This window comes from Halichoeres trimaculatus, unplaced genomic scaffold, assembly GCF_033239565.1.
Source record: "Halichoeres trimaculatus isolate MK-OKI-2021-1 unplaced genomic scaffold, fHalTri1.1 fHalTri1_scaffold_22, whole genome shotgun sequence".
NCBI classification, from domain to species: domain Eukaryota; kingdom Metazoa; phylum Chordata; class Actinopteri; order Labriformes; family Labridae; genus Halichoeres; species Halichoeres trimaculatus.
This window is the reverse complement of record NW_027437200.1, coordinates 9,549,509-9,793,301: the sequence shown is the minus strand read 5'-3', so window position 1 is coordinate 9,793,301 and position 243,793 is coordinate 9,549,509. Positions and strand designations below refer to the sequence as shown.

The window sequence follows — 243,793 nt, the reverse complement described above, 5'->3', positions numbered from 1 at the left end:
CGCGCACGCAGAGAGACAGAGGTGAAACTGTTGCTGTATCAGCCAATAATGGCATGATCTCACACGGATCACTGATAAAACAACAGTTTGCTACTGTATGAAAATGGTGTGGTTATATGTTATTTCTAAAGGCATTATTCAACTTGATCGAGTGGGCCAGTGGAGCACGCAGTCAGCTGACCCGGAGCCTTTCAGTTGCACTTTGAGCCTGCGTTTGTTGTTTGTTGTCCGGTCCCCTGTAAGGTAGCTCTCTCTCTCTTGGCTGTTGTCATCCTCAGTGAGAATGAATGTTGTAATCATCCAGATAAATATCAAACATGTTTAAAAATTATCGGGGCGGCTCCGACGAGTCTGTGAGACGATAGTAGGGCTAAAAATTCATCTGTCAGTGCTCACACTAGAAGATAATCTTGGCCCAACGTCGGGGCCGATTTTAGTCCCCGACAAGATTTCTTCCCCGATTGGCGGGAGGACTGAATCGGGCCAAGAATCCTGTAGTGTGAGCCAGGCTTAAGGTGCAAATAAAGTATGCTGCAGCTGAGTTTAAAACTTGTCGTACTAAAGTTTCCCGTGGTGTCAAAGAACTGAGAAAAATTAATGCACTGAAACTTCAAACATTCCCTGAGGCCTGCTCAAGCCCACAAGTAGAACTGTATATCCCACCATGCGTGCTGATATCGTATTGGATCAATATCCCCGTTGGCCAATACTGAAGGCTTTACCTATTAAGGTATCGCATCAGAAATGACGAGGTTTTATCGAACATGAGCTTTAAAATTTAAAACAGTTTTTATCCTCACTCAGACCAACTATCAGAGCCTTTAGGCTGATAAAACATTTACTCAATGCATTTCTTTTGAAATTCAAGCAAGATCAAGTTTGTAGCCGCTGTCTAACTTAGCGTTTGAGATGAGTCATGTTTGGGTGTTACACTAAACCGACTAATTGTATTGTATTTCAGTACTGTCCCTACTGGCTGCAAGGCTAAAGGCTACTAAGACGCTCTGACAGGCTGACACCTGTGCTGAAGCAGCGCGTGGAGAGCTGTTTGAAGCTCATGAAGCACAAATCTTCTCTGGTTATCTTCTGTGACAGTTTGTGTAGCCTTATGTCTTTCTTAGTAAAATGAGCTATTATGGGAAGCATCAAGGAGAACTTAACAAAACGATAAGCAGACACCTTGAAGCATGTGAAAAGAATGTTTTTTCCCAGGGTGCTTTGGACTGACAAGAGCGTTTCTTGTTTTACCCCAATTTATGGTTTAAGTGATTTCTCACCCTAAATAAAGATCACTTATTTTCTTGATAGATGAAACAGCTTGTTTACAATCTGTTTATGAATTCTCAGCCTGAAATAGGCCTCTTCCTTGAATCTGCTGGTTTGATATTTTTCATTTTAAAGCAACCTGAGGATTTCTCTTCCTAAAGCATCCTTTTACTCAGAGCCGTGTTGTCCCTCAGCTGGTTATCATGGCTTTAAAAACAGACTTGATTTACTGTATGAGAACCATTTCATGATGCAGGGAATGATGTTCTGTGGAGTGCCACACATTTTTGAAGAAAACACACTTTAAATATATCAACATAAATAAACAAAGGGAAGCTAGTATTTCCTTTAAACATTTACAAATAAATACTTGGTTTCAACCTGTCTGAGTGAAAGAAAAGAAAAGATGGTGCTTGAAAAGAGTACAGCGGACAACACAAGTCACACGTGGTAGTACGCTGAGCATGCTCAAGAAAAAGTGTCAAAAGTTTCTGTATGTTGTGACAATGACAGTACACTAAAACCAGCTACTTGTGAATGCTATGCGTGTGTTCTCCTTTCTCGACACTCTCACACTGTATGAACAGTTTTAAATAAATATATACACAATTTCTTAAAAAGAAACAAAAAAATAAAAGTGAGACTGCTGTGAAGGCTGGTCTGGTTTATGTGCCGCTCTTCTGCTCCCATTCCTGTAAAACACAAACACAGAGAGACGCTTATTTGCATGAATTTGCCTTTGATATTAATAGAAATGAAAATTTCTCTTCTGACCCACGACGCTTTGGATGGCATAGAACCATCCCATCTCAAAAAGCTCATTGTGCTGTATCAACAGTCAAGATCACTGTGTTTTCAGCACACAGACCTGCTTTTCATGCCTGTGGTCGATGAAATGAGCATGAAAGGTCAAGGCTTTAGTTATAAGGCTCCTCTTCTTTGGAATCATCTACCTTGTTGAGGTCCAGGGGTCAGACATGTCTCACTTGTAAGAGTAGACTTAAAAATTTACTGTTTGACAAAAGCTTATCGTTAGAGCTGGACCAGGTCTGAACCAGCTCTTAGTCATGCTGCTAGAGGTTTTGACTGACACACAAAGCCCCTGTTTCCCTCTCTGTCTTATCTCTGTCCCGTTAAAGTTATTAACCACGGATCTCACTGGGAGTCTGAGCTTGTCTTGTTGGTTCTTCTGGGTTATTTCTGTGGTCAGTCCGCTGCAGTGGACCCGTCAGACTCAAGCTGCTGCGACTTTTTACAGTCTCACCATCATCATCACTACAACGCCGAACCATGAACTCTGTGTCTTACTGTGTCTCTGTTTATTTCTGCATGTTGAAGGGAAGTTTTCCCTTGCCATTGTAACTTGCTAAATGATGCAAGTGGTTCATGATTTTGAAAAGTGTTGCGAGATAACATTTGTTATGATTTTTGGCTACATAAATAAAGACTGACTGACTGATACAGTCACTGAGATTCTCATGCTCTCTATCTAAGAATGAATTCAAGTGAACAGATCAATAGAGTCAAAAACCTATGCACACAGTTATGATGCAGCCTTAGGGTCTGGATGTGTTTGATACAGGTTTGTAAAAGTTATCAGTCACGGTCTGTCTCATCTTTTAGCACACTGTGACACAGAGTGACCTCTGACCTTAGCCTTCCTCAGCACATGTCCCCGGACTGGTGAGGGCTTCTGGCTGCCCTGCTGCCGGCGGAGCAGAGAGGCACTGTTGACGGGCAGGGAGCAGGATTCTGTGTCACTGGTGTCACAGCTGGAGAAGGGAGATGAGCCCTGGGTCCGCCGCATCATGGCTGGTGACTGAATTTGCATGGACACAGACACACAAAGACACAGGTAAGACCTCTAACTGAGGCATATGCTTCTATCCAGGGTTTATGAATAATTAGAGCACCTATCTGTTGGATGATTCTGTATTTGTAAAATTAGAAATAATACAAGATAAAGGTTTAGCGTTGGATATGGTGGTGCAGGGTCTCAGGTGTTCTGACCTGAAGTCCGGAGGAGCCAGTTTTGGGTTCGATGGTGAGGCCCAGAGTGACACCACCGCTCAGAGCTTTCTTCAGGCTCTCCTTCACCTCAGTCATCTCCAGTTCAAGGTTCACCCGCTCCTCCTCCTTCAGCCTGCAGTCCTCCTCCACCTTCTTCAGGCGCTCTGACAGCGAGGAGTGAGAACGTTTGCCTGAAGGAGAAGAAAGAGAGATTGTTTATTCATCACTTCAGCTGAGCAAGAGTTCAGAGGACTCTCCTCGTTATTCCAGGGGTTCTCAAACTTTTTTTCCCATGACCCCCTCGTTATCGTCACAATGGTTAGCTTAACATAAACACTGTGTAATAATCTAGTACATAGTATTTCGCAATGATGGAATCAAGCTACATTTTTACTTTCAAAGCAATTCATTTTGCAAACTTTCAGTAAATGTTACCTCTGAGGCAGTGGTGAGGTAGTCATTCACCCCTTATGACCTCTCAGGAGCAAAAATATGTATGAATGTGCCCTCCTGGCGAAACACACCTAACTGCCCGCTCAGGTGGTTAAAAAATAATAAAGTGCTTTTTTTAGTCTTTACACCCCTGCCCTTTAAAAGTCTGTGCACACCACCGAACCAAGGTGTTTTTTTTTTCATCTGCTGTTGCACATCATGAAGTGACATGTCATTATCATATGAGGCCATCTTTAGCAGTTGTGGTTTGAATTTAGACAGAAATGAGGTACGCTGTGAAGGAACAAAGCTTGAAAGAATAAATTAAACTACTGGCAGGTTTATTGACACTCCCATTCTTGTTCCCATACAACAAGTAACAGAAATCATTCAAGGCCAACTAGCTGAAAAAACAAGAACTTATTTCATCATTATCAAAATTTAGGAAATTTGCCTGAGACTGTGTGATTTGCTTTCCATCAGCTTCTTGTGTCCACCATCAGCACGTCATTGATGACATGTAAGCAGGCCGCTCCAAGGCGATCTAGATGGACTTGCATGATTCATTGTCAGAAATTTTGTCCATTTTGCCAAGCTTCAGTGGCTGACAACTTCACCGGTCGAATGCTTAATGGCACACTCAGGGGACAGTTGCAAGGAGGAAAATAAATATTCATGGATACTTTTGGAGTCAAAGCTTGAATACCAATAAAATTCTATACCTCATAAAACCATAATTAAGACTTTTTAATACTTTTTAAGGGCCTTAATTTTCCCACCATTGATTTATCAACTTTTAATACTTTTTAAGACCTCACAGACACCCTGTAAAAACTGATCTCACCTGCAGCAGCTTCAACAGCAGCACGCAGGTCCCTCCTCTCCTTCTTCAGCTGCGTCAGATGGTTCCTGATGTCCTGCTTCCTCTTCATCAGCTCCTCCTCCTTGGACTGCAGCCGCTTGGCGTCCGCCTCCACTCGGTTCTTTCCGTACTTAACCTGGTCTGCATCTTCAAAACATTAGACTGCACGTCAGCCGTCAAGTTGTGTTTTTCATAAATTGAATCTGTGTTAATTCAATATTATGGTATAAAACCAATCGACCCCTTCTCCAACACTTCATGTGTGACAGTGCATCACAAATTAAATCTGGAGTTAAAGAGCTTTTCCAGTTCAACAAACCCAGAGCCAACACGAACGAGAAAAGAGGAGCAAAGCTGTTAATTTCAGAGTGCTGGTAAGACATGAATTACCCAGAAACCCGCTGAACTCACAGCCTTCAGCAGTTATTAATTACAGCGTGCCTTCCCTTTACTGGAAAATACTCTGAGGGTAACCATCAAACATCTGAGCGCCAGTGTGTGTTTATGTGTGTGTGCACTTCTGAACTTTGCTTATGAGGAATCAGTCATGAAACCGCTGCTGACATTTTCAAATTTAATACACTTATTTCTCACTAGAAATATGAGAATTGTGTCAGTAACTCTAAATCCAGCACTGCGCTGATTTCCATTCCGACATTTGGAGGAGTGACAGCCCTCCTCGTTCACACATTAGGTAAAAAATACGGCTCTGCACCACGAGGATTAGTGCGACCGCACTCCACCCTCTCCCCAAAAAATCTGGGCTCCTCTCCGGAGAGCTGCTGTGTCAGTTTGAGTGTAACCCCAACTTTGGCAGGAGCTTCACAACTGACCCACTTGCGTCACATGAATCAACCCGAGGGTGGGGTAGCTTTTCCGCATTTTGGTCATTTACTTCTTCTCTTTACTCAAACTTTTAACCATGAGTCCAAAATCCAGCATTCTTCAGAAAGCTGTAGAGCTTTTGATGCTTGAGGAAGAGAAGGTCTCTCTCAACATGTTACTCTGTACTGAAACATACTTCTGCTCCTACTTACTGGAGGTGTTGCGTTTAAGTGATGCCGTCCCGTTCATCCCATTCACTCCGTTCTTTTTGGCCTGGTTCTTCTGGTCCGCCTTCTGTTTTGAAGCCATGCCATTGCTTGAAATTCCTTTCTTTCCTTTCAGCTGAGTGGGAAAGAGCACAGGGATAAGATTTTCAACCATCTGAAAACAAATACCAATCATATACAGACTGCATATTTGTAATGTTTGTCTTAAACCGTACTAAAAGACTTCCTTGGACTTGTTTAAGCTAGATGATAATTTTTTTCCCTCTTTGAGATGCAGGATGTGTTCTTTAACATGCAACACAATTTAGTCTCACAGAGTCACCGAAAAACGCTCAGTCCACCTGATGTGTTTCAGTCAAATATCTATCATCCTTTTAGCTCTGATTTGATTTCCCCCAGCTACTCAGGTAGCAAATCCTTCTTTTGAGCTGCTAAAAATGGTCTGTCAAACCTAAAAGATGCTGAAAAGCCTTATCAGAATGAAAGACAACTATACCCATCCAGTACTGTTGTCTTTAAAGACTATTCATCCATAAAGTTGCAGAAATTACTTTGGAGAACACACTTTTTATATCACCATGCTACTTTAGCTGCAATTTTGTGGATTTTTCTAATTAAAGACAACACAAGATACTTGGAGCATGATGGAAAAAACTGTAACATATAATAAAAATAAATAAAGAGATATAAGGGGCTCAATACATAACTTGAGGGAAGAGTTGAAGCTGAATAAAAAGCAAAAGAACTGGAGCAGCATCTTATTGCATTAACTGTTTGGGAGATATGTTAAGTTTTTTGTTTCATTGATTAAAACACTAACAGATCTCAATCAACAGCAGTAAGAGGAAGTTACAAAAACCTGTGACACACATTGTTTTCAGGCCGGTGCCAAATGTACACCTCTTAATATTACAGCAGTGCTTTGTGGTCTCAGAGGTGATGTTAACACCCTCTGGCCACGCCACACCCAGCACACACATCAGAGTGTGTGAGGGAGGAAGCGGAGCTCCAAACAACGCCATGTGAGGACCTGTGTGGCTGTGGCACGGCATGTAAAGCAGAGAGAGTATAAACCACACACAGCTCATATACAGCGTGAGCAGTGCACACACACTTCACAATGTATATCCACAATACAAAAACAGTGAAGGCACAAAAGCTGGTTGGGATAAAAGCCTTAGTGATCGAAAGAAAAAAAGTTTAGTGTAGGACCAAGTTTCTAAAAACTCAACTCAAAATTAAATGCTTGAAGCATCCAGGACAGTGGCAAACAAGGACTGATATCAGAAATATGCTTTAAACTTGTTTAAACAACTTGTAAGATGTTTGTTTAAATGTATAGTTTGCAAATCTGTTGGTATCAAAGTATTTTTATGCCATTTCAATAATTTATAACAAAATAAAGCATCAGTGCCATTAAACTATGGTTTCAAATGGTGTAACCGCAAAAGCATGACAAGTATTAAATAATTCAACTTTCTATACTGATAAAATAAGTTAAAGTAAAAAGTCTGTATGTTGTAGACATCAATCTTTTCTTTCTATTTTTTGGCAGTTGGATTAAAAATACTTTAAATTTTAGTTTTGGTTTAGTAGACTAATAAAAACATAAATGGAGTCGCTTTTTGTGGGATATCTGATTTTGTTATGAGAAGCAATGGTTACACCAATTGACATTTTTCAGTTTCACCAGCTAATGGCGTCAACCACAAACCATCCACACAGAGGTCAACTTTTTTGATTTTAGGTATGATCCTGTCTTCTTTAACTGGGAAAATCCAGTAAACCCTCTCTTCTGATTTAATCGTTGGATATATTGTGTAACTGTTTAACTTTGGTGTTTTTCACTGTGACTTAAGATCCTAAGTAGTTCTTGTGATTCATAAACTATCAAGTAAAAACCTGTTGATTAGATGCACAGAAAATGATCACTTATGACCCTGCTGGCTGAAGCCATGTACCGCAACTATTTTTTTTTAACTGATTTTTTTTTTGTCATTCCTTTCCTACTCTTTAGGAAGAGATTCTTTTCAGGATGCTTGTTCAGTAGCCTTAAAGAACAAAAATCTTCAAAAGAAGGAAACATGATAACAGGAAGAAAATGCAAACACACAAAAAACCACCAACACAAATACAAAATGCACTTCAGGGCCACCGTATACTTCAGAATAAACTAATAAAGAAATGTTCTGTTACTTTAAGAATAATAAATAAAAGCTCACTTCAACTTAAGAGACAGGAAAAGAATTTGATAGTTGGCGTCTCTCTGCAACATCTATCACAACATCACCCCTATAAAGACTTATTTGCATCCTCTTAGAATGGTAAAGCATTTCTTTAACAAAGCAGATGCACACCTACCATTTAAATGTGGGAAACAAAGGTAAAAACCCTGAAATTAGACATCTGTTTATGAGTTTGGATGTTCAAGTGAAGGGAAGTCAGAAAACAGGATTAAGAGTGTTAGTCACCTGAGCAGGGTCTTTGTTTTTAGCGTCAGCAGTGAGGAACTTAGAGGAGACTTTAGAGACAGGAGCTTTATACTGACAGGTAAAGGAAGAGGAGGAAGAGGAGGAAGGCTTTGGAGGAAAACGAGATGCCACTTTAGGCGTGGGCATGTTCTCATAGAGGTCAGTGTTCTCATAGTGCAGCTCCTCTTTCAGCTGGCGCCCCCTTGTGCTGGGAGTGGAGTACTGCACGTCTGGGTCCTTAGGTTAGAGTGTGCAGGCATGCGAGTGAGCACAGGAGGGGAAAAAGAGGAGAAGCAGCGGGGGGAGAGGTTAAAGAGGAAGACAGAGAGGAAGAGGAGGCAGTTGAAGGTTAGTTTCAGCACATCGTCAGGACAAGTGTTGTTAAAATACAGCGTGAAGCACATTTGTTAGATACTATTAGAAAGAAGCTAGAGAGCATTAGCGTGTCCTTACCGTTCCATTGATGGGCACATCGTCATAGTGCAGAGCCATACCAGTGGGACAGGCGTAGCCGTTAACTGGGTTGTCCAGGTACGGGTTAGGAGAAACTGCACGTTTACTGGTGAAGCTGTGACAAAAAAAAAATTAGATCAATTAAAGAAAACCCGGACACCTGCTGGTACAACACAAACTGGATCAGAAACAGCTGCAGATAAACTCTAGCAGCAGAGGCCATGTGTTTGTCTCTCACCAGAAGGACTGCTTGGCCAGCTGGATAACGTTGGCGGTGGTCTCGACGTCGATGTAGTCGTAGTGCAGGGTGGCTGGGTCGGTGGTGGATCCAGTTTCAGCCAACAAAACCCCCAACCAGCGACCCATCATCTCTGAGGAAGACGCCTGAAGGGAAAAAAGACCCGGTTCAAGGAGCTTAATCACACCAAGTCATGTGATACTCAAGAGGACTCCCTGTGCTGGACTTCACACAATTTGCTACAGTTGGATGGGATTTTTGACAATTTTTGAATTTTTCTGTTGAGCTTTGAGTGAATTTTGATTCATGAGGATGTTTAAATATTTAAAGTGTCTCATTTCTTACAGGGTTCAAGGATCATTTAGGTTAAAAAAATGCCTGCAGCTTTTGAATGGACAACAGTAACTTTCAAACGAACTGCCACATGTTTTGGGATGGCAGCAGAGAGTTGTGAAACAGGCGGTGACAGCTGCTTCTTTTCCAAAAAACTGGGCACTCCACTGTCTCCAACTTCTTCTGTGTAAGCTCCCATAAAAGGCTTCGAGGTGGGAAGGTTTTACAAGGGAAGAAACTAAATGAATGCTGTGCAAAGGATGAAATGGTGCAGTGAAAGGAAACACAATAAATCTCACAAAATGTCTAATAAAGGTGAGAAGTTCATGAGAAAGAACAAAAGCAAAGACACTGCTGGGTGGAGGGGATGTTTAACCACAAGAGAGGGGAAGAAAAAAGAAGGAAAGCTGTAAAATGTGTTTGATTATATTCTCAGATATTTCAGCTTCATTTAATCACTTTCTGTGCACACACCAGAGATGTTCACAAGTCTTTCTGCAAGTCCAAGTCATATCTCACATCTCTAAAAATTAGTCTTATGAGCTTTTCTCATCTGCTGCAATCCAGTCTACTTAGAATACTGCACAACTTCAAAGCATTTACTGTATTATTATCACTCCAATCTATTGGCAGACACTATCAGCACTGATTAGTTGTTTGTTATATGATCCTTTCATGGTGAGTTTTCAGGTGCCTGTTCGAATTTGATGTAGTGGATCCAGAATCTTTGATCTGGATCTTGCAGACTTTGCAGCCAGCCCTCCTTTTGCTGGTGCCGTCCTGTTTGATGTTTCTATAACCAAATGTAAAGACAAATGGTGCAGCACCAGTTGCAGGTCAGCCGCCAGTTGCCATTGACAGAATCCAACGTATAAGTGATGCCGCTTGATGCCACAAGGCATACACCTGATTCGTAAAGTGGTTACCATGGTTACCATGGAAAAAGGAAGGAGTTACATTAAGCTAGCCAGAGTTTCCTCAATCTTAGTATGCCATAAAAAGAAAAGACAATGATCATGAGTCCCAAAACATGACTTAGAGTCTTTGAGCACGAGTACAAGTCGAGTCTGAGGTCTCTATGTGTGCGGCTCAAGTACGACTTAAATTAGAGTCCCAAACTCGAGTTCCCATCCCTGGCACACACACACAGACACAGTACACACAGAAACAACATCCAGCTCACCTCCAGTACTGCCACCTCCTGGCCGTTACGTAGCAAGCGGAAGGCGAAGGGGTGTTTGTGGTCGAGGCCGGGGCTGACCTCGCAGCCTTTGAGGGGCAGGGAGGCAATGTGACTCTTCAGGTCGTCCCGGTCTTTGTGGAGGAGCAGCTGGTTGTCTTTGAGGCGGCACCAACGCTCACGCCAGCGGTTGTTGGACAAAACATTCAGGTAACCTGTGGTCAAAACGCAGGTTATTTAAGCAAAAGTTACCAAAATGTACTTCTACTTCTCAGACACTACTTTATTACAAATAGTGCTGCCAGGCGATTAGAAAATTAATCTAATTAATTACTGGATTTTTAATTTATCAGTCTAATTAATCACATTTTAATCTCATATCTGCTTAAGTTCCTGAATAAAGAATATGAATTCTAGGGCATTACAAAATTGTAGTGCATGACTAATCACATTAATACATGCAGAAGAGAAGATTTGTAAACCCACATTTTTTTAACTAGCCAATATCAAAATGTCCATGTTTGTTGCCATTGACATTGTGCAACTGTTTACTGTGTCTATAGAAGTAGATAATGTTTTTCACTGGGGTAGGTCAATCAAAATCATGCTCATAAACTCATGTGGGTGAGAGCGGTGTGCTCTTTGGATGAGAGCTCAGCAAGGATATGAGGAGAAGATGTGAGATGACAGAAGCACAGCGAGACGCTGCAAGTCAGAAAAGTTCAGGCAGGTCATGCTCCAACTGATGTGTCACAGTAGTTCAGAGAGAAAGAGCGACGCGATCGTGAGAAAAGATGACAGAGATCATGGAGAGGATCAAAGGATGGAGCGCTTTGTTAAATTATTTGGGTCTTGAAAGATTGTTCAAGATGCTCTGAAAATGGTTGACAGCCAATAAGTTAATATTTTGTTAGTTTTTATAATGCATTGACATTACAGCTCTAATAACAAAACATCCTAAGAGTGTCTGACAGAGAGGAGCCCCACAGTCAGCACACACACCAAGCAGGCTCATGCAGCTTCTTTCCGTTGCAGAAACCCTCATTTCTTTTCTTACCACAGGTGGGCACGTCTTCTTCTGCCGACGACGTCTGCTCATCCGTGGACGGCTTTTTCTTGCCCAGCCCGATGATTTTAGTGATCTTCTTCCCAGCTCCCTTCCCCACCGTGCCGCTCTTCTGCTCCGACTTTGAGTTCTTTTTCCCTTTCCCTAAGAGAGATGTACGCAGGTTTTAAATGAATTTTCTGACTTTAAATCAGACTTAATGCTCAAGTGCCATTATCCAAACAGGGGAAATTAGGGCGAGAAAGTACACGCTCATTTCTGCTGATTCAATTATGCTTGGTGAAAAGAGACTCTGCTCTAAACAACAGAAAGTTCAGAATCAGTGACAGTGGGTGTAATGAGACTCTGGTGGGTTGAAGAACTCTTTGTTTGTGAATTAGGATTGGTTTGCAATCCCAGCATGCCCCACTGGTCTGAGAGGGATGATTTCAGCTGGCCTAGTTTCTGTGCAGACTGAAAAAGAAGGGGGGCAAGAGAGGGAGAGTAATGACTTTGCACATTCTGCTGGAAGGAGGGATAAAGTGGAGTAAGCCAGGCCTTAAGAGTCTGAGTCTGTCTGTCCAAATGAGGAAAATAGCTTCTGCTTGGCTCCTTGTTTAGTTACTGTGGTCTGCGGTGTGTGTTTAAATGTGTGTCAGTGTGTGTGTGTGTGTGTTTGAAAGCGAATAAAAGAAAAGAAGAAGAGAGAAAGTCCTGGTCATGAGATGTGATACTGAGCTGGAGGAGGGGAATGAAGAATTCTCCTTCACTGATGTCATCCTGCCACAGCTAACAGCTAACGTCTGCGCGCACACACACACACACACACACGCATACACACACACATAATATACTGTATATAATCACCAGAGCTGCCTCTTCTCACACATATCAGCCCCTCGCTGCAGAAAGCCAAGGACCAGAAGTCTAAACTGATACGCAAACGACAGAACGTCTCAGTATTCGATCATCGGTTTCTGCTTCCACATTTTTTCCGTGCTGTGTTTTCCTCCCCGATATAAAGTGACAGCTACCATGGAGACAGCCTAAATTAAAGAGGAAGCTGTCTACAATCCTCTTAAAGTATACAAACACACGTCATACGCACACACACACACACACACACACACACACACACACACACACACACACACACACACACACACACACAATGCAGAAAGCAGACACACAAATGTGAAAACCATTTGACCATTTCTCTTTTAAAGGCCAATTATTATTATTTTCCCCCTCAGGAGACGAAGAGGCGGAAAAGTCCCGATCAGGTAAAACTGATTCCAGTAAATCAGCTCGTTTTGTTACCAGCCTCGGAAAGAATGTGGTTGATTAAGCTAAAAGGGAAATTCAGGAGTGAATGAGGGAACGACTGAAGCATGAAGAGGTACCGTAAGACCAGAGAAAGAGTGGAAACTCCTGTGTTTATCAAGTGACAGTAAAAGGTAGCAGAGGAACAGCTTTATCTGCAAATACAGATTCAGTTCTGCATCTCGATGATGAATATACCTGAACATAGTGTCTGAAACTTCCTAAAGTATCTAGATAGAACTGTCTGCAACAAGAAAGTCAGTCATAGGTAACAGATTCACCCCAAGAAGGTGAAGTTACAAAGCAACATCAGCTGCTAATGCTACGTGAGAATAAAGACCCCCTTAAAAAGAAAGCCAAAACTTTTGTAGCTAATCTTTGAGGGCTGCATCATGGATCTTGAAGCCTGCTCCTCCAGGTGAACAGATACAGCCTAGTTTTATCTGATCTGAGCCCCCTGGAGTCACTGGATGTGTCTAGACAATGTGGCCAATTTGGATGGTGTGGCAGCGTGGCATAGCCTTACAAAGCCTCCGTTTCAACTTGTGAGGTTTAGCTACAACACACATCAAGGTAAACAGTTTTTAGGGTGAAACATAAAAAAAACCAGATGCCTGGTGCTCCCAGCCCAGCGTGGCTCTAAATCCTTAGCCAGACTCTTCTCCTCTGTTGTTCCCAAATGGTGAAATGAATTACCTAACCCTATGCGATCCACAGAGTCCCTTTCTACTTTTAAGAGGTGTCTGAAGACTCATCTGTTCAGGGAACACTTAGGCCCTTAATCTGAGCCTTCTCCTCTTTGTCCTCAGGCGTAGACTGAATCAGAAGGTCTCAGACCCAGCTCTCAGGGAATTGTCAGGACTAATTACTGAATGCTGTTGAAAGTTGGAGTATATTGTTGCAGCAGTTGATTGTGGTTAGTTGGCTACATTATTCTAAAAAATAAAAAATAAAAAAAATTTTTGCACTTAATAGCAGCACCTGCAGCCAAATAAATTGTAGCACTTTTGCCGCACTAAATAGGTTTTTCCTTCTGTCTAAATTCTTGCTTGTGTTGTACGTTGTTTTGGACAAGACCATCTGCTAAATGAAACTGTAGAACTGTAAAATCAAAAGTGGTCAGTGGCCAATTTGACCCCTTAACCCCAGAGAATTAAACTCAACTCTTTCATTAGAGAATTTTTCATACACTCAGATGTAGCCCAATGTGACTCACAAACAGAGACTAAAAATATCAAAAGGCTAAAACAAGTAATGAGATAGCTGTGGAAAAAAAATGTCTAAAGATAAAATACAACCCAAACAGTAAAGAAATAACATAAGTAGGGTTAAAAAAAAATAAAGTTAAAAGGATCAAATAAAGACTAGATTTAGAAGATAAAAAGAAAAGACTACAAGGAAACAATGATACAAATACAGTCTAAAGATGGAAAGAGTTACTTCAGATTAAGCCAAATTCAAAGGGTAAGTCTTCAGTTCCCTTAGTTTAAGCATTTAAGGCCCTCAGAGAAAGATCTGGAAAAAAGATCTGGTATTTCTGATCCAGAATAAAATTCATTTTTCCAACATGGTTTCTGTCATTTTAATCAGCCCATATCATGCTTCTCCACACGCAATTTTTTCTAAGAGGATGTAATAGGTCACTAGTAAGTATAAAACGTGTTAATGTGATGTAAATTAGCTGTGAGCTAACTCTGGTACAACACATCAAATTGTGACATTTATGTCAAAGATTGTACACGGTTCCTTCATAAGAAAATTAAATAAGATTGATAAATTAGAATATCATGATGGACACCCGTGTTGACCAATTAGGCTTCTGTAGCTCAGTAGTCAAAAATCATAGCAAACACAAGAGTTACTGAACTGAACTTTACATAACTTGGTGTGTTTTCTTCAAAAAATGCAAATTCCCCAAACTATAATCTGTTCTGCAGTGGACTGCACACACCTGAGCAAGCTCTGAGACTTTTGGGTATTTTGGCTTCACTTTTGTACATCAGGAGGACTGGTGGTGGGTCATTTTGCATATGAAACCCAGCTGTGTTTGTTAAACTGCTGACTGGGAGTTAAGGATGTTTATAGTGGTTAGAAAAGAACAATATTTATGTCTTTTGAATTCTTACATCAGTTTACTCCAGTGCTATATTCTCTATGGAAAAAAAAAATGGTAACACTTCATGGACACGTAATGTAATGTCATGGATAACTGAGTCAGAAATTCATTCACCATCCAGAATCAGCTACAGAGAGGTGAGAATGAACACACGTATAGAAAATGTATATGATATATGAGACTCACTGAGGGAGGTCTGAGCTGATCCTAACCCTACATTCTCCACCATTTATCGGCTCTGACACACATGAATTACACAACTGAGCCCATGAATCACACTCACTGCTGACTTCATAAAAACTGAGTGGATTCAGAATTAACTGCTGGTGAGGAGCCTGTTTCAGACATCATGTTGGAAAATCACAAAGGCAAAAAGCAAGAGTGTTAAATTTTCATTGACAGAGCAGATAATTGAGCTGACGGCTCAGATGAGATGTTTCTCCTCAGAGGATTGTGCCTGCTGAACAAACAAACGCTAAATAATCAGAGACAGTTTCACCCATTTTGTTTTTTCAGTTTTGGCATTAGGAGGGGGACCATCTCTGTGTGAGAGCCGTGTTGAACAAATCCAAAAGCTCATTCTTCATGCTTCATGCATTATCATTAAACGCTGACCTTCTCACAGCTGACAGTGACTCCTCTATGAATCACAACAAGATTCATGGAGGGCATTAATAGCTCTGGATTTAAAGCCAGGTCAAAAAGAGGATAAATCTCCCAAAGTACAACAATGTGATGAAGTTTTATCTTTGATTTAGTGTAAGAAAACCTGAAGCATTGTGCTTTAGCTTCACAGTCCATGGTTTTAAAGCAGGATTTTACGACAGACACATCTGATACTGGAGATATTCTAGTGATATAACCCTGAGATCAAGCATCTACCCAACTTTGTGGACTTGTGATACATGTTTTCTGGGCTTAAAGTCTAGTTTTGTTTCAGCAACATTGGAGCAGAGCGTAATCCTCCGACATAAAACTCAAAAATGGTAAGATTTACATTAAAGTTAAAGAGGAGGTATCCTGCTTTTCCATACTGTGAAACAAGTGCAGTTTTTCAAACTTCTACATGTGTATATGTGATTGCACAAACCCCTAGCACAAGATCTTCAGGAGATCTTCAAGAGACTTGCTGAAATGATGAGGTCATCACAAAAGGCTCTAACTGGTTCATGAAACATTTGAGGGGGAGGGCCTCAAACACCCATAGCTCCCTCATCAACAGGCCTCCAGAGGACTGGCCAATCAGAGAGAAGAGGGTTTACACAGCACTGAGCCTTAAAGAGGCAGCAGCTAACACAAAGTGTCTCAAACTGGGGTTGCACAATTCCAATTTTTTTTTAAAGTGGGACGCTTACTATTTGGAATTTATATCAACTGCATTTGTCTGGTCATATACATCTGACAATGTTTATGCAAACATGTCTAATGCAATATATTTAAATCAAGTTGAAAACAAGGAAAAAAACATCAAAATTTATGGGCTCAAAACTTCCAAGAATTTTTTAGAAATCAAAACTGATTTAGAACGATTTTATACAAAACTAATTTAAGCGGACTGTAACAAAACCCTTATAATTTCAAATTTTCCCTGGCTGAAATTCCCCTGGAAATTTTCTACCCCTTTGCAACTATATCACAGGCAGAGGCTGGATTAAAAGGTTTTCTAAAACACCAGTGAAACTAAGTGATTTGCTTTTTTTAAAGCCATTAATTATGTTAAGATGCCATCAGAGGGACAGTATAAAAGCAAAAAAAGGCACAATACTCCCTCTTTAAAGTGCACAGTCCTGCATAAAGCTCTAGTCAGTGTCTTCTTCTAAGAGATGTGCTTCACATGAAACATGCATTTTGATGATTTTTCCCCCCAGATCTGAACTGATTCACCAGTATCTGTCTCATTGTTGATTTTAGATGTGTTGAAAAAATCAAAAATAAGATTTATAAGATTGGATTTTTCATCCATAGCTACTGTTTTTCTCTTCTTAACAAGCAAGCTCCTTTTCGTTACTTTTTCTGTCAACAAAGAAGTTTGTCCTCAGAGAAAAAAAAGCTCAGTTACTTTGTAATGACCACAAGAACTGTAATACCTCTGCTAAGTTTTGTTTTATTCTCTGGGAAAGTGTTGCTCCAGTCTGACTCTCACCTTGGTCCTTACAGTCGCTGTGTCCGTTCTCATGAGTCATCTCGCCATCTGAGCTTGGTCGCTCACAGGATGCTTTCTGAAGGGCGCACACATGAAGGGGAGGAACAAAGGCAGAAGAAAGTAGGAGGTAAACAGAAAGGTCTAATTAAAATGCACACTATAAAAACCATTAAGAGCATCTGCAGCATGCTATAGAGAAATAATTAGGCCCTGTTAGCGTTAGCTGTGCCAGGTTAGGAGCTGTTCGTTGTCAAAAAGCCTCTGATGTTGCTCATTTTCCACCACACATGTACTGACACACGTTCAGAATTTACTGACTTTTTAAAGTGAATGTGTAAAATTATGTGGTGTTTCCCTCCAGAGCCTGATGGAACAAAGTGTTTTTTGGCAAACGGCTTTTACTACTGAGTGTGATTGTGTTCAAATATGCCATGAAAAGAGGCCTGCATGGGAGAATCTGTGAGTGTTTGTCAACTTAAGAGAGATAAATCCAAACAAAGACAGTCTGTAAATAGTGATGTTTGCAGAAGATCAAATGAAATCTCTTTCTCATTCTTTTAATACTTACCAATTAAAGTAAAAAAAAACAAACTATTTTGATCTGCACTTGTTTATATTCCATGTTGAAAAGGCTATCAAACAAAAAATGTACTGATAAGGCAGCGCTGGATTTGAAACTCTCGCTCTCCAAGAGAGAACTTCTAATTTTGGGGAGGTGTGGTAGTTTTGATGACAACTGTCTTAGGCTTTTTCTAAATCTAGAATATCAGAAAGTCTTAATGGATCCACTTTGAGTGACATAAATATTGCAGTTACTGCAGCTTTGTTGCTAAGGGGTTCAGCAAAACTCATTAGAACTATACCAAAACAGTTAACCAGCAAAAAGCAGAGATAGATTAAAAAGATTAATAAAAAATAAACATTTCAATTTCATTAAAAAAGACTGAGAAAATATTTCTCTGACCTTTATTTCTCAAGAATTTGGGAAGAAAAAAAGTTTCAACTTAAAACTTTCCTTTTTATGTTTTATCATCTACAACAGTCCCGTTCAGTTATATTATTATCAATTTCCAATTAATTTTTTGAATGCAATGTCATGTTTTCTCTCGGGAGGCTGGAGGTTTGCATTTTGTGTCACTAATTTTCCCACACTTTTTCCACCTTTAAAGACGTTCTGTCTTTTAAGATCTCCCTGCTCCTCTCTTATGCGCCTGTTCCATGAAGTAGAAATCCAGTACACCTTCCTTCACTTCTCACAAGAACTGATGGCATATTTTTGGGCAATCTTCATCAGTTTGTTTCTTCTGGGATAACAAACAACTTGAACTGGAGTTGTCATATTTTTGCCATCCACCTTCTTTTCAATAACTCTAAATATGCATTGCCTGAGGTACTGGGTGCATTAAAAGTTAGTCTAGAGACTAACAGGTGATGCTGTGCTGTTTCTGTTGGATCTATTATTAAAAGATCATACAATATCCAAATGTATTGTGAAACAAATAAACTATTATCAAGCTCACATATAAAGATTGTTTTCTCGTTCATTAGCCTTTTTTGTGCCTGTTTTACTTTTTCATTAAACATTGGTAAGAAAATGACTCAAGCTTTGTACTCAGGGTTTCATCAAACCCAGCATTGGATCCAAACTTGCAGCATATCTCAGAGCATGGGTGTGTTTACCTTCTCCAGTTCCGGTTTATGCACTGGTGATCCAGATCCAGCTCCATCCAAGTCAACGCCCCCATTAGCACACACCTCTCTCATCACCTGGAACACATGAGGAAACACAGCATTAAGCTAATGAGGCTGTTCCGGTCAGATACACGGAAAGTTCACATTTCTTCTTTTGGAGTTCAGTCAAACTGCACCACGTCAGAGTGTGATATCCTAACACACGGGCGAATCCTGCATATAGAAAGATTTCCTCACATTATTCCCACATAATAAAGCTGCGCATTCCCTCAGCGTGCCTGGGATAATATGTGCCACATGTCAGGTTAACTCTCACGTACCATCTTAATGCAGGAGGGACATAGTGGGGCCATGCAGTGGAGAGTGTACAGGAGGTAGAGAGCATGTGTGAGGAGTCTGCTGCACAGATTAGACACCGCAGAGTTTTACTACGTCCTTATGCAATAAGGTCAATAAGTATGAGCGAATGAGATCTGCAGGGCTCTGCACGGGGCGCCAGTGTGCATTACCATGACCTTGTTGGACTCTGGACCTGGCAACCTCACCATCAGATCTGGCAACCGAAGGCGTGTGGTGAGTGGGGTGTGTGTAGATGAGTGGTGGGCAGTGGGAAATGAGATTTCAGTCAAACTGCTTTGTGCGCAGAATGGCTAATACACACTCAGACTCTCCCCTCATCGTCTCCACAGGCATCCCGAACGTCTCTGGCCGCGCAGAACTCCTCAGCTCTCTGGTTTTGGCTGGAAAGGAGCATAATTGGGGAAATGACAGACTGTGGCTCCATGGGTTTGGCCCAGAAAGCGGCTCAGAGGCCGGAGAGCAGGACAGACAGCAACATCATGTCTATCTTTTCTCTGCAAAGCTACAACGCCAGACGTGGGGAGTTCACCAGTTTGATTATGTGCATGCTGCATATCAAACCTGAGAAGGTGCTGCAACTGTGTGCAGTTCCTCTTTGTTTAAACAGTACAGCCAATGGAGGAATGTGCCTGTGATTGACAAATGAGGCATTTAAGAAGTGCATGTTTCTTTTTTCGTGCTATAAAATTAGCGTGGAGCCAACAAACACGGAGCTATTTTAAATGAGAGTTCTGGTATTTCTGAGCTGAGGACAGATTTCAGGAAAAGGTCTGGAGTTCAAAACTGCAACACAATTTGAAGTGGGTGTCAAGTCAAGACATATCAAGCTTTGCAAATTATGTTGCTCCATTTTTAACTCATGGAACTCTGGAGTTGCTCCTTACCTCTTTCTCTTTTAGTTATGAAGCAATCGTCATAGTTTACATGGAGTTTTAACGTCTCACAGTTAATGTTTTGCATGGAACAGACCATTAAAAATGTTCAAATATAAACAAATACTCGATGCTTCATCAGCGTGCCCTGTGGCTTTAAAGGAGTGGATGATTTGAACAAAGGAGCATCTCGTTTCAACAAAAAGAGGGTCAGATGCTAATGCCCCGTTTCCACCAAGCAGTCCGGATTAGATCAGTACAGTTTTGTATGGGTTGGCTCAGTTAAGCCTGGTCCTGTTTGCAGTTCCACAGCCAACTCTGCCCCCTTGTGGCAGGCGGCGTGTAAGCCGGATGCCGATAGCCGCATCAGTCAAATAAGAGCGTGACGCCAGAAGAAAAAAAATGCGACACGATGGAAGACATCCTCCAATTCGTCTTTTTTGTGATTGGCATGTGGCTCTTCATTACAAAGCGCACTCAAGCGTTTAGTCTGGCAACCCTATGGAAGGGTGCCAAAAAGTGGGATGGCTCATCTTGGTTATCTGGGGATCTGTCTCAGGATTAGTCAGTGGAAACGCCATAAAATACATGCCATGCCGAGACCAACCAAACTTGATGGACACGGGGCTACAGAGAATCTGTTCTGTAATGTTACCTGGGTAATCCATCAGTGGGCCAAACCTTTGTGCAAACTACCAGAGCTGATTGTATTTGTGTGATTTTATGACAATGAGCATAAATCACAGCATGATGTGCATGTTAAGGTCAGGAACTTTACTTTAGCAGTGGTCGGCAGCGATGCAGTATCTGTTAGTGTCTGAAGCATGCAGAAGCTGAGAAGCCATAAACACACAAGCAGTGAACATGACACTTACTTTCCCCTCGCCTTAGTGCAGAAAAAAAGGGATAAGGAGGGAGAATAAGAACAACAGGGAGTCAGAAAAAGAAAAATCAGGCCAGAAAGGAGATAAAAAAGGGGAGAGAGATGCTTATAAATATTAAAAAAGAAGAAGAGGATTAGGAGAATGAACACAATATGGACATGTGTTTTCCATAAACACGTCGTTAGCTGACAGCATCTGGGAGAATCATTACTGTAACTCTGAGGCTTTTCAGGTACTCTCCCAGCGTTTATCCTCTATTTTCCTCCCTCTTTCCTCTCCCCTCCTCTCTGTGACTCCACATGACTTCACTTTGTCACGTTGTCGGTCCCGGCTGATCCAACACGGATGGGAAATGTTGCAAGAAGTCTATTCCCAATCATTGTCGGTGCAAGAATAACTGTAATATGAGACGTATGCTTTGGAGGAGGAGGTCAAGTCAAAAAGAAACATTAATAGGTGGATATTTTGTTACAAGGACTGCTTGGTTTTCAACAAACAGAAACAAAAAGATCATTATCAGAGCTCAGAGAAGGCAGGGGTTCAACCCTAACTCAGTTTGCAGTAAGTGACTCAAACGCAGCACCAAGACTTTCACACCCAATCCTCCAAACAATGGAAGATGTCCCATTTTTGTTTGAATTTTGTGCAAATGCAAAAAAACTACAAGTGTGATTCTAAAACGGTGCACTACCTTGTCAGTACAGTAAAATACCTTATGTCTGACAAAGGATTTTCTTTCCAGGGGAGTTCCAGATTACAGATATCCAGGCCGAGGCTTCTTCCTAACAGTCTCGTGACTCATCCCAAGTCTCAGAAATGAGCTGAAAATCTGTTAATCTGTTTATCAAGCCTGCTCTAACACCATTGGTTATCTCTACTTTTTTTTTTAAAAAAAAGGCCTGAAAATTCTTCCTCATCTACAAATCCTGCACGCATGCTGTGGTTTTCTGTTTGTGCTGGTTTGTGTGACAAAGAATAATTCTAGTGTTGAAGGAAAGAGTTGTATAGCCGTGCAAATTGTTGGTTGTTGTTGGTCGGTGCCTTCTAGGCTAACCAAGATGGCAGTGCGCATAGATGCACCAACCTGGTGCTCCTCTTTATTTATATGTTATCTCTATTTATATTTTATATATTTTTAGCGCTATTTATGTCAACACTTAATTTGACCTGCACTTTATTCTTGTTGCTTTTTGGAATTATCTTGCTACTGACAGATGCAGCCAAACGGAATTGCATTGTATTCTGTGCAATGAGAGTAAAGATTCTATCTATCTATCTATCTATCTATCTATCTATCTATCTATCTATCTATCTATCTATCTATCTATCTATCTATCTATCTATCTATCTATCTATCTATCTATCTATCTATCTATCTATAAATTACAGCATAAAACATGTAAATAGTTTTGGTGTAAAGTGTCATCACAGGTATCTAAAAAGCTTATGCTCAAGCAAACTCAGCTAAACTCGGCACTAATAGAGTAAAAAATGCTGCTATATATTGAGAAAAAAAACACAACAATAATCCTTTTCAGACATGCAACCCAGAAAATTTCCCCAAATTTTAATGTAGGGAACGTGTGGAACACAAACACTGAATTTGAATCTTGAAAGAGACTTATTCCTGCAAGATTCTGAGGAAAATCTCCGTAAAAGTCAGGTGAGCTGAGGTCTGATAAACTCAGGATTTTTCAGAGTGAGTGAGCCCCGTGTGAAACTGATTTACACCCTTCTCCACTGAAAAGCTGATAATTAGGGGTGCACCGATCACAATTTTCTGGCTGATCATCGATCACAGGTCTTTAAAAAGCCTGACCTGCCGATGCCGATTTGGGTTGATACAGATTTTTACTTTTTATTTTTTATAATTGACAGCATATGCCTTCAATGCTCCAATCTTATTTTATTGAAAATCATTGAACAATACCCTTGAAACAATATTTTTTTAATATTTTAACTTAAATAACCAATAAAGTATCCTGAGTTTTAGGTCTCACAGCAAAAAGCAACAATGGCTGGCTGTCAGACCTTCCTGGAGGTATATACGATTGGTCACATATGTAAGGATGGGCCAATCACCGATCTCTGATCACCGATCACTGATCCCCCAAAATTAAGGAAATCGGCTGATTGATCAGTGCATGTCAGGACTGAACATTTGAAAAGAGCTGTAGCCAGGGATTTCCCTTTTTCCCTAAAATTTCAAGATCTACTTTCTGTAGTTCCGTCCTGAAATGTTGCTACCCAGTTGCAGGCAAACCAAAATGAAAACGGTCTTGAATGGATTAGGAATTATTCCTTGAATTCATGCTTGTTTTGAAAAAAAAAAAAGGTTTTAAGCGTAAAGCATCAGCCGGCTTGATGTGATGGACACTGCTACATTATTACTTTACTATGTTTCTGATATAATGGCTCCTACTAAAGAGTGCAAGGAGAATTCTCCATGAAACATTTAGTGCAGAGATTTGTATATTTTTACAGATCTGGTTGCAATCGCCAGCGGGTTCTTCAACCCCGAGAGGTTACCTGCCTCAGCCAATCAATAAACAGCAGCTAATCACCGCCAGGAGCTCAAAATGAGTCAGGAAATGAATGCAAACTGTTTGTGAGCCTTGTTTCCTGACAGTGAAAGATGTAAAATGGTTGAAAGAAACAAAGTAAGCAAGTTTTCCGCTCAGTGTAAGGGAAGTGAACTGAAAAAAGAAAGCAGACAAATGAGATCTTAAAATAGAGAGCAATTCAAAGTCAGGAACAAACAAGGCCTTCCAGAAAGCTCTCAGGAGAGCAGAGATTAAGAGGACGATGAGGCAGAGGGGGTTTCTCTTAAATCCAAATACCAGATGAGACCCGTGAGTTTTTCTGTGATTGAAACAGAAAGAGTCCAGAGGTGCTGGCAGAGCACTAACAACAGGGGCTGACAGAAGAAAGCAAAAGAGTCTTCTTCTGATGTTTGTCGGACGGAAAGATCAGAGAGAGAAAGAGAAGATGGGAAGAGGAAAAGGGGGAGAAGAAGAATGTGTGAGCAGGATCAGAAGGAGCGAAACCAAACATCTTCACATCAGAGTGAAAGCAGCAGAACCACCTGTTCATAACACACGAGTCACACAATAACAGGATGAGACCAAACCCGGGGGACAGTCTTTATGCTGCAGAGCTAAATTTAAGTTTCAATGCAGCTAATTTTTACCTTCCTGTGAACAAGATCAGAAATAGATCTGATCCAGGAAGCTCAGCATGAACTTTATCACAGTGATCACAGGAATGTGATCTGTTTGGATTCAAGGTCTTAATGTGTGAAAAGACACTTTTCTGTTATGTAGGGGCAGAGATAAGATGTGGCGTGGTCCTACAAGAATGAACACTGCTTAATAACCTTAGCCCAATATTCAATTTATTGACCCTTAATCACATCCTCATATAATGATGTGCCCCAGGTTTTATCCTGGCCACTTAAACACTGGATCATAATTTCTAATACTTGGCAAAATTTGGATGCATTAACAATGTCTGCTTTGAGAGAGACCAGATAAGGTGCTGTTTGACCAGGAACTTTTAAAATCAGGGAACTACATGGTCCCTGTGGCCCACTGTCTGACTGTAAATCGGGCAAGTGATGTACAGAGAAAAAAACAATTACTGCACTGCACTTCTTGATCAGCAGAGGGCAGCAACAAAGAGATGAAGGCCAATCAGCAAAAATGGCACCATTAAAATGGCACAGCAGTTAGCCTGTTAGCATAGCAGAGATTCAGTCCGTGCTTGTAACCGAGGGTGTGCACCAAAAAGGCACATTCGGCTGGCGGGCCCCAACCCCAAAAGTTCCTGGACCTATCCCATGGGCAGGTATTTTTCAAGGGTAGACTAACTTCCCAGAAACTAAATTTAAATCTTCACTGCTGCAGTACAAAAGCGTAGATTTTCTCAAAAAAGTCTATAGTTCCTGGGAAAGTTACAGTGGTGGAAAAGCACCTATAGTTCACACCTAAGTTCCACATTTTTGATTGGCTTTTGACGAATTGATAAGACCTCAAGCCTCCATAGCAGATTTGATACACTCAGAAATTATTTCTAGGTTTGGAAAACTGTGGCACCAGGTTTGTAACTGAATGTGATTACCCTCACTAAGATTGAAATCTTTCTGGAGGTTATACTAAAGTGTACCTCACTACAGCAGCTATGGGGTCTGTGATTTGTTAGAATCCTTCATTCAAAGTTTGTCCTCATGAAGTGTCTGTTCTTTTGTACCTGAAAGCTCAAAAAGTTACTCTGAGTGTCTTTAAAATGCCCTTTCTGACTGTATCCTATCTGTGATGCTGTTATGAAGTAAGTTTCTATATCTGAGATGACAAAACAGCCCAGCTATCTTCAAAGCATCCAGACTCTGAAGGAATTTATCACAGAAGCTGCTCTCCTGCTGCTCCAACCAGGGAGCTTGTTTATGTGCTAACGTGTTAAACAAATATTGGGTCAGATCGGTGCTCACCATCTAAAACATCAAAGTCACACAATCAAATAAACTAACTAACCAGTATAAGACGTGGTGGACCAGCAACTCCTGTGATATGTGGGGTGAAGCTGCAGTATTTGTCTGTGGAGTCTGGTGGCTTTGAACAGAGTGATGTAACGGTCGCTTGTGGTCAAGACTGTGGGATCCTTTCTATGATGTCATCCTCTGCTCTGATTTAAAACATTTTATTCCTCTTATTCATGAAGCTCAGAATATTCGAAAATATGCCTCAGATTTAAAAATAACAGGATTTCCTTTAACGACTCAGACCAGACATGTCTACAGTAACCCTGACTTTGATGAGTTGGATGCAAAGGGTTAAGAGAAGAAAACGATGTGCAGAACCAGAGCAGTGAAAATACACTTATAAATATACTTGGATGGAAATTCAGCTCTTGTCTTTCATTGCCTTCCAGCTCTCTGTCTCTCTGTAGCTGTCTGTCTGCTCTGAAATGACCATTTATCACATTTCCACACTGACCTCTGGAGAAACAGAAAATGATCTGCTCTTTACGTCTCTTTGCAGAGTTTTGAAACTCATCCAATCAGACTGTGTCATCTAAAAGCTCAGGTTGTTGTTCTTTGTGTCTTATACTTCTACAGATCTCTGCATGGATAGAAGTTACTCTGTGCGTTGAATACATTTTTTAGAACCAGAAACAGCTGTTTTTACTCTCAAGCAACATGGAATGAAATCTTAGTAGTATTAAATAAAACTGATGGTACTAATGGAAAATAATGCAGTGGTCAACCACCAGCTCCCATGTTGATAGTGGTGAAATCCTGCCTCTGTCAACACAGTCTGGTGGGTTAGCATGCCATGCCTTACCTAAACTGAAAGGTCTTTCTCTGTTTAGCTACAGTGGCCCTGACGTGTTAAAGTGACACCTAAAAAAAAAGCTCAAAATATTCACAATATCCCAAAGATTGTTTACACTTATCTAACGCTTAGTATGGCTGTTAAAACAACAGGATATTGCGCTTTTCCTTCAGCCCGATTCTCTTTATTAAATGCCCCTAACACACTGTCATACTAATATGTTCTCTCTTTTTTGCCTTCTTCTGATGCCCAACATCAAAATATTCTCTGATAAAACAGACAAAGAGGGAGTCACTTTCAGCGTTTACATTTCAAAACCAACAAGGAACAAAACTTTCCTTTCAAGTCAAAAAAAAAGTTAGCTGTCCCAATGATTCCAGTCACGGGCAGGTACAGACCTTTTCTGTTATCAGTTTTCTTTTCTTTTTATTTTCACTTCGAGGCACTGTAGTATAGGAATAGGTACCTTTCACATTTGAAATGATAGGGTATGGATCAGTATCGATACTCAACGGTACCAATTTTTGGTACTTTTGTGTGCATATGTGCGTATCAATTTGTTTAATAATAAAATGTAAATTCTTTTTTATTCAACACATTTATTCTTCAATATAAAACCCTGTAATGCTGTGTTCATGTCCAGTATGGAAAATCAGGGTAGCGAACGCACTCTCGGCTGTTATTATGGACACCAAGACCACAGTCACCACTACTGTGTGTGTTACTGCTGCAGTTTAGTTTGCTTGATAGATGTCCCTCATGGTACTGTCTCAAAAAACTAACAGTCCAGGCTGCCCGCAGTTCTTTCTGTTCGGTATGGTCATATAACTCTTGTTAGCACCAAGCTGCTAATGTTAGCTTCATATACCTGATGGTAACTGCAGCAGCATCAAGACACATAATATTTGTTACTAACCACTCAGAAACGTCCTGCTGCAGCTGTAGAGTTTGATTTCTTCAGGCGTCTCTCCTTCTGGGTCAGACTCTGGATCAAACTGGTATGATTGAACCACGGCGCTTCTATGAGCCATTTCTACACACTCTCTGTAAACACTGCAGCATGTTACTGGATCGAAAGCCACACCCTCGTCCAAAGAAGTTGTGAAGGAGGCGTGGACAGGGCAGCTCGTTATCATGTAGAGCAATGCCCGCAGAAACAGCTTGTTCTCAGGAGCGCTTAGGAGAGGGGATTTACAGAGTGGCCAAAGTCCAGAAAATAACTGGATTTTGAGGCAAAATTGTTTTTTAATTGACTGTACTGGGACCTCTGAGACCTATTTGAACTTGTTGAAAAGTTGCATAATATGGGACCTTTAATGTGGCCTTAAGACCATTCTGGGCCAATCAGTGGTGAGAAAAGTGGTTTAAGTGGAAATGCTCGACTCGGGCGTCTGCCCATAGGGAATATATTTCGGGTGCTGCAGAGTTTTCCAAAGCAGCGCGGTACATTTTGAGAGCTTTTTCTGAGTAATAGGAATTTAAAAAATATTTGAATTTGCCTCCTCTCAGTTGAGTATGTATAGAAAATAAGTAAAAGCGGTTTTCTGTTCATCGTGTTACCTTCAGCCACTCCTCGGCTTGTTCTTTACTCTGCACAGCCAGAACCAGAGCGTCTGCCCCCTGGTGGACAATCTTCAGCTCGTGCTTCTTTTTCTTGCCATCTTTGGGGATGTGAGTGATGCTGCAGCCGGACAAGCTTAGCTCCATCTGAGGGGTGTGGTCTTTGGAGGATTTGTAACACTGGAGAAAGTGAAAAAGAAGGGACAAGCAAAACCTGATGATGCAGTTTCTTTTTGACAAATGCTTCCATAGCTTCAACACTGAAGCAATTTGAATTATTCCTGAGTGTACAGATTCACACATTTTTGCCCCTCACCAGCAGTTTGTTATCTTTGATGACACAGAGGAGTTTGGTCCACTGTCCAAAGCGTTTCTTGCGCAGAAGGAATGCACAGATCCGAGCGTCCTTCACCAGATCCATCGACGCCTCTTCAGACGGCCACTGGTGACGCATCTTCTGCCCCTTCCCATCCTCCTCTTCCTCGTCATAAGACTCGTAGGAGCTGCTCATGGCATCTGAGTCATAGTCTGAAATAGAGATGCAGAAATAAAGTTTAAGGCCCTGGACATTTTAGGAATGCAGCCCCTGAAAACCATCCAGTTAAAGGAGTGGCAGGAAATTCATTTCAGCAGGTAATTACACCGCAGAATGTTCAGTCTGTGGTTTTATTTATGTACATTTTGTCAAAGCTGCAAACTGTAAATCAGGCAGCTGCTTACTGGAAGTGATGTATTCAGGAGCCTTTCCAGGACTTAAAGGAACAGCTTCCTCGTAGTATCCCTCAGGTAGAGACGAGCTGGGCAGAGGAGGAGGGCCGCTGTTTGGGGGCTGCAGAGAGAAAAGACAGGTTTCTGTTAACTGACAATAAGTTATTTAAAATAAACCATGACGGAGTGACAAAAAAACCTGAGCTGTTTATCTTATTAATAATCACTGCAAAGACTATGTGCAACGTTCCAGAAATATAATGCTTTTGATCACTAGTTATCGAGTCAGGTGATGTTTTAACAAAGTGATGACCACACTGAGACGCCTGCAGACTTTTCCTTCCCCTGGAAAATTTTCTTCCCCTTTTTGTTTTATTTATAGGTGGCAGCGTTAACTTTCCGCTGGTTAATACGAGGGAGAAACTCTGTGACTGTTATGAAACTCCATGTGCCGTGGTCCATTGGTTTCAGCTGACCCAATCAGGCGTCACCGTGGCAGTGATGTCAGCATCTTTGCCATGGCAAGATGGAACATTTTTAAAAAGGTTTGGCTGATGTGACGCTCTGACGGCTCACTCCTTCAAAGAGCAGAAAGTGTGTGTCACTGTGGGAGAGTGGACAGATCAGCAGTACAGGAGGAACTTCAGAGGAAGAGAAGCTTTGGATTTTCTGCCTTACATGTTTTTTTTTTTTTAAGAATCAAAGGGAGAAAGTTGATCAGAAAGGAAGATTCTCTAATTAATTTAGACTTTCATACTAAGGTTGGCAACACACTAGACCAAATAAGCCAAATGAAGAGCCCAACTTGCCTCTCCCAGTGACCAGAGAGTGTGGCTTGAGTCACCTTAAAAAGATAATTTGTCTAAATAATCCTCAAGGGTATGGAACTACAATTACTTTTTAATCCTTGGTGTGGAAACAGGGTAATTCTTATATGAGAGAGGGCTGAAAAGTTCGTAGCCTGACAAGGAAGAAGTTATGCCACAGTGATGAAACTTGGCATGTATTAAATTCAACATTTTCTGAATGGTTTATTTTCAGATTTAGTGGCACTGATGTAGTGTTTGAGGACTTTGAAAAGTTGAACCACGGCCATCTTGTGAATATGGAAAAAATTTGGCACCATGGTTTTATCAAAGCAGAAAAAGGGGTTAACCCCCTAGGACATTTATGCTAACATGGTTGCTACATGAGGGGATGATGCTTTAACTTTATCAACAAAACAACTGGCTTGAAACTAGAATGATGTCTTAATACAAATCACTTTTCTCTTGTGCCATTGGCAGAGTTTTTTTTTACTTGTTACAAGCAATTCAGACCTCATTTTTGTCTTTGGATAACTTAGAGGCAGGGTTGGCAGTCCTGAAAAACTAGCATGAATTTGAATGTAGCATCTTGTCAGGACTCCGCCTAGCCTCTCCTCCCCCTCCCCTTGGAGCTCCTCCAAAGCATCCCCCGCGCTCACATGCACGAGCGCTGCTAATTCACAACTATGATTGTGAATGACTGAAAAACGGACTCAGCACATCATTATATGTTTTGCACTACAGAAACACCAAAACGTTAAAACGTAAAGCTAAAAAACATAAACAAACGAGACTTTTGTTAGTACTCACAAGTGTCATGCTAGCATTATCTACTTTTACCTGTGACACGATATCAGGAATAAAGCTGTAATACAAATAGTACATGTACATTTTCTCAAGGACTTACTAAATATCACGATTTTTTTTTGCTTGTCAGAGCCCCTGTGGTGTGAGTTTATTAGACTCTGATCCAGACTACAGCCCAGAGCCAAGTACCTCATCAGGGTCAGAGGAGACAGGCCCGAGGTGGAGCGAGAGGGGCATTAGTTAGAGGCAGTGGAACAGAAAAAGAAAAGAAAGCCTCTGTCTTTCTTTTCTTGCTCCGTTTACCCGGAGCAGTGGTTAACAGTAATCGGGGTATGGGTAGTTTCTCTGCCATTCTTCTGCTGAGTGCGAACCTGTACACTGCTAAACTCGGGAACACGTGTTGAGTCAGGGGCAGTGAGCGCTGGTGTAATGTACGCGCAGGAGAAGGGAAAAACGGCAGGACGGGATTTGGATTTGATTTGACTGGATCCTAACTGATGTGATTGGCTGGTGTTTTCCTGGGTTTTCTAGTGCTGTAGATAGCGGATACTATTCTTTCTCATTTAAGAACACATGTATTGCTTGCCATCAGGACATATAGATCATTTTAACCAGCATAACAAAAATTGTGTCTAAATCAAACTACCAGTTATATCTTTAAGACAAGACATTTTCTGAACTGGTCAGGTGAAAGTGGCCCATATTAAGTCAAAAATATTTTTTTTTAACTAAAAATAAGACAAAAAACACCTGATAAGATTTCAGCTTTTTCCAGTGCAGCTTTGCTTTTGTAGAGTAGTTATAACTTCGGTTGTCCCCTGGGTTTGTTGTTTCTCCTGGATAACTTGAGATTTTCACAACAAAACGGCTACACTATGTATAAAAGTCCCCCCACCAAAACATACAAACAGCTTGAGTTTTTGTCTACACATCACAAAGCTGTTGTGCTCTCCACTTTATTGATGACTCCTGTGGACCAAGACCAGAAAAAGCTTCATTTGTGTCTCAGTTGCTACAAAAACCTGCAGTTTTTCATCTATTAAGACCATTACTTTATAACAACAAAGTAATGTAACCATATTTAACAGCTAACAGGCATTTTAAGGTCACTTCATGACAACAGAACTGTGTGCTTCACCTTCTATTAATGGAAAAGCAGCAGAAACTGTTTCAGTCTGAGGCTGGATACTGATGAAATGAGGGTTGGAGATCAATGATCATTTTTGAGCTGCAAACCATGCAAATCTCCATAGGTGTCTGCTTCTCATCCTTCTTTTATTTTTCATCCTAAAGTCAAGTGGTGGGCGAGGCCTCTTGCAGAAACCTTATCACATCTCCTCTGAGGGAAAAAGCGGATCAGTGAACTCATTTCTTGGCAGGCGGACGCTGCCCTGCTAAACTCCAGCTCCACCAGAGTTCCCCTCCCTGCCCCAGCCCTGAAACAAAAGAGAAATAAAATCCCCTGGAGAGGAAAACAAGAGGAAAGAAAGGCAAGGAAGCGAAAAGAAGGAAAACACTCAGCCTAGAAACAATAAGTTACACTATCAGATTTGAGGAGTGGATGTGAAAGTTTGCGTTGGAAAAAAGAAAATAGTTGACCTGAGGTCTGCTGCTTCGTATCTCACATCCTGATGACTTCCTTTTCAAGATTTTTAAGCAACAAAACCATCAATAATCTCACAGGAGCCGAGTGTCTGGGTAATCAAATTTCCCTGAGTGCAGCAGAATATATGACAGAGAAGGTGATCTCACTGCTCCCTTTATGTGGTGACTCAAATCTGAGAGGCACAGGATGGAGGAGTGTTTGCATGCATAACAAACACACGTGTAAACGCACAATCCAAATATCCCTCCTCTTTTGTTCCCAGAGAGAACAGCTGGGCCGTATCACACCAGTTATCTGCAGATCGATCAGGAGTTCAGCGCGGTCATGACGCTGATGATTAATACACTCTGCATCAACCAAAACATGTAAAAGTTCATATTTCTCTGTGGTCAGGCTCTGATCAGCTTTAAATACTCAACAGAAATCCAAAACATCTGTTCATTATCTTCAGATGACAAAATCAGACCCCGTTAAGTTGAGTCCAAATGAGGGAGCATTAGATTTACGCCTGTGGGGAGTTAGGCCCACAGATTCTGACGATACTGTTGATATCAGGACTTCCAGGAGAGATTTAGGATGTACTCACTGAAAATCTAGACTCATGATCAACATACAAGCTTTATTTTCTCAGATGTGTCAAGTTTAGCTCAAAGGTAGCCAATGATGTCCAATAATGCTCCTACATCACGTGGCAGAAGTTGCAATAACTCATCTCTTGGCTGTGATGAATACGTGATCTCCCAACTATCTCTGATACAAAAAAAGTGGAGAAACATTCTGTCATGTCACTGTTTCATATGCTGACTCCCTCTTATAATACATTTCCAATTCACCTGGATCACACACACCACCACCCACTCAACACCATTTGCCTGGGTCAGTATTTTAGATAGGGCTTAAACCGACATGGTAATGCAATGGAGTGGACTTTTCAAAACCCAAAGGCTGCAATTAAAAAAAAAAAAAGTTTTACAGTGCATTTCAAAAGTGCAATCCACACATTTACATACTTCAGTGGTTAAGCCAAAACTTTTTTATTTACATTTCTGAACTTTAGTTTGTGTTTTGTTGCTGATGAGAGATCAGTAAGATTTTTATACATTTGATATGCATGTTCACACAGTGTTTCTTTTCATTTTATAAAAAAAGTGCACTCCACATGTTGACATATTTCAGTGTTTGAGCCAGAGATTTGTTCTTGTTTACATTCCTGTTGTTTATTTTGTGTGAGACTCTTAGAAGAGATGATTCATATTTGTTTTTCAGATTATTGTTCATACCAGGCCTGATTTTCTGTAGTGCTTGCTCCTTTCTTTGATTTTTATTAAAGGAACTTAATGACAATTTTATTACACGTCTACAAGGCTTCAAGTTAAATCAATTAGTCAGTATTCTGCTGTGATTGTAATAGTCAAATAAAGATGCATTATTCGTAGTAATTCATGCATCAGTTCATCTCCCTTCATCAAAACATGTAAGCCTGGCCTACAGGAAAGACTTGTTAATCTGTTGACGGTATCATTTGTTGTAATGGTCATACTATGGAACGTCTTATTGCGTGTGTTAAGTGAGTAATGTAGAAGATAAACACCCCCCCCCCCCAAATAAATAAATGAATAAATAAATAAATAAATAAATAAAAATAAATTAATAAAGATAAAAAATAAAATAAAATAAAATAAAATAAAATAAAATAAATAAATAAATAAATAAATAAATAAATAAATAAAAATTTAAAAATTGCATTTTAAATCACAATTGCAATATTGGTCCAAAAAAAAACCTAAATTCAATTATTTTCCAAAATCGTTCAGCCTTAATTTTAGACAAGGTCACACTCACTGGTACAGACTTTTCTGGACTTACTGACGCTGTATGTCTTGGACGCACCTGTCTCGTCAATGTCCAGGCCAGTGCCTTTGCTTTTCGTCCCTGACCTACAAGTTTCACATCTGCCCTTCTTACATACGTACATGTTCATCACCTGTCCTGCAATCCAGACACCAACAGCAGAGCTGGTGAGAGCATCCCTAAGATGCTGATCTCTAAAAAGTCTCTTCAACCACAAGAAGAAGCAATGACAGCAACAAGGTTCAGAGCTTAGACATTTGACCTCTGTAATAAATAGTCGCAAATAGTCCATATTCCTGCTCAAGTCATGCTTATCTTGTCTAATGGTGCATTCAGTGGAAATGTTCACTCAAGTGTCCATTACAGCAAGTAACCAGGTAACAACCACCCACTCACTATAGTTACTGCAGATAAGAATGGTAATCTAGCAAGCTAGTCACACAAGATCATAGGTTTCTGAGAAGAAGCGGGACATGAAGCCCATTTCTAGGCTGTAAATGCTCAGCACACTCAGCACCAGGATTTCAATGATGAAAAAAACTTAACTGGTGAAAATATCTTGCTTTAATACCATTAATGTCCTTCAAATTTTTATTTTTCTCATCAGTTTTAATACACTCAGGTCATCAAGTTTTAGGAATTTGTGAATTCTTCTCAGATTAGCTAATTCTGATGACATTATGTTCACTATCCTGTTTCAACAAACTGGCAGGCAAGTACAACTTTCTCTGAAAACCTGCTCCAGAGAAATGTTTGCACGGATAGAAGGCTGTGAATTTTCCGTTACACCCATTCACTTAATTACATTCAGACAGCTGAGTTTCTTTGAAACATGTTCAAAGGTGAAAGTAAAGGAAAACAGAAAACAGTGATGGATTATTTTAACCCACATGAGACAATCCTACAAAGCTTTACAGACGTTTTCATGTTCTGTCATGATCTGTGCACTGTTCCTCCCTCTCTGCAGAAAAGCACCACGAGGAGCCGTACATACAGGTCATGTGCATGGATGCATATCAGAAATGTCAGAATTCCACAGTCATAATGTGTAATTTGGTTGTGGTAAAGGAGTCCTGACCTTGGTTTGGATACTCTGAGTGGGAGGATTGTCTGCTGCCCGGGCTCTGGCCTGAAACTCACATCCAAACATTTTTGCCAAGTATCAATTTTGCCCTGCGTAGGAGGACTGGACCTGAATAATGTTTCTGCAGTGGACACAGGAAAGCCGCTCCCTTAAGGAGAGGTTTGGAGAAGGGGAACTGTTTCCAATGACTTTTGGCAAACTACCCAACGCAGAAGCACGTTTCAAACTTGAGCCAAGTTTTACAGATTCTTTAAACTTTACTCAACAGCTAACAACGCTACTCTAGGCCAAGTTTATTTGAAATTGATGGCTTTAGTTTGTTGAATTATTAGTTAAAAGTGGAGTGTCCTTGAAAGAGTGCAAATACCTCACCATGACTGACCCTTAAAGTGAGTTATTTTTGGGTGCTTATGGTTTCAGATGATTTAAGGCTGCTAGAAGTCAGACCACTTTCACATCGGGGTTGTTCTGGGTAAATAAGCAGAAATGGAGGAAAAAAATGAAAGGACAAAAACCTATTCATCAATATAATGGAAAAAGTCACAAACCATCATGAAATATAATTTAAATTTTAATCGTATTGTGCAGATTGGGGCAGACAGCCACCAATCTTGTTTGCGACAAGTTAAATTTGAGAGCCAAAGACACTTAGTGTTTGGTTATCAGATATAAGTTTAAACTACTGAAACTGACAGCCACAGCTCAGCTTTATGAGTATCTCATTCATCTACAAGAACTTAGAAATCTTTGTGTAATAGACCAGTGGAAGTCAGTGAAAAGAGCAATCAGTGTCCAACCCTTCAGCTGCCCCAAGGTTGAGTTTAATGCTGAAATACCTCCAGGGTTTGTTTAAAGCTTGACTTTTCCTAAGGATGGTTTTTCTTGGGCCTACCCTCTTTCCAGCACCGCTTTGCTCCACAATTACACACATTCACATCTGGGAGCTGCACAGTGAACCACAGTCCTCTTCTGTGGCTGTCTGGTTTGACTCAACACTTGTTCAGCTGGAGGTTAAGTGCCATGCTCAGGGTCATCTGGATGGTAGATATTCAAAAGAAGGGGGTGTCATCACATATTTGGACTGGGGTTTTGCAGCTGGTCTGAGCTGCTGCCACTCTTATTCCCCCACATGTGTGTGTTAAATCCTGTTTCCTGACTCTGATGGACCCAGAACTGACCACAGGTTTGAAATCAGCAGCAGTATCGGCAGACATCTAAACCCTTGAGATGTTTGAAAGCACTATCCAAGGACATGATCCTTGCCAAAACCTTAAAAACATGCAGTTTAAAGAGGTTCAAGAAGGAAAGATGGGACAAAATGTGGACTGATAGCCATCTGCACACACCCCTTCCCCTGCATGTTCAAAGCTGAAGCGTGAGGTCAAACTGAGGCAGCGAGTTATAAATTGATTCCAGACAGCAGGAGAAGATGAAAGCTAAAGAGCTGAAGGCTACGGTGCATGCTACCCATCAGCATGAGGGTCAACGCAGTTTGTCCTGGGATAACCTTGACAAAACTCACCTTTCAAAGTGAAGTTGCTGTGATATTCTGCAGCTTTTAAAAGAGCCCGTATGGAGGACTACACATTAAATATAAGCTGATGTGGAACATAGTGGTCCCTCCCATCAGAGATCCTGGGATTGGCAGAAGAAGGACTCTAATTATTAACTGATGACAAGCAACGAGTCAGAATCCCGAACATCTGCTGCCGGAGGGTGAGTTGGCTTAGCCGTTCTGTTTGTTGACAATCCACACATCAAAAGATGAGTGCAAACATTAGATATTTTTTCCAAGGCATCGTCATCAAACTGTCTCACAGGGGAAGAGAAAGCTACTTGTTGAGCTTTGCTATGGAGGCTCTGTGGAGGTTTGAGAAGTCACTCTGCCAAAAACACACGGACTGGACGTCTAACAGACTGGGGGCCAGGGTTTGCTGAGTATCTCAAGTTACAGGTGATAGTGATTAGACGTACACTTCTATAGTGTTTGTTGGGGTGTTTAACCACATACACAGAAGGCAGATGCTGCCACCAACTTCCAGCACCATTCAAGAGATTGAACGGAAACACTGCTCTGATTAACCATCTCGTGGGAAACAAAATTTGCAAGATATTGGCTAATCGTTTTTACAGACATCTCAACGTGCCAGGACAAATCTGGACAATCTGCTGGCACGTCCTGATAACAAACCCCAGCATGTTTTATAGTTGTTCCAACAGTGGCAGCCTTCCAGGAAGACGACTGAAAGCCTCATTGTGTGGGAGAGAAACTCAATCCGGATGTCAGCTGATTATCCAACACTCTCTTTACATAAGAGCCTCATAAATTCAAAAACATTAAAACACATCAAGAGTAAGGATTGAAAGAAATGTGAGGAAAGAAATAACAAACTAGACCAGGACACATACTAAATCTCTGATAAAATCCCCTCTCTGCAGGACTCTCGGCCTCCTCCAAGCTGAAGACCTGCCAACCTCAGTGATACACATCTGAGTGTTCCAGCTCAGTGTTTATACATGAACCACCCATGCTAGTGTTACCTCCAGCAAAACAAAACCGTTCCCGATCTAACCTCCACTTCCACCTCCTTCACTCTCCCTACTTCCTGCCTCAGGCTGGCGAGGAGACGTTTTGTGGGACAGGTGCATTCACCAGAGTGCAGTTTCTGGCGGATGTGCCACCCTGCCCCAATGTGCTGTAAAAACAAATGGAGAGTGAGATTGGGTTGGGTCTTTCCTGCGTTTCTCTCACCTCACAATGAGGTGTAAATGTGGTTCAGCAGCAGCTGGTGGGAGTCGGTAGGAGCTGGTGGTCCAAAGCCGTAGAAGGGTGGGGTGGCCCTGTTTTCACTGGAAGGGAGCCCTGAGTTATAAAGTAGGTCCATATTTGGAATGGCACCCTTCTATTGTACTGAGCTGAAAATCACACAGCAAAGCAGAAATAACACACACACACAGACAGGAAGTATAACCTGATTAAAGTGACCAGTCTTTTAATCCTGCATTACAGAACTTTAGGAATATGTCTCTGAAAAAACTCTGATTTTACAGATATTAAAATCTCATAAATTTGGAGATAATGAGGGAACTGTCTACAAACTATGCAATGAGAGGAGAATAAACGTGTCAGTGCTTTCTAGACAAGCTATAAAATTACAACACTCTCCTGTCTGGACTCAAATTCTTTCCAAATTTCTTGATACTCATGGGTCAACAATTTACCAAAACAAACACAAAAAAGACTCAACATTGCCAAATCTGAGACAATCATATTCTGATGAAAACAGTGAATTGTTCCCCTAAGGGTTGACAGTGAGTTACTGTCTAAAGTGTCCAAAAATCTCAGCGTCTTGTGCTTTAGTAAGTGTGAGATAGATCATGGGATCAACAGATGGATAAGAAAACAGCAGCGATACAGACGTTTCCAAATGATGTGGTGGAGAGGGAGCTAAGCTGAAAGGCAAAGCTTTCGATTTACAAGCCAAACAATGTTCCAACTCTAGCTTACCATGAGTTATGGGTAGTCACAGGCAAATTAAACAGTGGAACAGGCAAAAATAATAGTCCACAGGATGGCTAAGCTTGGCGATAGATAAGGAGACTGCTTGCTGCTTTGAAAGGATTGAGCTGCAGTGGTTGAAGTATGTGAAACATGCTCCTTAGCATCAACTTTTGAGTACTTTTTGGCATGCCCATGTGGTAAGAGACCTTAGAGAAGACCCAGAACACATTGAAGGATCAGCATTGCTCATCTGCTTTGGGAGCGGCCTAAGATTCCACAGGACAGGAAGGAAAATGATGCAAATGGGAGGAATGCCTTGACTAGATTGCCAACTTTTTTAACTTTTGTCACATTCATGGACAATATTTCTGCTCTGATTAAAATCAGTCTGATTTAAATATTGGGTTCAAGCCATGTCATGTAATCAGGTCTGTTGTTTACATGCGCTGACTAATGACTAACCAGAACATCACAACAGACAAGTTTTTCTGCCTTAGACCTTGAGCACAGACTTTTCATCTGCTCTCTGTCTGGGTGATGGCTATAAACCAAGTCTTACTCTTACAGACTGCAAAGAGGAAAAGAAGAGTCCATCTAAGCTTCGAGGCACTGCCACTGCTGTTCAATACAGCCTGCCTCTCCTGGCTTTTACAGTTTGGTGTTTAATTTTAACAAGTCACGAAATCTTTCTACTGTCCTGACCCCGTATTTTCAAATAAGTACGGAGTTCTTTGAGTGTTTTACCAAAATAGACTCTCAGAAGTTGCCTAGTTTGAAGCTGATTCCAGCATCCTCTGTAGCTGCAGAAAAACGTTTGTCACATGGACACTCATTGATGCTAAATGATCTTGACACTGAAATGCCCACTAGTGTACTTTGTTTCATTGGCTTTTCTTGGCATCATTTGGTTTGTTTCACCCTTACTTTTACATATAAGAACTACAACTTGGGTGCAGAAGCACTGCTGAGTATAATGGTTTGTCAACCGACATGCGGGAGTTAACCACCAAAAAATGACTCAATATCATCTTTTTGACGGATGGTGAACGGCTCCCACGTTTGTCACATAGCATTGAGTGGATAGAAAAGATCAACATGTGGAGAGATATTGGATGGACAGACATTTTTAAAGGAGAAATCTGGAGCAATTTCAACACACAACTGTCACTCAATGCTGATGATTGCATTATACGTTTACACTTACCAGACTGTGACATACCAGGATATAAACGTGTCAATAAATAAGAAACCAAAAATGCACACAGACTGCTGAGTCTCAGACCCAGTTCATGGTAGAAGAACCAGAAAACTATGTCCAGAGAACTGCATCAAATCACAATATTAATGGTTGTGTATTTCAGGGTTGATAGACTACTTCATCATTTCATATTATCCCGTAAATGTACTTTGGTCAAATAATCTGTTTCTGTTAATAATGATTTATAGGATCACTCATTATTTACTGTCCATATTGAGTCCATGTTTGAGTCAGAACCCTTTCATTAAATGAGCAAAGTCAAATCTGTATTTTGAGTATCATCAGTTATTACTGCTTGTTTGCAGTCAAACCTGGCTAACTGAGGTTGGATAAAGACGACACATTTAATTACACACCCACAGATGTCACTGGTGTTTCAGTATAAAGTGTGAACCTGTTAACTGGTGACTCTCAGCCGTTAAACACTGCTACCATCAGCTGAAAGTCACTAGTTAGCATGGTTGCTATTAGCTCTGAAACACCAGTTGTGCTGTAACAGTCAAAACTTGACAGAGGTTGCCTCTATTGTGTAGTATTGTTTCTGACAACTGACTAGACAACAACCGTACATTTTGATGCTGCTAACAGGTTGAATTTAGTGTTTAAAAAAATGCTAGCTTGTCTGAATGAATGGAGCTAAACGCTGTTTCAGCGGTCAAGATGTGGCTTCATGATGACGTAGACTGATAATCGCTCCATGGGATCATAAAAATTGGTAATATGTATGATACGATAAACTGACATCTTGAACTATTGGAAATGGCCAAAAAGAAGGAATATTCATCTATCTTTCAATCACACCGTACACAGTGACCGTGCTGCACCAAGCTGCAGAAATAGCTTCAGTTTCCCTCAGTGCTTTATTAAGTCACTTCCATCACATCATGTGTCAAGAAGAGAAAAAATCCTGGCATTGTAAAAAGCCTTCAGAAGCACTCGAGTGGGAGAAAAAAAGAAGTTGTGAAATAGGTTTTCCATTCGTGGCCCACTTTCTCAGCGAGGACATTTTCCAGAGTGTTATGAGTCGGCTGAAACAGTTCTGGCCCAGAGGTAGCCATGCTGTGGGTATGTGTCACTTAGCAGAGTCCTGCTGCTTGGTCCAGTTAAGACTCAATCAATCACCAATCTGCAGCATGTTTGGTTACCCCAGAAACAAAAGTGTGACGGCTTTCCTCGCAATTTGCTTAAACCATTTCATTTCCTTTCTGGAGGCCGTGACACAATAGTGCTGATGTCAGTGAAGGCTTTTCTGTGGTTCACCAAGCCGCAAACTAGGGGAACCCCGGAGGAATCAAGTAGAATATGAAAACAGATCCATCAGCACCAAATGGAGACCAAAACAAACGGTAATTTCTAAAGACATAGAGAAGCAGGGCCGCTAAGACTGCAGCTGAGTGATTGGATGCCAGCTCCTGCTTGACAAAGCACAGTGACACATTTCCTTGCTTCAGTGTGTTTCCCCCTCAAGCGGGAAAACATTTGGTTTGGCAAAGTACAGCAAGTCTTCATTTTCCCAAATACAGGGCTGATGGTCCACGGCCACCAACACGGTAACAAGATGTAAGAAATGATGTGATCAAAGAAAAGTGGCTACAACATATCTGTGGAGGTAAGAATCATACAGATACACGTAAGACAGCATTGATGCTATGTGTGTGAGGCATGGTCCACATCTGAACACAATGCTTTGGCTGAGAGACACATTATCCTCGAAAGTGCTCAGGGTGGAGAGGCTGTCTGATTGAAATGAGAGAGTGGGAGGAAATTAATTCCAAATGGGACCCAGACTGCCATGGATAACGCAACCCGACGAGTGTGTATACAGTACATCCATCACATGAACACACTCCTTAACGCTGGTAAACTTGTGCAGGGTCTGTTTGGGGGAAGTCGAGGGAGGAGAGGAGGAAAGAGTCTAGGGAAAGGGGGGCATGGCACCGCTCTCCAACATCAACACAGATGGAAATAATTTGTGTCTCAACAACAGTACTGGTCCACATTCTGCTTCAGCAGAGCAGTGTTGGAGCCATGCAGAGCCCCTAGGATGCAACAGTTGATGTGACTGAAGTATTTAGGCTGAAACTATTAACAACATTATTAGTGCTTGTTGGGGCCTCTTTGGTTTGTGAATTAGATCATTTGCTCTTAATGATATCATAATAAATGGAATATCTGGGTCAGGGTTTTAGATTTTTTTGCAAAGGAAACTATTTCCAGGCAGACTTTTTCCTGTATCTGCAGAACTTATAATACATGCATTTTCTTTTTATTTGCATGTTTTTCGACTAAACCAAAAGTCTTAGACAGAATGGATGGGAGCAGGTCAGAAAGCTGTTACATGTGCAGTGTGGCTTATATCCCATAAGGTACCGTGACATGTGAAGTGAAAATATCAAAAATGAAACAGGTCTACAATGTGGTTTCAGTGGCTATAGACCTGAGAGGATCGAAGAGATCTACTCTTCAGAGATTCAGTGAAGACTCTGAAGCACCTCCCGCCCGTCCACCATCCTTGAGGTATGACATATACTGCTCAAACTTCCACACGTAGGACCTTATCATTAGAATATTAGTTTATTTCATTACGTGACACCATTTAAAGGGGCTGTGAGGAGTTTTTCAGTGATCTTATGAAGTCTCTCTTCTAGATATATGATCGTTATGATCGTAATCCACACTTTAAAATGGTATTATCAGCGCCAACATTGCTGGTTACAGCTTATCTTAAATTACTACTTCTTAGCTTCCTGATCAAGTCGAGCAGAACCCGATTGATTTACGGCACGTCTCGGTCTCTACGATAACACCATGCCGACTGACAAAGTTTAGTAGCTAGAAGAGACATCTGTGTTTTTCTCTGCTGAAAACGGTTTCTGTGATTAAATTTGTAGTGATGGTGGACACAGGAGCCTGACTGTCAGACAGAAAAAGAACAGAGGAGCAGAAGAAAGCCAATAGGGAGAGTGATACAGCCTGAGCTAAAGGCTAATTAGCCTTTAGCTCGGGCTGTATCACTCTACCACTCAGGGGCTAAACTGTTTGTGATCATGTTCATTCCAACCCACAGTCAGCAGTTATTCTACAGTGGTCTGTTCAAACTTGAGAGTCCATCAATAAAATGAAGAGTGAGGTTACGTTAGCTCTGATTGGTAGATGACTGACAGGACATAGCTAACCAGGATTTACTAACGTTACACATTACAGACATGTCTCACAGCACTGGGCTGTCAGCTGCACTAAATACAAATAGCTACTAAACTACTTACAAACTGACAGTGTTTACTTGTTGTCATGTTAGCCTATAGAGCACCGAGCTGCCGATAGCACTACATATAGCTGCCTTGATGTCACGTTTCAAACCATAGCTCTACCTAACTGTACTAATAAATGCCTTACCCCGGCGCGATGTATCCGGTAAAAAGTTTTCTTGAACAAAGAAAATTTGTTTGATCCAATCTCCATTCAATTCCAAAACAAACACATGCCTCGCTAAAGGTAATTTACAACGAAGACTCCGGGCCACAAGGTGGCGAGGCAGTCCAATTAAAAGGGATTCTCCTCACAGCATCTCTAAGTATGAAAATGAAGCCACAAAGGAAACTTTTCAATTCTTTAGATTCTTGCATTTTGCTGTGGTGGTTTCCACTCACACATCTGCGTTCCACATCAGTGTGCTCGCCTGGATGCTGGTCATTTCAAGTTATTTACATTTCATTTTTCAGTGCTTTTGTCCCAGTTCCTCTCCAGCTGGATGAAAACTGATCATGTGGCTGAGGCAGTGAGCTCGTCGATGACAGGAATGTATTTCATGCTACAGATAAAAGAGCGCGGCATAAATCCTGCATGTGAAAAGAGACAGAAAGAGAGAGGGAGAGAAGATTCTCTGAGACTTCAGCAGGATATTGTCTCACTTTGTGGTCTTTAAATCTAATTAAAGCCAGACCAATGTGTTTGAATGCATGTGTGTGTATTCAAGTGTTGCATGTAACAGACTGTAAAATGATGCTGTGATCTTCTTCCTCAGATCACTGAATTGATTTACGAGGTGCCAGTTATGGAGAGAATCAAAATGACTTAAAAAGACCCCGATACAAAATGTGTGTCTGAGACAAGACCATAAGTTTGCCTCATTTAAAGTCTGGCACACACACACAGCTCTGCAGCCATGACTTGATGATCAGAAGGCAGAAAAAGAACACGAATATAAGGGGTTTTCTCTTAGCGCTTTTATGAAGTATGCCATCAACCTATTGACCACAGCTCGTGACCATAGGTGAGGGTTAGAACGTAGACTGACCAGTACATTTAGAGCCTCACCTTCTGGCTCAACTCCCTCTTTACCACAACCGACAGGTATCACGTCTGCATCACTCCATCTGTAAATCTCTTGCTCTTTTTGACTTTACGGTAAACTCCTTCACTTGGGCAAAGACTTCCCCTTGACCCAGAGTGGGCAGTGTACCCTTTTCCGACTAAGAAGAATGGCCTAGACTTGGGGGTGCTGATCTTGCGGCATCCCGACACGAGCTATGGGTAGTGACCGAGGCTCAGAGTAGAGCCACTGCTCCTCCACATCAAGAGGAGCCAGATGAAGTTGTTAGGGTATCTGGTGAGGACGCTTCCCAGTCGCCTCCTGGGGGAGATTTTTCAGGAGGAGACGATCCAGGACACGATGGAGAGTTTATACCTCTTGGCTGGCCTGGTAACGCCTCGGTACCCCGGCAACCTGGACCAGGATAAGGGGCGGAAGTTGGATGGGTGGATTAACCTTTTCATAACGCATTCTTACGAAGGCGTAAGAGACTGCTGTGTAAAGCACCATCAACTCTTCACTACAGTGAAACTATGTTATTGCTTCATGCCCAGCCAACGTGCAGCCATTTACACACTGCTGGTATAAATCATAAACTGTGTCAAACATGAACGTAGTCTCTGTGATGTCACTTGTGTGTTCCTGAACAGAGTAATGAAGCAAATTGTCGGCAGGGGCCATATTGGAATAGTTGAATCAAGAGGCAGGCTTTGAGCCTTCTTACTAACAGCTAAAGGGCGGCAGGCATGTCAGTCTTGTGCCTCCGATTGGGAAAACTCATAATTTTAATATCTTCTAAACTCCTGAGTTATAAATAAATTCACCGCCCAATTCACCACAGTGTTCACTGATACAGAGGAATTCAGACCTAAGCCGTTCTTTTGAAGCAGGTTGTAAATCTTTTTTTTTTTTAATGATGTGAAAGTCTGTTTTTTTTTTTTGTTTTGGTGTGTATGAGGTTTCCGGTCTTTCTGCAGCCAGCCTCAAGCAGCCACTGGATGAACTCCACCTTTTAGCACTTCCACCTAGGCTTCATAATTATGTTGAAATGCTGACTCAGCATTTCAACATATTGTTATCCTGTGACTTTATTCCACTTCTTCTTCTTCTTCTTCTTATTCTTCCGTACGTTTTTTGGCTCTTTTCACAGCCTTCAAATTTTGTCCGATTTTCACCGTTCAACTTTTAAACTATTCAGCTTGTTTAGGAATAGTGTGCTATATCTTTTCACTTTTCTAACTATTAAACTTTTTGATTTATTCAGCTTTTTCCAAAAAAATTTCTCTATGTTAAACAGATGGGAAATTTCAGCTCCTCTGACTAAAATCTGCTTCAACTTCAACAAGCTCTAACTTCAGCTTACTCCCACTTACAGACTTCATTTTTGCTTTAAAATGTTCACTGATCTTTCCACTACTGATATCTGTAATAACGTTTTTAATATCTTCAACTGTTTTTGAGATTTCACTGTCTAAGCGACACAAACTTTTCACTCTTTTCACCTCTCCTCCTGCTCTCAGAGGGCGGAATGTTTTCAATTTGACTGAGAGAAGCAGCTGCTGCTACTGAAAAAAACTGCCGATTAACCTGCCATAAAATTCTCAAACTTGACTCAAATCAAACAAAAAAGGCTGCTACTCCTTCAACTTCAACTGCTTCTACCTTTTGCAGACTTTGACTCGAGACTCTGTTCACACATTAAACTGGTCCTATTCTCCTCATCTCATTTACACATTAATCATAGATTTCTGCTTTCTTCTACATTTTTAAGATTTCACTGTTTGGTTTCTCTCTCTTTTTATTTAATTATTTTAACTTTTGTAGGCTGATTTACATTTCCACTGTATCCACTTTCTTTATCCACTCATTGTCTTTTCCTCATTTCTCTTAACATTTTTTTTTTCCTTTATTTTACATTTTCAGTTTTTTCCACTTTTATTCAAACTTTTCCAGCTTCAGCATTTCAACGCATTTGCTGCAAGGAAATGCAACTTCTCTAGTTCTAGACTTGATGCTGCTCCTTGGTATAAATAGAAATGTATTACTGTTGATGTCATGGTGGACTTTCAGGGGTTTTTTTTGCCTACACTTATACACACACACACAGTAGACCAGTTGGAGCCCGGTAAGAATAAAACAGTGCTCTTTTGCTGTTTATCTGATTAGTGGACATCCTGCTGGGTCTCCTGACCCTTAATCTCATCAGTGTGTGTGTCTGTGTGTGTGTGTGTGTGTGTGTGTGTGTAAGAGTCAACAGGTCTTGGTCTACCTCTGGGAAACAAGTCATTCACTGACAGATTCAGGGGCTGTTTACACGACACTGGTTTTAGAGTGAAACGTAAAAGTTTTGTTGTGTTTCAGCCTCGCTTTTACATGGAAACAGCGTTTCAGCCGACCTAAAACGCAAACTTTTGAAAACGGCCTCCAGAGTGGGATTTTTCTGAAACACTGCCGACACCGTTGCCATGTGGACAGTGAGCCAGCATTTTCAGTGGTAATGCTGATGTCATACTCTGCTCCAACAGTACCATTGTTACGATCATCGTGAACTACTGCGTTGTGCTTGTGCTGCTGAATCTGGGGAATCTGCTCAATCTGCTGACTGTCTTCATACAAAATGTGCATCTGTTGCTCCACTTTTGAACTTAGTATTCACCAATACACCAGATGATCAGCTCAACTCTACTTCAGTGGAAATCTCCCAAAAGCGGCTTCTGGACAAGACAGTTATAGCGCCAACTGCAGGCCTGGCATGCTTACTACAGTGTTTTTAGTCTCTTGGCGTTTCCGTGTAACAGATTTTTTTCATTGAGTTTTAGCTTTTTGTAAATGGGGCATCAGTGCACACTGACTCTTCTCCCTACTGATGGTTTCCTGATGTTTCCCGCCACTCTAAGCTGCCCTGTGTAATAAAAGAAAAACAGTCTTTCGATTTATCTTGAGAGAAAAAAAAGAGATTTTTTTTTAAATCCATCATATTTTTTTCAGTCTCTGCTTCTTTAATTTTCTTAGTGCAAAGACTTTTTCATTGATTTTTTTGACCACTAATGGTGCCATTTTCTTAGGATTACTTGAATCCATCTAAAATCTTTACAACCTAAAGGTATAGAAGTCAAGTAAATTACAAAATATTAGCTCTTGCTGTGGTGGTTGTATTTCTGGTCAATTCTGCAGACTTATGAAATCAAAAGGAGCAAAGCCTGTGAGTTAGTTCAGGCATCATGTCTACAACAATCACCTCGCAAACGTATCCTCCATATTTCTAATCCTAGAGTTTAGACTTCCATCTCATATCCCCTCAGGTTTCTCTTTGCACATTTAAACTGTGAGAAGTTAGGAGTTCAGAGCCTCCAGACCAAAACCAAACTATCTGCTGCTGCTGCAATGCAAATTTATCGGGGGCCCTGCTGTTGGTCATCAAAATTACACCTCAAGTATCTCAAGTTTACGATGAAGTTAATCAACATAACGGCTTTATGACATACCAGACAGTAGTCTGAGCCAGCTGCTGCAAAAATAAGAAGGCTCTAGCTTTTCATTTCATTCATTTGACTGATTTTAACAAGCATAGCATCTGGATCCCACCCGCAGGTTGTTTCCATGAGGCGTCTTTCTATGGCGGGGTGTGCCTGACAAACATTATGTCCACACATCATGGAGGTCTGTATCGTTAGATCACTTCCTCTTTGTCTGTAAAACACAGGCAGCTTATTGTGCAAACACACCATCTTAAATCAATTTAATCTTTACTTTTCAGTAATTTACGACCAGGGTTATAACTGCATCATCTCTTTGAGATTTAAACGCGCTCCGTAAATCCACGAGACTACTCCAGAGTAATTATTCTTTATATAACACTGAGTAATCAAAATGGCTGCCACAGGAGCATTGATCTGCAGCCGCAGCTCTCAGCCTTGCAGAGTGTTGGTTTGGCTCGGCACTGAGGCCTGACGGGTCACAGACAGACCGCGACCAAGGCCGTCTCTTCCTCCTCCTCCTCCTCCTGATTCATTCCTCTAACAGATCTCTCATCTCTATTTATTGCCCTCAATCACCACCAATAACTCATGACTGATGCTTAAAGGATATTCGCTTCCGCAAATTGAATGCATTTGAAGCGTTAAAGCCTGCTTCCTTCGCACTAAATCACATTCGTCTTTGTTCCCCTACCTCGTTTACTCTCTGCAATCCTTCCCTATTTTAACCCATATATCTTTTGGTCCCTTCACGCTGGCTGGATTTCCACAACTCAGAAGAAAGAGGCAGATTATTTTCTCCTGCCTGGACAGCCTCTCCAGAGGTCAGTGTGGAAATGTGATGAATGGTAATTTCAGAGCAGACAGACAGCTACAGAGAGACGGAGAGCTGGAAGGACATAAGAAAGGAGCTGAGTTTCCAACCAAGTAAATTTATGAGAATTGTACTTTCACTGCTCTGATTCTGGACATCCTGCCCATGTGCTACTTTTTACAAAAATGGTACAAGAAATACCTTACATAGTCGTCTTCATTGTAAAAGTCCACAGATGAACGGTAGTTTAACTTTCAGGTCACAAGTTGTTTCTGCGGTTGACTTTGATGTTTGTGAAACACCAGATCAGAACTAACAAACTATCACATTGGGCCTGAGGGAGCCAAGTCTTCACTTTAATCTCTTTTTTTGTCACAGGGTTTGTGCGCTTTGAGGGGAGTGACTCAGCAGCTTTTTTTGTATACAAATAAGCGTCTTGTTGTAAACAAAGAGGGTCTTGCTCCGTATAAGGGTCCTTTCTGTAATGTTTGGGCTTTGTTGCCTGAGCCCAAACACATAGCATAGTTTTTATGTGTGACCACAATTTCCAAAATCTGGGGATACTGTGTGCAATATTCATATAAACTGGTTTTGATGGTTTGCAAATCGTCTATAGTCTATATTTCATTGACAGTAGTGCATTGACAACCTTTAAAATGCAGATTTTTCTGTTTCTATTAATGAAAAAAAGGATCTGGACTCTTCTACTACAGAGCCATACTGCTATAATCCTGCAGAATGTGGTTTGTTGTTGTCTCTTTGAGATTTGTAAGGTCCTCCTGAAGCAGCCATTGTCTGGGTAGTGGCATATTTTGCCTCTAACTTCTAAACCTGCAGATGTTGTTTAGCATTAATGGAGCCTTTATAGATGTGTAAGGTCTCTCTCCATGCCATGGGATCCTCTGATTCACAGACCACCAACAAGCCGGGTGCTCCCTTTCCTCTGCTGCCTCTTTAGTGTTTCTAGTTTCCTCTTTGCATTATCTGAGCATGATTTTGTGGATGCAATTATAAACTGTGTTTCTGTAGTAGCTTTGAGCCCATGCAGTGATTTCCACTATGTCTCCACATGTCTGTTTTTAATGCAGCGCCTGAGGACAAACTGTACTGGTTATCAACCTTATACTTCTTGTGCAGAGATTTCTCCAGAATCTCTTCAGCCTGACAAATCAAACATTTTCAATTTGTAACATTTGATTTGTTGTCTCTGCACTCTTTTGTACTACATTTAAGTTCAAATCATCTGCAAACCACTGAAATTGGTTTTTAGAAACATTTTTCACACTATATATGATGTTAGCTGGATGAGCACTTTTTAATTTTAAAAAGGTCTTTTTTGCAAATAGGGCTGGGACGATGTGCTATTTTTGCGATTTAGTTTTTTTTTACGATTTTTGGGGTGCCGATTCAATTTAAAATGTGATTCTTCAAAAATAACGATTTTTAGTTTGCTTTTTTTAACACCAGACCATGTGAAAAGGTTAAATGATGATGATAACATCTACAGACTTTATCAGGAGCCATATATTCCCATATGATGCACATCACGTCAGTCAGAGTGAAACATTTCACCCCCTGCTGGAGAAAAGGGGTAACTTTTTTTCCAATCCAGTTTATAAACAAAGACTAAAATTAAGAATTTGAAAAAAAAATGATGTTTTGACAAAGAATCCTGATTTTGATATTGTCAAACAAAAAATCCCAATATATGGGTTTTCGATTTTTTCTCTAATATGTAATTTGCTAATATGCATTTCATATCTAAAATATTTGACTCCTTTGTAACTCCTGTTCACACTTGGTATCATCATGCTTTCTGGAGTCTCAAGAGGTTTTCCAAGAACAATAACTGCTGCAAGAAACAAAGTAAAGAGGACAGAAAGTAGAGAATCATCTCTCCTCCTCCTCCTCCTCCTCCTCTCTCGTCTAGTTTTCCGGGAAACACAAGCAGTGATTTCCAGACACACACTGGGGTCACCAGAGGAGGCTGAGGCTGTGGACTGGTTCTAATTACAAACTGCACTGTAAGGGCTTGTGCCTCGTGTGTTTTAATGTGTGTGTTTGAGAAAGAGAGAGGATGTAGAACAAGGTGTTGTGGCTTATTGTTATGGTGAGAAGGCTTTGCGGTCCATCGCAGCCACCTGCTTTCCATCAGAGGCATCTGCTCTGACACTGACACGCACATAAACGCACATGTGCTGGCTCTGCACACTCCTTATATCAATCTAACTATGTAACACACATGCACACACACACACACACACATTATGTCAGAGATGCTGCAATCTTCAGTGTGCGTTAAGAGTGATGCAATGTGCTGTGAGGCAGGAAGACGAAGTTGAAGTCGTGGCTCGTCTCCTACGGCTTAACAAGAGGCCGTAAAAAGAGCCTGAACACAGCGCACATGGTTACCACAGCTCGCCGCATCATTCCAGCTGACATTCATGTGACTGAAAACGCTCTGAGGGACGGCTAAATGTGAGCTGTCTGAGTCTCACAAGAGCCACTTTGTTAAACACTGACCTGTCAAATGCCAAAGATAAGGTGAATCATGTGCTGTCACTTCACTTCACCAGACATGTAATGACTTAAAGATTGACACCACCAAGATCCAAAATGTTCTTATCAATAAATACGTTTTACAGAGATGCTTGTGCACAAGGGGATCAAGTTGATTTCAGCTGTCACACAAGGAGAGGCAGAGCTAAACAATCAGTCACATCTATGAGAAATTAAGAGTCAGAAAATATCTAGGGATACACATTCGAAGCTAAAAATTATCAGATAGTCAGTTACCACTCTTTGGAAAGTGGTCAGCCAGGTGAGAAAACCATAATACAACCAAATTTGATTCTTATATAAGGTAATGAAAGTCCATGTTTCTACCCATCCCTAAAACTGACTGAATGAGCCTGTCTTTGGACTGCTGCAGTAAAGGTGTGTCCATTTCATCACAGAAGTCAAAAGATTCTGAGATGTCTGTTGGACAGATCGCCTGGTATGTCCCCTCAAGTCAGAATCACGACTTGTTTAGTCAAAGAAACTTCAGCCACCTTGTTAATAATCCAGATGGCTGCTTCCTGTATCAAAAGGCTACAAAACTGTGCTTTTAACAGTGTTTGTTAGAAACTTAGTATTGTTTTGAGTTGTTGTGCAAGTTATGTTAGGACCATAGACTGCGTATAGAGTAGAGAGCATGGCTCCACCATTTATCATTGTACGGTTTTGAAGCCAAAATACCCCCGTCGCAGGTGCAGCCATTGGAAGCAATTGCAGCCAGAGTCTGCCCAGTAGAGACTGTGTGGGATTCTGGGAGAATCTGAGTGGAGCCGGGTGACAATTTTTTTTTTTTCTTTCGAGAGTCTAATCACTTCTTGACTCTACCCCCGACATATTTTACAATCCCTGAAAAAAATACACAAGCCTCGTTTATAATCTCATAAAACTAATGAAAATGAAACTTTTTAGAAAAAAGAGGACTTGAATACAAGACAACTGAATGATATCTTCAAATCACCACAACAATCAGACGTGAGAAACATTTCTACAAGGTGTATTAACTTTTTTAAGTTTGATCACAGCCCATCTGGAATGACTGGAAAGCTCGATTTTTTAACCTTTACTGCAGCAAACCACCAGGTGGAGCAGTTTTTGTGGAGACCTCACTTCGTGCCAAGCAAGATGACGTCCATTTTTTTTACTGTTTATGGTTATGACCTGGCATCATAAAATGCTAAGTGCTGCTAACAACAACAGGAGGTAATGGTAAATAACCCCCTGACCTAACTTTCTACCCAGATGTGACATCATTTTTAGCTCCAAAGTAAATGCTCCACACGCCTGAGAGTGCTCAACCACATGTCCACAGTCTTAAATTCTCCAGCATGGTCTTTATGTTGAGGATGACATGATGCAGGCTGGAAACTCTTAAGTGTGATTACACCTTTGATGAAGGATATTCTATAAAACTTTAGAGCAATTCATAGACCACTCTACAGGATCTCCAGTTGATGTTTTCTAAAGAAAAACACATGGAAATGTTTCTCCTGAGTCAATCCAGAACCACATGATGTACAGGATGCACACTGTTTAAAAAAGATCTCACAACATACAAAAAGGAGAAAGCAGAAGAAGAGTATGTTGACTTGTAAAGATATCATAAAGTGAGGTTTTATCCTCCAGACAGCTCATTAGGGATAGGAGACATTTAGACTGAGCATTAAGGATGATTCTGGAGTCTGAAGAAACTCCTGTGAGGCAACTTTGGCATTCTGTATTTTGGTTTCTGTAGTAATCCCTTTGAGGTCAAAGGTCATGATATCAGGATAAAAGATTTACCAGCCAAGGATGAGGGATCTCAGGGAGGGGCATCTGAGGCGGGGCCGGCAGACCGCTGTGGATCTCTGATTTGAATGATGGCTCTAGATTAGAAAACAACATAGAGTTAGAAACTGTTTTTGGATTGGACCAACAGTCGTCAGAAAAAGGCAAAACTCTTGATACACTAAACTCTTTAGAAATGAAGTAACTGTGCCTGGAGAAACTTAACATTGGGGATGAACGCCTAACATGACTAAAAATGCTCAGTGAGAGAAATAAGAGTGTCAAAATACTCCAATAATCCAATTTATTTTTCACTTAATGCATACCTGAAGAAAATAATCTGAAAAAACACAACAAAAATGTCCTTTTTTCCAAATTTAAGCCTATAGAAGGATTTTTTAAAAGTAGAAACTGCCTCGAAAAATATTTTTACTGCACTGTGCTACAATCTCACCTTTATCTGAGAGGACTCTGTGCAGGATGTTGGACAGGTGCAGCTTCCTCTCTCGAACCCCGGCGCTCAGATACTCTCTGTCCAGCAGGTCCAGGAACAGACGGAGCTCACACACCAGCTCCTCCATCGCTGCAGGACAAACACAGATACGTGTTTTTAGGGATCAAAGTTTATGTTTTATAAACCAAACTTTCCTGCCTGCAAATCTGCAATACACGACATGTCTCCTCTGTCTCTAATGATCTGTTCTCAGTTCAAACTCTAAAAAGCTGAGCGATAGAGCATTTTTTTTTCGTTTTCAAATTCAGGATGTGATTTTTGTGTCAGTCCTTTCAGAGTAAACAAAAGAAAATAAGTATTGAAACTCAAAGAAAGTTTGTTGCTAACAAAAACCTTTGAACGTACGTAATTTTGAGGGGGAAGTAAATGCATTCAACGTTCCAAATCTCAAAAGTATTCCTCAGATTACGTGCCCGGACAAAATGTGAAACTCAAACTTTTTCAAGCCAAGATCATTTTAGAAAGCTTAAGATTTGAGGAAATAATGGGTAACAGTTTTCTTTAAAAGCAGCTGAAAGTAATACACAGGAATACACTCAAGCCCAGTAATCCATCCCTGTATGTTTGATTTAGAGCAAAAAAAAGACCTCTGAAGTTTTAAACCAACATTCAGACTCAAAACAGAACAGTGTTATGTCACAGACAGGTGCTCAGCCAGGTAAAGATAGAGAACAGAGCTTCAGGCCCGTCCATCCATCAGCCAAAGACAGACCTGGCAGCCCACCTGACGCACAAACTGCTGCTGAGTTACGACCGCTGCTGGAAAATAAAGACCAGCTTCCACTCTCAGAACAAAACAACCAGAGGAAGCACGTGCAGCAGAGGCAGAGGTATGTGTGCTCACCTTCATGTGATCATATCTGAGGCTTGTTGTGTTATGGATGGCATCATATCGAGTCTCCATGCTCTGCAGAGGCTCTCTGATAACACACACACCTCTCACCTCTCTCACACTGAGGCTCTGATTCTGAGCAACTCAAGCTTCCAGTCAACATGTGATGCTATCAGAGGTGATGACACCGAACAGAGAAGGGCAAGTGGAGATGAAGATGAGAGGATTGTGTGAATCAGTCAACCTCTGTGAACTCATGGAAGCTGAATGTGGGACAACACGTCACACTGAGAGCAAAGACAGGATTCAAGGTTCAGTGCCTTGCTCAAGAACATATGTACAGGCAGCTGTTGAGGCAGGTTGAAAAACGTGTCAGATATGAAATTCCTCAGTTCGATGAGTTTAATAAATTCCTGCGTTTGCAAATGAATGAAAGAACTGCCATTGGTTCAAGAAGTGTTTTGCCACCACCTATTATGACAAAGGTACAATAGGACTGCAAACCAAAGTTCAAGAAACTCTGAGTTTTCTCTTTATCAGTGAATCTGATCTAGCAAACTATCATATTACTGAGCTTTCCTCACTTTTAACCCATAAGTTAGCCAGGAAGCCCACTGTTCACTCGATAAACACCGCCGGCTGCTTGGTAAAGTCAATGAAATAGTCAACTAAAAAAGTTTCAACTAAATAACAGCTTTTCCTCTAAACAGAAGCACATGACAGGGAAGAGACAGTCTGTAACCAGAGCCGTTAGAACTGGGTATTGCTAAGAACCCATTTGATTTGATTTGTTTCCATTCAATTTGTTTCGATTTGTTTGGATGCGATGCAATTTGATTCGATTCAATCTTGATTTTGATTTTGATTAGATTCGATTCGATTCAATTTCAATTCAATTCAATTTCTATTCAGTGGATTCTTTAGGTGGCAATTAGTTTTCAATATCAATTTGATTTGAATTCTTCAATTTTTATGCCCGTGTATACATATGTGGTGTTACCTGACATTTGGAGCAATAAAACAACCCAAACGTCAGACTTTAAAACAGAAAAAGCTAGCTTTACACTGCTGCTGCTGCTTTAATGCTGTTTTGTTGTTCGGTCTCATGCAGACTTCGTCTATACAATGCGAATAACACGCACAGCCCTCTCCCCCACACACACACACACTTGCCTGGAGGTGAAACGAGTCAGAGGATTTGCTGAATCCATACTGAATTGGGTGAGGAAATATTGCAATGCATTGATTCATCAATATTTTTACCTACTCCTAATAACCGTACAGAAAATGTCAAAGAAGAGTTCAATATACCAATAATGTAGGAAGAAAAACACCGCTCTTATATCTTTGATTTGCACTGATCCGATCCTGGTTGCTGATATTAGTTCTGTTACAGACTCAAAACTTGAGATTGGATATCGGTGACAAAGAGCTGATCTATAGGACTGCTGTGTTCATCAACACCAGTTGGTCAGAGCTAAAATATCCTGAAGGAAGAAAACCACTGAGGTACGGCAGTTTCACTCTTGTTTCCCAGACAACTTTGACAGCAACATGTGCAAATGAAACCCCTCACTTCTCTTCTGCTAAGGTTTACAGATTAAAGTGTTATTCCTGTGGCTTAGGAGATCCACACACAATGCATTTACAGATTGATTTTCTATAAAATAATAATACAGTCAGTTCACATATATTCTCATTTTTTAGTGTGCACCAAAGGTCACCAAATCATAATTCTCAGTCTCATCCTTCTTTTAAGGAATAAAGAATGTGAAATATCAATACTGGTATCAGATAGAATCAGTGTTGGTATTGGGACTTACAGTCGTTTTTTCCCCCAGCAGATTGGAGTACCAAGAACTTTTTAAATAATGGTGAGAAAACATTTCAGAGTCAGGATTCAAGCTGCTGTAGAAACCATAGACTGTGGTGAAGACCAGCTACCAGCCTCTTCTTCAGTTGCTTCTACTGCTTCATTGGTCTTCACAGCCAGTCACAAAAAAACATAGAACCACTACTGCCCCCTGTGGTGAACCAGGTGGTGATCTAATTTATAAACCACAGATTTCTTTGATACCGCTTGTTGCTACAGCCTGTTTCCTTCGCTTTCTACGCATTCTACAGACTTCGGTCTCCACTCCAGTAATTCTGATGTGTATTTTGATTTAGTGAAGCCAGCTGGGATCATTTCACATTCTTTACAAAACAACATTAAATCATCTTCACCAACACTAGATCCAGAAGCACACTAGATGCACCAAGGTGACCTGAGAACTTAGAAGTCCAAAACAAACCAGCCCTCCACCTGATCCACCTGCTGGACTCAATATGAGATAAAAATGTACTTTAGAGCCTCTTATGGCAGGAACTCAATGTTCCCGCACCTCTCTGCTACAAAACTGCAACAAAGCTCTTCTTCAAAACACATCTGACAAGCACATCTGTACATAACTCACACAGGTTTTAATATTTAACCAGCTGCAGGTGAGTGTGCAGGTAGCTGGCGCATGATGGAAAGATTCATCCCAAAACTTTCAGCAGAGTGTTTACAGTGTTTTGTCGAGGACTTCTCTCAGATATGTTTATAAACTGCACGTTTAAAATACAACCATAATTCATTTTTCAGAGCAGAAGTTTCTAATCATCCTGCAGGACAAAGAGAGATGAAGTGTACATCAGGCAGGAGGGAGGAGGGAGAAGGTAAATAAGGAGGTGAGATAAACAGGAAACAGTAGCCACGGTTACATGGAGTTTTTCGTCTTTCCAAATGGAATCTTTCTGAATTACTATAGGCTATAGTTTTTATTGTTGTTGTTTTTGGAGTTTCGTTTTTTCTTTAGAGACAGGGTCCATGTTTTATTGTTTTTGATAAGTTAATTATTTTTATTGACATGTATTTTCTTCTAAAACAGAGTCCATTTCATTTTCATTGTATTTTTTCTCTTTCTTGTTTGTTAAATTTATTATATTTTTTGTTTAATTTATTTTATTTAAAAGATCCTGACCTTTCAATTACAGTTAAATACTCTTAAGAAATTAAAGTTTCTTGCTTTTGATATGGTGTGCTCACTTTATTATCCCATTTATCATAATTACATCAATGAAAACATGGAAAAAACTCAAAATAATATTTACAATAATATTGCTTATTGGCAATAATATTTTGGAAAATTATTGTCTAGCAAAATTTGTTATTGTGACAGGCCTAGGTCCATGTATACACGGCTTATGATACATGTGCAGAATGATTGCCAGTTTGGATATGATGTATTTCACATTTTGCCATGTTGGGTGGTTTAGTTGACAACTTCACACATCCTGAGTACAGCCCATACAATAAAGGCACACTCTAAAGTGAAGTATGTTCAAAAGATCATGGCACATCTGTGTGGATCACCCTGCTTCAGAGAGCATCTGATCTGCAGTCTGTGCATGCAGATCTCTGTACAGTCTGCCTTATAGACAGACTATAATACTGTGCTTTTCCTGATTCCAAGCATTTGTGTTTTTATTGTCTCCAAAGAGAACATGCACAGCTAAAACACGTTTGCATGTTGTATGCAACAGATTTCAAGCTCAACTTTGCAGGAGTCTGTTAAAGTACAATTATTCCCCAAAGGTTAGACGACTGATATCAAGAATGCAAAGCTGACTCTTTGCAAACACTCATAACTTTCCATGAGCAGGTTTAATATCACAGTGAAAAGAGCCAAGCTCTCTTTATTGCCCCGTTTACCGTTTCATGGAGCTTTGTGCAACCTGTGCAGCTCTTTACCTCCACCGGGGTGGTCAGAAAGTGAACCCCGTGTGTGAGTGTGTGTGTGTGTGTGTGTGTCATTAAAGCATAAAGCCAGCTCCCCAGATCACAAAAGTCAAGAGGGAAAATCAAGTGGCACGGAGCGAGGAGGACCACCCTCAAACAAGGCCCGAGGGCGAGCAGAGAGTGCCTCAGCGTGCAAACAAACCTCCCACGCCCTGTTTTCAAAGCTCACTCCTGTCTCACTCTTCTTCTCCCTCTGTCTGCCATCCAAGTTACCCACAAACTCCCATCCTTCATTATCAGGCCTGTAGTTTTCATCCACGGCGCAGATTTCTTATTGTGAAAATACTTGTTCTTTACTCAGAGGACATACTTAGTTTTCTCTGATGCTTACAAGCACTCCTCACACATCCACTCTCTGTTTTATTTGCATGAGGGAAAATATAATTTGCCTCTGACCACATTTGCTGTGTCAACACCGTGCATGCATGACAAGCGATGGAAGCTCTCTCCAACAAAAACAGTTAATCCCTGCACACACACACACAGAGTGAAAACACCTCGACATGTCAGGGAGATGTTTTCCCTGCGAGGTATTCACACTTCCCGGAGTTGAGGACAAAGGGGGTTTTCCTGGGTGAGGTGTGTTTTGGTGGTGATGGGGTCATGTTTGAGCCTCTGGGAGAACTCGAGACCCTGAGGCTCCCTGAACATGTTGTTGTTGTCTGGTGTGAAAAAAATGCTGAGATGGGTTAGAGGGGGGAGGGTTTTCTCGACTATTTCCCAGAATACAGCTGTTCTGAGAGATGCCACACTGACAGGCTCTGTCCTAGTCTGTGCGAGTTTCAGGTGTCTGTTTCTTTTAAAGAGCACGTCTTTGACACTCTGAGCATGTGTTTAGTCTGACTGTTTGACAAGCTTTTCACTCATTCACATACTGACAAGGTTTCAATACACTGCAAAAAAAAAAATCTTATCAAGCGCTTTTATCTTGTCTATTTTCAAGCAAAATTTTCTTCTTTTCTTATTCCATCGGCAGGATTTTTTACTTGTTACAAGCAATTCAAACTTCATTTTTGTCTTTAAATAACTTAAAACAAGACATTTTCTCTCATTCAACCAGTTGAATGTGGCTCATATTGAGTATAATAACAACATTTCTACTTGAAATAAGAAAAAAACACTTGATGAGATTTTCAATTTTTGCAGTGTGCATCCTAATTTTAACATCAACCAAACGGCCTTTTCAAGAGTCATCAATTCAGATCATCAGTCAAAACTAGACATGCACTGATCGATAGGCTGGCCGATCTGTGCTGATTACCTAAATTTTGGGGGATCGGTGATTGGCCCATCCTCACATTTGAAACTGATCTTATATACCTTGGGGAAGGTCTGACAGCCAAACGTTATTGCTTTTGCTCTGAGACCTAAAACTCAGGACACTTTATTGGTTGTTTAAGTTAAAAAAATATAGATTTTATTGTTTCAAAAGGATTGTTCAATGATTTTCAGTGAAATAACATTGGAACATTGAAAGCATATGCTGTCAGTTATAAAAAATTAAAAGCAAAAATCGGTATCGGCAGGTCACGCTTTTTAAAGATCTGTGATCGGTGGTCGGCCATAAGATTGTGATCGGTGCACCCCTAGTCAAAGCGTGTGCAGGTTTTTAAACCTCTACATATTAACAAGTTGTAGTGATCCCAGAGTCTGTAAACTGATCAAAATGCTCTGCTCTAAAAACAGCGACAGATCTTTACGAGACTTGCAGAAATGATTAAGTCATCACATAAAGATCTCCCAACTCTCTCATGCCATGTTGTCGGGGTGGGCCTCAAACACCAAGGTCTGACCATTGCTCTACCCAATGAAAATCAGTCGTCTTGCTAGAACTTCATCTGTCAGTTGCAGTAATTCCTGTTGTCTGAGTGGTAAAGTGCCCCAAACACCCTATAGACAATAATCAGTAACAAGATGAGCCTGTTACAGCCTGTTTTGTGGTTCCTTATAAAAATCATTTTTTAAAGTGAAACTAAAATTTTGTACTTATTAGTTTTTAGACCTCAAATACGTAAAAGGAAATGTTTAAAAGTAGCAAAAATCCCCTTTAGTAAGCCAAATAAAAACCTGAGCCAACCCAGATAGGATGACAAATACTGGGAATTTTCTCCTGGAGTTCTTCGTGTTTTCATAAAACCAGGCTCCAGTAATCCACTAAGTGACCTGTGCAGGAGGTCGTTTGTGTAGAACTCAAGGACACCATCTCCACTTTTTGTTAAGATATGTATGCACAGAAAAAGACAGTAATATGGTTTCTCTTTTCCAGGTCACAGACTCCTCCTCAGGTGTGAAAGCCTGCTGACTCAGCTTTAAGCTCGGACAGATTTAACAAGCCAACCGCCCAATCATCTGCACTGAGCGCTCCCTGCGCCTCTGGGAAGCTTAACAGCACTGTGGGCTGAGTGTTACTGTAAGGCAGCGGTTTCGGTTAATTGAGGTTGGTTTACGGCCGGGCATCGTCATGGTTACTGCCTCCAGCGTGCCACCAAAACACAGCAGACGCATGATTACATAAGAGCTTAGACACACAAACACACTGACTAAAGTTGATGCACAGCAAAGTGATGCATCCTCAGTTTCCAGACCTTTGGTGCTGTACAAATGTGGTGTGAAGAGATGCAGATTTTCTTCTCTATCTACTAATGAACCTAAAAATCCTTCTTTTACCAGCAATTTCATCTAAAAGGGAGATAAAAATTAATTCAAGCTTCATTTGACTGCATCAAACTGATGATATAGACCCATCATAACCAGCTCACCATCCAATACAACAAATTGGTAAATTAATGATGAAATTGCACCCAGTGCAGGGGGCTGTGTCAGGAAATGACTCCATCACATTAGATAATGGCAGAATATACTAGGGGTGAGAATTGACAAGGACCTCATGATACCATACACGTCATGATACTTGGGCCACAATATGATAATATCAGGATATCACAATATTGTGATATCCTGATTGTGGTATGATAAGTATTTGATTGAAAACAACTTTTCTATCGTATTGTGGTTATACACTTTACTCTAAAACACAGAGTACATCAATTTTGTCACTTTAACTACTGTGACATGAAACTAATGTTAGTAAAAAAATGATTGGGTGAAAGACGTGGTCAGTTGGTGAAACTGATAAATGTTACTCATAGAGAATCTAATAATGTGCAAAACATGAATGATGATTATTTTATCCGTCTACTACTCTCTGAAAATCAAACTTGAAATGGTTTTATACCAACTGATTCAAGAACAGAGAGAAAACACTGATATTTACAGCGTCAAAACCCACTTCATCAAGTTTAGGAATAAAATATTCTGGATATACTTTTAGAATATATTAATTATACAGTTTATGGACAACATACAGTGGAGTAAGTCTTTGGCGCCATCTAGAGCAGTGGTGCTGAAGACGTATTGTACTTTCAACTCACCTAGAATATGAGTTTTTAATTTTAACAAAAATATTGATATTAACCGATGAAACATCAATATTTTATCACAGGTCAAAGTATCACAATAAATTGTTTGGGGATGGACCGATTACCGGCCGGGCCGATTATCAGGGCCAATATTTGGCATTTTGGGGGCATATCTGTATCGGCCTTTTTTTTAAAAAATCTGGCGGCCGATACGAAACCTATTCAAAACTGTGTTGTTTTGGCTCTGATGTTTCTCTGCATAGAATTTCATCCTGTCTACACTATGGAAGCCCTAGCTTGTCATCTAAAATCAGTCATGTAAAACCAAACAGAAAATTAATTGAACTGCATTACATGCCTGTAAAAGGCTGCACAAACTCAATTCTGTCCAGTTTTATTGCAGTTACATTGAAATTTTGGAAAACTTTATTTACGGTAGAAAACTTTAGCTATTTTTTTTAAGTTTTCATTTAACTTTATAAAACATGCTGCTAAGTGTGGGAGCTGTTTAATAAACATATGCTTGAAGTCATTTGATTGCAGTTAGGTGTTGAGATTTGTATTGTTCAAAATTTTTTACGCCAATATTTTCACTTTGACTGCAAATGAATATCGGCTTACAATCAGTATCAGTCTATCTCTAATATTGTTGTATCAATATTTTTTCACACCTCACACCTCTTATAGATGGGTGGTACACAAATTATGATACCATTGAATCAATGGTCGACATGCTGTCAACGTGACATTGAAAGAACAAGTACAAAGAACAGACTTAAAGCACACTGAGTGTAACTCCACATGAAAACACTAAATTTTGATAGAGAGATTGAGGGAGTGAAAGAGCACCTACTAATGCCAGAAAGCAAAGGAGCGTGCAATAATGCACCAACATTTATCCTAATAGAACTCAGTTTAACCGTGGAAAAGCGGGAGTATTTCAGAATGGATTCATCTGCTGTATCTTTATGCATAGTTTGGAAATCTATGTGTACAGATTCACAGACTTTCTCTTTTCTTCTCTACTTTGCTACCCAGGGAGGGTCCACAGCATCCTTGTAGCTGGTGGTTGCTCTCTGCTTTGGCTCAGTACTTGTTTTTTTCTTTGTTTATTCTTGCTGTGCTGCCTGTCTGTTTGGTTACTAGCTGCCTGCACAGCGTTTGTGTGCCGAACTGCATGTAATGTGTGCACTGTAAGTTGTTAATGCCTCTCCAACATGCTATGCGCCATTTGCCAGGTTTCTATTGTAAATAAACTGTTCTTAATTATTCGCCTGGTTAGGTGTTAACATCTTGATGCAAATCTTCTCTCCTTTCAGACTCTCAGCTATCATGTAATGATGACATGTCTATAAATTTCGTCCATTGCCATCTCCTTGATTTTAAGTTGAAAGAGAAAAGTCAGATAAACTTTTTTTTCGGCTTTTGTTCTATATTTTGTGCTTTAACAAGAGTGATAATTCTATTACTTTTTTTTATATCTTATATATTATTTATGTATATTATTACAGCACAAGCATACAATCTGGCACTGTTAGATCATTGTTTGCATTTTTGATATCTAGAGCAGAACTCATAAACTTTTGAGTCATACAGGTTTTAGGGAAATGAAGCATCTGAATATTCCCAGAGAAGTGATACCATAATAAGCATGTACATCACTGTAGGCACGCTCATTTGGTCTAAACTGTGGGTAGAAAGCTGTGAAAGTCATGCAGTAATTCCAGTCATAAATATCTCATACAGGGATTGTTGAGGCTGGACTTGGACGAACACCAACAGAAAGAGGGAGAGCTCTGAACAGATCAGAGCCTGGGCGATGCTGCATTAGTTTATGATGAAAGACCGGCTGACTTGCTCTCTCCTCGCGTCTCAGGTCTGTAATTATGAGGACTGTGTGTTTTCTTCGTTCCATCAAGGCATGCCAAGCGATCATCACAGAGCGCGGCTGATTCCTATCGAACTCTACAGGTGGTTCACCGTACGAGCAGATGTTTCTCTGACCGCAAATCCACATCTGCAAAACCCTGATCTGAAGACAGGAATTGAAGGGTTAAAGATGGAGGGATAGGGCCACGCTGACGGACGCTCTACAGAAGATATGAGACACAGCAGGGGGAAGAAAGAGGGCTCGTCAAACTTCAAGTTAAAGACAGTGTTTGTGGAGAAGGATGATTCCCCCTTTGGTATCTCTTTTAAAAGATAATTAAAGGGTTCTCTGATAAAACCTCAGGCCAGAGAGAGGACAGGGTGAAGGGAATCGTAAAGACGCTCCAGCTGTGGGATCAGATCCTCTGCTGGGAATGGGGGGAATGTGGTTTCTCTGATTGGACCGGGAATGGAAGCTGACAGGGTGTGAGAAGTGAGAGTCACATTGAACAGAACTTTTTCATCAGTGAAGTCATGAAAGTTTCAATATCATCATTCATTAATCCTCCAATGAAGTTAAAACCCCTCCCCTCTGATAAGTACAAACTTGAGTGATCACTATCAGTTGTGAAAACATCACAGCTTTTTAGAAGTTAAGGCCAAAATATTTGCAGCCTCACTTCTGGTAAAATCATGGAAAAAGGGTTCACCTCTCTGAGAGAGACTGTGTGAGCTAAGAGTTCAACAGTTTGAGAATAATGTACATCAAATTTAGTGGATTTCATCTTCAAAATAAGTTAACATCATTAAAAGATTCAGAAAATCTGGGGGCGAGGACAAGACCCAGACCGAGACTGGATGGACCAAATCTTCAGGCAGCACTGCACTGAAAACAGACAAGGCTCTGTAGTGCAAATCACTGCATGGGCCCATAACTTCAAAAACATTAATTACAGATCCAGATATGGACAGAACCCTCTGTCTGTGCTCTATGTTTATTCCATCCTTATTTCTGCTTGTTTCCATAAAGCTTACGGATACAGGCCAAACAGAGCAGTTGGGGCAGTGTTGCTGTTACCCAATATGTAGCTTCAACACAAAGACGAAAAAACAATGGCAGAGCTTTGGCAATGCATTTAACAGCCACATCAACTGGAGTGGGAGAAAAAAAATCAATGTACCAAAATCAGGATTTTTTGTTTGAAAATATCAAAATCGGGATTTTTTTGTTGAAGACTCTTTTTTTTTTTTTAATTTAAATTCTACATTTCAGTCTTTTTTTTTTACAAACTGGATTGGAAAAAAGTTACCACTTTTCTCCAGCAGAGGGTGAAATGTTTCTCTCTGACTCACATGATGTGCATTTTAAGGTAAAATATGGCTCCTGATATTGTCTGTAGACATTATCATCATTTAACTTTTTCACATGGTCTGGTGTTAAGAAAGCAACCTAAAAATTGCAAAACTGATAAATATTGAAGAATCACTATTTAAATCAAATCAGCGGCGCAATAAATCGTAATAGAGTGGAATCATGAGAATAGCATATCGTCCCAGCCCTACTCACCAACCACCACCTCATACAAGGGCCGCCTATGTTTTTTGTCTTGAATGGAAGTGGTACATTAGCAATACCTCCTCACCATGTTTGTTTATGAGTTTGTTGTCATAAACTTTTGACTCTAGGCTGCCCCCCTCTGTTGGATGTATTGATTAACAGCAATGCCAACGTGAAGAACGTGCTGAAGTATGTGAGTAGTGACTGTAACATTTTCGTATGTAGAGGGACCACCTCATATCCTTTTTGTCCATTCAATATTTATCCACTGAAAAAAAAAAAACTCGAAAACAGTACGAATTATAGGTACTGCCAGTATTTGCTTGTTTTTTTGTTCCAAAACTAAATAGTTGAAGTCCAAAGTCCATCTTCAAATGTTGACAATAATCATGATTTTGGGGAGTTCATTCTCCATCATATTCACAGTGACTATTTTGGGGTTTCAAAGCCATGAATGCAACATGTAGAAGTCTTCACACCCATCATGGGAAACCCTGGGATGTGTGGAGTCGAGTCAGTCTCGACACAGTCAGAGAAGAAATGTCTCAACACTGTTTTCTGGTTTTCTGCCAGCTGCATCTCATCTTTGGATGCTAAAGAAGTCTGACTGTGACTGACAGCTCAAAGCCTTTTCATCTGTCAGCACCCATTACATCCCGCCATGACTACTATACAGTGCAAACCCCCAAACAGCCGACACACCCATGTGAGAATCTGAGTGAGTGTGAGGGTGTTTGGCAGGATGACAGATCCAACTTCAAGTCAGGACACCATGCAGACGTATTAACAAGCTCCTCAATGTTTCCTTTGTTGTTGCCGTTTGTGACTGTCTGTAATCCAACACACCCCCTGCTGTGAGAACCTCCAAACCAAGCTGCAGCTCTGGTTGTGTAATCCCAAAAGCTTTGTCCAAGACAGACAGACACCTAACAAGCTCATCCTATTATACCAGTAATCCTGTTAAAGATGTCTGATGAGGCTGATCACAAAGATCCGCTCTTAATGGTCACAAATTAGCGTCAATCCAAAGACTAAATCAGGCTGTTTCAACTGTTGGCTTTACGTTTCCAGGCAGGAGTCCAAATGTAAATGCTTGGTTCATGATGTCGGATCAGTCGGCTGGTTGCCAGCTGAGTTGAACCCATATGAATCTGTCCTATTTGGCACGAGGCAGGCTCTTCTATAATGTGCTCAAGCTCCCAATCCTTCCCTGTGTTTTTCCAGATGGATATTGACAGAGAGGGAAGGCAGTGAGGGCTATGATTAGTCGGCCCCAAAATTAAAGTCCCTGTTCCTGCATGCCAGCATACTGACAGGTTGGCTTTGGAGGGAAGGAGGAGAGATTACAAACTCATTTCTCCTCATCTCTACTTTCTGCTTCTGGGGTTCGCCCTCCAAACCACGGAGCAAAGAGGAGGAGGGGGACTGCCCGACATATGAAAGCTTTTAAACTTCTATCATCGGAGGGCACACAGGCTTTCTGAACAAGGCAGACCCTCACTCTAAAGCAGAACCAAATGGGTGAAGTGGGCCAGAACGGTGACACCATGTACCCACTCTGCCCACATCACACACACCCATATTAATAACCTGTAGACTCAAGGTTTCCGCGTGGAAAGCTGCGATAAAAAAGGTAATAAACGCTCAAACACTTGTGCCAAGTTTGCCCCCAAAACATGGCACCCCATAAGTGGGAGAGGTTTGAGCAAAAAGAACCACTGAAAGGAATCCTCCACTTGCAATAACAGCTGGATGTGATGCCAGCATCAGCCAGAGTCAATAACAAGAGGAGAAGTCAGGTTCCCACAGACCTGGACTGGAATGTCTTCTTATGAGGTTTTCCCACAAAAGCAAAGTTTTTACCTTCCTCTACCCTGAAAACAAACATCCATTTCAGAGCTCAAGCTGACTGTTACTGCTTCCCTCAGGTTCCTGGGAGCCAGTACGAGTTGGAAAAATAAAGATGATGTGATTTCTGCAAGAGGATCATGTTGCAAACGCAGGTATCGTTCAATCATTAAAACATCTGGTAGATGCAGACTAAGAAGCTCTGTAGCTAATATGCTCTCTTCAACACATAAACATCACATTTGATTTCCCCACAATATTTAACTTACACATACCATTCTTATCATGATATGCATACCTTCATTCACGTTCAGTTTTGGCTCAAGACTTTCTGTAAAATGAAACCCTGCTGTGTCTGAATGCACGGCAACATCAGACAGGTTCCTCTGCCTGAAGAGCTGCACTGCAAAAACTGAATTTTAAATGTTAAATTGTCTTTAGTAAAAACTGTCCTGTTAAACCTGATATGAGCTTCATTCAACTGATAACTGGTCCAGAAAAATGAGGCTTAGGCATTCCCATTTTGAGAGTCTGTAAGCTCAGTCAGACAAAGCTGAATTCAGACCTTTACCAAAGTTTCTCAAATGGACAGGTCTTCTGTGTCAACAACATGTTTTTGAATTTATAAGTCAATAAATATGAAATTGTTCAGTAGATCTGCATATCTCTGGACCTAAGTAAATAAATGAAGATAAGTAAACTTAATAAGAAATCATTTGCCTGTCAGTATTTTGACATTTTGAGCTACCAGTATTGTTTAAAAAGAGTATTTGTGATTTTTTTAGCAATAAAAACTGAAATTTTTCGTGCTAAGTGGTAGCAATTCAATGCAATGTCCCATATTCATTAGCATCAAAGGAGCGCTATGGTTTTTATGATGTTTTTGGTACATTAGGAGATGTATAACTTGTTGAATGTATAGAATATGAATCTCTTGTACTTCTTGAGTAAAACTTCAGGCAGAAAATCCTGACTCAGAGATTTTAATCTGCTATGTTACGATTAGGGATGTCCCGATCCGATCACGTGATCGGGATCGGATCAGGATCGGGGCATTTTTTAACGATCGGAGATCGGGGGGAGACAGAATCGGAAAAGGCCTGGGGCCTTAGTTTCTGTTTTTAATTAAAATGTGTATAATAGAATATCATCATTCATTTTATAACATAACTTTATTTGTCATTATAACAAGTACAACAATATTGCAAACAAGAAATTGCAACCTTATTGTCACACACATACAATGTTATCTTGTGGTGCACCACTGAGGAGCTCTATTTTTATTTTGTTGATCCCATGCTGCACTAAGTGGAGAAAAAAAGCTATATCCATGTTGGCTAGAATGATACCTTCATTTAAATAAAATAAAAATAAAAAAACTCAAAGGACAACTTGTAGGAGTTTTTTTCTTTTCTTTTATCCTAATGCATTGCTAAAAGATTGGATCGGGAAATATCGGGACCGGCAGATACTCAAAATAAAAAAATCGGAATTGGATCGGGAGCAAAAAAAAAGGTGATCGGGACATCCCGAGTTACGATAGCTGGGGCATAGAAGTAGACTTCCAGCCACTCCGGCGTAATGTAAAGAATGGACAAGTGAATGGTAAAGCACAAAGGCTAATGATGTCAATGTATTGAACCATTTCTAATCAGGTCTTAACAGGTGCCGGTTATCGATGCCCATCCCCACAAACCACACCACCTTGCAACATGATTTCTGTGACTGTTCTGTGACAGCTCAATACCACATGATGCGGGGGACTCCTTCAACCGATTGGCACGATTTGAGTTGCCCTTCGCAAATCGCGTCTGTTCCTGTCTTTAGGTTGACTTGATAAAGAGTTTAACCATAAGAATATGCAACATATCTGCTTGAAAGTACACAACAATAACACATCTGTTACTGGCTACTACATGCAGGATAGAATCAGCCAGGCTCTACTTTCCCACTAAAAAATGATTATTTTTTTTAATCTGTACACCTTCCAGCAAATGTGCCAGCTAAAGTATCAGAAAACAACACAAACACGCTGGTTTACCTCTGCTGCATACCTACAGATCAGTTGTCTTAAACCTACACTGCTTAAACCTTTTCCCAAATCCAAAACCATAACATGATCCGCAATGTTTTCTTGTGCTGCTCAGATATAATCATGAGCCCTGGACACAATGAGCGTCTGTCAGAACCTCGCCAAATGCCAGGCTGAGCAGCGCCGCGGTGCCACCTGATACCCTGCAGCTGCTAGCAGAGCTCCTGTTATTGTAGGACTGCATTCACTCCTACAAGAAGGAGACACTGGAGATATGGAGTACTTGTGTTGTCATTCCAGGAGCATGTTGGGAAACCTCTGGCTGCAGCGTTGAGTTACCCCTGTGTTGACCTGGACTGTGTATGATCTGATGGGGCATTGGCAGCTGCAGCTCCGCCATGCAGAAGCTAACAGAGCTTCTCTGAGTTATTGGCAGTCATTTTCTAATCCTTTTTAATGTTTCAGTGAAGCATGACAGATAATGTGCTGTTTATGTATCCAGAGCTGTTGTCTAGCAACAACGAGGTAATAAAAAGCAGGCTTGTTTTGAAGGTAACAAAGCCAGAAAACAATGAATCACGTTACATAACAGCTGGCTTCATAAACCAGCTGACGATGAAAACACTTCATGAAAAAAAGCTAATTTTAGCATTAGCTCCATGCTTATGAGGTGAGCTGTTACACAGTTCATCTTAAGGGAGTGAAGCTATGTCAGGATAAAAAAATAAAGCCCAGAAAGAAAGAAAAGATTTGCAGAGGGGGTCAGAGGAGGTAAAGAGGAATCCTTATTCATAGGATGAATCATTACACCCATCAAAACAAGCACATATTTCTGTTGAAGTATTGCAACAGCCCTCAATGAAGTCCTTATTTAGCATCTTTTACTCTGCATGTTTATATTTGCAGTCATTGTGACAAAACTTGGGATGTAAAAGACAGGGAGGTTCAGAAGTTTGGAGACTGCTTCAGTGAGCTGCCGTACAACAAGCTGTGATGGTTTAGACATGATCTTAATTACATTTTGTCTGCTTTAAGTACTTGACTTTATCTCTGGGGGCCTTTAAATTAATTTTCAAGTGTCTGAAAACCTTTTTGTTGTTTGTTTAACCAGAAACAGCTGTCAGCTTCTCTCTGTGTCCAAAACATCCTCACAGGACAAAGTTGACACTATTTCACTTTCCTTTTTAAGTGTGTGTGCTTTTAAGTGACTTAGGTGTTACAATTGGTTTGTCCAGTTCTAACACATTTGTGCAAAACAGTGACAAAAAAACCCAACATAGTTGGATTAACAGCTCCTTCGTGATCAGCAAGACAAAACTGGTGTTTTGTTTGATGGCGTCTGTTGGCTTTGAAAAGAATGGAACATTTTTCGTTGTATTTCAACATATGCTTGTATTTAAAGGCGCTGTAAAGAATTTTTATTCTGTGTTGATTGCAGTGACACCTGTGGCAGGTATGGGTAGTGTTTTCCCATGAGCACCATCACCCACTGTTGTACACTTGACTTTTGCCAAGGCACGCGTTTGTTTTGGATAGCAGATCTTCTCTTTAATGCTATTTTTCTTAATTCAGGACAACTTTTCCCGGGATGCAAAGCAACAAGGTGATGTATTTATATGTAGTTTTGTAGTGCTATTGTTTGAAAAGTTTTAACAGGCAAATTTTTACTCAGTTTGTAGTGTATCCTAGTACCAGGTTATACTTGGTGTTACTCACAGCCTGGTGCTCTGAGACGTGTCTGCAACATTAGAGAGTCCTGGTTATGTCCTACCTGAGTTCATCTACCAACTCCAACCTCGCCAAGCAGAGCTAACACGACCTCACTTTTCATTTTATTGATAGACTCTCAAATTTAAACAGACCACTGCAGATTAACTGCTGCATGTGAGTTGGAATGAACATCATTACAAATAACTTAGCCTGTGTTCGAACCCGTGCTTTGTCACTCTCTTGTTTATCTTTCTTCTGCTGACGTCCTTTTTCTTTTTTTACACCCTTGCCCTAGTTTCCAAAATTACCAGAACATAAATCCAAGAAATCATTTTCGGCAGAGAAAAACACAGATATCTCTGCTCAAACTTTGCTAGGAAGCGTGGTGTCATCAAAGAGACTTTCAGTGTACATACTGTAAATGTGTTCATGTTCTCTTAGGAAAATGATACTATAAAAAGGCAAATTTGTAAAAGTGATACTCTTTAAGATCACTCAGAAAGTCCTCACAGGGACTTAAAGATGCAGCCCTCAGAGTAAGTTTTATGGCTGCTGGCTGAAGTCTTGAAGCAAAGGTTGATTTCATAAAAAAAGAATCCCCGGAGCTCCATTTTAGGAAAACAGACTGCACAGTTCATAAATAATATCAACATCTGAACTGTTTAAAACAAGAATCCAAAACGAGGCATGCTTCAGATTTGTGAGATATGATTTAAGCATTAAGTAAAGCCACATTAAATTGCCAGATAATTGAATGGAGTTTGGCGTGAAGCACATCTTGCAGACATTGACAACCAACCTCAACCCTAATGACACTGTCAAGAGCCAAGTGTCTCTCCACAGTGTCTCCTCCCAGACTGCCTGCCTCCCTCCCTCTCACCCCTCCTCACATCTCATAAACACTGGTTTATTTATTTATTTTTTCCTCTGTTTCTTTTTTTTTCTTTTCAGCTCTTTCAGAGTCTACATAAACTGACGAATGCATCTATTGATCACTGTTGACAACGCATCATCTGGGAGTCACATGGATGTGCTCTGTTCAGAGGAGTGCGTGCGGCTGTGTGCGCAATGGAACATGCGCATTGTGCATGTCCAAGCAAACGGCAAATAATGTCAACAGTGAACTCTTTTCACATTCATTTTGAGTTAGAGAAGTCGCGTGGATGAGCTCTTAAAAAAGGTGCAGCCTGCAGGCATACATTTCAGCGCGTGGGGGTGTGTGCGCGTGCGTACATGCCTGGGTGTTTTGAGTGAAGCAGGGGAAAGTAACAGCGGCATATTCCTGCTTTAACTAAGTTATTAACCAAAAAAGTGAAAATTATTTTTTCAAGATTGTTTGTTGAAGTTTAAATCCATGTGACGAATTTCTTTTTCAGCCCAAATCATCAAATAAAGTAAATAAAGGCACCCTTGAGTGTGAGTGTGTGATTCAAAAAAGGCTGCATGTGTGTCAAATCAGAGCAGATATGAGCAAACAGCTGAGTAATAAGGTGGAACTCTGAGGTAGAAACAGTTACTTTGCAGCAGACTCTATCGTTAGATGGTTTTAGCTCATCTGAGCTGAAGCTCGATGGTTTAATTTAGATTTGCGGGAGAAAAGTGAAATAAAAGGTGAGTATAAACTCATGTGAGAATGTCTCTGTGCTGTCCAGAGCTTCAGTGATTTTCCTAAGTGAAAAAAGCCCCGGTTTGGAGTCACTCACCCCTGCTGGAAGTGAACAGAACAGGGTCGCTCCTCATCGTGAAGTCAAACTCATCTAATCCGCCCAAAAGACGCACAGGAGCAGGCGCGTGCCCAGCGGCTCCCCGGCACCAGGATGCGTAAAATCCACTCTCAAACACAACCTTCAACTCTTCACTTTTCGCCTCCTCTTACTCCTTCTTTTGAACCGAGCCGGCCACTGAAAAGTCTCCTTTCAAACTTCTTCTTCAGATCCTTCCACTCCTCCTCCTTCCTCTCGCTGCTCCTTCGCTCCTCCCCTCAGCTCCTCTGAACGTCTCTCGATCGGAACCGCTCTCTCTCCTTCAAACTGCCTGCATGGACGGTTCAGGGGCGTTCAGGGACCATTGGAAATAAAACATTCAGTATGACAAATCAGGGATAAAACCTGGATATGCTGGAGGAAGCTTTTGAATAGTGCTTAGATTTAGGTTTAGTTCATATATTTTTATGTTATTTCTAATTTTAAGTTATTTATTTACATTTGTTTATGAAGATGTACTGATGTTTACTTCCTTATATATTTTTTTAATATTTTTTTTTCTTGCTTATTTTTTAGTATTAATATTTTATTAGACTGTAGCCATCATCTACAATTATGGTGCATTATGTTGTAAATGTGTATTTTTTCAAAATTCTTTTTATTAGTCATGTTAGTGCACTTTTACTGTAGGAAGTCAGTTGGTAACCATAATAAAAACAATAGTATATCTTGAAAATGTGTCATTTCCCTGTTTCACTTTATTGCTTTTCAACAGTCTTTCCAAAGCTGGAAAAATACAGGATCAACTCTTAACATACTAGAAAGTTCACAAATCACCAAATGTCCCTGAACGCAGCATCTTTCCTCCACATGTGAAGCTCATTTAAAAATGCCAAAAGATCTGTGTAGGATTTAACAACTCTGGCTTTAATATCTTTTTATCCTGTTTATTCACAAAGTCTCAAAGTAAATAAAACAACTTTTCTTAGTATTTCACCACCTCAAGTGCTCACTCAGCACATTCATACTTTAAAAAATTAGATTGTAAGTCTCTTGTTTTCAGCCATAGATATAGGCATATTTTGAAACATACTCCATTGTTTGCAGAAGTTACTAAGTCTGTAAACTTTCTGAACTTTTCAAAGATTCTCCCCAACAGACAGATCCAAACCCCCTGACCTAAAAACTCTGTCAGATTTTTCTGAAGCAGCTTTGGTTACACCTAACCACAAGCTGAGGACGAAAAGAGGCGAGCTTTCCTAATTACACTCCATTACCATAAGCTGCTGATTCCCCCCATCCCCAGGGGCCAGAGCTAGTCTGAGTTCAATATCCCATCTGCCACCAGAGAAAGAGGAGGAGGACAAGGAGGAGGGAGAAGAAGAGAGGGCGGGGAGTCAGGCCGTGGCTGCCCAATGCTGTTTTTCAGTTTTCTTCATTTTTTTCTTTTCAGAGAGGAACATGAGACAGAGAGAGGGAGGAGAGCAGAGAGAAAGAATAATGTCCTGGTTCACCTTTCAGCTCTAGCAGCTGAAGGAGAGCTACATAGAGTCAGAGAGTGTTTCAGGGTACATCTCAGACGATCATGTTTGTGAAACTAATTCCTTAAAACAATGGGAACATGTAAAGATTGTTCATTTAATTTAAAGAGTGAGTATCCTGCTTTCTCTCATTTTAAAAATGAATCATAAGTAACAGTGCTCAATGTTCAAGCTAAATGTGTGCACATTTTTAAACTCCTACATATTTATATGTTGTTGAAATCCCAGAATCTGTCTGTAAACTGATGAAAACATTACTTGGACCAGATCTTCACAAGACGTACTGAGATGATGAGGTCACTGCACAAGGATGTCCTAATTGGTTCATGACACCAAATTCTGCCCATAGCTCCACCTACAGCAGCCCTCCACAGGGCTGGCCAATCAGAGGGAAGGGGGAGTTTGTGGAGCAAGGAGCCTTAAAGTGACAGCAGCTAAAATGAAGTGTTTCAAACAGATCCTGAAAAAAATGTTTTGTTTTGTTTTGTTTTTTTTTTTATAAAACACCGGTCAGAGAGAAACATGGATTCTTTTGACATGGGGGACAACAGTGGGTCAAAATACAGACAAAAAAAGCCAACACAATCCTCCCTCTTTAAGGTTGACTAGACAAAGTTTGACATACAACACTCTTACAGGCAGATTTATCACTTAGGCTCCAATTTATGACCCAGAACTTCCAATTAGAAGCACTTGCATGAAGATATCTATTTGAAGAGATACATAAATCAGCGTGTAGAGAAGCAGTGGTGTATGTTCCTCCTGCTGTTGCTCTCTGTAAAGACTGGTTTTTCTCTATGCACCAAAGTCTGCTAGAACCTAATGGGTTAACACGACTCACACCACAAACGGAAACTAGAACATGACCCCCAAGGACAGTTTTTAAATTTAATGTATAAACTGTAAAAGCAGATTATTTCTCAGCCACAAAGAGCCTTGACTTTAGCAAAAGGCAGAAAAGGGCCACACACACCAACACACAAAAACACACACATCGATTGTGGTCAGAGACAATTGCTTCAGACAGGCCTGTAAAAACAAACTTCGGGCTAATATGCACCCAAAAGCCTCCAGATTGTATCTCCATTAAAAGCCGGAGCTGATGTGAGAATAACGAGGCCAGACAAACACCGCAGAGCTCAAACACAAGAGGCAGGTCGGGTCTGGGTGTTTTTGTGGGCAGCAGAAGGTGGCATTCCTCACGGCTCTGCTCATTGTGCTGCAGTGTGAGGCGGCGAGCTGGCCAGATGACCCTGAACTCAGAGAATCATGGAGGAGAAGTCCAAGGGGAGGGTTTCAGCGGCGCTCTGAGACCGTTATCGGGATGAGATACGACAGAGCAGAGGGAGTGTGTGGTGAGTCTGTGTGTGTTGAAATGATGAGCGATGACAGGAGGGATGAAAAAGCACGTCTTGTAATTCTCATTCTTCATTCACACACTTTCCACTGCTGTGTGTGTGTGTGTGTGTGTGTGTGTGTGTGTGTGTGTGTGTGTGGATGCTGGCCTGGCTCTGCTGTATCAAAGTCAACAGTGACATCAGTGTTTGGCCCCTGACTGAGATTAAATCTAATAGAGATTGAGATACTGTAATAACTTGGACCAGGCTCTGCTCCAGTCAGCCATCAACCTGTCATGTTATTCTGACACCCCGCTGAGCAGACACACATTCAGTCACACACACTGACAAGGTTCAGCAAAAACAAGCAATGAATAATCCATGTTTGAAATAATAACAGCCTCTCTGTTTATGAGACATCTCTGCGTCTTCATGTCCTCATCTCTGAGGTATCTGAGTTCACACATTACTTTTCATCTCCTTCATACTGTTGTCTACGTGTACTCACTGGAGTGGTGAGGCTGAGAGCATGACAGGTCACCCCCTGCAAGGAAGGGGTGATGATGAAGGAAGGATGAAGGATGAGTTGAGAAGTGGACGAGTGGAAAGTTACACTTGGGAACTGAAACACTGACTGGAAGTGGAAAAAAAGAGAACAGATTGTGGCATCTCAGGATGATAGTTTGATAGACGCTGAGATGAACTGTGGTCAGCTGGTGCTTGAAAGTTTAATACTCATGATTAGCTGATAGCTGAGGCTATAGTTCTCGTCACATTAGTTGCTGGCTTGACTCCTAGCCATGACCCTTTTCTGTACGTCTCTGCTCCAGGTTTCCTGTCTTTCTTCAGCTGTCTTATCAATAAAGGTGAAAATGCCCCAAAACACGCCCAGCCTCCTTTCTCTGTTTTCATTAATGTGAGACCGGAATGCTTAAAAAAATTTCTTGGTTCCAAAAAGCCATTTTCATCATCTTAACTTCTCTTTACATATTCTGAATAAACCCAGAGCCAGTGGATGCAGGATCAGACGGTGTTTGAATTTGCCTTGGTGCATTTCCTCTGTAAGATTATAATTAGCCATTTAATTTATAAAAAAAATCATAGACAAAAAATCAGACACCATCTTGACACACAGCAAAGCATCCCTTAAATGTGAGCTTGATGGGACTAATCTTATATATGACAGATAGTAGAATGTGCAAATAAAAACCCAGCTTTAATCTGACTCTACAGCCCCTCTCATGGTTTGTGACCGTGCCGGGAAGTCCAAGCTCTTTGCATTCTTGTAGTAATATTTTGCATAAGAGCCCACAAAGCAAATTCCAGCACATCCACAACAGTCTTCATTTGGGCTGCTTTATATTTGTCCCATAAAGTGTTCAAATTCAGAGTGACTGAAGTCTTAACCGAAACAAATCCTTCCAGAATCCAACACTCCGTCACATGGCAGGACTCTGGATGAATGATAGTTCTGTAACCCACCTCCCATTTTTCACTTTGTCTGATTGAGTTAAAGGAAATAGTTTGGGTCAGAGACAGGACGGGCTTTGTCCCCATCCAAAGAGAGACGCTGGTGGAGTCGGGAGCTGTCAAGACTGATGACCACAATGGAGTTACACCAAATTCTGACGGATACTGTGATTGGCTGAAATACTTTGTGTACAATGTTGTTTTTGTCACTCTCCACCCACATGTCAACACAGAGGGAGCAGCTCTTCTTATTCTTCAGAAAATCACTTATTTCTGCAAAGCTGGATGAAATTACCTTGATTGGCTCCTTGATTATTTGATAAAGATTGTAAAAGGGGTGGATGTCATGATGGCTCTCCCAAAGAGGAAGAGACAAAATGAATCATTGATCAAAGGTAATCAGATCAAGAAAGGCTGAGAGTAAAATACACTATGATATGACTGAATTCTGCATGGAGCACAGTGGAGTGTGTGTGGGCATTGCTTCTGTCTAATGAGCCTCCTCTGCTCCTGACTTCATCTGGAACATCCTCATGATTACCCAACATGCCTAATACAGTCAAGGATGCTTAAGTAGCCAAACTGTCACTCTGGAAATCATCAAGAAAGAAATTACTGCCGATAATGAGAGACGTCGGCCTGGCTTTGGATTAAAACTAACCACAAAAAGAAAACAGGCCTGGTTTAAAGGGTCTTCATATCAATTCAGTGCAGCACGCAACTGTGGGAGAAGAAAGCTGAAAAGCATGCACCGCTCAGAGGCTGTGGTCCTTATCGCAGCGGCTGCTGGATCCACTCTCCTCCCTACATCTCCTGTTTTCCTTCATCTGTCTTTAAAAAAAATGGCACAAAAATAACTCATGAAATGGATGTGTTATCATGAAATGACTAGTGTGTTAACAAATTGTAATGCTTATTCATCATTTATTTGGAGACTGATCTAGCCATAGTTTGTGCCTCTTCTGTGAAAGATTTTGCTTTGAGTTGAAGTCGCAGAGCTCCTCTCTAACAGACGATCACCTCTTTGTGTAAAAACCAAACACAGCATTCCTCTGAGATTATCTTCAGGATGAGTATGACTCTTTCCAAATATCCAGGTAAAAAAAGTCCATCAACAGCACCATAATTGGCTCTGAGCATACTTTCACTGTACAACTTAGATTTGCAATGCAAAAGGTAGTGAATGAGCACCTGCATGGTTCCTCCATGAAGGTGGAAAAGTTAGAGCACTGGACACCTGTCTTAGTCAACTGCTGCTGTAAGGATATGTTGCACACACATGTGCACATCATGTGAAACCCCATGTTTCCAGAGTCAATTAGAATTCTTTTATTCTTTTTCTTTTTCTCTACTTTTTTATGTTTTTTTTTTTTTTTTTTGGAGGGGGGGGGGGTATTTCTGGGTCTACATTGCAGGTAAACGTGTTGCATGACCCAAAAAGATGAAAATAATCTGGTCTTAGAGCCTCTGCATGTAAGGAGCAGTGACTGATCTAAAACGGTGGAGATGTGGGTAACGCTTTACTTTAGAGGTCTGCAAATTTCATCGTACCTAGGTAATAATTAGACAAAGTTTTTTTCTTATTTCTTTGAAATTACCCCTGAAATTTCATGAGAATTTGCTTGCTTGCTTGAATTAGCTCATAACTTCTGGCCAGATGTGCGCCTGTACTCGCAGTGTCTATCACAATCAGGTAAGGCCAATTTACAACCCCACTCTTGGTGAATATCACATCTGAAGCCTTCTGTTGTATCATGTAAAACATTATAAGCCTAATCATAAAGGTTTATCATTTTGCATGTGACCTCAGTTATGCATATCAACAAACTTGGTACTAAAGAACTTGGTGAAATTAAATAACAAATAGCTAACTATCAACTGCTTATTGGGAAATTAAATTATTAACTTAACATTTCAAAGACAATTATCAGAGGAAACAATGAACCTAACTTATGAATTCAAGAACTGTGCAGCTTTTTATCACCTGCTCCTCTGAAAATGGCAGAAATGTTGGGATACTTCTAAAACATTTTGTGGTGGGTTGTGAGTTAATTGCAAATAAGCTATTTGCCAATCGTCCCCTTCTTACCTTGGAATTTGGAGCAAATTTCAAAGAAACTGGAAAAAAACAGTAACCTATCAACTGTGACTTAAGGCAGTGTATTTGGACATTATTTTAAAGAAGTTATGTGCTAATTTCAAAGAAATAAGAAAAAACTTTGTCTAACTATTACCTAAGTGTGATAAAATTTGCGTATCTCTAAAGTAAAGTGTTACTGAGATGTGAATCTTAAATTCAGTGACCTTCTAATCCAGTATGAACCATCAAGAACACTGGGATCATCTGGAACAGGTCTGCCTTCAGCCCAGCATTCAGCATTTGCTCCAAATGTCCAGAACAAACTCTCAGGTATATCAGGTCTGATGGAACTCTTAGCTCATTTAAATCCAGATTGAAGACTCTTTTTTGCAGCTGCCTTTTATTCTGCACAGCAATAGATTTTTGATTGTTTTCTTTTAATTTATCTTTTCTTACCATTTAATGTGTATTCGCATCTCTGTAAAGCACTTTGACTTGCCTTGTTGCCGAACTGTGTTACATAAATAAACTTATCTCGCCTTGCCATAAAGAGAGAAGAATAAGCTTGCAGATGCTATAATTATGTCTGACATTGTCCCTGTAGCCTCAGAAATAACTGGTCAGCAGAGTGGACTGACTTTTCTGCACCGAGGCCTTCAGTTTGTTTTGCCTGTGCAGCTAAAAAAAAAAAAAAAAAAAAAAGGACTGTGTGCAAGCACGAGCCAGCCTGTTTCAATTCAGCATGTTTCCCTCTTCCCAGAAAAAGGCTGGTATTCAAGGCACGCCTGTCAAAACAGCAGCCAACCTGCACACACCTCTCAGCACGCATGGAGACTTATTCTTTTAAAACACACACACACATACTTCTCTGTCAAGCAAAACAGGGTGGAGAGACTCTGGCGGGAGGGCTGCTCTGGATTTGATTGTGTACATTCATGAGAATATGTCTACAAAGAAATGTATCACATCCCTCCATAAACAACCCGCTGCAGAGTGTGTACGTCTGCGAAGACGTGATATTAAAACTTCAGGATCCTCTCCAGGCTGGCATCCTCTGCTCATTCTTTCTCTATTTATGTTCTCAGTAACTCACTCCTCGCAGACAGCTCCATGCTCCCAAAGGAGGTTGGGAGGTTAACCAAACCTGGCACCCAACACTTCTACAACCCTTCAGAAGAGAGGCAGGGAGAATGACTTTCTGTCTCAGAGGTTGATCCCAAGGGAAGCACAGGTTGTCATTTTTACTCAAACTGGCAACAGCATGGTTCAGATTCAGGAGCTGACAGTCTCTGGAATTCTGAACTCGCAGGGTGCAAAGGTCATCGGCGAGAAAGCCAAGAGAGAAACAGCTTCAAAGAGGTGTGTGATTTAAAGTGACTGATGTTTTCCATCAGGACTCACTGCTGACAGCTCTGTTTGGTGCAAAGAAACACACAAACACGGATAAAAATCCTGCTGAAAGGTCCAGTACTGATAGAACATAAAGCTTGTTTGTTTCACTTTGCAGAGCGTGGAGACAGGAAAACAAATGTACACACCAGGGGGAGGGATTGATGTCAAAGTGTCACAATACAAACTGGATTAGACATCCTCATTGGTTCATCTGGAGTCAAATTTGTACCATATGTCCTCAGCTTCTTGAGACACTTTGATAATCTGAGTGTGACAGGAAAGATTTATGGCCAGAAAATGAGCCTCTAACACCAAAACTGGAATGGCAAATGTCTTTCAACTGAGGTGGCATTTGGGGTTGATGAATGATTGAAATAACAACAAACTTCAAACAAAAAGTTGGCGCAGAGTTTTCTGCACTGAGCATTATTGGTGCCAAAAATAGGCTGGTGTCAAAGCATCTTTATCTGACTCTAAAGATATGAAAACACACACTATTCTCTGACACTTTATAGTGTGGCTCATGCTATGTGTCCACTTGTTTGTTACATGTTTAAAGGTCCCATATTATGCAAAAATCACTTTATTAAGTCTTTTAGTGAAATTTGTGGGTCATTGGCTTTCCTCCCAGCCCAAAAAATGTGATATTCAATGACAAAACCTATACTTAGTAGTGCTTGTGAATGTAAAATCCTGACCTAAAACGAGCTGTATTGATTTTGGGGATTTGCAGACGTCAGCGATTCCCTTTTTTGACCAACCAGGAGCAAGTCTGACCTGATTGGTCCACCGGAGCAGATACCCCCAAACCCCCTCCCTACCCACTCCCCTATCTCCAGCAGCGGGAAGGAGAATGCCAAAGTCGAAGAGCCATCACTGCTCTGTTTCTGGCTGTAAACAGCCACATAGTTCCATGCACAAGCTTCTCATCTCGGAAGAAGACAAGGCTAAGTGGCTAGAGTTTATTTATGAGGGAAATGTTCCAGCTACACTCAGTAAAACTGTGCATGTGTGTGCTAGTCACTTCACGGCCGACTGCTTTTCAAACTTTGGACAGTACAACAGAGGGCTAGTGAATAGACTGGTCCTGAATCCAGGCGTATTACCAACCATCTGCCAACAAACCTCAGACCCTGGAAATGTGAGTATTTTAAATGCTGTGTGCTGAGGACCAGATGTAAGAGCTTTTCCTCAGTGCCCCTCCTGTCTCTGTGTTAGCTTCAGGATGCTAACTTTAGCGGCGGTTAGCCTGTTGTTTTAGCCTGTAATGTTACTGTAAATGAGCTTCGCTGTTTTCTAAACATTGTGCACTCGGAGCTTGTGGCGCCGCTCTCAGTGATGCGGAAGAGTGGGACGGTGTCAGTGATGAAAAAAAAAGGAGCATAATATAGGACCTTTAAGAGTGGAAAAAGTACAGTGTTCCATTAAAACAAACATCTCAGTTAGCCTTTATGTTTTGGTTCTTAAGTCTGATGTTTTCTTGTCTTTTAAACTTTTTTTTTGTCTCCTCCAAACTTAAAAAGAATGCGTGTTACACACTTCACTATATTGACCAACTAATTTCCCTGATTAGTGGTGGACAAGAATTAGTTCTGGATTAACAAGTGTAACTGTTAAAGTTTGGATTGTAAAACCAAGACAATGGATTTAGATTCTGATGGTTGAGGACACACTTGTTGGAATTGATGCAAAACCTATTTAATTTCATCCAGTCAAAGTCAACTAAAAAACAACTAAGGTCAAATGAAATAAATCAAATCATGGGAGTAACATAATTTGACAACACAGTGATCTGGAATGTTTCTGAATGAAGATGTCAACAAACAGCACCAAGCTGGTTGCTGTGACTCCTCCTGCACTCTGGACCTGTCTTTGTACTCTGACATCTAAACAAAAAAAGGCTTTATGAGTCATCTCTGAGTTTTGTTTGAGGCAGTGGCTCAGTGTAATTTAATATTGTGTGTTTTGTGTAAAGTCATACCCAGTAACAAACAGAAAAACCACCAGAGCAACACATGGGACTCTCAGGTCAAAGATCTACATTTGGATGCCCCGTGTTCTTTGTTTGTGCACCATACAACGAGGGAATCTGAGCAATGAGTTAGACCACCAAATTGATAATCCAGTAACTACTGTTAGACATCAGCCAAGCTCACATCAGTTATGTTAGCTCGGGTGTATAACAGAACATTTATGTTCTGTGTTGTTCCCCTTAGCATTCAGCTCTCTGAGAGTGAAGGTGGAGGTGAAGTCTTTCCATGTACACAGGGGTACACTTATAGATACTTCCTCATCCTGAGGCTGCTTTCTTTACAGTCCAACAGCAAATTGGAAAGCATTCATTTGTTTGGATTCAAACTAAAGCATAATTCACTCTTCAAACCCATCTGCAAAGGAAGAGTTGTTGTTTTTGGCTCATCTTTCATCTGTTTTATGCAAGTCTCAGTTTCACTGTAACTACTAGGTTACACAGAGGCTTCACTCAGCCACTTAATCAGTCTTAGTTTGCCAAAATAATTATATCCCAACACAGATTTGTGAAGTAATAAAAAAAAAAGTATAACAATACTTGTTGAATGAAGGTGGATCCATCATTTCTGATGCATTCAGGGAAGTCAGGAAACCTAAACACTGATTGTTTTTGTGATTCAGCATCAAACAGATTTGTGTCTCAGTGTAAATGTTTGATCTAGAAGAGATTGTTAGCAGCTTTTCATGCAAATATCTGTTTATAGGGAGGGAGAAATCCACCTCGGATTACTGCTCATGAGAGCAGGGATGTCTTAACACTGGATTCTTTTCCTCCTGCTTTTTCTCAGACTGATTCTTCCGCTGACATCCAGGCCTCCACTGCCAGATTGTAACTTTTAATGTTGAATCTGTGCATAGATTTAAGTCAGACGCACTGACTTTCACTGAAATGTATCCTTTACCGTATTGTCTCGACTAGGAGATAACACAGATGTCTAGAACATCTCTGCTGATGAAACCATAAGGAGGCGTTATGTGTCTCTGGGCTTGTTTGAACACAGTGAACACTGCATTTTAAAACACATCAGGCTGTGGGTGAAGACTTGAGGAATTCCTCTGGATCCCAGACTTCCTGCTGGCTGTGTTACAACAAGCTGCAGAGCATCAACACCTCCATCAAACACGCCGTGCTGCTTCCCCAACACATCCAGTAGCAAGAACAATCACTGAGTCACGTGTTTGTGTGTTTTTAAGTCTGCCCTGTGCCTGCCCTCCATATGGTTCAAGATCAGCAGACACAGGCGGCTAATATCTGATAGCAGGATAAAGTAATAACCCTTAAAGTGCTGCTGTATAGAAATAAGGTCTGTACTCCAGTGGTATAGATACACATGTCTGGTCCGCTTCCCTAAAGGGGAGATATGACTTTTAAATGTAGATTGTGCAGATGGTTTTATTTGCAAAGCATACATTTGCATCTGGACATACATATGTATCATTTTGAGTATATACTGTATATGCAAAAAGAGCTAAAGCTATGTCCAGATGTTTTACATTACGTTAAAGCCGTTCAGGCCACAGGCTCACAGGGAAGAAGGGGAATCTTCTCACCTCACTGCAGCACAAATGGTATCCCTTCTCACACACAAACACACACACTCACATGGACACTACAGGCTCATCTTTCTTAACTGGAAGTGTCTGAGGGATGCTGACGTCAAGCTATTATAAATCTCAAGTCACAGTGCGTCACAGCAGAGCAGCGAGCCAGCTCTAATGTCCAGGTCTGGAAGTCCCATCATCATTATCATCATCGTCCTCAACAGAGCCACTCAGCGATGTGTGTGTAGGCGAGTGTGTGTGTGTGTGTGTGTGTGTGTGTGCATGGCTTTAAATTCTGTCAGCCCTGCAGAATAACCTCTGTCAAATGTTGCAAAGTCTGACTTTTATTTGGAAAGCAGAGACATTAAGTTTTATGATGTTTCATAACAGAAAAAACAGCATGACTGTTATTGTCCTATTTGACTGGAGCTGTTATGAGCAGCTTGTTCAAATTAAAACAACAATAAACTAAAGGTTAGCTGCTCTCTGGATATTTGAGGCAAATCTTTCAGCTAACAAGAAGTGTTTTTAATTATCCCCTGTCCTCTATGAAAAGGCGTTTTTAAATCTCTCTGAACTTTAAGAGTTAATCGTTTTGTTCTTGAACACATCAAAAGATAACTGATGATAAACCCAAAGCTTTACTTTTGTACATAGCTTATAGGTACATCAGTTTGGAGGGCTCTAGAGGATTAATTTAGCTGGAAGGACTTCCACAAAGATGACCCATTTTTTAAGGAATAAGAATTTTTTTGACACCAGAAACAGATGTTGCATCCTTCTACTGAAGCAACCAGACTCCACTAACAACCAGATGTTTGTTTGCAGTTCCCCTGACTCGACAGTTTTCTGTTTATTGTGTGTTTATCTAAATATGAGTTTGAGATTAGCTGAATGAAGTTTTTAGGAATTAGTCTGAAATATACAAAGGAGCACAGTAAGAGTTGGTGACATGGATTGATAATCGTACAAGACTAAAACTGTTCTTTGTGCCTTGAGTTAAAGACCCGTCGTGTTTTCAAACTTCACAAACTCTTGTTTGGAGATGATCTTGTGCGTTTCCTATGGGTCGATAGGGATGGGTACCTTTCACATTTGAAACAATACGGTACCAATGCCTGGTACCTGGCAATCTGTACCAGTACCTATTTTCAGTACTTTTGTGTGTGTGTTTCTGCAGTAATAAATATTAATTTATTTGATAATAAAAATTCAAAGATTTTCAGTTTAACACATTTATTTCAATACATAAACTTGCAATGCTGTGTTCGCCCAGCATGGAAAATAATCAACTCTTCCACTGTAGGCAACGATTGTAAAGCTGCATATATAAGAAATAACAACATTTCTAAACAGTTAACCCTAAAACATCACTTTTTTATGCAGATTTAGAAAAATATTTGTGAAAAATATCTGTCAAATATTATATATAAATGTTGAATGTTTTATCTTAATGTCCAATGTTATTTGTAAATGTAAATGTTATAAGAACTAAATGTCCTGATTCTAAATATTTAGCTAAAATTTCTAAATATTTAGCTAAGACTAAATATTTCTCCAAGATTTCTAAATATTCAGCTAACACTAACTATTCAGCTAAGTTTTCTAAATATTTAGCACCTTGTAACTTTGTTTTGAAGTGCACTATACAAATAAAGCTGGAATGGATTAGATTTAACATTTAGATAAGACATTTAACATTAGGGATAGACCAGTTATCAGCCGGCCGATTATCAGGGCGGATATTTGGCATTTTGAGGCATATCAACATTGGCCTTTTTTTTTAATCCTACGACTGATAAGAAACTAATTTTAAAACTGTGCTGTTGTGGCTCTGACTCAGTCCCCAGCACTGTCCCACCCACAGTATTATCTGATTGATAAACTGATTGATTAGTTTGTGCAACTTTACAATCGGCACCCCATACCCAACTCCCTCACAGTCACAAAGATGCTTTTAGCTGAGACTCAGGTCACATATGATCTGACTGATGTCCATTTGCAAGCATACTGTACAGTTTGAGCTCAAGCAGAGCAAACTGCAGGAAGGACTGAAGTGCTTGTGCAGAGTTTTGACATAAAAGCATTTCAAACCAAAGATCCAACTCCTCACAATAGAGACTAACTAACACCCCCAAAAACTATAAAAAGGATCAGAAGTTTTAAGATAACCTCTCAGCGTTGCTTAGGTCTGTGTCCTGGGGCAGAGTTTCTCTATAAATGGGAGGGTGTTGCATAATTTGATACCTCTGTTTCTGTTTTTGTGAAGAGTGCAGCAGCATATGGAGCCTCGGCATCCGTCCAAAGTGAACAAGATGCTGGCAGAGTAACAAGGGAAATTAGGTCAAGAAGGGAACCAGCCCCTTTTAAAGTATGGAGGTCCCTCAAAAAGTATCAGTGTTGGATAAAGTGTGCAGATAAATAAATGTATAGGCTTCCCTCACTTATGTTTCTTTGAGACCTGTTTGCCCTATATGTCTTTGATGAGTGTTTCTGCAAAGAAAATGGTCAGCAGGAGAATCTAGTGATGGGAAAATGTTGGAAAAGTGCCTTTTAAATATCAAGGCTGGACTTTTATTTTTAAAAAATCAGTTTTGAAGACTAAAAACATGAAAAATGAAAACTTTTTAGGTCAAATTTGTCTCAGGTCACTGTTTTTAAATACACATAATATTTTAGCAACAAGGCTGAGAGTCCTGTTTTCCCTGAGCCTCAAACGTGGTGTAAGACGGATCACAAAGCAGATGGAAATAATGTCCACAGAGTTGTTTTGTCCATGAAGTCCAGTTCCAGCTGGAAATGTCGACTTGTAGCAGCAAATTGAGAAATCTGAACTCCAGCCAACGCTTCATTCCGCCAAAACAAAGAGGTTTACACCCTATTTGTTTGGTTTCCTCTTCAGTCTGTTCCTGGACTTTGTACTTGTCATCTTCTTCATCGCTGAACACTCTTAAACTGATGATTCTAAGTGCTTTCACCATCACCCATTTTTTGTTTTCTCCATGTAAACAACGATCTGTCTCTCTGACTGTATGATGTTGTACAGCGGCACTGATCAGAAACACACTCAGACTTTCAAGTACATGAATTAATTTCTGTGAGGGAGGAGCTGAATTCGATCTGCTGATGAAAACTGCCATAATGTTTGACCACAAGTCAGGTGTTTTGTTAAACTAGACTGTGTGGGTGTATTTCTATCAGACCTGGGACAGGCGTGAGCTTCTTTAGAGCTGTGGCTGCTGATCTGCTGCCATCAAAAACTGTTTTATTAGACTGTATTGATAACCAGGGCTCTGCAAAGATTCATAACGGTCACGTACACTCACCGGCCACTTTATTAGGTACACCTTGCTAGAAGCTGGTTGGACACCCTTTTGCTTTAGAACTGCCTCAATCCTTTAGATTCAACAAGGTACTGGAAACATTCCTCAGAGAGTTTTCTCCATATTGACATGATAGCATCACACAGTTGCTGCAGATTTGTCGGCTGAACATCCATGATGAGAATCTCCCGTTCCACCACATCCCAAAGGTGCTCTATTGGATTGAGATCTGGGGACTGTGGAGGACATTTGAGTACAGGGAACTCATTGTCATGTTGAAGAAACCAGTCTGAGATGATTCCAGCTTTATGACATGGAGCGTTATCCTGCTGGAAGTAGCCATCAGAAGATGGGTACACTGTGCTCATAAAGGGATGGACATGGTCAGCAACAATACTCAGGTAGGCTGTGGACTTTAAACCATGCTCAGTTGGTACTAAGGGGCCCAAAGTGAGCCAAGAAAATATCCCCCACACCATTACACCACCAGCAGCAGCCTGAACCGTTGATACAAGGCAGGATGGATCCATGCTTTCATGTTGTTGACACCAAATTCTGACCCTACCATCTGAATGTGGAGCAGAAATCCAGACTATTCAGACCAGGCAACGTTTTTCCAATCTTCTATTGCAAAATCACCTTTCTCCCCCATTCTGATGCTTGCTTTGAACTGCAGCAGATCGTCTTGATCATGTCAACATGCCTAAATGCATTGAGTTGCTGCCATGTGATTGGCCCATTAGAAATTTGTGTTAACGAACAGTTGGGCAGGTGTGTCAAATAAAGTGGTCGGTGAGTGTAAGTTTGTTTAACAAGTAAAGTTTTGATTTTTCAACTATCAAAGCAATATTAGAACATGTAAGCAAATTAAATGGAAGTACGGCTTATACTATTAACTTACTATTTAGAATAGAATAGAATAGAATAGAATAGAATAGAATAGAAAATTATTTATTAATCCCCCATTGTGGACATATTCTGGTTATAGCAGATCACAGACAAAGTGCAATAAATGCAGCAATTATTATAATTATTATTATTATTATTATTATTGTTATTTTTAATAATAATAATAATAATAATAATAATAATAATAATAATAATAATAATAATAATAATAATAAATTATATTATTATTAATATTATTATTACATATAGAATCGTTTTTCTCTCTGTTGTATTCGTAGTATCTTTACATGGTTTAAAGCCCCAAAAAACAGAATAAAATAAAATAAGTAAATCCATACTTCAAATAACCCTTACTTCAGCTTCTGTCTAAAATGCTTAATTTAGCTACTGTCTCTTTAAGGCCTCTCACTCCACAAACCCTCCTTCCCTCTGATTGGGCCACTGTTAGATGTGGTGAAGTTCCGGTGCTCCTTTTAGAGCAAGGTATTTTGGCAGTTTACGGACACTTTCATGGATTTTTACAACATTTGAATAAATGGAGGTTTGACAATTTGCACATGAAGCAGAACACCCCCTCTTTAAGAAGTCTAATCAATGTGTGGATCACCTGCCATTACAAGAAAGTACTGAGTGATTGTACATTTGTGAGTTATGTTATTTATGTTATCATGATAAGTGTGCCAAAGAGCTCAAATACAGAAAAGGGAAATGTATGGAAGTGGGACACACCTCTACAGTATGAATAAAGAGATAAAAGCCCCTCGTTTCCACAGAGAAGTCCTTATTTCACAAAAAGAAACTCAGTGACCGCATATTTCTGCACCCACAAATTCTGTTTTAGGGTTAGCAGGAAGATGACAAACTGAGTGACACTTTGCATGAAGTCCTCTCCTCATACTTTGTACAGAACTCAAAACCCACCAACCCACACACCTCACCATACTGTGAGCAGCCAGTAATCTCTCCACAGTCCGTCCGCCCAGTGGTGAGGGACGGAGAAAATATCCCGGCTCAAGATCAGAGAGCAGCATGCTGTCTACCTGTAATTACTATGTGACAGAGAGGCGCCCGGCATGGAAAACAATGAATGGATCAAAGGAGGGATAAAGACGTGAGGAGAGATGGATGTCAGCTGGAAATGTAAACAGTACAGTTTGACTCTGCTCAGTTTCCATCCTGTTTTTATTCACCATTCAGTCCATGTTTCTCTGTTAACAGATTATTTAGCTGCATATTTACTCCACAGCTGCATCCTTCCTGGTGTTTTTTTATGTTTGAATTGTGGCTCTACAGTTACTCCAAGCACAGCTGGAAGTGAAGCTGGGAGTAAGTGAGCAGAGGTCAAGCGTGGATGTCAGGGGGTTGAGGCGAAAGCGTGCCACATGGAGGTCAAAGGTCAACAGCTCCTGTCTCCCAGTGGGATTTTTTAAAGGTTTTACGACTGATGAAACTCGCCTTTTCCCTCGTAATAGCTCTCTCTATTGCTTGTCTTTGCCAGCCTTTTCACCTTTAGAGTCTTCATGCTTTCAAGAGGACCCACATCTCAAGCTAACCCTGCAAATAATCTGACTCAGGGGCTTCATGTCTGTCAAAAAATCCTCTTTAAACAACCCCAAAGCTTTACAAAATAGCCCCAAGCTATTAGCGCTCCCTCAAATAACCCTAGTCCCCCATACACCTCAGATAATTAGCTCTAAAGCTACATCTAAACTCCTTCTCCAAAGTGCCCCGGTCAGAAAAATCCCCAAACTTCAAATTCCCAACTTCAGGAGATTCCATGTAACTCTAAACCCTACCTGAATCTCCTCAGAACAACTTTAAACTGCCACCGGCACCAACTTAAAGTCACCTTTAACCTCTAACTCTCCAGCGTAGAAACCCCGCAGAGTAAATCTTTTTCAGTGGCTGAGCTGCAGAAATAAATCTCTTTATTGCTTGTTGCTGATGGTAGAAACAGACAGTATAAAGAGAGCATGCAGGGGTCTCTCCATCCTCCCGTAGGCCCTGAAGGTGTGTGTTCTTGTGTGTGTTTGAGTGTCTAATCTTTGGGTCTATATAAAGAAAGCTATTATCAATCAGTGAAAAGGAAATCTGAACAAGCTGCTGTCATTACAGCGCTGATTGACCCTCAGCTCACCCCGTACAGTGACGCTGTGTTTGTGTACGTGCAATCAGACCGCTATGACTCCATTTCCGCATGTACACAACACACAGATTAACGTCTGATTAAAGGCAGGCAGCGCTATAATCTCCTCCTGACCACACTGTTTGCAGTTAAGTGCTCATATTTTGTATAACTGTACTGTCGTTCATGCTAACAATCCAAATCAGCTCTGATTGAATTTGTCATAGTTTGATACAGATCCGCTCCTCTTAGCTTACAAACAGGGTTCATGCCATGTGCTGCAGGTATAAACAAACTCAAAGGGTCAGGGGTAGATGGTAAATGAAACATACTTATAATCCCCTGGAAAAAATTACTTTGTGAGATATTTATTTTTGGGTTACTCTTACTATTTTGGGTCTATCTTCCTCTTGTTTTTAGAATAGAATAGAAGTAGAATAGAATAGAATAATACTTCTCTGAGGGGAAACTCAGGAGAAGTCACAGCAGTAATCAAGAAAACAATAGTAAGCAAGTGTATACTAAGTGCAAAAAGGTCCATAAGAAAATAGATGCTGACAGCTTGTCCATCATTGTCCAGTTCAGCCAGCCTCCACCTCCACAGGGTCCAGGACTGAGCTTCTTTAGCAGTCTGTTCAGTCTCTGTCTCCTGGATCCTGTCTGCTCACAGCAGGTGAAGCTCTTCCAATGTGGCGTTGGTGTCTGGCGTTAGCCATGCCTGTGAATAGCATGATGCTACTCTGCCCTCTGGTATTCCTTCTGTTGCTGGGTTAGCACGGCTAGCTTGTCCATCTTATTGGAGATAGATCTTACGTTCCCAATAACAATAGATGAAAGGACAGGTCGATGTTGTTACTTCTTAGCCCACACCTGAGAACCAGCACAACATCCTCACCTCCTTCTCCTCATCTTGTGGGGAAACATCAGGCCCTGCACCAGTTAGCACTGATGTGCTACAGGCTGCTAACAGCGGATTTCATGTGTAAACAATGTGGCCATGGTTACATGTAGGATCTCCAGACAAACACAGGAGAAAAAATAGTAAAAATATCACTGAAGACAGTTTGGTGTCCATGACCAACAAATGAGCCATACAAAGTAATCATCCACTGCAAATACAAAGATGACAAAAAAGACGAAAAAGTAACAAGAAACGGACAAAGAAGAGAGAGCTGGTGCAACAGGCAGCCACAACCAACACTGTTTGTCTAGCAACAACCTGCGTAAACATCAGCAAATTCTGCTTCTCAAGAAATGTTCTCCAGCAGGGGGCAATATGAGGAAAGTATTTCAGGATTTTCTGTGGCAGGATCAGGATCTGGATTTTATTGGAAATGTTTTTCATGTTCAGGCTAGTCTGACCTGCAAACAACAATTTTAAACCCAAATACTTCTGGTTTCTTATTTCTTATGCATCCATTTTTGTCTTTAATGTATTCTTGCTTCTCATAGTGCAATTTATTGAAATCGCACATTTTCTCATCATGAGTCATACTTTTATTTTAAGACGTCAGCTGTAACAGTTGTTGAGTTTCTGCAGAACGTACTCAAGCTTTAGCTTCAAATAGGTAGCCTATGCACAATCCAGACATACTTTAGTGAGACATTGCTAGATTTTGGTTTGGTTTGGGCATGAGACAAAAAATACAAAAGTATATATAATTTAGAAGAAAAAAAAAATTTGTGACATAATTCATCCATGGAAAGATGAAAGCTGGGGGCTTAATGAAAACTGACCTCGGCCACGATTCACTTTGAATACATGTGGTTTTAATGTAGTGCAAACTGCTAGGAGAATGCTTACTTTGCATCTCTGCTTCAAAAAACAGGCAAACATGTTTAAGGATATCAAAATAAAAAAAATGCATTAAAGATGAAAAATCTCTGTCATAACATGTCCTGACTAAGACAAGCAGCAGCTAAAACATTTAAACTAACTTGATGCATCTTCCTCCAACAACTTAAATCTGCTTTTAAAAAGATTTAAAGACACCAGCTTCCTCAAACCCAACATTGGCTAAAAACTCCTTTCCATTCACCATTCCATTTCAGAACTTTGGGAAAACAGCACAAAAAAACTTCCGAAAGAGTGCAGCACTAAAAAAGTGCATTCAGAAAACATCTCTGTAGTCAATCAGGAGCAGCCTTTGTCTGCAGACTCTGTATTGTGTTAAAATACATGTTAGATTTAAAAGCTGACTTTATGTGGCTACAGTGAACACGCAGCTCATGCAAACTTCTTGCTGTTTGGCAGAGTGTTGCACAAGTTACAGGAAAAACAACACGCAAGCTTTTGTTTTGTTTTGAGTTTGTGTGGTTGAGTCATCATTTGTCAGTTCCTGCACAGCTCCGTGTTTTCAAACTTCTCAGAGGTTGGGCTTTTGTTTTTGATAATGATTGCACCAGGGATCTTACAGCACCTGTGATGCTCTGATTTCATGCATGTTGCTGCATTGCATTTCAGGGTGGAAGCCTCAAACAGTATCCACAGACTCCATATTACAATGACTGAATGTTGACTTTGTAATGTAGGATGAGCTGAAAGCCTTCGGGGCTAAAATGTAGAATTTAGATCCAACAATAACTTTTCATAATTAACCCTTGCATCAACAACATCATGTTTAAAGTTTACCACCCAGAGTGCTCCAACAAACAACATCACAGTGGACATTATCCAGTCACATTAAGCTTGAATCAACTGTGCAAAATATGATGCATTAAGCTCAGTGAAAGATAATGGCAGGTAGTAGATGTGCAGGAACAGCGTGTGTACACCTCTGTCTCTGATGTGAGCATGGGCAGAATGAGTCAGCGTCATTGCCCTCTGTTGTCTTTATGACAATCTGTTTGTCCAGCCGCTCATGCATTCTTAATGGAGCAAACTCAAACAGGCATGCAAACATGCCCAATAAAAAACCTGGTGGTCTTTACCAACAGGAGCAGATGTGTGACTCACACACACTCACCCTGACTTTTGAGAGGCCAGATGGTTCAGTCAAGGATGAGTGGATGAACGAGGATGGGTGAGGAGGAGGAGGGTGGGGCCTCTTAAAGTCCTCTTCTGCATATTGATTTTACCCAAAAAGATCAGTCTGAGTTTTCCCAGGTGAGTTTTTTTAATCTCGCTGGCATTTATGCACATATATATTATTTCACACACCCTAAATCTTGCAGTCGAAGTTTCATGGGCAGGACTCCAGGCTGGGTGAAATGTATCCTGCAGCTGCTGCTGATGATGGCTGAGGTACAGGGAAAAGCTTTCAAGAACTATTGAATGCTATTTTACATATTCAGGGTTTACTTAAGCTAATGGGCACAAACTGCTCCACTAGATTGCTGCAGCACTTCAATTGGGTCTAATGACTGCAATGTTTTCACTAAGGGAAAATGTGCTGGACATTTACTTCCATTATTTTTTCAATTCTAATTAAGCATCTTCGTCTTGATTTAAGAGTCCCATTCTTCCGAGAAGAGAGGACAATTCTGTGAAAACTCTTAAAACTGCACATCTCAGCAGGATTCTGTCACTCCAATTGGAAAGATTCACAGCTCGGCAGTGAGGCAATGGTATTCCCCGTGCACGAGGAGTCACATCAGAGTTATATAAAAGCCATATGCTGCATGAGTGCGGTGGGTGATCCCAGAGATGGAATGAAGTGAAATGACTTCATCTCTTTCCACTGAGTCCAGGAGGAAGACGCAGTTTGGAGAAGGCGGGGGGAGACCTCAGGATGTTTCATCATCCTGTGCAGGGTTGCGGTTTAGCTTATTGTCATTTTTTATTTATAGCAGTCACTGGAGGTTGGATATGTGTGAGCATCTCCAGGTTTGAAACTTTAAAAAAGTTTTAAAACAAGTACCAGAATGACAGTTCTGTTTGGCATCCTGCTTGGAAACTGATCACAGAGGCTGAACTGCAATACGGAGCAAAGAGAATCTGCGTTTGTGTTTTAGTGAAACTATGTGCAAGCAAGTGGTCAACATCACACTCCATTGGTTCTGAAGTGGTCAGAACGGTCTTCATGCAAGTGTCCAACCAATATTTAGCCAAACGTCAGATGCTTTTCCTGTCTGGAAACTAGTAAGAAGAATTCACATGAGTAACTGAAAACTTTTAACACCAGAAGTTCAAGGTTTAACAGTAGGGCTGCAGCTATCGAATATTTTAGTATTCGAGTATTCTACTTAAAATCCTATCAATTAATCGGATAAAATACATTTTTGTTTAGTTAAAGAGCAGTTATTTTTCAAATGAAAATTTTTATCTTTAAGAAAAAGAATTTTCTGATACAGCATGTCAATGAGAGCACTTGCTTTGGTAGCTCCAAAACCTGTAAACACACTTTGACACATTTTTTGTGCCTTGTACATCTCATCAAATGTTGCGACCCAAATGGTACCGTTTCGTAGAATGACCCATTAGTCTCCAAACCCCAGAAAAGAAACTAGATTTGTTGCTAGTTGCTATTTTGTATAAGAGGTGGCTTGAGGGGTCTGAAAACTCTCTTAATATGGCCTCAGCTCTATTTGAAATACCACTCTTTGATCTTTTTTTAAAAATGAAACGATTCCTCGAGGCAGAGAAAATTACTCGAGTGTTTTTTGTAATCGAGTACCTCGAATCATTCGAGGAATCGTTTCAGCTCTATTCAACAGCACTAACTTCAACATGTGGCAAAATGTCCTGCACGGCTCTCCTGTTAACCCTTTTAACTGCATTGACCATACTCGATTCTGGTTGGTCGAAACCCTTTGATGACTTATTTTAACTTTTAACAATGTGAGCAAAGCCAGAGACAAACTGACCATAGGCCCATATGTCATGTCAGCTCAATCAACAGAAAAGAGTTCAGAGACTTTTACTTCTGCTTGTTGACACTTGAAACTGTAAGGGGAGGTAAAGGCATTAGCTTCTGTTAGCAGAAGCTAATGCATGTTTTATTAAGCATGCTGAATAACATGCATGTTTCATTCTGGATCCTGTCCATCAATTGTAACAGCAGTGAAACAGGTGACAGAGAAACTTAAGCCATGAGGGTGCTGATGACTGCAACAGGGTTCAAAGTTGGGACAATTACTTTATTTTTAAAGGTGAGCCAACCACAGAGCTCAGAGAAGGAGAGCTGAATGAGGACAGTTTAATGTTAACTCAACCACAACAGACAGATAAGAATCCATTGCCTATGGAAGGCTGACTGACCCCAAGACACTGAGACTGTTTTGAAAAGACTGTATTAATAAATATTATTTAAATTAATTAAATAATCATATTTAATATAAATTTAAAAATCTTATAATACTTAAAACAGCTGACCCTTTCAGTTTGTTTGTACCTGCAGCACATGGCATGAACTCTGTAAGCTAAGAGGAGTGGATCTGTATCAAACGATGACTAATTCAATCAGAGCTGATTTGAATTGTTAGCATGAACGACAGTACAGTTATACAAAACACAAGCACAAATCTGCATGTTGGGATGTCATTTGTTCATCGTCGTGTTCACATTTCTCCTTGTGCTGTTCGCGCACAGCAAAGTCCCCCCCCCCACTTGTTGAGTCAGTAACAGCCTGGGGGCTAACAGCTGGTATACCATGGTCTGGGTGAATACTTGATCTTGATGAGTGCCAGAATAATACTGATTATTTCTGGTCTAATTTCTCCTCATGGTGTGCGTGCACACCGTCATTTCAACATTTGTTTAAGTGTGCGCAGTGAGCTTTCTTTCGCCTTTTTAGAATATGCACTCATAACATTTTTCATAAATTTCATGACAGCCTGACCCTGACACTTTCCAGAGTTGCTTACATCTCCTCTACATCCAGACATGTTGGTGCTTCTCCTACCATTGTAACGCCCATGCTGGAAGTTGAGTTAATTTTACTTTCCAATCTTTCTAATCCTGATTTTACCGAACTTTGATTCACGCTTGTTTCACTTTCAATCTTTTCACTTATACTCTTTAGGCCTTTAATTGTTTTATCATTTGCTCATATCTATACTTTATCATTATTCTGTTCATATTTATTTTCAATTTTATTTATTTATATTTGACGTTTGTAACTGTCTTTTATTGCCCTTTCCACTGCCTTTTCCTCCTTTATCTCACTGAGTTTATGTTTTTAGCTTTTATCCCAGTCCTCATGGTCTCATTTTACGTTGTATGGTTCTTGTATTGTCTGGGTCTCTGACTTTGCTTCCTGTTGCCCTCATGCATGGTGTCTTTCTGCACAAGTGCCTCTTGAACTGTGTGTTTTGTTTTTGTGTTTCTGTGCTTGTTATTGTTTGTGTTTCTGTTAAAGCACTTTGTAAACTTGTGTTTTTAAAAGGTGCTATATAAATAAAGTTATCATTATTATTATTATTATTATTATCATTATTATTTCCACAGATCACAACAGGGTGATTTAGAATTACCTCTCTCATAAATCAGGTCGATACCTTTTTTTTTAGTTAAACAAAGTAAATAGTCTTATGTTATTCACCTAATTTACATAACGAGATGTCATTTGTACAGCGCCCCATTCCCATTTCTCTACTGTTTCACGCGCCCCCCAACGCATTCACAGACACACAAACGCGCGCGTGCATTTACACACACAGACAAACACATTCTGTACAGCGGGCTGAAGGCTGTAAACCTCGGGAAAAAAATAATGTTGTACTGTTGTCAGTATGTTTATCTATACATGGATATAAAGTTGTCTGTGTCTGATTAAACTGACATATCAACACTCCAGGGCTGAAGCTAGCTCTGCTAATGTTAGCAATGTACTACAAACCTGTTGTAAAATATTTACCTGCAGACTTGGTGATCTGTGCCTTGTCTTAATTGTTTCCTGAGTGTTGTCCAACCTATGGAAATTGCTCATTGAAAGTTTGATGAAACAAAGCAGTAAATCAGACAAAAACACTCTTGTAGGTGATTGACGAGAAATGAGAGGATTAATTCATTTGGAGTGTTCATTCCTTCAGGGAAAAGTTTTTTATTTACCTTTTATTACTGTGAACTGTGTGTCAAACCTATTTTTATATGATCCTACAAAATCACCCTCCAACTGCTTTATGGATTTTACACTCCATCACAACAGATTTAAGACCTCTGCGCTGCAGGAGTTGCCTTTCCATTGACCTGATCAATGCAGCCCAAAGTGCTACACAAGGCCAGGGACTCAGCTCAGCTCAGGTCAGATGAGGTACCACTTTCACACACACGGCACTAACAGTATATTTTATCTGACCTCAGTAAAGGAGAGTAAACCTGACATCCTGATACACTTCACCCACACTAACCTTTTCCAGAGATTAGGGTTCCTTCTCTTTCTTCACACACCATCACTCTCCTGTTTTCCTCTTCCAAGAAACACAGAGAAAGGAAAACACCAGTGTGGAGCTGAAATATAATCTCACACACATTTCTTTCTCCAGTGTTATACAAGCCATGCAAACAACTACACGGTTTCCCCGCTCTGTAAAAACATCAAAGAGGGCTGAGGAGTAATAACCCCGAAAAGAGCCGGGACCATGTAAGGACAACGCAGAGGTCCACATGATTCATGTTAGAAAAACCAACATTGTTCAGCTCTGAAACTCTATCTGATCAATAACTCTGATGCTGTTACTTTGTCTTATTACTCAGAGCTCACTAAGTCTCCTGGTTTGAAATGAAAACACAAAAACAAGCTGGAAAAGAGGATTGATTAAAGAGTAATGTGAACCATGCATCCACTCGCACGGGGCTTTGTTGATGTATAAGACGGTACATTTTTCTGGTGGAGACATTTAAGCAGAGGCCTCACCCATGGAAAAGGAGAGTTCAGAAACACAAAACCTGCTGTAGTCCAGTTTACTGAAAGCACTGATGCTTTAAGGTTAAATGTGCAGAAGAAAGTATGTCATTGAGGAAGAATCAGGACAAAACCATTTTTCCACATATTACATTTGATGTGAATGCAGAGCCTGCTGGACTGAGTATGACCAACTGCATTTGAGCAGCTTGAATGTAGGCAGGAAAACCTCCCATTTAGAGAGTAAAATGGGCCTTACGATATGATACACATTACGATACTCGGGTCAGAGTACAATAATATCACAATATCACAATATCACGGTATCACAATATCGTGATATATATTGCGATGTTCTGCATTGTTAACTAATTAATTGAAAACAACTTTCTATTTTATTGCGTTTGAAATAATGAAAGTCAGATGCAGTGTATCATACACTTAACTTGAAAACGTAAAGTGCAACAAGTTTGTCACTTAAACTACTTTGACATTAAACTAATGTTTCAAAAATGATGGGTAAAAGACTTGGTCTGTTGGTGAAACTGAATGTCACTCAACCAATGTAACTGATGAAATAAATCTAATATCGCGCAAAACGTAACTGTGTTTATTATTTTATCAGTCTACTGCACTGAAATTTAAACTTGAAATGATTTTAAACTAACTTACCCAAGAATCGAGAGAAAACATTAAAACCCACTTCATCAAGTTTTGGAATAAATTTTTGGAATATACTTTGACACTATTTATACAGAGGGCTTGACATTAACTTTTTTGCTCACCAGTCACTGTGGCTAGTGGTTTCCCAGAGTTACTAGCCACTCAGTATTTTCACTAGCCACATTTTTGTTGTTGGATAATTATGTTTAATATGATTAAAGCTGATGATGACATGCTAAAGTTTACCTGAACTAGATTTACAACCTTTTTAAATGTAAATAACCCCTGTGCACACTCAAATTAAGACTACATAAATCAGGTATTCAGCTCTGAAATGGTTGTGCTCCTTAAATATGAAAATATGCAGACTAGTGAAACAAAGTAATAAAAGGAGGAGTTTATTATTGCATTAAATGAACATTGTGAAGGTTGAAAATTAATTGAAAAAAAATAAAAACTAAACTGAAAATTTAACAAGAAACACTGTCTGCTTATAGTTTCATTTATAACAGTTATTTTTTAGTAATAAACTAAGTACCATACGTTCTGGGCTATAAGTCACTCTGGAGTATAATCATACCTTTTTTGAAGTCGTATCAGTCAAAAAATGCGTCATGAAGACGAAAACAACATATATAAGTCACACTGGAGCACAAGTTTCATTTATTTAGAATGATTTGGTTTGTTCACAGTATTTCCAGAGTACACTTTTTAGTTTATAAGGAGGTTTAAATATTGTTGCTTCAGCTCCTTATATCTGTGACCTGTTTCTCTCCTCTCCTCCTCCCCTCCCCTGCTCTGGGTGAGTGTTGCTGGTGAGATCGGTGCGGTGTGAGCTTAAATGAGCTCCATTCAATATATGTCCTCACTTTTTAAAAGTTCTGAAGTTTTGGCGCTAGTTTGTGACTTAAACCCCGGAACCTGTTTACAACAGAGAACAAAAAAGACATGGGTGAAGTTTTAAATCACGTTATTAGGCGCTAAACACCAGGAGCTGTCACAGTGTCCAGGACGGAGGCAGGAGACGAGTGCCTAAATCAGCAGAAGACTTTGTGAGTGGACAATGAGCAAACACTGTGTGCAGGCGATGCTCGTGGGACCTGTAGTGTATTAGTCTCATACTGGGATGGGTAGTATTTCAGATGTCATATCAGAAAAATACAATTAAATAATTCAACACGCCAAAGTGGCTAGTAGGAGTGATGGTGTTACCCGCCACAGCTGGAATTCACCCGCATTTGGCGGGTTGGCGGATGTTAATGTCAAGCCCTGATTAAACAGTCTGTTGGCAACATACAGCATCATCCCCATTCAGCACCAACACCGATTCAAGACCTTCTTACTGAAAAGCCCTCAATTACCTCGGGCCCTCATCTCTCTTCAGCCTCCTCACCCCCATCATACAGAGCGAGCACCACACCTTGAGGGACATCCTCAACCCTCTGTTCTTTCTCCCTCCAAACATCCACAACTCTGACTCCCTTCACTCATTTAAAAACCCAACTCAAACCTGGTTTTTCAAAATAAAAGCCTGTAACACATTTAGTCTCATCTTCTCTTATCAATGAAAACAGAATGTGGGAAAAGCTCTGAATGTAAAAGATGTATTTTTATTTGGTCAGTGGGTCATCTTCACCGACAAAATGCACACTGGACCTGCTCTTGTTCACCAGATGAGCAGATGTTTGCTAACAGCCTGAATGTGAAATCACTGCCAGTTCTGTCTGTTTCCAGTCTCCTCGACATTCTGTTCTGTCCACCCATGGTTCTTATTTTGACATCGACCCTTTTATGCATTCACAGAGAGGTATGTGAGTGTGTGCTGAAGAGGTAGAGTGAAGAACACACACTCTGACTGTGTGTGTGATGGAGAAGAGTGAAGCCTTGTTTCAGCTCAGCTCTGCTCTCATTCAGCTTCTTATGAAAGACGTGGAGTCAGTGTTTACTCAGGGATTCCACTGCATAGATGGTCCAGTGTGGCAGCCAGGGACACACCCACATCCACACACACACACACACACACACACGCACACACGCACACACACACACACACACACACACACACACACACACACACACACACACACACACACACACACACACCCACATCCACACACACACACACGCACACACTCTCCCTGTCTAAGGACCAAGTAACGACAAACACAAACTCTGTGTTGTAAGGAAAATGAGGATAGGATAACAGCTGCATCCAACACATTTTCTCTTTTTTCCCACTCATTATGTTTTTCAGGGTGTGTTTCTGTCATTATCGGGGTAAATATAACGCCCCGCTGTGAGCCCAGAATAACTGACATTTACATCAAGAGAGAGGGAGAGGAAAGAAGAAGTGGGTTAGAATAATAACTGAATGGAAACTTTGCGTGAAATGGACTCTCAGCCCCGCAGTTAGAGCTCAAGCCTTGTATAAATAACACCAAGAGAAGAGCTGCCAACCAAAAACACACATACACACACACGCTCAGACTCACACACCTCCACAATCAAAGACAAACTCACACACTTGGACTCAGTGTGGAAACAGAGTCAGGCATCGTCTGAATTCACCAAAGAGCTCCATGTTTCATGTATCCAGAGCTGATAGAGACTGGAGGGAGAGAAACAAGGAAAGAGGGCAGAGGATAAAAGAAAGAACAGAGAGGGAAATCAAGAAAGGAAGGAAGAATAAGGAAGGAATGGAGGAAGAGTTTGGTAGGAAGAAAGAAAGGTCAAAACAAAGGATGGAAGGATGAAAGGTTGGAAGAAAAGATACAGGACTGAAAGTTTGGGAAGGAGAGGGGATGGTTAAAGAAAGGTTAGAAGGTGGTAAGAAAGAAGGATTGAATGGAAAAATATATCACAGGTTGGAATAAAGAAAGGTAAGTAGGTAGAAAGAAAGAATTAAACACAGAAAAGATGACTGGGGAAAGAAGGGGAAAGGAAAAAGATGATGGTTGGATGAAGGGTGGAAAAAAGGAAGGACAGGTAAAAATAAAGGATGGAGGGTGTGAAGGAAGACAGTCAAAAGGAAGGAAGGTCAAAAAAAGGTTGAAGGAAGAATGGTGAAAGGTGGGATGTAAGAAAAGTGGACTGACAGGATAATGGAAAGATTAAAAGACAGGATAGAGAGAAAGAAGGGTCAAAGAAAGGTCGGAAGAAATGAGGAAGGAGAAAATATGGAGAGACAGGGTGAAGGGAAGGAAGGATGGAAGGACAGATAAAAAGTAAGGATGGAGGCTGTGAAGGAAAAAAGAATGAAAGAAAGGATTATAAGAAGGTGAAGGATGTAAGTCAGCAGCAGGATCAGGATATGATGAAATGAAAATGAGAAACATTAATAAATGTTCAATTTAAGGCAAAGGCCCAAGTTTAGAAAACATTTAATGAACAAATTCACAAAAGTGGATCCACCTAAAAAAATGTCTTAAGAGTTAAAGTTATGAATAAAAAAATCCCTGCAAATACTCTGAAAAAAAAATACAAATCTAAGCGGAAGAAAACAAAGAAGTCCAGTATCTGAAACTGGTCTAGGAGCTCTTGATCCTGCAGTTTCTTAAAGTGAATTCTGAATAAAGACCCAGTGAGAAAAAGGGAATCATAAATCTGTCACTAACTGTTTCCTGTCACGGGTCACCTGTAGCCCGCTGAGGTGAAACACTTCCATGAATGAATATTTCCCTTCTTTCCTTCTCCTTCCTCACTCTAGAGAACTTTTTTCTTTTTCAATTTAAACTTTGTAATGCATTTTTGTTTTCATTTCAAAACAAAACTGAGACAGAGGATCATAACTTGACAGGAGACATCCCAGTATTAGCTGGATATCACACATATACACACACACACAGGATCTGGTGGACAGCTGGACAACACATTAACCCAGGAGTGTGAGAACTATAGATGGGATGGTCAAAGATGAAGAGAGGATGAACAGATGAGGATAAAAGTACAGCTGCTCTCTAAAAGTTGATGATTCATGTCATCACTTGAGGAGATTCAGAGCTGACCGGCGCTTCTTCTCCTGAATCTCCTGTTTGTCCTGTGTCATTGTGCATGAACAGAGGAGGAGATAGAAATGGTTTTATGCTCTCAGCTTTTTCTTTGTGGTAGGATTCCTTCGTAAGTTCAACAAAAGTAGAAAAACAAACTTATTGAGGCATACAATTGATTTCAGTTTCCTTCACAGAACTTTTACATTGGCTGAATAAAGCTAAACCCTTCAGCACAAAGCTGCTTCCCTGTCAGTGGGTTTCCATTTCCTGCGTGAGGGATATGAAGTCGGGGTCTGCCCTGTTGTTTCAGCCTGATCTCAGATAAAGGCTGTTTATTAAAAAGCCTGCAGGGTGAAGACAACAGAAATAACACCGATCCCCCACAAAGACAGGGAGAGAGCACACACACACTCACCCCCAGCAAAAAATATGCTTTTATAAACACACACACACACATGCACACACTCAGAAATCCTAACCCGTACCAAACGCCTCAACATTCCTTCACACCAGAACGCAAGAACAGGACAGACTGAGTCTGTGTTCGGGCTGCCAGGAGGAATGTGATGAGGCAGATTCATGCTGCGGTCAAAAAGTCTTCCAGCTCTTCTTTTAAGGAATGAAATGCCAGAAATTCTCCTGCAGACACAGACTTCATTTAGCAGAAATACCAGGAGGCTGCAGGAATGCATGGGCCAGGGAGTGTGTGTGAGACTCAGGTGTGTAGATCCAGGTGTTTACCCCATGTGGCCTTGTCTCTTCATCTGATCCTTTAGTCTGGACCATACCTGTCTCTAAATAAAAAGACCTTGACTTTTCTGTGCTCTTTTTAAACAAACTGCTCTAACTCCCAAAAACCCCTTCACTCCCTTTTTACCTGTAAAAAAAAAACAGACTTGTAGCTGTGTCAGGTGAAGGGAAACAGGTGTTGTTTAGGTGTTACGAGGCATTCAGGGACCTTGTGGCAGGTCCAGACCAGTGGACTGACCTACATTGATGTTTAACATACTGGGAGCGCACATAAGGAGAGAAAGCAGGGGATACAAAGTTCCACAGCTCAGGGGTCCACACTTGTTTGTATAGGTGAACTGTGTTGGTGTATGTGTGTGTTGTGTTCCTGTGTGTATAGGTGCTTAATAAAGGCAGGGAGACAAATGATGCTGCTGAAAGAGTGGAGGGGCCTGGGTACAGTGTGTATGTGTGTGAAACCTGCAGTGAAGTGAAGCAGAACAGCTGCAACAACAGTGATCAGACCTGGAGCATCTCTGTCTTTATGATGTCTACAGGGTGGGCCAGAAAGATTTACCCATCGTGTTTCTCTATTTTGTTTGCTTAGCTTTTGTCCTTGAAACTTAAAATTTGGGATAGTTTCTCTGAAAAGGCATAGCTTTTGATGTACCTGAGTTCATTTGTTTAGTCCTAATGATTGTAGTGTATGGCATCGAAGGGTAAGTGCGTCAACTCGAGATTGTGGCCTTGAAGGAGGCTGGACTGACAACAATGCAAATCATGAAAAAGGTGAATGTTGGTCGTAACTCTGTCTACAATGTCATGAAGCGATACAAGGAAACAGGCGATACCACCAGCAAGCCAATCCCTGGAAGAAAACTTTCAGTCCGGACCAAAAGGGTTGTTAAGATGGTGAGGAAGAGAATCCAAAGGAATCCTCGCAGGAGCACGAGGGCAACAGCAAAGGAAGTGAACATCTCAAGAACTTCACTGAGAAGAATCTTCAAAGCACTAAAAATGCAACACAAACAACGGATTTCAGCCACTTCTATGAAAAAACGGCTTGACAGGGGGAAAATGGTGCTGCAGGAGATCCAGAGTGCTGCAGACAAAGTCCTGGTTTGGTCTGATGAGAAGATCTTCACTGTTCAGGCAGTGGTCAGGTCCCAGACTGACAGCGTTTATGCACATGGTGCACAGTAGCCAGCTGGAGTCGTGGTGTGGGCTGCTGTTGCTTCTGATGGCTCAAAGTCTCCTTTGGTCTTCATTCAGGAGGGTGTGAAAGTGAACAGCCAGGTGTACCTTCAAATGCTTGAAGAAAAAGTGTTGCCTTGGTGAACCAATGCGTTTGGAAACCAGTTTGTCTTCACACAAGATGGTGCAGCAGCTCACACATCCAGTGTCACACAGGCCTGGTGCAAGCAGCACTTTCCTGGCTTCTGGGACAAGAACATGTGGCCTCTGTCAAGTCCGGACATCAATCCAGTGGACTTTGGGATCTGGTCTATCCTGGAGAGGGAGGTCTCAAGAGTATCTCACAGCAGTGTCACCGCTTTAAAGACAGCTCTGATGAAGTCATGGTCAAAACTTGATGCAGAGACAGTGTGGTGCTTGAATGTAGTTTTACTGTATTCATGCAAATTTATGCCAAAGCAGTTTGCGTTTACTAGTTTGAGCACGAGTCCCTCCATCTGTATGTGACAGTCTGTGCAGTATAATGCAACAAGTTAAAACATTCGATCCAGATGTGGGCAATGCAACATTTTCCCCTCAAATTTATCATCCATAAAAACAACAAAGCTTCATTATTAAGTTATAACTTTTCCTGAACTTGCTGACCTGCAAGAGAAGGGAAACCCTGACGCACTTACAGAGACTGACTCTCTGGATTCAGATCAGAGTCGTTGGTGAGTCAGTGTGTCAGATGGGTGACAGGGTGGGCCTGTGGTCACACAGACAGCCTTTCAAACAGCTGCTGACTGATTCAATATGATAAATTAGAAATATGATGTTCCAATCATCTTCTAAATCAACACAATCTTTGTTTTCTGGATCTGGAGCTTCAGCAGAGTGAGTGAAACATCCTCCAAACACAGCATCTTCAGCTGAGCTTGGCATCTGTGAACCATTTAGCGCTGCGCAGCTAGCTTTTAACGGGAGCTGTGCTCCTCGTTGGGATGAACTCCACCCTGAAAACACGCATTACACTGCTCCCTGAAGGTAAGTGAGATTTAAACTCCATCCTCTTCTCTTTAAATGCATCAATGTTGGACTGAAGCCAAGCCACACCACTTTCCTCTGCTTTAGATGTGGCTCAGGCGCTAACCATACACCACTCTTTTATTCCTCTATCTCCATCGCCTCATCCCAAACTATAAATCACTTCCATATGGGATGAGATGTATGAGATCAGTGGATCAGTTTTTGGATCAGTGGATCCACCTTTGAAGTTTGGCATGAGAAGAACTGAACTGATTATATCGTGTGTATTTGTATACCACACATTTGAAGAATGGATGTGTTCCTTGGACACGGTTTAAAGAATGATAAATATGTGTGTGCATGTGTGTGTTGAAGTGGTGTTGAGTGTTCTTGTAGCCAAACATCTCACACCTCCTCACAGCCCAAACTCAGCCGTCCTGACTCACAGAGCGTCTGCGCCGAAGTGTCAGAAACATGTTAGGGGGTCTTTCTGGATCTGCTGACAGCCTGTTGTTAGCGTCAAACCGCTCGCTCACACTTTGGAGAACTTCCTTCCTGCAGCACAAACATCTTCAAACTGAGAAACATTCACAGCGGATGGATCATTACTGTCCAACCTGAAGACAGGACACAGAGCACTCCTCACTCCTGGGATTTGATTTCATAATCAGCTCCTCATGGTACAAGTGAGGAGTGAGGTTTAAATGGATGTTTTAAAATGACCTGTCCTGTTTTAAAGGTGAAGTCTGTTTCCATTGGCTGTCTTTAACATCTCCATTGACAAATACAACTTTTTTCCCTAAATCATTTCTGACACTCGAGGCCTGCTGTTCAAAGCTAATCCAATTGGATCTTAGTTATGGGAATGGATTATATTCTGAAAATGGGTTTTTCAAAAGGGAAAGAAGGAATTCAAAATCAGACTAGATCACGTAAACTAATCCTAGTTTTAATCTGGATCAAACCTCGAATTTGTGTTCTTGAAAAATTTTCAGTAGGATCTGGATTACTCCGACACCCCCCCCCCCCCCCCCCCCCCCCCCCCCCCCCAAAAAAAAAAAATAATAAAAAAAAAACAGGATTATTCTGATCCCAACAGAGGGTTGGATTGGATTGGATTGGAAATTGGTCAAATAATTAAACATTTGTAGAATTTAGTGGCGATATTTTTATTTGTATTTGGCACTTGATTTGTTTAACCATTACTGTGAAAAAGTAGATAAAGTTAACTTGGCCTACCAATGAAGCCTTTCAGTACAGTAAAGTAAAAATGAAGAGAAACTGAAAAAGCAGAAGCTCAGATGCTCCTGACAGAGGAACAACATCAAGTTGAACAAACTGCAGCAAACCAGAGAAAAACTTCAGATCTGCCTCCTTTCCTTCACAGATGAAGAAGAACCAAGACCATCTTTTTTCATTTTGCAAACTACTGGATATGTAGCCTCTTAAAAAAAGAAAAAAAAAAAAAGAAAAAAAAAATTTCAGATGTTTTCATAATATTCACTTTGTATTTTTTAACATATATGTTATCAATTTGTTGTGGCTCAGATGAGGGGTTATAAAAAAAATTATAAATAAAAGGATGTTTATGTTATTGCTCTTTTTTCTCAAAATAAAAAAATACCTACAATAACCCCATGTTGGCTCTTTTACCTGTTGTTCTTTATAGAGCTGGTAGCCCACATTATGATATATTGTCCCATTTAGAGCAATGGTAATCCGGATTTGATAATCTTGAAAACTGTCTGGATCAGGATAATCCAATCCAAGTTTGCTTTGAAAAACCAGCATAAAACTGAGATTGATTACCTGATCCTGGATGAATGCAAGAAATGGGATTTCCAAATTTGGATCATTTTGATCTAGATTAAATTCTTTGAGCACCTTGTCGCTGGAACGTGGATGATGGTGGTCATCCGTTATCCTGTGACACTGGAAATATTTTTTAAAAAGGTGGATAACTGGTGGAGAAATCCATCGTAGCTGTTGCAGTTTGCAATTGTTTGCGAGGAAATTGACCTGAAACCCACTGATTAATAAAATAAATTTAGACTGTATTTTCCTGCATACTTACAGATATCATATGCTACATTTGATCCATACCTTTAAGGGCTGATGTTGCACACAGATGATTTCATGATACCTCTCTACATTTATATATGTTTCAGACAAAAGTACCACCAGTTGATGCCAACTCAATCTGACCTTGTTATGAGCATCTCTAAATAATCCAGGACGCTACAGTGACAATCTATCAAGATTATGAGTTCAGATAACTAAACCAAAGCTGCAGTGGGTTTAGATTAGCCACGTTCATTGAAAAAAAGATTGGATTTGAGGAGAAGTATGTGGTTTCTTAACGCTGGATTAGTCAGAAGTTTCTCAAACTTTTAGTCTGCTATGAGTCAGTCCAGTGAAAACACAGGTGATGGGAACCAGGTTAAAAATCCAGCTCAGTCATTGCATCAACACAGACAACAAACACAGTCCTGATGATTCACTAAAACTGAGAATGTCAAAGTTTAAATGAATGGCTCAACATTCAAGACTCTCATCTTTCCCCAATAAATACTTTGAAAATCTTCATAAACAACCTAAAACTTCAAATTAGGAAGCGGCTTGCAATCTTCGTTAATACAGAAGGATCCAAACATGTTATGTTTTCAATGCTGTATCGTACCATCATCAGGGACTGAAAGTAATTTCTTCTTCACTGTAAGAATGATCGTAGTCTGTTTCTGTTGTGTAAGAAGTCTCAGTTTGGGGACAGGACTCTCAGGTGACCTGTGAGAGACAGAGTCAGGCTCTGAGGTGAAGAAAGGAGACATTGTTTGATGAACTTGTACTGACAGAAGCTAAACTATCCAAACACATTAACCCTGAGCTGCTGAAACCGGCCTTGTCCCGACTTGAAGTTCAGCACCTCGCTTTGGTTACTCAAGCATTGAAACCATGCGTCTCTGTCTGCTCACAAGAACAGACAGGCAGAGAGAGACAGACAGGGACAGACACAGACAGGCTTTACTAAATCATCCTGCACTCTGCTCAGGGCAGAACACTATTTTTAACTTATTATGGAGCCTTAAAGTCTTATTACTGAGTCTTTCAGTCTGACTGGGCTGTAGCTATTATTTACTCAAACTTTCTTACCTGTATTTAAAGGAGACACTGAGCTTTCACTGGTTTCTTTTTGACCTCGAGGTTGGACAGCCACCTGTATTTACAGTTATTCATCCCTGTGTTTGATGCCAGGGTGAGATAACAAAGTCTTACTGCAATAAATCATTGCATCCAAAGAATCATCTGTTTGGCAGTGAGACACAGCAGGGACGTGACCAGATACTACACACACTCTTTGAAATGTGAAAAACTGACCTGGTTCTTTCTGGTTCACACAGTTGTATTTGCCCTATTCCACCCATCATGTGACCCTGAGCTGTGCCTTTGATTCGGCAGGCTTGCAATCTTAATATCTTCTATATCCCCCCGTACAGCGTGCGCCGATAGTAAAATTAGCAACTCAGACAGGAGACGTTTTTTTAAATTAGGCTGGAAATAGGTTAATTTCTGCTTTGAAAACAGCTTCTTTTTCTTGGTGTGTATGTAACTTCTGCTACTTCCGGAGCCAGCCTCAAGCGAACACTCAAGAAACAGCAGATTTTAGCACTTCTACATTGTCTAATTTTCTTAGACCAGAGGTTGCTGCTTGGTGTGAAAAGGGAATATTTTTGTGCAGCTTATGGATCCATTTTCCTTTCTGAAAGTAGTGTCAATTTTAGTCTTGAAAACATTAGATCATTCTGGCTCTACACGCACTCACATGTACACACATACACGTACACACAAGCAGTGTGGTGTACATTTACACACACACATGCCCCAGACCAAATATTTCACCACATTTCTTCTTTATGACTTCTGAGCATGAGGCCAGAGTCCTCACCTGCAGGCAAACACCTGGACCTGAGATGGTAGAGAAAGCTCTGCTCACAGAGGGAGAGAAAAGAAAGAGGGGCAGACAGTAGGCTGGGAATGTTGGCCTGAAGCTCGGCACGGCTCAGAGGGATACAGATACTGTAAGAGGGAGGGGAGGGAAGAGGAATAAAGGAGACAAAAGAAATCTGGAGAGGAGAAACAAGGGAAGACAGAGAAGGAGGAGGAGGAGGAGCAGACAAAAGTAGAAGGTAAGAAGAACAAAGGAAGGGAGAGGATGAAGAGGGACACATCAGCTCAGCATTCAGGTGAAATCAGACCTTATGTTTATTTTCATACTTTGATCAAAACACCTGAAGAGTATTTTATAAAAATGTGTCAAATATAACCTCAACGTTTCCAGCTGAGCTATATACTAATCTACTAATACTGATGAATAGAGAGATATACAGAAACTGGTGACATCACAGACACACACACAGACACACACAGTAACACACACAGTAACACACACACACACACACACACACACACACACACACACACACACACACACACACACACACACACACACACACACACACACACAGATGATGTCATCAGTGAGTATTGACAGACTGAGAAGAAAAGAGCCAGCTGCTCAGAAAACATGCGGTGTAAAGAGCTCATGTACTGCACATGAAGCAAATGTAGAAAAATAGAAATGATATGTTTCTCTTGTAAACGATGCACATTGAAATTGCTTTTAAAAGGATTTTATTCTATCATATTTTGGGGTGTATTTATTCACACTCAGCATGCAAACATTGGTCCAATCAGAAGACGCTGGTAACCGTTAGGTCGGTTTAAATGCATGAGGGAGGCATTCAAATATATAAGAATTTAGAGCTGAAAATGCTTTGTGACTTCATTTTAAACACATAACATGGATCAAATAATGGTATGGAAAATAGATGAAAAACTCTTTGTAAATGAGAACAACACAGATGCTAAATCTTCCTATCATATATCAACACCCTTCATTGCTCATTGCAGATGTACTTCATCCCGAGAACACAGGCAGCATGCTAATGCTAAAGTTCAAGAAAAGGAAAAATCTTCTCCAGGGAGTTTTTTTTATTTCTAGCTTTTATTAGGAGGATGAGACAGTTGATAAAGTTGGAAACTAAGAAAGGGGGTGGGGAATAACCTTACTGTATAATGCATGGACAGCCTCTTTGACATCACCCATTTGTTTCTGATACATAGTTTTCAAGCCCATCAGTGACAGGGGCCTCTTTGCAGACAGTTCAACCTACAGTTGAAGAATATGAGAAAATGCAGAAGTGCTAAAATCTGCTGTTTCTCGAGTGTCCACTTGAGGCTGGCTCCGGAAGTACTGGAAGTCACATACACACCAAGCCAAAAAAAAGCCGTTTTCAAAGCAGAAATTAACCTATTTACAGCCTGCTTCAAAAAACATCTTCTGTCTGAATCACTAGTTTCACTATTGGCACACACTGTACGGGGGTAAAAAATTTTTTTATAACTTGGCAGTTTAGAGGATATTCAGATCATGAGCTTGCCCAATCAGAGGCAGCGCTCATGTCACGTGACTGAGGGGCGCCCTATAGCTATAAATGAAGCCCCTGTCACTTCCAATATGGCCGCTACAGCTGATGTGCTTCAAAAGTACGTTTCAGAAACAGATGGGTGACATCGGGAGGACTACGTCCATTTATACAATCTATGACACAGCTACTGGGTGACCAGCTGTCAGTAAAGTCAGCTATGCACTTATATGGGCAAAGTTCATAAGTTTAATAACTTCAAAGTAGAAAATTTAAAAGTATCCAGCCCTTGGTCAGTCTGTGCAGAGAAATTATTTATTCAGACCAAAATATTTTTTTTTTAACCAGGCTGTAAACATGTTTATTTCTGCTGTAAAGATCAGTTTTTTCAATGGGTGTGTTGTGTGGTGTTTCTGCAGACAGCCTCAGGTGGACACTCTAGGAACTGCAGTTTTTTTTTTTTGTTACACTTTTGCATAGGCTTCACGTTTATAGACTGGAGGTTGTCCCTTAGAAGTGACGTGCTGCAAAAGGCCACCGGTTGGACTTCCGTTTTTTTACCAAACAAAATTGTGAATTTTTTGCTAGCACAATTCTTAACATTTAAATTTTTTATTCCACTCACTTAATGTTGAGTTGATGATTTTACAACAAACAGCAAGTCTGGGGTTTAAACCTTGGGAGCAGGAGGTGGTGGAGAAGGTGGAGGTGTAATATGACAAAGTGTGTGCTCCTCTTATTTTCTTAATACTGATTTTGTGATTGACAAACATCTGCGCGATTGGGTTCCCTGTGTTTGCATGTTTTCCAAAAAAGGAGCAAAACTACTGGATAACTTGACTGGTGTAACATGCACACAGATAGCTAAACATAAATAATGATGAAAAAGCAACAAAGCTGTTCTCTGGATCACCTGGATCACCATCAACTCCACAAACAGCTTGTCCACCATGACAAGTCTCACACATAAAAATGTCTTTTATAAAACGGGCATGAGGTGCAACCTGAAGGTTTTCCTGCCATCACATCAACACTAACCATGAGGTCACCATTTCTGGTTTAGTTTGGAGCCAGATGTCTAAAGTTCAAGAGAAGGAAGAGGAAAAGTTTCCATTGTTTCCAGAAATTATTCAACCATGGTCACAGAATGTGTGCACAATGTTCAGCAGAGCGTGTTTCTAATCTCATTTCATTCCTGCTCTGGATGTAAAATAAACCATCAGCCTTCACATAAACCTCAGGGTAAGCCTCTGTGTTTACGCTATGTCTCTGCTCTTTCTCCTCTGTGTCTGCAGGTCACACTGATGGCTCACAGCTCCAGCCTCTCCTCAAACCAGCAGGATGTATACAATTTATCTGCCGGCTATTGTCCATTGTTACGTGGAGACCGGCTGTGGTGAAGCTGGCCTGAACTTCCAAGCAACCGAGGAAATGCCGAGCCTGAGGCCACACGTACGCCCACACTCAGACATGTCTAACACGGGGTGAAAATCAAGACAGAGGCTGAGAGTGGATGAAGAATTCTTGGAAATGTAATTCAGCTCTGAATCGGGTCTGTGGAGGTGAGGGAAGTGGAGACAATGAGATATAAACAAAGTGATATTAAGAGCATTAGGTCCCAGAAAGGTCCCTGATGGCTTATGTAAGCTCTGTAAAATGTAGCGCAGAGTATCAAGTAATCATGAAATGTGACCCCTGAACTTTCAAATAACAAAACCCAGGAAGCAATCACATCTTTCTTGCTATCCCTGTTAAAATCGAAGGAAATACCACTCAGAATAACTTTGTTTTGGAGATGCTTTTACAGCAGGACAGTTCCTATGTCCTGTTCTTCAAAGCCTCAAGACTCCATCAACAGGAACAAATACTTCACCAAGCAATAAACAGGGGACTCTGATCTGATCTGATCTGCTGGTATCTTTGCTTGTTTTTCTATTTGTATGTTAGATGGTAGCTTAACATTTAGACACAAAATATTACAATGAGAGAAGAAAAAACTCAGTGATTAAGTCAGAGAAAGACCAGGAACCCTGAAATTCTGCAAGTTAAATTCTTTTTTTTGTCCGTAAAGCTGTAAGACCCTCAATAGTGTCAATCTGAGCATGACAGTGACAAAAACAAAAACATTTAGTTGACATACGTTAACAGGACACAATTACCCAAGACTACAGCTGCAAGTTCATGTGATGTGCCGGAGCAAGGCCAAAACTTTACGTAGGTATTTCAGTCAGACATTTAATTTCATTCAGACAACAATCTGAGCTGGTCAGTGGCACAAACAAGATTTCTTTGAGTCCTTAGACCTCAAATAAAGATCTAATGATCCAATCATTCATGAATGTCATAGAATAAGGGCCACATTGAAGAAAGAATAGTAGAATTAGTCCCAGGATTCTGAGCCAGCTATAGAAAAAACGGAGGTCCTTTTTGTAAAAAAAATGCATCACTTTTGCACCTGCCAAATCTGCTCAAAGGATCCAAAAATAGATAGACTCATTCACAAACTGACAGAACTTTAAACTGGGGTACTGACTTTTGTAGGAGTGGCCAGGCCTGGTAAATATTCAGGGCTTACCCTGATTGTATCCAATGTCATTTCTGATATTAAAAAGTGTTGTATTCCTGTATAATTAACTTTGAAAGGTGACTCAACACTCAAATCGCTTATTTAATCCTTCATCACAAACATGGACAAGATTTATCACCACTTTCATTTACCAATTAATGCAAAACTGGAGCAAGCTTTACAGAGCTGGAGAACTTTGCCGCCATGTCTGAAATTAAATAACAATCGCACAGTTATGATGCCCTATTCTTAGTACTAACATCAGCAGCAGTTCCTTTTTTTTCCTTCATTTTTTGATACAACATCTGAAAAATGTGTTTCAGCTCACTTGCAATGTTGCAAATGATCTGGGAATGAGGGAATGTAAGTAGAAAAAAAATTGCCTGCAGCAAGCAGACAATACAGCACTGTACTTCCACATACACTTGAAAACAGACGGTTTAAAAAGAGACAAAATGCTCCAGGCGAGCCAAACTGTGCGTGTATTTAATTCACCAGCTCCTGATGGTGGGTAATTCTTTGCTGGAAGTGGCTCCTGGCGTCTTGTTGTTTTATTCCATCAACTGTTCCAGCCTAATTGGTCCAAACCTCACACTTTGTCTCTCCTGTTGTGCTATTGTACTTCATTAATTGGATTTGTCCCACATCACTGAAATGCTGGAGACCGCCCCCCCATCTATCCAGGCATCCACAGTCTGTTGCATGAAATCAGGGAGCATTTAGGGGGGTAGATCAGCGGACGCCTGTGGCTCCACTTCAAAGGTAACAACAAACTGGTTAATATCCTTGAAATTCAGGAGTCAACATTTTCTTAATTGATGCAGGATAAACAGATCTGGAAGAATCTTGATGAAACCTAGTTAACGACTTCTGGCTGTCTTATTTCCTGTATGTTCAACCAGTATTCAATATGATGAAATAAATATGACTAAAATGGATCATCAGCTGCTAACTCGCCCTCTTCTCCTCAGTGGAAGACCCTGAAGCTGTCGTCTGGAGGTCATCACAAGGGGAGCTGACTGAGATCCAGGATCCCAGCTGGCCTTCCCCATCCTCCCCCCTCCTACGGGGGATGCTGGGAGCAGCCTGCAGCCCCCGGCCTGGGGCACCTCACAGCCTTCAGTCAGACAATTCATCACACTCCTCCCTCCTCTTCTGCTTCCTGCTGCCCTCTCCTCCTCTGGCACATGGTCCTTTTGTACATCTTACAGTCCCATTCACAACACTGATGCTCCTGTATTTTATATTTTAGAGTATTATCGGCACTACAGGAGAACAGTACAACTAGGAGTCAGAGGCACATGTAAAATCCTTTATATCACAGTTGTCATCACAAAAAATAGAATGCCAGAAATAAAAAAAAAAAGAATTAAAAGGATGTAGTTAAAACCCAACAGTAAACCTACAAAGCAGAGTGGAGGTTTTACAGTGACAACAAGAAATGCCACGAGAGACAAGATTTTAACTATACATTCACCAATAAATACCAAAAGTATCCTTAAATGGTCCATTTATAAAATAAATCGTCATTAATGGGACTCATTAAGGTACCGAAGTACACTTAGGCGACTGACAAACACTTCAAGTCTTCAATACATCTTTCTGCAGAGATTTTAGGACTCAACTGAGCAAGAAATCGCACAAGCAATTAGATAGGCCATGAGGAAGAAACGTCCATCCTCTTCCATCATACAGGAAGCGCTCCCGAAGCAGTCAGCTCGTGTCAACAAACAAAGCGAACAACAAACAATAGAAAACAAACCGGTGAATGAAAGTCAGCGGGTAACGAGAGTCTGAACACACCAGAGCAGCTTACCTTTGTCGTTTTTCTCTTTCTCCATGTGTAAAAGAAACGTTTCTCCCGGACCGGTGACAATAGAGACAGGGCGGGTGTGTCTGTTCAAAACCCCCAGCAGCGACTGATTGACAGGCGCGACAGCCAATCAGAGGGCTCTCCGCTACAAGAGGGCGGGTCACGTCTGGTTTTAGCCATGTGGGAAAAGAAATGAAAGGAGGAAATGTTGGATTTGGCTTCCTGAATGATGCTGTCTTATAATTGGCTGTTGTGCCCAAATGTCTGCAAGATTGAGCTTGTCAAGTTCTCCAAATTGAAAAAATAAGAAATAAAAATAAATAAATAAAAATAATCATAAACAAAGGATTCCTAATCATTCATCATTTGTATTTTCCTTTCATTGGATGATCCACCAGCAAACTAAAACAAAATAGTTAAAAAATGCTAAATTTTCTCTTTGAGGGTTTTTAACTTTTTGTTAGTTTACAGTTTAAAGTTATTATTAAAATCAGATTACGACCATATATATATATATATATATATATATATATATATATATGTATATATATATATATATATATATATATATATATATATGTATATATATAAAACAATAGACAGAGGCGATGCAGTTTTATATGGCACCATTCACACACTTTAATCATATAAATCTAAATAAATAAATAAATAAATATTAAAAAAAAAAAACCTGCACGCATTGTTCACTGTCTTCAAAATCAACAGAATTAAATTATGAATCAGGAAAAAGCTTAACCTCTTGTTGAAGTGGAGACTCCTGCAGCCCCCCTCAGGACACAGAGCATCTAGTCTGGATTTAATCAAATAAAACGTTAAATATTTAAGGAAAATTAACTTTTAAAAGGATTAGACAGAAGGAAATTATAAAGAAGGACTCATTAAGATGGAAATGAAGGAGACAAAATCACGAGTGATACATTTTTAGGAATGCTGGTTCAGCACTTTCTTAGCAGAACACCACTTTAGGGATTCAGACTGAATTATTTAACATTCATTACAGATTATTTCTTTGCAAGTTTTCAAAAAAGAGCAACCAGAATGGAGATAAATATTGTTCCTCAGTGTGAACCTCACAGCACAGACTGAGTATTTGAGAAAGTGTTCAGAGTTGTTTTCTCTGGGTCAGAGGCCTGTTTGCTCTCACAGATCAGATGACACACTGCTTTTCTTCTCCTCCACCCAAAGTTGGCTTCACGCACGCTGTGGCTTCATGCTTAGCTCAATGGATGATGGTTTTTATCTCTGTTCTTTGATGAAACTGATATCTGATAACTAACTCCCCACATGTGATGAAATAAAACCGGAGGGATGCGTCATTCTTTGAGGTTTAAAATGGGGTGCATATGGAGTCCAGTAACCACCTCGATTAAATTCATCGGCGTTATCTTCAGCTCTGAGGTCAGACACTACAAATAGAACAAACAGTCTTTAACATCAAACCCTAACGTACATCAGTCTTTGAAAGATTTGGTCACAAATGCTTTGCAGCAGAAAGGGGCAGGAAATAGTTCCCATAAGGTACCTCAACACAGACATTCAGAGGCACCAAAGAGGCTATAAAACAATTTGCAGTTGAGCAAATCAATAAATTGGCATCTCAAACAGAGACATGAGGAGCATTACACCAGATGATACCACTGATAAAAGTCATCTTAGTCATTGGTGCAAGACAGCGAACTCCAGGCTGGTTTTGTAATAGGTACCCTAAAACACATGCTTCAAGGTACTTTTTACAAAGAAAGCCTGAACGTCCTATCTTAAAGCCCAACAGGCTTAATGAACTACATGAAAGAAATATCAATCCAACAGGGTACTTCAAACCAATACCTTGGGACCATGTGTTTCATGAACCTGTAGGGGAATGATTTACTGTTGCTGTAAAAAAACGTGTGCCTGTGTACTACTACTAGCTGAAGGAGTGTTGAAAATCATACATTAGCATCACTCCGAAGGGTGCTTCTGCATCCAAACAGCTTGACTGAGAAAAACTGACACCAAAGAGAACCCCAGTGGTTTTTGTAAACCCATAAGAAGGTGAACACAGAAACTTGGACTGATGGCTAAACCTGTGAATGTCAGCATGAGAGGGAACAGGCACCAACAGACAACAATCACGTCGTCATTAATTTGTGGTTTATCTCTCTTGTCTTCACCTGCAGAATAAAAAGCACTAACTGCAGATTTTCTGCTAACAAAATGAAACTCTGAAGGCGTTTAAAGAGATGTAACCTTGAGTTGCATCACTTTCATTGGAAATTTCTTCATAGCTTAGAACCCTGAGTCAACCAAAGCAGTAACTTGGGAGCTTAGTTACATCACAACACATAAATGCAGCATATTGTTTACCTGTTTACCTGAGACTGGCTATGACATAGAGTAGAGTTTCTTGTTTACTTCTTTAAGAAAGGGTTGATTGCACATTGAATGCCTTTGACCTACCTTCAGTTGTCTAAGGGTGCCCAAGAGTTCTAAAAGGACATACGGTGTTTTTTTTTTGTTTTTGTTTTGTTTTTTTTTGCCACTTTTCCCAACCTCTGAAATCTTTTACACAGACTATCACCCCATTCACTTTGCTCACTGCATTTAAGGTCCAATATTGTGCAAAAATCACTTTATTAAGTCTTTTAGTGAAATTTGTAGTGCTTGTGAATGTAAAATCCTGACCTAAAACGAGCTGTATGGATTTTGGGGATTTGCCGATGTCAGCGGTTCCCTTTTTTGACCAATCAGGAGCAAGTCTAACCTGATTGGTCCACCGGAGCAAATAGCTTAATGCCCCGGCCACACCAAACGCGAACACGCGAATTTACTCGCGCGAATGGCCTGTCACGCGCCGCGTGAACGCCCGAGTCTCGCCGCTGGACTTTTTTGACAAGCTGAGGCGCGAACACGCGAATGCGCGGTACTGCGCATGCGGAGTAGAGAGCTCGTTCATTTAAAGACCGAAAGTCCAAAAGAGCATCTGAAAAACAATGAGCTGTGGTTTCCAAAGCATGGCAGGAGAGTGTGTGAAAGCTTTGGAGATCACAATCAATGCCTGCTGCCTCTCCCTGGTAATCCACCAGCCCTGCTTGGCTGTTCCCTGCGATCTCATCCCTGATCCCCCGAACCTCCGACCCCCCGTACCCCCGACCCCCCGAACCCCCGACCCATGTTCCCGGAGGTCTCCCTGGGGATAATGAAGGGATGGAGGAAAGAGAGGAGCACAGAGAACTTCCATCTTTTCCCTGGCTCTGCCCCTGCCCCACTATTTCCTCCTCTCTATCAGGCTCAAAACTCCGCTGAGGAAAACACAGTCGGACTCAGTGATAGCCCGTACAGGCAGATCCAGCTGGGAACGAATGTTTTCAGAACTTACATTCAAAACCTGTCTCCTCAGAGACTTTCAACCAAGCCTGCTCCTGTTTTTCCAGTCTCTGTAGAGTACACACGCCGTATCGTATAACTCTGGATGATGACACACCGCACAGATTGTTTTCTCCTCCATCCTCCGGCGGAGTTGGAGCCGGAGCAGGCGGCAGTTACCCCCCAACGTCGTCAAAACAATGACGTCGTGGGGGAATATTTTGAACTCGAGCGAATTCGCGTCTACCGCCCAAACGCGTGAACGCTCCAAACTCGCCGCGCCAAACGCGCGAATCGCGCCGCCCGAGGCGAATCGGCGGTTAAACGCGTCTTTGCATTGACTTTGTATGTCATCGCGCCGCAAATTCGCGTTTGGTGTGGCCGCACCATTAGGATGTGCTGCTGTCAAGTTCTGGTAGGAAAACGTTTAATTTTTTTTTTTTTAGAGAGAAAAATAATATTGGAATATTCTAAAATCATGAGCCATCACTGAGCATTTTTTTCTTACCCCACTGACAAGTAATCAAGGCATAATTTCTGTCTTTTGTGTATATTTTCTTGACTTGTCAGGAGACTGTGACTCATATTAAATCTGAAGAGTTTTTCTTTTTCTTTTTCATTCAAAATAAGAAATAAAGAATTGCTTAGGGTTCAGTTTTAGTTATTATTTTACCAGTGAAAAGTTTTTCACTTCAGGTTCCACCTTAATCTATGGGAGTGTTCGGGGGAAAAACAACTGAGGCAACTTGCAAGATGTGTAGAAAAGCTTTGGATACATGGGTGAAAATAACACAGCTGTGATAAAAATAATAATAATAAAATAAAATAAAATTAGAATAAAAACAATAAAATTAAATTAAACAAAAAAATTAAATTACTTTTCTTTGCCTGGGTCCTAATAATTCTTAAGAAAATGACCTTAAAATCTGTGCAGCAGCTTTAAGTCTTCTTAACAGAAAATTGAAGACATAATGACTGATTTTTAACCTGCTTTTATAGCAACGAGTTGATGTTTATGTTTCTACAGTTGCTCAAATATCACATGATCCATCAAGAGAAGAAAGAGGACTTTCTCAAAAAACATCTTCTACAGAAAGAGCTACAACGGCGAGTCCAACCTTCCACACACTGAAACAGTCCACAGTGACGCTGTCGTTTGGATAAAGCACTTTAATAGCAGATGAATATTAGAAAGAAGACATGACGCTTTTATGACAACAGTTAGTGTGTTACTTACAGGAGCAAAATAAAAATGATTTGACACTCAGCTTCAACTCAAATGTTGATATGTTTCTCTTCAAAAGCTCTCTTCTCCGTGTGATGCTATGAATTTAACACTACAACCGTAACATCATAAAATAAAATCCCTTCCTTGATATTGAATTAAATAAATACCTAACACAAGCTAATGTAAGCAGCTGACCTGGGCATTTCATTGAAAATCACTCAAACCACATTGATCATAAAGTTTTCATATGTTTCTAACCAGTGGACAGACCCCATGTTCCCGCCCTCATGCATGCCTGAAGAGTTATACACCATGGCTTGTATACAGACAGATATATCTGGTATGAGTCCAGTACATGTTCACATACATCTGACAGTATGTTAGTTGGCGAGCTGATCAGATTGCAGTCCGGAAATCATCGAGCAAAGCTGACCGAGCACAGCTTAAACGTTGAGCTTTTTTTCTGCGCGACAATGCTTTCAAACGACAAACATACGAAGAGTTAAATCTCTATCTGAGAGGATAAAACACAGGTAGAGCATCCACTTTTAACGCTGCAGGAAGCTTAGAGTCAGCATGTTTCTGTTTGTCTGGGAACAGAACCATGATTTCATCGGCTGCGTGTCATGATTGGTTTGACGATGCTTTCCAGAAGTCAAAAATAGCTTATAAAAATAATTTCTTTTGTTTGCTTTTGATGTGAGTGCGCATCACTCTGGCAATGCTGCATGTTTGACACCTTTGCACACCCTGAAGCTACACCTCCTTTTTCACCCCCGGCTTCCCTTTATCTGTGATTCACTGCCGTGTTTGGCTCTTATCCAGCCCCGGTGCTCTTATCTTAGCTGATTTACGAGATGCTTATGTAAGATATGGGACTGCATTCAAACATATCAGGGCACGTATTTCAAAACTACACCACCAACAGTTCTAAAAGTCAGAACATAAAGATGAGGTGCATGATAAGGTGCTTTTTGATATGATCAGAGCAGCAGGAGGCGTCTAATTTTCTCATCTTTCACCTCAACATACTCAAACAGTGCATGTCTGCTGCTTCTTCTCTCTCCTAATGAAATGGCAAGGTCGTAAATCTGAATCGGTTCGATGATGTAACAGTCTGTGCAGGGAGGAAAACTTAAACTGATGGAAGACACGAAGAGAAAAAGCAGAGCAGCAAACATGACTTGAAGAGACAGATATGATGCCAAAGTAAATTCAACATTTAAGAGTCAGAACCACAGAAACCTGGGAGAAGAAGGCCTGCATCAACGTTACAAAAAGCTGTTTTTTTGCCAGGGTGTGTATGAAAGCATCGAGAAGGATCGGAGGTCAGGGGGAGGATGCAGAAACCACATGAGAGGCGAGGAGCATCAACACAGGCCATGCAAACGCAGCTCCTCGTCCTCTTCTGTAAAGGTTTTCAGTCAAACATTCGGACCACATTGCATACAAAAAGCGATAAATGCTGCCTCAACATCGTGAAAATGTCCCAGAGCAGAGTGTCTCTCCCTCCGCAAGGTCACAGGCAAGATGGCATGGCGTTTTACAGGTGGAGAGTAAGGGTATCATGGCGGTGCATATATAGATATTTCAGATGGGTTGGTTTTGTTGTGTTGCTTCCTTCCAGACAGGACGGATGCGGGTTGAGATGTTGCTTAGTTTCCTGTCTTAAAAAAGGCGCGCCCTCTTCTTCAGGTCGTTCTTCTTCCACAGGGCCAGACGGTCAAACTGATCCAGAGTCATGCCAAAGACCCGCTGGAAGTCCTCAGGAGAGAGGTGTCTCTGGAGAAGACAACACAGAAGAAGAAATGTTACCCAGTGCATAAAAAGCAAACACCATTGTGAAAAAACAGAGGCTGTGCTTTTATTTGATGATGATTGATGGGAATGATAAATTACAGACCAGCTGCTGCCGTCTGATAGACAGTCACCTGGTTTCTCTACCAAACAAGGGAAGGAGGAATGTTTTTACCCAGAGGGCAAAACGTCTGCCTCCCTTTCATTTTTCACTTGTCATGTTGACATGATAATTACATGACATTAAATAATAAAGTCTACAGTCTTTATTATTGAGAAAATTGCATTGTTACTTTATCTGAGGTTGTAAAATCAGCCCACTGTCTTCACAAAAGGTGTTCTCTATCAGCTGTCAGAGACAGATAAATGCGTGACAGCCTAAATGAACCCAGATCTGTCCCTACTCTAGTGCACAGTAAAGAAACTGCATTTCAAGGAAGTGGTCTGGTTTGATACAACAAACCCTGATTCTGCTTGCATTTTGAGAGTAATCTTTACCGTTCAATGCGTCATTCAGGAACTGTGATAGTTGACTGGTGGCTAGGGATGGGTACCTTTCACATTTGAAACGATACGGTACCGATGCCTGGTACCTGGCAATTGGTACCAGTACTCAACGGTACTAATTTTCGGTACTTCTTTTGAGTTTATGTGGTAAAAAATATAATTTTTCTAATGATAAAGTATAGATTTTTTTTCAATTTGACATATTTATTCCTCAATATATAACCTTGCAATGCTGTGTTTATGACCAGCATGGAAAATAACCTACTCTTCCACTGCCTCACAGTCACAAGGATGTGTTTAGGTACCTAAACATGGTACCTTTTGATGTTACATGATTCGATACCCGATACTTTTGACTGAATTCGGTCGGTACCTATAAAGGTACCTAATTCGGTACCCATCCCTACTGGTGGCTGTAGAAACAGCTGGATTTCAACTTTAATGTACATGTGCAAACATGCACATTAAAACAACAAAAACTGAAATCTAAGCACTGTTTATGTCTTCAGTCATTAATCAAATTGAGGGATCAAATAACATTGGTTTATTGAGATATAATCAGGGATGGGTACTGAATTAGGTACTTTTATAGGCACTGACCAAATTCTGTCTATTGTACCAGACACCATTCATTCATTTTCTGAACTGCTTATCCTGTGCAGGGTCACGGGTGGCTGGAGTCTATCCCAGCTATCATTGGGATGTGGGGTATACCCTGGACCGGTTTCCAATCATGTATACTGTTGCTGACACAAAAACAACCATTTACACACACACACTCACACCAACAGACAATTTGGAGTGACCAATTAACCAGATGAGCATGTTTTTGGACTGTGGGAAGAAGCCAGAGGACCCAGGGTGAATCCACGCATGCAAACTCCACACAGAAAGACCCACTGGCCAAGGTGGGAATGGAACTGTTAACCTTCTTGCTGTGAGGCTGCAGCACTAATTGTTGCGCCACCTTGCAGCCTACCTGGTACCAATCCACATAAAATCCAAAGATACCATGTGTCGGTACCTAAACGCATGTTTGTGACTGTGAGGCAGTGGAAGAGTTGGCGATTTCCCGTACTGGACATGAACTTAGCACTGCAAGTTTAATATATTGAGAAATAAATATGTTAAATAAAACAACTTTGAGATTCAATTATTAAACAAATTTAAATTTTTTACCACATAAATACAACAAAAATACTTAAAATTGGTACTGTTGAGTACCGATACCAATCGCCAGGTACCGGGCATCTGCACTGTATCCTTTCAAATGTGGGTACCCATCCCTAGAAATGATCCATTGTGATCCAATATAATCTCTGCTTCACAATTGCAGTTTGTCTCACTAAACAACCAGGGTTAGATGGACACAGTTAATACTCCAACAGAAGGGCTCTAGAAAAGTGAAGAAGTATTTGGTGTCTTTTCAACTTCTTCCTCTTCGTCTCTTGGGTTTTACGGCAGTTGGCATCCGTATAGTTACATTATGGCCCCCTTATGTTATTCATCCTCTTATTTCTCGGTCTCTATATCTTTATATTCTGTTTAACAGTCCAAACACCCCCAGGAACTGTAGCACCTCTTCCCATCTTTTCAACTTCGACAGTGGAACACCAACAATTGGCAAATGATGGTTCATTGTGTTACTTGCTGGAAATGCAGCTAAAGACTAATTGAAAGGTTAATTCACCTTTCAAATAATTGCAATGTGCTGCTCTTTTTTCCAAAGTAAATGTTGTTTGAAGCCTGTTTTTTTCCTCCTCTTTTCAACATTAATGTCTAATTTATAGTGAATTATGGATGCACATTTGCTAACCAAGCTGTTGCTTTTGTAAATGACTCTCCTCTCCTATAAAGTTCCATCCTCACGTAATGGGACCGTCATGCAAAGACAAAGACACAAAACCCAACCCAAGATTTAATCTAACTGAATCTGACTCATTAAAAGGGCAAACAGAGCTAGTTTCAGAAATCCTACAGCGCTTTTTAAATTTCTCTTTTTGTGTGAAAAAATGACACCCCAAACTTCTCTTTGTCTTCTTGGGCATCCTGGTACTGTCTCTGTCCAGACTCTGAGTTTTGATTTGGGTTGAGCTGCTGATTAGTTTGGGTAAACCAAAACCACTTTAGGGGCAAAGATCACATGAGCAGTGGGAAAAACAGACGCTGGGATATTTCTCTCTGACAAGCTAATGATAACCGGACTCCAGTCTGGGGATCCCGACCACAGAGGAGATCTCCTGCGTCAGTAACACCTCGATACCCCGACAACTCGACTCCTCGTGGGATGTTATTCCCAAAATCCAAATGCTCATGGAGAGTTCTCAAAGTGAGGTTACTGAAGGTTTAAATATTTTAATGGAGGTGTTTTTGGGGTATGAGGACGCAGGATAATCAGCACATACCACAAGACAAACCACAACTCAGAGACTGAAACATTTCCTGTGTTCAACCAGAGAGCTCTGGATCTGCAAACGGGCAGGGGAAGAATAACTGCTGCAGGAAATTAGTTATTACGGTACATTAAGAGCTTAATTTTTTATGACACGATATACATGTGGGTTCAACTCAACGTGACCCACTGTGAGAGGAAGTAACGAGATATAACATCAGAAGGAAAAGCAGATATATTGTGCATATTAAGTGACTCTTTAGTGCATCTATGCCTGAACTTTTACTTCAGCAGACTAAACCACGAGAGCAGCACGCCCCAATGTTGCTGTTAAACACCTCGTTCTGAAACCAGGAGCATGAATGTGCTGAAGAAACAGGATCTACTGTTCTGGTTTCAGACTTTGGTTCCATTCCTGTTCCTGACTGTGAGCCAGGCTTCATCACCCAGAGGTGTCGGGTGGAGTCAAGGTCAGAGCTCTGTGCAGTCAAAAACCAAACCTAAGTTTTCCAAAGCCTTGAAAAGATCTGAAACTCTCAGTGTGTGCTGTAATGGCTCCCCAAAGTGAAACTAAAAAGCCTTGCTACACTTCATTTAAACCGTACAAAATGAGATCGCGTAGGGTGGGAGAAACAATCATGGACCACACGGGGCAGCCACACACCTGCTTCTTATATTCAAACAGTTATTCACATATTTTAATTCCTGGGACTGTAAGTTCAATTAATCTGTTTGAAAAGTATTGCGTGCAAATATCAGGTAACCAATCAACCAGGTCCAGATACTGACTTGAAAGTTGACACTTATTAACCATGTTTTAGATAGAAATTTATACTACATACTCCACAGGGGGCGCCAAAACCCACATACAATAGTTCTACACAACTGCTTTAGATAAAATGTTTAAGAAAAAAATGAACATGAAATATTTTACAATGAATACTTGATTTTACAAAAACATAGACATAAAGTGTCAAGAACCAGCAGCCGCTGGTATAAGGACTTAGCTTCTGTTGAAGGGGTGGAAAATTAAAGGTCCCATATCATGCAAAAATAACTTTATTAAGTCTTTTAGTGAAATGTGTGGGTCTTTGGCTTTCCTCCCAGCCCACTAGATGTGATATTTAATGACAAAACCTGTACTTGGTAGTACTTGTGAATGTAAAATCCTAACCTAAAATGAGCTGTTTGGATTTGGGGGATTTGCTGACATCAGTGATTCCTTTTTTTGACCAATCAGGAGCAAGTCTGACCTGATTGGCCCAGATACCCCAGAACCCCCTCCCCGCCCACTCCCCTCCCCGCTGCTGGAGAGAAATCTCTCCAGCAGCAGGGAGGGGAATGCCAAAGTTGAAGAGCCATCACTGCTTTGTTTTTGGCTGTAAACAGCCCATAGCCCATAGTTCCATGCACAAGCTTCCCATCTCAGAAGAAGACAAGACTAAGTGGCTAGAGTTCATTTATCAAGGAAATGTGCCAGCTACACTCAGTAAAACTGTGCATGTGTGTGCTAGTCACTTCATGGCTGACTTCTTTTCCAACTTTGGACAGTACAACAGAGAGCTAGCAAATAGACTGGTCCTGAATCCAGGTGCGTTACCAACCATCCGCCAACAAACCTCGGACCCTGGAAATGTGAGTATTTTAAACGCTGTGTGCTGTGGAGCAGATGTAAGAGCTTTTCCTCAGTGTCCCCCCTGTCTCTGTGTTAGCTTCAGGATGCTAACTTTAGCTGCGTTAGCTTGTTGTTTTGGCCAGTAATGTTACGGTAAATGAGCTTCGCTGTTTTCTAAACATTGTGCACTCGGAGCTCGTGGCGCCGCTCTCAGTGACGCTGAAGAGCGGGGCGGTATCAGCGGTGGCTCATTTACATATGAAGGTCACGCCCACTGAATCAGAGCGTTCTGAACAGAGGGGCTATGAGAGCCTGGAAAAAATGCTGCTGTGCTTGATTTATTGGCTTTTTTGGACCAAAACATGTTACTATCACTTCATGAAGACAACAATGATTCATATTAAACTGCAGAAAAGGAGCATAACATGGGACCTTAAAACCACAACTTGTACTACTACTCTGACAGCTTCATTAAACAAAGATTACCTCGAATCAGGCATGTTTCTTGTTCTTGTTATTCTTTCCAAAGACCAGCAAGGAGCAGACTAAAACACTCACTGAGGAGCTGGTTGAGACAAGTCTTTAAAATGTTCATGCACACAACTTCAAGGTTCAAGCTTCCAGTTCTCTTACTAATCTTAAAAAGGGGGTCATGTGCTTTTGAACATTCTTTATTCTGTCCCTGTGGTGCTCCGTAGTAGCTTTACATGATAACAGTTAAAAAATCTCAATTTTTCTCTCAGTGGTGTTTTAGAAAACTCCTATTTCACACTCCAACTTTCCCTGCACCCTCCTTTGCAGACCTGGTCCAAAAAGTAGGAATCTTTTCTCTGGGAACAGTACACCAAATAAGCCCCCGTCTTTGACCACAAATACAAACTTTTAATAATTAGTTACTCCACTTTAAATTGGAGGTGGCATTTCTCGAAGCTTTGGCTGCCTGGTTTCCCCCTAACAGCCTCCTTCTGATTATAAGTCATTATTTAAACCACAGGTCAACATTTTCTCAGGTCATTTAACAGCCTGCAGACAATAAGAGGAGAAAGAGCAGAGCAGAGTGAAAAGGATTACAGCTCACCTCCAGTCTGGTGCGATCTACGTCTCTGGGAAGCTTCACTTTCACTCTATGCGTCACTGCCAGGATCTCGTACGGGTAGATCTGGCACACACACAGAAAGCATTGTGAGAGAGTTATTAGGATATAAAATCATAATCCAGAGCGCACACACAGCAGCCAAGAATATTATTAACAGAGTATTAAACAATTAAAGTAATCTTACCTTGTATTCTGAGAGGGAGAAAAAGGGAGAGAAAAACAGAGAGTTAATAAGATGGAGCAATGATTTTTTTATTTGAATAGCACACCTATTATTCAATAAAATAAATGACACCTGGAGGGATTAGATCTCATCACAAATATTATACTTGAAGGGCGTGAAGACACATACAGACACACACACACACATGTAAGAACACACACCAATAATTGTGCAGCTGGAAAAATGACATCACCCTCTGCATTGTTACCCACAGTAAGTGAGCTGCTGGCTCTGCATGCGCGGTCACAAAGTATTCTGGGTAAAATGACCTCTGATCCGAGCTGTAATGAGAGACGGTGCAGGCAGCCTCAGATGTCATAGTTTAGTTAATCTGGAGGGAATGTTTCTCCCCATGGGACTGAGCCTCAAAAGTCCCAACGGTGTGACCGTGGAGTCATTTTGGTAATTCATGGTTCAAGGCTCTGGAAGTGAGAATGACTTTGCTTCATGTTAACACCTCAGCCATTAGACCACAAACTTGAAAGGAATTACTGTTTATTTATTCATATATATTTTTTACATTATTTTTAGGGAGGTTTATACCTTTCATGAGACCAAAAAGGACAGGGGGCAAGAGTGCGGAGTGACATGCAGAAAACAGACCATGAGCTGGACTCAAACTCAGGCCACATGCTCAAGGGCAAACCTCATAAGGCACAACCTAAAGCGCTAGGCCATCTGCGCCCCGCTCTCAAGGGATTTATGTTTTTTTGCCATTTTACTTACTGTATATTTAATTTAAAGTCATAATTCTGTAGTTTTGAGGTGGGATACTTGAATCAAGTGTCAGTTTTATTGAGTATTTAAGTATTTTTATAACACTATAAACAAAAAAGAAAAAGAAAAAAATTGATTGGGGAACACTTGGTTTATGTTGATTTTTAGCACCCCCTGTGCACAAAACGGCCACTTATATGTCCTTGCTGATTGGTCATATTCACACGGATGCTGTGTTTTTCACAAAATAAAAGTAAACTTTTTTTGCAAAATGAAATGACTCACTTTAACTTTATCTAAAAAATAAATGTTGATTATCCTTTGTGTCCAGCAAAAAAAACTCAGGAAGTGAAAAGAGAACCCTGTGTTTTTACATGACCAAACACAGCATGGGCAAGTTTTTTTTTCTTTTTCTGGTAAATTCTGACAAAACCTGATGGCTTAAATAAGAAAGAGATTAACAGCATTGATTTATGCTAAAATAGGGAAATTATTTAAAAAAACAAAACAAAAAAAAACAACAACAAGGTTTCTGCTCGACAGTAACTTTCTAATAAAAAAATATGAGTGCAAACTCCACAAAGAACGTTTACCTCACACAAACAGTTTAATGCAATAAAGCTCAAAGAAAGAGGCAAACCTCTGGGGAATTTTTTGTCGTTCTGGTAAATATTTCATGAAATATCAGACGGATGACATATGTTTCTGAAGCACACTCTGGTCCACTCAAAGAGCTTAAGGAAGAAATTCTCCCAAAGAAATATTTTCTTTAAGAAATTCAAAAATGCGGGACTGAGACCAAAAATAAAAAAAAGAAGAAACAACAAAAAAATAAAGGTGCAGCCTTCAAAACATTTACTTTTGTGCATTAAAAAAAGACTCCACATAGCAGGACTTAAACAGCATCCACTCATCTTCTCTGACCTCTCATGCCGCCCCAGCTGTGGGAGTCTGGGTCCACTTCATCCTCCACCATTTCAGCAGCCTGTAGCAGCACAGGAACACATAAACAAAGACCAGTTAGACCATCAGTCCGATGATCACTGGTCTTGATCAAAACCAGGACTCATCTGAAAATCTCAAAGTCACTGTGTTTGACTCACACACATTCTTCCTGAGTGACCAAAAGGAAACTTTGTTTCGAGAAAGGAAAGAAAGTAAAATTAGAGCTAAGAAGCGAGCTGAGAGGGTGTTAAAGAGTGTTTGTTGTCCAGATGAAAGTTTAACAGGATGGGACCTACACAAAGAGCTCAATGAGTCTTGAATCTTCTTCTTGACACTTTTATACCATTAAAAAAAATCTTTGCAGGCAATACCCTTCACTCTCTACCTCTTTATCTTCCAACCAGTAGATTTCTTGTGAGCTTTTAGTAAAAACTAAACCACTATATTCCATTTCCACTGAGTCTGTTCTCCTGAATACTACAAACTGCACCTTTAACCTCTTCAGACCTTGTCTGATGTCCTTTGTTTAATGGGTATTTTTTAATTCACCTTGCTATTTGGGATAGGTAAGACCTAATTAGTATAATAACTAAACTTGGTCAGTTTGATTATTTGTGTTATGAGTCCTCAGTTGGTTATTTGTTAGTAGTGTTATCGTACTTAAAAACATTTTTTTTCACTAAAATGGGTGTAATGTTGTGATTTCAGCAAATGATGAGGTGGCCAGTTGGTCAAAGTTTTAAAAAATGAAGTATCATGGCTCTGAGTGGCAGAAATGTAATGTCCACATATGTGGCCACGGGGTCTTAAGAGGTTAACACTGTAACATTCAGTGTGAGAATAAAGAACTGAAAAACTCTTCATTCTTTCTGCACCACACTGAATCCAGCACGTCAACAACACTGACCAGTAATGTCAGCATGTGAAAAACAGCTCAGCATACTCGATTCCATGAATCCATCGTGACTCCTTTGCTTTTATTTCCTCCTCTAATCTGTTTTGTCTGCCTGTCCTAAATCCATCAACAAACACAGAGGCTAAGCAGTAATATCACATCAGTGGACGATAGACTAAATACCCCCAGCGTCCTCATAACAAACCTAAGCCTTGCCGGTGTGGAGTGAACGGTGCTGCGTGACCAAGGAGTCACCTGAAACCAAAGCTGTGAGAGAAAGGCTTGAGGAGAGGTGGAGGACTTTTCTGCTCCTCTGAGGTTTCCTGTGTTGATTGGTCAGTTTTTGGAAGTTTGATAAAGCTTTGGTGTAAACATATAAAGTGACTGGTGTGTTTGACTTCTGCAGCACTGTGGGTGATTAAGTTTGGATAAGAGACTTGAATTACTGCCTCAGGGCTGATCAGGTTGAGTTTACTGCCACACAGGTTTTACCCACAGTCAGAATCTTTGGATGGATAAATGACTGTGAATGACTCGACAGCCCCTACGGAGTGAGGCCTAAACATTTAGAGCTCCCCCAAACAACTGGGTGTAGTAGTCTCCTTAATGATGGCACAAGGCTTTAACTGTGGAATCAAAATCAGGAATTTGGGCCTTCATATTGGAAACTATTCCCTTAGAGTCTTACTCTGATGTTTAATAAAAAAAAAAGATTGTAATAATCAACGTCCAGAAGAGGTGGCAGCATCAACATCAACTTGTCCTCTCATCTTCTCATTCCTCATTACTTTCTAATATGAGACTTCACAGTAACTTAAAACTTTGACAGATGCACATCAAACTTTCTTAGGTTTAACTTCAGGTTTAAGATAAAGTTTGTACCATATTTGAAGACATGTTTTTCAGGTTTTTCTAGAATATCAGCTTCATAGTAAAAGATGGACATGAAACCAAAAAATCTGCTGTTTTGGAGACAAACTGACACCATCTAGTGGCCTTACCTGCAACTGCAAGTATCCCCCCCAACCTGACTGAGCTCTACCTGCAGACCTCCTGATATCTGTTGCTCTGACTGTTTATCCCTCTCACTATGGTGACATGCACACTCTGTTGAAATTCACAAGTCACTCTGCGCTGAGTCAAGTGCAAAACAGTTGTTAGTAAGACCGCCAACAGAAATTAAACACACCCCCTGCTGTGCTCTGGGTCCGCCAAAGCTCTGGGTCTGTTTTTTATTGGGCCTGACCTGAATATCACAGAAACAAAAGGACACTGAGAGCGGCTCTTATTTGATAAGCGTTAGAGGATTGTGTCATTTTGGCTGGATGGGGAAATATAAACCTCTGTGCCAGATGTGACCAGAGTGGTTATGATTAGGAGGAGGTGAATGGAAAAGGTTTGGGGTTTCTATCATTGTTGTAGCTGTAGGTGCTGTTGGTTGTGACACAATGCTCATTAAATTAATAAGAGATCTCATTGAACCTTCTTACGACACTTAATGGATCTATCGCTGTGGTTTAAAAACAGACAGTTTGGAAACAGATCTGCACATTCGACTTAAAAAATAAGAGCTGTGATGGTTGAAGCAATTGTCATTTAGAAATACTATTACATTTTTTTAGCAGCAGCTTTAGCTTCAACTTTCCTCAGTTTGTGCAGTAACCATTACCTGCAACACTGTGAGCATCTAACTTTTCAGTTTTGTTCTGGGCTTTTTCAGTCTTGGTTTAAATATTTGTTAACAGAGCAGTGAATTTAAGATTCCCTACATGTAGTAGCTGTTGCAGTAACTTCACAAAGCAGCTAACTGGATCAACAGTGGACCTGGAGGGGCCTCATGGATGCAATCACCGTGTCCAAACTATGATGCTAAAGTTGGACACTTAGAAAGTTAGAAATGGGAGCAGGCAGGAAATATCTCATTGCTGGTCTGCTTACTCGTGTTATTAACCCAGCTAAGATAACAGCTCCAATCAATGTACATGATTTGTCTACATAACATCATGTAGAACAGGGGTGGCCAACCTGTGGCTCGGGAGCCGCATGTGGCTCTTTGCCTTTTGGTTTGCGGCTCTTTGATCAATTCATTAAAAAAAAAAACAATTCTAGATATGTATATTGTTATGAGTAGTGGTGTGCTGATCAATCTAAAATATTGATATATTGATGCCTACTTTGGGATCAGTATTGATCAATACTTGGATGATGAGATTGATACTTAAGTTTCGGTTTCTCTTCTCTAAATGCGCTCCTCTCAATCACTCATGTGCTCATAGCTATCTAGATAGATGGATAGATAGATGGATAGATAGATAGATAGATAGATAGATAGATAGATAGATAGATAGATAGATAGATAGATAGATAGATAGATAGATAGATAGATAGATAGATAGATAGAAATGTATTGCTTTTCATTTTATGTAATTTCGTTTATGTGTGAGAGGAAGTGTGTCTGTAAGACCATGTGTGTGATGAAACTCAAAAACATATTTATAACACACATTTATAAACATAAAGACCTGAATGAACATATTTTCTCTGCAGCTAGACTCAGAGAACTGAAGGTTATGTATAGACCCCAAACACTTCAGAGACGTTTTCAAAAGACGTACTTGTCTTTCATGATGCTGGCATTGAGCGCCACAGTTAGGATTCTGAGGCGTGTTGTTTGATACGTTCTCCAACAAATTTCAAGGATAACCTTCTTTAACCTTATTAGGACTGCAAAAGTCAGCTGTCAATCAACACTTTTGTCAACTCTAGGCTGGGATACCCTTGTTCCCTTACATCTGACTGCCTTCGTAAGTCTCTACAGACTCTTCAGCTGGTCTAAAGTGCTAAAACTCAAGTATTGGCTAAGACTAGGTAAAGCATATACAATCTGAACTGTATGTTTAAAAGCATGCAGATGACCTGATCCAGTGGACAAGGCCATCAAGACTGCATCTGAGATGCTTCAAGACTTTGAACAGAAGAGCGAGCATGTTGGATGTTTTTTCTAACATCTACAATGAGTTCCATGATGTCAGTGACGCCGACCAGTAACAACACAGTGCAAAAGTAACGGGAGAGAACAATCAAACCAATTGGTGAAGAATGAAGGTTTTTGCATTGGGATGGATGAGACCTGGGAAAAGTTTGTCAAGCTCTGCCTTGATATGCCTGTGTATGTTTTGTTAAGGAAACAATGAAGGAGGAATATTGATGAGAAATTGCTGATACACTCAGCAACCCCCTGCTAGCATTAGCATGAAGCTAGTTTCTTAGTTCTTCTACCATACATCTTTTTCTGAATGTTTTCAAGCCCACTCCTTCCTTTCTTTGTCATCATGCCAGTCATGAATATCGGATGGTACCAAAAAAGATGTGTTTATTTTCCAGCTCACCTTGTAGATGCCGTTCCTTCCATATCCAGGTAAAGATGCAGATTTATTGTAGGGGAAATCTGCAGAGAAGATAATGTTTCATTCTTTAACTCCTTGTTTGTGTCAAAACCCCTGATTTATGTGAAGTTTAACCCACTACTCACTGGGCGAGGATGTATCGGTGGGCAGACTGTGTGTGGATTTGCTGGGGTCTAGATCTTCTTGACCCATCTGCCCGTCAATTTCACTCTTCAGGATCATCCAGCTGGTCCTCTAAAGAGAGAAAGAGCAGGAGAGAAAGAGAAGGAGAGGAAGGGGAGAGATGGAAAGATGGAAAGAAGTGATGGATGATGGCAGAGTATGAGTTAGTGAATTAGTGAATGGATGTACAGTATTTAAGCTTAAGAAAATGGCTTGAAAAGAGAGACAGACACAAACACACACAAACACTCAGACCCACCTTGCCATCCTCCCCATCCTGCCAGGATGTTCTAGAAGCTGTAAAACAGTCACATGTTACAGGAAGTCACAGGTAATGAGCTGGATAAACAGTCTCTCAGCTCCACTGCCCTGCTCTATAAAGTCTACAGTAAATCATACCCAACATGACGGCATCAGCTGCAGACGGCATCTACAGGGAGCGATACATATACGCCAAACACACTCTGATGGAGTGTGGAGTGAAACAGGACGGAATGAAACCCAGTGACGTGTGTTCACACTGGTCCAATGGGGTTTTGTGGAAAGTTTGGGAACACCACAGCAAGATTGAGCTGTTATGACTCTGATAACAAGAGACTTTGGTCAGATACCAAGGGTCTGATACAAACTAACCAAAAGTGACTTCAGTCAGACTTTGTTTTATGACAAATTGTTAAAAGCCAACAGCATTCCCTTCAGTTTTTATAATCCCAGACGATACACGTCTCTTCTCCTGTCTCTCTTCTTGCTCTGGTGCCACCATCTGCCTAATTTTTCAACTTTTATTCAATGCAAATTTGACTCAATTGAGAAAATGTCTTGGCTATTGATTGTGTACATTCATGCTCCAACCCTTTCCATAGTTACCTCCACCAAGAGGGTTATGTTTTTGGGAGAACTCAAAAAGTAACGAACAGATCTTGATGAAATTTTCAGGAAATGTTCAAAATGGGATAAGAAAGAAATGATTACATTTTGGAGGTGATCCTGATCACCGTCTGGATCCAGGATTTTTTTTAAGGATTTTGTATCATTGTGAGATAGGGCCTTTTTCATATGTGAATATAACTCCATGATAAATGGTTGGATTGCTTTGCAAAACAAGACAAGACAAGGTCACCATAATTTCTGACAGATGTTAAAGTACGATACAGATCCTGCCAATATTCTGGACACGAAGGTCCAGGATAAGAAATATGTACTGGGTCATTATAATTTTCAACACAGTCAGGAAACAAAATTATTATACAAACCTGCAACTAACAGCAAATTGTAGCAGACAGTCTGCTGAAAGGGAGTATAACATTAAAGTAGGACTAAAGTGTTGCATGAAAATCCCAATGAATGCTAATAGTCAGGGACCATGGATCCATTTTCCAAAAGTTGGACACAAAAATCATTTCGAAACAAAATAATTAGATAGATTAATTAAATTTTATTTAACCTAAACTGGTTTGTGGCAGCCAAGCGTTCACAGTAATGTCACCTTATTGAGAGGATAATATTTGGGTTTTTCACCCACTGGTAGGGAGCATGAGCTTGCTTTACACCGCCCTGAGACAGTTAAGTTTTCCCCGACTGATGTTTTGTTGTTGCAATAGCAATTTGGTCCTGATGTGAAGCAGCTGGGGTGAGTGGTGTGTCTTTGGCTGCAGAAATGGTTGAGTATCCATGCAAGGGGCATATCTACCTATCTGTTTATGCGTCCTCTGCTGCTGGCTGATAGGTGCAACCTATACGCAGCAGACAAATCATCTTGTTCTCTTCTCTGTGCTGTATTTTCTGGTTGGTTGGGCAAGCAGAGTTGTATCAACATCCTCTACCTGGATTTAAAGCTGTTTTTTAAGCGGTGAATAAACTTTGAGCATCTCTAGACAGACTGCTTTGCAGACGATGATATCATGTATCAAAAACTGGACCAGCGGGCCAGATTTCCAGAACTGTATGTGCGGTCCACTCATTCATGACGCCACCTCACAGACCTCTGAGGTTAAACCACCAGGGAGCGGTCTTTATTTGGAACAAACAGATTTTTCTCTTTTGTTGGCCGACTGACAGCGAACGCCTCGTCAGTGACCTCATGTCTGCTCGAATGCACACAATCAAGATCCTGACAGCGGCTCGTAAATCTGTAGGAGCATGCCGTATGCAGCTGATCCCTCATCACATTTGATATAGAGGAATGCTTCCTTGTGTGACAGAGGTGATGAAAGCTCCTCGGACTCCTACGTCAGTGTGCTCTGAGTGACCCACTCAACAGGACATAACAGTGAGAAGTGAACACCATAAATAAGACGCACAAACAATGGTGAGGGAGAGACACAGTGATTGGAAGAGTGATTAACACCTCTAAAACAACCATACAGCACGGTGAACACACAGTCACAGTGAAACCACTAAAAGTGACAAATGAGCCGGTGAGATGAGTGCAGACATGCATAAACAGGATGAGTGGAATGACCACCGAGTCCCAAAGTCCAACAGTCCCAGTTTACATTGATTTGTTGCAATGTCCAATCAGGCACCGTCATGTAAGGATATGAGGAGTAAAATCCAATGATGCATACACTTTCATACTTTTTAATATTGTTTTAATCAGATGTTAGATAAAAATGCTAGAAATCAAATATTCACCTTCATTTATCTATTTTATTTTCACAGAGTCAACATTTGTTACTGCTGCAGTAACACTTGTTCTTCCTGGAGTCCAAACACAAATATCCTTTAAATGTTAAGACGCTGTTTGGAAATTAACAGCAGCTCTCTGTTTGAATACAGTATACTGTATACTGTAGTAAACTGATAATACAGTAGCCATGAAGGACCAAAGACAATTTCATTCAAACATTTTACAGAACATAGAGCTCTGTGTTTTTTTTTTTTAATTGATGATTTATTGATAATAAAGTTAAGGCAAGTTTTGTGTTTTGTTTTCAGTATATTTTCAGTATTTTGACCGCTTGTTACAACAGTGGGTATGGGTCACAGAAGAAGTGAGTGAAGGGATAAATATATATAAAAAAAAAAAATGAGAGCGAAGTCTTAATTATCATAGTCTAAATTTCGGATGTGTGATTTTACTGCCATTCTAAAACTGTTTTATCCAAGTGGACACGTGCAGTCTAAAAATATGAGACAATGTGGAAGTGCTAACATCTGATGTTTCTTGAGTTTTCGCTTGAGGCTGGCTCTGGAAGTAGACATAGACACATAGAAGTCACATACACACCAAGCCAAAAAAAGCTGATTTCACAGCAGTATTTAACCTTTTTACAGTCTGGTTCAAAAACGTCTCCTGTCTGAGTCGCTAATTTTACTATCGGCACCCACTGTACGGGGGGTGAATTTTGTTATAACTGGGCCGTTCAGAGGATATTAAGATCGTTAGCTCACCCAATCACAGGCACAGCTTAGGGTCACGTGACCGTCAGGCGCTCCATAGCTGTATGCAAAGCCTTTGAAGTTGTAGCCGATATGCTTCATTTTCCATTTCAGAAAAACGCCGGGTAGATTGCGTCCATGTTTTATACAGTCTATGGCAAGGGTGGGCAACCTGTTTGAGACCAAGAGCCACAAAAATGACCATGGTACTACGAAGAGCCACATCACACACGTGGTCTTACAAACACACTTCCTCTTACACATAAACGAAATGACATAAAATGATAATCAAAACATTTCCAATTTTCAAAACGAGATTTACTGTGTTTGTTAGTGTGTTTAAATTTCGTACTAGAGAAGAGAAACTGAAACTTAAGTATCAACCTGTACACCCAAACATTGATCAATACTGAACCCAATATTGGCATCAGTACATCAATATTTTAGATTGATAGGCACACCACTACTCATAGCTTTATATTTTTATGAATGGATCGAAGAGCCACACACTGAAAGGCAAAGAGCCACATGTGGCTCGTGAGCCACAGGTTGGCCACCCCTGGTCTATGGTTTCATCCGATAAAAAAAAATTGCAGCAAAATTTCCTGGGGCAAATTTTCCAAGCATTTAAAAACTAGTTTCAGATAAACAAATCTGATAAAGTTTTAAAACTGAGTTAATGATACTGCTGCAGCATGTGGCAGTGATACCATCTCCTGTTTGATTTTTAAGCCCTTTTATTCAAGGTGTAGTTTTACAAACAGGTTTAATAGCAGCCACTGCTTTAATAATGGGGTGTTTGTTTTGATGTTCATCTTTTAAAAAACACTGAGCTCCTTGATTTTTTTATGTCGTGTGAAATGTGTGGTTGGAGATGTTTAAGTGGAATGTGTTTCCTAATCTTTTCTGTTGATTGGTAAGAACTGTTATTCACTCGTTTACTTTTTTCACGTCTCTGTTTTTTTAAACTGCCTTGTCATGTAAAATGTCTTCTCCATAATTTTTATTGATCTGTTGGAAAACTGTCATGTTTTGACTTTCAGGGCCACTGTACACTGAGGCACTAAACCCATGGATTAAGTTAGAGATCTGAGTTACAGCCTAACAAACAATGGAGCAAATCTGCTGACCACACTGAAACGCAACATGTGTGTCCAATTCAGAAAAAGCAGAAACGCCAAAAGAAAATTTGGAATAAAACGTAATCATTCAGTCCGGTCTGAACCAGCTGTGTGTTTATTAGCCATCTCCCAGAATGCATCATTTATGTATTTAAGTTTATTGCAGAGAGAGACAGCTGCTATCAGAGGCAGGCCAATGTTTGGTTGGCTTGTGTTGCAAAAATCAAGATTTGTTTGTCCATTTGTGTCAAAAATACGACCCAGAATCTAAATGTTGGACCATGAATGGAGATCTGTAGACTCTACAAGACATCTGCAGACCGGAGAGGAAAAGGGGGAGTGGACTGGGCTGATGCGATGACTGACAGGCGACATGCAACACATCGTGCAGAGACCAGACCAGAGAAGGACGTGTTAAAGAGGAAGTAGACTGTACCATGCTGTTTGTAGATGGGGGGTTTTCTATAGATATTATCTTTGACCGTAGTCTCTGAAGATGGGAACAGATGCAGAGGAAAGAAAATGGACAAAGCCAACATGAGAAGGAGGGAGAGAAGGAAAGAGAGAATGGGGAGAAAGTAGCATGAGTTAGCAGTTATTGAAGGATGAGGTCATTTTGAAGAAGCAAAGAGGGAGGAGGAGCGCAGAATAGCATGATTTCAAAACATTTGTCATTTTATTATCAGGAAAACAGCATCTTCATTATTCATGCAAAAAAGTCCAAAAATATCATTTGTGTTTGTTGAACAGAAAGTTATTTGATGCAGAACAGTTCAATTATAGTAAAATCTCCAAACCAACAAATAGTCCCCGAGCTTCAATCTTCATGAATTAGCATTTTTAGGTGATTTCAGATGAATCCAAACAACATTGATAATTAAAACGATATGTTAAAGTTAAAATGAGCCTTGATGTATGATCCGTGCTGATAGATTAAGCGTCTCTGGAGGAACAGAGACAGAATGTTTCCCCCTCAGGCTCACTGAACCCGTCTTGATGTCAGCGGACCAACACAGGCCTCTGACAGAAACACTTAGTATAAACTGTCGCACATAAACCACAGCAGAAACATGACTCACAACAGAAAAACAACACATCTGGGTTATCCCCCCGGCTTGTTTCAGAGCCTGCCAGCATCTGAAACAATATCCATTTAAACGCAATAAGGACAATGACTCTGAAAGCCATTAAGTGGATAATCACTCTGCTTTTTTTCACACTTAATGCTTCCAACATGGAGTTTTTCTTTTCCTCTGTATGACTGACAGCGTGAACGTCAATGGGAACAATATGCTGGGTAACACAGATTTTTTTCAGTTCATGAGAGACAGAAAGGAGCAAAGGGTTTGGAGTTTAATGTCCCGTCTGTAGAAATAAAAAGTAAGTTTAATCCTAAGTGATGAAAACAATACAGCCAATGAAACAGTCCTGGGGATGAAATATGTCAGAAAAAGAGATAAAATCAAGGATTCAAGTTGTACACAAACCTCTGATACAAAAAGACCTAGATCTTAAAAACGGGTGATTTAGGTGAATTAAGGAGCTTATTTTTCCTTAAATCTTGAACCAACTCACAATAGTTCTATGTCTCAATATGTTAAAGATCTGCAGCACTGTCACATTTTTATATAACATCAGAAAATATTCACATTTATCTTATGTCCCGACAACCAAAAACATTGTTAATTGTTAAAACAAGGATTTGACTAGCTCATCGTAAAGGTTTGGCAACAACCTCTTGTAGCATTTTTGAAATTTGTGTCTTGTAATTGCAAAACCAGAATTTGCAGCACCACAGTTTCTGCTCTTGAAGAAAAAAATTGGTGTTGACTAAAACTACTTGATGGACTGCATGTTAAAATGACCATCTTCAAGTTTGAAAAAAAAAAAAGGGAACTTTTTTTTTTTTATTTTGTTCGCAGAGTCTGAAATGTAACTCTTGGCAGTGAATTTAGAAAAAAATAGAAAGCCTATTGTACCTAAACCTAAACAGGCCCTTAAAGTTCTGCATCCCTGTGCAGTCTGCTCTTTAGTATTGCTGAAATGTGCAGATGAACTGTTAGCATCAGCGCTCTCTGCTGCATGGTGCTCCACACTCATCCTCACAGGGCCCAGACCTGTCCACATACAGACGATGAGCGGAGAGTGGAGGCGTAAGCTGGTTCCAGGCAGATATGATACAAATTTTACCTTTTGACTGAACTTTTTTCCTGGAATAAGCTAAAATATGGATAAAAAAAAACATAGCCAGAAATGTACTGCAGCATAGTCACCATCAATTCTTAGCAGACTGTGTAATTTCACTCTGACTGCACGCTGCTGTCAGCTGCAGTGTTTTATTTGCATATGAAGGCAGATGAAATCTAAATGGAGCATTCAATCACGCTCATACAACATAAGTGGGCACAAAAGCTGAGCTGCCATCAATTTGTGAATTGGGCCTTTAGAGCACAAACTTCATGTAAAACAGGGCACTAGTGTACTCTAGCGGTTCATTTGCACCCTCCATGAAGCTTTAGCCCTGAAGTAGTTAGCCTGTAGCTCCTTAACTCCTTTCCACTCTCCACTCAAACCCTGTTTCCTGATCCACCCATCATTCAGTCCTCATTAAATAAAGACATAAAAAGCCTGTTATATACCTTTCAAGAAAAACAATCATCTAAAAATGAGCAAGCTAAGATAAAACATTAAATTTATCGTGGTTTTATCTGAAACATGTCAACAGCTTCCCTAGATTTACTCTCGCACCTGAGAAGAAATGAGTTGAATACAGTGGAAAATAACAGTCTCTGATGCCAAAACTGATCGGTTTGTTCAGCCAATCAGTACCAGATAACAAAATAAAGTTCTGCAATTGTTTTACCTCCACTGGATGGAGATTTCACCTTACAAATCCAAAGAAAGGATCATGGAAACTTTTTTTTAGCTGTTATGTTAATGTGTTGTTTATCAGACCTCTAACTTCTGGTTGAGTTATAAGACTATGGTTTACTCCTGCTCTGTGAGATATTTATGAACACATCAGAAAACATAAGTTGCTGGCCAAGCAGAGCGGGTGTTGCCTACCTGGTATGTGGAAATGCCGGGGAGCAGCCACGTATGTAGAAGTAGAGGAGGGGGATTTGCCATCAGAATAGGTGGATAAGCTGGGGGTACTCCGACCACTTTCACTACCTTCAGTTGGGGAAAGGAGTCAGCAAGCGGCGGATGTGAGAGGCAGAAGGGACGGGGTTTGGAGGGGAACAAAGGGTGTTGGGGGGAGGCAAAAAGGCAGCGTCAAGTTAGTAAGTTGTTTTGAGGGCAACAAAAAAAGGAAGCAGCGGTTATTACAATGATTCAGGTGACTTCATAACCCAGCCGTTCACTGTTTACACTGTTTGCTCTGACTGAAGACCCCACAGCCCTGTTAAGTGATGAGACACAAACCTACTTCATATTTTTGTTTTCTTTCTCCTGGAAACTCCTTACTAACCTTACACCTCCTCTTAAAGTCATGCTGCCAAACCACTCTAATTAGCTCCTCTCATTGCCATGAATAGAGACCACCCATTTTTCAAGGAAAGCCTTGCCTCTCCTGCTTTTATTTCCAACTTTATTTACTGTTCTCAAACACAACCAAAGAAACCAACCAAGAAACCATATCTTTGCTCCAAGTGTTCAGTAGAAAATCCCATATATAACCCTGACAGAAAATCTACTGAAACTTGTAATTTTTTCATTACTGAGTGTTACCCTACAACAGACTGTAACTCCTCCTTAACTTTGGTTAAAATTCTAACAACACCAACGAAATAACTCAAGCTCCTCTGGTGCCACCTTAGTATCTTCACATGATCTACAGCTCAAAAAAACTCCTGTTTCTTTAAGGCTCCCTGCTGCACTAAACCCCTCCCTTTTGATTGGTCAGCTCTCTGGAAGCCTGTGAGGGGGCGGAACCATGGATAGACCTTGGTGTTCGAGGGCCACACCTCCAATATGTCAAAAACCAGAGATCATGTGATGACCTAATTATTTCAGTTAGTTCAAAGAAAGTTTTCATGAAAATCTGGTTTAGATGTCGTGAAGATCTCATGCTACATTTGAAACAGAGCGTTTTGAACTTTTAACTGACAGATTCAGGAATTTCTACAACCTCTATGTAGAGGTTTGAAAACCTGCATATGTTTAGTCTGAACATTCAGCATTGATACTTTAAATCCATGTTTCCCATGGGGGACAGAATAAAGCCTCTTCATGGGTCATGTCTATATTAAGGAGGTGTTCTCTGCAGTGGAAAAGAAGCTTGTGCCAAGAGTGAGAAGAGTCTGGTCAAGCTGTACAAAGCAAAGGGAACATAGTGAAAAAGATCTACTTATCATGATGATATCTCATGATGGTGCCAGATAATGGTTTTCATAATCTAGACATTTGCTCTCATCACTTAAAAGTTTTAAAACAAAATTTCTGATCTTGAGTGATTTAACACAGTGAAAAGACTTTGACTAGATACTCAATTTGTCCAGTGTGGGAGTGTTTCGTTTCAGGACTGAGAGCTATGCGTGCATATATGAGTTTTGTATCTCTGATCCCAACCCACCCCACTGACTTACATCACAGGCCGGCTGGGTGATGGAGTCACTGACACCCATAAAGCCAAAAGTAATAAACACTCTACATCCAGAGCTTTGTGAAGAAACAGAGAGATTTAGAGCCTGCATGAGACAGAGTGTTGGCTGATCGAACACACACTCCTCTCCTCCTCAACCATCGGCAGCAATCTGGATGCAAGTGGATGAGATCACTGACACGCACCGCAGGTCTGTTAATGCTGGTCTGCGTGATCTCCTACACATACACACTATCATACACACATGCTCTTAAACACACACACTAGAGTACTGTTAGTGCAGTGCTAAATGTAGGGCAGATCCTCCTCACAAACATCTGCAGCTAACGTAGGAGGTGCTGGCAGACTGGAGAGTTTAGGGAGGAGATGCATTAAGATTTATGTGAACAGATTACAAAACACACTCCAGGTTGATGCCATTTCTTGACAGAAGGGCAATGACACAAGAAGAAGAGGTTTAGAGATTAATCCTCAGCCTTGTTGCACAAATCCTCTCTAAGGAAACCTGAGAACTCATTCAAGCCTGTTGCATGAAAACAAATAACCTTCTTCACGGCATGTTAGGAGCAGATAGGGCCTGAAAAGGCCAGTAGTGCTCTCTGTTACATGCCACTGCAACTGGCAAACAGACCCCAAATTACAGCTCGTCACTCAGGCTTTTTCATCCCTCAGCTCTCTGTCTTTTCTTTCATCTTCACCAGAGAGGAGAGCTCCAATCGGCCTCTCCACCCTGCCATGGAAAGAACAGCCAAAAAAACCCTGGACCGCATGTTCGTGATTCTATGTGCAAATGTTGGAGTGGAATCCCCGGCTGTTTCCTCCTCCTTTAATCAGAGATGGTCCAGGCAAGCACATGTTGGAAAACTGTGGTTGTGCTACAGTCTCGGGAGCTTTCTTTGCATTAAGAATCTGTCATGATTCTAAATTACAGACTGTTTCGTTGCATTGTAAAGTCTTTTGCAACACTGACATTGGATTCTTTAGTTCCTTATGTCTTTCCTTTTTAATGAAAAACACTTGAGCTATTCTTTTTCAGGCTACAGTAAGATACCAATAAAAGAAAAAAAAAACTACAGATACGAATTTGGGGACTTCCAAAATGGTTTAAGACAGTCCAGTAGGATCTCGGGGCCACTTTATTCATTATTTGTTCATTAAATTGTAATGACGTACTCTTATACTCAAATATCTTGAAGCCTTTTGCAAGTGAAACATCCAGGTCTGTCAGGACCCTGGTTAAAGGTTGTTATGTTTCCACTGAGTGAATCTGCAGACAATGCAGTCAACATTTATCCATCAGAAGTGTGTCTATTCATCAGTCATTAAACATGGAGCCTATACTCCAGATTCACGTCAAGAAAAGAGCAGGTTTATACCCATGAATTGAATCTAATGTATTAAAATAAAGGATCATTCAGGAAAAAAAAAGTAGTTTGGATTAGATTAATACAGCAGGCACACAATAAGACCAACAGTCTGAGCAGACAAGCACGTAAATGAAATCAACTCTCACCTTCCACTGAAAGATAACTGTGATATTTATGTCACATTCAGGTCCAAATCAAGTTAAACCATGCACCACAACAACCACATCCACAGACACAATCAAACAGGGCAGGCAGACTATGAACTCTGGGTGGGCCTAAGATCGTACCTTGATGCACCCCATGAAACAACACCACGATACCGGACAACAACATCACAAAACCTTCTAACCATTCCACTAGAGGGGAGGGGTAGACACAGAAAAGAGAAAGGCTACCAGTGTTTACCGTTAGGAGGAGGTAAACTGAGATGCAGGGAGGTCCTAGGTTTGGGGTCAGGTAGAGGGTCCTGTTTGAACCCTGAGGCGTGAGGGGGAGGCGTGAGGGAGGGGATGGGGAGAGGATGAAGCAAATGGAGGAGGTTGGATAAGCCTTTCTGCAGGGGTTAAAGCATTCTTTGGGGATGTGCACAGAACTGGTTTGTGGTGTTGAATTCAGGGAAGTGTAGTATCGTTACAGGCGTTAGTAGTTTCATGGCTTTGGTTCAGGAATTAACACAATAAACCTTCATGAGCGATCAGACAGGGGTCACGGACCCAAACGCAGAGCACAAAAAGCCAGATGTTCTGGTTCTCAAAGACCTTTATCACACAGCAGTTCTTGAGATGTTACACGCAGGGTGATAAGTTTGTTGTAAGAGATCAACAGAATGGCCAGGACTAAAAAATGGACAAAGCAGCTAGACCAATCAGTCTATTGAAGGTAGGATGACCAGTGTCTCACTGTCAAGTACAGGAAGTATCTTATTTGTGGCTCACTAAGGTCCACATAGATATCAGTGTAAGGTCTCCTAGAGTGGTCCACAGATGAAAGACATGTACATTAAGATACATTATGGTACAGTATGGTAGATATGGTACTGTAAGAGTATTGTAAGATATGGTATCGTAAGATTCGGTGTGGTCTAAGGTGTTCCATACAGTTAGGAATAATATGGTATGATGTGGTATAGTAGGGTATGGTAAGGTACCAAAAGGTGTGGTATGATATGATATGGTATAGTACAGTATGGTGGATTAAGGTATAGAGACATAGAATACGGCTGAACACAATACAGCATGGCACTTTATGATAAGGCAGGATATAATAGATTTGATTCGGAGTGAAAATTATGTTATTTTATGCTACAAATTCACATGGTGTGATATGATCTACGCTGTTAGCCTCCCAGATCAGTTTATCTTGGGTTTTAATGTAGCAACAGTTAGCTGCCTTTGCCTACATTCAAATGTACTGAGAAGTTAGCACAGAGGTGGCTGAATGATGGTATCACATTGGTTATTTAATGTGTTTTTGTTCCTATATCTTGAATTTAGAAGTCCATTTTATTTGAAGTTACCAATAAATCAAACAGAAAAACATTCAAGCTTCCCACTGTGAGTGTGACATCACAAGATAACAGCTGTTGTGTGAATGTGGTCCTTTCAACTCATTGGTCCAATATGAAGCAAGGGATCCTCAAACTCTATAGGTGAGTTTCCACCACGTGGTTAAGTTGGTGCTTATTCACAGCTCATGCCAAGTGAAGTCAGTTTAATCATCGTATCACAGCACTCCATTCTTTCTGACTGGCAGTCTCAGTCAAGTACAGATTGGAGGGACAACTTGCTGTTGGTTTGCATGTTTCTGTTCCACTTTAGAAACAGTGCTTGTTGTAAAAGTTCTCATTCACAACAACAATGATCCCAGCAAGTGGTCCCGGCTCTGTACTTGACCAGCTCTCAGCCTCGGCGTGCTCTGATACCTCTGAAGTATGGGATGTAGTTGTGCTGCTGCAGCATGGCCAGGGTGGTGGGGTTTAACTGATAAGACAAGCTCACGTTGCCACCTGCTGGTAGAGGTGAGTGCTTGCCACTACCACCACCACCACCACCACTGCTTCCTTCAGCCCCTCCAGGGTAGTACTGAGGGAGGGGGGACGGGTCTCTAGCCCAGGTGGAGGGGTACTTAATGGCACCCAGGAGACTTGGAGGCAAAGGGAGGGAATTGGTGTCACGGGCCTGGCTGCTGTATCTACCACCAAGGTAAACATCTGGGCCTGAGTGTCCAATCAGATCACAGGAAACAAGTTGAATCAAGGACAAAATTCAGGTGGTAGAAAGTTTCTTTACGGCTGAGTTTTTTTTCTAGAGATATCAGAAGGATGCATTTTTAACCCCACTGAAAGATATTGAATTTTTTTTATCTAATAACCAAACGAAAAATGTAAGAAAACCTCATTACTGTGTGAGCAAAGATGAAAACAATCCAAATCATTGACTCGAAAGTGCAAATGCAATAAAACTAGACTGAAAGACTATACAGGGATGGATACCCGTACTGTTTTCAGCTCATCCAATTGATTCTAACAAGGTTATTTAAGGAAATAAGACTCTAGCGAGCGCTCAGTGAAATATTCGGTTTGGATATGAACAATTTGAGATGTTTCTTTTAAAACATGAAGAAACTTTCAACAAGAGGAGTGGATATAAGTGTTGAGAGTGAACTTCACTTAAATACAGAAATAAAGAGACACAGACTCATTTTTGTTCAAGTAACAACATGAGTAATGATCTTTTTATCATTCATGAGTTTGAGGCTGATACCTGGTCGGCTGTAGTTCTGAGGGGATCTGGATGGGGTGTAGCGTCCATAGCCCCCCAGGGAGCTGTTGGAGCTGGGGCTGGAGGGCCTCCGCTGACGGGGTGACTTCTCTCCATCGCCCTGGACGCGCAAACACAGAGTAAAACACCACAGTCAGTGTGTTCTGGTGAGTAACTAACAGAAGATCACGCCATCATCACAGAGCCAGACAGGAATGTGGGTGCGACTACAGTGCTGATTTTCTGATTAATAGCACAAATCGACCCGCTCCAAAGATCAGAGAAAATTAACAGCTGATGTCAAGAGAGGACAGATGGATGATTACTTCAGTGTTAGTTTATTTCTTTACACACCAGATGTTTTTCAGAATGATGGTTCTCAAACTAAAGAAGGCCTCAAGACTCACTTTTTGGGGGTACTTGAGGTTATTTTGGAGGTTATGCTGAAAAATCACAAAAATGTACAACTCCTCTTTTAACTATGACTGATTCAAGTTCAGTGACACATTTAAAGATCCAAAGTCCAAAAACAACGTTATAAACATGCTTTCAGTCAGAAAAGAGCCTCTCATGAAACAAATACAGTTTTGCATGAGCAGTCTACATGAGGGAGGGCCTCTGTGCTGATGTTCTTTATTGTATTTGCATGTTTTAGTTGTTGTTGTACTTTTGCAAAAGTCTTATATTTGCATTGCCTCTGAACTGTTACAAGTGCATTCCTATTTGCAACTTATCACCTCCACCAAGGAGGTTATGTTTTTAGGAAAGTTTGTCTGTTTGTCAACATAGCTCAAAAAGTAACAAACAGATCTTCATGAAATTTTCAGGAAATGTTCAAAATGGGATGAGGAAGAAGTGATTTAATTTTGGAGGTGATCCGGATCACCCGCTGGAGCCAGGACTTTTTAAAAGGATTCTTTATCATTGTGAGAAAGGGCCGTTTTCACCATTTGTGTATATAACTCCATGATAAATGGTTGGATTGCTTTGCAAAACAACACAAGACAAGGTCACCGTAATTTCTGACAGACATAAAAGTACGATCCAGATCCTGCCAATATTCTATGTACTGGGTCATCATAATTTTCAACACTGTCAGGAAACAAATTATCACACAAACCTGGAGGTCTGCGCTCTTTAAGTGCTTTTACTAGGTAAAGTTATTTTTAGGATTTTTCAGGTTGAAGTGTACCACATTCTGATTGTGCAATGCTATAATGGAGCATCAGGTCCACATTAAAGACAAACGCCTGCAAATTTCCAGAATAAAGTCACCATAAATGAGAACAAAGTCATAACTATAGGCTAAATTAATTTAACTTTATCTTACAGCCTCTATACTTTCACTTCATTCTCATGAACTTATGACTTTATTCTAGTATTGTCTGATATTTTGATCACGTTGCTCAAAAGATATCCTGTATTAGTTGGAGGTTACTTGGCAGAAAAAGTATTCCACGGATTGTATTTTCTTGAAAAATGTTTAAGAATTTAAGTTAACAATATTAGGACAGCACACCTCAGCTTCAAACCAAACACACCTCTCTGTAAGTAAATCAATACACCTCCTTTCTTCACACCACAGAAAAACACACACACACATCAGATCACAGATGGAGGGTGTTTGAAATCCACAGTGACACATCATGCATCACATTACCTCAGTAGGAGTAGGAGTAAGCAGCTGGGGGGACTGCAAATGAAGAGGGGGAGAAAGCTTATGATTAGGACGAACTCATATGTGAGCTTATATGAGTCAACCATCCAACCATGAGAGGGATTATTCTACGGCAGTGAGTCATGACGTCCACTGTGAGGACATTCCTAATGGATGGAGGAGCTATATGAAGTAAATCATTCAGCTCACACGCTCAGATCAGTCAGTGACTGCACTGCAGAGGGATGGTTGTGATTCTGAGAGGAGCAAAGACGGTGAGGGTGAAGGATTGGGACAGACTTTAAAAAGCAGGGGCAATGATGGAGGGATAGCATGTTGAATAATAAGGAAACAGGGACGGGAAGGACTCCAAACTCAGTCAAAAGTTGTCAACAGAATTTAAGGAGCAGAACTTGATTAACCTAGAGATGGAAAAACATATAAAAAGAGCTTCAGTAGTCTACCTCTCCATAGTGTCTCTCCTCAGACGGGTAGCTGACGTACGGAGAGTAGGACAGCATGTCAGGACGGTCGATGTTGTAAATGGCCTTGGTCTTTGGAAGAGCTGCCAGGTCCTTGTAGTCCAGCATCTCCTCCCCAAGTTTGGCCTGAAAGCAGAGAGATAAATAAGAAACTTACTTCACACCAACATAAAAGAGCAGCTGATACTGCCTTTCAGTGGAGTGAAGAGGTGGTGTGGTCTTACATAGATGACTCTGCTGGGGGAGCCTGAAGCACTGGAGGCTGGGACTGAAGTGATGCTCTCAGATGAAGTCCTGGTCACCTGAAACACACACAAACTCATGAGTTCACCTAAAGTATGATAGGTGCGTGCACTGATCAGCATCATGCTTTTTTTTATGCATCAAATTAAACGTACGTCATTGCTAGTTTGCTGGGAATGTATGTTTGGAACATTTATTACCTCCGCCAAGGAGGTTATGTTTTTGGGAGAGATTGTCTGTTTGTTTGTCAACGTAACTCAAAAAGTAACAAACAGATCTTGATAAAATTTTCAGGAAATGTTCAAAATGGGATAAGGAAAAAGTGATAAAATTTTGGAGGTGATCTAGATCACCCTCTGGATCCAGGACTTTTTTTTTAAAGGACTCATAATCATTGTGAGATAGGACCGTTTTCACCATATGTGTATATAAATCCATTATAAATGGCCAGATTGCTTTGTAAAACAATACAAGACAAGGTCACCATAATTTCTGACAGATGTAAAAGTACGATCCAGATCCTGGCAATACTCTGGATACTGAGATCTGGAATATGAAATATGTACTGGATCATCATAATTTTCAACACTGTCAGGTGACAAATTATTGTACAAACCTGCAACTAACAACAAATTGTAGCAGACAGTCTGCTGAAAGGGAGTATAACATTAAAGTAGGACTAAAGTATTGCACAACAATCACAATATGCTTGGTGGACGTCTTGCCCACTCTGAGTGTTTTTCTAGTACTATCAGTTGTTTCCTTATAAAAATATATCCTGAAAATCGTTCACTTTGGAATCTTATGTTAGCTGTAAGATGTCAAAAACAGATAAAAAATAGTTAAAGTTTCAGGGACCAATGTGGCTGAAGTTGAGTCACCAAAAATCAAGTTTGAGTCATACCGTGTACGGGTTATTTTTGTTTTCTGTCTCGGCACCAAGTTGAGTAAATCCTGAAAATAAGGACTCTAGTTGTCACATGTCCTGAATGTAAGTACTTCATTTTTGGTGAGGACATCCTCAAACTGCTGCTGTAATCCAAACAGCAATTCATTATCAAAATATATTCCCAGTACTATTACAGAAACGTTTAAATATGGCGAAAAAGAACTCTTTCCTCATTGTATTGCTACAACTGACCCATTAGCGTCATAGCTCATTCTCTGTTAGCGGTCTTGAGGTTTGGTCAATTTGGGCTTGAACTAGGACCATCAGTCAACATAAGACAGTTAATATGGGCGACATCCTGAGATTTATTTCTTTTAACCTTTCTTGAAAATTGCACTATACTAGAAAGTAAGCTAGTTATGCTAGCAGCAGCTACAGCTAACTATATGGTGCTTTATTTAAAATGTTAAGCCAAAACAAAAGAGGATTCAAAAGAATGAAAAACTTTGAGAAAGATTGTAATTCGCCTCTTCTGGAAAGTGCCAGGCTGGCTGGCAGTTTCCTTAGTCTTTGTTAAATGCTGTGTGAATCACATCTCAGCTCCAACATTAAAAACAGGTTGTTTTAAAATATCTGTATGTTTGATTTTCTTAAAGCAGAATCATTTTCACCTCTCTGCCACGCGGAGTGTAAATGCAAATTCTCGTTTTGTTATGGTATCAAACAGAATCACACTGAGCCTCTATGGAGCAATTAGTGAAGCTGTGCTGGAAACTGATGATCAGCACCAATCAGAGAAAGCACTAAGACACACCACTCCTCACTACCTGCATGTCAAAGCTCCTTTGTACATGCACCAACTGATAAACACACCATCAGTTACTGACCAATCAAAGGTCTCTACAGGAGGTTGTCTGTAAGCGTGCCTGCAGATAAATGTAAGGCAGATTAAGCAGTAAAACGTCTACAGTTATGATCAACCCATGCAGCAGAGGGTTGGGAGGAGGTTTGGTGGGTTGCAGGGGATGTTCAAGAGCACCAACCTGTTGCTCAGGGATGTCATTGAGCTGTATCCGGACCTGCTTCTGGGAAGGAGACGGGTTAAGATGAGGAATGAGGAATGAGGAGGGAGACTGAGGGAGGGTGGACACTTGATGTGAAGCTGCAGGGCTGATGATGTTAAACCATGGTATGTGTTTCTGAACTGTCACTTACACTCCTTCAGCTGATCCACAGCTGTGTGATTGAAAAGCCTAAAAATAACACTCTGTGGTCTATTCTGGTCCTAATTGTTGGATTTATGACACCACAGCCTGGATCATGTCTCTCTTTTGATAATGTGACTGTTATGCTGAGGTCTTTTCCACCCACCTTACTCTTCTCCTCCTGCTTGGCTGCTTGCCTGCACGGAGGATGCCAGATAGAGGATCCTACAGACACAGAAACAGAAACAAAAGGAGGTAGTGTGTCAGAAATCAATTCCAACATTTCAAATATCCATTCACATTTTCTGAAAGAAGCAAGCTCTAGGGTGAGAAATTGTTGCTGGCTGTTTGGTTGATCCACTGGAGCAAATTTAAATTTTAAAAACTGATGTGTTTTCTGTAAGCTTTAACATTATTTTGTCTTGGCCTTGCAAAGTTTTATATGTTTGTTACTAGGCCTTTTTGGCAAATGATATTTGAAACAGGAAATGTTGGGGAGGAGAACAACAGAGTCGAGGCAGGGAGGGAAAATCTGCAAATGATGCCACAGTGACTACAGCCTCTGTTTTTGGAGCTCCTGTCTTATGCAGCATCATAGCTTTAAACCACAAACCATTGTAGATGAAACATTTACATAACACAGGTGACATCTTTTTACACAGGATGTGTGAGATTTCACAAAGCTGTTGCAAATCAAGTGACAAGTAGCAGCTCAAATAAGAGATAAAGAAAATCCAGCTCCAAGGCAGAGCAGCAGCTGTTACTTTGAGTCAGCGCTGCAGCAGCAGTAAATTACACCTTCATGATTGTGGTGAGTGACTCAGGCACAAGTGCGCATGATTCATTCACTAAGCTGCTAACCCAGATTATTGGTAATAAAGGGGTCCACAGCACACTGGGTTTATGGCGCAGCAGGCATTACAGCAGGTGTCAAAGAGGCAGAGTTGTATAGACAGAAAAAGCTTCTAAACTTAACATTTAAAGATTGAAGATATTTGTCTTGAGTCTCTTGTAGTATTGTTACCTTGCAGGTACATTTCTTCTCCCTCAGCAAACATCTGCTCACAGCGGGCACAGCGAGCACATGAGGGGTGGTAGTGCTTCTCTCCAGCCTAATGAGCAGAAAAGAAAAAACAGTTACATTTCAACTATTCAGCACCAAATAAAGCTGTCAGAAGATAGGACAACAGAGGATAAGAAGAAAGGAGTCCCCAAACATTTTCAGATAGAAAACTCTTCCCAAATGTAATCTCTTGCCTCTCAGAGTTCATTTTTTTTTACCTTGAAAACAGCTTGACTTTGCCATCCTGGGCACAAAATGAAACAAACGCTGATCTGTGTTTCTGAAGGTTCATTTTGTTTCAAACTGACACAATTAGCTCCTTAGAAAAGCTGTTGCAGCAGAAACTACAAGTCCCAGGAGCGTTGCTGAGCTAAGAGTAATTTAGTCCAATTAGCATTGCTTGATTTAGGGGCCACCTGTTAGAAATGAGGATAAAAAATGAGATTGTGTTTTATCATTTAACCACAAGGGGGAGCACTTGTGTTGTGTATGAGGCCCTACTTGTGATGATTCAGGGATGAGAGTGATAAATGCGTCTCAAGACTCTATTAACTCAGGTTATGAACTATAAATCCTGATGATGACACAGGAAATGAAACATGACCCATTAATGAAGGTAGCCTATATACTGGGTCTAATGGAAAATGTAATGGTGAAGTTGTAGATTAAGATTAAAACCACTAAAATGAGAAATAAAAAATGTAAAATAAATAAATAAATAATATATATATATATATATATATATATATATATATATATATATATATATATATATATATATAAACAACAAACAAAAAAAAATACATATTTTACACCAGAACAAAAAATAAACACATCACAGAACATAATTTACTGAACAACAAAACTTTAACGATGATACAATAGTCTGCGTTGGCACGCTTGGGTGAATATGTGTGCAGTCACTATAAGATGTGAGGTCACCTAAGGTTTCTTTATTTCTGCTGCCACTTATGACAAAGAACTGATCCATATCATGAAATGTTACTGCTTATGTTTGCTTTTTGTTATGCTAGCCTTTGAAACTGGTTTGATCTGATTGACCTTGTGCCTCTTGTTGCAGTTTCTTTGTTTTGTAAATGTTATTAATAAGGCTGTCAGTGTTAACAGCCCTGTAGAGGGAATATCAGTCTACATCATCATAAAGATGCGCACGCATCTTGACCGCAGAAGCAGCATAGCTCTATTCATTCAAGCGAGTTAGCGTTTTTTAAACACTAAATTCAACCTGTTAGAAGCATCAAAATGTATATTTTTTTTTCTGTGGACAGCTGTCAAAAACAATACAACACAATAGAGGCAACTTCTGTCAAGTTTCGACCGTTACAGCGCAACCGGTGTTTCGGCGTTAATAGCGACCATGCTAACTGGTGACTTTCAGCCGACGGCAGCCGTGATTAACGGCCGAGAGTCACCAGTTAACAGGGTCACACTTTACACTGATACACCAGCGACGTCTGCGTGTGTGTAATTAAATGTGTCGTCTTTATCCAACCTCAGTTAACCAGGTTTGACTGCAAACAAGCAATAATAACTGCTGATACTCAAAATACTGATTTGTCTTGTCCGTCAAAGTGATTACATTAAGTTAAAAGATGTGGATTTTGGTGGTTGACTCCTCCACATCGGTTGACAAACCATTATACACCGCAGTGCTTCTGCACCCAAGTTGCACGCGCATCCGCCGTTGTTGATAAACAAATCTCTCTATAAATGGTTGAATGTCCATTCCAGCATACCCTAATATCAGTTCCCCAGTGTCTTCCTGTTCCTGTGCACATTTCTCTTAAAAATCCCCCTGATGGCTCAGACAAGTCAAGAATAAATTTGCATTTTGTGTCAAACAGAATAAAAGTGTCACTGAGGTATTTTGAGTTTGAGCCACCTCCTATAAGCTGAGCATTTGGTGCAGTTAGATTGTCTGCAGGCATCCACATCACCCACAGAGTGCGATGTTGAGGTGTCAATATTACATTATATTGTTAAAAAGGACCAAAAACTGATTTTAAATGCAAAATTCTAGAAAGTGTGCAATAACAATTCAAGATTAAAACTGAAATGTATTGCTGGTTTTCAATGGAATGGAACCTCTTAAACTTGGAGGAACTGATCATTAATGACTATTTTCTATATCTGCCATGAAACATCAAGTCAGCACAGAGACTTGAACTGTGCAAAAACAGGGGACAATTCTGCAAAAGTTTTTCACCCCACGCCAGAATTTTATTGTGCAGAAGTTGCTCATCATTAATAACTCCTGACAATGTGACACTGCATTATAAATAGTGCAGAAAAGCACTGTAGAGATATCATGAAGCAAAGGTCTTTCTACCTCTGAAGCCAGATTTAATCATTCTGAGACACGTGTCAATGAAAATCTGCAGCTGAGTTTGACCTGGCTAACAGGTAACTGAGATGACGACAGGTAAACCTTGAAGAAGCTGAAAGCAGCAGTGAAGTTAATCCACACACACACATTGGAAGTGAAATTCACAGAGCTGTAGGGGCTCAAAATTTCCGAATAAGCCAGAAATGCTTTCACTGTGTCACCTGAAATCTGTGAAATTCATAAAAATGATCAGATGTAAAAATTACTGCTTCTAACGACAGCAACACACAGCTTTACCAGCATCAGGAGTTAAGCCTGGAAAATGAGGCTCTTAAAAATGATTCTCACCCAAATCACTTACTGCTTTAATTGAATCATCAAGCCTGTTTTGGTGGTTTAAACACTATTCTGCTTTCATAGAGCTGATCTGGTGATTTGCAGTTGAATTATCTCACTGTGCTGGCAGATTTTCTTGTTTCAGAGCAGGTTTGATTTATGGACTCAATAATAAACTGAACAAATCAAGATGGATTCTGTGATGAAGTCTTTCTCTTCTTGTGAAACAGCCATCTGCTGTCTGCTGATCTCTGCCTCCCTGAGGCGTCCCATCTCACTTCAACAGCGGCCTGATTACATCCAACTCCTCAGAGGTCGCTCCACTTTGCTGCGTCATTTCAACATGGACAGAAACCAGAAAACAGGACGTAGACACCCTGTTTCTGGGATACCACCCTGCTTGATCAACAGCAGCTGGAGGGAGGAGGAAACTAGGGAGATGCAGAACGGACCCAACATGAGCTGGAAGAATCCAGGTCTGGGTATTAAGGCCTCAAACTGGCAGCATGTTTCAGACACCTTGCCAAAAGCTCATACCTGACCTGAGCTGAAACAGATAAAAGGACCAAGGCACAGAAAAGGAAGTTGACTTAGAAACATGGGGGCCAAAAGATAAAAGCTGGAGCTGGGATGAAATTCGAACATGGAAAGCTTGAGAGGTCCGGAAAGGAGATAGGAGTGCAATCAAATCCTTCCTTTGTCAGAGTCCAGGGCGGTGTGAGGGAAAATTATCATATTCAATGTCCTGTTGGACTGATAAGTTAGGGAAGAGGAGGGGGGAAATGAAAGCTAGTGATTGGATGGTTTACTTTGGAGCAGGGCTGCAGCTGCTGAGCCAGGGTTGAGGTTTGTGGCTGAGACTCCTGCAGAGTTCAGAAACAGACGGTAAAGAGTTCAGAGAGCTAAAGAACAAGAGAGGGGTTTAGGGTCAGGTGAGGTTGCAAAAGCTGCTTATCTGCCTCCAGCTGACCATCTGCTTTTCAAATGATAATTACAGCCACTTTTATTTCTGGGAAATGTTGCTTAAATTGTTACACTTTACTCTACTGACACTGTCCTGACACGAGGCGAGACATTTCAGCACCTCCTCTCTGTGTGAGTGACAGGTGATTTACATAAAGAGCACTAAATAAACACAATGACAATGAGATGAGATCGAGGCACTCGTTTTCATTTCTACCTCTTCCACCGATGCCAGCTCGTTACGACTTGATACGTCTCCGCAAAGCCGACGCTTTGATCTCCACCAAATGTCATGACATTTTGAACGCTTGCTCTCCTGTCACTGTTTCAAAGAGCAGCGCAGCACAGGTGGAGTGGCTGCGAACGGCGTCTAAACTAATACACTATGACAGCTCTGTGGGCTGGCATTTGATTTAATAATGAAAACGGATGGCAAAGAGCCTGGTCTGTATTTATAGAGCGTGTCACCATCGCTCGGGGGATTTACACCACAGGAACTTTGTTTTAATGCTTTTATTAGACCTCAAGCAATAAAATTTTTTACATCATGCAAATATTTTTGCTTATGCTCCAGCAGGTTGTTTCATTAGCATCCAATCAAAGTATTCCCTCTTTAACTGCTTTTCTTTTCTGATAAAGTAGGATGGATATTATTTTAAAAAGGACAGACTCTAGTTGAGCTGTTTGCTAAGGAAAGCTAAGCCTCCAAACATCAGCTGATCTTCACACCAGCACCCATCAGCTGACAGCTCAGCCCATTACCTCTTACTTATCCACTCGGTAAATGTCAAAGCGGGCGTTCTGTTTGTGTTCTGCCTTCACAGCGACCTGCCATCCCTGATCCTTCTGTCTGTGCTGTGTCTGATTTTACCAGTGTCATATGTATTGTTACTGACGCCCTTTTCTGCACCATTGAGGGGTCCTTGCTGATGCTCTACCTGCCTTGACTTTTTATGTAGGCACATAAAAAGGAGGGAAAGTAATCCTGCCTCAATTTTTCACATTCATCAAATGCACATGGAAAGATAGGAAGGTCCCAGAACAAGGTTGAACTGCTCAAATATGACATAGTGCATGTGACTAAAAGTTCTCTAAGGATTCTGACCATACTAGCTACAATGAACGCAAATGACAAAGTCAGCTCTCTTTATCTTACAAAATGTGGGAGTAACGTGTCGACCTTCACACTACGCAGCTAATTTTGGTGTTAGTGTTTTCAAATATTGGAAACAACCTCGGTGACTATGGAAGCATGATACAATCGTCAAGATTGTCATTTGTACAGGCGGATAAAAGTTTGAAATTATTAGTACCAGCAGACATAAAGGTTTCTGTCAAATGTACGGCTGATAAGTCGATGCTGTGGCCTGTGACAGCAACATACTATGACAGATTATGCACACCAGTGGTTAAGTACTTTTGCTGCTATAATTCTCAAAATTTCCCTCTTTGTTGTGGGACAAATTAGAGGATTATCTAATCTCATCTCGTCTTGCCTTATCTAATCTAATTTTATCAATCCCCCCGTTTCAACATGTACATATTTGCGAGGCTTTTTCAGCACAGGTGATGTGAGAAGGACCAAAACACCTCTCTTTTAACACTCTCAGTTTAGTTGTGCATTTCTCACCAATAACAGTTCCCCAGCCAATCACTTGTTTCCTTCTAACCATTTCCTTTGCATCTTCCTCAATCTTCAGGGTCCCTCTACCACTATCCCTCCTCTTTACGACTCCAAAACATCTCTATATGTTCCCATTACATCTAACCTGTGCTATCCTTTCCATCATCATCATTCCTTTGAAAAAAGTTTTAATATCTTCAATTGTACCTCCTTCAACTCTACCTCCTGTCTTCTGGTCTTTGCCACCGTATTCATGAAAACATACTCATAATGTCTATAGGTGAAAAATTAAATATGTTCTACATACATTGTATTGATAAAATAAAAATGTTACTTGTCTTGTTTTGAGGCTGAGTATTGACTCCATAGGTTTGCAAAACAAAATCAGTACGAGCCATGATATATACAAGGTTAGAAAAATAATGATTTTATTCATTCCCAAGAATGACACTGAAAAACAAAACCCTATTGTGGGAGAGGTAGACCACCAACTCCTGCATTCTACAAAACAGATAACCTACCATTTTTATGAACAGAGTCTGGTGGATTTAGCTGGTGGAAAAAAACCCACTCAGTGAACGTATTATAATGAGGTGTTCTTCTTCTTAAAATATTAGGTTTCAGTTTTCTTAACACTCTTCAAAACTGCCTGTTGACGAGATCTAATAGTGTTCCAGATTTTCTCATATTTTTACTCCCAAAATGAAAAAAAAGTATAATCCAGGTTTAAAATGACCTGAATTACCCCTTAGTTAACCCCTGGTCTAAACTTTCGTCTCATGTTTAAAGGTATGAGGTAATGAAAGGGGAACAGAAGTATATCCAGCCTCAAGCAAACAAACACAAGACCACTCTGCTCCTCCCTGGCCCATAAACACACCACCAACAAACACACATTTAACAGGTACAGGAGCTTTTAGTCCTGCTCCACTGACTCTGGCTCCAAAAAGACCGAATAATCAAATATACACCCAGCAGCTCCATACCAAACTGATGGAAAGCGCAAAGAAACATGTTCTCATCTGATTCCTTTCCCTCTGCTCTCCCCGCTCTGGAACCTGATCGGTGTTTATAAGAGGGGGAATGTGAGAGGTGCCATGTGATGAGAGAACAGAGAGAAAGTGAAAGAGAGAGGGATTATTGTTGGTCTCAATAATGCTGCTCTGTTGTTCTGAGGTCACAGCGGTAGCTTCCAGGACCTCTTGTCTAAAAGCTTTCTTCCTTTCTGCCTCCTCTCATCCCTCGCTACGCCCTAGGAGAGTATCCCATGTCTCATCCCTCCATCCCTGCAGAACAAGAGACTGCTTCAGTAAAGCTGCATTCCTCTGGATCTCTACCTGCCTCTGACAATCCTTTCAGCTGCTCACTCTCGGCTCTCATTGGTTGTATCCTTCTGAAGGCTCAGCTGTGTTGACTGCTTCAAAACACACCTTATAGCATTATTTTATAAGCTCTTAATGGAGAAGTATTGTCTTATCTTAAAGAGCTCAGAGTACCTAGACCCTCAGGGACGCCACATAGAAGAAGGCCTGGCTGTGTGTATGTACATAACGTATCATATCATTGCATAATGTATCATAATGACAGATACTGTCGATCCCTTCAGCCTGAGAACGTCTGGGGATTTCCTAGGAGCTAGAAAACATTGCTGAGGAGAGGGATGTCTTATTTAGACTGCTGCTCCAGAGACCTGCTGCAGGATAAGTAGATAAAAATAGAGATTAAAATGGATAAGTAGAGGGGTACACTAATTGTTTTAGAGCTAAATGGAAAAAACTTGTCTTTTGATTCATGTGGTTCTGGTGGAAAACATTCACAGAGAGTTTGCTTTTGGTTTATATAGGCAGATAAACTTAACGAACCATGCTTTCTTTACACAGTCAGTCTGTTTATGTATACATTTTTTGCTTTTATCTCCAAAAGACTGACTTTAATTGTTGCATAGTCTTTATCTAACATTAGCAACCTATTTACGGCAAGGAAAGTCAACTGTTACGTCTTCTGAGAACTCATCCCAACTCTTACCGAGGATGTTAAGATCCCATAATGTAGTTAAAGTATGATTTTATACCTTAAAGCAGGCCTTCTGTTAAAATCAGATAATCAGATAAATTCATAAACTGAACCAAAGGGCTGATTTTGTGTCACTAAAACTCTTTTTATGGTTTAATCAAAGATACAGATATACTTTACTTGTGGTTTCCAATGCGTGTTAAAAAAGTAGGACTTAGAAAGCTGTGATGTCAGAACTCTGAGGAGCTTTCAACCTTCCTGAGGGTGAGAGGAGGGAAGGGAGCACGGAAAGGTAACATGTGAGAGTGCAGCAGAGTGAGGTCAAATCCATTAGCTCGCAGCCTACTGAGAGAGATTGCGCTGAATATCTGGTTGGTCTCTGAGGGGCAGCACACAGCAGACTGCAGAGGGATTAATCTCAGTGCTCTCATTTTGCTTCTGATAATGTCAGAGCTGAAAACTCTGAAAAGTTACACATGATGAGAAACTGGTTCAGGTTTCTTAGAAAGGGTCGTAATGTTGCTCTTGTGATGAAATTTTTATGATTGCTTTGCAGAAATGGAGCCAGCTCTTGAATCTTATGCTTTCTATCACAAAATAACAACAGTGTAGAGCAACAGGGTTACCTCCAGGACTTTCCCAGTGATGTATTTCTTACAGCTCTCACACTGGATGCCGAACATGGCGTGGTAGTCCATCTCACAGTAGGGGATCCCATCCCTGATCAGACGAGACAGCATGAGTCAGCAGGTTAGAGGCAGCAAAGATAAACCTGTGCAAGAAACTTCAACTTGAAAACCTAGTGGTAAGTGCCGTAATGTCATACTTCTAGTCATTACTGTAATAAAAATCTAACGTAATATCATGACATCTTTGTCTGGTATTTTGGACAAAAACACAAAATCTGTGCTAAGTGCACATTAGCTTCGTTGACTCGTCTTTTGAATTTCAGTGACACTCTGGATTTGAAACCAAGTACCAGTGATCATTTTTACAATATTCATGTTATTCCTTTGACTTCTCTATATTCCATACAGGTAGAGATATAGACAGTATATGAACGTAGTCTCTGTGACATCACTGATCTGTTTCTAAAGCAGGTCTTTGAAGCCTGTCATTGGGTATTCAAAATACAACTACTCCTAACTTGGTTTGAGGTCCAGTGAGGTAAAGGGGCTGGCTTTGAGCCTCCTCACTTACAGCTAAAGCTTTACTACCAAGGGGCAAAATCTGGTTAGTAAAAATGAAGCCTATGTGGAAGTGCTAAAAGTTCCTGTACATTGAAGATCCGCTTGAGGCTGGCTGCAGAAAGACCGGAACTCACGTACACACCCAGCCATAAAAACAAACTTTTACGGTTTAGAAGTTATTTTGATCGCTTTATTGTCCAATCAGAGACACAGCTCAGGTCACATGACTAACGGACACCTTGTAGCTGTTCGAAAGGAAACTTACAGCTGGTGTCATATCAAATGTGGTGTCATATCACGGTTTCAGGAACAGACGGGTGATGTCAGAAAGACTACGTCCATGTTTTATACAGTCTATGGTTCCCACCTGTCAATCATATCAGCCATGCCTCTGATTGGTCAAACCAGTGATCTTAACTTCTTCTAAACTACTGATTTTTTAGAAAATTCACCCCAAACAGTGTGCTCATAGATAAATCAGCTGTCAAGAATGGAGTTAGGTATCGAACCAAGCTGTTGACTGGAGGTTGGCCGTTGGGCAGAAAATTAAACAGTGCTATTAAATGCAAAATAAAATGTCTAAAGAAGGAATAAGGGTCAAAAAGCATCAGAAAAAATAGGAAAGTAAATAATTAGTGAATTTCCATACAGCGAGATCTGCCCCAGGCTGCATTATGAGGTAGTTGGCGCTGTCGCCTCCGGGTTTGAATCCACAAAAAGGGCCTTTCTTTGTGTAGTCTGCATGTGATAGGCAATAAATATTACAACTGGATGGATAAATCTAATCCAGCTCAACTATAACTGTTGTGAAGAAGCTGGTCATCCAGCACTGTTTGGATAAATGTGTAAGAAGAGAAAGAGGATGTGCTGTTGTTTTTCTGTTTCCATGCTCCATAAAACCTGTGATTGAACATCACACAGAAAATGTGGGGTGTAATCGCAGGATGAGGTGAGCATTTTTACCACCTGGGGGAGAACATGAGATCCTTTTATTTTTCATGATTTGAGAGCAAAGACTTTGTGTTTAAAAGTTTTAAGTTTTGATGCCATTAAGTCATACAAAGGTTGATCAGGGACATGGATGGTGCAGTGTCGTTAAAGCATTGTGTTTCCAAACCCATTCTGACTCACTTGCTGATGTACTCGGCGTTCAGCACCTTGTTGCAGACTTTGCACTTGAAGCAGCCCAGGTGCCAGTGTTTCTCCAGCGCTACCAGAGACTGTTCGTTCTTAAACTCTTTCCCACAGCCGCAGCAGTCTGCAGGAAACAACATAGAGTTCACCTCAGTATTTCATTATGATTTAGCAAAAGACAAAAAAGAACGTTTGATTTCCCGAGAGTGGACTTAAGACAGTCCAAGAAAGACTTAATTTATGGTTGGAGACAGAAAATATAATGAGCAAAGCAACAAATCATGGTAAGCAGGCTGCAAGTTTCTGATTGATGCTTTAGACTGAGAGACATAAAGTACTGACTGTGCACGGCCTGGATGGGAGCAGGGCTGTTGGCAGGGAGAGGCTGGGTACAATTTTGGCAGATACACTCCTTCCCGTTAAATGTCACTCTGTCGCCAGCTGGAAACGGCTGTCTGCAAACAAACAAAGACGGAAAGAGCACACAGCATTAGATTAGATGAAGGAAACCGCTCATATTGTTTGTGCGACACAAAGCTTACAAATCTGTTGTTTGCCTCTGGAGCAAGTCTGGGAGCATCAGTGTACAGATCTGTTTTTATGTGCCTCTGCAGCTTTTTAGGAGGAATGTTTCATAGCAGACAGGTCAGAAAGATTTTTATTTAAATAATCACAAAGAAGAAATATTTGTGTCACAACAGCTGTACAATCACAAGGCAGCAACACACTTTATCCTGTCTGTTTAACGCCAAAAGGGACGATTGTTTTAAAAAAGTAAATCATGGTGTCGAAGAAGAATACAGGTTAAGGCTTCAGTGTTTAAACCCAGACTATGTCTACTACTTTATTAAATCATAACTAGACGTCTGATTGCAGTGAGAGGTGAAGATGAGACAAAATGCAGCAGAGAAACATGGAGACAGACGGTGAAAGTGGAGAGCAGAGCAAGATTTCTCTAGATGAATTATTGATGATCAATACAGCTCTGCGCACACACAGATAAACACACAGCTGTGTGTCTGAAGCCTCATCTGAAGCTGTGTTTTCTCTCCGCTCTATTTTTACATCCAGCATAATAAGCCGTGTGTTTCAGCACAAAGGAGATTTTTGTTTTCTGAGGGGAGAAAAGGAGTGAGGATGATCACATTACAAAACCCTCAAATGCACCACTGGAACATTCTGATCCCAGGTTCAGTGAAGGGATCACACAGCTAAGAACATACGCACACACACACACGTAGGAAACCCTCACCCAGCTGAAAAGGCAGTTAACACTATCAGTGGGAGTGGGCTAAGTGGATTCTCTGATTGAGCAAACACTCAGGATTCCTCTCAGAGAGAAGCTCACGTTACCTTTCTGAGGACTGAGAAATGAAGCTCACTACTTCACACAAAAAAAACAGAAAAAATGTGTATGTAGGCTAATTAGCCTTTAGCTTGGGCTGTATCTCTTTCCTTTTTAGCTTTCTTCTGCTCTTTTGTCGTTTTTTTGTCTGACAGTTACACTCTTGTGTCCACCATCACTACAGAATTAGTCATCGAAACAGTTTTTAGCAGAAGAAACCACAGATCTCTGTGTTTTATCTCTTCTCTCTACTAAACTTCATCAGCCAGAGCAGTGTTGTCATATGGACCTTGACATGCCATTGATCAATCTGGTCCTAGTCGACCTGAACTGGAAGCTAAGAAGTAGCAATTTAAAAATAACCTGTTACCAGCAATATTGGTACTGATAATCTCATTTTAAAGTGTGGAGTACGATCAGGCATATATCTGGAAGGGAGACTTTTTCAAGATTACTTTCAACTCCTTACAGCCCCTTTAAGTACAAAATTGTTTGCCCAGAGAATACTGTTTATTGCTGAGAAGATGTGCCAACTGAGGGTGCACTGCCTCCCTCTGGAAATACATTACTTTTTATAGGAAATGAAACGATGAAAAAATCAGAAAGGGTCAAGCTAGCAGCTGAGAGTGGTAGAGAAGTTTTGCAGAACAGTTAGCCTATTAAAGGATGAATCAGTGTCTGGATGTGTCTGCCTTGATTTGCATTTAAAGTAGCATTTAATTGCCTCAAAGGCCTTGTGCTGTTTAATTTTCATAACGAGACTCTTTTTAGACCAGTAAGGACCTGAAGGCCTCATTGCCAAAATTTGAAAAAGAGCCCAAAGAAATGGTTCTGGTGTCCCAAAAAAAGGTAATAACGCAAGTTGGCCAAGATAAATCCTGAGATGCCCAGATCCCTGTATGATAGGCCTGTCCTGAGGCTGGACTGTGATCCAGTTACTCAGGCTGCACAGAGGTGGTCTGAAAGGCGTGCGTCTACACTGGTCTGCTGTGTCCTGTGACTCCACTGTCTAAGTTTTTAAGTCTCTGTTAATATTTGTTTTAAGTCATAAGGTGCATCAGGCTCCATGTTTGTTTGCGTATGAAGTGTCAAATGCCAAAGTATGAACACTCCAGCTTAAGATCTGCCCACATGTGACCTGATCCTTCTGCCTGATGTTAATGCCAGGTGTAAACAGGGCCTTACTTGCAGGAGGCGCAGACGAAGCAGCGGGGGTGGTAGGTCTTTCCCAGAGCAGACACCACCTCCCCCTCAATGAAGTCCTGGCAGCTGAAGCAGCGTGTGCCGTACATCCGCTGGTAGTCCAGAGTACAGATGTATTCACCCTGCCGCACGAAGAAGCCTCCCTGGGCCAGTTCGACTCCACATACTGCAGGAGGGAGGGGGTGGATCAAAGAGGGGAAACAAGGAGAGACAAACAGACAAGGTTTATATCTGTATACTTTATGAAAACACCTGATGAACAGCTGAATATTTCACAATTGTCCCTTTGACCTGCTCTTCAGCAGAGACCATGTCCTGATAAGGCGCCATACATTCTTAAACCATGTCACATGAATCCACATATGTACATAACGGCTTACTTCTGTGTGCGGTGCCACTGCAAAGCTCCAAGAATGAGAAAAGCTGAACGATGACAGGAACATCAATAGAAATGTTCCTGCAGAAGGCCTGTTCATCCTTTTTGACGTTATACATAAGTTAATCCTTAAATCAATAGTGTCAACCAAAGAGCAGGTACTTTTCTTTACCATATTCCAAACATTGATTTGAAGTAAAAGTGTGATATCTTGGCAATATCTTGGTGAGTTCTTTGCAAGATTTTTACAAGATCTCTGCAAGACTTCTTGAAATAATGAGGTCATGCTAAAAAGATTTCCCAACTTGTTCATGATATGTTGGAGGGGCAGGTCTCAAACACCAAGGCCTGCACTCAGAGGGCTGACCAATCAGACAGAAGGGGTTATGTGGAGCAGGGTGCCTTAAAGAAACAGCAGTAAATTGAAAGTGTTTCAGAAAGAGGCTAAAAAAGTGGTTTTCTAAAACACCAGTCAGAGAAAAATAAGGATTGTTTTTATATCGGGGCACCAGAGGGACAAAATACAGACTTAAAAAAAGCATAATACCTTCTTTTAAGTTATTACCCAGATAATAAGACTCCACCGCTTTGCTTGCTCACCCTGTTTAGATTATATTTTGCATAAGCACTCATTCACTAATTATTTTATTTTCCTCTGTAAAGCTCAATTTTCTTTTTTATTGTCATTACTATATCATCAAAAACAAAACCACTCTATTGTTCCCCTTTTGGCCTACATACACATTAAAGTCTTAAAGTAAACAGCCAACTATGAAAATATGAAGCAATTAAACTCTGGCATGAACTTATTGCACTGCACTGTGACAGGCACTTACTAAAATAAACATCACACGCACCCCCACACCTATTTATAGCTGTTTGTTTGAGAAGTTGTAAAAAAGAAGTTTTTGTACTGAGCAGAGCCGGTCGGACTCGTCTGAAGGTTTCACTGATCCTGCTTTAGAGCGAATAACATCACGCTGTAAGAGCACCCTCTTATTAACGTGTGTGTGTGTTTAAAGACTGCACTCCATCTATTTGTCTGGCTCTCAACAATACACGACAGGAACTCCAAATCACCCTCTCCTCTCAAACACACACAATGATTACACAGTAATCGTGGCAACAGCATGACATCACTGACCAGCCACACCCTCAGGGGGGAAAAACTGGCTCTATTTTTCCACTCCTTTAGCAAAAACAATACCCCTCCATTCTTTCTTTTTTGGAGGAAACGTCAGGAAAGATAAATGAGGGAATGTTTTCGCTGGTTGGTGTTATGCCCTGGGACTGCCCAGTGAACTTTAACACACACACATTCACACACTCACACACATAATGCATCAAAGTTGCAGCCATGTGTGAGAGTGTGAGGTAAGACACTGCGGTGTGATTTAGGTGAGATCACACAGACATAATATATTCTTTCCGGCACACAGATATACATGACAGTGAGACATATGAGGACACACGTGAACAAAACGTGGATGAAGTCACACACACACACACACACACACAGTTTCAGAGTAGTGCTTGGTTTCCCTTATTAAACACTGATTCTGGATCTGACAGCTTGAACAATTGAACACAAAGTCCAGCAGCAGGACCACCCAGATCTCCACCCACTGAAACCAGCAAGTTTCCAAGAGAGACTCCCAAACTCTGCTCTACGTTACAAAGTCAATAACAGCATGTAAATATCGCCTGAAGGGCCCTGGGTGCTCTTTGTCTTCTGAATTTGAAGTGTACGTGTCGTCCAACTCTTGAACCAGACTTTCAAGGGTTTATGACCTCTGGCCATGACTTCCTTTACCTTGTGACAACAGTTTGTCTAGTAGGAGTTGGAGGCTGATATATCGGACAGTCTTTGGGTTGTATTTTGTCCAGTTTCACTTTTTATCAGCTCCTTTCAGGAGTAAGTGCACAATAATAAAACAATGATACGAGCAGGAATGTTTTCACAGGAAGTGGATGACATACTTTCCAACGCCTGCTACCGGCTCTCTTACATCCGGTTCAGATGTTTGGCAAACGCTCCACAGTGAGATAATACTCTGGGATGATGAAATAAACATCACAGGAGAAAGCTGGGCGTGTGGCTGGATGAATGGCCACACTAGAGACTAGTTGGTGTTCCTATTCCTTGATGGCTTTAAATCAAATGGGAGACTTCACTTGAACTTCTCGAGAACAGTCCGTCCATCAACTTGAACAACTTCAGACTTCTGTTTGTGATGGACTCGTTTAGGAAAGACTCGAAGAGCACAGATGGCCAAGTGGTTTAGGTCATGCTCCATGAGGTTCACCCTTGTGCGGGTGGCCTGGGTTCACATCCAACCTGTGGCCTCTTTCCTATATGTCACTCCCCACTCTTACCCTGTTTCCTGTCCACTGTCCTCTTCTGTCTGAATAAAGGCACAAAAAAGCCCAACCAGAAAAAATAACTTAAAAAAAGGGAAGACTTGAAACTTAAATCAAGACTTGCTTTCAAAGACTACAGATTTGTCTTGACTGTGTTTGAGATCCTGCGGCCCTCTCAACTTGAAGGGACTAGGGTTGAGTATTGGCAAGGACCTCTTGATCTGATAAGCATCACGATACTTAAGTCACAATACGATAGTCTCACAATGTATCACAATTGTGATATTCTACACAGTAAACTTAGAAAAAATGAGATGATGTTTATGTAAATCAATATATTACTTAAAATCAAACGGACCAAGGAATACATTGATATCTATCTATGGCATACTGACTTTCTAAGTAAAAAATAGACCGATATGGATTTTTCTGGGCTGATAGTCAAGGAGGCCAATATCCGATGTTTGGAGCTAATATTAATTTGCAGTCAAAGTGAAAATATTGGTGTCAAATTTTTAACAATACAAACTTCATTCAAATACCTTCAAGCATGAATTTATCAAACAGCTTCCAGGTTTAGCAGCATGTTTTATAAAGTTAAATGAAAACTTAAAAAAATAAACAGCTTAAGTTTTCTACAGTAAATAAAGTTTTCCCAAATTTCAATGTAACTGCAAAATAAAGCCGGCGTCGACATGCCTCAAAATGCCAAATATCTTCCCCGAAAATCGGCCTGGCCGATAATCTGTCTATCCCTATTTCTAAGCACAACCAAAACCCACATATAGAAATTAAATATTTTAAATTGACTTTAAGTTGATATCAAATATACAATCTATTGGCAACATACAGGGTAGTAGCTCTTGAGCGCCATCTACTGCAGTGGAAGTGCAGAAGTTCTATCTGACTTCCAACTAGACATGAATAATATTATTATCAGGAGTTGAAATATCAATATTACATTGGAGGTCAAAGTATTGCTATATATTGCCGTATCAATATTTTTTACACCTCTACAAGGGATTCCCACTTCCAGTCTTAAAATCTTCCGATAATTATTTTGAACGAAGTCGGACTAACTTTGACAGTCTTCAATGGTTCTCTTGAAAAATGACTTGGCAGGACATGTTTTTGATGACTCAAGACCCCATGATAAACAGCTCTGTTTTCCAGAGAGTGACACAGAGACCTGCAGGAGATGCAGACAGGAATCCTCACCCTCACCAGCGAGTGCCTCTTCCAGTCAGCTCCTTTTACAATCCCTGTGTATTAATACCTGAGCTGCCAGGCGGCTCTTAGACTCCTCTCCTCACTGAGGTATAACTCAGTTGCTTAAGCAGCTCGATAGCAGAGACTGTAGAAGCCCATTCATCATTTATGGAGCTAAAGCTACTAGAAAGCGTTACAGCTTTTAACAGTGATAGCAAACTCGAGCATCGTGCATTATTTTTTCAACTGCAGTCTGCAGCCACAGGGTGCAAATGGTGCAGAGGGGGGGCTCTTTCCATTTCAGTTTTGATATGCTCCTTAACCTGCAGCTTCAAGTCTGTAGAAAACTTCAGTGATTCAATAAAGAAATGACAAAATCACAGCTGCTGCATTTTTATTAGTCATGGAACACTGATACAAACGTCTCAGGATCAGCCTTGACCCCTGCTAACATACGACTGACTGTTGTGCTCAAACAGATTTCATCACTCTAAAACCATCCGGTCGCTATGACTACAGAGGGTGTGTGTGTTCACTCTCCAGCAGGCTCTACGGTTTGTGGATGAAGTCATGATGCAGCCAATTAGTCATTTTGTCCAGAGGTTCAGCTGAGAGGAACAGAATGTGTCAGAATACACACGCCTTCAGGAAGATAAAACTTCCAAGAACCATGGAGGAGTCTGACCGTTTGAACCCTGGCTGTGTGGTCATTACACATGTGTGTGTGTAAAAATGTTGTTTTCTTTGGTTCCTCAAGAGCACAGCTGCGTTCTGTAACAACTCAACCAGGAGACAGAAGATGTAACCTCAGAATTAAGAAAATCCTAAAGAATAAAGCATCACTTCAGCTCTTATTCCACAAAGTAACAGCGCTAACAGGAGCATTAACATCTCAGGCTGCCAGAATAAAGAAAGTGTAAAGGTTAAACTGCAGAAGGAACTTGATTACAACATTTTCCAAGGCTGAGAGGCAGATTACTTCACAGGAAACTGATTATTCCCATCACTTAGGGCTTATCTCACGCACTGTGAACACACTTACATAACGCAAATGTACTCAGAAAGCTCTCAGAGGAATCTGCCGTGCTGTTGAATCTGCTTCCTCCGCACTGCAGGATCACAGAGTCAAGTCTGATCTTCTTTTACTTTAGTTCAACACGGAGAGGAACCCAGGGAGTTACACGCCTGAACGGGTGGATGTGCAATGAATCTGCCCTGTTGCGAATTGTAAATAAAAGATGGTGCATCTGTTTTACTCGTGTAGAAACAAAGTCCAGGGGATGAGAGGTGTGGAGTCAGTGGTTTGGATAAGACAGGAGTGATGTTATTGTAGCTAACGCTGGTTATCAGACCGGAGCGTTGGTGGTTTTATCACCTGTTTGATGCAGAAATGGGAGTAAACCAACCCTTGCTACTCCTCATCCTCCATATCTCATCTTTCAAAAGGATGGGCGATAATGATGAGCGCTAATTTATGAGGACTTAATACCTGCTTGAAGCTCTGTTTAAGATTGAAGCAGTGACTTGTCCCTGTGTTGAAACTGTCTCAGCTGGTGCAGTCAGTGATGTAAACTTCATCAGACATTAAAATAACATTGAACTAGAGACAGACTGATGTGGATTTTTTGGGGCCAATACCGAAAATGATTATTGGTGGGAAAAAAGGCCCATATTTGCCGATATTTGAAGCCAATATTCATTCACAGTCAAAGTGAAAATGTTGGCGTAAAAAATTTTGAACAATACAAACGCCAACACTTCACTGCATTAAAATGCCTTCAAGCATATGTTTATTAAACAGCCCCCAGGCTCAGCAGCACATTTAATAAAATTGAATGAAAACTTAGAAAAAAAAAATAAAAGCTAAAGTTTTCTACAGTAAAAAAAAAAGTTTTCCAAAATTTCTATGTAACTGCAATAAAACTGTTTGTGCTGCCTTTTACAGGTATGTAATGCAGTTGAATTAATTTTCTGTTTGGTTTTACATGACTGATTTTAAATGACCATCTAGGGCTTCCATAGTGTAGACAGGGAGAAATTCTGTGCAGAGAAGCATCAGAGCCAAAACGACGCAGTTTTGAATGGGTTTCATATCGGTCAGATCGTAAAATCATTAAAAAAACAAGGCCGATGCCGATATGCTCCAAAATGCCAAATATCGGCCCCGATAATGGGCCCTGCCAATAATCGGTCTATCCCTACATTGAACATGATATCTCAAAGAAAATACTTTTAATTTTCTTATCTTTCTTTCTGATGAAAAAGCAACCAGCACTGATGTAGAGAGCTTTTTGATGCCAACTTTTCACACTCACCAAAGATTTTAATTGGACTAAACTTAAGAGAATTCCAGGAATTAACCACAGAAAGATGCTAAAGCTGCTCTTTGTCCCTCTGTTAGAGTTGTAGACTTGTTGGTTCCAAATACAAGGAGGACAGGAGCTCAGTGCTGGTGTTGGATGTGTGAAAGCAATGCAGAGGCAACAGACAACCATCTGAGGGTAATTTCAGGAATTGATGTTCGATAGGTGAATGAAACCATAAAATTAATTAATTAAATAATTAATTGATTGATTGATTAATTAATTAATTGCAGATTATTTGTTGCAGCTGCAAAGTCTTGTCTTTTTTGACAGTCCATTCAGACTTCTTTGCACAAGTGAACTGAACAACAGCCCCCATGATTGAAGCGTATTCCAGCAGGAGGAGGCACTTGTTTCATGCTCTCAGTGTTCTGTATCTGATGAATGTAAGGCGGCTGTGATTGGATGACAGGTGTAACTTGATGGATGTGATCAGTGCAGGTTGAGCTACTGTCTGTGTCAGGTTCAATCTGGGATCTTTAAAATGTTATCTAAGGAGTACAAGGAAGTACCTTCAATAAAGCAGAAGACAAGCAGCGACCTGCTGTTCAAGGACAGACAGAAACCCTGAACCCTAATATTAAAGGCAGTAACAGTTTGCCAACAATAAATCTGCATTATTCTTAAAGAATAAGACATTTGACCTCATATTTTAACACATTAGAGAACAAACTAAGTGAGTTTAGCTCTGATTTGTGTCTGAAAGTGTTTCATTTGATGTGAATGAGACTTTGGTTTGAGGCAGCTTGGACAGTTCAAGGACTTTCTCTGGTTTGGTTTGAAAGGATTTTGCTGAAAACAAAACAGGGAACGCAGATTTATTAAAGAAAAAAGAAAAAAAGGGTAATGTACAGCAGTGCCATTCAAATCCTGTCTAAAATGAAGACATTTTTTGTGTTGTGTGTGTGAAATCTGCTCAGTCCACTCCTCCAGAGGGGAATGTAGGATGCAGCAGCTTGTAAGTGAATTGAATTTGCATGCCATGCATAATAGATGTAATTTAGCCCAATCCAATTCAACAAACCAGAGCTGGCTTTGGGGAATTATATTCACAGACACATCTCAGACAGACTGACCAATGTGTGTGTGAGTGTGTGTGTAAAAGAAAAGGGATAAATGTGTCTTTCCAATACACCAAACCTCAACAGATATTATTTACAGCCATGTCTCTAACATATAAAATAGTATGTACCGTGTCCTGCCATGTGTGTCCTTGACTCTGCCTCATGTTTCACAATGACATCTATAGTGCATGCATATGTGTGTGTGTGTGTGTGTGTGTGTGTGAGAGTGTGTTGGTCTGTGTGTGGGCGTGAGCAGAGTTAAATATACATGTGCTATGTGCTTTATGTGGTGAATGTGGCACCTTGGCTTCACCTCATGTTTTACAATGACTCACCATGTGTGCATCCATGACCTTGAGGGTTCGGACTAAAGCCTGCTGGTATTGATCTGAGCAGATATGGACTGTGTTTGAAACTCAAGGTTGATCTCTCTGACCAGTTAAATGGACCCACAGAGGTCCAGACTCCCTCTGCTTGGGCCTCTAGCAGACGTCTAATGAGGCAGTGAGGGAGGTCTGTCTATCATCACAGAGCTACACCTCATCTTATTACACATTTACATCAGACATCTCCTCATCTTACTGCTTATTTCCATTACAGACTACACTGAGACAGGTTGTAAACAGTGTAACAGGATTATAGATCTGTTTTCTAATGACAGAACAGAAAATAATAGCATGGTAGACTTCTGTCCTCTGTCCTGGATTTAAGATTTGTCCTGAAAACCTCTTTACTGTCTGCTTAAACCCAACCTGGAAGCAATCAGCCAGTGTCCATGGAGAAAATACAGCTCTGGGAATGAAGTCAAACTTCTTAAAACATCCACCAGAGGTGTTGGAAGAAAAAGTGAACTGGAAATGATCTCCAAGGTATGTCTGCAGATGAAACACCTTCTTTTTTGTTCATTACAGCACAACTCCACCTAGCTATCTAGCAATGGGGAGTCAAACAAAGAAGAGAAGTATACATATGTAATTTTACTGCCTTGCATTAAACAGTCTCTATCCATTCATTATCAAGTCGAAGCCTCCTTTCTTAAAACAGGGTTCCTACAGCTCAAGGCAAGTTAAATTTAAGACTTTTTAAGACTTTTTTAATGACGTTGGAAATCAAATTTAAAAACAAGTCAACAACGAACCACAATTGACCCAAACATAACTAATGAAAACAACACATGAATTACGTGGGTTAGAGGCAATTTTAACCCTTTGTTTATTTTACATAAAACATCACTTTTTACCTTTTTTTAACCCCATTTTTACAACTTTATGCCTATTTTGCCCCTATTCATCTTTTTTGGCCACTGTCACAAACATTTTTGTAATTTTTACATGGTTTTAGAAATTTAATTACAAATTTATTTCTCAATTTTGCTGCCATAATCAGTTTTCCTAAGCCACTTTTGGATTTTTTTGCCAACTTTTCCTCATTTTTTTCTCTCTCCAGGCACCCTAGGTAGAACCAAGACATGCGTCTGCTTTAAAAGTTCCTGGTGCAACCACATCACCGTTTTGTTAGTTCCGCTACTGTGATTATGCGATGTTGCCACGAGAGTAAATCAGGAAATTATTTAGAAAAATAGACAAATGTTACTTAATATTTTTTTACTTCAAACTAACATAAATCTTATCAATGTGATCAAATTTTTAAGAGTTTTGAAATTTGTATTTAAGACTTTTTAATGCCAATTCAGGCCTTATTTTTAGAATTATGAATTCTGTAAAAGATGGCGCAGCAACCTGCAGCTTTTCAAATGTCCACGAGAGGAGGTCTGCCAAACACCAGAAACAACATACAAACCCATTCAAAAAGCAGATATTTACAGCAGAAATATGTTTACAGCCTGGTTAAAAAATGGGTCTGAATATCATTGATCTATCACCAATAACTGGTCATTTTCAGAGTGATGAAACTTACAAGTTTTGCCCAAATAAGGGCATGGCTGGGCACACTTTAGATGTCTGCAAAGGGGCTAAAAGCCTGCCTCTTTACCTCAACCTAACTTTAACGAAGCTAGGTTAAGTTTATGGCACCCCTAAATCAAGGGCTTCACAACTCTGTATTGCAAACAAATGGGAGATGTCATTGACACTACGTCCATATATCAAACACAGCATGTTCATTATATTTGCTGGAAGCAGGTAACTTCACTTTTTTAAAAATATGTAAGTCAAACAGTTGGCTTCCCACTAAGTCGACTTTCAATAACCCCTTACAGCATTACCAGCTTTGTGTTGCATAACCAAGGCAGCTATGGAGCTAATAACGTGCAAGAATCATGGCCCTTTAAGAATTCAACTTGCTTCTACAAATGATCTAAAATGGATCTGAAATTGGGAGATGCAGAGATTTTGAAGCCCCAGTTGTAGCTATTTCACCCTTCTTTAATATGTGATAGCTGTATAGGTCCACTTGCAGCAAACATAACACCAACAGCCAGAAATCTTGGTGTTACTCTTGACTCTGACCTCACCTTCTCCACCCATATCAAAATAACCACCCAGTCCAGCTTTTTTCATCTGTGCTTAATTTCCATGATTAAACAAATACTCAGCTGACCAGACCTTGAAAAGATAATCCATGCTTTCATTTTTTTCAAGGCTTGATTACCGCAACTCTCTCCTCCCTAGCTTCCTGTGAGTTTTAGAATTGATTTTAAGATTTTATTGATTACTTTTAAAGCTGTCATGGGACTTGCTTCTAGCTACACTTTAGCGCTACTTATACCATATGAGCCACCTCGCAGCCTGAGATCCTCTGGCGTTGGCCTTCTGGTCGTTCCAAAGTCGAGGCTCAAAACCAAAAGTGATGGAGCTTTCTCCATCAGAGTTCCTTGACTTTGGAACGACCTGCCAGAAGAAATGAGGTGTGCAGAGTAAGTCGCTTGCTTTAAGTCTCTTTTAAAAACTAAATTTTATAGACTCGCTTTTATGTGATACTGTCTTTTTGTCTTTTCGTCCTTTATCTTATCTTTCATTTTGTCTTTTATTTTTTATCTGTTTTATTTCTATCTTACCTTGATTTTACTGTTCTATTTCTCTTTCATTATCTTATCATCACTTTTGTTATCATGTCATTGTTTTTTTTGTTCTATTAACACTCTTAGCATTGTCCTTTTAATACCTGCTGTCCTGTTCTCTGCTCCCAACCATGTTTTGCCTTTAATTTAATTTAATTTAATCTTTATTTATTTATTTATTTTCCCGTTGATTGATGTTTTCAGCTTTTAGCTTTTATCTTGGTCCTCAGGCTCATTTTACATTGCATGGTTCTTGTATTAGCTGAGTTCATATGGATCGAAGCTTGAGTTCCATGTTTGATGCTTGTGTTTGTTTTTATGTTCCGGCTGTTTAGGCACTTTGTAAACTTCTGTTCTAAAAAGTTCTATACAAATAAAGTTATTGTTATTATTACAAACAGCAAGATCCCAGAGTATTAAACCATGGACTTTTTCCCAAGACAACCAAACCAAAGCAGACAGCTACTAAAGCACAATAAGTCATAAAAGTGAAGGTCATGTTTTAAGTCAAAATATGATATGTAAGAAGAGCACGCCAAAGATTAAAATTTGATGATTGTACTCCTAACTGTAGAGTAAAACTGTCCACAGAGATTCACACTTTGAATCAAGGCTCTTTAACTCCTTCAAAGTGAGCTCTCAGTTTCTTTTCCTCTCATATTTCCTTATGTTGGAGTTAAGCACCCAGGGGCCAAGGACCAACACACACACGCACACATGTCCACACACTCTCCCTCCTGGCTCTCTTCTGGTGAGCCTGCTTCCAAGAACGAGACAATCCAATAGCCAACACCCAACTGAGAACATCACAACCATCTGCTATTCTAACACCGATGATCCCAGCATCAGGGCTTCAACATGTGGCCGGCAGCGTCTATTTATTTCGCTAACTTCCAGGAAGAAATGCACGCACGCTGTGCAGAGGTGCAAAAACAATGCAATCCATAAATCTGCCAGAACCTCAAAGGCAGAACGATAGTTTGCAATAACAGGAGTCAGAGCAGTGATTTCACACGGCTCACCGTAAACATCAGTAAAACATTCACTTCACTGTTTCTCTCTGTTTCTAACATTAGTGGTTGTCTCTACTCCAAGAGGAAAGGAGAAAAGTTCAGCTCATGTATTTAGCAGTTTGGAGACGGATCCAACTTGATCTGAGACCCAAACCATTATATCTACAACAAATTATTTAATAGTGTTAAAATCCTAGACTCAGGGCTTGTCCTGGACTTTGCGTGTCATCAATCAGTTTCAGAGACACTCCCCTGTTTGTGAGGGTGTGTGATCAACACTAAATGACATAACAAGTCTTTTACCATTCTAGCTTTCACAATTTTTATCAGATTTCATGAGGCATGTCAACATCTGGGCGTGTCCACATATTTCCACAGTCGAGTATCCCCGTCTGTATTCAGATGTCATTCTGATGATGTAACGCAGCTTCATAAAAACAAAAACAGCTCAGAGTTAAAAGTCTGCGTGATCTTGTTGTGTCGTTACATCTGCTGCTTTGAGGGATTGATGGTGTCTCAGTGTCAGCTTCAAGGCGTCAAAGGAGCAGACACAACAGGACGCGCAGAGACAGGCCCAGTTGGTACCTAAATAAAACACACTTCCTCGACCACAAAGCCTGCTGTTGACGGAAGCTGCCGGAGAAAAACAGCAATTAGAGCGTCATATGCTCCCAAACCTGGCGCTGCAGTTTGAAGGGGTCAAACTAACTGCTGCAGAATATTTATTTACCAAATCAAACAATTTCGCAACAAAAACAGTGGTGAGGATGTTTGAAAAGTTGAACCACATTGTTTTTTCTGGGAGATTAGACTTGTGCTGAGGCCAGACTACACAGTTTGAGCATGATTTTATCCCGAACCAGATGATGGAGGACACTTGGTTCGCCAAAAATCAATTGTTTTAACCCATATACTGTATTAGTGAACAACAACTAAGGCCAGGTTAGGGATAACTGTCTTACAGAAAGTCTGGCAGGTCTGATTTTCTTTAATGACTTCCAACACATCAGTGATGTTGACCTGTGAAAGCACACAGCACTTTCCATGTGCAAAAGTCCCAAGGCAGAAAAACAAAAAGGTACAGGAAGAGGAGACTGATGAAGGTGGAGCTTTAAGATGAAAGTATGAGATGGAGGAAATATGGCAACTATATCCATGCCTTTTTGTCGAGGCAATACCAACAGGCGGACAAATGTTGGTGTGAAATTTCAGCATCCTGGGGAGCTACTGTTGTCAACATTTCTGGGTGTCATCTCTGCTGTTAGATGAGTAAAGCCACATGAGAAACATGAAGTGTGTCAGAGGGCCACACCAACCATTACGTCAACTTCATTCTGCTTAATATAAACTTTTTTTCCATTGTGAACAGCACTCACTAATATATTATTATATATTGGTGCTGCTACTGGTAACCATAAAAATAAGAATATTTAATAAATATGTGAAATTGTGGTGTAGGTCAAATAGGAAAACACTCCTCTAGAAGTAATAAACAGTAAAAACAAAACAAAGCGTAAATGTTTGTTTTATTTCTAGCTTGTTCGACTCCACAAATACTGAAAAAAAAACTATAAAACAACTTCAAATGAATTAAATAAATAAATTACTTAAATGTTTTTCCACTTCATTTTGCCTCTGCAGTGAGAAAAATCTAGTCTGTCTTGGGTCTGAACCAGCCCCTTGAAATTTGGATGAGGTACCAGCAGTGATAGACGATCTGTGTATGGATTTGACGTACTTCTCTTGTTGCTGGTCACATGTAGGACTTGTGTGCGAAAGTGTATCCATACATAAATAATCCATGCTTTTCAAAATAAAAGTGGCACAATTGTATTGTGTGTGTGGCTTTTTTTTCCATTTATGTTCTGATTTATGATTGACCTCACGTGGGCCAGACAAGGACGCCCACAAGGCTGGATGTAGCCCACAGGTCGTATTTTGCCCATGTCTGGTCTAATTTGGTTGTGTTCATTGTGACAGATTGGAAGATTGATCCTTTTTTCCATTATTTCCACCAAAAAACATCAAACATCACTAAGACTATTTGGTCTCTGGCTGTCAAGTCTGTAGTTTAACTCTTAGGGAGGCACCATGTGTCTCTGAATTTGTTCTGTTTCTTGAGGTATCTTTCTTGGTAATGTAGACCATAGACTGTGGAAAAAAATGGACATCCGCTTGCTTGGTTCAAAGTGAGGTCTCCACAAAAACTGCTCCCCCTGGTGGCTTGCTGCAGTATAGGTTAAAAAATCCGGTGTTCCAGCCATTCCAGATGGGCTGTGGTTTAAACTTGAAAAAATTAATACTCCTCATAGAAATGTTTCTCTTGTCTAATTGTTGTGGTGTTTTGAAGAAATCATTTGGCTGTCTTGTATCCAAGTCCTCTTTTTTTCTGAAAAGATTCGTTTTTGTTAGTTATACGAGGTTAAAAACAGGCTTTACGAAATGCTCAACGATGATTGACAGTTGCCGTTCTTGTGTATTTTTTTCGGGGATTGTAAAACGTGTCGGGGGGCAGAGTCAAGAAGTGATTAGACTCTTGAAAGAAAAAAAATAATTATTATTTTTTAGGGCTGTGACTTTAACACGTTAATTAGATTAATTAATTACACCACACGTTAACGCGTTATGAAAATCAACACAAGATTAACTCATTGGCTGCCAGCCATTTTCAGAGCATCTCGAACAATCTTTTAAGACCCAAATAATGTTTTCTATGACCATGTAAACACCAAAGTTACTTAAGAAGAGTTGACTCTCTTCTTTTATGTCTTTCTTCCTGTTTATGTTCCAAAAAATAGAAATTTCAAACTTTTTTGATTAAAATGTGATTAATTAGGTTAATTAATTACAAATCCCGTAAATAATTAGATTATTTTTTAATCAAAAACATCTTCTAACCAAAATAAACAGGATTTTGTTGTTTAAACTTGTGTATGAGAATATTCAATATTTTAGTCTTCTACAAAATCTGTTTGAATTGAAAAGTGCTGCTTCTGATGTTATATATTGATGTGATTAAAATGTGATTAATTACGATTAATTAATTACAAATGGCATAATTAATTTGATTAATTTTTTTTAATCAAGTCCTTATTTTTGTCACCAGCTCCACTCAGATTCTTCCAGAATCCTTCATCGTCTCTACTGTGCAGACTCTGGCTGCAACCAATGGTGGAGCCACGCTGTCCACTCTGTATACAGTCTATGATGTAGACAGTTGATTCTTTAAGTTTCCTTTCTGCTTCAGAGGCACTGCTTTTTGTTTTGAGTTGACAAACCTCAATATGATTGTTGGTTTATCGTTGGTGTTTCTCCTGGATGGCGTGTGATATGATCTGATATAATCACACACAGCTGGAGTGTAAAGCCGGAGGCAAAATGTCCATTGTCTCTCAGCTGCTGACCGGCTGGGACGTGTTGATACGATAACTGGAGTCAAATTCTCCCTTTAATAAAATTTGTTCACCTTGAATATGGTCTCAGGGTGTGACATCTGAAATACGCAAACCCTCTCATATTAACACACTTGCTCTGAGACACTCCCCTCAGAGATGCTTTGAACATATTCTTACCTTCACATTGAGCTTATGCCAAGATTCACTGGCATTCAACCAATTTACTACAAGCAGTAAATCAATGTGAGGCCTCATCTTATTCAGCTCATGTTCCTTCAGATAATCCAGTAAACAATGCACTTAATGTTGCTAAAAACTCTGAGGCTGTGTCCACTTCCAGCTACACTGATGGCAGCCTGTGTTAAAGAGGTTAACAGTAACTCTCATTAATCCACAGCATCTCTCAGTTTGGTGTTAATTACACACATGGCTAGCTGAGCGTTGACGGTTTCTCACTTCAGACCTGGCTCTGTTAGCTTGCTGGCTAGCGCCCAAGCGGGGTGTAATTGGCACTAATACAGAGACATGGTCAGGGTTCACAGGTTGGTCCTCTTCCAGGTTCATCTTAATAGCTGATAAATGGAGTGCACTTGGTCAGAGGTGAGGTGTGTTTATGGTTTTCAGATCATCAAGAGGAGATGTTTCACCTGATTTTATCATCTAATGATTTAAGAGCATGCTTAAAGAAAACTCTTACTTCTGTGTTTGCTGGTGAGTCACATCTTTTTCATCTTTCTGGCGTTGCAGTTTGTCCTGCACTCACCTCGCTGTTTCACTTCCACCCCTGACTTTTAGATTGCCCTTTTTCTTTCCCTCTTTCCCTTAACATCTGGTTGCTTTCCTGGAAAACTTCCCACAGAATTCTTGCAATGTTTGGATAATCAGCTAATTGATGACCCTGATTAGTTGGAAATTGAATTAGAGCAGCATTGCTCAGGATTACAGAGACGAAAAAATGTCCTGGCATTCGCTAAGCATATCTCTTACATAACTCCTCTCTATGGTATTAGTTACCCACTCCAGCCTTCCTAATTAAGCTATTCATAAAGTACGCCAAACAACCTCACTGAGTAAAGAAAACATGCCCCCCTTTCCCTTTAATCACAGCATCCAGTTACTGCAGAATAATGACTTTCAAGTATTAACATCTGAAGAACTTAAAATGAGTAATTTATGAGTGTGACTGGAGGCGGTTAATAATCACTATTTTCCCTTTCAAACATAACAAGCTTCTCATAAGAAGACAAACTGAGCCCATTTAGTAAGGAAAGACAGTCTCTAAATTAAAAAGCTAAAAAAATATCAAAACACAGAAGTCAGAACCCTGTAATCAACAGCAGTTGACTACTAAAAACATGAAAAGTTTTGTTAATGCTGCCTCAGTGTTTCTGATACCAATCAGTCAGATGCGTCTGCAGCAAAACAGAAATGTATTTTGGTTTTTTAACAATCGAACAGAGTCTGAGTTAAGTCTGAACTTAGTTAGCCAAAAGGACTCACGGTACAGTAATTAAATTCTTAAGATCACACACCTCAGCCAACAGTTAACTTCTGATCATCCATAACGCTGGCTGTAGCATCATGAAAACACTGTCATTACAAAAAATTTCCATGGTTAAATAAGATACTTTAACCTTGACTTTTTAATAACCCCTGCAGGAAAAAGTGTGTCCACTAGATAAGTTAAGATAGGATAAGATAAGTTCCACTTTATTGCAAACAGTTTCAGAGATTTCTACAACTTATTAATATGTAAAGGTTTAAAAATCTACACGTTGAGAATTTGTTGCCTTCACTGGTGAGATCGTTTGTGCAACAGAGCATCTCACAAATATTGCTTTGGATCACAGTCCGTGTATGTTTTGGTAATTGGATTTTCAGTTCAGAAAACAATATTAAAACAAAAAAATTGAGTGGTTATTTGATTTTCTTTTTAAAATTCAAAAATGAAAATTTAAAAACCAGTTAATTTTTGATTTCTGTTTCTAGAGACAAAAAATAAAATACCCGAAGACAGAAACGTAAAAAAACCCCTGATCCTTCCATTTGTGCAACAGAAAGTTGCCTTTTAAAAGTAAGAGAGGACGGTGCTGTGTAGGACAGAATAATAATTTTGGCGCTGCTGTGTAACAGCAAAGTACAAGTGTGTATGCGTGCATGCGCACAAGCATGTGGCTATGGAGAGAGGAAATCCTAACCAACTTTAACTGGCATTTTCTATGCCCGTTCATCACAATAAAAAATGATTAAGTTACGAAATACGTATTTATATAAAACACATCTCATCAGAGACAAATCCCATGATACTAAAAAAGAAACGAAAAACACGCACATTGCATTATCCGATTTCAACGTAGAGGTCGTGCTTGTTTGTCTGTTTGTTTTGTTTTGTAATCCATTTTCACGACGGGAACTGACACACAGGAGAAGAATGATGAGGAGGTATCATGAAAGGAGTGCATGCTGCAGAGACATGAATTGGATCAGTGCTAAGGACTTAGCATCAGCCTTAAAGCAAAACGTCAGGTCTGTACTGTCCCAGCCTAAGTATCTTACATAATCAAACTTGTAGGGATTATGTATAACTATGACCTTGTATAAGATTACAAACCAAAAGGTAATATTAAATGCTTTTACTTTTTATGTTTTTATAATGTAAATTTAACTTATTTATTTGACAGTGACCCCACACTATATCAAGCAGCCTACATGGGTCCAAGGGTTCATAGGGTCCCTATAGGGATCCAATTGAAAAGTTGTCTTTGTTTGGGGTCACCCAAGTTTCAGCCTACACAGCACCATCCTGACTGGCACTCTTACTTTGAAAGGCAACTTCCGGTTGTACAATATGAAAAAAACAGGTGTTTTGTTTCTGTCTACTGACATTTTATTTTCTGTTTTTGGACTTAGAAAATCAAACGGTTTTTCAATTTTTCTTTGTTTTTTGAAATCATTTTCTGAAAGGAAAATCCAATTACCAAAACATACACGGACCGATCACAACTAGTGATTTTAAATAAGAAAGTCACAAGATAAGGAAACTTAGTTAACAGGTTGAGGTGCCTGTGTACCATTAACCATATTTTCCTGCAAAGTTAGAGGTCTATTTGTCTAAAGACATGGAGAAAATGATATAACCTCTCTAAAAAGGTGTCTTTCTGAAACCTAGAGGTCCATTTCTAAAGAAGTGTTGCCATTTTTGCCAGTTTACAGCCAGTTTTGTTTGCTTGTGTTCCAAAATGCTGGAATTCACCGAATGAATGAAATCAATGCCCTGATTTAAACAACTAGACTACTTAAAAAAGCCCCACTGGCTTTCTATGCTTGTCTGTGATTTGTATTTTTATAGTAAAATGTAAAAGTTTACAAGGAAATGAAAAATAACTGAAGTTGTGAAAAGTCACTAAAACTGTGGAAAAAAAGTCTAAAGTAATAAGATTGTTACACCATCCAAAATATTTAACTGAAACTACCCAATCATGAGCTGCAGATGACTTTCCCATCATCACTGATGCATCATGGGTATGCACACCCTCTGAGTGCTCCTTTGAGCAAAGAATTCAAGATGGAGAATAACGGGGAGGGGTGGAGAGTGGGGTGTGGGACACACAGACAGGGAGTCGGCCGGTCAGTGTGTGATAGCAGGCGATAAACTCAGAGAAGCTGACAACACTTTGGCGACCCCGCTGGTCGCCGAGCAACCAGAGTGTGTTGACAACAACAGCGGCCTGACACGAGGCTCGAGCTGGGAGGGGCACTGACACACGCTCCTATTAAATTCAGTCACATGTTAAAATAAAAAACACACCACAAACATGGCCCACGCCTAACCACAAGCACACACACATAAAACACACACTTATCATAAGTATCTGATACTTACAGACAAAATCAAACTCACACACCCTCCTCTCTGAGGGTTTGTCGGAATATTTTGGGTGTGTTTCAGTCAGTCTGAGATCAATCTCTGAGGTGGTCATAAATAACTGCAGCATGTGGAATGGTGTGTTCATGTCAGAGATCTTGACTTGGTGTTACATACCTTTACAGACGAAGCACTTGATGTGGAAGTGTTTGTTCTGGACCCGCAGCGCCTCTCCCTTGCAGGGCTTCCCACAGTTCTGACAGGGGATGGGTCCTCCTCCAGACTTCTGTTTCTGCTTCTGCTGCTCCAGAGGGCTGTGGACAGCCTGCTGCTGAAACACTGCAGGAGACACACAGAGACACGGAGGAGAGGCTTTTACTCAGTGTTCCAGATTTTAGTGAATGTCGAACCAATTAGGAAAGGCAAATTAGTCTGGAACCTGTGGTGCTGGTGTCCATGTGTGTTTTTAATAAGAGAAAAAGCCTGCTGACAATTCAACAAGTCAGAAGTTAATGCTGTGTTCCATTTACATCCAAACTGGGAAGTGGAGAGTGGGAATGACGTCATCTACTTGTTAACAGCGTTCCAGTTGCCAAGTTGGAAAAACTTGCCATAACAGCAGTATTTCTGTATACAAACATCAAAAATACTACGTATATGGCTGATTTATTGTGACAAGCACCAATCAGAAGTTCTAAAATAAACAGAATATAACAGGAGCTTAATTACTGTTTACCCCTGAAATCAACATTTTTTACAGGGAACTCAGCGGTGGTGTGGATCCCCTGACTTCCCAGTAGGAAATTCCGACTTCTGGGGGCATTACAGTCAGAACTCGTAAAATTCGACTTCTGACTACAAATCAAACACACCATTAGATGTAGAGTTAGACTGCTAGCTTTATAAAACTTGATAAAACTCAGAACAGAAGTATTTGTTAAAACCCCATTAACCATATTTGTGAAGAAGTCTTTGTCTTGATTTAGCTCTTCAAGCTTCAGTTTTTCAAGAACACAAATCAGACTTTTTGGCTGAGTCATTATTTATCAATGCAATAAATAACAGTAATTCTTTACTTATTTTGCCTGTCTCTTGTTTCCATCTCACATGTGACATTGCAGTATCTTACACTGATTTTATGGGAAACAAGTGAAACAAGAATCAGAACAGTTCTAACCAAGATCATGTTGTCCTTTGAGTTGGCTTTAAATAATATCCCCCGCGGAAAATGTACACATTTTTATTGATATCAACTATTAGTTTCCATTACAGCAAAATTTGATTGAAATTATGGAGATTACCATTTCAGAAATGACATATTTAGACAAACCAACAGCCTCCTGGCAAATCACTTAAAGCTGCCCATCTGACAATCCTCTATGTCCATACATGCACAACTCTTAACCTCATCACAGAGAACCATCAAACCCCCTCTTCATCAAACTGAAAGCACTAAGATTCATGGACTTGATCAACCTCAAAAGACTTCTAATAAGGCACAAACAGGAATCAGTTACCACTAGGCATCCAAAAGTTGTTTTAAAAAAGAGAAAATAAACACAGAAACAGACAGTTTGTACTATCACCAAAACACACTGTGTATCACTTAAAGGAGTCAATTTATGGAACAAATGCAGTGAAAAAATGAAAACATGTAGATCAGTTTCAACAGATTTATATAAATCTTGGTCTAAGTTGATACAAGAGTGAGATGGAAGCCAACTTCTACTAATGAAAAATGTATTGTTTGTGTTCTTTTTGTTTGTTTTATTGTGATGCACTTTCTTTTCTTCTATTTTGGGTTTCTACAGAGTGGACTATAAATATGCAAAGACAAAGGGGTACGTCTAGAAAAGTTTCTGACTTCATCATGCACCCTTTCGGGACAAGGTATAATGATGTTATCTCTGTCATTAGAGTTGTTTCTTTGATTGTTTTGGGGTTTTTTTCTGTTTAGACACATCGTACATCTTATTTATGTCTGTTCTGTATTTGTTTTGTTATGTCTGTTTGAATTAACAAATAAATGAAATGAAATTATAATGAATAAGATATGAAGTAGATTAGCTATGTATAGTTTTCAGGATAAAGAAATGGCGAAAAAAATCATGGGTTTTTGTCTTTTAAAGATGATTAAAATGTTCAGTTCTGCTGTTGAATATGGTCTTGATGAGATTTACTTGGCTTTTGATGTATCCTCAAGTGGACACTCTAGGAACTACAACTTTCTAAACTTCCACAATAGTTTCCTTATGCTGTGAACTCAGTTTAAAGACACAGTCCTTACAGCTCTCATGTGTTATCATTTATGTTTTTTGGAGCAGTTTTTGTTTCCTCTAGGAAGAGAGGACTTCATAAATCAGAAAAAAAAAAAAAACATAACACCCACTCATGTAAACAAGAGTGTCGTCTGCACTGATCCTGGATGAATTACATTTTGTTGACATGTTCCTCAATGAATCCCTGTTGTTCCACGCAGGAGGGAGGATCACTGTGCCAAGAAAATGATGTCAACTCCAGCAACAGCAAAAAAAAAAACAAAAAAAAAACAAAACAAGAGACACAACGACACCCCTGAGGCATCTTCAATGATGCAAGAAGTGAAAGACAGAGTGACACAACAAGAGCATCTCCGTCCCAACCGCAGCATCAACACGTTCCAGCTCACACCATAACCCTGATCAGCCTCTCAGTGCAAAGTGTGATATCAGCTGAATAAAAGGCCCTTTGTGCTCTCAGGAAACATTTGTGTCGTCAGAGCGGTTTCATCAGGCCTCCATGGTTACCAGTAATTGGGCATGGAAAGCGGACTTCATCGAATGAATTGATTTAGGGAGAGAGAAGAGATAGAAAGAGGAGGAAGAGGAGGAGGAGGGGATAATAGCTGTCAGCCAAACAGAGCTGCTCTCTGGAAACTAACCAAGAACTTTCATTCTGGTGGACATTATCCGTCTTCAGTTTCACTCCATTCATTGGCTGTTAACTGGCTGTTTTATTGGCACAATGTTTTGGATTGTTTGAGTGAAAGCTATGACTTGTTACTTTACCCCATGGAAGACACATTTCATCCTTAAGGCTTCCTTTAAGATTGGTGCCACAACGTAACCATGATGATATGATTACACCAAGCCTTGCACTAAAACAGAAATACTCCCAGCAATCAACTTTCTTTACAACCTTCATTAACATTTACAAAACTTTGATAATAATTGCAGAAACCATGTGCGAGTGTGAAGAAAAGAATCAATCCAAATATAATTACATCTAAAAGTGTATCCTTGGGAACACTTTGCTTAGCAAACTATAAAATCAGCATCAGCCTATTTAAACTACACCCATGGTGGATGCTTGACATGAGAGTAAAACCAGCCACCAATCTGTCCAGACCCACAGGAGCAACACATTCTTCAGTTTTTACAAGCACCTCTCTCCCGCCAAGGAGAACAAAGTCATTTTATAGCTTTGTAGAGAGTGTGTCAGAGAGTCCAAAACAAACAAAACCTTCAGAAGAAGACAGCCTTACTTTAACTTTTTGAAGTTGAACAGACAAACCAGGATATGGTTCAAGAAGAACGGGTGCAAATGGGGGTAAGGAACAGTCCTGAGGTCAGCAAATGCAATAAAAATATACAGAAATAAGATTCTTTATGATGCTGCAATCCAAAAAGATAGTTTCATACCAGACATTTGCTACAAAATTAATCTAAACCCTCATGTGAAAATTCATTTTAAACAATGTTGTCCAGGTTTTATTGTTGGGTTTTATTGAAGCTACTTGTGTTGAGCGTCCATGTGGGCATGCGAACCAATAAAGACAAGAATTTAGGAGGGGAAAGTCTCCAGTTCTCGTAAAAACCGGTCTGAGACGGAGCTGATTGCTCCCATGTGGAAAAGACAACAGTCCTGACGTGGAGAAAGGTTTGAGAGGAGTGAACGGCAGGGATCGGTAGTCAGAGGGGAGTTGGGGTGGGGCAGCCTCCTGATCTGACCCAGCGTGCATTGCTGCACCCTTGCACCTGTTGGGGGAGATCCATGTCCTTACTTCCTCTTCAAAGAGCTAATAGAGGTGGAGGGTGTGGGGAGCAGGAGACGATCTTTGGGGTCAGATGTAAATCCAGCGCGTTGTTCCAGACTTTCAGGCTGCCAGTCGTAGTGGTCTGTGATAAGGATCCAATAATCTGTCAGAGGAGGAGCAGGGAGACGTCTGCTGTTTATAGTTAGTGCTGCTGGCTGACAAAATGAATGATGCGCAGCCTGCTGGATCCATGTTAAACCGCTGCTCCTTCACATCCTCACAGGGTTCATGGCGGGGAAATGATCTGTGCTTTTGTTTTTCAACAAAATCAAGGTTATGATCTTCATCAGGCTGTTCATGTTGACCTTTAGTTTAGGGGGAAGACCCCAGGAGGAGAGGGTGTAAACACTCTCACTGCAGCGTTTACAGCTAGTCCATCTTCCCTCAAAAATTACAGTTTTATCAGTTATCAGTTTATCTGTTGCATCACTTCAAAAGATTTCTGCTTCCGTCTGCACATTCAATGAATTTCTGCAACGGAACAAATTCATCTCAAAATTTGCCCATAAATCACCTGTATCTGGTTGGTCATAAGTAATCTTATCATATTGAAGCTGTCAGATTGGATCAAATTTTAATATCCCACTGTCTGGTTGGAAAGAGAAAACATGGTTTGAAATTCATTTTAGTTGGGGCTGTGGCTACGGTTAATGCCATGAAGCTGTAAAGCTCAATTACCTCGCAGATACCACGTTAGGGTGTCGTGGTTTTGCAGTATGTTCGTCTATAACTGGAGATAAAGTTGTCTGTATGCTGTCTAGTTAAACTGACATTTAACTACTCCACTAAAGACATGAGGAGCCAGCACAGGTATGAGGGCGTTAGCCTTCAAAGAGGAGCTGCTAACGATAGCTACGTAGACAATGTTTACCTTCAGACTTAGTGTGCTCAATTTGGACTGTTTTATATTTTTTCAACCCTGTTGGTCATTAAGTTTTAATTTCTGTTCATAACAGGTGAAACTTATTCGCTTTAAAACATCCATCGTAAGAGTCTATCAGTTTGTGTGGATTGTGGTGCCCCCTGTAGACTTGGTTTACAGTGTGAAGTGTCAATCTAACAACTGTTAATCCAGAGTTGCTAGTCCCTGGAAGTCTGTATAAGGATCAGTGTGAAAGAAATGAAGTTTGTTAATTAAAACTGCTCGGAAAACTGAGCTGGATTAAGTGACCCTGGACAGCAAACAGGTGGATTTAGAGATCACATCAGCACAACATAACAGTACTCAATTTCTTACCGTGTTTGCTGTAGCATAGTCCATCAATGGCAATGGCACCAATGATATTTTGTTTTAGATCAGTGAAGTCACATTTCTTTATTGGAAACATGATATCTTTAATTTAACAACGTAGTTTTGCTGAGTCTGTGGCCGTTTACAAGACAACAGTTTAGGGTGAAACACAACTTTTTTTGTGTGTTTCAGCCTCGCGTTTACATGGAAACGTTTTTTTAGCCGACCTAAAACGCAAACCTTTGACAACGGCCTCCAGAGTGGGATCTTTCTGAAACGCTGCTGACACCGTTGCTGTAAGCCGGTGTTTTTAGTGGAAACGCTGAAGTCACACTGCTTTGCGCAAGCGCTTATGACAGAACAACAGTACAGTCATTACAATTGTTACACTGTGTGCTGCTCAATCTGCCGTATCTGCTCACCGTCTTTCAACAAAATGTGCATCTGTTGCTCCACTTTTGCACTTCGTCTTCGCCGATACACCAGATGACCGGCTCAACTCTACTTCGATGGAGATCTCCCAAAAGCGGCTTCTGGACAAGACGGTTATAGCGCCAACTATAGGCCTGGCATGCTCGCTACAGCATTTTCAGTCCTTCAGCGTTTCTGTGTGAACGCAGATTTTTTTCACTGCGTTTTTGTGTTTTCAGATGAAACATTGTCATGTAAACATGGCCTTATTTTGTTTCAATAGTCCATTAAACACACTGAGCTTTTTCTTAAGGAGTAGCCATTTTTTTGGAGTTTGTGAGTCTGTTGAAGAATACCTCTTTTATCAACAGTATACCTGAAATACACACGTGCAATGTGATTTAAAAACTGTGATAACTATTAAGTACTTAGAACAAATCTGATTAAGATGAATCGTCAATTACCACTGTAGTATATATATTTTAAATTTTAAAGAGATGTTATGGATGCCCTGTACAAAAAAACCCCAAATGAATTAAAAGGTTATGTTTTATCACGTGCCACTAAAATTAGAAATTCTTCCTTGTGGGTTAGCCTGTTGCAGTTCTCAAACCCTGTGGTTGTGTTTTTCTTTGTACGGCAGAAATGACCCCGGCATTGCTTTCTGAATGGGACCTATCTATGGGCAAGTGTCCTTCCTCAATTTGTCTCTCCCATCCTGTGATTCTTTTCTGAAAGATAACAACAACAACAGCCTCAGCCTTGACTCAGAGCACTTAGCATGAATAAATAATCACAGACTGCAGACCCTTCTAACCATGATAGCTCTTGTTTCCCAGTTTCTGCACTTCATGATGTTACCGAGGGGAAGTCATACCAGTTCTTTTCAGCATAATTTTATATGATTTTTATTGTACTGAATTAAAGTAAGAGAATAGCTTTTAAGATTCAACCTTATTTAAAATGCTGTTTTACACTCACAACAGCATATTTTCATTCACTGCAAGCAGCACTGTTGGTCAGAATGTTGAGGGCTCAGACGTCAAGCACTGGCATTTCTGTGCTTGTAAAGAAAAAAAGGGCCAAAAAAAGGCAAATACTACAAAAAGAAAGCTTTTTAAAAGTCTGAGAAGAGGAAGTAGTGAGTGGAAATAATGCAGTTGGACATGAGTGACATAAGGCTTTCTGAGTTTCCTCTCTGACTGAGGACAGAGAGTAACTGTGTGCTACCCAGCAGCACGTAGAGTCAGCTCCCTTCCCAGGCACTGCCGTGTCTCCTTCAGCCCCAGTTGTCCATATCATCAATCAGCCTTCCTGGAGTCTGTTCTCTGGCTGACAGCCACGACTGAGGCCGTTGTCCCAAAGGTCGCAGCCGAGCAGGCAGATATCTGAGCAATGCAACGCTACATGTCTGTGGTACGTTAAGTCACACCACTGGAAGCCTCTGGGAACACACGCTGACCGTTACAGCTTACCACCTGCACACGTGGACCAGACAAGTGCCCAAACAAGGGCATTTTGCTACGCCCCAAAGGTACAGGGCATCTCCAAGCGGAGACTCATAAATGACCTGTTGTCAAAATGAATTGGTGTGCAAACAGTGCTGTTGTTCAAAGACATTCAAACTCAATAAAACTTGTGTTTTAACTGAGAAATCCTCCCCGAGGCTCAATAGCAGAAACAATGTCTCCAGGTCTTCTTGAAAACAGAAGCTAATGCTTCAACATGAGAAAGCTTTTAAGGTTCATGTAATAACATAGCCCTGGGCCACTACTTGGGAACACACACGCAGTTCTGTCTCAAATGCCTTTACAAGAAGCCATGCTCCTGCACCTCCTAAAAATAGAGTGTTCCCTAAACTCGCTGGGATCCCGTGGTGCTCTGCAACATTCCTGCTGTGAACCATCTGCAGAGGCGGCAGGGGCGGGCAGGGATCAGAATGCTCACATTACCGCAGCAGGAGTGTTTGTTGGTGGACGAGCTGTTGACCTTGGGGACTTTCGCTTTTTCACAAAGAAATACAGAAACACAAACCGAAAAAAAATGCTGACAACATGTTGTTGTCAAAAACTTTTTTACCTCAATTCATGTGTTGATACAGAAAATATGAGCTGATATGCACAATCTGACTTTTAATCATCAAGGTTTGAGTAATAAATTTGTCATAGATTAGCTCACATGTAAAGCATTAGCGTTAATTGCCATCTGTTGAACACTGACCCCAAAGTCTAGACTCAGGGGTTCCCAAACTTTCAGCCTGAGACCCCCAAAATAGTGCAGGAGCCCCTCACTGTGGGATTACACTAATGGACCAATCTAAAAACGGACAAAAAATAGACACAGGATACTTAATTTAGCTGAGGAGCGGGACATTGGACACATTGCTGTGTTTCCAGATTAACTCTGCCTCCACTGATACAGTCCTGATCCTGGATCAGTCACCTCTTCAACCAAGAAGTGTGGAAAACAGATCAAAAGTTTTATGTTTGCATGCTTTAATATTGAATTTAGCCTCTATTTGTGTTTATATTTTGACAAAACTAGATGAAATGTGCCATTTTAATAATTAGTTTCTTTGTTTTCTGAAGTCATTTCCAGACCCACAGAGGATCCTGGCCCACACTTTGGAAATCCCTGGTGTCATTGACTGAAGACAGTCAATGACAGCTTTCAGTTCTTGTTTCACTGCAACATAACATCAATGTCAAAAACTTACTGTATGTTTCTCAAAAAAGCTAATTTTTCAGTTATACACTTTGCTAGCTTAGGGCGCTCTTTGTTGCTTGCTGTTTGTCTTTACCTGGTTGCAAAGAGGCCAGTGAAGTAGACTTAAATGGGTTTAATTTGGTCCCTAACTATTCATACCAGATAAAGACTCTAGCTACAAACTGGTTTTCCATTTATCTGATGGATATAGAGTGAATAGGTCCCAAGTAAGCTACATTCAATCAAAACTGACTCTGTTTTGGGCCCATTAAAGGCTCCTAAATTCCAGCAGGACTGGCCAATGAGGGGCCTCCATTGACAGTGGGGACAAAATTAGATGTCGTCCTATTTGTTATTGTTTATTTTATTTCCTTTATGGCTGTGCCATCTGGGCAGTAAAGTGAAACAAACTTGAGTTTGTCTTTTAAAATAATTGGCTAATGCTAATGTCTGTATTGAATATTACAGATATAAAGTTATCTAAGATCCCTCCACAGAGAACGGACGCTCATTTTCTCTGACAAAGTGAATCAATTGCGGATTTCAGCTCAGAAAAACGCATCACAGAGATGAAAATGCAACCTATCAAAGACCCGTTAAACTAAACTCAAGCCTGAGACTTCTCTTTTATTGGCTGTATCCACATCCTCTTACCGTGTTGCAGCCTGGATAATACAATTAATAACACATGAAAGGTGTTTAAGAGCTTTCTCACACCTGGCTTTACCTTTATGCAGCCATTACTTCACTGCCTAAGAGTTTCCTGTCTGCCATCCCAACAGAAAACTCCCTCCATTATCTCACCCACTCTGCATGCCAAGAAAAAGACACGAACAGAGACTTTAAGCCAAGTTTACTGTAGTCAGGACTGTGTTACAGAGTGCAGAGAACTCAACATGAAGTACTGAACTTATTCAGGTTCTGAGGGGTGACTTTCCCTGCACCTCTTAAAGGGATAGTTCAGTTTTTTTGAAGTGGGGTTGTATGAGCTCTATGTGACCACTAAAGACATTAGATACAGTAGAAAGTTGTCTCCTCTCCCTCAGTAAGACACAGACTGTAATCAATGGTGACAAGGAAACAGGCACTGACAGGGAGAGACCGTACTAGATTCAAAGGCTATTTTCTCTGCCAACAAGAACTAAAATCAAATTCCTTTCAGTCTCCATCTGTAGCAGCTCCTCTTCTGTGTACTCCGGTTCATACAGGTATCCTTTTGGTTCCAAAGTAAATGAAACTTCATCGTCGCTGTCATAGTCACTCATTTTGAATTTCCTACGCTGCCTCACAATCCTCAGAGTACAAACAAAAGAATTACAATACTTGATTAAACTTACACGAGGCTACAACCGGCGCCCGAAGCATAGCTTGTTTACATTCCCTACAGCTGAAAGGAGGAGGGGGGACGGAGCACACTAGCGCTGCGCGGAAGGATACATGACCAGTTAGTTAGGTCCGGATAAATGTTTATATTTCCGAAGACTTAATGCACTTAAAAAATATTTTATGTAGCATACTCTTAAACTGTGGTATTACTTTTTGATTTTAGTTCTTGTAGGCAGAGAAAATAGCCTTAGAATCTGGTACGGTATTTCCCTGTTAGCGCCTATTTCCTCGTCACCATCGATTACAGTCTGTGTCTTACTGAGGGAGAGGAGACAACTTTCTACTGTATCTAATGTCCTTAGTGGTCACATAGAGCTCATACAACCCCACTTCAAAAAAACTGAACTATCCCTTTAAGGCTCTGATGTCCACCTGTGCAGTCATGCCCTCAGCAGCATTTAACCATTGACCCATGGGTCAAATACTACAGAAAGCTGACCTTTGACCTCTTCTGCATATGACACCCATGCACCCTTGTTGGCCCAGTCCTTTTAAAGATGAAGGGATGTCGTTTAAACAGATATATGAGGAAATGAATAAAGATAAGTCAGTGCGAGAAATTCTGAGGTTAGTAAGTGCTACTGTTGAAAACATGTCAAGACCAGCAGTGATTTGCACGAGTTGTAATCTTCTATAGTAGCAACTAGTGTGCACTGGGTGAATAAAGTCTTTGTGAAGAAACATATGAGTCCCTCTACTCCTGTCATGGATTCCTAAGTGAATAGTTCCTCCACGTGGACGCTGAACACTGCCGACAGACATGATCCCATGTGTTGCCGCAGCTGGCTCCAATGTAGCTTTTCTACTTGCCTCAAGTTAAAACACTTTAAAATCCCACATCATCAAATGAAAACTCAGGATGGGGCCTGGAATAATCCCTGGAAAGGTGAAGACTGTAATGGTCAAACATCCAAAGAAAAAAACAGAGGGAGTTGCTGCACAGCTTTGATCAATAGTCTGTCTATGCAAAAGTGCTGTCTAATGGTCTGAATCATGTGACTGTGGTGGAGACAGTGATGCAGCAGAAAATCACTGAGCAGCTCAGCTTGTGTGTGTGTGTGTGTGTGTGCCTGTGTGTATTAATAAAAGTGTGAAGGATGACACTTTAATAATGGCCTAAGAGTGTAGAGTCTGATTGTGGGGACGTGAAAGAGCACACAGACAGTGAAGGATCGGAGCGCTGTGGGCGCTGTGGGTGCTGTGAGTGCTGTAGGCCATTCATTTTAACCCAGAGAGAAACAGCATGACTCATGAATAGAGCCTCTGTGGAAATCATTGTGTCAGCTGTTTGAGCAGAGCTGGTGCAGAAACACTGGCACAGGCCGAGCAGGTTTATCACCTCGAGGACAGAGGGCACTACAGCAGAAACACACTGACCATTTTTAACTTCATCTGTGCCCTGAAGAGCGCAAAGACACTTCATACAGCCACTAAGTGAGGACACAGTGACCCTGATTACTCAGACTGCTGGATGATTCAACCACTACAGGAGAAACAGTGCAGAGGTTTATGTAATATAGATGCATTAAGTGCAATTAAAAATAGTATTGTTTGAAAACAGAGCTTTTGAGGAAGGCCATATTTTTATATCCTTAAATGCATCCTATTGTTTTGTATTGTAGCATATTGTTCCAATGTATCATGTTATGTTGTGCTTTTTTGTATTACTTTGTGTCCAAAAATATCATGTCGTATCACGTAGGCCTATTGTTTCGCATGACATCATGTATTCAACTGTAATGTATTTCATCCTACCATATCTTCTCATGTCATGTTTTGCTGTCATGTGCTATCATCGTATCTCATATAATATCAGACTGAATCTTACCTTTAAAATCTACAGAGGGATTATCAGTCTATGTCATCATAAAGATGCGACTGCAGAAGCAGCACTCAGCTCCGTTCATTGATACGAGTTAGCGTTTTTTAAACACTAAATTCAACCTGTTATCAGCCTAAAAATGCACGGTGTTTAGTGGTTAGTTTTCAGAAACGATACTATACAGGAGGGGCAACGTCTATCAAATTTTGACCGTCACAGAGCATCTGGTGTTCTTAGTTAATAGCGACCATGCTAATTGGTCACTCTCAGCCGACAGTATCAGTGAATAACGAGAGTCACCAGTTAACAGGGTCACACTTTACACTGAAACACCAGCGACGTCTGCGGGTAAATCATTAAGCGTGCTGTCTGATTTGGTGCAGTTCTCTGGACGTAGTTTTCTGGTTCTTTTATAACGAACTGGGTCTCAGACTCAGCTGTCTGTGTGCCTTTTTTGGAGGGTTTCTAATTTATTCACACATGTTTACATCCTGGTCAGTCACATTCAGGTAAGTGTCCATGGATAATGCAGTCATGAGCATCGAGTGACAGCTGTGCCAGATTTCTCCGCTAAAAACGTCTGTCCACCTATCTGTCCACTCGCTGATCTCTTCTATCCACTCACTGCTATTTCACAAACCTGGGAGCCGTAAAAGTGATGATTTTAAGTTAAAAAATGCATTTTTTGAAGGTTAACTCTTCCACGTCAGTTGACAAACTGTTATACTCCGCAGTGCTCCTGCACCCAAGTGGTGATCGCATCCGCCGTTGTTGTTTAACAAATAATCCCTATATATCGAGACAATATTTACATCTATCTGGTTAAGTGGAGCATTATAAAGTGATAAACAAGAGACTTTACTCAGGAGCTGGTGGAGACCAAAAACCAAGCTAGCAAAAAAGGAAAATATTGGATTATTGGTTATTCACCGAGTAGATGTCCTAAGAGTCAACTAAAAGTTAGATTCACTTTTTTTCCAAGGGTTGTTTCATCTATTGATGCTACAAGAAAATAAATATCACAGAACATCCTGAGTCTTCAATCACATTAATAAAAATTATAGATTACTGTAAATCAATATTATTATACAGATAATTTACAATATTTTTAATGTATCAGACAACTCAAGTTTAGCAAATGTATCCAAAGAAACTCAAAGCTCAAGAGTTAAAAGCCAGACCAAGGATCTGAATTTGGTACACAATAATAAAATGCAGCTTCAACACGTTTTATTCTCACTTTCTTACTGTTAAAGGATAAGGTTGCATTATGTCATGTTTTACCTATTGTAAACAAACCCTGTGAAGGTCCCTAACAAACAATAAGAGCACCCTAACATGTATCATGTCACAAGCCTATTTATAGCTCTATTGTTGTTAAGAATCATTAAAAACACATTAGTCAGCTCAAAGGCTATATAATGAACGTGCACCTTTAAGAGAGCCTTGCATAAATCCCTGATCTCAGAAATATTTGCTGAAACCTGCAATGTGAAGAGATTTTAAAAATTTGTGTTTTCTTTCCAAATAAGAAAGTTCACAGTTATGTCTTTAAGATTTATGTCTCTGAAGGAACCAGCTGACTTTGGGTGGAGTGCGGTGAGCAGCATAGAAAGTCAGAAAGCGTTACGTGAAGGACTAACACAGCGTTGGTTTTGGTCTTAGAGTGGGATTTGTGTTAGTGACAAATACAAAGAGGGTCAGGGTTCATCTTAGGATACTTTAAAGGATATATGCAATATGTTTCATAGCTGTGGGATTCATTCAGGTAATTTTAATGACTGAATAATTCTAATATGCTATGTGTTTTTGGAATGTGAATGGGGCTATGGAGGTAAAATGACACACAGATGGTTTGTTTACTGGCAAGTCCAGAATAGTGACGGGCGTCGCTGTGACTGCTGACAACACGCCAGCCATTACATCACACAGTCAGGATACACCGTCCTTGGCTGAGACTCAGGCACGGAAGAAAGTGATGTGTGTTTGTGTGCGTGTGTGTGTGTGTGAGACTATGCATGTGTTTATTATCTCAATGTGTGGACTACTTTTAATACACTTTCACTGTTTGATATTCCTGAGGTTTATTACAACAGAGCTACATGTTGAAGTATCACAAACAAACAGCCAGCTCTCACGCATGAACAGTAAATCTATCCCAGCCCTCAATGTACACTATGTGTGTGTTAGCACGTGGCCCCTGTGTGTGTGTCTGTGTGTGGGTGTGTTGCTTGACTGCCCCCCCCCCACCAGACTTCATTGGGTCGTCACATTGTGGTAGCAGCGAACACGCCTCCCTGCTGCTCTGCACAAAAACACAGCTACGGCCTTTCAGACACACGGCCGTTAACTTCACACTGGATCGGCTTTAATGAGGCTGTACCGGACCAGACAGAGGAGAGGAGAGGAAATACTTGTGGTGTGTTTATGAGGACAAACAGTGAGGCAACTTTTTACAAGCAGCTATGCCGGGCTCATGAGTGGAAACATAGCGACATGTAGCCAAGTGGCGAGGCCTGGTTTCTTGGTTACCAATTGGGTTTGCTTCCTGAAGTCAACAGATTAAATCATCAGTTGACCTCTATCAGTGTTCACAAGACATTTGGAAAGTCAATTAATCTGAAAAAAGGATGAAATTGAGGAAAAAAAAACCTTGATGCGGCAATTCCAAGCTGAAATCAGTGTTTTCTCTGCATTTTGGCAAGAGCTCATTCACTCTGTGTGCTGAGCTGTCACTCATTTCTTGTTTTTGAAAACACAGGTTCTAGCAAATGATCTCTTTACAAAAAATACCGAAGTTTTAGATAGGCAAACATTTTACACACATCATATGTACAGGACGTTTTCTGGTTTATTCCTCAAAATCTTTAGACTTTGGTCAAGAGATTTGGTAAAAAATAATCTTAAGGCTCATTGCTGGCATCGTCTAAGTTAAACATCAAACAGCTAACTGGGAAAACATTGTTTTGCAGCCCTTATAATATTCTTACTGGCAGTAGTACTCTTTTCCTGTTATCTCATCTGTTTTCTCCCCTCAACATCAAACTGGACGTGTATTTAATGCAGAGATGACTCTACTAAAAGCTCTCTGAAGTTACAAAACATTTTCCTTTGATGCTGTTTGATGAGACTTTGGGGGGCTGTGTGCTGAGCTAGCACTCATGGGATTATTGTGTCAAATGTCAGAGTTGAATCACTTATGGCTCAGTTTGTTGTTCTCTTAGCAGTAAGCCCAAATCATAAACAAAAACTAACTCCTTCCCACAGTTTTGAAGAGAAAGTGTAGAATATTTGCTGCTTCTGATTTCCTTATCTTGTAGTTTTTGTCAGTGAATGAAGTCTTTTTTTTTTCTTTTTCGCTGTTTGCTGGACAAAAAAAAACAACAAATTTGAGATTGTTACTTTGAGCTCTTGAAAACTGTTTTGAAGAATGCTGATAGTGTTTTTAGCTCAAAGGACTGCACAGATGTTGCCTCACAGCACCAAGAAGGTTGCTGGTTCAGGTCCCTTTCTATGTAGAAATTGCGTGTTCTCCTTGTGCATGTGTGTGTTCTCTCAAACACATCCTCATCAGTCTGACTGGTCCCTCTAATCTGCCTGTTAGGTGTGAGTGTTTGTGAATGGTTGTTTATCTCTACATGTTAGTCCTGTGACAGGCTGGAGACCCACACCTTGCACTCAGTGACGGCTGGGACAGGCTCCAACCTCCGCTACCCTGAAAGGTGGTGAAGATAACAGATGGATGGATTTGAACTCGAGCCTAGATCTGTTCATGAAGTGGTGAAAAATAATTTGAACATATTTTTGGAAGCTGAAATCTTTCTGGTCATACAACCCTTATCCCATAGCCTGGGTAGGACTTGTCTTGAAATTAATCTTAATCTACATATTTATAAAGGAATAAAAAAAACAAAACATAAATCTTATCAACTTAAAATAGTGCGTTCCCTTAATGGGACTGAGAGCTGAGCTGTTTAGGTTTAAAACTCTAAAAAAAAAAAAAAAAAAAGATTTTTTTTTCATTTAATAAAACTTTCTTAAAAAAATAGAGATACTTTTTGAAAGAGCTTAAACTTATAGATCCTGTTGATAAATCACTTGAAACAAAATACCAGATGGTAGAAAAATCAAGAAATTGTTTTGAAATCAGTATTTCTTTTTTAATTTGGTACAAGAATTTGAATTATTGACAGTAAAATTTATCTCAATTATTATTGTACATTTTTTATTTAGAAGTCCTGATTAAGTATTGTTTAAAGTATAACAGCAACACTGTCTTCTACGTTATTCAACCTCTGTCAGAGCCTGAAATTGTCCGACACTGGTGAAAAGCAAGGCCACATTATACAGCCAAGCTATAAATACATTATGGAATAACATGGAATATCTCTCTCAGAGTAAAAAACATGAAGTTAATTCCCTGTAGGAACATAAAAGGAACATTTGTGCAAACACATGATCCCCAAACAAAAAGTAAACACACGCTAAAAGATGCTTAAGCCTCAAAAGGTCACCACAACCCTATTACGCAACACCAAACACACTCTGTAAATCACTGTAATAATATCATCGGGATTTCTCCTCAGCAACTGCTCCTCACCCCTCTGAAAGCCGCCCAAATGGGCCGAGCTCCCAGTGTGAGAGGGAGGCAGGCAGAGGACCAAGACAACACGGCTGCTGCCAGGGATGAGGCAGGCAGGCAGGACATCAACCTGCAGCCTTCAGCCTACCTCCACACGCGCCTGTTGTTGTCATTCACTTTCACACACACTGTATTCAAACAGAAAGTGCTCTATGCTTCTGCTCGGTTACATAATAGGAGGCCTGTAGGTAAACTACAACCTAGAAAAACATGCTGCAAACACAAACACACTCCCTCTGTGTGAGCTCTGAATGATCCTCTCTCAGTTTATCACCTTTCACTCTGTTAAGAAAGAAACTGTAACTTCTAATGGTTAAAGCAAGAAAAACACTCGCTCCAGCCTCTTTCTCACAGGCAGGTGAACACACACACACACATATCAATGTAAGGATTATTAAAGTTCCTTTTTTACCTTTCTCCTCTGGCATGATCACTCAGCTGATTTCCAAAGTGTGATAAATATTTATGTCCTTCAATAAAAGAGACAAAGAAACGTCCAGAAAGTCTTTTCAGAGTCTTCTGATGGTGTCGCAACACATCCTCAGCACACTCTGGTGTAATGGTAGCTGTGAGCACGGAGTGAGTGCTCTGTCCCACACTATCTGTGGAATGAGCTGCAGGTCAGATGACTCCCTATGCCTTTCTCTCCCTCTCTTCCTCTCTGAGTTATTGCAGCTATCTGTTATAAATAGAAGCATGTGCAGCTCTCAGAGAATGACACCTCCTCCTGCTGATCGCGGGGCGTGTCCCGGTGCTCAACAAACACTCAACCTTGACAGCTCAGAGATAAACAAACTGAGTTTCATTCAGCGTGTTCAAAAACTGTCTCTCTTTATGTAAACACTAGAGGGAGTACTAGTTTAGTCGGTGCACAAAATTATAACAAATATCCACTCATTTCAAACTAAAACCATAAACAAATTAATATGAGTAAAAGCTATTGTGGGACCAAAAATAATGGTGTGAAATATGTATATGGACATGGACGCCTCGTACTGTCATGTTTGTTTTTGTGATTTGAACTAAATCTTGTTCAGCTGTTGAGAGATGAATATTCAGGCACTTGCGTAATATTCTAGTTAATTTTGGTGGTTAAAATGAGCAAAGCTCACACAGGCATTTTTGGGGCAGCTTGGGTACAAGTGTGTTATTAAGTAGACCAGGGTTAAAGGCAGTATGCAGCCATGTTGAATCCCTGTGCTTGTGGTTCTATGTTTACAGGTGAGCAAAAGTAGTGAAACAGTGAGTAAATGTAGTGATACGAATGAGAAATGTGTGTGAGAGAAACCAGACTGCTGTTCATGTGAATAAGTCACTTTACGCCGAAGTTTCATGGGTCAATTGGTTGTCTTTCAAGTGCCACACCTGTCGTGTTTACTTGCTAAAAGATGCTAAGCCTTACCATCTGAAGTTTACTTTAATATTTACTGTGTGAGTGTGCTGAATGTTGTTGTGTGTGAATGTGAATAACCGTGGGAACTGATGCTTAAACCGTGTGTGTAAGAGCGCAGATGTCATGCACGTGTGTTATTTAGTAGACAAGGGTGAAAGGCAGTATGCAACCACGTTGAATCCCTGTGCTGTGTAATTCTAAAAACCCATGCATGCCTGGAACATCATTCAATAGTCCAAGTGTGCAACATTATAGCAGTTTTTCTTTTTTTTATTTTTGTATTTTTTTTCGGGGGGCAAAAATGTCTAAGATGAGCGAAAGAGGGAGTCTAATTCAAAAGGTGAATTTCTACAAAGAAAAAAAAGAGCTAATAAAATAACTTTACTCAAAACGTGAAAAATGATTTTGGCCGACCACAATGAGTGATGGCTTGTTTGTACTGTGACTTTTTTTTTTCTGTAGTGTAACAAATTAAAGTTGTCGTGAATGAATCTTGTGATTGTTGCAGGTTTTATGAAACTTAAAGGTTCTTCTTCTACAGTCAGAGAAATAAACTTCAGCGGTGTAAAAGAACTAAGTATAAGTGCTATGTTACAGTACTTACGTAGGTTTTCAAAGGATGTATACTTCAATTAAGTTTCTATATTTATTGCAACTTTCACTTTTACTTTGCTACATTAACAAGAAAAAAATGATACTTTTACTCCACAACATTAATAGTGTCATTTACTGATTAGATTCATCTTGTCTTCTTAGAAACTTAAGTGTTTTAGTGTTCTGTTTTAAAGACAAAAAGGTATGGTTACCTTGACATGTTTCGATGTAACTCTGCCGTCTTCTTCAGAAGCTGTCAAAATGTAATTTTATTCATCCTGACAGCTGTGGCGTGTCTTTTTTTTTCAGAAGGAGTGCGAAAAACAAACAGCGACACGTCTCACCCGGGCAGACAAGGAAAAGGCAAATCAGGAAAACCTAAAATCAGCAATATCAGACCACTGCAAACGTGAAAACCACATAATGGAGTGGGACAAATCAACAATAATCGGGGCAGAAGGCAACTAATACAAAAGATGGATAAAAGAGTCAATAGAGATCAGGAAACGGGGCAAGGACACCATCAACAGGGATGAAGGAGCCTTCCAGCTCTCACACACCTGGGACACATTTCTCCAGAGGCCGTCAGGCAACGGGGGGCGTAGCTGGCGGGACAAACCACGTGATCAATCTGTCAGCTACTACCGGAAACAGATGATAAAAAGACACGCCACAGCTGTCAACGGCAGAGTACGTTGAAACATGTCAAGGTAACCATACCTTTTTGTCTTTAAAAAAGAACACTAAAATACTTAAATTAATAGTGTCACCTTCATTACTTGGCACATAATAAAATGTGAGTATAAGTGTCTCATCATGTCTGGATTATTGGGACTGTGCAAATAACCAGTGCTCTCATATCAAGCTGAGACTCATCATTCAGCAAGACTGCACCACCGCACCTCCAGCCTGAGAATATTCCTCAGCGTCTGTACCGCCACAACACCACCTGCCAGTTTTCCTTCAGAAGACAACAGACATCTGTTGCCATAGCTAACATTCTCACTTTTGTTTGGATGAAAGGTTCATCCCACAGGATGAAGTGCCTCCTGTGTTTGCCAAAAAACAACAAAACATTGGCGTTCCAAAACTCACCATCCAACCTAAAAAATGGGACTGAGGAGAGAAGGAAGGACAGAGGGAGCAGGAGGTGAAGGAAGTTGAGGGAGGAGAATTAATCTTAGAGCTTGTGAGCTTTTTTTTTTCTTTGTACTTATACATTTGATACTTAAGTACGTTTAACTTGAGCTACTTTAAGACTTTTACTCAAGTAATTTTTTAGTGGATGACTTTCACTTTTAATGGAGTAGATTTCAAGTGAGATATCTTTTAACTTTACTCAACTATGGCTTTCAAGTACTTCATACACCGCTGATAAACTTGAACTTTTAAACATTTCTCTAACATGCATAATAAATATCATTTGAATAGTTACAGGGGAGGTTTCCTTTTTCTTTGCTGTTTATCTAAAATGTATTTTGTCATCTTATGTAAAACATTTGCAAAGGTCTTGTGCGCTCTAAGCAACACTGATGTGGTGAATTAAAGAATTGTTTGGGTCATTTGGAGTTCACAAAGTGCGAGCCATCTTTCTGTTTCAGTTTCTTTCTGTTTCTTTTCTAAGACTGCTCTATTCGAGACAGCGCCTGCCATCTTTGGTTTCAATGTGCATGTTTTTTGACAAATTTCACCAAACAGGCACAATTCTGAATCCTTCTACCCCACAGGGGAAGCACTGTTCTTTTTTCTTGTAGATGCACATGAATGGATCAGTATTTTTTTCTCTGACCCTAAAGTCCACTAGCAGAAATGCAGACAGTCTACAAAGATTTCCTCTGCATTACAAGTTTTGCTGGAGCTTTGACCCTCTTTAAGGTTTCCCTGAAGGACAGGAGGGGAAATGTTCGTCCTATTGTGTAAACTCAGATATCAGCAGTCTACACTGAGTCCTAAACAAACTCCAGCAACAAAGAAGATAAAGAGCTTAGAGAAATCTGAATTAAAGTTTGTATTCTTGTCTCTAAATGTGAACTTCAGGATAATGAGAGCCTGTGCAGAGTATGGATCATAATTTTCTGCTGAATTGTCAGGGGTGACCTTCGCTGTGAGGCTTTTGGTCTGAGCTGGATCTCTGCAGAGCCACACACAGATTCACTATGACTGTAATGTCCGGGGAAATGCCAGACTGACTCTGCTAAACTTGCACTTATTCAGATTTCTAGACATTTTCAGGAGCCCTGAATCTTCTGTTTGATTATCCAGCCTCCTCCATTAGCCTCACCTCTACAGCCGTTACATGTGTATCTATAGTACAGCAGCTTATCTGATTTATGCTCAAGGTGACTTCACATTGAGCTGCTCTGTGTTTGTTGGTATTTGGAGACTGGCTTTAACTCTCATCATTGATCTCAGCAGATAACTAATCAATACTCAGGGAGCAGTGACTCTCTTAGCTCCAACGATTCATCGTCCAGCTTCATTCTGAGGGAGGTGAGGACTGAGTGGACTCACTGTGCAGAGGAGAGGAGGTCAAAGTGATGTTCATGTATGATTTAAGAGAAAGGTAGTCTGCATTTCGAGTAAAATACTTGGAAAAACATGGAAGTCAGATCCTGCTCTGTGTTCAGGAACTGACCTCTAAGAGTTAGAGCGATGGTTATTGATGGAGCTGATGGAGGTTTTCTACTGAGATTGTTTTTATGACACAATATGACAGCTCTACATTGGTCATTAGAAATAAATACAATGTGGCGTGACTTGACTTTCACATCGAAAGCCTGCATTGAACACTCTCCAACAACTTTCACAGCCACGTGGTTGCGTGATGTGACAGAGCACGGTTTGTACCTCACAGACTAACAATGAGGTAATTCTTCTCTTAGTTAGCCTAAGGTCACCTTAGGCTAACGGTAATGATGCTGGACCTTCGCCATCTCCTGGGCCTCAGTCAAACAATGACCACATCCACCGCGGAGAAGTGGACAAGCTGATCATTAGGCGCTGAGCCAGGCATTCAGGACATGACTGAACCAGGTGACCTGAGAGGGGACGTGCTGCAGAAATGATAACGAAACACTTCTATGGCGGATCACATGACTGAGCCTAGAGAGCCCTCTTTGACTTGGATGAGGTTCAGTCACATTTTAATCATCATTTAAATACTATGCATTTAAAAACTGTATGTATGAAATGGCTATCCGGACAAATTTTCATGGTCCCAAGAGGATGTTCCAGGACCATCACCTAGAGGAAGTCTTGGTTTAACCAAGTCCAAGTTGTAGCATTTTTTTTTTTCCAATAAATGCCTTTGTTGAGACAGGATTGAATGTTCCTCAATGAGATGAAAGTTGGTACAGATATTCATGGTTCTCAGAAGATAAATCGGGCTGACGATAATGATGCTCTGATTATGACTCAACTTAATGTTTTCATGAAATTTGAATGCTCAAGGTTCCCTGACGATATATCCTTATTATCAACACTAGAGCTATCTAACTTAAAAACTGCTGCATGGGATAATGACTGAGGGGTTCACAGGTTTAACACCTTCATTCTCAATACAATATGTACAGAAACCAACAACAGAGAAATAAACTACTCATCAATTGCTATTCTTACATTTGGAGAGGGGGTACTTTTTTCAGTCTTTATTTTGTTCCTTGTGATTTACGGCAAAAAAAAAAAAAAAATCTCTCACTGGTGTTTTACATAACTCTTATTTCAGCCTTTTACAGAAACACTTCATTTTAGCTGCTGTCTCTTTAAAGCTGCTCCTGATAAGCCCCCCTGACTCTGATTGGCCAGATCTTTAGGGGGTGGGGCTTTGGGAGAACCTTGGTGTTTGAGGCCCCAGCCTCTCCAACATGTCATGTATCAGTCAAGAGATCCTTATGATGACCTCATTATTTCACGAAGTCTCATAAAAAATCTTGTGCTAATTTTAGAAAAGATTGTTGTGATCGGTTTACAGATTCAGAGATTTCTCCAAAATATGAATATGAGGAGGTTTGATAATCTGCACGTTCAGCTTAAACATCCAGCATCGTTGCTTTATATCCATTCACAAAATACAGAAAGCAGAATACCCCCTCTTTAAATTCTGTACCTCTGGCTTTAAATGTCTGTTTGTTGCTTGTTGAACCTTATTCTAGTGGGTCCTATTGTAGAAATAGTCTACAAGAAAAAGTCATTTATTGTTGTGGTTTGACATAGAATGTTTACATTAAACTACATTTTTTCTGAAATATATATCAAGACCTAAACATGCTTTGTGAATTGAACCTCCAGATAGTGGGGGTAAACAATAGACATGAATCCCACAGAGGTCATAACTGAAAAAAGCGCTCCCAAAGTCATTGTTCCAGGGCCTCTGAAACAGAGGGGTACAGTGGATTCTTGATGTAAACAAGTTGTTTTCATCTTAGACATAAATACAGCCGCACTGATATATCACTGGTTCAGCTTTGTAGCGTTGCTTTGTAACCACCGTGACTGAATTGTTTCAGCTTTCCAAAGCTCAGGATTGGACCATAAACAAAAGATGCCACTTGAACCCTGCTAGAGAGAGGACAGGCCCAGCATGAGCTGCTTTGAGAGGTGAATGTTATCTACTCTGCCAGGCCAGACCAGCAGGAGCCTGTAGAGGAGGTTATTAAAAAATGACCGAAAATAGCAGACAGGATGTACCAGAGGAGCGCACAGAGGCTGAGCTGACTGTCAGCGAGCAGAGGGACTGCAGCGAGCATGGCCTCATTTCATCTCTGACACCATCCCCGTCTTTCTCAAAAGCTCTCATTTCCCTTTTCCCTTTGTCTCCCTGTCGTCTGAAGCTGTGACGGATCATCGCTGGAACACTAACCAAAGGAAGTGCTCAGTAAATGGTAGGAAGCTGCAAGGGGAACAGCGTGCACAGAGGAGGACACAGCCATGTGACTCAGCAGCAGGCACCGCTCCTGCCTCTGTGTGTGTGTGTCTGTGTGTGTGTGTGTGTGATGGAAAGACACAAGATCTGCATTGCAAATCATCAACACCAGAGCTGCCAAGTGGCATCCACAACAGATCCAAACGTGGGACCAAAACAGAGCCCTGCTGCCTCCCGTCCAGCCAAAATAATTAAGCCTCAATGGATTAAAAGCTGCTTTGGTGACATCCACAGGGATCAAAACAGCAAAATTATAATAAAGATGCCACTTCAGGATTTAGTCAAAGGAATCAATGTCGTCTTTTTGGCGCTTCATGAAAAGAAACATCCCATCTCATGAAAAAGCAGTGACTCAGCTGCTTTCAACATCAATGACAATCTGACTTAAGCTTTGCAATAATATGGCAACAACTTCCACAACAATCCAGAAAGGAGGAAGTCCTGCATGGCACTGACAACAAAAATTGAAAAGGCAGCAACGTCTGCCAGAGAACAAGCACAAAAACGCTGCAAAGAAAAGCAACAGCTCAGCTTGTGGCGTCTTCTCCGGCTTTAGCAAAGTACATGACAAAAAGGCTGAAAGACGGATATCTGCATGGGTTTATAAAAGCATGAGACATCGTCTCAGCAGCAGAATGAACAAAACTCCCTCCCTCTCCTTCTTTCCTTAAACCTTCTTCGGTTTAGAGTCGAGGTTTGTGCAGATTTGTGCAGACTGCAGGATTCTGTTGTCAGCTCAATCCGTCATCCTGCACATGCTTTATTCGCTTCCTACAGAGGGAGCAGGGAGAAGGGGGGGCATGCATTTCCTCCAATCAGGTGCTCCCGATGATTTATTATCATGCAGCATCTTGACCTTTCTCCCACATTTTCAGGGACACAAACCATCACCATGCCTGATTTTTCACTTTTGAGAGATGTCAACCAAGTTTTATATTATTCCATAAACTTCACTTGTGCACCGACTCTCTTTTTTCTGGACAGTGAGAGTAACACAGCTCATTAGAGAGCGCCTGAATCACGAGAGGCTTTTTCGAAAATAGAAATGAATCAGAGCGCTGTTCTCAATATGAGGTTATGATATTTATAAAAGCCCACATTCTCTGTGAATCAGCAGTTCTCTCTGAGCCAAAACACGGTGTTTCCTCAGCATTTCCTGAAAGCAACAGCCCTCAGAAGTAGAATAAAGGTGGAAATGAAAAATTAAAACTCAATTGTTTTGTTTTATTTTCTGAACAGCTACAGCTTCTCATTCATGTTTCAGAGCGCTGATTGGGGACAAAACAGCCTGTAGCTGCTTTATTTGTAGCTCAACAGAAAACTTTGCAGATACAGGTATCATTCATGTGATTGTTAAGCTCAATAGTTCCCTTCTGCAGCAAAGTTATCCTTTTTGGTCACGATGGCCTGGTTGCATACTTGATTCTGACTGGCTGCAGGGCAATCTTTGAGAACAATGTTTTAGTTCACTGTCCCAAACTTTGTAGTGGAGTTCCCAAGTCATATGGAAGACCAGTTTTACTGAAGCTGGGAAATATGTTCTCACTGCATATAAAACTCACTGAATGGTATGAGTCACATCCACAAGTCAGACCTGGACAAGAGCTCCAGCTTCAGACCTTTGATCTCAAAAATTCTATTCAAGAGGCTATTTCAGACAGCTGTTGACTATAAATATGGCTGCCACTTATTTGGTGTTAATCCTTTTTTTAATTATTTTGTTTCAATTTTTTTTTTTTACATTTATTTAGAATGACATATTTACATTTATTCATATTATTGATTTAAATTTATATATTCAAAAGTGTATAAAAATAAATCTAAAAGAAAATAAACAAACAAGAAAAAAATGAGAAAATAAAAAAAGAACAGAAAAAGAGTTATATATATATATATATGTATATATATATAAAATATATATATATATATATATATATATATATATATATATATTTAAATATATATATATATATATATATATATATATATATATATATATATATATATATATATATATATATATATAGAGAGAGAGAGAGAGAGAGAGAGAGAGATAGAGAGAGAGAGGATAGATAGATAGATAGATAGATAGATAGATAGATAGATAGATAGATAGATAGATAGATAGATAGATAGATAGATAGATAGATAGATTGTAAATTTGCCACCAAAAAGTAGTTTTTTGTATTTTATTTTGGGATTAAAGGGGATTTCTCCTCACAAGATTTATAGTTAAAAAAAATTCCCTTTTCTCTCTCTAGCATTTTAGTAAACCCTTAGCCTCAGTCTTAAACACTTTGTTTTAGCTGCTGTCTCTTTAAGGCTCACCACCCAACAAACCCCCTTTCCTCTTATTGGTCAGTCCTACGAAGGCCTGTCAGGGGCAGAGCTATCATCAAAACTTGGTGTTTAAGGCCCCACCCCTCCAACGTGTCACAAACCAGTTAGGAGATGTTTAATAAGCTCATCATTTCAGCAAGTCTCGTCCAGATCTTGTGCTGTTTTTAGTCTGGAGCTTAGGACTATGGAAACAGTAGTTTTAGCTAGCAGTCAAACAAAGGATTAAGAGGCATGTTAGTAGAATTGAATTACTAACTATATGAAACCATTTCAGTGTGTGTTTTTCTCAACTGACAGATTAAGTCCTTTGTTTCCTTTGAGGTGTCCTTTATCAGGAAGTAAGGGACACCTCATCAGGTGTTATCTTAACTGTCTCTAAATCTGTCAGCAATCTGTAATGTGCATACCTCAGTTCAGCTGATAAGAATGTGAACTAAGAGGGGCTGCGCTCCTAAACATCACCTGATGTTGCAATCATGGATCTTTCCGGAGAGGTCTAAGATAAACCTGGATCATCTGGAGACCTGAGACTTGTCAGCATGATGAGATCTGAGATACTAAATGTGGACTCTTAAAACGACCACAACAAAAGAAGAGAATCATTAATAATAAGTTAGTTTTTCATGTTGTAAGAAACTTAATTTACCAAAGAAACTGTGAAAGTAGATGAGTTAACAAACACAAACTTTAAGATTAACAGATAATGTAAGATACGATACTCTAAACCTCTCAGTAGTAAATAAAGATAAAGGAGGAAAAGAAACACTTTACCTCCTGAGGATGTTTGGCCCTCATCAGTAACACCCACTACAGAAGTTTCCCTCCACTTATCACCAATCAGGTCACGTCTGCATCCAGGACTTAATCAATCCCCTCCTCTCAGCTCTAATAGGCACCCACAGGGTCATTACACAGCAGGTTAATGCATGACCAGCCTGCAGCCCTAAAGAGACGCAGGCAGCCATAAAGAGCTCCACTTCAAAGGCTCAGATGACCGTATCAGCACTGGGAACACTGGTGGGCTGGGTAATGGATAACACAGGATCCCAAAAGCCCACTGAAGGATCGCTAAGGTAGAGAGGGTCTCTATCTCTGAGTCTGTGTGTGTGTGTGAGTGTGTGTGTGAGGGAGTGAGGGACTCTGCAATGCACCATCGACCCCAATCCCAAGTCCAACTGCTGTTCATAAAGCTGAGTTAAAAGCAGGAGATTAGGTGATACCTGCATGTGTGTGTGTGTGTGTGTGTGTCCTTTTTTTGCATACGTGTATAGGAGGAAATGTGTGTCATATTTAGACTTTGATGAAAACTAAACTTTGATTTGTCACCACTAGGGATGTAAAGATTCTTTCTTTTCTCAATCTGCTTTTCTGATTGGCTAAAGGAGCAGCTTCCTGCCACTAGAGATCAACCAGTGCCCCGTTTGAGATCCTGTCAGTAGGTCAGGCTTGGATTGCCTCATTGCCCATATTTCTTGGGCAGGCATCAACTGGAGCTTTGGAGGGTTCTTTTCTGTGTTTCTGTTTTGTTGGTATGGTCGTGCATAAAAACACTGCAAATGAGCAGATTCTGTAATAAACATGAGGGAAAGTAAATACAAGTGATCCATCTTTGTTACTTTGTAACTGCTTGTTGATGATTCTTGGTTTGTTCATGTTGGGCCGTAAAGGTGTGTTTTATTTAGGAAGTCATCAGATGTTTTAATGTGGTTTAAATAGCCAACTTTCTGTCCCACTCATTCTGCTTCGTGCAAATCAATGCATCGTTGCTCCAGCATCCAGCTAGAAGTCTGCGTATATGATCTGGAGAACTCTGTCCTGTTGGAGCTGAGATGCAATGGAGCTATTGACTACATAACAGGGCCCTGTTCTACGAAGCAGGATTACTGCCTAGCGAGGTAGCTTTGAGGATAGGTTCCGGATTCCCTGTTCTACGACACGGGATCACTCCTCAGCGAGGCGAGTCTCCATGGCAACGTACACTGAACGGCTAACCTGCTCCAGGGCAGGTTAGGTTCCAGATTGAACTCGCGGATTATAAAAACCCCGCTCACTGACCAATGAGCCCTCACGAAAAAATGGCTTGTCCGTTCTTAGAGGATCCCATGGACATCGGAGACCGACCCACTCTCTTTTTCGGATGATGAAAGTTACCGGTTTTCCAGGGAAGGGTTGGTAGTACATGACACTTCCTAACGGTAGTTAAAGGGAATGAAGAACTCTCATTGCCTAATAAGATCTTCAATGCCAACACTTCTGTTCCATGACAATATTTTATCGCCCGTATTAAAATTGTGACAGGAATTCATGTAGGGCTCATGTGGGCTACATGTCTCACAAAAAATGTAAACACGATAGGAATGAAAAAGTGAATAAATTCACGTAAGAACTAAATCAGATATGTTGCATGTTCCCGTAAAAGTGCATGGTGAACAGTGCTATTTCAGGATGAGAATGGCACAAAATATTTTATTTGCACTACACCACTACACTTACGCATTTAGACTGTCAGCAATTTTCTGCCAGCACTCCTTCCGTGCTTTAGCAGCGGCGACGGTGCTGCTTTTAACGTTAATTACATGTTTCACCTCGTCATACTTCCTCATGATCACCTCCTGCTCCTCCTGTGTGAAGTATGCGCTCCTTCTCTCTCCGCCTGCTCTGACACTCCAGACTGCTCCAAGTTCGCGATTGGTCAGATGCAGCGGGCTCCGCCTTATATCTGTGCACGCGCTCATTGCCAAGCTGGATCCATTTATGAGGTTGATAACCAGCGTTGTAAAACCGTGTAGCGAGATTGCCGGCTACCGCGCTCAGTTCAGCGAGGTAGCTCCAAGGCTATCTCGCTAGACTGAACTTGCTTCGTAGAACAGGGCCCAGATCTGATGCTGTGATGAAGATGGCATGCATCAGGTTTGATTTAGCGAATATTTCATGTTTTGTAAGGTCTGTTAGAGAGATCAAACTGGGGAACTCTCATTTTAAAGTTCAACATGTGAAAGGAGTCGAAAACCATTGTTTCTGGCTCACTTTGAAATATAAAGCCCCGTTTCCACCAAGCAGTATGGTTCAGATCAGTACGGTTTGGCTCGGTTAAGCCTGGTCCTGTTTGTGTTTCCACAGCCAACCATGCCCCCTCATGGTAGGCAGCATGTAAACTGGACGCCAATAGCCACATTAGTTAAATAATAGCGTGACGCCATAGCAGAGTGACACAGTGTACCCCGCTAATAAATCCAATGAAGAAGAAAAATGCGACAAAGTAAACAAAGAGCAACGACTGGAAACATCCAGCAATTCACCTTCTCTGTGATTTCCATGTGGCTCTTTGTTACAAAGCACAATCAAGTGTTGTTTCAGAGAAGACTGTGAGCCGCCAGGAGAAATACAGCCGCTGTCGCACAGGAAGCGACAAGTCTTTCCACCAATCAACGGACTGCAGTGTTGTAGGCTCCACCTTCCAGGATCAGATCAGTTTAGCCTGGCACCCCTACGGAAGGGTGCCAAAAAGTGGGACGGCTGGTCTCGGGTTATTGAGAATCTGTCCCTGAACTGCTTGGTGGAAATGGGGCTAAAGGCTCACTTTTGTGGTCTAAGGTAATGACCACTTAGATATAAAATCTCACAGAGGCTTCTTGCATGATCTAACATGAATTTAGAGGATAAATAATAAAACTTTGGACAAATCAGTTAAGATGAGCCCTGTATCAGGCCATGCCCTCTTTATAATCTGAAGAGGCAAATCAGGCTCTAAATCTGACCTAAAATAATCAGGTATGAGCCAGCCAAAGGAGACACAATAAACTTTTGTGTCCCAGGGTTTCAATATTAAAAAATTAAGCTTTAAAGAAATTAACCAGTTATTTACAGTGATTGTGAAAATCAACATTTAATCTCATGGGCTCTGAATCTGCTGTCTGAACAGCCTGTGCCGTGCTGCTCTGAACAGAAAACTCTCTAACAAGTTAAACTCGTCTGTCTGACACATTCAGTGATGCATATGTTCCCTTAGTGGATCCAGGCGATGAAGGAATAACAAATGGAGGCTGTGAAATATGCTCAGGACATTTACTTTCTCCATTTCTAAGATTACAATCTCTATATGCAGGGTGGCTCACCGGTCTGTCTGCGTGTGTGAGTGGATCGATGTGTGTGTCCGAGTGAGACGCAGAGAAGGAGAGTGGGTGCACCCATATATCAGAGTTGTTTAGCTCTGCTGCTGCTCATGAGATAAACTAAATACAGCGCGGATTAAAACCTGCAGCAGGGTGAAGCTGCTGTTTGTGGTGTCTGAGTGTGTTTGTGAGCTGTTGTGGGTGAAAACATGAGGGAACAGCCTCCAGATTATACGTCTAACACAACACAAGTTACCACACACACACACACACACACACACTCTGTCGTTCAAAGCTTCATATCTCAGAGGAGGGGAGACAAAATGAGGTTGTAACCAAAGGCAACCAGTGAAGGGGGATGAATGGATGAGTGCCAGAAGAGAAGGAGTGAAATCAGTGTGCAGCATGACCTGAAATGACTCTTCTTTCCCTTCACAGGCTCCTCTCTTCCTCATCAGCTAATTTAATAAACTCTATTGTTGTGAGTTTGCTGCCTGTATCTGTCATCTGAAGCTGTGTTATTGTTCTTTTAATGATCTGATGACAGTTTATGCTTCTGGGAAAAACTTCTTTGTATTTCTGAAGTTTCCAGCATTTCACAAAAAAACAACTCCCAGATGAGACTTCCTTTTCCCCGTGCTTCATTGTTTACAGTCTTACTAACTTGAGGAGGAATATGTGTTTAAATAAAACATATATAGAATTTCAGATTGGTCTGAAAAGTAAATGCTGTCATCTTTTAGTTAAATGCATCCCTCATCTGTTTGTGTAGTCTCAGTTTCACTGTTAACAGTAAGTTACACACTCAGGCTGAAAAAGGAAAAGCTTACAAGTGATTTACCAACAATTTACCAAAATAAAAGCTTCTTTAAGAAACTATTTCTTTGTGTTAGTTTAAGCACGCCCTGTGTACAAGTTAAACCTCTTATCTCGTGATTTTGTTCTGTACATGCACAAGTTGTCTGACTTGTCTCTGAGTGTAAATATTTGCTGTGAAAAAAGTGAAATAAAAATGACATACTGTCAGCCAACAGGCTGGAACCCACCCTTTACAGTGCAAACGCAGCCCTGCACAGGCAGGGTTCAGAGTTACATTCTAGACTTGGTGTTGTTGCCACTGGCAACGTTTACTCCCACAGGTCAGGCAGAGGTAACACTGTTCACTTAGGTGTGTTTCAAGAAGAGCCAGAAACTTCCCTCAGGAGTGAAAATCTACCGATGTAACATGATGCAGATTAGTAAAGAGGAAAGTCCAGCTTAGTCAGGTCTGTTTTTAAGAGAAAGTTTGTTTGTTTAATGGAGGTGGGATTCATTGCTTCTTGTAGAGGTACTTTGCTGCTGCAAAAGAGGAAAAAAAACAGTATATTATCACATGGCATGACAATATTTTGGAGAGTATACTAATATCGCTCTTACATAATTACCTCCACCAAGAAGGTTATGTTTTTGGGAGATTTTGTCTGTTTGTCTTTGAACAACATAACTCAAAAAAGTCACAAACAGATCCTGATGAAATTCTCAGGAAATGTTCAAAATGGGATAAGGAAGAAGTGATTAAATTTTGGAGGTGATCCTGATCAACGTCTGGATCCACGATTTTTTTAAGTATTCTTATTCATTGTGAGATCCATGATAATGGTTGGATTACTTTGCAAAACAATACAAGACAAGATCACCACAATTTCTGACAGATGTAAAAGTACCATACAGATCCTGGCAATATTCTGGATACTGAGATCCAGAATATGAAATATGTACTGGGTCATCATACTTTTCAACACTGTCAGGTAACAAATTATTGTACAAACCTGCAACTAACACCAAATTGTAGCATTTAACCCAAACAGAAAGTAGGATTTAATCAAAGTGTGACATACTTCTCGTTTTGGCTGTCTGCACTTTGTTGATCCATTCAAAGGTGACTTAAACAATACAAATTATCACCTTAAAAACTTTTCTGTTATCAAAGGTAAAGAGAAAGTTTCTTTATTTTAACAAAGACTTTTCGTGTTATAACGTGATTCCGAGCTTTTTTTCCTGGTGTGGCAGCCATATCTTTCCTTTACAACACACTGTCCTATTTTCAAAATCAAGGCAAACATGCCCAAAAATAAAAAAAAATACCATATATCCAAAGGTTTTATCTTCTAGGGAAAGTGTTATCCTCTTGCACACACTACTTTAACATTTACTGTTACACAGGCTGCTCAAAATGCAAAGAAAGTGACATGTTTCCTTTCTGATTTTGTGCATATTGTGTTGCTTTTTATTCCCAGAATAAGAAAAAAACTCATCACATTTTCTTGCCAAGTGATGATCCCAGCCTGTGTATCAAAATGAGCATCACGATGCCAGATTCTTGCCAAAGCTCAGACCTAAATATAGAGAAAAATCTCAGCTGAAAATCCTCCTCATGTCTTTTCAGGACGTGATTAAAATTCAAGTCGTTTGAAACAGCTGGATGCATCTTTGCTACATTTTACATAGCTTTCCCTGCCTCCTTTTATACAGTATATGAGTCTGGTGTGGGTGTGCACATTCGCCCTAATGACTGTGAGTATGCATGCATTAAAAACAGGGGGACACCTTCCAGTTATGCAGAAATTACAATCATGGATGCAAACAAAACAATTTCATAATTCACAAAATCTATTTCTGTTTCAGCTCAAATTTAAGATTTGATCATAAAACAACATCTTTTCATCCTCTGGTCCTCACAAGTATACACAAACACACTGACTATGGAGCTTCACACAGAGAAACAGGAGCCTCACTAAAGCTCATGTTCAGGATTAGTGATCCTCAGGGAGGCACAACATGAAGCAAATCTGAGTCTTCACAACATTTTCCTCCAGTCTTAAGAAGAGCTTTAACAGAGGAGGAGACACACTGATGTGACCCACATTTAGGTTCCTGCTAAAACCTCCTTAAACGCACGGCACAGGCACTGATTTGGGTGTGTTAATCTGCTTAATTGGTTCATTTACGGCAGGGATGTGTGAGAGCTGCAGGAGACTTTAGGAACGAAAGAGGAGGGGACACTAGAGGTAAGGATTACAAACAAGGAGAGGAAAGAAAGAAAGAGAGAAGTAACGCTCTGTAACGCTGCTGAAGAAACAGGCCTATGAGAAGATGCAAAAAGAGCAGAAAAAAACAAAAAACATTCATTAAAACATTTCTTCTTCACCCAGTAATACATAGGCAGAGCTACAGACTACAATCCAGTCTGCAGGAAGGATCAATCACTGTAACACACACACACACACATGAATAATTCACCAAAGCCCATCGACCCCTCTCCTTCTCTCCTCATAGCAGGAATTCGATCCAGGTTTAAGTGCACAGTTAGCCCTTGAGTAGCTGCAAAAATTCCCATGATGCATCTGAAAAAATCTGCAATTGACCCAGGATCTGTGTTGAAGTCTACAAATGACAATAAGTTGAGATTTACAGTGAAACACTGAGAGGGGCTTCAGCGTCTGTCAGATCAAACACAAAGTCTCAGTGCTCAGGTTTTTGTCAGCTGCGGCGCTGTGAGCGAGAGAATAGATTCATTTGATGTATCAGTAACGAGAGCACTGTTATTTATAAATCTGTCAAATGAGGAGCTCAGTGAACTGAATAAGTCATTGTTTCTGTTCGTCTGTGCATATGTGAGAGTCTGAAGTCTGTATGAAGATTTATCTGGGTCACATTTTTTTAAGAAGACAAAAGTCACGCTTGGTTTTACTGTACAGTAAGACAGTTTAGAGGGATGACACAAGAGGAACAGATGAGACATAAAGTCAAGACAAATTCAAGACAAAGACCTGAACAAAGGGAGGAACACAACAATGGCTGAACAACCAAAATGTACTAATGAGGGAGTTTCTTGGTGAGTCCACGCCAAAGAGGGGCTGACTTTGTTTTGCGTGTCAGCATTGAGAGAGTTTAGTCTGAGCAGACACCTGAAGAAACATTTGTTTGTCCTTTATGAAAGAGTCTTAATGATGCAGGTGGTTGTCTTTGATTGGAGCTTGCTGGGGTTGCTTGACTTCATTGTTTGTGGGACTGGCCACGCTCAGAGCTCAGTCTCCAACTGAACATTTGCAAAACACCAAATCGCTGCTAATTCTTAAAGTCAGCCACCACAGTGTTCTGGTTTTCATCACATTAGGTGAATCATTTTATGATTGCTGTTAGCTAGACGTACCTTTCATTATTGAAACAATTATGAAAACGGTTTCTAAAAAGCTCCACGACTGCTGCATCTATTGAAGGGAAATGGGGTAAGAGAAAAGTTTTACCCCCTATATCTTTTCAAAAGTTGGTGCATGCAAAAGTGTTCAAATATGTGCATGTTTGATTGTGAACTAAAGGTCTCAGTTTCATGGTTTAAAGTATAACCAACCTGGTTAAATGCTAATGCTACATGCTCAGTTAATGGATGTGACAGCTTTCCAAAAGTGAAGCCAAAACATTTAGAGCTCCCCCTACTGAGCTGCTGCAGTAGGGGTCATAAACCCCATCGTCTCCATGGAAACAGGCAGGACATTAGTTCCGGTAGTGTGGTTCTGGTCAGTTATTTGATGCAGCCAAAAGTGTTACTGCCATGATTGACAGCTCTGCTGACCAATGAGGCTTCGACAGCTCTGTGTGCACCACATTATCAGAGAAGGGGAGGAACATTGAAAGGAAACCCAACAAACACAATGGCTCATTCTCAATGTCCACATTCACACACTCACTAACTTTGAGGCCTGCTAAAACCATGAATGCTCAGGGCTGTTCCACGGTCAAATTGTAAATTGCATGAAGTCTCTCATTGCTAACTTTCTGAGCCCTTTATACACCCTTCCTGAAAGTGGGAATATTTGCAGACTTATACAATTCATTGTGATGTGAAGCATGGGGTTCCCAGGAGAAGTGTATATTGAGGTATATTGAGATTTTTTATACTGATAAAGCCAATTTCTTTTTCAATTTCAAGGTTAAGCTGTTTTGAACAGCGGGTGTGTATCGGTATAAAAAAACAACTGCTTTAAGCTAAAACCATTTCCTGTCCTCACAGACCCGTGCCTTCAACCACTTTCAAGCTGATGTCTATTAAGTCCGCAGGGGCTCAGGGCTCAGGGTTTAAGGGGGACATTAGGATTCAGTCTAACACTAGAGTCATTGAACTTCCATTACTGTGAGTTTCTGCTTCAAACCCACATAAGGATCTGTTCTGCTGTGGACTGGGCTCACCCTTAGGAGTTTTGACGCTTCATCGGTAGATTAAATATATGGTTAAGAAAGTGGAAAACCACATTGTGGTGAGACGTCTGTGTCACAGGTCTACCAGCTGACCCTGCATGGACTCTGGCTTCTGATGCACAATGCCATCACCAGCTGCAGGTGTCATTTGGCTTCACTTTTGTGCAACAGCAGGAATTAATGCACCAGTAGATCATTATAGAAAGTCACATGCACGGCTTTTAATGTATGTCTACCCAGTAACCAACTTACTGTCTAGTAAGTAGAAACCAACTTATACTCATTTCTGCTCAGCCTCTATCCTTTACTGTACCGAGGTGTTTTTGTAGATGCTGATAGTGCACAAAAAAGTCTTTGAGAGGGTGAATGTTGCATTAAACGCCTTCTAAAGTACTCCAGGCTCGATCTAAATACAGCATCAATATTTACAATAAAGCTGCAGAACACTACAGAAACACTCTGTGTTCGTTTTCTCCCAAGGTGTGAAAAGAAAGGCTGAAACAGAGTGCAGAAAAAAAAAATCACATCAGTAGCTCTTTAAGTCCAGCAGCTTGGCGGACACTGTAGACATGTTACTCCACAAAAGTTGACCAAAATATGATGCTATCTCACAAAGCAAGTGTCTATACCGCACTGGACTGGACTTCCAATTCATTCAAAACAATTGTAGAGATGGTGAAAATAGAATTGCAAACCACCAATAGAAGCAAAAACAAACAACATCCCTCACCAATGAATGACTTTTTAATGATAAAATGTGACTTTCTATCTCAATAACGCTCCACGTGAGCCGTTCCCTTCTCGTAATGAAAATACACAGCTGCAGAGATTTAATGAGCATGCTGCAGCTGCCTGTACACAGCCTGTAACATAACACAGTATAGATATTAATGCTCACTGTAAAATGCATGGCTGACCTTGATGGCTGCTGTCAAACCTAAATGTCACACACTCAGCATGTCGCATATCGACGACTCAATTAATACTGCGCGCTGCATGCTGGAGCTGTGGGGCATGCAGGAGGGAATGAATAAAGCATGACTCAGTGGAAACACGGTGACAGGTCTTTGGAGAAAAGAAATCGGCATCCTGAGGGTGCTCATTCTTTTTGAATAGAGTGCTCTACATCTGTTGTGGATTCTTGTAGTAATTAAACTGTAATTTAGTCAAACCAAGAGTCCTTTTATCTCTAGATGAGGCAGTGCCAGAAAGTTGCTTTGATTATATTTTTCAATCCTCTCTCCTTTGCCTCCGAATGACTTTTGTTGAAGCGAGTTTTACACTGAGCATAAAGTACAACCCCACTGACAGAGATAACCGTGTGAACTGTACTTTTATGATGAGATTTAAACACTCATCTCTGAGCTGTGATGTAACCAAACTCTTCAGTACGTGCAGTCTTAGAGGACAAACAAAATGCCATTCTTCTCTCCATCAAAGGCTCGTGTGGAATACCAGGCAGCAGGGAAATGTCACAGGCCCACACCACATTGTCAGCTTAATTACTGCTGTGTGTGTATGTGTGTGTGCGTGTGTGTACATTGTGTGCGTTTGTCTGCACAGACCCAGTACAGAGGCTTAGTCCTGGTGAGATCAGGCAGTATTTATCCCAGTAAGAGGAGCTGTGGTGTCAGCCTGACTGCAGCCTGGATCTGCCCGACACTCTGAGCTCTGTTATTTCACTCTGCAGCAGCAGCAGCTCTGAGGGCATGACTAAGACAGACAGAGAAACTGAGGAACACATTATATAATTAAGTCAAGAGTATACACAGACAAGGAAGTCGATAGAAGTTTGCTAACAGGTGGCCTCTTGTCAGGGAAGATGGTAGAAAACTATCAACTATCACTCATCATGCACCAATTTACTTATTTATTGCTGTACTTGTCAGCCTCATACTGGGCTGATATGGCTCAACTTTACATTTTTATTGATGCTTTTTCTGATATGGCGTGTGCACAGTAACTTCAAGAAAACGATGTTTAGACTGGGAAAGGAATGGGGTCAAAAGTTGCACCGAATGGTTCTTGTGGCCCTTTTTTTTGCTTTTCCGTGCCAGGCTGGAGACCCAGGTAGATTATACAAGTCTGGACAATGCAGTGTGCAGAATTTTAAAAAAATTATTGGAACACAGCCAGAACAGTAGAGGGCAGTGAGATAACGACAAAGGCCTTTCAGCTAAAAAGATGCCACTGAAGGAGAAGTCTGAAGTATGTTACACACAGAACCATGCTTAGCCTAAACAGAGGACATTTGGCCTGTGCTAGTTTTGATCGTGCTTTATTGCACTGCAGATTGATTTTTTTTGACCGTTGATTGACGAATTTCAGCAAGTGGCATCCTTCTCTTCCAATCAGAAATGTTCAGCTTGCAGCCTCATGGAAAGACTGGAAAGACTCAGGCAGAATTCTTTTCAGGGATGGATTTATCACCCCAGAAAATTCAGAACCTTAGTTCCACAGTTGACAAACGCACTGTTCCTCAAAAAGTCTGAAGTTCTTGCAGTTGAAAATGACCTAAAGACAGAGTTCGTCCAGCTAAGCCATGATCCAATCAGCACTTTCTGCAGCACATAGGAGCATCACAGCTCAGCACAAAGTGATCCAGCTGTGTTTGATTCTGATTGGTCAGAATAGTATTGACCACTTGTAGTCATGAGTTAGCTCACTGGTTACAAATGACTGTGACTGCAAAACTGAATTATGTAGAGAAACTTGGTGTTATCGTCCTGTTCTTGCTGGTTTCTTCAGTGTTTAGCCAACATGAGTTATCTTCTGCTTTAGTGACAGGATTCATTCACTAAGGAGATGAAATCCAACTCCACTCATGTTTTTAAATTATCACATTAATATTAGGGATGCACAATATACTGTATGTAATATATATTACAACTCATTCAAATGATTACTGATGCCGATATTTTCAACATTTTGAGATTATCAACTTTCTCTTGTACTGAAATTAGCATACAGTATTATGTTGCATACTCTTATCACATTTGATATGTGTTATTCATTTCTTTTGCAAGATAGAAAAGTATGCTTAATACTTAAAAATGCACATTTGTTTATGACAATTGTTTCATACAAAACAATAAATAAAGGTACATCCTAGGGATGCATTGATCCAACCTTTTTATTGGCGCCAACCCAGACCCTTAAAGCTGGATCAGGTATCAGTGGGAAAGAATCGGTCCAAACGTGACACTAAGGTTAAACTCTGAATAAGTCTGCAAAGTACAAAATTTTACAATCAAAAAGTCCTTTCTGTAAATTCTGAAGCTTTTTTTTTTTTTTTTTTTTTTTTTACCAAACTCATGTTAAGCATTTAAGCACTTATAGTTAAAATTAGGGCTGGGCAACGATTAAAACTTTTAATTGTAATTAATCACATGATTTCCCTGATTAATCATAATTAATCGCATTGTGAAAGTGCCATAACATCTGTCATGCAAACACTAAGTCAGTACTTGTTATACAGTAATAGTTATATCACATATTTAGTGCAAATCAAATTTACAAAATGTAAATATAAAATTAAAGCTTGTTGCCACTGTCAGGGCATTAAAGTGATACTCCGGGATGGAACAAGTTGGGTCCTATCACAAGGTTTAGGGCAGAAATTACCCCTACAGCAGTGTTTTTGTGCAGCAGAAGCCCAGAGCGCTCGCACCAAACACCCCTCCCTGCTTCTCTGCCGATTTTGGATTGGTGCATCCCTAGTACTTAACCTCCTACTTAAAACTTGGAGTTGAACATGTAAGAAGTGCAACTGTACAGCAATCAAACCCAAATTAATGTTTACTTTTTGACTGTAAATGTGCCCAAATGAGTCAGCTACATGTACCGTGCAGACTGCTGCTTAAACTCAAATTTAGCTTCAAACAGGAGCTAAGTATGTGACTATTCAATCTGCACTGTGCAAAGAAAATCACCAAAAGTGCAAAAACTATATACAGCTTCAATCCCTAACCAGAAATTAAAGGTTGGTCATTTAACCAAGTGTGCTGCAGCACATTATTTGATGTGTTTATTTTATTTGTGGAAATCAACATGTTGGATATCTGAATTATTGTGCATCCCTAGTTAATGTACTTATATTCAATTTGAAAAAGCATGATCAGAAATTGATCCTTACATCAATAGTTGGATTACGGTCACCAAGTAAGCTAGGAGCTAGTATGTTCTTCTTTTCAGCTTACTGAAGGATGTACTGTATCAGCCTTGTCTTGCCTTTTAGTACAATTCACAATACAGGACATCAGGAGATAACCATGGCTGAAAATGTAGATTACTGTTTGCCTCTAGGTAATCTGTGGACAGAACTCATTCATTTAGCACCAACATCCAGAAAGCAACCAGTCCCTTAAGGTGTCCAGGCGGGTGGAAATGGAAAAAGTCTGTACTGTCCTCAAGATGTAATCTGTCTTTAGCTCATTTGTACATCACATGTTCAACATTAAAGCTGTTAAACTCTTGTTATGTAAATGTCACAGAGACGTGATGAAGGGTAGAAGTTGTCTCACGGCTTAACAGGCGTCAGAGGAAGAACAGAGTCGAAAACAGAGGTGAATGGTGTTACTGTACAGTGTTCTATGTATGTGTGCGTTTGAGATTGTGTATGAAGCACATGCCATTTGTTTAACATCCGTGATGCATGGTAAGTACACACGCCAAGACGCCATCGTTGTGCCACCACAGGATTCAAAGTACAGGATGAAAGACAGAAGGACAAGTTCTTTTTGATGCAGAATCTTTAGACACAACAAAACTGTGTCTTTGAAATGTTACATGCTGCAAACACACATCATCATTTTATAAACAATAAAATCATTTTTGAATAATCATCTAATGAAGACTTTTCACGTCTCTAGTTGTTGGCCTGGTAATCAGTGAATTAATATACAGTGAATGGATAATTTATGCAAATTAGAATCTTAGTCTGTCAAGTTACAGCCTGATGCACATGTTTTGTAACAATCATACAAAGGCATACAGACTCAAAGCATTTAACCTTTCCTTCCTCCACTTCACTGAACACTCTGCCGTGTACAAACTTCCTAAATAAACACACACATCCTCATACCTGACATAGAACACACAGTGAGGCACACACACACCCTGGAGGCACACACACTTCATCACAGACTCCTGCACTCTGCTACATCTACACATGGACTTGTGAGACACATAATTTAGAACCAGAGGGAACCAGCCGGACTGTCACAGCGTCACAACTTAATAACAAGTGTGTGTAAGTGTGCGTGTGTGTGTGTGTGTGTGTGTGTGTGTGTGTGTGTGTGTGTGTGTGTGTGTGTGTGTGTGTGTGTGTGTGTGTGTGTGTGTGTGTGTGTGTGTGTGTGTGTGTGTGTTGGTTGGTGTTATTGCTCACTAGTCAGTGCTTCAGCTGAAGTTGCTGAGTCATAGCTGGTGCTCACATTAGTTATCGTCTTGCAGTGACGATTAAAGAAGCACCGAAGAAGCTTCTCAGTAAAGCTGTCAAACATCCAGTTAAATTAAATTAATGAAAATATTAGCATAAATGTAGTGTCAAAGTTAACCACAACATCAAATTCTACACAAACATTACTGTTTGTCTTACAATGCTTTAAAAATGAGAGTGTGATACCTGGTTTCCAACCATACAAGCCAAATAATAAAGTTCCCATCAGCCTTATCAGCTCTATTAGCTGTGCTGACTTAAGCGCAATAATTAGTGTCATGATATCACCACTTAATACCAAGCTGGACATGGTTAGTTAAACTCAAAAGCTGTAATTCAAACTCTATTTTAAGTTCACTCTCAGTGAATCTGCAGCTTTTGTTAACTGTGCAAGACAAAAATGTACCATCTATTTCACAAAGCACATGAAGGGTTAAATGCACCACAAACAGCCCTGCAAAAACAAACAGTGAAGCTGTGCGCCCGTGCAGTTTGCATACTTCTTTCTTATGCAAATGATGCTCATCACAAAAAAACATCTAATAGCGTCAACAGCTACGCGCAGCTTCCATCTGCAGAGTGTTTTTTATGATTATTTCACAATCAATCTAATTATGCATTATTATTTTTCCTGTCATAGTCAGGAGGTAAACAATACAATAGCTGTCAGTACGCTAACTATGTTAATGTTGGCTTAGTTTCCCATGAGCAAAGCAGATTTTCTTGGGCTGTTATGCACAAACAAGCTGCCCCTGCCAAGTTCTTTCGCGGCGGAAGCTCTGTCATGAATCATTTAACTTGAATCCCATCTATTGTGAATCATTTCCACTGATAATGCTTAGAAGTTGTTCCCTACTTTGTTTGTTCATGTACTAAGTGATGGCTAGATTTGAGCTCCTCCGCCTGCAAGCAGGAGAGTCCTGAGATGCTGACAGCTCATCCCCACAATTAAACACAAAACAAGAGCAAACTGCAAAGATCTGAAACAATAATGGAAGATTGTATACTTGAATATCACAAGGACAATATGCTTTGTGAATTAGACCTTGAGATGTAGCAGAGAGTGAGACGAAGGATGCACAATGCATCATTGTCAGTGAATTTAACCCAAGACTTGCAACAATGTTGTAGAAAAGATTTGGCTTTGAAGGAAAAAAACCCCGAAGCTTCACATGCGAGATAAGTTTTGAATGTGCTTGCAATAAAACACAATTATGTACTTCAACAAGAACAGGTGTGTTTTTTGTATTCAAACAACATCAGACCAGTATCATATCAGTGCATTATACATAGAAGGATCTTCTCCCACTCCTACCATGACAACTACTCAACAACCATTTAGGGCCTTCAGAGTTAGGGATAGGTACAGAATTAGGTACTTTCATAGGTACCGACCAAATCCTGTCAAAAGTACTGGGTACCAATTCACGTAAAACTAAAACGTACCATGTTTAGGTACCTAAATGCATCCTTGTGACTGTGAGGGAGTGGAAGAGTAGGTAATTTTCCATGGTGGACATGAACACAGCATTGCAAGATTATATACTGAAGAATAAATAAGTTAAGTTGAAAGATTTTTACATTTAATTATTAAACAAATTGATATTTTTTACCATACAAACACAAAAAAGTACCGAAAATTGGTACCGTTGAGTACCGGTACCGATTGCCAGGTACCAGGCAATCGGTGCCATATCATTTCAAATGTGAAAGATACCCATCCCTACTCAGGGTGTTCGTACAAAGCAAACATCTAGTAACATGTTTAGGCCTAACTCAAAAACACCCAGTGTTCAAGGTCACTGTGTTGCTACCCACAACAAATCAGATGTGGTGTGTTTTAAGGACACAAATATGAGCATGGTTTCTGTGTCTTTTTTTAACTCTTGCAACAACAACAACAACAAAAAAAAAACCTTGCCCAGGGTCAACATCAGTAGTGTTAGGAAAGACTAATGAGACCCATTTCAACTGAAACAGTTTGCTATTTTAGCATTCAGTCTCTATTTAGGAGCTGGACAGGTGCTAACCTGAGACTGCTGATGAGGCTGATGATTGACTCCAGCTATCTTTCACACAAATTAACACAACAAGACAAAACAGTCAGAGGAGTACTGATCATGTCTCTCCTTGCGGCCCTGTGGTCGTAATCTGAGCAGGAATAAACAGGTGAAGCTGTGATCACCCAGCTCTGTTAGTTACTGATAATCACTCCCAGAGTGTCTCAGGTAGATGTTAATCCTCACCAAATTGACCAGCTCCTATAAAGTCTAACGTTAATGACTTATCAAATAAAGAGTGTGAATGTATTTGTTAGGAATGAGAAGAATGCAGCGTGGCATGCAGAGAGATTCTACAGCTGTATTTTCTCTGAGGGTGTGTTCATGCTGAGCCTGTTCTGGTTTATTTGAACTTGAGAGCACCACTCCTGTGGTTTTGACCAGATAAACTCAGTCAAACAGTGGTGGCACTAAACAACCACACACACACACACAGATGTCTGAAGACCCAGGTCTCGCTAATGAGACAAGTCTTAATGTGACTTACATTGATCCCTGGTGTGACACCCCATAAATAACTCCAATATCATTTTGCGAAAAACAACAGCACAAAAAAGGCAAAAGTATGTACGTGACTCCTTCTATGATGTCACAATCACAGGTAACCCTTGGAGCCACAGCACAGCAGCCTGAGGCTCCTTAAAAAAGTGACACTGTCCTGGTCCACCAGGAGGTTCCCCTGATCATCAAGTCTTAATGACTTGACCCCTTCTGGATTTAAAGTTTTATCTTGTCCAATCTCATGTCATAGTATCTCAAATCTTCTCATTTCATTTCATTTCATTTCATCTCATCTCATCTCATCTTATCTCATGGTATATTGTCTAATTTTTTATGGCTCATCTCTTCCCATCTTTTCCCATCAAATCTCATCTCTTCTTATTTCATCTCATTCAATTTCTTCATATTTTATTCCATCTGTTCTGTTCTTTTTTCTCTTTCTCATAAAATATCTTTTCTTCTGGTCTCATCTTGTCATCTCTTCTCATATTTTGCATGAAACCTCATTTTTTTTTACATTTCATCTCTTGGTCTCGTCTCGTCATTTCACCTCATGTCGCAATAGCTCATCTTCTCATCTTTTCACATACAATACCATGTCTTTCCTTCTCTAAACATGAAATTTCATCTCTTCTCATCTCTTCTCATGAAATTTCATTTTTTTTATGATTCCATCTCATCACATTTCTCATGACATATTTTTTCTTGTGTAATAAAATTCCCTTCATTCTATTCTCTTTTATAATCTTCTGTTCTCTTTTTATCTAATTCCATCTCATTTAATCTCATCTCAACTTAAACACTGGCCCAACTGGGACATATCCAGGAAAACGTGGAGTCAGATTCGGGTCACAGGGCCAGATGAGCATGGAGAAGATAGCAAGTTCAGTTTTGTGATACACTACCATTGAGCCTTTTCATTTGACTGGTTAAACATTTAACATTTTCTATCTCTTCACTGCATTTCTCTTTGCTTTTGCACTTCTCCTGGGTAATATTTTCACACTACATCAGAAACCGCAAAGCTCTGTGGCCCTCCACATTAAAGTAAATGTTTCACATTCATTTCATTTCATATTCTTTAACATTTAAGGTATTTATCATAGATTTTCTTGACAGAACAAGAATTTGTGTTTACTCACACCACATCTCAAAGACAGATGACACTGACCAATGCACCTACTACAAATTCTGACTCTGAGTCCTCTATACTGACCCCAGTAAAAAAGAGATACTCAAGCATCAAAACAGATAAATAAAATGTGACTCTCAGTTCTTCTGTTTACCCCGGCCTAGTTGGCCTGTTATTGAACCTCCATGTGCAGAAAGCTTAGCAATGAACCACCTCTGCTTTAAAGGTAACTGGACACGCTCTCAGACACTCCATCTGCAAAGCCTGACACCTTTATGAACTTTAAAATTAAATTCTTGCTGGATAGTCTTTTTTTGCAATCAAACAACCCCTCTCGGCAGATCCACACACACACACACATGCACACACAAACACCTGACAATGTTTATTACTGCTACATGTGGAGTCCAGCTGTCCTCACACACAGGTAGAGGTCTTAAATAAATGTTCTGCAGCCTGCTCACACGCCCTGCCAACATTCTTCAAGAGTTAAAGGGTCGAACTTTAAAAGGTATCAGAAACCCTTCAGAAACAAACATCCTCTGTTTGTTCCTTTGGTTTGCACTTTACAGAACTCTGTTAATGAATTTCTCCGTCTGGACGCTGAGACAAACTGCAGCTCTCTCATTAGCAGCTCCAGCATGGTGCAGGGCATCAACAGGCCTCTCATTAAACCAGGGTCATCTGTGCTTTCTGTTTACAACGCTACATTCATTAAGGGCTCCAATCTCTGTTCTCAGTTATATAGGATGTTCTGTTTTCACAAAGTTTAATTCAAGTGCAAGGAAATGCACATTTAATGCAATGTGGAAGCCTTTATGAAGGAGCAATGCTGAGCAGAAAAACTAAGAAAAGACATTGAATCCACATTGAAAGACGGTTAATGCAACTGAGTGTTTCTTGTGCATTAGTGGATGAAAACAAACAGCGTAGACTACAGCTATACTTTTAAAGCTGAGTAAACTGAATACATGTTATGTGCAGTATCAGCAATTGTAGTGGCTATCATTTTTGCTGCTCTGTTTACATGCTTCCTCACATTATTTTATGAAATGTGTCATTCTGCAAGCTGTTTTATCCAATCATAACTCATATGTGTGATGCATGCTTATGTATCCTATTATTTTGATAGGGCATCTGGGCTCAGCCTTGGAGACAGGGTTAGGAGCTTGGAGAGCTGCTGCTTCTTTGCATCAAAGGGAGTCTTTTGAGGTGGTTTGGGGGTTCGATAAGAGTGCCTCCGTTCAGAGGTGCTCCAGGCACATCAACCTAGGAGGAGGCCTTGGGAAAAACCCAGAACTCACTGCAGGGATTAAATAACCTGCCTGGTCTGGGAGTGCCCCAGGATCCCCCAGGACGAACTAGAATACACTGCTGGGGAGAGGGATGTCTGGGTGGACCCATAGATTTAGTACTGGCGTCTCAGTGTGTGTCACAGAGGTGCAGACAATATTTAACATGCATGATGTGGAGACAAACAGCAGGAGCTTTACATACTCAAACTCAGATATGCACACACTCATATTCTGTCTTGAATTGGTTTACCATTTTTTTGTGATCCCATCACACCCCTGTAACTCCTCTATCACTTCTTACAAAGCCAGCATACCAAGGGTTGGACAACATGATGCAGAGGCTGATTATTGAATTCCCAGTTGATGCCAACAACCAGTACAACAAAAACTGCCAACCTCACATTACATTATCTCCAAAGACTGCTTAGTTATTTCTTCAAGTCTGCCCAAAGGTATCAGTTGTTTGATCAACTTCCTGGTGATTTGATCTGCAAGTTCAACAAGTTCAAGTGTAGGAGATGCTAAACCAAGGCACTGACCTAAAATTCTGACTTTTAGCAAAAAAACTCATGTTTCATGTTTTCTTAACCTGGTTTTTAGGTATTTCTGACATCTCTGGAAAAGGTTCTGGTACACACTCTCATTACCTGCTACAGTGTCCCCTAAAGGTCCTTGAGAGAACCGTGGGAAGTCTGGGGCAAAGCATGAGCAACTGCAGTGTTCATTTAAAGAAAAACATTGCAGAGCAGTCAAACCCTGCAGCTCCAACCTAAACCTTTTTATTTGTTTTAGCACACTGAGAACTGATTGTCCCGCTTTTTAACAAGTTGTTCAACATTTCCTTGTGCTGCATTTGACTTATTTATTTGCATAATGTAAAGCAAACAGCCCAACACTGAGGCAGCACAACTTGACAGAAAACAGACTGCAAATTGAGACCAGCACTGTGTTACACTTCTCAGCTCCTCCTCGGGGACAAAGCCAGCTGTGACAGCAGCCCACCAGGAGTCAGTCTGGGCCTGCTGCACACACGACAGCCATGCATGCACCTCTAAAGCTGGAGAGACTGCAGAGCCGCCAAACCTTCTGTGGGCGTTTCTTCATCCTGTCTAATTAACCCACATGACTTAAATTATAACTGGGACACATTAGAAACTGTGTCGACACACCAGACAGCCCCCATGTTTACTGTAGCATCGCGTATTTACATGCAAGTAAATGCTTAAACTGCAACCTGAGCAGAGAAATATACTCTCAATTCTCATTTTATACACATTTTCATACATTTGGTGCTCGTTTTACACATGAAGATATTATCGTCCAGTAGAAGTAGGCTAAAATTTGCATAAATATGGAACAGAGAAAAAACATACTACTATTGATAACCAGAGAAAGCACTTTAAGAATATTCAAAGTGTGATGATAATGTCAGTATTTGACCCAGTTCAATAATAAAAGTCTTACCAGTGCTGCTCATGGTGCCAGTCAGATGTATCTAGTCAGATGCTGCACTGTAAATAAGCCACTATCCACATTGACAGTACATGGATGATGCCAGGAGTCAGCTGCTGAATGGACGCAGCAGGGAGGTGTTTACACCGGCGTGACGCAGAGATCCAGGCCGGTTCAAGGTGCTGCTGAGGCCGCAGAGGGGTAGAGGAACAGCCGCAGAGAGAAAACAATGTCCCGCAGACACTGCAGGGCTGCGGAGCCTCACTGTACGGAGGACACACAGTGCAGGTTGGGTGTGGGCGCACGGTGGAGAAACGGGACTATAGTCAAGTTAAAGAAACTGACAAAACGTGTTTCCGGTGGGGCTTTTCAAAGTAAGAGACTTTTTGACGTTGGGTGCAGTAACTTAGTCTGAGTAGGTTATAGATGGGAAAATATATCATACACGGTTCTATAATCAATACATTATTGCATTTTATACATTTATATATGATACATGTATTCCTTATATGTGTGTTTAAAATAAAAGTTATGTGCTTTTCATATACTAAGCTACTTAATTTTAAAAACCCTAAGCTGAGCTTTCTACCGAAAAAGTCTTACTAGAGGATGATACTCAAATAGGTGTTTTTATGATGATTAATTATTTGAAGCAATGAGATGTTTTGCCAGGTATAAACTCATCCCAACAAACTCACATTAGACCAAGTTAAGAGGATGGTGGAGTGTTTGAAGCTTGTGCAAAGTAATAAAAAAGCAAAGAAATAACACATAAACAACTGATGGAGATGATGAAAGAAAAGAAAAAAAAGTTTTAAACCAACCAACTGACTTCCATAGGCACTAAAGGTCAAAGGTCATCATCAAAACACAAGTATTTTTGATATGTGAATATTAAACTGTAAAATGTACAAACAGTATTTTATTCTGTTAATACTTTTGGGGACAGATTGGTCTTTGGGATAGGGGTCTGAGTCTTTTTAAATTTGCAGGCTCAGGAGCATAGTCCACCTATGTGACTTGTAAATGAAGACTCTTACTTCATTAATCATTCAGCTTCTTTGTTTTGACACTGGCGCAGGATATTGAAACAAACCTGGAAACAAGTTCCTGTTTACAGCGCACATGCATAATTAAATTCCTGAATCTTAACTTTGTAAAAAAAAAAAAAAAAAAAAAAAAAATGCCTTTATTTTGAAGGAATACATTTTTATCTTCCTGTCGTATGTCTAGTGACAGCGGTCGTCTTGTCTGCGCTCTGCTTCAGCATCCAGCACCCTGCTCCTGCATTCACAGCATCCTCGAGCTGACAGCGCCGCTGCGCTGGTAGCGCAGGCGCAGCAGGACAGGGAAATGTAGTGTTTAAGGAATAAAACATCCATTCTGAGGAGCAAAGCGCTGCTGCTGGTGGACTACAAGTCTGTTCAATATAAACAAACCGCATTGTGAGGGAAATTGTCGGTGATAGCACTGCTCATCTCTACGATATAGTGATGACACAGTTAAAAAATGATCGATGAGTCTTTTTGCCTCTTTTTGTTGATATGCTTTTCATCAATTTAAATGTGATGCAAGTATACAAATTAGTCTAGTTTGGATTGTGAGTAGTAAAATATCTGGGCTAAGTAGGTCAGTGATTTTCACAGCAGCCTGAGGGTAAATATGGGGTGAGGTGGTATATCTGTCGAAATTTTCTGTTGAATTTGTACAAATGCTTTGATCTGATAATTAGCATAATGCACATTTTCAGCATTTTTTGTTCTATTTTGTTTTATGAAAAAAATATATCGCATCAAAAGGAAGGCATAGTTCATAAGTATCAGAAATGATTTTTTTTTTTTTTTAGAATAGCAATAGTGACAAAGAAAGTAATTTTCTTTACCAACTCAATTTCATTTGAGACTACTATAATCTCCACCTACAAAAATAATGTGGAATAAAGCTCCCATATGAAACGTCTACATTCACTGAGAAATCTATAAATACAATTACTTGCATTATAAAGACGTCTGGCTGTATATAATAATCCGTAAATGATAAACAGACTGTTTCGAGCTGACGTAATCTTCCTGCGACGCTGTGCGGATAACGTCAAATGTGCGTGACAAACAGCATGGCTTCCAATTGGAGAGCATAGACTCGTGTTTAACATTCTCACTGAACTTTCTGTTTATTTAACGACTAAAACATGGAAATAACTGAAGGGAACGAAGAGAGTTTTGGAGTAGAAGTTGTTCTCCAAGACGGTGATAAAACAGCGCCGTGTTGCCCGCACGGTAAGGTTTACATAAAAGAGAAACAACGAATTCCATTTAGAAACCATAATCAAACACAGTGCTCTTGTGTTTTAAAGACATAATTTGTTACTGACTTCGAAATGTATGTTATTTTCTGAATGTGTAAGGTGTATTGATGAATTCGGCCTAGTGCTATTGTCATAATCATCAACCAAAAAAGTGAAAATGACTTCTAATACATCTCCAACGTGGAAAAGCATAAAGTTATACATTCATTTCAATTCCAGGTGGTGTTAGGCTTAATCTCAGGGAAGCAACAATGATCCCACCTTTACCTCATGTCATGTGTGTTATTCCAGGTCCGACGCTGCTGTTTGAGAAAGTCGGTAAAGGAGGGGACACAGGCAGGAGGTTCTACGCATGCTCAGCCTGCAGAGACAGAAAGGATTGTAACTTTTTCCAGTGGGAGGATGATAAGGTAGGCTTCTGGGGGTAGAACTGTCTCGTGCAACAAATAGTCACATGCTTAAATTTCAAGTGACCCTTTACTGATGTTTGTGTCTGAAAGGTGTCTGAGGCCAGACGTTTGGCCAGGGAGGCAGAGAATAAGTCAAAGAGACCTCCATACACCCAGCAGGAGTACTGCAACAGGTAGGAAGTCTACACTACAGCACAATGTCTCTGCCTGAACATCAGGCTTGTTTTTCCTGATCCTGTCACATACCCTCATATAAATGTTTCACTGAAAGAAAGCTGAAATGAAAACTCATTTAAATTATCTAATACATGATTGGTTGAATAATTCTTCCCCAGTTAAGGATCCAGCTGCCTCTGTCACCTAGACATAGTATTGTATATATTCATTGGTTCTCAAATAAAGTTGCTTAAATCACTCTTTTGCAAACTTTTATCCTGTTACTGCTACTAATTTGTTTACTGTTCTCAGCAGACAGGCATTTTTTTGTTTTTAATTCTCATCCAATAACCAGACACTTCTCTGTTTTGATTTCCTTTATTTCCTTGACATCTGGATGCATTTTCTGAAATATCAGGTGATAACAGTTCCACAGAGTTTTTTTACTCAAAACAAACACAGTGACCAGCCTTAAGTTTTGTTTTCTATTTTTCCAGAAATTTATTTTAGAAGCTCACAAATTAAAACAAGTGTCTTTATCGTGTGCTTTTTGAAAATAAGACAAGACAAAACAACAGTTTGAAATATGTGCACGCATTTGGGCTTTTGTAATAATCTCTGTCCACAGCTAAATGTGTTTTATGTGAAGTAGATGATTTTTTGCAGGATTTAAATAGTTTATTTTGTCATAATGACACCATACATAAATTACCACCACAAAACCATTAACCAACTGTTTTTAATGGCACCTCAGGTAGTCTGAAAACAAGGTATGGCAGAAAACAAGAAAATAACCTCTGTATCCATAGGAAACCTCTCTATTGGGTCATCTGAGACATGTGCAGACTCAAGTCCTTGACTGACCCAGCTCTAACACTGTTTGTTCCATTAGTCACTTTGACGTGGCCCTCCATCAAACTGACTTGTCTTCTGTTTTTTGTCCATCAGGTTCAGGAAGTTCTCCTCCCTCAGACTGGATGAGAAAAAGTTCTGTCAGGAATGTCAGATTCTCCTGCTGCCATCAGAGCTCCTGGCTCACTCTTCTCACAGAATCACTCTGGTCTCTGACGCTCAGATGAGGAGGCCCAGCGTGTTGCTGCGTCCTCTGGAGAACAAGAAGAGCAACGCTCAGTACTTGTTCACTGACCGCAGTGCATGCTTCCTGCTGGACACCCTGTCCAGTCTGGGGTTCAGGAAGGTGCTGTGTGTGGGGACTCCAAGGTGAGGCAGATCAGATGTTCATTCACGTTTAAAGCATGTTGTGTTTTACTGCTTTAAAAGTTTACAGTTTAAAGTTTCATTTAGCTGTGGCTTTTGTCCAAAGACGTTCAACACAAGCAAGAATTTAGACAAAACTTAGGAATTTAGGAAAACCTAGTCAATGCGACAACAGGAATTTTTGTTTTATTTTTTCAAAAGTAAATCCTAAAGTGAATCCTAAACACAGCTGTTAACTTCAGAAACGGTAGGATTTAAATAATTGCTAAATAATAGCTTAAAAAACAATTAACAACAATTTAAAAACTGTGTGTGAAGAGAATTATGGGCAGGGTCCTGACAGAAAGACAGTTTTATCATTGAAGATGCACAAACTAACAGATAGAGGCCCTGTAGACCAGAAACTGCCATGATCTTTTGGGTAAAATTGAAGCCTGTGTCACTGTGGTTTGCTGATTCAGTATGCTGAATGAATGCAGAGTAATGGTACCTTTAAGTATGTATGTATGTATGTGTGAAGAAATGATAGACAGAGTTATGACTTTTTGTGTTTGTAACAGACTGCAGGAGCTGATCAAAGTGAGAAACCAGGAGCAGCAACACAAGCCGATGAAGAGTCTGCTGCTGGACATCGACTTCAGGTCAGTTTGTGTCTTTTGGTTTTGCAGTTTGATGTCACCTTGGTAGAGGTGGTTTAACAAGTGCTGAAATGACCAGAGAAGTCTGTTTGTCCCAGTAGTGGGACCATCAGAGTCCACCTCAGTAGTGCTGCAGAGTCACTGGTTGATGAGGTGACAGAGCTCCAAATGGTTTGGCCAGATCTGGTTTTCTGGTTTGAGGAATCGTACAGCTGGGTACAGAGGCTCCGTGAACTGATGATGAGCTCGGTCGAAGACGGGTGTCATGGCAGCAGAAAACCTCTGCAGGACCACCATGTGGTCTGCATCATAGAACACCAGCTGGCCTTTGTCATAGTTCACCCACACGCCCACCCTCACCAGCATTGTCTGCCCGACACCCTGACATGCAACGTGCCGGTCGTTGTGCCATGCGGTCAGACGGCCGTTACGCAGCTCCACACACCACGAGTTCCTGTTCCGGCCCAGTTTGGCACCCTTGTCCCGCCCCTTTCTTTCCAGAGACGCATAAGCCACGCCCACAGCCCAGGCTGAGCTGCAGCGGACGTCGACCTCCCAGTAACTCTGAGGTGAGGGAAGAGGGGAGGCCCCCAGAGCACAGCACACCTTGTCGAACTGGAGGAGGTGCTCTGGAGCTGAATGGGCGGGGCCTGAATAAAACATGCCCCGCCCATTGGATGTCACTGTGATGTTACTGTGGCTGGTCTGCCTGTCCATCATCACAGGAGATGAATCTGAAATAAAAAAAAGATTATAGTGAATCTTTTCAGCATAAATACTGTTTGGGAATTTTTCCAGTAATTCTTTGGGGTCAGTTGTCTCAAGGAGCACACGTTTCCTGTGCAGTGCTGGACAGACTCATAAAGAAGAATGTTTTTTTCTGACAAAAGGAATCAGGTGGTTTGTCGCTTGTAGCACAAGATAGAAATCAGAGGTAGATAAAATGCTCTGAGTACCCATCAATAGAGTCTTTCTTTGCAGCTGAGCTTTCAGCTGTTTGGAGATGCACGATAACGTCTTCAGGAGCTTTTCAAATCTCTCCCCATTCAGTCGGATTTCTGCTTCAGAGGCGTCGGGCTTCTTAGGACTGAGAGATATCAGAGAAAGAGTAATGAGACGGAGAGGATCTGAGTAAAAACCTTTTTCTGTGTCAGTGTGGTGGTTTACCTCAGACTCCCACGCTGACCCTGCAGAGAAACAAACAGAGACATGGATTAAAAACAGACGGACGGTTTCTTTAAACTGTTACTCAGCAGTTCTTTGGTCAGACCTTCTCCTCCTCCTCTCCTCTCCTGCCGCTCTCACTCAGCGCTCTCTGAGTGCTGTTGATGTTCTTTGCAATCTGGTCTTGGTGTTCCTTCCAGTTCTTCAGAACCTGGTCCAGTCTCGTCCTGGTCTGTCTTAGGTCCAGTTCCAGAGAGTCGAGGACTGCCTGCTCGTCCTGCTTCAGGACCAACTGCATGCTCTCAAAGCGCTCTCGCACCTGCTGCTTCATCACCTCCGTGCTTCTCTGCAGAGAGACACAGGCAGAAAGATTTAACACACATCATCGACCGGTTTGTGATGTCAGGGATCAGATACTGGACTCATGCTCACAGACAGGTCTGCTCTGCGTTTCTTCAGAGACTGAATGTGAGCCTCCGTCTTAGATCTCTCTGCCTGCAGCTCCTCCAGACGTCTGCTCAGCTGCTCCTGCAAAGTTCACCACAGAGTCACAGAGAGTTACAAGATTTACCTGAAAAAAAATCATCAAACTCACCTTTATACTTATCACAAAATAGTATTTTGAACGAATACAAATTTTGCTCCTGGGGATTTTTTTTTATCAGTTTATTGGGTTTAATCCAACCGACATTTGGTTAGACAAATATTTAAAAGGCAGCATAAAATATCTTCCACACCTCCCTGCATCATGTTTTAATGTCCTGTTTATGGATGGTCAGTAAAGAAAGATAAAATGTCAGCCTCACATTTCACTTTTTTTGCATAGCTCTCAAATTTAAAAACTGTAAATATTGCAGTCAGACAGAGCTTATCTTTCTTTGGTCTGGCTCCAGTTTCTACCTGAGAAGGCTGTCCAGTATTTTCCATCTTCTTCTTTAGTTTGGGAGAACGAGGAAATGGCTGAACAGTCCTCTCATCATTAGAGTCCAGAGGAGAGCTTAGTCTGTCCTGTAGTACACTGTGCGAGTCTGCAGAGGGCGCTGTAAGCCCACACTGTGCAGACAAATCCTTTGTTGACTGCTCCAGTTCAGCAAAGAATACTTCTTTTTCTGCCATTTCCGTGGACTAAAAAAAGAAACAAACACAAATGTTTTCCACAGGTGTTACATCTTTTTTAAAAACCAAATTTACAGGGTGTTTTTCTTTTCTTATTTTTCTACAGAGGAACCAGTTCTTCAAGTTTTCAGAACGTCTGAAAAACAGGGCTGTGCTGGGATCATGCAGATGTGTCTGTGTTTTATTTCTTTGCAGACTTCCTGAAACAAAACTGCTTCAAACAGTGTCAACTTTTTATGTCCTTAGCATTTCAAACAGCTGCAGAATATCAAGTTTTTGGAGGAAGTGCAAATTCAGAGTTCTCCATAGAGATTTAACTTAACTGTGTGGAAGCAATGCATGCAAACACACATTTGGACAACTTTAGCTGTTTGTAATCATGTTAAAAATGTCCTACCTGAAGTCTCTCTGCACCGTGTCTCTGCTGTGTGTTTCTGTGAAGAATGTGCAGTTGCGTTGCACAGAGGGTGTGTTATGAGTTACAAGAACCAGCCTGCAGTGCGCGCACACACACGGATCGTTTCCTGGATACACACTTCAGGATCTGCTGTGTTTGCTCAGCGTGTGTGTACAGTTGATAAGTTCAGACTTGCTCTCAATTTCCAGCCTCCAGTTTTTGCAGAAGGAAATGTGATTTGTTCCAATTTGTTCAAGTGAAAGTGTCAAGTCTGAAAGGTTAACTCAGTATTGCAGGTTTTATTGCACCTTTATTTTACAGAAATATTCCCATCATAAGAATAAAGATTTTAGCAGACCAGCTTCCTCTGAAAAGAAGAATGACAAATGAACAGGATTTGTCCCTGATGTTTCAGGTACGCTCAGTTCTACAGACAGGATGAATTCTGTCACTACAACATGTTCAACCACCACTTCTTTGATGGAGAGGTAAGAGTTCAAACACTTGTGTGTTTCACGTGTTTCATGTGTTTCATGAACAGTTCAGTAAAGACTCATTCCCTCTGTCTCCTGTCAGGCGTCCAGTGCCGTCCTGCAGTCCTTCCTCACAGAAAGTGATGGAGAGAAGGTGGTGATGGTGGCTGACCCTCCATTCGGTGGTCTGGTGAAGCCTTTAGCCAGCAGCTTCTCTCTGATCTCACAGACGTGGAGGAAACTGCAGAGTGCTGGTCTGTGTCACCGCAGTTTTCTCTCTCTAATCTTTGGTGTTTGGCAGTTTCACTCAGAGTGTTTAAGTGAACTTTCATGTCTTTGTTTAGATTCTGACCTGCCCATGATGTGGATCTTCCCATATTTCTTTGAACCTCGCATCCTGGAGTGTCTTCCCTCCTTCGTAATGCTGGATTATCAGGTTAAAGTTCAGCTCAACACTTTTTCTTGTTTATTTATAACTATAAAATCATAAAACAGGGGTGAATACCTGTTCAAGAGACTAAATGAGCTAACTGCACCACTTTAAGCAGTAAAGTAAAAAAAGAACCCAACATTGATACAATAATGTCATGTGCTGTCCAACATGTTCAAACTTATAAAGTACACACCCAATGGGAGTGTGGCATCAAAGTGAATCACAAATCTAAAACTGCACTTTTTTGTAGGTCAGACTCAACATTAAGGATATTTCTCTCACTTTTCTTTTGTGATGACACTCTGCTGGTCTGGATCTGCAAAGCATCTTAAACTGCATTCTTCAGACTTTCAAAGAATTTTACAAAAAGAGAAACTTGTTGAAACTTGCAGAAACCGACTTAATCACCCCAAGCCCTGGCGATTTTTCAGCATGCTTGGATTTTTTGCATACTTCTTTGTGTTGAAAATTCTAAATTATTTTTTGTTTTGATCACCCAGGTGGACTATGATAACCATCCTCTGTACAAACATGGAAAGACAGGCAGGAAGCAGACTCCTGTCAGACTCTTCACTAACATCACACCTAAGAACATAATCCTGCCCAAAGAGGAGGGATACAGGTACGAACACGCTCGATCTCTGGTCAACTAAAAGATCTTCTTTTCAAGAAAAAAATGCTGACACAAAGATCACTACACATGTGCAGACAGGTTAATTAGCAGTGTAGACTCATTTAAAACCATTCATTCTGAATCATCACTTATAGACCACTAGAAATGTCGGGCAGTATCAGAGACTCTGCGCTTCATCGTAGTTACAGGTTTAGACTTGTAGACGTAGTGTTCTGCTTTCTAGTAAATTTAACATGTATATAAAATTAAGGATTCTGGGTGTTGGGAATAAATGTGTGCGGATTTTCAGACCTCTCCATATTTGTATGTTGAAGAAGTCCCCGAATCAGTCTGAATTCTAAAAAAATCTAAAAGTTAGAACAAGATCTTCGGGAGGGAGGGGCCTCAAACACCAAGGTCTGCTCAAAGCTCTGTCCCAACAGGCTCTAAAAGGCTGGCCAATCAGAGGAAAGGGGTTTGTAGATTTGCAAAGCCTTAGACCTGAACCACACGTATATGGATATTATTTTGATCGGATATCTTTTCCCTCGTTTAAAAAAAAAATCTCCGTCCACACCACAGAAATATCTCTGTCCATACGAAGAGGCCAAACTGAAAACTATCGCCTCTAAAGCCTGCAATGCTATGCTGATAAGTGGCAGGTTAGCAAAATATGAAAACCATAGAAGAAGAACGTTATGAGCATGCGCAGCCAAACACAGTGACTTGTTGCTAGGCGCTTGACATCATCGTGTCAACACCAGTTCCGTTTAACACCGCTACACGGATCCACTCAACCGGATATTTTTTATTTCTTCACTTTTTATCCGTTTTTAAAAATCTCCGTTTATGTGGGTGAAATCGCCGTGTTTGTGTGGTTGAGAGGCCCACTCGGGCAGAAAAATGCACGTTTAGGGATATATCCATATACGTGTGGTTCAGGCCTTAGGGGACGTTTATTCTACGACAATTTTAGGACGAAACAGGATAGTATTGTTGCGATTCAGCCTCTTTGTTTTAGTCGGCCTAAAATGAAAACTTTTGAAAATGGCCTCCAGAGTGGATTTTGTCTGAAATGCTGCAGCCACCGTTGTCGTGAAAACAGCAAGCTGGCGTTTTCAGTGGAAACGCTGACGTCATTTGAATCCAAGAGTAAAACAGTATTGTTGTTACAATCATCGTGGACTACCGTGTTGTGCTTGTGCTGCTGAATCTGCTGAATCTGCTGACTGTCTGTCAACAAAGTGAGCATCTGTTGCTCTACTTCTGCACTTAGCATTCACCAATACACCAGATGATCGCCTCAACTCTACTTTGGCGGAGATCTACCCAAAGTGACTTCTGGACAAGACAGTTATAGCGCTCACTACAGGCCTGGCATGCTTACTACAGCATTTTCAGTCCCTCTGCATTTCCATGTAAACACAGATGCTCTTTAGCATTTTCGAATGAAACATTGTTTAAACGGGGCCTTTAAGAGACAGCAGCTATAACAAAGTGTTTCAGACACAGGCTGATTTAAAGGTTTTCTCAAACACCAGTGAAAGAGAAACAGGAAGTTATCAGCTTAAATCATATAAATAACAGATACATTGTTTCTTTAAGTAAAATTGGTGAATTGGCTGTAGAAATAAGTATCAAATTGAAGACATGATACTTCATTTGTTCAATACAAAAGCAGCAAGGTTTGTAAATCAAAAGAGGGGACTCGTTTCCAGAGACACAAAGCTGTCGGTATAGATTTTGTTATATACATGTCTCGTTTTAAAGCGTAGCTACAGCCTTCTGTCTGTCTTTCTCCTCGTTAGATTCTGCTCTGTGTGTCAGAGGTTTGTCTGGTCTCTGAACAAGCACTGTGCGAAATGCAACGTCTGCCCATCCAAGGTGAGAAACCACAGCTACATGCTCCATGTCTGGCTAAAAAACAGCACATGTAACTATGTAACTGTTCCTGTTTTCCCTGTTTTCAGGACGGCAGAGAGTGGAAGCACTGCTCAGTGTGTGAGAAATGTGTGAAACCATGTACGTAATTTGATCACAGCAGATACAGTTGGTTGACTTATGGTTGCTAGATGTCCTGTTAAGGTTAAAGTGAGCATTCATTAAAGATTTCTCTCCATCTCAGCCTGGAGACACTGTCAGTCCTGTGCCCGCTGCGCCCTCCCGGATCACCCGTGTGGGCAGAGTGAGGGGAAGCAGGGCTGCTTTAACTGCGGCAGCCTGGGGCACAAACGGAAAGCCTGTCCCGTCAAAGACCAGCACAGGACCAACAGGTGGGCTCCTAATTCTGTCTTTTCACGTCATTAAACACAAGAATCAAGTTTACACCTCTTAACTTCCTTTCTGTGTTTGTCTGCTTTCAGCCAACATTTCAAAGGAAAAGGTGGAGGAAAAAATGGCCCCAATCGTCCCTCCTTCAAACCCAAATCTAAGAGGAAGTCTGGCGCAGCTCGCAGGGCGAAGAAGATGGCTGCTCAGTCTGTGTGACCTCATTCACCCATTCATAGAGCAACAAATTTGATTGTATGAACTCAACAGCCTTTTTGATGCAGTGATAATAAGATGTTGTCGAATAAAATTAACAAGGAATACAAAAGAAAGTTGTCTTCATTTAATGAATGAGTTGCAAACATGCAGGTACATCTCAGTAACATAGAACATGACAGAAAAGTTGATTTATTTCAGTAGTTTAGAGGTCCCATATTGTGCAGAAATCACTTTATTGAGTCTTTTAGTGAAATTTGTGGGTCTTTGGCTTTCCTCCCTGCCCACAAAATGTGATATTTAATGACAAAACCTGTACTTAGTAGTGCTTGTGAATGTAAAATCCTGACCTAAGACGAGTTGTTTGGATTTTGGGGATTTGCCGACGTTAGCGATTCCCTTTTTTGACCAATCAGGAGCAAGTCTGACCTGATTGGTCCACCAGAGCAGATATCCCCGAATCCCCTCCCCACCTGCTCCCTTCTCCACTGCTTTGTTTTTAGCTGTAAACAGCCACAGAGTTCATGCTCAAGCTTCCCATCTCTGAAGAAGACAAGACTGGGTGACTAGAGTTCGTTTATCAAGGAAATGTGCCAGCTACACTCAGTAAAACTGTGCATGTGTGTGCTAGTCACTTCACAGCTGACTGCTTTTCAAACTTTGGACGGTAAAACAGAGGGCTAACGAATAGACTGGTCCTGAATCCAGGCGCATTACCAACCATCCGCCATCAAACCTGGGACCCTGGAAATGTGAGTATTTTAAATGCTGTGTGCTGTGGAGCAGAAGTAAGAGCTTTTCCTCGGTGTCCCCCCTGTCTCTGTGTTAGCTTCAGGATGCTAACCTTTGCTGTGGTTAGCCTGTTGTTTTAGCCTGTAATGTGAAGGTAAACGAGCTTTGCTGTTTTCTATACATTGTACACTCGGAGCTCGTGGCGCCACTCTTAGTGACGTGGAAGAGCGGGGCGGTATCAGCGGTGGTTCATTTACATATGAAGGTCACGCCCACTTAATCAGACTGTTCTGAACAGAGGGGCGATGAGAGCCTGGAAACAATGCTGCTGTGCTTGATTTATTGGCTTTTTGGACCAAAACATGTTACTACCATTTCATGAAGACATCAATGATACATATTAAACTGCAGAAAAGGAGCAGAATATGGGACCTTTAATTTAAAGTTCAAGTGGCAGTCATATTTGTGAAATCTCAAAGAATGATTTTTACAGGGCAAAATGACAATTCATGAAATAAAACGCAACAATGAAGTTCAAAGAAATCATGTCAAGCTCATGAAAAGTCAGGATTACAGACTTGAAATTAGCAGGGTTTTTTTTAAACATGTAATAATATTTTCGCATGAATTGTCAGGGATATGACAAAAATTATGAATAAAAGGGAAAAACATAAGAAAAAGGATTTAAATACAAAGAATATTCAAGTCAGTTAAAGTGTAAGTTAAAAGTCAGGTAAAAAAAAAAAAGTAGTTTTCAGTGTAAAGTCAAATTTATGAGGGAAAAAAAGTCAGTATTAGGACGAAATATGTCAGAATGTGATGACTTTTTCTTCCACTAGATGGCAGCATTGTGTAGCCTCTTTCCTTAGCCACTTTGCTTTTGTGAGGCTGTCACTGGATTTTTCTGGACATGTGCGCTGTGTTGTTTATATCATAAAACACTTCAGAAAGGAAAACAACATCTTTTTCCAATTTGATTTTGATATTACTCTGTCTTAAACACACCGTGTGAACGATGGCTTCCAGCGAAACGTGGACTGTCTTATTGAGTGGACTGATATGTAAGCAGAACATCCTACCATAATCAGAGACTGAATATGTGTTGGGTGATAACCGTGAGAAGATGGATTCACACACGCACACACATACACACACACACACACACACACACACACACACACACACACACACACACACACACACACACACACACACACACACACACACTTTTACTGATGTTTATTCAGTGTGAGCAGTGAGTGCAAACAGACGCAGAAACACTGCAGAGAGCTGTGTACATTAAACTTCCCGTTAACCAGGCTGAAGACAGAGAGTGAGAGCTGAATGCTGCATCTATTGTTTGATTATAAAGTAACATACATCCCTCTTTAACATATTATTTTATCACATATAGAAATAAAGATTTCAAAGAAAGAACAGAACCTAGACATACAGAGTTTACTCTCGCTGTCCTTTGGTTAGCAAATAGAAATGATACAGTTCAACAGCATTGATATCCCGGCACCGATGCGGGAAAGAGTTACTGAAGTCTTCTTGGAGAAGTTTGGAGAAACAAAGCAAATAAAGAAAAAGTAAAGAATTGAAAAGTAATAAAGAAATGTGGAAGTAAGATACAGCAGAGGAATTCAGCAGGCGAGTACAGCCAAGTGTTAAAGGAGTAGAGGGCTGATGTGTGATTAAAATGCGAAACCGGAAGCAGAAGATCTGTGCCTGTCAGACTCCCTCTCTGTGAAATAGAAATGAAGCAGATCAGATGGAAAATATGAGGGAGAAATCAAATTTGATCTTAAAAATGTGGAAGACTGGACTTATTTATACCACACATGAAAAGCGACAGCAGATCTTTCCTTTTCTTTTTTTGCTTGAAGATGAAACTAAAAAGTTTCTTTGTCTCCAAATAAAACTACTTTGAGAAATCTGCCAATCCTTATCATCATAGAAAACATGACAGGTAAACACTCAGACACGTGCTTGGGATTGAGTCTGTGAATGGAAATATTGTAGCAGATGTTGCATGTGTGTTTGTTGTTTTAACAAGGATTTTCTGTGACATTTTAGATCAAATTATTGAAGCTATTTTTTAAAATCACAATGGGAAGAACGTATTTAAGGAATAACAATGCAATCACTAAGAGGTGTAACGCATCAAATAGCAAGCCTCAGTGTTTGAAATGATTCAGTACTGGTTATTAACAAAGACAATGGTTAAAAGAGACCAGCTGTCTCATCCTGCTGGACCAAACTGAGTGAAAAGAGACGAGCTGAAAGGGCTGGTTGTCAGTTCTATTCCCATCCTGGCTGAAAGCGTTTCCTGTCTGAACCGTCACTGACCTTTGAAGCAGCTCTTTAATCTGCAGAGAACAAAGACACTGAACACACTCCCATTGCAGCAGGTGGCTGCACACACACCTGCACTGACACACATTTATGCACTTGAAAGCAGAGAGAGATGTATTAAAGACACAACAGTGACATGTAAACACATG

At 40.5% G+C, this 243,793-nt stretch overlaps 4 protein-coding genes across 6 annotated transcripts; 1 reads left to right on the top strand and 3 right to left on the bottom strand.

Annotated features, from left to right (window-relative positions):
* Window positions 1-212: 212 nt before the first annotated feature.
* On the bottom strand, window positions 213-114,544 carry afap1 (actin filament associated protein 1). Of its 3 annotated transcripts, none has more exons than XM_074661833.1 (18): window positions 114,460-114,544; window positions 52,624-52,752; window positions 52,185-52,267; window positions 28,343-28,451; window positions 27,939-28,150; window positions 27,623-27,802; window positions 18,605-18,691; window positions 16,925-17,000; window positions 11,355-11,507; window positions 10,301-10,512; window positions 8,785-8,930; window positions 8,547-8,661; window positions 8,094-8,330; window positions 5,608-5,737; window positions 4,553-4,717; window positions 3,277-3,467; window positions 2,918-3,085; window positions 213-1,958 (listed from the first exon to the last, which is right to left on the bottom strand). In XM_074661833.1, exons 1-18 carry the CDS (start codon window positions 114,482-114,484, stop codon window positions 1,932-1,934), a joined length of 2,445 nt encoding a protein of 814 aa, XP_074517934.1. In that variant the 5' UTR covers window positions 114,485-114,544; the 3' UTR covers window positions 213-1,931. The 3 variants fall into 3 exon arrangements, with proteins under 3 accessions (XP_074517934.1, XP_074517933.1, XP_074517935.1); XM_074661832.1 differs by lacking the exon at window positions 114,460-114,544 and adding an exon at window positions 71,478-71,746; XM_074661834.1 differs by lacking the exons at window positions 8,094-8,330; window positions 114,460-114,544 and adding an exon at window positions 71,478-71,745.
* A 4,414-nt stretch (window positions 114,545-118,958) lies between these two features.
* On the bottom strand, window positions 118,959-199,356 carry ablim2 (actin binding LIM protein family, member 2). The gene is made up of 23 exons (XM_074661788.1): window positions 199,085-199,356; window positions 182,577-182,738; window positions 163,717-163,900; window positions 161,529-161,641; window positions 161,184-161,310; window positions 159,489-159,582; window positions 151,541-151,628; window positions 150,683-150,741; window positions 148,404-148,481; window positions 148,162-148,305; window positions 147,701-147,733; window positions 146,044-146,161; window positions 145,203-145,496; window positions 143,687-143,758; window positions 140,375-140,482; window positions 137,745-137,798; window positions 133,066-133,103; window positions 132,770-132,878; window positions 132,627-132,685; window positions 128,322-128,382; window positions 126,642-126,649; window positions 126,440-126,520; window positions 118,959-120,832 (listed from the first exon to the last, which is right to left on the bottom strand). The coding sequence occupies exons 1-23, from the start codon at window positions 199,098-199,100 to the stop codon at window positions 120,719-120,721; spliced, it is 2,214 nt and encodes a 737-aa protein (XP_074517889.1). The 5' UTR covers window positions 199,101-199,356; the 3' UTR covers window positions 118,959-120,718.
* A 31,846-nt stretch (window positions 199,357-231,202) lies between these two features.
* zcchc4 (zinc finger, CCHC domain containing 4) lies at window positions 231,203-240,643 on the top strand. Its single transcript, XM_074661785.1, has 13 exons — window positions 231,203-231,423; window positions 231,744-231,862; window positions 231,953-232,035; window positions 232,967-233,239; window positions 233,797-233,877; window positions 236,967-237,039; window positions 237,128-237,278; window positions 237,369-237,460; window positions 237,958-238,079; window positions 239,879-239,954; window positions 240,041-240,092; window positions 240,196-240,343; window positions 240,434-240,643. Exons 1-13 carry the CDS (start codon window positions 231,336-231,338, stop codon window positions 240,555-240,557), a joined length of 1,482 nt encoding a protein of 493 aa, XP_074517886.1. The 5' UTR covers window positions 231,203-231,335; the 3' UTR covers window positions 240,558-240,643.
* Window positions 233,559-236,590, bottom strand: LOC141784090 (E3 ubiquitin-protein ligase TRIM62). The gene is made up of 7 exons (XM_074661786.1): window positions 236,552-236,590; window positions 235,939-236,163; window positions 235,471-235,566; window positions 235,145-235,384; window positions 235,042-235,061; window positions 234,831-234,961; window positions 233,559-234,608 (listed from the first exon to the last, which is right to left on the bottom strand). The coding sequence occupies exons 2-7, from the start codon at window positions 236,152-236,154 to the stop codon at window positions 234,013-234,015; spliced, it is 1,299 nt and encodes a 432-aa protein (XP_074517887.1). The 5' UTR covers window positions 236,155-236,163; window positions 236,552-236,590; the 3' UTR covers window positions 233,559-234,012.
* Window positions 240,644-243,793: the final 3,150 nt, after the last annotated feature.

Coding starts and splice junctions, on each gene's coding strand:
- afap1 (XM_074661832.1), bottom strand. CDS start 71,514: ATGAGGAGCGACCCTGTTCTGTTCACTTCCAGCAGGG. Junction 27,803..27,938: donor TCAAAGATAACAAACTGCTG/GTGAGGGGCAAA, acceptor CACTTTCTCCAG/TGTTACAAATCCTCCAAAGA. Junction 11,508..16,924: donor CAGCGACTGTAAGGACCAAG/GTGAGAGTCAGA, acceptor CATCTCTCTTAG/GGAAAGGGAAAAAGAACTCA.
- ablim2 (XM_074661788.1), bottom strand. Junction 161,311..161,528: donor TCCCATCCAGGCCGTGCACA/GTCAGTACTTTA, acceptor TGTTTCCTGCAG/ACTGCTGCGGCTGTGGGAAA. Junction 143,759..145,202: donor CTACATCCCATACTTCAGAG/GTATCAGAGCAC, acceptor CTCACGCCTCAG/GGTTCAAACAGGACCCTCTA.
- zcchc4 (XM_074661785.1), top strand. CDS start 231,336: ATGGAAATAACTGAAGGGAACGAAGAGAGTTTTGGAGTAGAAGTTGTT. Junction 238,080..239,878: donor CCCAAAGAGGAGGGATACAG/GTACGAACACGC, acceptor TCTCCTCGTTAG/ATTCTGCTCTGTGTGTCAGA. Junction 239,955..240,040: donor GCAACGTCTGCCCATCCAAG/GTGAGAAACCAC, acceptor CCCTGTTTTCAG/GACGGCAGAGAGTGGAAGCA.
- LOC141784090 (XM_074661786.1), bottom strand. CDS start 236,154: ATGGCAGAAAAAGAAGTATTCTTTGCTGAACTGGAGCAGTCAACAAAG. Junction 235,567..235,938: donor ATACTGGACAGCCTTCTCAG/GTAGAAACTGGA, acceptor TGAACTTTGCAG/GAGCAGCTGAGCAGACGTCT. Junction 235,062..235,144: donor GAGGAGAGGAGGAGGAGAAG/GTCTGACCAAAG, acceptor GTTTCTCTGCAG/GGTCAGCGTGGGAGTCTGAG.